The sequence below is a fragment of the Pezoporus flaviventris genome, unplaced genomic scaffold (assembly GCF_033815535.1).
Source record: "Pezoporus flaviventris isolate CSIRO_AGI_PZ_B2104156 unplaced genomic scaffold, CSIRO_AGI_Pfla_v1 ptg000036l, whole genome shotgun sequence".
NCBI classification, from domain to species: domain Eukaryota; kingdom Metazoa; phylum Chordata; class Aves; order Psittaciformes; family Psittacidae; genus Pezoporus; species Pezoporus flaviventris.
The window spans coordinates 25,592,976-25,878,276 of NW_026892584.1; the positions used below are offsets into that span (position 1 = coordinate 25,592,976).

The following is a 285,301-nucleotide window of genomic DNA, read 5'->3' on the forward strand; positions in this document are numbered from 1 at the left end:
AGCATGCTCCCTACAAAGGAAAATCCTGTCTTACTATCCACACAGTCCTCAAAAGAGGTGAATAAGTAGAAGGATAAAGGTAACACATTAAATACATTTTGATTTTCAAAAAGCCTTTAACACTGTTAAATACTTAAAGTTACAAAAGAAGCTAACGTTGCAAAGAGACTGGACAAAAGAGCCTATTACAAGGTGAAAGCTGGTTACAGGGTAGGAAAGAAAGCATGAAAAATCCCATCCATTATCATGCCTTGGCAATGAATTCATTTATTAGTCAAACAGTATTTAACTGTTAAATAAATGGGACGTATTTAGTGTTACAAGAAAATGTTTTTAAGCTGTTTACTAGTTAAACAAAACAAAGTCAAGAGGGCTACTGAATTTGTATCTCCAAAACTGACACTAGTGTGAACAGTTCAGTAACTCTGGAAGTTAAAGTTTTATACCAATTACTACATGAATGAAAGTGGTGAAGTTACTCTAAATTTTATTATCATTATTTTATTTCCACATTTCATTTTAAGCACCAACAGAAACCAGCACAATAAATACAGAGAGAGAAAGAAAAACATGTGTTTTATTTGCATTGAGGCAAAAGGAGCTCGTCTCATTTAGATCAAAGAGATGGAGAGCAACTGATTTTAATCAAGTTTTTGAGAATTTACAGAAAAAAAAAAAAAAACTCATGCCTATAACACCAGCAAATGTTTGAATTTCCTATGTCAAAACTCTCTCTTCCTTCAGACTTGGCACAATTTTTTATTGCCCACTACCACATTTCAGATCTTTACTTGTTATAATGTATCACCTATGTAAACATCTGGTTCATGTGTAAACTTCAACAAGTAGTTGGGAAAGCTTATTTTATCAACCCAAAAAAAAATCAAGTATGAACTAAATACCAAATTAACTACATCATATTCTATATAATACTGTTTCAACAAGAACTACAGCCTGTTGAATTAATAACAAAAAGGATACTGAAAGCAGATGTGCAGTCATGCATTAGTGTAATAATATTAAAAGGCAATAGCAAAAAGGTAAACATATGTATTTTTTTAAAAGTGTACTCACCAAGACAAAAATCAAGGCCATACTCTTAGTTCATTTTGGTAGTGTACAATTTCTTCTTAGCGCAAGCTAGAAGTGTTAACTTCTGAGCATATTCACCTGTTGCTGTGTTTAGTAAGAGATACTTTGACAAAAATACAACATGTGGATTTAAATTTTGTGCAATAACTTTTTTTTTATTTTGTCAGTTCAAATTCTTTATGTGGAAATAAAAACTCTGCTCCCAAAGAGCCAAGTAGGGCAAGTGGGAAGAAATATTTGAAATTAAATAGAATATATCTGCAGGACAGAAAAGTTCAGCAGCCTAAGTCAAGGGACAGAGTTAATACTATTTTTACATGCTTTTTGTTGCTTCTTTGTTCACTTTGTGCTCAAATTGAGTGAAGAAAAGTAGTCATATGGCAGCCTGGAAAGCTCGACATCAACAAAGATTTCCTTTATTGTTCAATGTGCCTTTGTAGTGCAGAGCAGAATCAGCCTCAACCGTTCAAAAAGGAAACTGAAATCACATCTCAAAGTTGCTATAAAGGATTTCAAAGTAATTATAGTATCATAGTAATCAAAATGACTGTTCTTTTTCTTCTAATTATAACTTAATCTACAACCTGCCATTTTTACAAACTGCAGTTCACATTAAAACATTTGCTGATAACAAAAGCTCTTCTTTGAAAACAACACTGCTTTACATCTAGTCAGGCAGCTTGTGCATATCAGAGCACTCTGTCAGAAGAGACATGGAAAAGGGTAGAGACAAAAGCTGAAATACGGCTACAGCTTATCTGTGCCTTTAATGCACTGCAGAATCTCAGGCAGCACTAGAAACAGCAAGTTTCTTCAGATGATCCATAAACACTTGCAAGCTGACATCATCAGTGAGAATGGGTGCTCCAGACTCCTACAAAATAAAAAGGAAACAAGGGGAATTGATTATACTCATTGTGAAGAATAAGACACAACAGGTTTCAGTAAATAAACACTATAAATTTAGAAAGACTTTAGAAGTGTATCATTGCTGAAATCCTCTAACAAAATCAGCAGACTGTACATTTACATAAATTTTCACATGTTTACATAAATTAAGGCATAAACCACAAAACTCCCTTCCATATTAATGCATATGGCAATGAGCTGCAGTATAGCAAGATACTTACATCAGCCATACCAAACTCCAAGTTTCTGACAGCTGCCAAATAGTAACTTACAGATTTTTAAAAGTAAATAAAACTTCTGTACTACAGTTTCTGTACCTTTCCTACCGCAGAGGAGGTTACAAGGATAAGAGAAACAGAAATATGCAAGTGACAAAACTAACAAATCAGTATCTGTCAGTGAAGCTCAGAGATATCAAAGTAATAAAAGGAGGAAACAAACCCACCAAGGGTCTGATTTGACACTGAATGAAGGTCAACCAGCTTTTATCAAGGAAAGGTGGGCCAGATCTCTCCTACAGCTCTGTGCCACCTCAGAGAAACAGCAAAAATAACATCTGAAGGTCATGCCACTGCAAAAATCGGACCACGAAAGATTAAAAAACAAACAAGCAAGCAACAACAACAACAAAAAAAAAATCTCACCATTTTTTGGGTGGATTTTTGCAATTTTTTTTAAATCTCAGGAGTAATTTTCAGAAATCCTATTAAGTTCAAAATGGTCATCTTTTAATGACTATTTTTAAACAAATTTAAAGTCTAAATAGAACAACAGTTGGCAACTCTGCAAATGCTACATAGCAGTTCTCTTCACATCATTTGAAACCAATCTGCCATTATTTGCATTTGTAGATGCACAAAGAATTCACACAAATCTCAACAACTCAACCTTTTCAAAGGTACAAAGCACCCATAATTTCCAAATTACATTAGAACTCTCTGAACTCTTACATCTTCTGAAAAAACAGACATGAAAGTCTTAACAAGGATGCTTAGAACTGGTGCCCCTTTTTGAGAACTGGCCAAAACCAATTTCCAGTTAATGATCGAGGGTCAAACGCAGGACCAGTAAGAGTTCTTAGATCACTACAATACACTTGACACAATATACAGCCACTCTCAGTAGAGGCCCACTAGATCATCTGCTAGCTGATGGTGGCAAAATGAGAATAAAGGATGTTCTACTTGCAACCCTGCCAAATGCTAACCCTGAGCTCCCTAGGAAGCCACAAGGGAACTACAAGCAGTTTAATTCTGGGGCAGGATACGATTTGCCACCTTGTGTCTTACTCCTGGAAGGACAGTACATCAACCTCTAGCAAATAAACCACGAAACAAGCTGACAGACCCATAAGAAAAGAGATCCCTTACAATGGCTGCAAGTGGTAATCCAGGGTAATTAAAACCAATGCACAGACTTATTCCTGAAGTTGAGCACCTCACCAAAAAAACTGAACACAGGCAACTGCTGTCACCCTGGCTAACACCAACAGCAGCAGCTTTACTCTGAAGACTAGGAATCCTTCATTATAGTCAGTAAGGGAGCAGAGTATTTTATCTGCTGGGGAATAAAGTGAAAACCAGCAAGGTCACAATGCAGAAGTCATAGAATCATAGAATAGTTAGGGTTGGAAAGGACATTAAGATCATCTAGTTACAACCCCCCTGCCATGGGCAGGGACACCTCACACTAAACCATGTCACCCAAGGCTCTGTCCAACCTGGACTTGAACACCGCCAGGGACAGAGCATTCACAACTTCACTGGGCAACCCATTCCAGTGCCTCACCATCCTTACAGTAAAGAACTTCCTCCTTATATCCAATCTAAACTTCCCCTGTTTAAGACTTAACCTGTTACCCCCTGTCCTATCACTACAGTCCCTAATGAAGAGTCCCTAATGAAGAGTCCCTCCCCAGCATCCCTATAGGCCCCCTTCAGATACTGGAAGGCTGCTATGAGGTCTCCACGCAGCCTTCTCTTCTCCGGGCTGAACAGCCCCAACTTTCTCAGCCTATCTTCATATGGGAGGTGCTCCAGTCCCCTGATCATCCTTGTGGCCCTCCTCTGGACTTGCTCCAACAGTTCCACGTCCTTTTTATGTTGAGGACACCAGAACTGCACACAACACTCCAAGTCTGAGAAGCACATGAGCATTGGCTTTGATTTTTCACAGATCACCTCAAATTTTGTTTTCTGTTCATTCAAAATTTTGATCCAATGCATACAGTGAGAATTTAAATTTAATTAACAGTGTTTTGGTGACAGCTACTGGGCATTTTATAAGATTTGTGCTATTAAGCTCTTCTTTCATTTCAAACTGCAAAATCCCCACAGTTACCAAAACAAGATTAAAAAAAAAAACAAACCTGAAAGTAAAGGCAATCTCAAATAAATGTTATAGCCAATATAACCTGAAAATTTCCACCACATCTTCAAAGACTAACCAACACAATACAGCTGTACGAAAAGTTTACCATTATTTTCTGAAAAGGTTTTCTATACCATATAAGGCAGCTACTTGCTGAAGTTTTAAAAAAATCTTTATTTAAAAACCAAACTAGTCAATTCATCACCTCCTGAAACATGGTTTCAGTGGTGTGTGGGTGCCCTCTTCAGGTAAATGTGGACCAACAGATTTTTCTATACACTTTCAGCCATGCACAAAACAAAACTACATGTAAAAACCCCAGAAGCTCATAAGAAAAACAAGAGCAAAACCAATTCAGTTCAGAATTTTCTCCCAACAGTTACGTTTCTCATTTCATAAACTACATTTGGTTCAACTTTGTTCACAAAACACCCTGCAAACACAGGAGGGTATTATGTTGATCACACACACTGCAATGCCACTAGGGAGATAAACAGACCGTTACTTATGTTACCCTAGTACTGGCTTATTTTCAACTTTAAAAGGGAAACTCATCTTTTCTAATACATATCAGAGTCTCACTTGTCCAGCATGAACAGTTTTCTCAGAGATCAGTTTTGTATTTGCATTTATATTTGGACTAGTGTTTCACTTGCTTACTAATTAAAATGAGCAGGAAACAGCTGTCCTGTACTGCTGGAAACACCAAACTTCAAAAATTTCCAGGTAATGTCTAGATAAAACGAAGACCTTTCAAACTACAGGATTTGTGTGTATGTTGTGTAGGAAACATGATGAAGAGCAACACTAACAGATTGCTGGTTAGGTTATCGACTTCAGAAGCAAGACAGCTGGGTTCAAATCGTGCTGTCCCTGACTCAGTACAAAGTTTTCAAGTATTTTCACTCTGGATCTCAGTGCTATTTACTGCCAGAGGCTTTGTCAAAACCAACAGCTCCCTGTGAAAAAGTGCCCTGATGACACTCATCTGACAAACATCACTGCCATAAAATTGCTATAGAGCACTCACACTCATCATCTGAACACTGTATGCCCTTCAGCAAAATACTCTACAATTACAGTTAATATGTAGCTTCAACTCTCTGATGCCATTACATTTTCATGAGAAAATGACCCTGCCCCAGCATTCACCCAACAGTTTCTCTTCCCACTATAAAAGCTAAATGTGGAAGGAGAACATGGAACTGGGATGCAGCATTCCAGAATACAAACTGCTTCAGAAGGTTTAACTTTCAAACTCGCATAACTTCATTCCTAAAGACAAGATTTGAAAAACTGATTCCTGGTCACCTGGGCCACAAACATTCTGAAAAACATCAGTACACTGGTACTGGTGTACTTTCCAGTTCTTGCTTACAACTAATTTAAAAACTTATTTCCCCTAATGCAAAAAGGTCCCTTAGTCTTTATGCGTGGTAAGTGTTCTCATTCTAAGGAATCTGAAAGTATCTGTGTAAGAAAAATGGCTAGACACGAAAGCAGCCTAACAGAAGCTTAAAACAGCAACTACATCACTTTCTTCTAAAGAAATTACAACCATTTTTCTTAACTTCTGCAGTTCTGGTGACATCAGGCCAAAACTGCATTTCATACAATCACAGAATGGCTAGGTTTGGAATGCTCCAGAAACGGAGCATCCACAACTTCTCTGGGCAACCAAAGAAGATTCTTTTTCAGTTTCACAACTCAGATATTATTACTTATATGTACACAATGTGTCACTTGATTTCTGAAATAGAGAAAAATAAAATCATGCATAGAAGCTTCATCAACAGATTCACACTTACCTGTCCCCACGCATACATATTGTTGTGAGTCTGAGAAGGATTTACTTTCGAAAGCAGGAAACGAGCCTTTAAAAAACAAGCAACAGGCAATAAATTAATCTATTTCAAACAGAAGTTTTTTACATTTAGGAAAAAAATTACATGTGTATGAAATATGGAATTTCTGTTACTTGGAGATAAAAACATGGAGAGATACCTATTCAGAATAATGAGTAGCAGCTCTATAAATAAAGCCACTCCCTGGCTTCAATGGCTATAATTCACAACTGCTAACAACTTTTCAATGCAGCAGAAAGTATGCTTTTGTCTTTTTCTAAGCACTAATAAAGTCAATGTGAATATCAGCAAGATATTACTTAACGAGTTTAAAAAAAAAAAATAAATAACACAAAGAATAATTCTGGTATTGCCCCAGAGGCCCTGGCAACCACTCTCTGTTTTGTCCTACACATCTCACACAAGGAATCTGAGAGTCCAAGTCAGTATGATAAAAATGGCAATAAGTATCAGGATTCACAAATTAGGTAAAAAGCTACAATGAGATACCTGGCTCTATAAAAGCTTTAAAATTCAAAATGTTCACTTGCAATTTACATGTGTTTTAGCACAGAAATGTATGCTCACTGAAAAAAAAAAAAAACCACACTCATATTATTAACACATCACTTCCTAGATTATAATATATATTTTACCATACCTGGCTTCCTCCATGCTCTGTATCAATGTATCTGGGCATTGGAAATCTGGAATGGAGAATTTCTTGAGCATCATCTATTGGAGCTTGTAGCAAGTGGTGAAAGTTTTCATATTCCGGCATATCTTGGTAACCTGATTTACGCCACTGAGCTATGGTCTGGGGAGAGAAGAAGAAAGAAGTTTAGAACTGATTCACCAATCTTTTTTAGAGGATACACAGAGCTTTTCAGAGAAGGATGTAGCATTGCTGGCCTCTTTTCTATCATTCACCCTTTTCTGCCCTACAGTATGCAAGTTATTTTTTGAAGGCCAAGATGTGCAAGTAACATGCCACTAGATGTTTGGGGGTTTTTAACAATCTGTGGTCCACCTTTCTTTCCTTTTTTGCAATCCTTTATATGCTAAATATTTAGCTCATGAGGTCAAGGCTACTATTTACAGTTCTGTAATATCCATGTTTATGACACTTGGCAAATAAATGTTTATACTGCTATTTATCTTTCAGGTTCTCTAGCACAGCCTCCCAACCTTCCAGGAGTCCAGCTGGCTGCTCAAGGTCAGTGCACTGATACAGGCTGTTACTAGGAAAGACCTGGAGGGATCCTCAGCAGAGCTTCCTCCCTCCTTTCCTTAGCAGCTGCTTTTAAGCTGAGGCTCTCATTCCTGGCTCCTGCCTGCGCTACAGTGCAGCCATGCCTATACCTGGATGTGCCACCCACTCACATGGACCCCCAGCCAGGGACTTGACTTCCCGGCTTGAATTGGGATCTGCCTCATTCCCACCGACCTCTTTGATGATCTGGACTGGTGACTGAGCCTGGCTACCGCCCACAAACTGCTCTGCTTCCCTTGCTTGTGTATGGGGGAACTAGGTCCTCATTAGTGAAGCCTATGCCTGCCTTGCAATCATACTCAGCTCCCTGGTCCCCTTCCCTCAGGTAGCAGCCCTTCCCTGCTTCTTCCTGACAGCACCTTATAAAAATATACAGAACATTTTTCTACTTAAAAAGTTTAGTAACTATTTTAGAAAGTGCAGCTATGAGGACATGATCCAGAACAACATTTCTCAAACTCTCAGCTGTGAACTATTTACAGTTGCAAAGCAGTAAAAAGCAGCAGCTCAGTTCCTCCAGGGAAGTAGAGCACTAGCAAGTCACAAGCATTTATATTTCCAGTACTGGGGAATATCTATCTACCTAACTGCCAGGAGCAGTTTCATTCCTCCAGGACAGTGAAAATGAAGGATGACTGTAAAACTTTGGGTTCTGACTCCCCATCCCTGAAGAATTCATTTAGAGGTCTACAACAAATGACTGAAAAGGCAAGATGAAATACATGGTGCAGGGAATAACACTCTCAAAAGTTGGAAAAACAACTGATCTAAACCAAATAGTCTGCGTATTGAAGATAATTCATCTTAAACCAATCATAACAAATAGGAGCAAAATATCAAGTACTGTCAGGCATCCGTGTACAGGCATGTTAGGTTACCAAACTACAAACATGGAGTCTGGTATCAGCTATGCAGATGAGAGGTCAAGCACTGGAGCATGTTAGAACTGCAGCTTGACTATCATAATGCAGCACTCCTATACAAAGAGTATTTATGTAAGAATCACAAAATCTTACCTCTCCATGATAAATAAGGATCTGGAAAAAGGTGTCCATAAGGAGAATGCGATCTGGTAAAATGCTGCTGCTGTCCAGAAGAACAGGCTAAGATTTAAAAATAAGTAAGAAATTACCAACTGAGGCAGAATTGAGTATCAGATGGTATTACCAGCTTTTGAATCAGACACTGAATCTTGGGAACTTCTTTCATCACTAACTAAAGCTCCATATTTGGTTGTTGTCATGTTATACATCTGTAACCCACACAATCTCAATCTGAAGATATCCAGCTTAATTCTGAGAATATAACTTCATAAAAGTAAAAAAAAAAACCAAACAAAACTATTTAAGAGCTGAAATCTCTTTGATTATTATGCATTTTTCTAGTCCTTCAAATACCTCCATATTTACCTCTACAATGTCATTAATTCAAATGATTTTTTCAGTGTATAAGGATTCAGTAATTATCCAAGTATAAGATTTGGTGGTTGTGGTTGTTTGGGGTTTTTTTAGTCTCGTCCTTGCAGCTATTACTACTGTGCACATATATGCACCAACACTGGTGGATGATTCATGATTTATGAAATCAAACATAACACGGTTTTAATTCACCTTTTTTAAGTGAATTAATTAATTTTTAAGGGCAGTGACACTATACTGGCACTTTATTATTTAATTGCATCAGTACCATATGATTTACTTGGAATCATCCTATTAGGGATACCAAAAATATTTACTCCAAGAATTTATTTTTTTTAAATAAAAAAATATTATTCATTCTACATTGATAAATCATTCCTTTCCATCACCTGACTGTTATTCATACATGGAAGAATGATCTTGCACCTGTAAGTAGCTCTTCACAAACCACCTCATTGTTTTAAATCCACTTTTAAACACCTTTTTTTATCCCATGAGATAGTCTTAAAAACAAACAAAAAAAATCCTAACAGTTTGAATTCCAACCTGCCAAAATCCTTGCCTTCTGTGTTTATTTTCATTGTCTTACCATTTATATATCAGACAACTTTTGTTGTCTCCTATCTTACACTTCTTTCACAAGCTTCTTGGAAGATCACCTTTCTATTTTAGGTTTATATAGAATGTGTTGTGATAAGGTGAGCTGGAAGGCTCTCTACCAAATATATCTGTATATATACGTACACATACACATGACAGTAACCACAGCAAAATTAAAAGCTTTGGATGAGGGTGTTATGACAGAGAGAATTTTATACATCTAAAAAAAAAAAAAACCAAACCAAAAACTTATAACCTGTCATTATGTTATATTTAATGATACCTCTGGAGGTCCATTAAATGAGTAGGCATAGAGAATTGGCTGAACCATGATAAGTGACTGGGTTAAATCTTGACGCATAAAATGATGACGATAGTATGAGCTCTCATCTGGACTGTTATTAAAAACTTGTAAGAAAGGAGATCTTCGCAAGTGAAACATGAACTGCAAAACAAAAAAACATGCATTTGACCTTTCACAGATAAAAAGGAGAGTTGTACAAAGAGAGAAATATTTTTCATAAACTACACAAGACCAATGCCGCAACAAAATTGAATTCTAAGTCCGTCAACATTTCTAACTTGCATATGCACCTCTGTCAGTTCTTCTACACTCTCGTGAAAGTAAGAGAGAGAGACCAGAACGGATAAACCTACAAAGCAGCTTTGAATTAAGAGTAAAGTTTACAATTTCTTCTTCTCCAGTATTAATTCATAAATAGTATGAATGAATATTGCCAAACCTTTCCTTTACTGAAAGTTCTATTGCTCCTGTCAGGGAAGTTGCTATGCTTGAACACACAAGTTACAGCGCGTGAACAGAAGAACATTAACCACAGCAAAGCTGAACTTCATTAGCAGAGTTGAAAAAGCAAATCTCTCCATTGCTGAATCAATCTGTCCACAACTCATAACACCTTGAGACAGACTGGAAGGTAACTAAAACAGAAATAACATGGAAGTCTATGAAGAGTCCAAAAGCAATGTACCTGGAGCCATGAGAATGATGGAATTTATCAAAATGGATTATCAGCAAAGAAACTATTCAAAGTTTAATTATTTTAAACTATTCAAAGACACTATTAATCCCTATAGGCACACACCTTCCTCCTACTCACCTGTGGGTAAAGTGAAAAGGTTTCTGAAAATCTGAAAGAGCTTGGATCATCCTTGTGATACTCTCCAAATTTCTGACACTGGAGTAAAAGAAAAATTCATCCCAATTAAGAAACAAACTTGCTTGGTCACGCCATTACTGTAAGTTTGTTTGGTTTTAAGACACATGATTTGAGGTGCTTACAGTTTTGTAAGCAAACAGAAACCTACCGAAAACAGTGGTTTTGCTATGTCCTTTCCTTGTGTATGAGGCCTTAATGGCTTACTATTTTTTCTCCTCTATAAAACTGCTAAGCAGAGTTAGATGATTAAGTGGAGAGCACATTTAAAATTAAATTATTAATAATTACTTACAAGTAAGTAAAAAAAAAAAAACAACTTTTGAAAGAAATTTCACATGATTTTCTAGATACTTTGACCTTTTTCCCTAAAAATATTTCATCTACACTATTATTACAGGCAGCAAAAAGTAAAGAAAGCTTTCATTTCTGCTAATCTAAAACTAGAATTTCAATTGCTGGCAATTACCAACTGCTGATAATTGAGGAAACATTAATAAACAAATCAAAATCAAATTTGTTCTTTTTCCAATTTACAAAGAAAATCTTAGTTAACTCTGCATACCCACTTGAGGAAATGAAGCATTCAGCTCATTTAAAACTTTTTATTTTTAAAGAAACAGTCACTGAATACCAGTCATCTAAGTATGACATGTCTGAAGACAAGATACCAGTCTGACTCTTGTAATATAGTCCTTCTTACCAGTCGTATCAGTTGCCTGTCCAGCCACCTAAGCACATCAGGCCCCTCTTCTGTCTCTGCCCTATACACTGCCAACCTAGCCATGAGAATTGCAGCAGCTTCCTGGTCAAAAGATGCAGCAATGTTTTGGATTTGCGTCTGTGCGTCTGCCCAGCTGCAAAAGAAAAATACAAGTATTTGCATTACAGTGAAAGGAAAGAAGAACCTCAAAATATCCCTTCAAAATTAAGGCAAAGAAAGCAGTATTACCAGTTTAACAAACTCACGCTAGAACTTCAAAAATCTACAGAGTATAAATGAGCAGCCTCTCAATTAACCATTCTTTAATTAGAAATATCCTTTATTTATAGAGATGTCACGCAACCAGTAAAATAAAATATAATGCCACTTACAAAACAGTTGTTGTATTTTTTTAAATATTTCTTATGAAAGGTTACAGAAAACACTGTCCATGAAGCTAACCTCATGTTCCCACACCAACAATTGCCTTGTGCAGCTTTGCTTGTTTTTTTCAATTTACAAGATGAACTATTAATCTGCCCTTTTATCAGTTGCTAAAAATATTTTACTAATGTAACTAATGTAAGTTAACAAGATATTTATATCAACAGTAAGGACAATGCTTTTTTTGGTAAACTGAATTTTCCATTGTATTACCCAACTAATAATTTCCTTCACCTTAAATTAAATGTCACTGGACATTGAAAAATGCCTGCACAATATTAAACATCACTTTCTAAAATTATGGAATAAATTAAATCAAGGAATCTGACGGTAAAAAGTTATACATTGAAGAACAGGTATTTTTACATACTACAAACAAAATTGAATTCCACAGACAAAAATAACATTAACCACAGCTAAGCTGAATGTTATTAGTAAAGTAAGTGTAAAAAGCAAATCCCTCCATTGCTGAGTTAATCTCTCCACAACTCTAAACACACACCCCACCCTGAAATGCAGCTAGCACTCCCGAGTTGAGCTACAAAGTGATCTTTGTCATTCCCTAAGTCTGACCATCTCCTCAATTTAGGCCATAAAATTTCACTCAAAGCTTCCTCTTCATCTAAAATCACTTGGGTTACTTGATGTGAGCACTCTCAAAACATCATTATAGAACCACTGCAACCTTTTGGAGAAGTAACAGCCCACAGAACAAGGGAAGCAACTGGCTCAAAGGTATAATCATGCTTTCACCACCTGTGGCACTGCACATTCCAGAATAATAGACTGATAACAAAATTCTAAAGATGAAAAGGTAAATATATATATCCTGCTTTTTTGAAAATGATTCACTGCAAGTAAAACTTACTTTCTGGCAACTGTGGTCACTCTGATACGTCTCTGTCCACTGGAATGCTGGTACTGAGTCACAAACTGAATTGCACCACGTCCTCCTTGAGGAATAGGAGCATTGTGCTAAGTACAGGAGGAAAGAAATTAAATGTAGTGGAAACTTGAGATTTTACAGTATAATTCAAAAACGTATCAACAGATTACTAGAAAATGATAAAATTATTTGCAATGGGCAGCTTAAGTTATATAAATGGATTGTCTGATGCTTTTATTATGTTGAGTACCTTTACTAAACATGGCTAATAAACTTGGAGACAGCTAAGGGATGTTAGGAGCAGCTGCTGCCTCCACCAGATACCCCTAAAGCAACCAATGCTCTGTCCTTCCACACATCCTTACAGAGACAACACATTCAAAGGGGCTGTGTTAAAATTGTTGATGTCATTACTCTACTTGAACATCACATGATTCACCAGAATTACAGGGCAACAAAACTGATTCTACTCTAAACTGTTGATTAATGAATCCTATCAAAAGTGTCAATCATAATATAAAGACTGGAATCCAGGTATAAACCTTAATTTCAAAACTCTGCTTTTGAAATACAGATTCATAGGCTGCTAACAAGGTAAGTAATCCCAGGAGAGGACAGTTGAAATCAACTATTACACACCATGACCAGACCAGTTTTAGAGCTACTAATAAAATTAGGCCAAAATAAATATGCAAAAAGTAAGCTGTTAAGTTCAAGTTTTCAAAGTTTTGCTTAAGTTATATAGTATGTTATACAACAGACTAAATATATAGAAACTACTGTCAGCTCGCATAGTTCCTGAGCTTCAAATATTTGGGAGAAGGGGAAGAACTAGAAGGAAGTAGCACATTTGCTTGTCATGTTTTTATCCTCTTTCCTAGTACTCCCTCAGGGAGACAGGAAACCCTGATGCATTTCAATGGAGCAAATCTTTACTTGCAAATACTCATCAATTAAAGCATAAGCTAAAATATAACTTTATGGAGTAATTAACTTGTAATCAAAACATCAGAGAAATACTGAAAAGCATTTTTAAATATACGTATTACAGTGCTTTCATATGTTGCAACTGAAATAGATTTTAGTAACACTCTGAAAAGAAAAACTAGATTATGAATGCTTATCCAAATTTTGAAGAGCTCTTTGGTTCTCATGATTATATTCAAGAAAATCAGCTCATCATTAAGCTGTTAGTATCCATCTCTAAATTTTGACAACACAAAATGGCAACATTGTTTGCATCCCTGCTACTGTGCTTGAGGGAACCACACAAAAATATAGCACTCACATAAAATAAAATTACTGTGTTTAGTAGGCAAGTAGACAAATATTTCTTACCTGGTTGACCACCTCGAAGTACAGTGCAAGTGTTGTAGTAGGATTAAGCCCACAAATCTTCCACTGACAAGTACCTCCTGTTCCAATCTCCTGTAGACAGATTTTATAATACTTTTATCAACCAGAAGTATTACCTTGCTTATGATGCACAACACCTGACTATTTGTATTTGTTTATAACTACTGTGTCACAGGTTTCCTCCCTGATCACTCTGTCAGCTTCTCAAGCACTCTTGCAAAATAACTGCAGTACTGGATGCATGAGTAAGAAAAAAGGAGATGGTTGCAAAAAATTAAAACATTAGAAAGACAGGGAGATAGCATTAGAAAAATAGAAAATGTACATCAGAAACAGGAAAAAGTACTAGACTTTGCATAAACAATCCCAAGAGGAGGTAAGAAGCACATGCAAGTGGAATGACTCTTCCAAGGCACACCAGTAAAACTTCAAAGCAGACAGCTTACATAATATATGGGGTGTAGTTACATAGTCTCTAGAAACTAACAAGGTAACTGTATACAGACAGTGATGTATTTTAAGTGACAATTCCTTTTCGCCATCCAAATATAAATACCCAGTGAAAACAACTAAAATAATCAGCCATCCATAAGAGACACAGTGAAACCAAACAAAACTTTCAAGGAAAATTATACCGACAATACTGTCAACTGTGCTTCTGTCCACTGTCACATACACTATGGCTGGAAGAAGCAACCACTCAGTGGACAAACCTAAACAAGTAACAAGTGATCTGCAAGTTGTAATACAACCTGAACCTGATCTAATCCAAAATCTTATCCAAATGAAAAAAAAAAAAAAAAAACAAAAAAAAATACAGCCCTTGCATGTATTTAATTTAGAACTGGTAAAAAGGGAACATTATTTGTTTTACGGAAAAGTTTCAGCCTCTCCTCAAATATAAAAATCTTAAATCCTACTTTTCCATAGAAGAAAATGACCTCCATTTTCAGCAAAGTTTACTTACATTTTCAGAGACACAAGGTCCTTTAGAGTTGAGAGAGACACAAGGTCCAATTGCTCCAGAAACCTTCACTTCTCTTGAAGTCTTTATATATAGAAGGAAAACATACATTAACACATCAGATTAAGAAGAATTCAGTCTTATCATTAGTTAATGAAAACCACAATGCATGTCAGACTTGATACCTTTAGGAAAGGTTGTACATGTAGTAATGCTTGGTACATTTAGAGAAACTTTTCATGTGCTCACTTTCTATTCTTAATTATGTATGTTTGCTGTACCAATTAGTACATCTGAAGTAACAGCACGAACATAACTCATGGTGAAAAGCTGCGGTTATTTACAAACCTGAGAGCCTAGAAAGCATAATGGATAATGTCTATTTTTGAGCAAAGTAATTAAAATATTCACAAAATTAGATTTAAACTGAAGACCTGTAGCATATGACTGTACATACCCCACAGTGAATTTATATTCTGTCTCCTAAACATTTAGCTAAAAGCAAAATCTAGTTCTTTACATTCTTCCAATGTCATTTTCCTGCTTGATTTGTACATCTCTCTAAGAACTGGGGATCCCTTTTTTCATTTTCCAGAATCTTCCAGCAAAATTCAGAAGAACACACACATGAAAAAGAGTTCAATTATTTTGCTAGTAGCAAAAACTTAAACAGAATTTTACTGATCAAGAAAATAGCCCCATATTCTTCTACAAGGCAGGACTGCAGTATTTTGCAAGAAACATTATGCAAGACAGTACTTGAACCTACAGCACATTCAACTCTAAGCTTCCCACAACAGTGGAGGTGAAAAAGAACACTGTTAAAGTGCTAGAACAGATTCTGGTAAGGATGGCAAATGAAAAGGAAAGCTATCCTGGACTACATAAAGAACCTGGACCGAAACCCAAGAAACTCTCACTACTGATACCAAAATCTATGCACACAGCACTGAGAGACATTTAGTCTCCCTTTTAGCTGACACTGAAAGGAGGGTAAGAAGGAATTAACATTATACCTAACTCACATTTACATAATCATGGATCTGCAAAAAGACAGCCTGGCAGTACAAGCCATGTCCTAGCCAACCCTAACACATCTGTTTAGCATATTCCTAAAAAGGGCAAAGAATCCACAGCTCATAGCCACCATATTCCAGTGTTTAAATAACATGCTGCATTTTTGTATTCTTACCTTTATTTCTAATGTGCCACCAAATCCCATTTTAAATTGCCCTTGCATATCTTTCGTGAACACTCTCTGAAAGGTCTGTTTGAATAAAGATGTATTGAAAGAGTCTCCCATTACCATGTAGCCTCTAGATAACAACAAAACAAAGCCCTCAAGTTAAAACAGATCTCATATTATGCAATAATTTTCACATGGGATTTGTATTTCTACATTTTGTCTAAAGACAATTCGCTGTAAAGCATATTTTTGCCTTCTTAAAAAGGACTATCATTAAATTAATATTTTCCTACAATGTTAAGGATGAATATTTTGATTTGGCTTCTTGCCCAATAGGCATCTTAGGGTTATTGTTGTTATAATACATAACAACATCTTTCACTGAGAAAACACTATACTGGACTTCAGCACCACAAATGTCTCACAACCTTGTCATGCAAAGTCAGCTTACTTCTAATATTCAATATTCCAAACTTATTTCCACACCATTTTGTGTAGTTCACTCATTATTTCAAGTTTAAATCTAGGCTCAAGAAGCACAATTTATCTTTATGCTTAGCAATATTCTGTGGATGTAACTGCAACAGTTGCTGCTTATCATGAAACATACATTGCATTTAAGAAATAGTAGTGGAAGATATTTTTATTCATCCAAAAGCATGAATTAAATAATATTAGTAAAATGTAATAGATCAAACATTACACCTGAAAGAAGTTATGAAAGTTTTCAGGTGGATACTCAGAGACAGAAGAAAACAGACATGGGCAGAATCAGAAATTCCTCCCTGTACGCAGGATGCAACCAAATCAGAAATAGGAATAGCTGCAGGAGAAATAGATAAGCTATACATTAAGGCTAGTTTTGCTGGAAGAGAGGAAACAGGGTAAAGTGAGTCACAAAAGCAGACAAAAAGAGCAAAATTACAGAGCTTGAGTTTGATGCAGAAAATGAACAGGATTCAAACGTGCAGGTTAAGTCATAAACTTAAAGATCCTGAACAGTGAAAACTCCCAAGCTAAGGCTTACACAGATCTGAAAAGAGCAATCCAGTAGTGATTAGCATGGCCAAGCTGGCCTGAAACATGGAAGCATATGTTCACCACAGCCTGCGGCTGCATCTCTCATTCTTTGTATGCCCAGATACATAGCATGTGCTTAGGATCCTCTGTCACATGAAGACATTGACAGGCAACTAAGAAGGCCTTTTACCCACAGATATACCAGTTATTAAACCGATAAGCATATTTTACCTGCAACTGGTATTGACAAATGTAAGAGTAACAAGCAAGAAAAATGAGCTTGGCAAGACAATCCAGACTGAATATGGAAGACTGACCTAAAAATCAAATGGTATGTAAAGCAGGTGGCTATACTAGTAAAGATGAAATATTATGAGTATGGAAAAGGCTTTCAGAAATAGAAAGAAAATACAGTCTTTGAAAAAAATACAGAGGAAGAACTGGCAGGATTTACAAAATTAATGAGGTACTAAACACACAAGAGTCAAAAGCTGTACCAGACTGCAGATCTGCATAACCAAAGGGTAAAGGCACTATTCACAGTGACAGAAAATAGGGGAGAGGTTTCATGAGAAAGACTAAAACTTTCTTTGATCGTATTAAAGTGAACTGATAGCAAGACAAGCTGAAGGAAATACAAGACCATGTTTGAAACGTAGAATTAGATGGAGGTAGCAAAAATCAGGAGCAACATATGCACCTGATAATCACCTAAGACAGTAGCTAAACCTATGAAAAACAGCATATAGAAGGGCATAAACAAGACAGAATAACACAGGGTTTTCTACCACTCCGAACAGCAAGGAAAAAAAAAAAAAAAGATGACATCTCTATCTTTACTGAAAGCTGCAGCTTACACATATGCACACTGAAAAACAGCAACAGTGGATATATCCCCTGTTTGAAAGTTACCCATGTTATTTAAGCCTCAAACTGATCATATTAAAATAAAACAGCAAATCCCCTTCTGATCAAACCCACAATTGTGGTGACAAATTTGCCAGAGGCTGAGAAATTCAAAATTCCAGTACAAATACAGCCATCACAGAACATCAGAGTGGGTTTGGGCTTTTTTTTTTTTTTTTTGCTAAGTATTTCCTGTTAAACAATTAAAAAAATAAAAATTCAAAACTGCATCTCCATATACAACTTAAAAATTAATAGGCACATACCCTGTGTAGTTGGGACAACACTTCATCTCCAGAAGACCAGTCTGATCCAACGCACATGCATATATGTCAATAACATGACCATTTGTTGCAGCCCGATTAGCCAGGGCTTCAAAATGCTAAAACCAAGATGAAAACTCAGTTCATAGCAATCTACAGTGTGAACGATCCTCATCTTCATATTAAATCCTAACTCCCAAAATCTTTCAAAAACAATGTTATCAGACTTCATTCATATATTATTCCAGTACAAGCTAAAAATACATTTTTTCCTGAAGTTAAAATTAAAACTGGAATTTTTTAACTTTTTTTTTCTGACCAGCTGCTAACCTGACTCATACTAGACAGTCCAGTGGTTGCTATTTAAACTAGAAAATGGCACTGATTTTTGTTCTTAAACTTTGCATTAAGTATTATATCCAACACACAGAACTGAATATACGTTTCTAATCTCAAGTGCCTATAATGACAGGTGCCTATGACTGAGCTGATTGTTTAAATTCTTAACTTAAACTCCTAATTTTAAGCTTATAATCAGTTAAGACAAATTCAACAGGTTTTGGATGCAGTTCACTTGCCCAAATGAAATGTACATAAGTTGAAATGGACTATGCCTAAACTCTACTGTCTAACCCTCCCCAAATAGACACAATTTTGAACAGCTGTCTTAGAAGCAGCCAGGCTTACTCTAAATACACCATTTAGTCACATAAATCTTTTCTGACTCAAACCAGAGAAACACTTCAAAGAACTTTACTGTGAGCTAGACAAGGCCATAACTCAATACACTGAAATTTCTGAAGCAACTCCTGAAGAAATACATTCAGAGACAGATAAACAAAACAATTTCCACCTCTTCAGATATTTGTTACTAGCAGTATTTTGCAATGCCAGACAATGTAAATGTTTACTTACTGGTAACATGCCTATAAATGTCACCCATTACCATCTCTTACCTTCGTACCCTTTTTAACATATTTAGCATTGTCTTTTTCAATGTCATGCCATGATCTTATAGGTAATTTCAGTTCATCCCCTACAACCATGCCAGGTCCTTGCGTAGCTGGTCCTCCAATGAACATCATTATACGTGCACCGGTATTGGGGAAAGTGCACTGAAGGAAATTAAAGACAAATAAAACTATCATGTTTTGCTATAAATTCAACAAAAGAAATAGCTATTCAGGTATGTATCATGTTGACAGGATTCTAAAAAGAACTGTACTTTTTCCCTCCCAAAACATAAATCGGCTGTTAAGTCAAAGTTCAGTTTTGCCTCATTAAAATGATTCTTTCCATGTAAGGTATGATATCCATCAGAATCATTATATAAATTTAACAGGCATCAGTTATAAGGTTTTTACTTACATATTGATTGTGGCAGTTTTTCTTCAACAAAATGATTTTTTTTACGTATCAGCATAACTGTAGTTAAAGCTATTACCTCAAGGAGCCCTACAGCTATAGAAAGAGCCACTCCAGAAGAACGTAAGGGCCGTTTTCCTTGTGGAACTGGCCAAGGATCCCGTTGCAGTTCACCCAGAAGATCAGTAAGATTCATGTCAATTTTCTGCACTGGCTGCAAAAATCTGTAAACAGATAAATGAAATTAGTTTAGATTCAAACTGTTAAATAAAAATTTCATCAGTTGTTCACCAGCAATATATTAGACATGTATTAGCAATGTCTAATTCTGCATTCTAGTGTGAATTCAGAGCAATGTCTCTGTCTCCCCAAAATAATGCTGTTTGGTGTTACTACATGTTACTAAGCAAGCTCAACTTAAGAACTTCAGCGAAGAGCTTGTAAACCAAAAACTTTCTGCCTTAAGGACTTATTGCCACTTCCATAAAGAACAATGAGTACTCAAACAAACACAGCAGATGATAACCTAGGAATCTCAAAAAGAAACTCAAGTTTCACTACTTCAGTGAAAATCAGAGATCAGAAGAAACATTAACTATATAAAGGATTCTTTGTGCTCTCTGCTACAGGCTGTCTACAAATGCAGCTATTTACTGGAAGGCAGAGACTGCAAAACTCTGTCGCTTTTTTATCATTTCATAGATTTCTTCTATGTCATAATGGAAAACACAGGAGAATCAAACACCAACCTGCAATTTCTGAATGAGAGACAGAAGGGAAGGGGCAGGGAGAGGAGTGGAAGAGTAAAAGGGAAGGCAAAACTGGATATCCACGTAAGGAAGGAGCATTATAGCAGCCATTAACACTTTTCACCACACCAACCATCTATAATATGCTTATGTAACATTCTCTCAGATCATTTCTGAAGCATCATCCAGATGACTTTACTATCACCTATTAAATCTTTTCTTCCCAGTGCAAACTGTAGGAAAGAAACAGGCTATAACTATTATTCTCCCAGTAAATTTGTGTCTGATCAAAAGGTTCAACTGATTTGTTTTCATTGTCATAAAACATAGGTTTTCCAGTAAATCAGTGTAGCCAAAGTATGTTATTCAGATGTTTTAAGCACATTACCTGTTAGACGGTGGTGGTTGCTGCACTTGAGGACCCCGACCGACTTGTGAAACGGCTACTTTTGTAAGCCCTAGCATTTCCTGTAGTCAAATACATAAGATTTTATTACAAAATTTGCTTACAGACTATCGGAAGTTCTTCATCATCATCACCTTGACAATTTCATTTTGTTTGCTTTTATGCATTACCTGAAGCTGTTTTGCAGAGAGGTCCTTTGTTCCTCTGAAGACGTAACTTTTGGAAATTCCTTCACAGCCAAGCTCATGAACTTGCACCATTCGGCCAAAGGTAATGAGACCTACTAACGCAGTTGGTGGCAGGAGACTAAGCGACATTTGCATGGATTCCTTCAGAGCTTGCAAGTCTTCATCTTCCATGCACGTGTCCACAACATAAAGAAATATCAAAGGCATCTGAGGACCACGCTTTAAGAAACACAAATATAACCACATGAAAAGCTATTTGCAAAAGTTTTAATTTCAATTATACCAGTAATGTCAATGTTCCACCTGACTTAGCTCCCTCTGAAGTAGTAATCAGTACCCTATGGAAAAGGGAAAAAAAACACTGCCATAATGAACTCTGCACAAAAATGCAATGCTTACGACAGCAGAAAATAAAAAAACCTTTCAGGACATCAGGACATGAAGCATGTGCAATTGTATAAATATCTTAGCATACAATGAGCTTTTATTGCTCCAGGTGAATGTAATAAAGCTGTTCATAGCTACAGAATACTCCAGCATGATGACATTCCATAGTGTTTCATCATGTAATTTTACTCTAGAGATAATCAGCTCTTTTTATTCTTTCTAAACTAATTTTGCTGTACTATGAGCAGATATCCCCCTTACTTTATGTTACAAGAGTTGGCAAAAAGCTGAGATTCTGTTCAGTGTTCACTCTTCATAACCTGAATGCCTCACTGAAGTCTTACAAATTTTTATCCTCAAAAAATGAAATTTAGAGTTTACAAATTTTCAGTTGCAAATGTTTGCAATTTTGGGATTTAAGTCCATTTTTTATTTCTATTCAAGTAACCATAAAAAGAATTAATATTAAAATTTTAATACCCGAATTGAATATGTATTAGTCTTTTCCTCTAAACCAGCTAGCCCTAAAACTAATTCAGAATCATTCAAATACAAACTTAGAATCAAATTATTAATGACAGATTAATCAACAGTCAAACAAATTTAAACTGAAATTCAAATGCGTTTGAGCAAGAAGCAGAAAGCAGACCACTGGCACATACACAGATGAAACTCCTGGTAAAGAAACAGACCTAACAGAAATATTGTAAGAGAGAAGAGATCTCTCTTCTTACAGTGTTTTGTTTTGTTTTTAAACAGTCTTATTAGTTATCCTTACATTCTTATAAAGAGTTATGTTTTCCATTTCCATTTGGTGACACAAATGTTCAATGTACTAATAAGCACATACAGACTCACAGCCCTTAAAATGCAGTGAAGAAATGAAATTAATTCTTTTGTATATGCAAGGCTATAGATGTTAAAGATCTTATTTAATTATTTTACCTGTACTACATACTCAATGCTGGAGAACTGAGGCAAAAGTTCAGCTGGCTGATTCATTTCAGATATGCCAGCATAGGTAGGAGGAAACTGCAAATAAAACCACAGAAATTAAGTATAAATAAAAGATTACAACTTCTACAAAACCATACATACAGATTACTTTCCTCCATAACAGATGTTCACTACTGCTGTCAGGAAAAAAACCTCCATGCAATACCTGAAGATACACTGCACACTCATGCTCTTGCTGCCAACTTCAGTTTGCAACTATAATTTGAAAAATGAGAATGCTCAATTTTACCTTATGAAGAACATTTTTTATATGCTGAATGTTTCATTTTCTTACCTGATTTCTCTGATAACAGAAGTTGCAAGCCCAGAGTTTTGCTCGATAATCCACTTGGCTGTAAAATACAATGAGAAAAGATTACATAGTATGAACAATTTGTTTTCCACCACTGTCCCCAAAATACTTTTTATTTTTCAAAAGCACACTGACTTTGAAAAAGCTTTCTCCCAATATAATTTTTCCTCTAAATAGCTGTATTACGAATTCAAAATAAGCGTAGTCTTACACATCAGGCCAATTAATGTCATTAGAGAGGAAGAATGGTATTCAAGGAAAACAAGCAAGTACAAAATTTAAGAGTAGAGTCTCAGCACCTTTATTAGAGACCTTCTGCATGACCTTCGGCAAATCATTTTAACTCTCACTACCTCTGCATTTTCCTCCTTTCCCAGCCTATGCCTATTAGCTGTCAGAGCTGGGACTATCCCAAACAGGCATTATGCTCTAAAAAAAAAAAAAAAAAAACAGTTTCCAACTTAAGAGCTCTCTCTCTAATGAAAATGACATTTTCTTTGTTTTCAATTGATGAGCCTACCTCCTTTTATCTACACTTTCATGGCTATTCAGATAGTTAAAACAAATGTTAAAAAATGCAACTTGTATCTTCATGCCATAGAGGTATCTTAAGGAGTCCTATTCACATCTTAAGGGAAAAATAAACGTTACATATTTTCAGTGTACACTTTTTGCTGTCACATCCTCTCCTGTCTACAAGGGCAAAAGTGATTAAAGTATTATTAAACCTTTGGATAAATCCCAGCATGGTGTAAACGCAACACAGTTCTATTGAGATCAAATGATCTATACCAATTTCAGAGGCTACACACTATCTAGCCTGATACACTGCCACACAAGCTTCAAAAGGTCCCCCCAAATTGAGTCTCTGATCACACCCTGTTAAATAAATAAATAAATAAATAAAAATCTACACATGACTTGTAAACATGACACAGGGAAAATGTAGAGGCACATTTCACTGCAATGCACGGGATCTGACTGACCCTTCACAGCTTTGTCTTTCCATTATTTTTCTTTCAGCCCTTAATAAAATATAATGTTTCTGGAAAAGTTAGCTTCCACAAAGCCTAATTTCCATTATAATCAGCCACTGTGTCTGTTTAATACTGAAACTTAACTTTACATCTGCTCTGAAACTGTCTTTTCTCACAGGCAGGCACAAGTCATTCATAAAATCAAGTTTGTTCTACAGGATCTTTTACACCATGTCTAGTCTCTCATTATCACTCAGTACCTTTCCCATGCCTATCAAACTCCACCTTAAAAACTGATCCGTTTCTTTTCCATATTCTGTGATCGGAATGACATATGAAACACTTCCGCTGCTTCCAACCGAAACTTATCCATGACCAGGCCACAATCACTAGTGCTTGTGCTACTACCACCCTTCAGCTTAAACAGCTTTTCACCTTCTCTCATGCCTACTTCTGATATATCTATCTACCACATCTTTCAGCTTCTGTTTTGGTAAACTAAACCAGCTAACCTGCTTTGGTCTACAAATGATCTAAGGACAGTAAAAGAGTTTATTTCACTTGGAAATTCAACTACATCAGGGCCTAGTAGTTAAAAAGACATAGCATAGTAATTTTTTCATCCAAGTAATTTTTCTAGAGGCAAAATGCAGAAGTACACTAACTCAGAGGATGTTAAATTAAATATGTTGAAAAGACTGGTTAAATGAAAGCTACATTTTAAGGATGTAAATTATATATGCAAATGTACATGCAGAAACTTTTAAGATCTATAAGTCTGATCTGTATACTCATGTGAGGAATGCCTGAATACACCAGATCTTTTGCATAATTTAACCGGCACTATCCTAAAGATTGTTTATAAGGTAAAATATTGGCATAACGTATGTATTAAATTTACCATAAGGGATTCAGAACGGCTCGACACGTGGTCCTACTACACAAAACTGGTTCATATTGAATAGGAGGCAAGTCTGGCCGTTCCTTCAATGGCGTGTAGAGGGCAGCCACAGGGACTACCATTCTTGTGGCTTCAAGACGACTTGAAGGCCAAACATTCCAGCTGAATCTAACTCCATCTCTGTCCTCATTCTGCTGGATGAATTCCAGGAATGTTGTCATGGCCAACTTTTCTGTTTGTCACTAAAGCAAAAAGATAACCATTAGCAGAACGTTGAAATGCAAACATTTTTAACCACTGAATGCACTTAATGACAGTCACATGTTCAAATACAGTAACTGAGTTACAGTCAATAAACAAAGTAACACTTTTTAAGTACTAAAAGCAATGCACAGAATTCCAAGGGGAAACAAAAGAAAATCAGGACTCCTAGGATGCAGCAAACTCTCCAAAATAAGAAGCATTTCATGTTACAAGTTAAATACATAGCATTAAATAGTCTATCTTCTGATCATTTCCTGACCTAAACGACAAACTCAGGCAAGGAATATCGGAACTAAAGCAATAATTCTATGGGAAGTGTAGAGATCATGCAGCACACACTATAAAAAAAGACTTGCTTACAACAAAAAAAAATACACACTGCTTTAAGGACTTTCACTAATGTGTTTAGTTATTCATTCTGTTCATTATTCAAGAATCATTCATTCTTGCAAACTGTTTAATCCTCTGACTTCTTTTAAGAATCAAATAAAACATGTTTCTTCTAAGTGTACTTGGCTTATGACTTCTGCTGTACCAAATTTTTTAAGAGTTTTCTAGCCAGATTTTCAGTAACTCATGATGCAGCCTACATGTAAACATAAAGGAATAGCAACACAGTACTCCACAAGAGTACATTCCTAAAGCAGTGCTAGGAAATAACTCAGAGATAAAAGTGTCGTACTCCATTACCTATCAAGATTCACCCTTCAACAACTGAACTTAAATTTACCATTTTGGGCACCAACTTAAGGCTTTCTAATTCTTCCGCCAGTTACTCAGAAACTCAAGCACTGGGGAACACAGGTTTATCTGAAAAGCTCAAAAGGTACCTGCGAAGATCTGGGAAAGTCAGCAAGTACTCCCTCTCCCCAAAACCCCCAGCGATATACACACTGCTCCTGACCTGCTGCATGTTTCCAAGTACATTTTAGAGCACATATAGCACAGGTTTTTCCAGTAACAACAGCTGAACTCCCACTGCCTAATAAGAATGCACTGTAAAAGCCTATATGAACCACCTAGAAAGCAGTCTGGAAAAATACTCATAGGTCTCAATTTAGACTCTACTAAGTTAATGAACAGCTTTTAGAAACACTGTAATCCTCTTGAATTGAGATTTAAATCAGGAATTCTCACAAGCACACTCACCTTCTTAGTCCTGCAATTTCATATGCTAAGGGAGACTCCTGGAAACTTCATTTATGAAGACCTAGCGCTCTTTACTAAAATTATAACGGCATGGCACCTTTAATTTCTATGACTGCTAAAAGCTTTTCAAGTTCATTTAAATCACAGTTTAATTTAATGATTTTATTCTAACACTGACTTTTAAGAAAACATTAGCAACATCCACAAACCAAAGAGAAGCTGCACATTCCACAGTTAGCATTATTCGGAAATAAGCAACTGTCAGCATGTGATGATAAGTACAAAAAGCAGTCTAAAAATTGTTCCTATAGAACAGACTAACAGGCAAACTTAACAGAGTACCTTTCTCAAAGTTTTCCACAGGTGCTGTCACCTGTGTATTATATGCACATTCTCTCCCTGAGAAGACAAGAAGAAATTACAACTTAAAGGCTATTTCAGGTATTCCATAGGCATCTGCTACAAAGTCCACCAACTCCATCTCCATACACTGCAACATGAACTCCCACTTCCTGCACTGGACTTTGAAGTCTCTTCTCCATATTTCACTCCAGCTACATTTGAAATGGTTTTATGTGGGAGTTATTTTTACTACTCAGTTATTCTCCTCAGGCAGCCATGTACAAAGGCCAGTGTGCAGTGACTAATAAAGTGCACATGTATCATAAAAGATTTGTTGGATTTACTGAACAAAATACTGTTGCTTTCTAGTAAAGTGTGAATTTCCTGTTCAGAAAGCAGAACCTGCTAATAAGTTTTCCTCCACCTTTTCTTCCATTCTTTTCTTCCTTTCCAAAAACCAATAATGCTGACATATTTTATCCTTCACTAAACGTGAAACTCACAGTCTCACAAGTTCCTTTAAATTTCAGCACCACTGCTACAACTATGCAGGCACATCTTCTGGGACAGGTGTGGAGATGTATTACATTGGACCAGAAGACCAAACCCTCCTGACCGACAGGCTACATACCAAACCTCATACATCTGAATGCCACAAAACACGTATTGCCCACCTCAAAAAAAACACAGACAAGTGACTTTCAGAACAGCTGACCAGCAATAGCTCCCATGTTGGGGTGTCATTGTTTTAGCTTTGCTGCAGAAGAGGACATCCCAACAAGACCAGCAGTCACTGCATCCTGGCTTGCTGCCTCAGGCCCGTTGCTGAAGCTGAATTTACCTCGTGTCCCTGCACAATGGCAATCTCACTCTATGTCACAGAAAGAAGCCACACCTGAATTGCATAATGTCACAGGCTGATGATACCCGACTATGAAGGCCTGATACTCAAGCAAACAGTAGTATTTATGTAATTACTCTGACTAGATGCAAGAGTACAGTTAAGTCTTCCTAACAACCACACATACCAAATGTGTTTGACACACCAATCGGAAAGCTATCCTGTAGCTGAATAAATGGGTTTGAAATGCGTTACTTTGAAACTGCGTTATTTTGAAATGCCTCCAGAAACAACTGCAAACAGCTCATAATCTGAAGCCCCTCCTTCATTTCAGCACCATTAAACATTACCTGTAAATGTGTCCCAGCACAGAAGATCACCAAAATAATATCAACTGGTCCTTGCAAACACATACAAACAAAATTAAAACATTTCTCGCTACAGCATTTTAAAGGTTCCAGCACTGATGGATCGAAGTACTTCACCATATATTTAAATGCCACTAAATCAGTACAGTTCACTGTGCACTTTTCTTAAAACAAACCTGTTCTTACTCATAATCCGGCAAAATGAGATTAATAATAACCCTTCAATTAATTTTTCATGCCAAAATCAGCATTTCAGACACAAATCTATTTCAGTTCCACGAAGGAATTCATCAATATACAAGGAGAATAACTTAGTAGTTTTGTAAAGCAACCACAACTTGTCAAAGTGACAACCACGAGAATTTCATTTTGGCTACTCAAACACAGCCACCATCCAAACCTGCTTGCCCAGGTATGTTAACCGAGGACTTTTTTGTTTTTTAAACAACCACTGTATGTAACACCCCACCTAAATTAAAAAAAAACCTATGCAAAGGCAGCAGGGCCTACACACGATTTCTATGTAGCCTTACTGATACCTCAAGACACCGCCGTCAGCTCCAAGAAGGAGCTCCAGGACAGGGCAGCCGCAGCAGAACTGAGCCGCACTTTATACCCGGCGGACGGGAGGCCACGCCGAAGCCGTGCCCCGCCGGCCCTACCCGGGTACCGGCAGCCCTGCAGAGAACGGGGCTCTCAGCGCCTGCTCCCACGACCCCAGCCGGGCTTCACCGCCACGGAGACGGCGGGCAGCGCTGACCGGCGGTATCCCCGGCCCCTCAAGGACCCCGAGAGCAGCTTCCAGCCGCAAGGGGACACCCCCCCCCCGCCGCCACGGAGAGCGGTGTAAGCGCCCGAAGCCCCGTAAGGGGAGGCGGGGAGCTCCCCACCACGCTCCCTCCTGGGGTAGCAGCCGGGCGGCGGCCCCACTGCCCGGAGTGCCCCCCATACCCGCGCAGCGCCACGTCGCCGGCGAAGAACTCTTCACCCGTGGCCTTCTTCCAGCTCCCCACACCCTCCGCTGCCTCCTCAGCCCCTGCCCTGCCCACTCACCGCGCACGGGCCGCCGCCACCTCTCTCGCACTCCACGCACGCACCCGCCCCGGCGCTGCCGACGCAGCCAACATGGCCGATAGGAGAGGCCGCGCCACGTCAAGGGGCAGAGAGCGGGAGGCGGGCTGAGCGCCACGGTTCCCCCCGGCCAAGCGCAGTGCCTGGCTGCCACCCGCTCCTGACCTGTACCCCGGAGAGAGGAGCGGGGCAGGCGTCAGGCATCCCGCAACGCTGACCTTCACCGTCCCCGCGGCTCCTGCCCGTTTGTGTGCTTGTGTTTTTAATTCCCCGCTCGACTTCCAGATGTCTCTAAAGATCGTTTCTTCCAGTCTCGCTCTTCGGACTGCCTGGGAAAAAAAGATACTGGAATGATATTCCTGCTGGGTTTAGCCTGATAGAGTGCTTTTACTATCCGCACAATAACTTTCACATAAATGTAACCATACAGTTTTGCCCAGTTTGGCAGTGTGGTTATCCCCCCCCCCCCCCCCCAACCCAAGCAAGGGTGACACCGAGCACTTCAGAATCGTTTTAAACAAGCCTGCCACAAAAGGCTAGAGCAGTGTCTTCTGTCTTTCCAGAGATACCTCAGTGCGACAAACACGGACGTGGAAGAGGCCTGAGAAAATTCTATGGGCTACCATGTCCTCCTTCACTGTGACTGAAAACATGCCATGACCACCAACTAAAACATACTTATTCTCTTTCCTAATACATCAGATGTAATCATGATAGAATTTCTATCCCACTACTATCTCCAGTAACGTTTGCCAGTCCTCTTCAGTCCTAAAACATGCCTAGGTAAACAACAGAAGAACTTAAAGGGAGGGATGTTAAATTTTCACATCCACAAGTACCACTGCCAGGTGTGGGAGTATTAAAGCAGGAGCTTGCCAAGGGCATGCAACCTCTTCAGTTTATAAAAAGCACCCACCCCCACCAAAATACGCGGCATGGCAAAATAACTTCAGACAGATGCACAGAAAGCAGTTCAGTGTTGTAATTTTAGAAGTACTCAAACACTATGTGAAACATTCTCAGAAAGTTACACTGAAAAGAGGCAAATCCCGAAGTCAGAACTGCAGGATGAAATCTGTAACCTGTGAGAGAAAAAGGGGCAACTGACACTTAAAAGGGGAGAAGAAAGAACAGGAAAGTATACTATTATGAAAGTTCACTACAAACGAAAGGTATAAACATTCTTAATCAGTCATTAGCACAATTAAATTTCATCATGACTCAAGCCAGTGCTCTAAACTTATGTCTTGCAGCTGTTAGGATGGTGCAAACCACAGAGAAAAGCAAGGAGAAGCAAAACAATAGAATAGAAAATAGGATCCTAACACGGTGTATACTCATTATAGGAAGATATTATCTTAGAGGGTAGAGTTAAAGCATTTAATTTTTTTTTTATGCAGAATTTTCAGTTCATGTGTTAATTGTTTTGGTTTTTCCCTCAGCAGTGCAGGTCCACTGATGACAACTCACCCTTTCTTTGGAAAAGTACTCTTCCATAAGGCCTAGGCAGTTGAGGAGAAGGAATATTCATTCCTAGTTTCTTCCTCTTCTTACACTGAGCCATATTTGCTAGTCACTTCATCAACATTGTTGGTAAAACTTGCTAGAAACAATTTTATTATGCATGGAAGAAGACTCCCTGTAACAATTAAGAATACATTACTTCATTTTAAATGTATAAATGGAAAGTTCCGGAAAAAGAAATGTAAGGATAGAAAGTTATTTAACCTGTGTTTATATCTGTGGATTCTTTTTCTGTTCACAGTTCTTCATGACAAACAGAAAAAAAAAGTTCTGAATATTACTGAAGTAAAGGAAGAAAACTTTTTACAGGTGGACTCACCAAAGTTTTTGTCTTGCCCATTGGTCAGCCTTTCCAGAAGTATCACAGTAGTTTTAGCTAAACAGGTATTATATCCTGTGGTGACTGCAGCAGCTGCATGGTCCTTAACTAGAACATAAGATCGGGTTTCAGAATTAAAACTCTTTGTTACACGTAGGTGGTTCTGGAAACACCTTAAAACAAACAAAAGCCAGTGGAGAGGAGGAGTTAAGGTAGGTGTTTGTTCAGAACTGCTAAAACACAGCCTTGTGGAAGAAAAAGCATTGCTCTTTTCGAACTGGTATCAGACGTGACAAAGCAACTCTGATCAGCAGAACCAATGGGCAAAATAATACACAGATTGATATGTTGTGTAACAGGGATTTCATAATACACAATGTAAATTATTACAGCATTATCTTTCCACACAATCTCCCTTTGTGCCAGTGCTACCTCATTTTTGATTTGGCATGTAGATACTCCCACTATACAGCAACAAAATAAAAACTCAGGCATTAACCCTTACAGATTGAGATATCTGTTTAAATTTACAGCAGTCAACTTTCATGCAACTGATTTCAGTCATAAATCCTAAAGCATTTCAAGGAACTGCAGAATCACAGAATGGTTTGAGTTGGAAGGGACTCTAAAGATATCTCGCTCTGTTTTGACGGGCAGCACGTGAGCAGGACCACCTCCCACACTGCCTCAAGAGGCACCCGCCCCTACCGCACAGGCAGCCGCCACGGGGTACAGGGGAGGACCCGGCTCGGTCCCGCAGTTCTCGCGAGAAATACTCGCACTGCCTCCCAGCGGCACCCGGTGAGGCGGGGTGTTCGTAGCGGTGGCCGTTAAGTCATGGAGTCGGGTATGGAGGAGCTGATGCCGCGACTGCTGCCTGTGGAAGACTGTGATTTGGCTGAGGACTTCGACCCCACGGTGCCTCCCAGGACACCCCAGGAGTATCTGAAGCGCGTCCAGTGAGTGGCGGGTGGGCTGGCGTCACCCGCCTGTGAGCGGCGCAGCCCGGGTTGAGTTTCGCGTTGCTGTGCTGCCGCTAGCTCCCTCAGCCGCAGCCAGAAGAGCCGTTTCGCTGGTGCTCCCGGCGCAGCGGGATCCCGTCCGGCATCGCGGCTAAACTTACACGCTTCCTGCGAGGCTGCTGCTGCTTCGCCGGGGCTGTGTCGCGTACGCGGCATGTCTCTCGGCGGGTCGGTGCCTACAGCGCTACTCGCAGCTCCGGGACCGGCGCTGCTTGGTTTTCCCCTGGAGGAGAGAGCCCTGGCGCCCGGCTCTCCGTGCCAGCCGCTGTGCGAGGCCTCGCTGCGGGAAGCGGTGCGCAGTTTATAGGGGCGTTAGAATATAAGCAAGCTCCGAAGTGGCGGGAGCAGCTGTGTAGAAGCTGAGAGTACTTGACCTATCAGTCTCAAGTCAAACTTTCCGTAAGAATTCCCACTGTGTCCAGTGTTTTACATACCTGAAGGTTTGTGCAGGTGCAGTCTTTCAGAGGTGTGCTGCATATGACCACCTGTTACGAACAGGAAAAACTGGATTTTATTTTGTAGGATTGAAGCAGCTCGATGTCCAGATGTGGTTGTGGCGCAAATAGACCCCAGAAAACTGAGGAAGAAGCAGACAGTGAATGTTTCAGTAAGTCTGAAAACTTTCACACGTTGTTTTGGGGTTTGGTTTGGTTTTTTTGAGAGAAAAAAAAAAATGGGAAAGATGTTAATATAATGGTTTTACTACTTTGGGGAATATTTGGCATAACTAAATAGCATGCTGGATTTTAAAAGCATCTACAGGATTAGTTCAAATGTCAGGGTTTGAAGAAACACCTGTTCCGCTGCTGGGTAACAGCAGGCTTTATAATTGCTCTAAACTGATAATGTCTATGCTACTTGATACGCAGCAAGCTGTTCTGTTTGTCTCAGGTAATCTAATACTGAATTAAATTTCGCAAATATTTTATCATAAAACCTGCATAAACTTTAGAAAGCTATCTCCATATTTATATTTGGGTTTAAATATGTATCTAGGGTAAGGGCAGTACATACTGCTATACTTTACCAAAGTTAGACGAAATTTTAGCACTGCTTCTTTCCTTTTTGGTGTAATATTTTATTGCACTATTTCCTGACTGCCCAAGTAGATTTTTCTGTTGTCTCGTTGCCCTTGCCAGCTTGGTTTTCAATCTATTTTCAAATTGTTTGAGAGACCAAGATTGTCTTTCTCAAGTGAAAACTCTGTAATCTGAAATTTAACTACTCCATTGCTCAAGAAGAGTTTTTAGTACTGACATACAACCGTGTAACTTCTGTGACCATTCTGTTCATTTGTCTTTGTAGTGATGTTCTTAAACATTTGTAGAAAGTTGTTTGCTTTTTTTTAATAACTCTTTCATCTTTATCTTTAAAGAGGTTGTATCTACTTAACTGTCAGTTAATTCTAAAACGTATTTTTGTGGTCTTCTTTCTTCCTTGACTTACTATCGTGGCAAGTAGAATGCTTCAGATTCATAGCAACTGTCCAAGATGGCACCCTGCTTTTTATAAACAGGGAAATTTAAGGCAGAGCATTGCTAGAAAGAAGACCTTAAGTAGTTGCCAGTGTATTTTGAATACTTAAGTTTTCTTCGTATTTGCATACAAGAAGAGTCAGAAGAAATTTTTTCTAAACCAATTGGTAAGTCAGTCTTGGATGTGGTCATGGAATTACCTTTCTTAAATGAAGGTTTAAAGAGTATTGTCTACCTGATAGTAAATGTTTACTGACTCTCTTGCTCTTAAGGATTCTTCTTACAAAGCTTTATTTGCATTATAATTATTGCCAGTGTTTTCTTAGATTTCCGGATGTCAGCCTGCTCCTGAAGGATACTCCCCAACACTCAAGTGGCAGCAGCAGCAAGTGGCCAATTTCTCAGCTGTTCGTCAGGTACAAAATGGGGGGGGGGAGGGGGAGGTGAGGTGAGGGGACTGTGGATAGAACACCCCTTTGTTTATGGGGGACAATCTCGCATCTAGTATAGAAGTGTTATGACTTTACGGTAGGACAGATATCTGTACGCAAATGTTTTAAGCTCTTGGGGGGGGGAAAGAAATCCGTTATATGCTATGTGGCTTTTGAACTGCTGGTAAAACTCTTGAGTCATGTTTAAAGAAAAAAAATCTGCTTCAACTTCAGCAAAATATCTGTTGGTGTTTAGATTAAATGATGTGGTATAGCTGAGGGAGGACATAAGCCCCTGTGTTACCTGGTTATATTAAAACCTAGTGCCAGCAGGAATGGTCTACAGAACTCAACATCAACTGAAAAAAAAAACTGGATTCTAACCCATGAGGAGATTCATGTATATACAACACAGTGTCCATTTAGAATATTGACAGTGGTGGCACCCATTACAAGGAGAGATACTGACTTGGTAAAATGTATTTGCAAGGTTGTGTTAGCACAAACTTTTCCATACTGCACCCTGCTCTTAAATAACCAACTGCACTGAAGCTGCTGTAGCACTGAATTTTGCATGAGCTCATTTACCCTGTTTTGTCAGGGAAATAAATTGGTGAAGGTGGGAGTCTGTACTGCTGCATCTACAATGTAAACATTAACTGAGCTAGCCCTTATTTCTACAAGGTGTCACATTGCATAATAGGTATTGTGTATAATCTGAGGTTTTAGTAGAACAAGCAAACTTACATCTAAAGGTATATTCATTGTATAGATACTCCTTTTATACCCAAATGAATTGTCCTCTCATCTGTGCCAGAATTAACACTTTGAAGTATTAAAGTATTATAAAAAATATCTAAGAATGAAAAGAGAATCAGAAGTTACTTGTTCAAACACTATGCATCAGCTGCTGTTACAGCATTTTTAGTGGTCACTTTTACTGCTACAATAACAACTGAGTTAGGGGGAAAATTTCTTCTGTTACAAGAAGTTTACACTCTGTACAGGAAACTGTCCAGCAGGACAGTTTTTATTATATGGCATCCCTATCAGGTAGAAGGAATACCCTAGGAAAGCACGCTTTTCTCCTAACAGTTCTGTAGATACCTGATAGAGGTACAGACCACTGCTGGAAACAGGATATTGGCTTTATGTGTGGTTTTGGACTAAATCAGCTTTTTTCATAAGCTTTAAAGACTTTAAAATTTCTTCAGCTTTAATATTACTTCCAAAAACCCAGCATGAGCAGCTTAGTTTCATTTATACTAAGAGGCATGGCAACTCTTTGGCCAGTTATGCCTCTACTGGTTTACAGAACATCATAAAATAGACTTCTAATGCATTTTAAGGACAATGAAGAGTAGCTATGGCTAGGATTAAAATAACTGCAAAGTTGAACTGTGGTTTCGTTTTAATTACTCAGAGCCTGAACAAGCACCGAAATCACTGGCAGTCACAACATTTGGACAGCAATGTTACTATGGTGAGTAGAATTCATAGCAGTGCTGGAGGGGGTGCTTCAGGTCATTAAACCGGTGGTTAATCTTGCTTTACAGTCTAATGCAATGTCTTGATCATATTATCAAGTCTTCTCTTTGGTGTCTTCAATATAGCGGTATTTCACAGTTTTCATTTCTTTTTAGCCAAAGCCAGAGGATGAAGAAGGCTGGAAGAAGTTCTGCCTAGGTGAAAGAATATACTCGGAAATAGATACACAATCTGATGATGAAAGTCTAGGAATCAATTACATAAAGGTGAGTATAGAACTTTCATCTAATTTTCAGATGCTATTTTCAAGAATAACTGCCAGAAACAACTCTATTGTTTATTACCACTTTGTGCTACACAGAAAGACTCTTGTGAGCCCAGAAATTCCCCTTTTTCTTCCCCTTTAAGTGGAAACCAAGTGAAGCAGAGAACAAGTCTATCCCTTTAGTCAAAAAGTTTTTGTTACCCCTAAAGCATGCTACTTAGTTGCTCACTGAACTAAAGGGGAAGCTTTCTGCATAATGTGCTTTAGTGTTTTGTTAAATGGTGATACGTGCCTGCTCTCCTTATATATGCTATCCTACAAATGTGTCCTTCACTGTCGTATTTTGAGAAAACAAAACTAACAAATACCAGGGAAAGCAAGGTTCTTCGATACCAAATTTGACTGGACCTTATCCTGAATTTGCTTGAAGGCTTCTTAAAAATGGATTTCAAAGCTTAGAAAGACTTTCGATTCACTGCAAATGTCTGAGCACTACATTAAAATGTTACCTGACTGGGTTTAAACCACAACAATGTTCTAAACTAGAACAAAAATGTCTATGATAATGTCTGCATTTTCCAACTTGATTTTTTTTTTTCAGGTTGGCTTTCCCCCTCTGCTAAGTATTGTAAGCAGAATGAATCAGGTAAGCCTACCTCTTAGAATTGCATAGTGACATTGCATAAACGATTATTTCTCATATTCTGTCTGTTGCAGGTATTACCTATTTTTGTGTGCTAGAGTAGGCAACTGTTTATTGCAATTGCTATTCATTGTACACTTGCAAGAAAAACAAGTAATCACTATCTGACCTTCAGCTACAAACAGCTTTACTAGTGAACATTCATTGTGTCTAGTTTTAAAAGTGTTTTGTCCTTGTAATTTCTCAAGAACACTTCCTGTTTGGTTTTTTGTTTTTTGTTGTTTTGTTTTTTTTTTTTTTTGCTGAAGGGCCCATTAGGTGCTTAACAGTGTTTTAAGATTTCTCAGTGTTTTAAGTGCAGTCCTGACACTCAATTGTGAACTCCTACAAGGAGGCTACAACTCCTACAGCAAGGCTGTAATTATCGCACTTAACCTTCCTATTATGTTTCCACCTTTATAGAAAACAGCCAGTCAGCTGCCTCTTTCCTTATCTGTAGCTACTTACCCATAACTCTTTGTTGACACAGAAAATTAATTAATTCCAGGAACTGGTTCTTTAACACCTGCTTTAACTTTATATGTAACTTCAACCTGGAATAAATACCATATAGCATCACAGAGTAGAAATACATAACATGCATAATTCTTTAAAATCATATTGCTTTTTATATAATATAATCCTTTGGGTAGAAGGACAGCAGAACAAAACATTTCAGGTATTTTTTTGTCTCTTTCTGTCCCCCTGTTAAAGGCAACAGTAACCACTGTCTTGGAATACCTGGTCAGCTGGTTTGGGGAGAAAAATTTTACTCCAGAACTGGTAATTTTTAATTTATTCTAATTACTTGCACATGAACACATTAAAGAAGGGATATATTGTTCATAATTCTGTATGAAAATGTTTTAGGTTCTGAAGAGTATGTATCATTTTCATTTCAGTTGCTGTCAAAACTTTGATTAGTGTAGTGTCTCATTGGGCTTTCAAAATTTTCAGTTCTCACAGTAACGCTTAAATGCAATTTTGTTTTGAGAACTATGCTCCAGTTCTGCTGTATATAACAAGAACTGCATGAAACTTCAGTGAAATGCTCATAATTAAAAACTTTGTTATTTGAATCTACACAGGGTAGATGGCTTTATGCACTGTTGGCATGCCTTGAAAAACCTCTGCTACCTGAAGCTCACTCCCTTATTCGACAGCTGGCAAGACGATGCTCAGAAGTCAGAGTACTAGGGGTAAGATTTAATGCTATATTGCACAAAGGACTTGCTGGACTTAGCAAGTTATAAGATGAATCATTTTTCAATTCTTGGTAAGTAATTTTTCATGTCCCGAGTTTGCTTTGAGGATGAAGGGAAGATTACAAGCACACAGTATATCATGTAACAGCTTTTCTGTTTGACACAGGTAACAAATGACCTGTTATAATATTTATTCCCTTTCAGGAGAACAAGAATGAAGAACAAATATCAGCTCTGAACTTGATAATCTGCTTAGTTAGCAGGTAATGTGACTTACTTAACTAAAACAGTAAAGGATGTCCAAATGTATTACTTGTCCTAACCTAGATTCTTTGAAAGTGAAAATTAAGTACCCTGGGGCCTATGTAGCAAATACACTTGGGTAAAAGGACTTGAGATAAACCTAAGAGTGAAGAAAGCATATTGGTATCCTGAGACAAGCCCCCTGAACTGCAAAGCTATAATTACAGTAAAAACACTGAAAGAAGTGCTAGAAAGCAAGGGATCTAACAACTCGAAGCATAGTAATGTTGCATTAGAGGTTCCTTACCATATTCTGCTTCTCACCACTAGGTACTTTGATCAGCGTGACTTGGCTGATGAGCCTTCCTAGACTGTTTTGAGAATATCAAGTATTTTGTGTTGTCATAGTACAAACAGCATTGTCCGAGTTAACAGCAAGACTCTGCACTGTTCAGACCTGAAGTACGATACAAGCCCTTCAGAGCACCCTTACGATAATGCACTTGGGACCGCTGTGAATAACTTCAGCTGAGCTGTAGCACAAATTGTCAGTGTCCTTGGTATCATCATCACAAAATGGTCAATGAAGTGTCTGACATCATCTCTCAAGGTACTGTCTCTGTAAACTACATTCTTAGTTAGAAATTTCTACCATATGTGTAATCCTGTGGACACTGCTATTAAGTGAAATCTGAAGTTACATTACAAATGGGTTGTTCTTTATCTAACACACACCCACTAAAGTCTTTCTTTTAAAAAACTTAAGCATTTTGAAGAGCTTTCATAAATACTGTGGCTTTTCTCATTCTTCCTGATATTCAACAGCAGCCTTACCATAGAAATCTACACAGCTAGGGCTGAATGTGTTTGTTTTTTTCAAGCTTTGGTTCCTGAGCTTCAACATGGCTAAGCAGTTCAGCTATAGCCACTAACTTCCTTAACTTAATAAAACATGAATGCTACTACTTTTGGGGTATGTCGTGGTTTAAAACCAGGCAGAGGGCTCATTCACTCACCCCCCCACCCTCCCTTCTTGCCCTCTGCCTACTCCCGGAGGGATAGAGAGGAGAATCAAAAAGAATGCAACTCCCATGGGTTGAGATAGGAACAGTTTAGTAACTGAGGTATAGCACAAATCACTACTGCTACCACCAATAATAATAATAATGATAAAGGAAATAACAAGGGAAAAGAACACACCATCTCACCACCAGCTGACCGATAACTCGCCCACCCCACCAGCCCAAGCACCCACTGATACCTCCTCCAACCCTGCAGTCCTAGCTCTTCCCGGGTAACTCTCAGTTACCTGGGAATGACATGCTGTGGCTAGTTTGGGTCAGGTGTCCTGTCTCTGCTTCCTCCTGGCTTCCCCTCCTCCCTGGCAGAGCATGAGGCTCACAAAGTCCTTGGCCAAACCAAAACATCATTGTTACCAGCTCTGTTCCCAAGCCAAAAGTCAAAACACAGCACTGCACCAGCTACCAAAGAGAAAAATGACTGCTACTGCTGAACCCAGGACAGGGTAATAATGCTCTTTTTAAGTAAACAGTTGCAGAAACCAGTGAAATTTACACAGCTGTATTCAGTGCTTTTAATAGCAGCATTTATTAAACAATGAACAAATTTATTTTCTGTATGGTATCTTGACAAATACATGAGCTTGCCTATTTATATATTTAACATGGAGTGTTTCATTAGGAGTATCAGCATCTGCTTGGTACATATATGACTCCCTCGGGTTCTAATTATCTTCAGTAATTAAAACTTCATATTAAAAGAACTATGAATTCTGTTGACAGCAGCAAATTGATAAACAGTGTTAACTGATAACCTGCTTTTGGTTTATTGTAGAATTTAAGTCCCTCCCATTGCTATTATTAATCATTAATGACAACCAGTTACCAATAAACCTTTAGTATGTCTTTGAATGATTGGTGCTTTTGCATCTGGAATAGTAGTCTTAGATGCCAAGTGAAAAATCAAACTGACTTACAGTAACTACTAGACTTTTAATTCTGGAGACATAAGTAGAAATGATTCTATATGGTCTGTGATACTGAATGTCTACCACTGCAGATGCCTGAAGTAATGGCATTGAGATGTCCATCTATGATATAGTGCAAATTATTTCTAGTCTTTTTAGTGACATTTTCAGCAGGTTGAAAGTAGCAGCTGGCAACTGAAGAACCCATGAAATGCAAGAACACTAGTTAGCTGATTCTCTACCCCTATAGTTACAAACAAGTGTGAGGAATGAAGGTAAACAACCACCACAGCCTTCCTATAAGCCACTAGTATAAGAACCCAGAATTTTCAAACAGCTGATCCCCATTGAGTACCATACCACTTTAATTACTTTCCTCTATAAACAGTGGGACAGCACTTTTTTAGTTTGAGTTCTGCTCTAGATGCTTCCTAGAACTGTCTATTTATTCAGCTACAACTGATCTGAACTAGCATTTGCGGTACCTAGAAAGATCTGAATTTCATGCATCTTAAGCTCAAGTATAACAGCTGCCTGGTTATTGCATTTATAATCCATAGTTTGCTAGCTTTTAGCAGCTCCCTAGAAAAGGCTTGGTCTATTACAAACTTCAGACCTTCCCTAGAGATTACAGAGGGTCTTGCCTACCATGAAACTGGACAACATACACTTCTTCCACCACAGAATGTAGTTACAACAATCAAAGGTGCTATGTTAATACATTAGCTTTCCTAGTTAGCCTGTTGTATGCTAGTCTATACAAAGTAGAAACTGCTTCACTATCACAAGGCAGTCTCACACTTCTGAATGAACATGGTTAAGTTTCTGCTGTGATTCATTTGAATGTATAAAGCCTGAACCTGCCAACAGGAAAGTCTCACAGCAGAATTCATTAAAAGTTTTAACAAGATCTTTTCATGCTTACCTACAGCAAGACATACACTGTTATGCAGATCTTCTAACAAGTAGTATCTAGCAAACCCCTATGACCTCAAGAGTCTTGGTGATGTCTTTATATGTTCTTGCAGGCCTAATCATCTTCCTGCACATGCTCCTGACTGAAGTAAGTTGTAGGTAGCTAGCAATTAAAAACAACTACATTAATACTGAGTTTATGCACAAGCCACTATAGATGACCTTAGCCATAAAATTTTCTGACACTAAAAATGGTTGTTAATTAGGTAGGAGGAACTGTTTAACTGTGTAGAAGTAAGTTCTCTCCTGCCCCATATCATTTCTACAGAGGAAGTAAGCCTCCAGTGAACACCACTAATGAAGGGGTTCGGTTTACTTGCTAATGGCTTCCTCAGAATAATACAAAAGCAATTGCTGCCTCATGGTTCAGAGTGAACAGAGGAAGGCAGCAGTTGGGCATTCATGTGAGGCGACACAAAACATTAGTTCTTTAATGCAGTTTAGGCTTTTATTCTGTTCTCCTGACATGCCTCCTGTCTTCCATGTGTGCTGCTTTGGTAACTGAAATGTTTTGATGAAAACTTTTGATTAGATGTTTTTTACCATGTGGACATGAATACTTTGGTATAGAATAATTTCATACCAAGATGCAAGGATAGTGTTGTTAATTTGTTGAATATTTATTATATATTTTGAAATTGTGCTGCACACTGCTATAATTTACAAGCTACATACAAGGCTGAACCAAGATACAGAATCCACACACAAAGGATTTTTAAGGTTGACACCCAGATTTGAATGTGCTCTACATCTTCTGTATCATCACCTGAAATTTACCTGCAAAGAAAAAGAGTCAGATCAAAGTATCAACATTGGTTTTTTTTAAAGCAATTTAGCATTAAACTCCATCTGAACTGCTTTTTTATTTATTTTTTTTTTTTAAGTTGATCCATTTCTCACATCACAACAGTTTTGTCAGCTAAATTTAGAATTCATGCAAAGACTGTGGAAAGTTTTTAATCCACCTTAAGCAGCTTGGGTAGTTACAATAGCGTTCTCATTCTTTCTTAATGACTTCTGTAGAGAAAGCTGTTCTGGTTGTTTTTATCTTCACTTGTTCAAATGGCCTTCTGGACATCCATCCTTATTCATCTGATGCTTAAATATAAATGCAACTTTTCTAGTTTTGCTTTCCACTCAGTATCATGGAGGTTCACCTCCTGTCAGTAATTTCTAAATACTAAAGCATTTAGTGACAAGCTGTACCCAGAAGTTCATAATGACTCCTATGGCCCAGCAGCTTCAAACTAATCCCACCTTGAAAAATGCTTATACAGTGATGAAGTCAATAAGAAAAGTTACCAAGTAAGCTAATAATTGAATACTCCAAAAACTACTTACATGCAGGCATTGATGAAACTTCAGCTGTTACAATACTCTTTATTCCCAAATTTGATAGGCCTCCTCTGATTAGTCCACAGGTAAATGCTAAATACTAAACATAAAGTTGCATTTTTAATAAATGTGAAGGTTGAAGCTTGTTCCTAAAGATGAAACTAAGTACTCAAGAACAAGACATAGCACTTGGACAACATAAAACTATGGAGATTCTGTTACTGTGCTCAAGAGACTTCCTCATCTCCAGCAGATGAAAGCTCTGACACATGGTGCAGCAGAGCTCACAATACAGAATTGTCTTGTTAGAGACACTATCTTGAGTAGCTTGTTTCTGTTTCCACTATACCTGTCGGAACTTCATATACTTAAAATTATTATTCCCAAGACGTGGCTAAATTAGCAACTGGTATTAAAGTCAATGAAGGAGAAACAGTCCAAGACAGCATTCTTGCACAGGCCATGTCTTAGAATACAAAGGCCTACAGGTATCTAGAATATATGCTGCAAACCAGAAGAAACATCTTGCCAAACACCAAGAAAAATAAACCCAAGGACAGTAGCCTGCAACTGCGATGACTATGAAGATTAAGAGGCCATAAAATGGAACTGAATGCCCCATTTCTTACATCTGCCTGCACCAAAGTGCTGTATAAGAGTTTCTGCAGAAGCATTGATTTTACTGACCTAAACTATTACTCAGCATCTACACTCAAAACCATTTTTAATTGGTGGAAGATCTTTCCACATGTTCATATAATCTCAGAAGCTTGTTCTAGGTAACAAATAGCATCTTCCAATTATGTTTTGGAAATTTAAAAAAAAAAAAAAAAGCTTCAGAAGGCATATGTTTTCCAAAGAGAAAGAATTTGTGTGGTGGTGGCAGACCAACTCCTACCATCAAGTAACTCAAACATGATAACAGCAAGTTTTACAGCAACTATGACTATTTCTTGAGCCATAAATCAAATCCAGTGTTCCAAAACGAGGTGCATTTCTAAAAGCTCAGGTTTTGGAGACTGAACTTTGGCTGCCCTTTTGAAGAGTTTGCATCGATCCAGTTACATAAAGTTATCACTAATAAATCAAGGTAATTCAAACTGGTAGATCTCAAAGATAAAACTGAAGGGTACCTTTGGTGCATGTTCTAAATACTGCTTTCCTGCAGACATTTGTGTCAAGAGACGAAATTTATTGTCCTGAAGGACATAAATACCCTATTAAAAAAAAAAAAAAAGCTTTTTTTAGTTGCATATGCAGTAACATGTAATCAGCATTTTATGTGATTTGATTTGTAGATGCAATATAAATGTCCGCAGGTTGAAAAATCTAAAAATGCAATTTTAGATTAAGATATATGTGATTTAAACGGTAGTATTTACTTATATGAAATATCAAAAAAAAAGATACTTGTGAGTTTACAACAAACCCCCTACATAATAGTATGATTAGTTAACCCTAAAAACACATCTGTTTACATTTTTGGAAGAGTCCTTCTGGTGCTCAGAAACAATAGCTCCATATTAGAAGGTCTTTGTCAATATACCAAATGCATGCTGATTTTTACATTCAAATCTTAATTTTCATTCTTATTCTCAAATTCAGTGAGAATTATCTTCTTTAATAGTGATATGGGCAACAACACCCAACAGATGATCAAATTAGAAGTCTGGTATTTTCTATATTACAATTTTGTGCCACAATATGCATTTTAATAAATTACGTATGAACACACAGTATAGCTTCTTCTACACCTGTTATTTTAATTTCTTTGTTAATGACTGTGCTACCTTGGAACTTCATAACCCTTCAACTTAGATTAAGGCTGCATATGCAATTGAGACCTAAGCTAAATACTGCAGCTTTCTTTGAATTCAAAACCAGATTTCTAAGGTAATAATTATCTTAAAAGTTATTACTTGGTAAACTGCTCACTGAAAAATAAAACCTATTTTACTTGGCACGACCCTTGTACAAATTCTCATGTTTCAATTTTGATATAATGGGAAAATGGCCATAAGAAAGTCATTCAAAAGGAAGAAGACTGTTTAGCAAAATTATTTTAATCTTGCTGCAAGAACTGTGGCTGTTGATGCAGGAAAGGACATAGATACAATGCAATGTCACCAACATGTAAATTTGGGAACTTTTCCACCGTTCCTTTTATAAGTTGAGTGCAACTGCTGAAAGCCCTAACTACTCCTCAAAATGAAAACCAAACATACTTCAAGGCAGCCATTCTGTTTAAATACATGTTAAGACAGCAATATCATTTTCTCAAACTAGTTTTCTACTAAAATTTATTGGGAAATAACATTAAAAGTTCCTGTTTAAGTGTTAATCAATTGTAACCATTACTCTCCTGTGAGTTTGTAGCTCTGCAGCACAGCATAGGAAATTCAAAGCATTTAGTCTTTCCAAACAGGGTGGCAATAAAGACAACACAAGCAATTACTAACTTGTGTTCTGAAGCTACATGCTAACATGAACCTTAAAAACATACTTTTAAAACAGTTTATTATAATTCTAGACTAAGGAAAACAAAAATGTGCTACTAACTCAAAACTCTTACTGATTCTGCAAGTTAAATCTTACTCTACAGCATTAGTACCTGATGATTAGTCCTTAGGTTATCTATTTGTTTTCTGAATACAGTTGTCCAAAAATCTTTGCAAATGAACTTCATGATATCTAGTTCATCCTTGAATCTGGCAGTATCTTTCGTAAACCTAAGAGATAAGCGAGAAATATATCAATAAGGAAGGTATGCACAACTTGACCAATTAAACAGGAAAAAATGGTACTATGCACATTATTTTTGAGGCCATTATAGAAATTAGTTTTTCAGCATGTTGTGCCATCACTTTGTATTCCTCAACTATTTTAACTTAAGAGCGAGTGTTAATACCTGCAACATGACAGCAGAATAAATGTTTTAATTATTTGACTAGTAAAGAGTTGAAGTACAGAAAGATGCAAAGCACTGCATCAGTTTTATCTTCAACTAAACGACTAAATAGAAGATAAACAAAAAGATCACCTACTGCTTCAAAGGAGTCCTTCAAATGTGCAAAAAAGCACTATCGCAGAGGAACAAACATGTGAAACTTGTTCCCATTTCCCAAAAAGGGATCTCTAGCTTATTTCAGAATTCTCTCCCTTTATCCTCCTTAAGGGTCTTTACCTGACACTAAAGCACCACTCTGTAAAATGAAAGCATGATTTCAGAAGCTCAGAGTCTCCACACCACCTCTGAAGGAGGGTGCTGAAGTTGGATGTGCATCCCCAAAGCGCCTGGGGAAACAAGGAGGCAACGTGCTTGGTTTCAAAGTTCCAATGACTCAGAGTGTTTTCGAGAAACACAGTAGCCAATCGCAAAATTACATTTATGAAGAAGAAAACTATGAAACATCCCAGAAACAGGAAACATACCAAAGTAGGTCTACAAAAACTGCAACTAAAAGGGATTGTAAGCATTAACAGTAACCATACACTTTGACTCCGTTTTCATGACAGGAAGCGCTGCAAAAATACATACTCCAAAACTTCCCTGTGGTATTCAAACACAGGTCCCCACAAGAATGAGATGCCAAAAGACAGGATGGCAGGTCTAGTAAGAGGAGCACACCCGCATCATAGCCCTCTGTCCGCTCAGGGGAGCCGGCAGCTTTCCACCGAGCTGGCGAACCCTGCCCGGACCCAGCAGACCGGGAAGAAAGGGGCAGGGGCTCCCGCAGCGTAACCCCCCAGAAGACAACAGCGCCCGCTGGCGGGGGAGCAGGAAGAGGGGCACTGCAAGGGGCCGGCCGCGGCGAGGACTCACCTCTCGATCAGCCCCTGCCCGACACGGAAGCCCATGCTCTCTAGCTTAGTGGTGCAGCGGCCGTTCTCCTGCAAGAGACAAGGCGCCGCCGTAGCGTTAGCCGCGGCCGCTACCGGGCGGCTCCCCGGGCGGCCCTTGTCCCACTCACCCCTTCACCCTGCTCGGCGGCGCGGTACAGCCCCGCCACCATCTCGTTGTGCAGCAGCAGGAACAGCGCCTCGTCAGCCATCTCCGTTCCGCAGCGGAGGCCCTCGCCCGACGCCGCCTCAACGGCCAGCTGCCGCCAGAGCCGGTACTGCCGCCATCGCCGCACCGCCCCTTCCGGCTGCACAGCGCGGCCGGCTGAAGAGGGGCAGCACAGAGGCAACGGCCGGGATGGCACTCCCGGACGGGGAGCCGCTTGGCGTTCCCACCCGCCGCCGGCTGAAGCCTCTCCTGAGGCAGAAAACGGGCGTTTACGTATCGGTTTCCCGAGCCCGCTGCCTGGGGCGGTGGCGCGAACCGAGACTCCACAAGCGAGTGCCCTGACGGGGACTGAACCGGGGCGGGGGGACAAACTCGTTTCTTCCCTGCGGAGCTGCCCCTTCCCGCCTCACTCCTGAAACCGGGAGGGACAGACGGGCGTGGGGGTTTACTGCCTTCAGAACGTCACTCGCTCATTCGCCTTCCCGCCGCTGCACGGAAAGGCACCGGCCGCCTCAGGGGAGAAGCGCAGCGAGACACCGGGGATAACGCCCGGAGACGGGGTCCTACAGCCGCTGAGCGGAGAGCTGGCTGGGGAGGCCAGCACCGCGCAGCCACGGGAGACGGGATGGGTGGCAGCGCCCAAGTCGCTGCTCCCGGGCCCGCAAGACACCGGACAGCCCGCCGGCTTTGCGTAACGCCGTCGCCTATTGGCTCCCCTGGCACGTCGGCGAATGTAGCAGGGCGGTGATTGGCCCCTATCTAAACCGCCCGCGTGCTAGCTCGTCGGCCCCATAGCGGGTGGAAAAGTAGGATGTGTCCCAGGTGGGTGAGGATAAAAGTCCTCGAAGTGGCTTTCTGATTGGGCTGCAGGCAAATGACGAATGTGAATGCTCATTAGCTCCGAGCGACGTCACTCCGGCGGCACCTGTGGTGATTCGCGGAGATGGCAGGCAAATGTTTTCGCTAATTGGCAGGCTGGGGTGCCGGTCTGCTTCTGGCCCCCGTGATTGGTGAACGCCGTGGGGAGCATTTTCCACGGGACGTGCCCTTTCCTCTGGTGCCCGATTATTGGCTATCGGAGGACAGCTGCTGAGCGGCCATTGGCTGCGGCGTCCTGGCCCGCGGCTGCCGGAGTGGTGGGCCTCCCGGCGGGCTGCGCGTGGGCGGAGCCTCTCCTCTTGCTACCCAGCGGTGCCTTGCGCTCGGCCCCGTGTAGGCCGCGCGGCAGGCGGGATGGCGGTTGCGGTGCGCGCGCTTCAGGAGCAGCTGGAGAAGGCCAAGGAGAGCCTCAGGCACGTCGACGAGAACATCCGCAAGCTCACGGGCAGGGACCCCAATGATGTGAGGTGAGGCGGGCCGGGGGGCGAGATACGGCCAGGCCAGGCTAGGCCGGGACAGGGGCTGAGGCGAGGGAGCCGTGGGGCGCCCTGCTGGTGTCCCGGAGAGTGGGGGAGGCGTGCGGGGGGGCTGTGACGAGGAGCTGCCCGCACACTCCGCCAGACCCCCGCGCCCTGCTCCGGGCCACCCACCCTTGTCCGGCGCAGCATACGGGGGGGGCTGGCGTGGCGGGGACGTAAGCGGTGGGGGGAACGGTGATGGCCTTGGGCACTTCTGGCTGGGCGAGCTGCAGCGCCCCGAAGAGGCGCCTTGCGGCGCGGCGTGGCAGGGGGGACCGGGTAGGTACCGCTAACAGCGCCCGCTGTCTCTTGCAGGCCCCCTCAAAACAGACTCTTAGCCATCACAGGCCCTGGTGGAGGTAGGGGGCGTGGGAGCTTATTGCTAAGGTAAGGAGCTGCACAAATATGCAGTGGGGTTTGTGCCACCCTTTGCCCTGGCATTGCTTTGCTGTCCTTGCACTAGGTTGTTCTGTGTTTCTCCTCTTATCCCGTTGCTTAGTATACTGCTGTTTCAGTGAGCAGGCACCAAAGCGGGCCAACGGGGCATTTGGGGTTATATGTCGCCACCTGTAATGTAAAGTACCTTCTTACTCTGAATTATAACAAATTTTAACTAATGGTTTTCCCTAATGCTTTCAGCTGTTAGCCTGAAATATAATGGGAAACATGAAAGTTAAGGGAGGTGTTATGTGGTTTCTGGGACCTTGTCTCTTTAAAATCGTTCAAAACCAGTCTCTCAGTAATTAAGAAACTGGTAACTGTTCCAGGGAGAATAGTAAGAATTGAAGTTGACAGGAATTTTAAAACACTTGTAGGTAATCCCAGTAGTGGGGGGGGGGTGTGGGGTGTGTGTGTATTATTTTATTTCCTTTTTATCTTTTTCCTCCTTTCTCCCAAGTAGAATGGAAAGGCCAACTTTTGTTCAGTAGTTCTTCCTTAATGGAGTATGTAGTGGATATTTTTGTTGAATTTCAATATTAAACTGCTGGTTAAGGCTCATTACATCTTAAATTATTGCAAATACGAACACTTGAACATCATAGAGCTCCTTGTTCTCGTGTAGCTACTTGATTGAGTGCAAAAATTCAAGTTTAAATTAGTTGGTCCCCAAGCAGTATGTTAAAACGCTTTATTGCAGTAGTAACAGTGAATGATGATACAGCTGAGTATTTATTGTTATATCACAATCATAAAGCCAAAATACAGTTTGATTATGCAGGCTTAAGGTGGGCCTGAAGTTAGCCAAACTTGTTCTGAGATCATAAGTATTTTCTATTTAGGCGTGGATTCTCGGATAGTGGAGGAGGACCCCCAGCCAAACAGAGGGATCTTGAAGGGGCAACCAGTAGGTGGGTGTGAAACTGATACAGAGAACTTGCTTTATCAGGAGGAGAATTTATAATAGTAGACTTAAAATACGTAGATTCAGTAACTGTTAATAAGTGATGACTTTCACTGTCTTCTTTAAACATTATGTATTCAAGAGTTACTGGAAATAAATCTGGATTATGGTAATTGTGATGAAATCTTTTTTTCATACTTTATAGCAATGTAAAGATTATAGGAATAACAAAAAGATACAGCAATACAAAGATTCTTGAAATTTTCTTTTTTACTTTGTGTACAGTTGGCTGTATAAAATTGTGCTTTGTAGTTCAGATTTGTTTTACAGTAGACACGAATTATGACTGAGATCTCCCATTCAATAAATTGAATGCGTACAGTGTGACCATAGACTCAGATTTTGAGCATTCACATCTGGGTGCAGATCAGATGTGACTGATTACAGAGAGCTTCATTCTATGGCCACTTCAGTGCAGTGGTAGTTCTTGACTAAAGCAAGCTTTTGAAAAATTCAAAACTTTTGAATTTTTGAGTTAATGCAAAATGAATACTGTAAACAGCTCTACCAGTAGTATAAAGTTCTGTGCCACAAAGCTGAGCATGAAAGCTGAAAATAACTTTTATTTAATACACTGTGTAGTTGTTCTTTATTAAAGACTCGGTTCATCCAAATTTTCAGGTTGTAAGTGCTCTGCCCCCGTTCTGTATGTATTTGGCTGCGTAACATAAATATTATTTCCATTTGAAAAATCATACCAACCTTTATATCTTGATACATTTAAATTTGTCTCATGATCCCCTTATACCAGTAGCCATTTTAGAGATTTAGAAAAATAAAAACATCAAAACCAAGAAATAGTTTCCAAAGGTATCTTAAAAAGTCAAGCATGGTAGTGATGCGGGCTCTTCTGCCTTCCTTTATTGTGCAAGTTGTGTTAAAACTTGAACTGTGTTCTCTCACTCATTTTTGCCAACAGTAGATTCTGTCTGTAAAATGCTACTTACTGGTCATGAGAACAGTTGGGAGAATTTTGCTGGAAGTGTTGGTTCTTCTGTCTAGATATGCTGTCTTGTATTTTTCTCATGTTAGAACAGATGCTGTCCTACATATATGTTCTTTAGTGACCACTAATGTTTTTTCTTAGGCTGGGTGGGGAACGACGGACAAGAAGAGAATCACGCCAAGAAAGCGACGCAGAGGATGACGATATTAAAAAGGTAATTCATGGTAAATGGAGCTGTGCAGGAAGCAACGTACTTTTCTGAAGCAGTAATGAAGTAATTTATTTTTCTTTGTTGTAGCCAGCGTTGCCATCTTCTGTTGTTGCTACCTCCAAAGAACGAACACGTCGAGACCTTATACAAGATCAAAATATGGATGAGAAGGGAAAACAGAGGTATGCAGAAATCTCTTTTAAGCACCAACATAGTACTTCTCTATGCTAGCGTAAGAAGTAGTTTTACATTTTAGAAGTATTGTGCATATGCTGCTATGTATCAGAGATGATGCTGGAGATGTACCATAGTGGTATAAAATTGATTTTAATTTTTTTTTTTTAATACTCTCTCAAAATACGTCAGAGCAGTAGCAACACATTGTTCACATAACTGACAGGAGTTCTACTTCTTAGGCCACCTACAGGAATAGGTTTGCTAGTGCTATTGCCAGTGATCATCCTTGAGTAAGACAGAAATACATATAGCTTCAGTAGTTATTTAACATTTTGGATTGTTACAGCTGTCTTGGTACATCATTTATTTTGTTGTTTGAAGGAGGCTTTTCTTTTGTTTTTTGTTTTGTTGGGTTGCAGTTTATTGGCTTTTTAAAGCAGTAGTTCCAAGTTCCACCATATTTTTTTTCCTATTAGTTTCAGACTCATTGCGTATACAGTCTAACTGTCCTTTTGCCCGCTTTTTAGATTCCTTCTACATGTATCTTTCTCCTTCTCCCCCCATATTTTATTTGTGTCAGGGTAGCTCCTGAAAATTCTTGCTGAAGTGCAGCTCTATTGGGAAGAGGTGTTGGAAAAGCAAACTTGCAACTCTGTCCAACCTCTTAGATTCTGTCTGCTTCAGTCTGCAACTCTGCTGGTGCAATAATAACCCATGCCTCAAATAAGTAGAAGGATAAGAACTTGAATAAGGAACTTACTAGCTTATCTGATAATGCCCACAGATCAGTTAGCACAGAAAAGTCACTTTACTTGCTTTGTTTATAGTTGCAACATTGCTAGCAGACTGCTGTTACTTCCATCGCCAATTTCCAACTTTCCTTACAGAAGGAATTTCAGAGATCTTAGTGGACTTCCTAGAGATTCATGTGCTAAAAGTTTGTTCCCTCAGAATCGTAGTTGTACTGTTTTGCCCTTCAGTAGTCTCTTGGGAAGATGAGAAAACCAGTGTTGGTCTCTATATGACTTGTGGTATAAAGACGTTCTTTAAGAGGACAGCATCCATTGGACTCTTGATTTTTGCTCGGTGTCTTCTGGGATGTCACTCATATAGAGATACCCTTTGAGTAAAGTAATCTCTGGGTCTCAAATCTTCATTTGTTTCTATTTCTACTGTTTAATATACAAGTACCTTTACCTTTCCATGTCAGGTTTGTGCCACTGTAGTAGAGTAGTAAAGAGAGTAGCATTTGCTTTCTTAAATGAGAAATCTCAAGGCAAATAAGAGTCTGCCTCTTGCAGTAAAGAAAGACAAGATGAAGTGCAAGCAATTAGTTCTTGTTCAGAAGAAGGGAATTCCTTGAAGAACTGGATGAGAGCAGTTCAGGTTTCATCCCACAGTGCAGTGTCTGTTGCAGTGGAAGATACTGTTAGGCAGACTGTGACAGATAAACTTTAACTCCCCTCCCCTTTGGCTCCATTTCTCTTTAATCCTCTGAGCGAGGTGGGGGAATATGTTTTTTCAGAAAGCCCAGTGACCTTCCAGTTCACTGCCTTATTGATGGCTCACACTGTGTTTAATCAAGCTGTGCTTCAGTACTCTCTGCTTTTGAATTTTTAAAATTTTTTTACATTTCCTTAGTGTCATTATTTCCAGATGTAAAATGTGCAAGCTTAAAATTTTTCCAGTGCTATCTGTGCAGTGTTACGGATAAGAGCTGTGTCTTACTCTTAAGCAGAATATGATATGTCACTGTAAATTATATCCTTGACTGTTGGCACAGTCAATATGTGTTCTATTGCTACTGGCATAGAGTAATACTGAGCCTTTAAAAATAAATGTCTCTGAGGTAGGAAATTTCTCTGATTTGTATGGAAATAAAAATCTTGGGACTTGGGACTGAATCTCGACTTTTTTTTTTTTTTTTAATTCAGGAATCGACGTATATTTGGCTTGTTGATGGGCACTCTTCAAAAATTTAAGCAGGAGTCCACAGTTGCTACTGAAAGGGTATTTATTTCTAGTTTTGTCAGATTGTAAATAATAAAGCAAAACTGTGTGGTTAAGCTGATTCATATAGGAATGAAAATTCCTCAAGCTGCAGGTGCAACAAATTGGTAAAAGTGCATATAGGTTTTGGTTTGGTTTGGTTTAGTTTAGTGTAATGGGTGTGGGAGGCAGGAAAGGGTCACTAACAATTTCATTACTTCACAGCACTTTTTCTGACCATTGCAGAAATGAAAAAGCAAGGTTTTGCTGATTGTTTTAATTGCTGTCCATATTGAAAACACAAAGTGGGTTATCTTTTTGTTTTACTTACTTGGGGATTGTTTCAAAGTAAATGGAATTTAATCAGGTTAACTATTTAATAGGCCATAGGATATTTCTGTAAGTGACGGTGATTCAGTATTGCTGAAGCAGTGCCCACCCTGATGCATTCCAGATGTTTAAATTATAACCAATCAAGTATACAGACATATGTGGTTGTATCTTGCTATCTGTTTGACTACAGATGGCTTCCCCCACTGAGTATGGATAACAAGAATACCCACTTCTAATGAACGGACATGTAATTGTACTGAAGTGAAGGCTTTGCTTAGTGTAGTGGCAATTTCAAAGAACTTGCGTATAGCATGGCGGTAACTTTATTCCTAGTGTGTCCTTTTAAATTGTGAAGGGTACAGTATTTGTTTACACTTGCCCTAAATGGGTTATTCAGTTGATACAAACCTTTAGATTAAAAACAGTGTTTGGAAATTCTACTTTCAGCAGTCTGGTGGAAGCAGATACAAAGTCCTTAAAACCTTTTCTGTGTAGTGTTACTATATCTGGCTTGCAGTGCTGGTATTGATTACTTTCAGATGTGGTATTTTGATATCCTCCTGTTTTATCTATCTTGTGATGTAGCACATGAGAAAAGACCAGAGTTCTCTGTTGCCTGCTTGCCTTTAGAACAAGAAAATACTGATGAGGATGGTCTAGAAACTGAGTCCTTATCTAATTTATAGTAGTATGTATTTGCATAAAGAGATTTTGAGGAGTTACTGCTTTTTGCAACATTTTTCTGAGAATTTGTGTAGACAGTGTTCTCTTCATACATAAAAAGCTGCTATAAATCAAAGTAGAGGCCTGAGAAGTGTTACAACATAGCTATTTAGTTGTTCAGGCGCTAAAATGTGTTCTTTATTAGACAACTATTGTACAATCTGAGCATATGGCTGTGTAGGACATACAAACAGGGCATTCCTGGATTATAGTAGTATATCTAATTAGCAATTAATATACTGGAAGTATTTGCAATGTAATTTGTTTTGTTGGTCACAAACACCAGTCTGCAGTACTTCATTTGTGTCTGGGCAAGTTGACTTTTTCCCCTCCAAGTGGAATACATGAAATCTATTTCTCTCTTTTTTGCCATTGGGGGGGTGGGGGAACATATTGAAGCTTGTACTGAAAATTCAAATCCAAACTGAATGATAAAAAATCAGACAGAAATAGGGCCCTGTAATTTTATAGTTAACCCACAAAAAATGAGGTGCCAGCAAGCACTGACACTATTTTCTTCCATTATTTGTAGTTTAGGAGATGCTTCTTAATGGGTCTTTAGGAATGCCTTTAATGGTGTAAATAAAAATTTTAAGTGGCCCAAACTAGAATGCTTTCTTGATTTAGAAAAAATATTTAAGATATTTCTTTGTCTATCTTAGCAAAAGAGACGCCAAGAAATTGAACAAAAACTTGAAGTGCAGGCAGAGGAAGAAAGAAAGCAAGTTGAAAATGAAAGGCGAGAACTGTTTGAAGAAAGACGTGCTAAACAGACAGAGCTGCGGTTACTGGAGCAAAAAGTTGAGCTTGCCCAGTTGGTGAGTTTTAGCTTTGCTCGTGATCTTTCTCCTGTTTAAACTGTTCTTGTGTATTTTAGGGTTATTTTCTTTCATTTCTCAGCAAGAAGAATGGAATGAACATAATGCCAAAATAATTAAATACATAAGAACAAAGACAAAACCCCACTTATTCTACATACCTGGCAGAATGTGTCCTGCTACGCAGAAGTTGATGGAAGATTCACAGAAAAAGATGAATGGTAAGTGGCCTTTGTGATACAAAGGCCCTTCTTCTTGCCTCCCTTTGTTTGCTGTATAAATTTCTTTTAAGCTTGTGCTGAAATACATACATTTCAGGACAAACTGTTCTTGCATAGGTGTTCATCATAAGTGAACATGACTCTTTCAGTGACTTTTGTCGGATGTGCTTTGATTCTTTCAAGAGAAGTCAAAAGGGGTATATGCGTGATCACAGAGATACGTTTAAAACAGTTCTTTCTATTAATTAGCTTTATTACACAGATGTATACCAGTGCAGCAACTTAAGTTTTGAAAAAGCAGATTCTATGGATTGAAGACCTGAGAAAATGCAGGATTTTACTGAGGATATGAGAAGCATTTTCTTAAGCACAGCACTAAACTTTATAGTAATTTTTTTTTGCCTTAATGTGTCTTCATTTCTGTTTCGCAGGATGACTATGTTTTTTCTTTTGGAAAACAATTTAAAATACTCCGGTTGATGGTAGTCTTACTGTTCCTTTTTATCAAACTGAGAACGTATTTGGTGGTTTGGGTTGGGTTGGGTTTTTTTATTATTTTGTTAAGGAGCTGCTTCATCATGTGGGGTTGGGGTATAAGAGAAGCTAGCTCTCTCATCTGAGTATTTACATTATTTAAGCTTTCTTAATACCTAACGAGCTTTTTGCTAATTCTTACTGTCTTTTGTTTACCTTAGGAAGTATAACCTTGTTAATAAATAAATACCAGGAAATTCAGTTATTATTTTGATATACTTTTGGCTGGATTTTTGATGTAAGCGAAGTCAAAAATTCTTTTTGTTAGCTTAGATTTAGGGCTTTACTGTTCTGATGCTCAGCTGAGCTGTCACTATTCCTTTTGCTTTGTTTTCTTAATGTAACTAGCAATCTTTTTCATTATGCATGAATGGCTTCCTAATTCAGAATGAGTAAAGATGCAGTACTTATAAGTGAAAACAATTTGATAACTTACTAGCTTACAGTTAAGGGGAACATAGACTTCAGTGTCTATGCATTATCTGAAACTACTATTTATGCCTTTGTTCCCTAGCACTCTTTGAAAGCAGGCGAAATGAATTTGCGGAGCAGATTAACAAAATGGAAGCCAGGCCCAGAAGACAGTCTGTGAAGGAAAAAGAACAGCAGGAGGTGCAGAATGAAGAAAAGAAGCAAGAACAGAACAAGGAGCAGGAGGAGGGTAAGATGCCTCAGCAGGTGGAAGAGTTGGAGACAGGTAATCAGCACAATGATGTAGAAATGGAAGAGGTAGGGGAGGAGAAGGGAAAAACAGGTTCAGGGCATAGTGATGCAGAGAAAGAACAGGAAGAGGATGAACAGAAACATGAAATGGAGATTAAGGTAGAAGAGGCTACTGAGGTGAGGGAGAATGACAAGCAACAGGATGGTCAGCATGAAGAGGTCACAGTTGTAAAAGAGGAAAGTGAAAACATTCAGCCAGTGGATAATGAGCAGGATGTGGCTGAAATGAATGATGCAGGTGGTATAGAAGCTGTAGAAAATGAAAATGGCAAGGAAGTGGAACCAGAAACAGAGTGTGATGCTCAGCCAGAAAAAGGGTGTAACGTGCCTTCTCCCAAGATGGAGAAAGGTACCAAACCAGAAATTGAAGCTGAACCTGAAGAAAAACAAGAGAAGGCACCTGAAGGTCAGCTAGAACCTGTGGCTGAGCCTCTGTCTCAGCCACAGTCTGTGCCACTGTCACAGTCACCTCAGTTGTCTCAGTCCACTCAGGATACAGAGCCCCAGGCAGACAAGGATGAAAATGCTGTGGTGTCTGTAAAGGTAGTTGAGGCACAGACAGAGCAGAATCAGACACCCAGTGTAGAAATTAAGAGTAAGACGAGGAGTAGAAGCAGGGGTAGGGCAGGGAACAAAACTGGTAAGACTCATAGCCATAGTAGCAGCAGCAGTAGCAGTAGTAGTACTTCAAGCAGTACTAGTAGTGGAAGTAGTTCCAGCACTGGCAGCACTAGCAGCCGGAGTAGTTCCACCAGCAGCAGCACTACAAGTGGAAGTACTAGCAGGGACAGTAGCAGCAGTAGCTCTAGCAGTAGTGGAAGTAGAAGTCGTAGCCGAGGAAGAGGGCATAACAGAGATAGAAAACGCAGAAGGAGCACAGACAGAAAGCGGAGGGATGCTTCAGGAGTAGACAGAAGTCACAAGTCTTCAAAAGGTGGGAGTAGAGATACCAAAAGCTCAAAGGATAAAAGTTCAAGATCTGACAGAAAGAGATCCATATCAGAAAGTAGTCGGTCAGGGAAGAGAACTTCACGGAGTGAAAGAGATCGTAAATCAGACAGGAAAGACAAAAGGCGTTAACAGAAGAGACCAAGCTTCCTTAGTGTAATCTTTGCAGCGGAAGATTATTTGAATGAAAGGATTCCTTGTAAGGAGGAGAAGGCTGCCTTAAGAATTGCATGCTGTAAAAAATCTTTTGGAAAACAAATGCAGACTGTTTATCAGGCATTCTTGTACTTTTTACATAATTTTGTAAAAGGTTACTTACCAAAACATTGTGAAGTTCCTGAAAATGTAAAAATAAAGGATTAACACTCCTTTGCATCTTTTTTTAAATATCCTGTACTCATTAAGGTCCTCTGTATATTTTAATAGGCAAATCTTTAAGTAGGTGCGATCGCTTCTGTATCATACAGCTTTTTATTTTGTAGAAATAAATGTGCATTTTAAATAAATTGAAATGTCCTGTTGACAATTAAATTCCCCCTTTAGATCATATGTAGGGAGGCAATATTGCAGGAAATGTAAAATTTTGCTTTTCCCTTCTATTTGTTGTGAGACTGGGCATCTTCAGACCCAGTAAAGGGAGCAATCTCTCCAGTGCTGGGTAGGAAGGGAAAATAATTGATTTGAATCTATACTTTTTTGTTGTGTAATCACAAGCTCTTGCTCAATTCCGTCTTCCACTTTTATAAAACTTTTTCCTATCCATAGGCAAGCAGTGATTAGATGAGAATGTTAACATTGCCAAGATAGCTCAAGTCAGTCTGGAATACCATTCTTATCTGCCATCTGCAGGTGCTTTGGTAGTATGTACATCTATGTTCTGGAGACAGTTAATCTGTTTAATGATGTTCCTTGCTTTGATGGCCAGTGGACGAAAGACTTCAGCTTGCTTCTCAACCAGGATTCCCTTTATTTTAGCTACAGACTAATATTTGACCCCCTCATACCACTAGGAATAATTACATTGCAGTGTTGGAGTTACCTGGGACTACCTAATACTAATGTTATGTGTGTGCAAGAATGATTTCTGAATGTGTTTAATACAACTGGAAGTGGTATGGTGTTTATCCATGAAGGTGAATACTGTTTTTATATAATTTTGTATGGAAAACAATAACATGTTGCTGTTCTGTACATGTGCAAATAAATGTGGCTTTGTAGACTACTCTTGATGCCTATGATGTTTTCTGTAGCACAGGTGTATTTCCTTAGTCTTTCTACATTTAAAGTGTGAATCATAATTACAGGTGGCTGTACCTTAGAAGCTCTGTATTCAAAATTGTTTTCATAGGCTTCAGTTAATGCCTGTTTACTGAATATGAAACACTGCTATAATCCATGTTGTCTTGGCAGGAAGAAGTCTCATATTGCAGATCAGGTAGTCCAAGAGAGATTTTGGAATGGAAATGAGATTTAAGCTTCTTTTAGTGTAAGAAATGCCATATATGCCCCATTTTTCTGGAACATAGAGCAGACTCTTGGAAAGTTCTACATTGGGACAGTGTCAGTTTTGGGATTTTTTTGTCTGAACTCAGAGTAGTGACAGTCTTTTGTGTTATAAAGTGCTGAACTTCCTGACTTCAACAAATATGTCTAGCAAGGGATGAAGTGGGAGTGTTCTTTCAGCACAAATAAAAGCAATGAGATGGTTCCTCAGGCTCTCCTCAACAAGTTTAAGACCTTATTCTGATTCTTCAGTCCATTTGTCACATGAGTATTCTATTTGCCTCTGCTTCTCTACAACTGAGAATCATTTTTCGTTCTTGTTCAGTCTCCAACCATATCCTTTTTCAAAGGAATATGATTTAATGTGCCACCTTTTTTGAAGGACAACCACAAATTCAAATGCCTTATTGAAGACAAACAGCAGTTTACCACAGGGAATGAACTTTTATACTAAGTAGCTGAGTAAATGTTACTGGCTTACATGTTTCAACTAACTTCACATTTCACATTGCTTTTGGAAGCCTCACTCTCCACCCTGACATTGGGTATTTTTAAGGTTTCTTATTTTGAGCTTAGTTGGGTGATTCACTGCTGTTAGTACATGTACCGTATGGGTTTTAATGGCTGATACTGCAGTCACACAGATTGATGGTGAAAAACCACTGTTTCAGAGGTGCGAATTAACAGGGTTCATAAAAAATAATGTGGTGGTTCCTGGTAACGGAAGTTGGGATTGGGTTGGTTATGTTGTTTTGGGTATGTTGCAGGCAGGACTGTATCTTTGTCAAGGTGAAGATACAGGGGCTTTGTTGCCGAGTACAAGGCTGGTAGTTTAAAGTTTGTTAGAAGAAACTGCCATGGTTAAACTGTTAGAGGCTGAAACATGACGTTCCTATAAGGGTACATCTCTTCAAATTCCTGCTCCTTTATTTAAGGTGGCATCTGTGCTTAGAACAGCTTCATTGTGTGTATTCAGAGAAAATTGGAACATATTTTTTGTGTGGAAAGTCGGTGAACTAAACACCCCCCTACAGGAAAATTAATTTTCAAACCCAGTGTATTTGCAAATAGATTTCTAGAGCATCTTTTGTTTATCCTGACAGTACTGGTCTTGTTGTTAGGTCCCAGTTGTAGTTTTGAGGTGCAGGTTCAGCTGCTGATTTTGCAGCCATTACTGTTGGCACAACAGGCAAACCTATTCATTTTATCTGTGCCTGAGATCTTTAAAATGAGTTTTCCTGCTCAAGGAAGTATTTCTCTGAGTACTACATATATTTATTATGGGATCACATGCTGTGGCAGTGGGGTATGGGTAATACATGGAGATCTGTGTTTTGGAGGATAAAATTTAGCTCTTTGAGATTTCTTCCCTCTTCCCCCATCCCAGTTTTGTAGCAAACCTGTGTGTTACCACAAACCCTGTTCAGGCAGCTGTTACTAGGTGATAGTGTTCTATTACATGGCAAAACATGAGGCATTCGAAGCTTGGAAACGTATTATCAAGATTCGAGGTAATACAAGGCATAAATTCCATGATTTGTTAGAAATGCACTGTGAGTTTTCATGCCTGTAACTGATTTTGTAACAAAAGAACAATATGGCTTTTTCTATTTGTCATCCTGGCTGAAAAAGTTGGTTTAAATCTGCATGATGAATGACTGTTACCTGTTTAGATTTGTCTAACTGGAAGAGTGAAGTAGTGTTCCTTTTCTTCCTTTGACTTATTTTTTAAAAGATAAATGTCATACCAGAAAGATTTTGATTTTTTTTTTTTAACATTTTATTCAGTGTCAAATTTGATCTATATTTTCATCCAAACCTCCAGAGCCAAGAGAAGTATAGTTTTGAAGTGCTGTTGCCATGGACCATATTCTTCTATGGATTAGTGCAATATTTGACACAGTGAAACCCTACATTCTGTATGGAGCTCTTTGGTGCTATCATAAGAATATAACCAAAGCTGTATGTACTGTTGTTATTATAAAATAGATGTTGACTTTAATGTACTTAGGAGAATTTTTACCAATTTATTATTTGCTTTTGGATCTTCATTGTTAATGCAGATACTGAATAGTCTAGGAAATGCAGTATCTCTTCTGCTTATACAAAGCAATGTCTTAAAAGCCATTCAGGGTGCCACACTACTCAGTTTATCTAAATTATACCGGTAACCCCAAATTGATCCTTCTGTGAATTTTAATGTAAGGGATTTCTGCATTTCTAGCTTGGTAGCTAACAAGATGTCATTGCAAATAAAAGTTAATAGTTTCATCCTAATGAAAGCTCTTGGAAATAGATCTTTTTCATTTGTATTGTTTGTCTTCATGTGTGTAATAGTACTTACATTTGTTGCTTCATTTCTGCAGAACAGAAGTTCACTGAAATCTCTATCTGCTATAAAGCTTTCAACTTTGTCCTTTGGAATCCAGCTATGATAAATTCCCTGAATCTTTATCTTTGACTGTAGTTCAAAGGTGATTAGAAGTTCTGTGTGTGTAACACCTGCAATTATAGGGTATACACCCAGAAGAAAACAGTATTTTATATAAATGATTTCCTACTGAGGTTACTAGTGGAACAAATAATACAGAACAAGGATCAGAGCAGTGCTCATTAGCCTTTTAATAGCTTCAAGCCTAGAATGACTTGAGACTAGGCTACTTGAAAAAAGAAGACATAGATGAAACTGAGTAGCCAAGGCGGGAGGCAACATTTTATCTCCATATAAAACCTTGAGAATTAGTTTGGGTATCAACGTGAAACTGAAGTCAGAGCCATTTTCAGAGCTTTTTTGACAAACGCAGTGTGAAGATCCCAAGGTGTGGGTCTGATAGTTTGCTCTCCCACACAAACTAGGCCCACTATTGGGCTTCATCCCATGTTCTATGGTTGGTTTGCAACATAAAAGACTCTTCTGAGCCATTGTTAACCTTGGTGGGATAAAAATGTTGTCCTTTTTTTTTTTTTCCCCAATACACGTTTTTTGTATCTTCTCATCAATTGGTCCTAATCTGTAGAGATTTGGGAATGAAAACAAACCACCAAAAAACCTCACCACCTGCTTTTCTGCTCACCATTTCTTTGAGTTTGTCATGTTTTAGCTGCTTGGTATTCCATTTCTCCCCTTACACCTCCTACAGATAAACCTAGAAGACCCCAGGGAAGGTCCCAAATCACTGACTCCCTAAACCACACAAGATTAAGAGAATGTTGATGCTGGGGATGGGGCTGCATTGGAGCTAATTTGAGTGGAGCGAGTGAGGCTTGCTGATCTCTAGCATATTTTCCCAGGTGCCCAGGACAGTTCTCTGGTGGATTACCTAACAGCAGAGGCAGCTGGTGTGCTAGGTCATAGGATAGGCCTGTCTGACTACCAGGTCATGTGGTGAAGGAAGGGGCCAAAGTGTTAGATTGCAACTGGAGAACATGTCATTTACTGTGATGTTTTTGTTTGCAGGTTAACATGACCCTGGTGCACTTTGTGCCCCCTCCCAGTTACAAGTAGATGACCAGTTTGGTGGCTCAGTAGATCAGACTAAGCAGAAGCGTCTGGCAGGTTTGAGTTGCGGAGCAACTCCGTGGAGGGAGGGGGAACTATGCTGCAAGTAGGATACAGCTTAGGTTCATGGAGAGAGAAAGCAGAGCAAATTCTATGTGAGTCATAATTGAGACTGAAGGAGGGGCAGGAAGCATATGACTGCAAATACTATCAGGCTGGGAAGGAATGCAGCTATCGAGAGAGAGGAGCAGCTACCACACGCAGGAGAGTGGGAAGGGTGAAGCCCCTTTTGTACGCAAATTAGAGGTACTGTGTTTAGGTCACCAAGGAAGTGTAGGACAACAATGCAAAACCTTTGAAGCTGAGCTTACTTGTGATGCAAACATCTCTGCAAGATTTCATTTATAGCATAATTTGATACCTAACATCACCAGTGTATAAGTCCCTGCATAATCACTATTTTAAAGCATAACCCATATTTGAGAAAATATTATTTATAATGCATTATCCATATTGGATAATAGGTTGCTAAGAAGCAGAGGGTTTTCCTTAAAAACCAGGACATATCATCTGCTTAGCTTTGGTATATTGCTCTGTGATACTTGATGTAGAGACAGCATATGGATTTTCTAGTTATCTCAAGAGACTGAAAACTGCCTTTAAAAGACTCTGGAGTTCAGAAAGTATTCCCTGTGCTAAGGGATTGTATTCTGCATCAAGTGCATGAGAAAATTTCAACAGAATATGTGGAAAAATATTCTGTTCAAAGTTTCCAATGATCGCCTATTATCTAAAATATATCACTGCCTGCAAAATATAGTTTGTTAAAAAAAGCTAGAAAACTGTCAGTAGCTATACTAGCAATCATGCAACTCAATATAAGCATGAAATTGACAGTCCACCTTAAAATCAGATGAAAGATGTGTTTTAAAAATGCATTCATAATCCAGAAAAAATCCTAATAAAGCTCTTGCTGAGTTTCTGCTAACAGTCTTTCACAAGCTCAGTACAAATTAAGCTGTCTGATACACTAAATTTTGATGTGACCAGAACTAGTTTCTCTATTCAAAACATCAGCCTAGCTATCGGAACATAGTTAATTATTAAATATGTGTGTATGATCAGGACACCTGACTTTGCCGAGCAGGTTAGCAGAGTGTACTGCTATTTAAACAGATGAGAGAAGGAAAACAGGTTTATAAATTTATTTGCAATGTTTTGTTAGGCTAAGAAAAATAATGTTCTTGCTATCTGCACATTGATGCAGTTTCCAGTTTCAGTGCATTCCAGATTTAATCTAAAATGTCAAGGATCTTGGATCAGAGAATTTTGCTTTTAGTAATTTCATTTTCAGCAAGTCTGCAGAGTACAACCGTACTTTCAGAATGGAAGAAGTGTGGTGACCAGGAATGTGAGAGTAAGTAAAAAAGTTTGTTGTCATTTTTAAAAGGAGTCTATGGTATATGTGCAGTTGCTACAAACCATAATGTTTAAATCAGCAATGAAACAGGCTGAAAATTAGTAACCACAGAAAATGTTTGTTATCAATATAGTAAGTTTATGAGCAATAGGCTTAAACTTTTCAAACAAAACCAGAAAAAAATACTTACCAGATTGCGTTGTGTAAGTACATAAAGATCAAAGTTCAGTGAAAATACTCTTGAATGGCTGATTTTTCTCGAGTTTTCTCAAAACGGGCCGCACAAAGCACCTTTAAAGTATTTTAAACTCATTCTTTACAGGTACAAAATAAATGAAAAAAAAAAAAAAAAAAGGTAGGCTCTAGGCTGAGAGAGAAAACTGTATGCCTTGGGTTCAGAGTACATTCAGAGCCCATTCTGCAAAACTCCAGGATTTTATACTGCAAGCGGAATGTTTGTTTTTACAAAAGACCCTGACAGTATACCTTCTTTACTTATTTTTTTCTTCTTCAATATGAACTAAGAGCAGTGAGTAGTTATGCAGTTCCTGGAGAGTGACAGCTCTGTGTAAGGTGGAGCCACTGAATCACAAGTGGGCAGCAATAAACAATGCCCCATTTATTATCTGTTGATTACCATTGTGAAGCCTGTCATAATCATATGTAGTTGAAACTGTTTCTAAGCTGCCTCCACTGGTCTGGCAGCCTCAACTGTTACTTTTTCCATATGGACAGCTTACCTTGAAGTGGAAGAGATAGATTGGTGATGGACTCTTACAGTCAGCCACACTGACTTCAGTCTGGATGCTCAGAGAAGTCTGTCTTTGTAGAACACTGTATGGAATGGGCTCCAAACTGACCAGAGTACATGAGTAGTGGTGGTTTCTGTGGGGAGGCAGGGGTGAAGACAAAGAGAATTTGAAGTCATTCAAACTGAATTGGAAACTTTGTTTTGACAACATGTTTAAGGTTTATAGTGCTTAAACTTACTTATTTTCTTTATAAGATAAATGTATTCAATATAGAGGACAAAATCCCTGAAATATTTACTAGATTTAACTTAGAATTTCTAAAATATATAAACATGCCTGGGAAATATTTTTTAGCTGTTTAGATCTGGGTTTAGTACTTGAATGTGCTAATTCTCCACATGCATTTAGGCTTTGAAAGCTTTGTTGAATAAGGATGGGAAAATTTCCTTATAGGACAAGTATTTTCCTCCCTGAAAGAAGACAGGATAGGGCTGCTTTTTGCTTGATGATATAAATGCATTAGCCTCAACAAAGCACATTGATGTATTAACAATTTTATGTTTGTTACAATGATGTATTAACAATCATGTTAATAATTGTAAACAATGTAAACATATAAACAATGATGTTAATACAATGATGTATTAACATTTTAATGTATTTATATATATTAGACTTCTTCAGTAACCTATCTGACTTATGGCTGCTATACTTACTTGTTTCATTCTTCCTACATACTTTTCCAGCGGGAATGAGCAGAGTTCATGCCACTACAGACTACTTAGGGCCTGACTGCCGGTATCTTAACTTCAAAACAGGGGAAGAGATAATCGTATACTCCAAACTTTCAAGGAAAAATGAAAACTTGTGGATAGGAAGTGTAAGTACTTCAATCTGAAAGACTTTTCCCATAAATAATTTAGCTAGTATAATAATAGCATAACAACTGTGGTCTGCTTGCTTCTGGGAATCTTCCATCTCTTCTGTAATATTAACCATCAGTTAATATTATAGTCAGTACAGTATTTGGGAGATGGGTCACTGTTGTCATCTGTATATAGAAAGGTAAAATCAAATCTTGGCAAAGATCACCCATGGAGAAACAAAGTCAGGATCAGAATCCAAGTGTTCTGTCTCCTTCCTTTAAGCATTTGGCTATAACAATTTAATCTGGTTCCCTTAAAAACATTCAGGTCTATCAGGTCAGGTACCTACCTACAGGTCTGTGAGTAATGTTTTTCAGTCATTTAGTCAGCAATCCAGTACTAGGACCTGACTTCATAGTTCAGTGCCCAAGGAAAGTTCACAGAGAAGTTATGCATATTTAATGATTTGGAACAACTGACAATGTACAAACAATGTATAATGTAGAACAGCCGTGTAGTTATGCTATAGCTAAGAAGGAATAGATGCATTGATCCAAATCCAACTGCTAGTAAAACTGTGCCAGTCCTTCAAACCTAGAAGATACTGGTAAACTTTTTTTTTTTGTAAATGATCTATCACATTTATTGTGTAACGATGAAATTCTGTCTTCCTTTTTTTCACCCAAGAATATCTTTGCAGGCACCTCACTATTCTTTGCTTTCCAAGTTGCATTCCTCTATTTAAAAGCTGTGCGCAATGGTTTGATGTAAAGCTGGTGGTTGGTTGTTAGGTTTTTTGTTGGACTGACTCTTACTTGATTCTTCTGTGCATTATCATGAACTTTCTGTGGTGTTGCCACCTTCACTGCCATTTTCTCTTCAGCTGGCCTCACACCTGAATTTCATATCCTACTTTTCTTGTAGCTTGTTATGGGTCATGACTTATCAAGGCACATTTTTTCTCCCCCTTGAGTCAATGGCAAATTTGTAGCCAATTTTAGTAGAAGCTGGCTGAGACCATCTGTGCTCACAACACTGTCTTCACTTGAAGCAGTGCTAAGGCTACTGGTTTAGTTCTGGCAAACACGTGTTCGTTAATACAGAAAATAACAGTATGGATTAATATACTTCCCTTTGCTGTCTGAACTGGCAATGGAACACTTCGGTGAAGGAAAAATAAACCAGTCTTTTGCCCAAACATAAGTAAGTGGTTAGGAAGCAGCCCTATAAACTTAGCGTCTATTCATGCTTTTCTAGCATGAACGCAAGCACCTACCATACTTATCACTGAAGCTCAAATGTCCTCATTCCTTTTATATTTTTTATAGAAAGGAAAGGATTTTGGATATTTCCCAAAAGATGCTGTGAAGGTTGAGGAAGTTTTTACTGTGGAAGAAGTTGAAGTGCTCACTAAGGTAAACCAAGATCACCAGATTTTCCAATGTCATTCACAGCAATTGAAAATCTAATATCCAGGTAGAAATTAAAGTGTTAATGCGCATTTTATTTCAGATAAATCAAAACATGTTTTTTCATTATTGTGCCATTTGCATGTTTATTGTTATTTAAAGTAATTTTTATCTAATAAATCATAACTACTAGGAATAATATAATTATTTACAGGCCTTTGTGTAAAGTTATATGCATGTATAACTATACAGACAGAAAAAGAATAAAGATATTGCTGTGCTACATGGAGCTGTAGAAAATTACAAATGAAGACACTTTAAAAGTTGATATTGTTCTTTCAGGAAACTGATTTTCTTTGTCTTCATGGACATAAGTACACTTATGAAAATGAAAATAGTGCATTACATGATCACAACAAAGAAAGAGAATATTCATCATCTGATGCAGAATCAAAGCTGCATGAAAATGAACTCTTCAAGTATACAAGAGAATCTATGCAAAAAGAAGAAAAGGTTGAATCAGTTTCTGAAAATGATTCCAAGGAATCTCACACTCAGGAGGAGTCTGTAAGCAAAGAGTTGTTTATGAAAAATGAGAACAGAAGAGATGATACTGAAAAGCCAGAAATGCAAAACAGTTTCCCAGTAGAACCCATTCCAACTCGGTCTAGCTGGATTGCAGGATGGTTCACCACAGAAAATAAAAATGGAGAGCCCTTAAAAGCCATTACAGAACCCTTAGGAGAAAATACCTACCGAAGCAGAAAAATAATGGTAACTGCTGAAAATGATTTACAGGAGTCAAATGAGAAGGAGGAACAAGAATCCCCAGCATCTGCTTGGTTTCAAGGTGGACTGACAGATTTCCTGTATTTTGGTGAACAGAATGTGGATGTTGGTTTGGCATCTGAAAAAAATTATCTACAAATCCATGATGCTTCTGGTGTGCCTGAACTTTTCAATAATGAACAGGAAACAGCAGTGACAGAGTTACTGACAGAAGAAAAGAGTGAAAGCCAAGAATCTGGATCAAATTGGTTTAATTTGGATTTAAGTAATGTTCTTAATTTTGTCCATGCTGAGAAAGTTGCAACTGCTGTGCAAGAGCAGCAAAGCAGAGAAACACAGGATGAAGCAAATAATAATGAAGTGCAGACTTCAGAACAGAAAGAATCAGACATGGAAAAAAAAACTAAGGAGATGGTTAAAGCAGTGATGGGTGAAGATGATAAAGAGAATTATGCACAAGAAATAATAGATTCAAACATGCCAAATCCTGGGGAGATAGCAGCAAGTGTGCATACTCTTAATGACACCAAAAGCACAGAATTATTTTTTGATATGCCAACAGGTGACAAAGAGAAGCCAATTGAACCTTATGGTTCAGAACAAGACTCGGTATCAGAAAGCCAACTGCTGAAAGACACTGAAGCTAAAAAGAGAAATCAGGAGTCAGAAAGTAAATATGGACAGTCAGGTTGGTATACAAATACCTGAAATAGATTTGTTAATTGTAACACATATATATATATTATAATCAGCAGGGATTATCATAGGAGAATTGTGATCCCTCAGACAAAAAACACAGATGAGAAGCCTGGCATAGCTGAAGAACAGAGCCATTTCTTTTCTTTCAGTCATTTTGCAGACATACAGTTCAACAGCCAAAGAGAAACGAAGGGCAGAGTTTGCAGGATGATGTGTTTTTTAGTGAAGAAGCCTTTCAAACTGAAAATTATGGTAACATGTTACAAGGAAATAGTAACAGAGCAATGAAAGTATAAGTAAGTCAGAGAGCTAGGGAGGAGCTGTCTGAAGATACAGGTGCAATTCAGGAAAGCAATCTGTTTTGCTCACTAGCTGTACAAAACACTGAACACAGTAATGAAAAAGCAAAATGTTTTGTCGAATTAGTTTAGCAATAGTGATGTTTCACAAATGCATCACTATTAACCCCAGCTGGTAACTAAGCCACTAACACAGCTGCTTGCCTGTTCCCCTCCAGCCCCCTGTGAGATGGGCAGAGGAATTGGGCAAAGACAAATCCTGTGTGTTGAGATAAAAACAGTTTAATAATTGAAATAAAGATAATGATGAAAAGGGAGATAACAGGGAGATAACAGGGAGAAAGGAATAAACCCCAGTAAACACAAGTGATGCACAGTAGAGTTGCTCACCACCTACTGACCCATGCTCACCCCACCCCTGAGCAGCAATTGGTGGCTCCTGGCCACCTTTCCCCAGTTTCTATACTGAACACTACTTTCTGTGGTTTGGAATATTCCTTTGGCTACTTTGGGTCATGCTCCCTCCCGGCTTGTTGTGCCCTTCCTCGCTGGCAGGCCATGGGAAACTGAAAAGCCCTTGACTTTGAGTAAGTACTGCTTAGCAACAACTAAAACATCAGTGTGTTATCAGTATTATTCTCAGACTAAAGCCAAAACACAGCACTGCACCAGCTAAGAAAAATAACTCTATCCCAGCAGAAATCAGGACACTGTTGAAACAGTAGTGCAACCTGAAGCATCTCAGAGACAATACGTACCCTTGTTTAGATTCCAGTGCTGAAAAAAATGTTTCTAAGAGTAGTGAAAGTCAGGAAAATGCCAATATAAAAGGCTACTGTAATGAACTGTCTCCAAAGATTCTCTACATTTACTTTCAAAATTAAATTTTTAAAATAAGAGTGAAAATTGCAACTCATCTACAGGGAAAATAAAATATGGAAACCATTAAAAGAGTGTAAAGGAAAACCCCAAACCCATACTTGTGTATTCAAGAATCTGTAAATTCAGAAGGCAAATTACTAAGCTATAGAGAAATACCAAGAACTGCAGATAATCATTTGGGCATCAAGACAACTCTATGTGTTAATGAACCAACTGACTCTGGAAACATCTAAGAAAGTCAAAGCAGTCGAATGCTGTTTGAAAGCCAGTTACTCTTTTTGTCTTTTGACTATTGGACTATTTGTGGCATCTTTGGCCAGTACTGTCGTGAAGCACAGAATTAATCAATTTGTTAAAAAATGAATCAATCTGTAAATGGTATTTTTTTGGAAGCAGTACTTTATTGGCTTCAAGAAATTTACTCCAAATCACTAAAACTGAGGCAGCAAGGTGCCTTCAGTTATACTTCCCCGTGAACATGCCTGTGGTTTCTTGTATTTCGCAGTGAAGTTTGTTATCTTGTGAGAAGTTGTTAATCTTTAATCTTACATGGCATATTTAATTGTTGTTTTTGTAAAGGTTTTCCCAGTTGTATTTGGGATAATGTAAGAAAGAGACCTACTAACCCTGAACAGGGAATCTACAGGCTAATTATCAAAAATAAGCAGATGTTTTCTTGAACAAGTTTTGCTTTTAAGCTTTAGCTTTATCTTTCAAAGTTTGTAGAGCCCACTATTTGAACAAGTATTTCTTAAATCATAAATCTCTAGCATATTTTTTACTCTCATGTAGCACTCTAGTGTTTGCCTTTGAGGAAAATATAAGCAAAAAATGAAAATCTTGGTAGAGGTTAATATCTCATAAAAGTGTGTCTAAATTGAATCCTCTGAAAATAAGCATGATTTCCCTTCATAACTATTTGCAGGAGTAGGCAGTAGAAGAAAGCTACTAGAAGAAACACCAGAGAAGGAATATGAAATGAATGCAGCCGCAGTCAGTGAAGGCGGCAGTGACCGATATTCAAAAGCAATAGTGATTCCTTCAGAAAATTCTGAAGAAAAAATGGACAGTTCAGTAGCTGACTCTCCACTTGATGTTGAAAAGCCCTTCTCAGATGCCATCCAGAACTATGTCCCAAGTAATGGTAAGCATTAAGTTTCTTAACTGTAAGAAAAATATATTTGCAGTATTAAAAGCAGTTGTAATGACATTGACAATTGTCATGTAAAACCATTTTTTCTTTTCCTCCTCTTTTTTTTTTTACATATGAACAAACCAGGAGGCTGGGTGTATCAGATACTTCTGTGCTTGAATGATCTTGAGATCAGGGAATCAATCAGATCTGTATTTTTGGCCGTAACAAGTGCTATGAGAAAGGTAAGAATTCTTCATGTTATAGTATTGATGTTAATGCAACATTAAGCCAGTTACTGCTTATGTTCTGCAACAAATCTCCTAAAAAGAAAAAAAAAAAAAGAAAAGAGCCTTTTAAATAAACCCTTTGCAGTCCCCTTGCTTCTGGGGGGTATGCTAAATGAGAAAGAACAAGAAAATTTAAGGTTAGCTGTAATTCATCTGCCTCTGTCACTGGTACTGCAGAATCCGATGGCCTCAGTGTGTTAGCTTTTTTCATATAACAGCCATGAAACACCTCGGTGGTCAACATACCAGCTTTTTGTTGTTTCTGGTTTTGTTTTAATGAAACTCACAGCTCCCTCTAATTCCCATGACAGTACTCATTAGATTTGCTTGGACTTAGAAAGTTCAGGTTAGGATGAGTAAAATAACCAGAATACTTCCACTGTCTTTAAAAATTTCAAAGCCTTCATTCCAAACATCCCCATAGTTCAAAACTGCATAAAAAACTTGTCTAAGCAAATATATGCAACACAAAATGGGATTATGAGTGCTATGGGGATGTCTTAAATATCAAATATAGGGACAGAGTGAAGGTGGACTTTAATGGACATAAACTGCACAAGAAACAATGCTGTCAGAGGTGTGTGAGGAAAAGGAGACAGTGTTGCACTGTCATCTCTAAAAAGGAAAGTCATATCAGCTAAAGTGGTATATGGTAAACTTAATTTTGTTACTTTGGTTTGACTGGTAACTAACCACCACATGAATTTGTTCCTGATTTCCAGTATCAAATTCTATAGATTCTGGCTAAATTTTGCAACCAAGGAGACAAAAACTGAAGAGCTTTGCTTTGTTCTCCTTATGAACTGGATTTCGATGATCACTGATAGTTCACTGCTATCGTTCTTGTATTGTTTGACACAGCTAAAAAAGCCACTTCCACCTTCTACCGATCACTTTCTCTTAGGTGGTACCAGCTTTTCAGGCAAGACACTCAACTCTTGCACTGTGAATATTCTGTTAGCATATCTTAGAAAAGGGGGGAGGGGGGGGGAACAAAACCAAAACCAACCAAACAAACAAAAAAAGTGCAGTTAAGTACAGGTAAAAACTTAACAAAATAAATACGATATCAGAACAGTCCTAGTGAACGAGATGAGAAGACCCCGCTGCTCTGTGGCACTACAGCTGCTGTTTCTCGCATCTTTCCCTGCATTTGTGTGCCAGCTGCCCCAGTACGATCGATTTTTCACAGAGAACTCAGCCCAAACCCTCGCCGAGCTCCTCCCGAGCAGGTCCGGTCGGGCAGCAGCAGCGGCCGCGGCCTCCCGCCTGCGCGCAGTGAGGAGGCCGCGGCTGCACCCTGATCCACCTGCGGCCCGCCCCGCCCCGCGCTAGTGCGAGCTCGGGCTGCCCGCCTCTTGGGGTGGCACGTCTACCGCTCGTCAGGCCAATCCCGAGCCCAGCCAGCAGCGTTTTACTTTTGTGAAGGGCTGCTGCCGCCCGGGTACGCATGGACGCGGCAGGTGCCGAAGGGAAGGTGAGTATCCCTCCGCGTAACTTTAAGGAGGAACAGGAGTAGGGTCGGGGCCAGCAGGGCAACGTCAGTAGCAGAATAAGGGGGGGTGGGGTGCGGTGGCTGTACGCTGAGGGCAGCTGTCGGTCCTTCTCGTCGGAGTGTGAAGGGCAGAGTCTGGCGGGAGGGGTCCCGGAGACTCAGCGGCTCCCTAGATCCGCAACACAGCCGAACCCGGCTGCGCCGGGAGGACGACGGCACCCCTGAGGCGCACCTGCCCCCGGCCCTGCCGGCTCCGTAGTTTGAAGCCGCGGCCAGAGGCACCCCCGCTCCCGGTGGAAGCAGGGCCGTGAGGTCCGGAGGCTGCTGCCCCCGTCGCCCTCTCACCTCACTCGGCAGTAGTATTTCCCGCTCCGTTCCCCCCCGGCGGCGGTGTTGCGCCACCATTCCTGTCGCAGTGGTACAATCTGCCGACCCCTTCAGGTTCTCCCGGCTTCTCCCACCTGTGGCCGCGCTGCTCCCCTCCCCTTTTCCGTCTTAGCAGTGGTCTTTCCTTCCTCCCCTTCCACCCCGGTAGTGGTACAGGCCGGTTGTCAAGCGGGTGGCCGGAAGGAGCCGCACGGCGGTAGGCTCGTGCCGCCCGCGGCAAGATGGCTGCTGGCGGTCGAGGCGATGGTTTGGATGTGACCAGTGCGAGCTTATGGCTGGGCCTGCGGGAGAGCGCGCAGCGATACTGCGGGTTGGCCTTGGAAGGGGCGCGCAGGGTGAGCCGGAACACACTTCCGCCCGCGGCTGGCTCCGGCGCACCTGAGCCGTAGCTGGGGTCTCGCACCGCGGCCCTCGGCTTTGAGGGGAACGGCGCTGTCGGGGGTGGCGAGGGGCCCAGGGCTGATAGAAACGGACCCGCACCGTCAGGTGTGGCGCAGAAACCGCGTGAGCCGGGGAGCGCCTTGGCGGTGTGTGTCGGGGCCCAGCAGCCTGCCGAGGGCTGCGCAGCCGGGAAGTGGAGGTCGGGACAGGATCGGGGCTGAGCGGCCCCTGCTGAAGCTTTCCCCGGGAATGCCAGGTTGGACGAAACCTTGGGTGACATGGTTTAGTGTGAGGTGTCCCTGCCCATGGCCGGGGGGGTGGAACTAGATGGTCTTAAGGTCCTTTCCAACCCTGACTATTCTATGATTCTATGAAAGAGCCAAACCAGTGAAGCAGAAGCTCTCTGATTTCACCCCCACGCACACAAATCTAGATTAAGTCTTTACAGTAACACATTTCTTAAGCACAGGTCACACGGAGTAAACGTGAGCTACATTAAGCAGGTGTTTGAACAAATAGTGATATCTATCTACAAATAAATTGTGAGTGTATTTAAGTGTTTAAATGTGTTAAATCATTTGATTGTTTGGTGTGTTATTTTAGGATGAAGGTGGGCGAGGAGATTTTCATACCAAGCAATTTTTCTACCACTTAATCATAAAATACTTATAAATAAATACTTATTAGTACTGATTCTTCTAACAGCGAAGTGTGTAGACCACATGAAGGAGAACTTGCCCTAATTGGATAATTAGTGTGTTCAGAAGGAAAAGTTTTCAGAGCTTTATCTCATCATCATATCTTGTTGGAAGTTTTTTTTTTTTGCTTCACATGGTATATGTGTAATTTAAAAACCAAAGGTTTCTGTTATAGTTTTCTCAGAATTTTGGAAAAAAAATAGGTGTGCAAGCCTTAGATGTAAACTAAGCCAACGTATAATGTCTATTTCTGTTGAAAGTATTAACCTCTTTTCCTTTAGTTGAAACTTTTCACTTTGTTTTTCAGGCTGTGGCTTCACTGCCAGAAGATATGAGACCTGGTCCTGATCTTTATGGTTTTCCGTATGAAATAGTGATTTGTGCTGGCATTGCTGGAGCCTTTACAGTTCTTTTGTTCCTGTATAGAAGTTACCAGTCGGTAAGTGTCATGGTTTAACTCCACCTGTCAGCTAAGCCTGGTGCAGCTGCCTTCTCACTCACTCCCCCTGCATTGGGATGGGGGAGAGTCTTGGAAGAGTCAAAGTGAGAAAACTATGGGTTAATATAAAGGCACTTAATGGGTAAAGCAAAAGCTGTGAGTGCAAGCAAAGCAAAGAGTTTATTCACCACTTCCCATTGTCAGGCAGGTGTTCAGCATCCTCAGGAAAGCAGGGCTTCATTATGTGTAACAGATACTTAGGAAGATAAACGCCATTATTCCTAATGTTCCCCCCTTCCTCCTTCTTCTCCCAGCTTTATATGCTTAGCATGATTTTATATGGTGTTAGGGTATCCCTCTCGTCTGTCGGGGTCAGCATTCCCTGCTGCATCCCCTCCCAACCTCTGCACCCTCAGCCTACTCACTGGTGAGAGCAGAAAAGGCCTTGACTCTGTGTAAGCACAGCTCAGCAGTAATGGACACTTCCTTCCCTGTGTTAGCAACACTGTTTTCAGCACAAATTGAGAAGAGTCCCATAGTATCTCCTATAAAGAAAACTGACTGTATCCCAGCCAAAACCAGCAGTGTTAAAATCACATGCAGATATGTAGAGTGCATTAATGATTTGAATTGAATGGCTTGAATTGAATTCACTATTCTTTTCAAAATATACAGTGTTTCAGAGTTTTAAATCTGTTGTGATTGAATTTAGAAACCCTCTAAAGGAGAAATTGAGAAGTAGCTTGTTTTGTCAAGACAGTAAGCATTTGGACAGGTACTGAGTGACTGCTATCATTAGAGCAAATGTAATGAAACTTGTAATAAGGCTTCTTTTTTTCTTCCATTTTTAATTTCTGCACCAGACTTTCAAAGTCAGCCTTTAAGTTATTTCTCTGGGATATAGAGGTCTTCCCTAGGGAAGAGATGAGAGGATGCTGTGTTACAACTTTACAAAGTTTCTGTAGGTTCAGCCAAGTTCTGCATCTCTTGTCCAGGCTATTTGTGACAGATTTTGTCCCACAGTTTGTTAGATTTTTATTCTAGGGCACTAGACCCCATGTGGCAGCTGCAGATTTGGCACTTCCCACCAAGGTGCATTTGGGCAGGATGCCCATCAAGTAGTACCATGACCCCAGCTCTAACTGTTAAGTATTATAACATGTGGGTTTTTTTTTTCCTCATAGGAAGTTAAGTCTGAGCTAGCAAGTGGAGCTTCCCCTTTCCTCCCCTTTTCTACTCTTTTGGCTATGTATGTGCACTACCGTTTTGTGTTGACAGTCATGGTTATATGATGACTATACAGAGGTGTATTATAAAAGTGATCCAGGTGACAACTAACCTCCTTTCCCCTCTTCTGTCTAATTAGAATGGGAGAAGGACAGGGCAAACATAGCTATGGAGGGGACAAGAGCAGAGGATGCAGACGCCCATTTTAACAGCACCCTGTACTTATCTCTCTTTTTCTTTTTTTTTTAAAGTTCCAAGGTTAAACTGATCATGGAACCACAGCTTAAAAGATTACTTTTCAGATACTATGGAAGAGTAATTGATCAAACATTTTCAATATTTATTCTTTTTATTTCAGGTTAGAAGTCGACTTTATGTAGGTAAGCTTATTTTTCATACTGTTGTTTGGGTTTTTTTTTGTGTACGACTTTTTGGTTGGTTGCGGGGGGGGGGGTCCTCCTTTGAATTATTTGAGTGTTGCAACACTTAACTGCATATTTGTTTTGGTTTACTTTGGGATTTTTTTTTGGTTTTTTTTTTAGGAAGGGAAAAACAGTTTGCCGATAAAATTGCTGAACTAGTTGAAGACAAATGCAAAATTCTTGAAAAACTCAGCCTTTGCAAAAAAGAGGTAATGGTCCTCATTTATTGCTTTCAGATGTGTCACAGAAATAGGCTCATTTATCTAAGTATTAAATTTATCCAAAAGTAAGACGTTTAAAGGCTTTCAAAGTGATTCTTCAAATGCTTTTTCCTCTGAGTGCCTTTAAGTGCAATTAATTAGAAAGTTCTGCCTTTAATTCTTAATACAATATATTTCACTGGAAGGAACTTCAAAATGGCTTTGTTTTATGGCACTGGGATCATCTAACAGGACTAAGGCATTCCTGAATTACAGCAAGGTGCATTTGTGAATATTTAGGTGGTTGCTATGTTTCAGACTGGGGCATCATAAATTAATATTGTTGTTTCAGCCAATTCTTTACATACATTCTGACATAAAATATTTCTTTTCAGTTTGAAGATTTAGAATTGTCTCTGAAGGATGGTAATGTTATAAAAGAATCAACAGACACGTCTTTTTTTGAGGTAAAAAGATAAATAGAAATTGTAATTTCCACAGCTTAAGTCAGTTTTTCAGGAAAATGCCGCCCATACTAAAAAAAAAACAAAACACAAAAGAAAAACAAATAAGCAAAAAAAGCCAAACAAAGCACAAAACCCCTTGTTTTGAGAGCATTGTTATTTTAGTCTTGGATTACTGAAAATGACATAAGTAAGACATTTAAATTAAGACAAGTTGTTTTAGCAATTGCATTAAAATAATTGATGCTGGAGCAAATGGCATGTTAGACAATATTTATTTTTTAAAAAATTAAATTGTTTCTAAGAGAGAGAGTAGTGCATGAAGTATTTTTTTCTCAAATCTGGCTGAATTAATTTATATTTTATAGGCTACTGGAGCACAGTTGTAAACAGAAATTACCACTACATTGTTTATATTGCCCAAACTGAGAGTATATTTGTAAAAGAGTTCAAAAAAAGTGAATCAAATGCCTAGTAGGCTCTGTGAAATTTATGTAATTGAAAAGCAAATAGATTTATTTCATTCTGCACCTCAGATCCTATAAAGCTGATTGTTACAGGGTTTGTTAACATGTAAGAGTCTCTAGAGTACTTTGAAATTTACCCTTGATATAGTTAAATTTGTTCAATATACTTTGCTGTCATATTTAAAACATACTTGTCATGTTCATATGTAATTAATGTCAAATATTTTATTTTAACTGTCGAAACAACTGGATTTAGGAAATGCATGAAAAACTGAACAAGTCAAACTTGGAACTCAACCAAGAAATAGAGAATTTAGAAAAAGAACTGGAAGAAGAAAAATCAAAGCAATCAAAAAATGATAGCTTGGTAAGAATAAATGGAATCCTTTTTGTGTTACTATTTATTAAAAAAATATACCACAATACAAATCTCAGTGGAGAAGACAAATAAATCTCTTTGGGTTTGTTTTTTTTTTTGAAACAAAAAATATGTTTCCCATTTTGTGTCCCTTCATAGTCCTTGTGGCATATCAGAAAAATGACACCCAGAAAGGAAAATAATCAAAAGATGAGATCTGTGTTTACTGATTTGGCAGTAGAACCTTCTCAGTTTGAAAATTAAAATAACTTTATTAATTGCCTAGACCTTTTCAGTCAAATCTGTGGAAGAAGCTATATGACAACTAATAATTTTCAGGTGGCTGAAAGTGAGGAGAGAGTGGAGTCTTTAGAGAATGAAGTAAAATCTCTCCAATCACAGATTGATGAGGTATGTACAGTCTTCATAGTTTCTGTTTTCCAATCTTTACCTTATCTGTTTTCCATGTAGTTACTGGTGGGGTCTTTTTGGTGGTTTGTTGGTGGATTGCTTGAGTTGCTTTTTTCTATTCAGGGTGCAGAAATAATGTGCTGTATAAACCAAGACTTTATAAGGCGTAGTACTTTTGTGTGGCTTGATTTAGCAACTTTGAATTTCATATAATGATCAGCAGTTACTGGGAAGCACAGTTACCTTGTCTTTGCTTTCTTACTCTGCAATGATACATAGTGTTGCAAAACTAGAATCAGCAAAAATTGTTGAAATTGTAGGGAAAATCTGAGAACATGTTTATAGCACAGCTAGAGAACCTAAGAATAAGTCAAATAATACCATCATGATCTCATTTATATATTCACCTATAGTGTTTAAATAACACACCTTATTTCACTTTAGGCCAAGTCCACCCTAAAAGTATATCAGATTAATACAGAGAGACTCAAGACATCTGTTCAAGATGCAGAAGATGAAAACTGTCATCTCCAGGAAAGTGAAAAGCAGGTAGGTTCTTCCTAGGTGTCCTTAGAATACTATATTTTCTTATAATACTATAAATACAGTTTCTCCAAGGAGCTTGTCCTCAGATGTGTTTGTTAATCCCCGTTGTGTATTCTGCTAAAAGAAATGACGAAGAGGACGTGGTTTTAAATTGATTTTATGTTGGAATAACTTTGTCTGAAATAGTCTTGTTTTTAAAGAAGATTAATGATTAGAGTCTGTGGGGAAGCACACATAGATTTCAGTGAGAAAGAGAGCATATGGTAATGTAAGACTGATAAGAGTTTTGCTGAGACATGGAGGAAAGAAGAAAGATTTGAGCAAGTCCACAGCTAGGATCCTCTATAAAGGCACAGAGAAAATGTTTATAGTTGATCTAAAAAAACAAAAGAAACTAAGAAATTGCAGAGTATGCAAAAGGCAGGTAAAAAATTTACTGTAGTGTCACTATGCATGAATTAATGGAAAGACAGATAAGTAGTACAACGGAACAGAAAGCTCTGTTACTTCCCAAATTTTAGCTCTTAATTTTCTTCAGTGCTGTAGCCAGATCCCAAAGCTGATTATTTAAAATGTTCAGCATAAGCAGTACTTGTCCTGTGCATTAACAGGTTTTACGATTTATTTTTTTTTCCTGACAAAAAAATATTCTGTCTGGACATTAAATATTCCATGGAACGTTCTTGGTATTTTGAGGGTTTTGGTTGGGGTGTTTTGGTTGGCTTGCTTTGGTTTATTTGGGGCATTTTCTGTTGTGTTTTGTTTGTTTGTTTGATGGATATGTGCTTGTTTTCCTGATCTCCTTTTTGTCTGAATGCTAATATGATAGATACCTTTGGGAGGGAGAGTGGGGGGAAAAGAGTAGAAGTACAGGCCTGTTGTGTTTTAGAAGTCATAAAAAGCTGGGGAGTGCTTTGGTCTTCTCTATCAAAACATTGTACTTATTAGACTTACTGATTCAGGAGGGGAAAAAATGGTTACTGGAAATAAATTTTCTGCAGGAGTATTTCAGCTCTGCAGAACTGTGTTATCTGTAAAACTTCCTAATTTTTTCTAATTTTAGAAGGAGTACATGTGTGTATCTATGAAAAAAAAAAGGGAACACAATTTTATAAGATGCTGTGAGTGGAAAACCACTAGATTTGGGTGTTATCACTGTGAGATGAAGTTGCATAAGAATTATTTTCTTTCAGGAGTCTTTTCCACTTAATCTGTGCAATGTTTTTGTTAGTTTCTGTGGGGAGGAAGGGGCTGGTCTTGGTTGGTTATTCCAGATGTCACTGTATACTTATGTAAAGCATTTTGAGAAGCAGTACACAATTTTCATAGGGATTTTTTGTGTGTGTGTTTTTTCTTTGGTAATTTATTGGGTTCCACAAGAAAGAAGAGATTTATTTTTGTGCATGTGAAAAGATTCTTCATCTTTTATTAAAAAATAGTACTTGGAGTAAGACAATTACTCTACAGTTTACAGATACTCAGGTGGGTTAGGGGTGGGGGCATGGAAATAAGTAAACCCAACTCCTGGGATGTAATTACTAGGTTCCTAGGTAAAAAGAGTAAGATTTTTTGCACTCCTTCCAAGTAAAATAGCCTGGGCATAGTTGCTTAATCACATTATTTAGGAAAAATAACTACACTTTGCTGTAAACTGAGCTTTCTTGCATTTGTTTAGTAATGTGAGAACATTTGTGTATGTTGTATTTTGCTATGCTTTCTAGCAGATAAATAACTTGATAAGACTTGATGGAACCTGATAGGGGAAGAAGGGGAGGTATTTGGTTTGCTTATTTGTATTCGCTTTTATGAGGTTGTTCTAAGCATGTGAAAGTCAGTTTGCTATATTAGAATACCTGTGTCCCTTTTTTATTTTTCTTTCTTACTTTTTTTTTAAAGATGGAATTTCACTTGTGCTCAAAAGGTAACAAAGGTGTTACTTGTTCACAGAAACTAGAGTACTTTCTTCCTCTGTCCATTTGCACTAATGGGTCATAATCTTCTGGCACATCATAGCTTAAACATTCTAACAGATGTGCTGTCTCAGATTTATGATGTGTCAGAGAGAGGATTGGGCCTTTTAGTTTGAACAAGGGAACTGTTAATGAACTCCAAACTTTCTGTGCTTTGTTTTTTGCAGGAACATCAAAAATATATATTGCTTTTGCTTATTGCAAATCCTTGCTGTTTCTCTGTATTGAAATTCTTACAGGTACATAAAGTCATGGGTATTTATTTTCTCTTTGGCTTCATGATGAAGGAATCTCATAAAGTTTAGCTTCCCTGTGAGGATGACAGTTAATGAGAAAAGTAGTTGCCTGTGTACGTCTTCTAAGCAGTATTAGCGTAAAGAGTATTTTTGATTTATCTGTAATAACGTAGTTTGCATGAGGCTGCAAATTCATACATGGCTTTGACTGCATGAAAAGGTGCAGTTGTCTGCCAAGTGGGGTTCACCCAATTCTAGTCACATGTTTTTTGGTTTATGCCATCTAGTTTATCTTTGATTAGTGTTCAGGCTTGCTTGTCTATTTGCATGGCAGTTCCCCTGTTTAACTACCATTTTCTGGTTTTATTTTTAGTATAACTGGCTGTTGTCGCTCAACCTAGTTATTCCTTTCTGTACATTCACTGCTTTCAAATTGGTTGCCTGTTGTGCAATTTTCTACAATATTCTTTTGACTCTTAGGCAAATTTTTTTGTGCTGTACCCCATGTTTTTGTACTGCATGTTTTGTTTTAACAGAAATTTGCGTCAGTTCAATTTTATTCTCACAATATGAAGGCATGGTTCAATTAGATAATATGTTGCAGTAGTTATTTTTAATGATCTGGTGCTTAAGTGCACTAATCCTTTTACTGCTGTAAAGTATTTTTGTGAAATGAGATTTTTCTAGGGAATGTCTAAAATATAACCTTGGAATTTACTTGTCTTTTTAGTTAACCACAGTTAGTTACAAAGATACATACTAGCAGGTGTTGAATACATGCAGTTGCTGTGACTTTCTTTAACAGGAAACCTTTTTTAAAAAAGAATTTTAAAAATCTAAAATCTAAAAGGTATGGACAAGACTAGAAGAAATCATAGAATTGTTTGGGTTGGAAGGGACCTTAAAGATCACCTAGTTCCAAACCCCTGCCATAGTACAGTTTTACAATTCATATGAATTTAAATAGCTTTCTAAAAAGCTTCCTGGTTTTCCTGACCTTTCCAATCTTTACCAGGTTAAAAAGACCCAGGTAGAATTTCACAAGTGTGTGTGCATATTGGAGAATGAGTGTTCTCTCCATCCATTCCCCAGTGTTTGTAGCTGTTACACAAATTGTCGCTATTTTATATCCATTGCTTTTGTCACATCAGGGTTTTTAAACTGAGTGGAATATTAACTGAACTGTTCTTACAAACGTTTAAAAATATCCTAACAACTAATTACAGGGGAGAGCTGTTGCAGATAAATCAACTGGACAATAACATTAAAGTCTTACTTTTCAACTCTCAAGGTTTAACTGTCTTCTGTCTTGTAGTCTTATCTCTGTTAATTCTTACTGATGGGTGAGAGGTTAAAATTCTGCTTATGTACAGATAATATAGATAACAAGCTCAAGTACTATTCATCCTTGACTCTTGGTTGTGATAGACAATCAGTGCTAATCTGCTGGTTTTCTTTTTAGCTTTTACAAGAAGCTGAAGGATGGAGTGAACGTTTTAGTGAATTAAATGAACAAACTAAGATGCTCGAGTCTTCTAAAGCAGATATAGAAGAAGTACTGAAAAATAAAGAGAGTCAAGTCAAGGTAAATTATGACAGCTAGCATTAAACTAAATTATTCAGACTGATGCTAATAAAGGAGTTCCAAGAAAGTCTAACAAAGTCTCCTTGTCTAAGTATGCATTAAGCTGTTCTGGGGTTTTGTTTGCTGTCTCCATCCTCTAATGTCTTGTTTGCTGCTAAACAGAAAAGGTTGCTTAGCAGCACAATGCAGCAGTCGGATAGCTTTGGAAGCACATTAAATAAAGAAAAAACTTTCAGCTCTGATTGAGTATTTGCTTTTTTTTGTTGTTTTTTTTTTTATTTGGAGCTGAGAGTTGGGGGTGTATTCTTACATGTGTGTGCATACGTCATGTACCTGCTAAGCACATATGTGCTTGGCTATTTGAAAAGTTCACAAGGACACACCTGTTGACCTGCAGGTGTATGTTGCCATAGAAGAAGTCATATCAGACATCTAGGGGGGGCTCACTTAATCTACAAAGGGACTAAATAAAGGACAGAACTCCTAAAAAAGTAATGGTAACTACATTTTCATTGCTGGTATTTATGTTACTCCTTGTGTTTTGTTGGGGGCTTTTTCTTAGTCGCTAACACAATACTTACTGAAGATGAAAGACTGGAGTTCAGCAATAAGAGAAGATGATGATGCTGAAGATAATCATTGGGACACAGATATAAAGGGTGAAACAGAGAATGGAGAGCATTTAGGTATGGTTTGTATAGCTTCTCATATTTTATTTAATAGATGTTCTAGAAATACAGAGCTAACAAACTTCCAGGAAAGTTGAAGGATTAGCTTTGTAGAAGTCAGATATTCAAAACTCAGATGTTATTCGTGTCAAACAGTTAAGTGACAGTTGGACACCTTCAGAATAACAACCTATGCTACTATTTAGTAGTGTGTGGATATAGCTAAAGCATATGCATTGCCATAGAGCAATGTAAAGACTAAGTGCTCAGTCTCTTGCAGAATGACTAGCCTATATTAGTATTAAGAAGTGATTCTCAAGCATTTGTAGATGGAAATCTAGCTTTCATTTCTTCTTGAAGTTCTCTCAGCAATAGCACTGAGGGTCCTTAGAGCCTAATTTCTGCTTCCTTGTCCTTATGCAGGCGTTACTTGTTTCAGGCAGTATGATAGCACTGGAATCAGATGAGCATAGATGTGGGTCCCCTCAAAATAGCAGCACAGAAAAGCCTTTCTCTCACCTTTTTCTTGCTGCAGCTTCTTTTTATGCTGGTGCTGATTATTCCATAAGGCATGTCACAGTAAAACTTACAGTGTGTATTCAACATCTTACTTTTAGTATGAGCATTCTAAGTCTGATTGATTGGCAATTGATTGGCAAACAAAGCGCTAAAATACAAGCATAGCATATCCAAACACACACACTGCTTTTTGTTTTCTTCTTTTTCCTCAAATCTGCTATGCCTCTCATGATATCTTGAAGAATTCTTTATTATAAAAGCAAGCTCTGTCACAAACCTTTTAGTACTTTTTATGTGATTTATTCTATTCTGTCAATCAGATGATCAGCAAAAACGAACTGTGAAGAAATTGATCTATGCTGCAAAGGTATGTGATTTTTAAGAAACAGGGGAACTAGAGGGAACATATGCATTTTTGGGGGTAAGTTTAATTGCATATAGATCTCAGTAGCGCAGAGTTCAGCATCTTTTACTGTTTAATTAGATATTTTTTCATGAAAAGTTTCTGGTAATCTTAAAGTGCTTAGTTTTTGATTGTTTTTTGTTTGATTTTATTTTGATTGTAGTTAAATGCTTGTTTAAAGACCCTGGAAACAGAAAGAGATCAAATGTATTCAAAACTGTCTGATGAAAATAAAGCTAAAGGAGAACTTACAGGTAATTAAACGTTGTTTTGCCTTTAAATTTAATAAGGTGCTGCTTTTGCAAAGTGGTGTTACAGACCAGAACTGTTACTTCCAGGAAAAACTGAATTAAGCTTACATTAATAGTTCTGCTTGATTTTTAAAATGCCTGTTTGAGTTTAAGTTGCTTAGCTATTTTAAGTATTTGATTTTAGAGGTAAAGCAATTGAAGTTGCTGAAGCACTTCATAAATTTTGTTGTACTCTGCTGGAATATTCTAGAACATGATAGTTATAAGTCTTAAAATAAATGGACAAAGTTGTTAATAATTATATAATACCTTCATTGCAAAATTTCTGGACATAGTGGAGTTTTAAATCTAAATTTTAAAACCATCTGTTAAAAATGGTAGCTTGTTATTAGTTTGTAATGAATGCAAGCTCAGTACTTCTTAAAATCCCAAATGCTGCATTTAGAGAATTGTACCTGAAAGCATCTTGCTCTGGTTTTTCTTTTGTTGTGTAGAACATACTGAATTAAACCTTATGAAATGAAAACACTGCCACTCTGATTCAAATTAAAACCTGTCATTAGCTATTACTTTTATAGATAACAACCAGCAGTGTAGCCGTCACATTTGAATGTACTATGGCTTGGTTTCTGGGTGATGAAATGCTCTGTACAACTGTATTTTTCAGTTTTTGATAATACTTTAAACTGAGTCTTTGTGTTAGTGTGTTTCCCAAATTGATTGTAACTCTGTCCTATAAAGGTATTCAAACTTACTTTAAGCATTCTATGTTTCTTGAGAGGCATAGAAATAGTAAATAGGAAAAGAAACATGACAGATTTCAATTTGGAAAGATAAGGTAGTTAGGGTAGTAGCTCTTCAGTTACTCAGTAAGACCTGTAGGTAAATCTGCAAAAAGTGTATGATAGTACCGATTTTACTTCTGTAGCAGAGTAATCACAATAAGAGCCCTAAATGGAAATTTATAATACTGTTTTCAAAGAAGCTATGCAATTTGGAGCAAAGGCTAGATATAAGCTCAGATATGCACTAATATAGTATTGCTTATATTATTAAATCAACATAGGATCAAAGAGTTTTGCAGAATCCTAATGTACTAAAATATTGCAAATATTTTGATTTTGTAAATTATGCATTATCCTAATAATGATTATTTCTAAATTTGACAGAACGTATAGAACATCTTCAGAGTCAACAAGCTTCCTTGCAGTCTGAAAACGAACATTATGAAAGTGAAGTTCAAAAGCTTCAGCAGAAACTTAAAGTAATGACTGAACTTTATCAAGAAAATGAAATGAAATTACACAGGTGCCAGTTCCTCTTTTTATTTTCAATGTTTACTCTTTGATTTGAATGTAACTCTTTTCACTTGGGTTGCTAAAAATTACTGAAAATTTGAGTACTGCTTTCCAGAGTTTTCTCGACTGTGAAGATCCTATGAAGTTGTACATGAAGTTACATGACGTTTCAGCTTCATTTACGTTTGTGATCACAGTAATATTATAGAATTTGTTTCCGTTAAAGTAGTGGTATATTATTTGGGACTTTTCCACAGTGAATACAGTACAGAAACAAAGATAAAACAAGGATTAACAAATTTTTAATCTGTGAAATAAAGGGTAAAGTTTGATTATTAAGGTGGGAAAGGTTGATTATTTTTATTAAATTATTGACAATAATAAATTTTATTTAAAATATTACTTTTTATTAAATTATGTAGTAAGGCTATCAAAGTTGCTGAAAGAATGCTAAACAGTAGCTGTTTGTGAGGTGTATTTTGTATAGTAAAGAGAGCTGGTAATGTCAGCAGAGGAGGGGTGCTCTTATAAAATTAAGCTTAGAATTAAAACATAGGCAAGCTGTTTTCAGTAAGCAACACAGAACCCCTGTGAATCAGGCTTTCCTCACCAAGGAGGATAGAATATGAGGGCTGTACTATCTGCCTCCCAGTCAGGATGATCATAGGAAATACGACTTACAGATTGAAATCAGAAATAAGTTAAGCTCTAGAAATAAAGTTGGGATAGGACATGTAATAACCTTCAGAAGTGTGTGTGTGTTTGTGTATGGGGAAGGGAGTGAGCAGCATACACCATTTTAGGGTGCAGTGGTAGAACTACAGTTGTACTAGCCAGAAATTATTTCTTCAAGGAGCAGACATGATCGTGAAGGCAGCAAGAGAAGCAGCACAAGTCTTGATCCTGTACTGAGCAGTGTGCAGGACCTTTTTAAGTATTATTTTCAGTAATCTGCTCTGAAATACCTATGTTTGTATAGATATTTAACATCTTTTGTAGACGGAGCAAAACCTAGAAATCCACTCCATTAACATTCGAGTTTTTAAAATGCAGGGGGTAGTGGGAAGGAACCTATTAAAAAGAAGCAATGATGGACAGTCAGAAACGAAAAATGTTAGCAGACTGTGTGGATGATATTTAAAAATACCACACTAAAGCTCAGCAAATGTATGCTGCTTATTGAAGATTTTAGAAACGCCAAAATGAGATAGCAGAATAAAAGGGGCTATTAGTATTAATAAGGCATCTTTTAAAAACAAGGGAAATAGAAAAGTGGGAAATAAAGATCGAGTAGAAGTTTATATCATATTCAAAAGATCCATTGTTTAGATAGTTTGATTATGAAGGACTGCTGTTTACAGGAAAATGACCAGCTTACCTGTTCAGGGCTGTATGCAGCAGTAGCATCCACATGTGTTCTGCAGAATTGCCTTGTGCGTATTCTGTGGTGTGGAATGTGGGGTTTCTCTTCTGTAGTGTCCAGTAAGGCATTAAAAAGAGAGACCTGTAAAGAATATGTGTATTTTTTTAATAACTATTTTGTAATAGCTGATAACAACCTTTTTTCTTGTCTGGAAAGCTTTTTACGTTAAAATGTAAAAGAAGTACCAGAACAAATCACTGAAAGTTAGTGCAGTTTGGGTTTTATTTTGATTTGATTTGATTTGTATCTGCTTCCCTCCTGCCCCATATAGAAATATTCTTTGGTAATGTGCATTGTCTTCCAGAATCCTTTTAGGAACAGTGGTAATCTAATTGTGTAATATAGAACAGCTAATGGACTGAATAAACTGATAGGAATACAAACTAGTGCTATTTATGCCACTTCATATGCTGCCTATAAAACTCTTTATCTGGATACATATCATGTATTCATCATACATTCTTGACAGACCAACGACAAAATTGTTGACTTGAAACAGAATTAACCATACTTTTTGATTTTTCTTAAAGAAAGCTGACAGTAGAAGAGAGAGAACGCCTACAGAAGGAAGAAAAGCTTTCTAAAATAGATGAAAAAATAAATCATGCTGCTGAAGAACTGAACAGCTACAGGTAATTACAGATTGCAGTTGCTGTAATCACTTGTTCCAAAGTGAACAAAAGGCAATAGAGAATTAAAAACACCAGCATAAGTGAATGTATTTTCTTCCAGTTTCTTGTGCTCTCTGTGTGTGTGTTACATGCTGGTTTGTGTGTAATAATGCATACTAAGGAAGCTTTTGCTTTGCTAAAAAATTAGGGTATTTAAGACCATTAGCAACATTTTTTTCCATTAGAATGCTAATTGTATTGACATGTTAGCTTTAATGGAATGGTAGAAGTGGTCTTTAGTTCCTTTTACTGAACAGAGATAAAAATACAAAGTTAGGAAGAATACTGTGAGGTAAATACAATGTTCAGTTTTCCTAACATGTATGTTTTATAGTTACAGTATTCTTTTTCTGTATGTCTGAGCTTTTAAAATAGTACTGTTGTTTAGAAATTCTTTGGTAAAATGTGGGAATATTTTCTGTAGTTTGGTTTGGGGTTTTGTTTTTTATTTACTGCTTGGCTCTGTTTTGTGTTACACCAGCTGTTTACCTCTAATTTGTTTCTGTTGTTTCTGGAACTATGGCATCATTCTTCAATCTGCAGTGCGTATTCCCCACCTTCCTTCAATGTTTATGCAGTATTGACTCTAACTGAAACATACTGATTAACAATGCTTCCTGAAGTGTTGATTAGATTAATTCTGTCTCTAGAATGTAAAATTCTTGAGGATATTCTTCAGTGTTCATACAGGAAGACAGAATTCGCCCTTAGTGATTTACTTAGAATTTTCATTTATCCCATGGGCCTAAGTGACAATACTGTGTTTTGGATAAAAAGAAAGCAGACTTAATTATAGCATTATGTTTACCATTGTGTTTACTGTATATAAAATTACTTTCCTCCACATTTTATTACAATGTTATAAACCTTAATTTTGTTACAGAGAGCGAGCAAAAGATCTTGAAGACGAGCTAGAAAGAACCATTCGTTCTTACCAGAATCAGGTATATGCTGTGTGTTACTTAACCATCTAAGCCAAGTAGATGGGATCTTACTGCAACTGAAATACCACTTTCAGTGAGGTTGTGATACTGTTTGGCTTGATTTTGTTGAGTGTTTTTTTGCCATTCGCTCCCCCCAGCACTGTCATCTGGTTCTGACTGCCACAATTTCACAGCAGAGATCACCAGATAACTTTGACATTTAGATATCTCATTATAAATTATCCACACACATTAAATTTATGAATAAGAGCATATACTCAGTCTGAAGTTCTCTTGTTTTACATGGATAATGATCTAATGAATCTCTCTTTCACAGATTACTTCACATGAGAAAAAAGCTCATGATAATTGGGTATGTTCCAACTACTGACTTTTCTAAACTTTGTGTGTCTTCCACGATTTGAATAGCTTGCTTTATCACTTTTTTGTTTCTTATTAAAAACAGATAATCGAAATTAGCCTGTCACCAACACAAAAGCATGTTAAAAATACTTATATAAAACAGTTGGAATAATTAAGCCAGGTACCTATGAGCATAGTACACTGATGTTACAGTATTATTTGCTGTAGCAATAAATCTGCTAAAATAACGTTACCATTTAACAAGTGTGTGACATTTTTCTAATAATAAAAATGTTTGGCCTTGTTTCAATGCCATTTTGGTATTTTCCCTGGATGTACTTCACTCGTTTTATCTACTAATAGAAAACATTATGTCCTGTGAGAACAGCATGTTCCATTGACAGCTTCCTAAGAATGTTGCTGCAAAATCCATTTTTACCTGTTCTTCCAAACAGGAAACCTCAAAATATCTCCTGACTAGTACATTCTGCAGTTTCACAGAGTGGTCTGTATAAGATAGAGTCCTGTTAAAAGCTGTGGTACTTCATGGTCATAATTTTACAGTGTTTACTATCCGATTTTAAAATAAAAATTTATTTTATAAAATCTGAGACTTTAAATCTTGCACATATTCTGTAGAAGCTTCAAGCAGCTATAGCCAAAGAATTTTATTTCTGCAGTTTTAAGAACCTGCAGGAAAGCCATGTCATTCCTCAAAAATTTGGATAATAGAGCTGCTACTGTCATTTGGTGACAGATCTGAGGCTCTATTTCACACGCTTTATACGCAAGTCATATCTTGTGAAAATAGAGTCCACACACTTAAGATAGAAAAAAAAAGTCTTGGACCTAGGACCTGTCACATATATGAAGCATTTAATTACTAAATAGCAATATCTAAGCATCTGACTTTTGTCCCTTCCCAAAGCTTGCAGCCCGAGCAGCTGAAAGACACCTCAGTGATATAAAAAAAGAAAATGCACATAACAGACAAAAGTAAGTGCACTCCTGATCTAACTGTAAACAAGCACAATTTGGCATGTGAGTATGTTCTGGACTGATGCAGTTTGATGTTTTCTAGACCTGTGTTAATCAGTAGTGGCCTAAACAGTGCAGAGGGAGTGTAGTGTTCCACTGGAGTTCTGAAAGGGAGTCATTTGAGCATTCCTGTAATGATAACATGTAAGAAAGCAAGAACTTAAGAACTATGAAAAGGATTGAAATATTTCAGGAATGAAGCAGAATATAGTACTGGGACTCAAGGACTTTAGGAGTGGGTTTGTTTATTTGTTTGTTTTAAATAAGTATGTTTCTACCATGTGTTGTGGTTACCTAGTGATTTTACAGCTTATGTATCTGAGAAGTTAATACTGGGCTAACCAGTCAGGTGGTGGTGGTTGGGAGGAACCTTTAGGTGTGAAGTTAACCAATACTTGGAATGCAGTTTAGAGTGCTCATGACAGTAATATCATGCTAGGAAATGTGATATCTTACATGCCACTTTGACTTCTGAATTACAGTTTAAATACAGCAGCATAGAGAAATACTTTCAGGAGCTCTTAAGTTTAGAGTTCTGTGACATCCTTGTCTTTCTTCATTTTATTCAGGAAATATGTTGCTTCATTAACCCTTTAAAATGGAAAACCCAGCAGTAAACAGTGCAGGCCAATAAAACTTTTGCACTTCTTGGTTATTTACTGCTTTTTTGTTGTTTATTTGCAGATTAACTGAAGCAGAATTTAAACTTGATCTTTTAGAAAAAGATCCTTATGCTCTTGATGTTCCAGCTAGACCATTTGGCAGAGGTACAGTATTGAATTGTAATTGTTTGAAAACTGTCTTGGCCATGTGTATGTACAAGTAACAGTCATTTAAAAAGAATTGTTGGGTAATAAGTGGCTCTAGGTCATGTTGAGTATTTTGTTGAAACTAAGAGCGTTTGTAGTGTTGATGAGAGTAGACTGGGAACATGATACACGTGTGTAGAGCACAATTTTCATTTCACCTTTACAATTTAGTTTTCAACTTCACCTGAGAAGTTAATTATACAATTTGTTAAACTAAATATTGTGAACTTGAGTATTTTGTTTTAACTGTTCCAGAGCATTCCCCATATGGACCCTCACCAATGGGCCGGCCTTCATCTGAAACAAGAGCTTTTCTTTCTCCTCCAACTTTATTGGAGGGTCCTTTAAGGCTTTCACCTATGCTTCCAGGTGGAGGAGGAGGAAGAGGTACAATTCTTAAACTTGAAAATCTATCTATTCTGGATTTCTCTCTCCTCTACTATAAATCTGTCACACCTTTTCCTCTTGCTGGTGACAAAAAGTATTAAAACATCTAATTCAATATAAACAGTTGATTGGACAAATTCTCCCTGTTTTTCAACTTGCTTCTAAAGCTTTCTAATGAAAGAGTACAATGGAAAATACAGTTGTTACTAGTATTAGGTTAGATAGTGGATTCGCTTTAGAAGCATAGATTGAGGAAAGTGGAAAGCCTGACATAATCAGTCTTGGGTCATTTCTTGGACAGATGGGGTTCTGCTGAAATAGACTTGTGATTTTAATGTAAACAAGATTAGCTTTCTGAAGAAAGAGTACTGCCTCTTCTATCTCATTAAGTCTGCATTTGGCAAGAGGAGAGAGTACTTGTGTTGGCAAAAACATTTAATTTTACTGGGGGTCATGATGATTGTTTTCCTCCCTTTGTTCTAAATTTGAGGCTGTCATTATATGTGGAGACATTTTCTTTCCTACTGATAAAAGGGACCAAGAAGGTTTTCTGTAAGGAGTAAAATTCAGAGATTGAGGAGTAGGTAAAAGCAAGCTGTGGTATCATGGGTTGTAAGGGAAGAAAAACACTGTTCATGTTTTTGATGTTGATGGAGATAATGTAGATAAATGCTAGAGTGGAGTTCAGCATCTGTTACAGGTAATAAAGAAGATACTGTTTATTTTACTATTACTGTTAAACCCATTGAAGCCTGTACATGTTTCCTGGGAAATATGTATAACTGTCTCTCCCGTAAGGATTTAATTAATCAACATTGATTTTTAAAAGACCAGCATGGACTATTTATTTAATTCTTTGTAAAAAGTGTATCGGGGTGCATATGGAAATTGATTAATTTTCTAAGTCAGAAAAGTTTGAGATTCAGTGTTCAACTGTAGCTGTACCACACACAATGAAAATCATATTTGACGATTTATTTGTAGAGAGGCAGCAAGTAATGAAACTGAGCTGTCCAATGTATCTTATAAATGTAGCTCAGCTGTTCCTGGTCAGGAAGAGTAAAAACTGCATTTCAGGATGCAGTATTAGCAAGGAAAGAGACTATGCAAAGACATAACCACTGCCCGTTTCACAGTCATGCACTAATGTAACTTGTGCAGATTAAACAAATGATGCATTTAAATAATGGCAGCTGCAGAGCAATTATACTGCTCATCTCACTTTACACAAGACATGAAATGGCGTCAAATTTGGGTTGAATTTTAGGATAGAGAATGAGACCAGAATTCAGTATTTTTGTAATTCTTCAGACCTGTTCTATTTTAAAGGAAGCTTGCAACCTAAAATCACTCGTTGTTACACTTCCGCTTGCACCTGCTTCTGTGTTGAGCAGGTGTGTTCTTATTATTTTCTTGAATAAAGAATTAGAACCGGAAGTGTTGAATGTAATGTGGATGTTTTCTTATGATGACGGTATTAACTGTCAGTGTGCTAATTTTTGGTTTAGCAGCAGGTTTTTAAGTACTGAGGAAATGATTTCTCATGAGGGCAGTAGTTTCTCTGATTTGAATAAATTGAAACTCTTAAATTATTATTTAAAAAAATAAAGGCAGATATTCTAGATTTAGTTCAACAGGAGTGCAAATGTTTTAATTCCGAACCAGCCTTTTAAACACTTCGAGTAAACGTAACTGGTCATCAGCAAACAGATGGAGAGTCCTGTGGAGCCATGCGCCTCTCTGTGTTGACAGTGTTGGTGTTCCTTGATTTGTTTTACTATTTTCAGTCTTAAGGAAGAAAGCCTTAATAGAGGATTTAAAATACTTTCATAAAGAGCTATCTGTTTCTTCGATTAGGATCCAGAGGACCAATGTATGAAGCTGGTGATGAAAGAGGAGAGCTGAGTTCTGATCCCCACAGACCACCTTCAGATACTGGATCCCTGTCTCCTCCTTGGGATAGAGAACGCAGACTAATTCTGCCTCCACCAGGTACAAAAATCTGCTTAGCTGCTGTATCTATGAAAAAATAGAGTTACTGACTTTCAGTGTATATAATTAAGTATGTTTTGCTTAAAAATATGAAATGTTTTCTTGGAACTGCATGTGCAACTCCACTGGAAAGGTTTTTTATAGTAGTTTTTTTCCCCTTTGAATAGAGTGGTTCACTTGCACTTCTATGCTATCTTTTAAATCTATATTGGTACTAGCAGTGTACTGTCAACTGTTCAGTTTCATCATTTTACTGGGAGTTTTAGTGCATCAAAAGACTTGTCTGGGCTGGGTAATCTGTAAGAAATCTGAGAAAGTAAAAACTTTCAATCGTACATTAGCTTTAAATAAAGGAATAAATAAAAGGTAGGTAATGTTGGAAAATACTATGTTTTTCAAACAAACATTTATATTAATAATACAAGAGTACTGTGGTACAGTCAACCTGTTTGACATGTTTTCATGTTGATACTGCCTCTTTGATAATTAACAATAAAATTAGTCTTAGCTCACTTCTTTGGCTAAACATCTGTATTGCGTACTCAAGGAAGACAGACATGAATCAAAAAGGATACTACTGATATTTCTCAAGTAAACAATGCAGGGGAAAGGACAATGTTCCTGTATACCTATAGTAAAGTAGAAAAAATGCTACAAAAGTTAAAGCTAAACAAATAAATTAGGTGAAGTACACAGATTACAGTGCCTCAATTGCTAGATACAGCAAGCAATATTGTAGTTGCTACACTTTTGTGTGAAAGCACGATTATAAAACTCAAAGTCCACTCTGGATCAGTTTCACGTTTGCCAGATCTGATCTGTTGACCTGATAACTGCAGAGGTTGTCTCATTTTGTTGACCTGAGCTGTGTTCTTACCCTATCTTCGTACTTGGATCTCATTCATATAGTTTTTGCCTTGTAGCTTGCATGATTGAGTGCTACACCTGATGCTAGGAAGTTGGTGAAAACACGTTATAGCACTATGAAACATAACAGAAAACAGCACTTTTATCTAAGAATGGCTTAATATGCATAGTGCCTTATTTTGCTTTTCACCTTCATTGCTATGCTGAACTTTTCATTTTAAGGCCTCACTGTTTATAATGTAGACAGTTGTAACTTTTGAAATGCTACTGTGTTAAACCGAAGTATCAATGAACTTTTGCAGCTCTTAGAAACAAGCTATACTACATACTTGGTGGGATCCTGTGACGTTGTTTTAGGACTTGTTTACTTACCCTGATTAATAGTGACTTTGAATACTTACAAAAGCATAACATATTCAGAGATTTTTGCTGGCCTAAAATTGTATGGAATGGGGGCATCAGTCTTCACTGATCTGTTTTGCAATTTCTTCAATGTTAGGTGAGCCTTATGCTGACCCAGTTCTTCCTCCTCGAAGACAAGAAAGATTTTTCCCTAATCCTCCAAACACTGGAAGACTTTCTGGACCAGCAGAACTACGAACTTACAATGTGCAGTCTTTTGATAAAACAGGTGGGAATTGCTTCCATGGTACTATCAACTGGTAGCTCACAGTGCAGTTGCGCTCAACTTAATCACACATTTCACTGACCCAAGTACCATTTGTTTTAAATTGACTGATTACATAAATTCTAGTTTGTGGTACTTAGCAACAGCCAGAAGCTCAGAGGCAAAGTTTTGGTGACTTAAACCTCATCACTGAAACAGTTTTAAGAGCTTTAAGCCCTAATTCTTATTAAGCAGTTTTCATCCTTATGTAATGCCTAGTAAGTCACATGTGTCTGATTCATCAGCTAGGCTGAAGACATTAAATCACAACAGAAACTTTGCCACACAGCATTCAGCTACTGATACAATTAGAAGTGAGTTACTGTATTTGCTGCCCAGTTTCTGGCAGTAGGAGAGAGAACCTTTGTTACTTGGTGTCATGATGTAAGAACTGGGAACGCCGAGTTCTGTTTCAGGTTGAAGATTCAGGTTTTACAGTAAATTGTTCTCTACTGGAAGCCAGTTCTGTTTCTGTATTGCCAGTCACCTTCCTACCCTCTTTCACAAGCCAAGAAAGCTTGGGAAAGCCGTTTTCCCAAGCCAAGAAATCTGGAGAGGGACTTCTTACAACGGCATGTAGTGATAAGACAAGGACAAATGGCTTTAAACTGAGACAGGGAAGATTTAGATTAGATATTAGGAAGATGTTCTTTACTGTGAGGGTGATGAGACACTGGAACAGGTTGCCCAGAGAAGTTGTGGCTGCCCCATCCCTGGCAGTGTTCAAGGCCAGGTTGGATGTGGCTTTGAGCTACCTGGTCTTGTGGAAGGTGTCCCTGCCTGTGGAAAGGGGTTTTGAGCTAGGTGATCTCTAAGGTCCCTTCCAGCCCAAACCATTCCATGATTCTCTCTGGTTCACTTCTCACTTCAGTTTTCTAATGCTTTGTGTTCCACTGAGGTCTCTCTTCTAGCACCTGGATGCTGACTGAGAAGCAGGAGAGGTGTGCTTTCTTTGCACTCACTTGTTGCATCCGTTTTTACCCTTTTGTTCAGCTGCTGGCAAGCAACAATTAAAAAAAAGATCCCCAACAATGTAAAAGCTGTATTCAATTCTTAGGCAGTTCAAAACCTACTTAATGGAAACAGGGTTTTGGATAATCTTACTGCTGGCATTTAGCAGTCATTAAGTGTATGTGAATGTTGCTTTTTAGAGACATGCAATTTCACTAGACTTGGGTATTTGTAAAAAATAGCAAAAAAACCCTCCAACAAATTAAATCCCCCACCCCACAGAGTCTGACCGCAGAACAGTAGCGTGTCTGTTGGTACTGAAATCCAGGCTCCAACTCGAAGGAGAACGTTATTTAAAGTGAACACACCAGTACGTGTTTCCCTAAGCTGAGGTGGCTAACTCTACAGAAGCATTCAACTTGAAGCAGGTATCTGGAGCAGGAAGTGTCTCATCAGAAAGGTTAAAGCTTGACAGAGTTCATGAGCAACTTTCCAGGGATTTAAAATGGAAAGTATTGTGCAGTATCAGGGCATGAATATTCTCTACATGACAGAGAGTTTAAATGCTTCAGATAGTTAACTAACAGTATCTTTAACAAAGGCACACCTGCTTGAAGTGACAAGGCAGATTTTTGGAAAAGACCTGTGCATTAAGAAAAGAACTTTGTTTGCTTCAAAGGAGAAGGAATACAACATGTAGATGAAAAATCTGTCACTTGTTACAAGTGTGGTTTCAGTCTTGTGCTTTTTAGTGTTGTCTTGATTGAGGCAGAAGTAGAAGAAATCTGGATTTATTAAATCTCAGGTTTTGGTTTTTTTTCTGGGGGTTTTAATTTTTTAATTTATTTTTTGAGAAAAGAGTACCTTTAGCGTCCATATTTAGTATCTTTGTATCCAGTCAGACTCTCTTCTGACAATTCCATTTAATAATTTTCTCCAGTTACCAAAAATACTTGTTCTCAGGGAAGTATAAAGGTAAAAATGCTGACGTTCCTATTTTCTTCTTATTTCTGAGTGCTCATCCAGAACTGGTGTAGTTATCAAAGTCTCCTTGATGTTTAGCCACTAAGGAAGGAACCAGGATTTGTCAGACTTGAATGGGATTGCTGTCAAGCTCTATGCCAAGAGCCTATCAAAGGGCAGTCCCAGAATGGGATTTCTACCAAAGAAATAAAGTATTAGCCAGGAGGGAGGGGAAGAATGGAGCTGTGACAGTAATGTTAAGATATATTGCTAGGAAAGTGCATTTAAAACTTCTAAAAATAGTAAAATGGAAGAAAAATCCTTATTTGGATACAGGAAACTACTTTCGAAAAAGCTGCAACCTTGTAATCCATGTGCAGCTTGTACAGAAGCTGGGAGTAAATACTTGGGCTTAGCTTTGTGTTCCTCAGTTGTCTTTTAGGCCGCCTGCAGAACAGTTTCTGGGTACAGCAATATTTTTCTCTGTAATTTTTTTTTCTCTCCTTGCCCGTGTATCCTGATTCCAGAAAAAGAATGCTGAAAAATACAGAAATGGGTGGTGGAGGAGCTCTGCACTGAGTAACATGTTTAACTTTTGCATGCAGATGGACAAACATCTTCTGAAAATAGCCCACGAACAGAACCAAGTGGAAATGGGATGAAAGACCATTCTAACCTTAGTGTAAGTAGCTAGAAGAAACTTGATTTTATGCAAAATAGCTAGGAAGTACCGAGGAAAACTTGTCTCCAGTACATCAGTCACATTACATTGCACTGTGCAGTCCAAATTATAAAATGATATGTATACTTTTATCACAGCACTTAATGTCTGGTGAATTAATTTTGGTGTATGACTAATTAAAACCCAAAAGATTAAAGTAAGGCCAATGCACATAGATAGCCAGATAGCCTTGCTCAGGATTATGCTGTAGCTGAGGAAGAGTTGAAACTAGCTGTTACCAAGTGTGCCAGCCTACATTGCAGTGGGCCTGATAGGGTTGGAGGTATTCCTTTCCTTAGCCTTTTCTTTTAAGCTAACTTCCCTGTTTTCACTGTGTTGCAGAATTCACTACCTGATCAGTCGCTGGCATCTGAAGGTGATACTGTCAGTTCAGGGTTTGCTCCTCCACCTTTCCCTCCAGTCAGACCTTCAATGATGCCTGTGGATCCTAGAGCACCTTTAATGCGACGGGGACCCCCTTTTCCTCCTCCTCCTCCTGCTGGCATGTATGGACCACGTGAATGTTTTCCAGTACCAGACTTCGGGATGCCACGCCCTCCACTGCCAAGTAGGTAGCTTTTGTCAGCATTTCCTTCAAGTTGATGCACATCAGTGCTTTGTGCAGGTAGTGAGTAACCGCGCTGGGTGAACACTTACACCTTCACTTGCACGTACTTCGCCTCATTTCAGCCAACTCAGAGCATCTTTCCTGATTAAGGTTAATTGCACTTTCTTTTTCACAGTTGTTCACGTTTGTTGATAAAAATTTTTACAGATAGCTTTGGCTGGAAAAGACACATACTCCTCAGCATTTAAAGGGTTATTGTTTGGAGTAGGAAAGCAAGTAGATGGTTTCCTTAATTCTTTTCCTCCTACAAGGTTGCATCATATATAGATCTTAAAAGTTTTCAGCCTTTAGCTTTGACTCAGTGCCCATGCAAAGGCAGGCATTTGGGACATATCAGACTGAAGGGCTTCTTTCTGCCTCCTGCTGTTCTCTGATTAATCTGTGAAGAACTAAACTGTCTGTCTCCCAAAATAGAGGGGAGGTATGACAGCCAAGGGCTGCTAGAGCAGACCAAAGGGTATGGTGGCAGCAGCAACCCATTAACAGTGACTGGCTGCTGCTGTGAGCCTGTCACAGGTAACTATGGAGAAAAGTGATTGTTTTGTCCTCCTCCTTCCTTTGTCTCTTGGAAGCTTAACACCTGACCTAAGTCTACTTTGCCCACTACTTTTACTCCACCTAGTTCTGTGGGTCAGTGCTGAGCAGCAGTAGCATGGGGTGGGAGGAGCAAGGATGTTGTTAGTGTGATACTAACTGGACTGCTCTTATTATCCCACAGTAAGAAATCCTTTTCCAGTGAGATCTTATCCTCACTATCCACCACCCCACCCTGGATTTTTGCCTCCACCACCTCCTCCTGAAAACAGAGTTGAGCCACCTCAGTCAAATTCATCAGCAGTAGAACAACCTGACCCACAGCAGACTTGACAGTCATTTGAGTGCTGTGCTGAACTCTTACTGTACTCTACAACTGGCATCTCTCCTTATGTTAAGTAACCATTGTTACTTAGGTTTTGCTCAAATTGAAGCTTAATAGAAAATCTTCAGGATAGTGTTTTGTAAATAAAGAATGAAATAACTATGAATATTGTGAATAAGTGATTTCCATTGTACAATAGCCATTTTTAAATTATTTCTAACTTGACTAATCTCAAAGGCGTATAAATTTAAATTATGTGAACCATGTTTTAAAAGTCCAGCTGCTTTTGTCCTTGTTTAGCTGAACAGGGACTCTCTCTGCATGCCAAAAGTGATGGTTGCAGCTTTATGAATAGATGTGAAAACAAACTGAAACAGTTAATAAAAGTCTACTGAAAATGAAAGGACTGTCACTGGAAACATTGTACTACAGAAGTGGTTGAAGTGAATAGGTATTAATATTATTCCCTACTACCTGCATACTGGTAGTTGTATCTTTCAGTTGTCAGAGCTTTATAGAGGGACAGTTGCCCTGCCACTACAGAGGGAGAGAAGGGGAAGTAGAAATATAAAGCAACTCTCCCATCACTCCTCAAAACTGGTAGTGTTGTTTGAAGATGTATAGATGTGTTTATGACACAGGAGCAGGAGTCATGGTGCTGTGATGCTTGCCTTTGATGAGGCATGTCTGCAACAAACAGGAATTTTTACAGTATGCAGATAAAGTCAGTTTATTAGTCTTTAACACTGGCAGTTGGGAAGCTGGGTGGGACAAAATCACCCTTTCCCTATTTCTTCAGCTCTGACGGTGGAAAGCACTTGGGCTTTAACAACAAAGTGGCCACATGGGCTGGGGGAGGAGCTGTGAGCATGCCTGCGTATCCTGAGGTATAGTACACGTAATTAAAACTGCAGGGTGCAACACAGAATTTGTCTAGAGCAGGCAGAGAAGCAAATATACCAAATACACTTACCAAAACAGCCAACAGCGGTGAAGACCATGTTGCTATGGGAAACATCTAAAAAGTCCAAACAAACACAGCCGTTGAGACATGAATTGTGTCTATGTGCATTTTGTAGTGCTTGTGAGGCTTCACAAAATGCACAGAATGAAGAAAAAAAACAACTTAAGAGGTGGCAAACCACATCATTTTGGGCCTGTAAAAGCAGTTGTTGTGGTGCCTTGTTCACCAGTTTGTGCCTCTTTCCTCATGGCAATGGCCATCACAACAGGCCCAGACAGGGCACTTTACTGCAGCCAGGGCACAGGCATTTCCAGACAGAGCGTCCCTCCATGTTTACTGACTTGTACAAGCTGAAGACTTATGCTAGAGGCCTTTGGCAGTTTAGCTTCAACTCAAAACCCACATAATTACTCACAACACAATCATCTCGTAGGGGACCCTTTAAGGTAAATAAAGCAGGAAGCTGTTTTTAGCGAGCCCCCACTTGCTGCAGCTCAGCAGCCATCCCCCTCCACCCCCAGTTCTCTTCGTGCACATGCAGACACCAGAACACAGTTTGAGCCTGTAACACAACCTGCATCCACCCCATAATTAGAGTTACCAAAAAAAGTGGGCTAGAGGTTTTTTTCTGAGTGCTTAGGTCAAATCTGCAGAGTGACTGCTGCTCAGGGCTCCTGCTCCTACCATCATATACTTCCACATCACTGTATTTCAGCTGCAGAACTCTTCTATGGCTCATCCCTGACACTTCTTTATTCTCCTTCCTACTTCCAGTTTAGTCCTCAGAGGCATTTAGTTAAGCCTTCATACTTAAGCTATTAAACAACAGATTCTAGCAACAGACATTTTAATGCATCATCCACTTTGAATTGTTTTAGTTGCTATTTACTTCAGCTGTTCCATCATTTTTAGCCCATGAGTTGGTTTCTAAAGGCTCTAAGTTTGCCTGAAAGACTTCACAGGGATTCTAGAAGGAATGACTTGGATTTGCCCTTCCCATCAGGAGCAACCAGAACTGCTAAGTATCAACTCACTCTTGCAGGTGGAGCCAGTGGATGCCCAGAGGTCCTTAGTTTGACAGTACTACCACTTTAAGAGCCCTTTTTTTCCCCTCCATCTCACCTTAAGGGCTGCAAACTACTTGTGAATGGAACTGTATCTTCTGAACACACACACACACACGGAACATTTTCTCTGTGTAGGCTCAATATTTGTTCCAGCTTGGAACAAAGTTAACTGCAAAAAAACCAACCTTACTCCACCAAAACAATTACTCCATGCCCGCAATGACACTGGAAGCTGCAGGGAAAACAGCAGACAGCTGGACTAAAATAATGCAGACTAAGATCATCCCACAGAGAGTGGAGTAATTTCAGAGGTTTTTTCCCCCAGTAATAGCCAAAAAATCTTATTTGCAGGCAAACAATTTGAGAACAAGCTCAGGTCAATGCAACATGAAGCAAGCTGTAGTAAACCATAAGGTGTAGTTAGGTGTGTTGAACAGAGAAGGGTCATGCAAGCATGTATGTGGGAAGTCCCTGTTCCCCAGTAGAAAAAGCAATCCAGTTTTAACAGTTGAGGGCTTGCATTCCAAGTTCCTGCTGCTAAATCTAGAATGCAGCAACACTTAACTTGGCATCGCTGTCCCTGCAGGAAAAACAAAGAGAAACAAAAAAACCCATTTAAAATCCCATTTGGGATTATGCAAGCTCAGAGTCATTTCACACGGTTTGTAAACTCCCACTCCAAATGCAAGCGCGCTGCCCACATCAGGACCATACTGCTTCAGCTTGAATCCCTTCCTCTGCATACCACTAATTCAGGATTGCTAAAAATACAAGCAAGCAACAAAACCAACTTCTATGTATTTCTAGACAACAGAACCATCAATCAGAAGTGTAATTCTCCAAGCACTGCTCAGCGTACATTTCACCACACACTCAGGCCCTACTGGCCTCCCCATGCTTGTAAAGTAAGAAAGATTACACTAGTCTGTATTAGATAGCTTGACTTCATACCCAGGACTTAAGACAAACCCAGTGATTAGACTGCAGACTGGATGCAAAAAAATCAGACATGGAGCTCTAACAATAGGCATCTGTTGACACAGCCCATATTCCACACTGTGGCTGGAACTGCAGCTAGAGAAAGGACTGCAAAACTCTCTCCCATCAAGTGGCCTGTTTCTCCTGCTCATCTATATTTTTCAGCATTAAATTAATTAAAAGCAAATCAGAAAATAGGTTGGACTAAAAAGAGAAACACGTTTATGTAACCAAAAGTTAAAACAAGTTACTTCCCAGCTGCATTAAAGCCATTCTCCGCAGAAATGCAGTAATCTGCAGAGATAAAATTAACATCCCGCAGCTCTGTTTAAGCCAAAGGACACAGCATTTGCTTCAGGAAATCGCACAGAAAAAGCCAGAAATCTTGATCACTTTACAACCAGATTTCAGGTGCGGATGCAGAACAATCACTATCAGATTTCACTGCTACATGAGCCTCCCTCCCGAGGCTGCGCCCTGAAAGGCATCAAGTCCCATCACTTTGCTGGAATATGAAAAGCTGTTATTTACCTTATCTTTATTACCCACCACATCTTCTCAGTACGCTTGCAAATGATCCTGCTTGGCAAGTCTAGATCTAGTTGACTGCTTAAACCATGAGGAGTGCAGGAAGTCTCAGGCTTGGTAGCAGTTTGGACTACAAGGAAATGGAGATGCAGAAGCTGAAATCAAACCAGTGCTTGGCACGCACACACTAACAGCCACTCTGACAATCCTCACAGCACAACCAGCCAGTACAGGGCATGGCAGCTCCTCAGAAGCTTACCAGGCACTTGCAGCTTCCATTCAGAAGGCACAGCTACGTACTCTGGGTACGGATAAAACGTCAAACTGAAGCATTGCAGGTATTCAGAATCTATTTAATAGTGGGACACCAAAGAAGTACTACACATTGTTTTTCTTGAGCACATTAGATTTTGATTTAAGCAATTGCAACAGATGCAGCAGGAACTTCTCAAAAATAGTCTTCTATAGTCTATAATCCACAGTTTACTGTATCAGTCTAGTAAGTTATATCACAATACACTGTTTGTGCTAACTGGTCTGATAGCCTGATCTTTAGCAAAGCATCCTTCCCCTTTTTCCACCCCTGCCAAAAACAATGGCAAAACTCAGCCAAATTAAAAAAAAAAAATAAAAGAAAAAATACTGTATGACTTAGTTTAGACTCTTTTTGTTGACCTAAACACAACGGGAGCTACCAGTTACACACAGCTTATCAACGATGGTGCATTTTAATCCTAAAAGTCTTCATGCTGATACAATAAAGTATTTTATACAGTGATCAATTTTTAATGCTTTATTCATTGATTAAAAGAATATACATTTAACATAAACCATACAACATCAGTCATCAATTCAAACATTCAGCTGGTTTCCTTACATTTTCTGTCAGGAGTTTTTTTTGTCTGATCACATTTATAAGATAAAATCTCACCACATCTGGCATATACACACACTGTGCCAGTGGATTCACTCTACTGATGTACATATAAAATCCGCATGGTATGTGCTCACTGGAGACAAAACAGCGCACACCTGTCAAAAGGTCATTTTAATATAAGATGGTAAAACCATTTGTAAAACACATATAAACTTTTTCCATAAATAGAATCATATCTGGACATCTGTTGCATAAATTGTGTTTTCCAAAGCTTACAATATAGCAGCCAGGTCTCAGCACTGCTGGGCACCCACGTTGGCCACTTACTTTATTATTGCAGACTGTCCTTTAAACATTAAATGCACAACATTCGTACCACTTAAAACTGGGGTCAGGTGGAAGTCTCACAGAGACCACGTCTGTACCGCGGTTGCCCTGAAACAGTTAAATCGGCTTTTAAAGCCTCTCAGATATAACAAGATTTTAAAACATACTTCATGGAATGTTCTTCATGCATCATAGCAGCTCATACCTGTGATAGAACAAGCTTTGTATTTGCTTCCTTTCCTTCCTTTACATTCACTATTCACAGTGAAACAGGTGCATGTTTGTTAAGAGTTCTGAGGTTGCTGACTGAGCCACAGCACAGCTGTGTACCACAGGTCGAAATTCGACCTTATATATTACAATCTAGCAGTATCTGGCTGGCCAAAAGTTGGCCTGCCCCTGCCAGCATGTGGGCACTTCTTCGTTTTTAATCTATTCTTTGGCAGCTGACACAGGCGCTGACAGAGAAAATCCAGTGACTCGGTTGCTAGGGATTTCACGACTAATGTTTGTTTGCAGGTGTATACCTTAGTACTGAAGTCTTCACTGTTATGTTTTTACCTCATCGGAGTGCACATTCTTGCTTTTTTTTCTTCAAAACTTTGGCCCAAAGCTAACTTTTAAGATGACAGAACATGAGAATAAACAAGGAGGAGTTTGCAAAGAATCCAAAAGACTACATACACTCATGGAGTGGATCTGGAAGTGCAGGTACCTGAACAGCTAGTGTTTCACCCCACCACTTACCAGCTAGGAAAAGCTGAGAATGGGAGTTAAGTCATGCTTCAGAATCGGCACGTGAAATAAAGCAAGGTGAGAGTCTTACGATGAACAGCCCTGGATAGACTTCTCTTCCTTTAAGCCTATTAAGTAGCATGCTACCAGATTAAACACACAATGACAGCACAGAAATCCACTGGGCTATGGATATGGGTATTAAAAAGGGTTGGCTCCTGAGCACAGAACTCCGATACAAGAGTAAAAATCATTCCAAATGCAGTTATCAGTAGAAGTAAAAAGTTAGCTGGCAACCTCGGACAGCCTTTGGCTGTGCCTCTGTAAGGTTTGGTAGACAAGTCCATTAACCGTGAAAACCCTAAACACTGCCACTTTCAGCTTCTAAACCAATACCCGACTACGTTCTTTGATCAAGAAGTAGAGTACACATATATAATTCTATATAGCTAATACTGATTAAACACAGCACAAAAGGGGTTAATTCACACTACTGAAAAAAAAACATAATAGGACCCTACTTGCATATGTAACCACAGGAATTTTAGATAAGGAGCTAAATGCCTTCACTGAAGCTTTGCATCTCTCTGTAGAAGTGACAAGTTGGCTCAGTGAAGACACTGAGCAGCTCTATGTCCATGACAGCATGCCAAGGTCGACCCAATCCGAGAGATACTTGCTCGATGAGATTGTGTACTGGATCCACATCCTGATCAGCCAGTTCTCCTTGGTCAAAATCAATGCTTTCTTCTGTGACTTCTAGAACTTTCAGGTCAGAGCCACGAAGACGAGCAATTGCTATGAGATTATGAGCCCAAACTGTGTAACCTAGGGGGAAGAAGAAGAAGTTGCTCTGTCATTTTGCTACATGGCTTTTTTTTTTTTTTTCCCAGAAGTACATAGTAGCAAATCATCTCAGTGTCCTTCTGGACCTATTTGTCACCTTCCATCTGGCAGAATCCCCCTACAGCATGGGGAGTTTTTTTTGGTTACAAGTGGTAAAGCCCCATCTTGTATTCTGAATGAAGAATTATCAAAAATATTTCAGGTAGTTTGACCAAGCTTTTCCAGATCTATTTTTTTTCCACTATCTGTAGAAAAGTGGACTTCCTTACTACAATTTATACCTACAATTTCAAACCTGTGATTGCTTTGTAATAGAAATAAACAGAATTAAAACAAAAAGTAATCCGTTATTTCAAGTGAATGTATAAAAGGATTGTCTTACAACTGTTTGCGCTAAAAAAAAGTGTTTGCTTTTGTTATACTAAAGGTAGATTTAACAAAAAAAAAAACCCAAACCATGCAAACCAAAATCCTCTCCAGGAAACAGGGCACACCACTATATAAATATTTAAAAAAAAAATAAAAATCTACATATATCTTGTTATTCCATCTGAGATTTAAAATAATTACAAAGCTTCCCCCTCTTCCCATTAGTATATATTGGCACCCTTCTTTAAAAACACCTACTGCCTTGTTACCTGTTAGCTTTCTGTACCCTGGCTAAGGCAAATGCTGGGCTCCTTATTCAGATGCAAACCACAAATAACCTGGGAACTTCCCTTTATTGGGAGCTCTGCCAAGTCAGCCCTTCCACTGCAAAAGGAAAGGCTCGCTTCTGCCTTCATCATCATTCTGTTGGTAAGACGCCCTCTTAGATTCTGCAGTCTACACAATATTTGAATAGGGAAAATTAAGCTGCTGGGAAATTAAAACTATATGCAAATAAAAGCCTTTTTCAGAGCTAATAGCAAAGGAAAGGAGAAGGAAAAAAACCCCAAACAGTCTCAAAACAAACCACCACCAGCAGCAACCCCCGAGTAGTATTGGAAACTGAAAAATAACCTCTTCAGCAGAAGGAGAAACCCGAGCACTTACATATAAAGTGAATTATGGAGCCAGCAACCATTTTATGGTAAGCCTCAGAAAACATAAGCGTGAGGCTAAGAAGCTGCACTGAAACACCACAGCATTCTAGATCTTTCTTCCTAGTCGTGTTCTTTTCACAGTTGCTATTCTTGAAGAAAGATGCTTATGCTACAGTACCAGAGGAGTTATATTCACAGCTTTAAAACGATCAGGAGGCATTTATAAGCAGCTTAGCTAGCTTCTGTTACAAGGAGGGGAGAAAAGAAGGGGAAAGAATCTAGATCCCAACACCAGAGCAAGGCTAATACTTGGCCATTCTCTCCCCCAGGTATACATGACATCTCTCCAAATGAAGGTGTAGCAACACCTATTTGCTACACAGAACCGCAGAAGGCATTTGCTTTCCCAACACCCTGCACAAACTAATTCCTTCTGCTGAATAGACATGTGCTGGTATTAAAAGATACTTACGCTAGCTTATTTCAGGTATTTCACCATATTTTTAAGTTTAGATAATGCACTAGAGGACTTCCCCACAGGAGGAGGATAATTTAGGGCAATACTTTTTTTTTTTAAGGCCCTCAAACTTGTACCCAAATGTTAGAAGAAACCCATAAAATGCACAGAGTGGTACAGTCATGTGCCAGTATCCAAAACCAGTCAGACCTGGAAATTATAAAGGAAAGGCAGCTGAACTGATCTCTCCCCACAGCCTTCCTTATAATTTCTCAGTAGAAGACAGTGGAAAAACCTTTTTCTAGCACATACAGCACGACCTTCTGACTGCAACCAAGGAAATGTGAACGTACAGCCTTCACTGCTGAAGGTTTCTCCCTGTTTGTGCTGAATGACCGGAGCTTTACTCCCCCAAGCAGTCAGAGGACAGCTTATTCTTATGCAACACAATACAGAGTCATTATTTAACTCCTTCATGCATCGTCACACCTGGTCTTGGTAAGCTGATTCCAGCACAAAGAACTGTTCTGAATTATTTCAGTTTCAGGTGCCTTCAGATTTGCTAAACAACTGTAACCTCCAGCAAATACTGTACTGATGAGAGAGCTGAATATAAATGCAGGTTTTTATTATTTGCAATGATATGGCAAATAAATAGGTGGGATAAACCTAGTTCTGGTATTATTGGTGAAACCAATGAACCCACTGAGCCAACCTCCTCTGCACTGTACTTTTCAGCTTTTATCTGCTGGCAAAGTCTTACCAAACTGGTAACAGACTTCCTATCCCTCAGTCTTAGGGCACTTCCCCATGTTATTTACAAACAGGAAGCACAATCATTTCATCTTGCCAGCATATGTTTTCAGTGCTCATGGTCACATAACAGGCCACCTGGTAGAACTTGCACAATGCAGACCACTTTCAGGATAAGCCCCCTTGAATGCTCAGTTCTTAGTCATCCTCGCTTCTGTGAAAAGCCTAATAAAATTCTATGTGAGTTCTTAACAGAAGTTAAGAAGCTACAAATACTTTCAGAACTCACACACAATAAACACCTTCAAATTTTCAAACACAAAAATATCTGTACAACAAAACGCATAGCAACCATGCAGCAGACTTTTGAACACCACTCCACTAAAACACATTGTGATTAAAAAGGCCAAAGTGTTGTAAGTATTTTGAAGTCATATACTACGCGCACAGAGTATACTACCTACCATGAACAGCCAGGAGAGACAGCCTTGTGCACCTCCAGGCTAGTAAGACAAGTGGATCTTCATTCCGGTTGTCGCTGAGATCTGGGAAACCAGACATATCTATCACATCATTCATTAGTATAAAGTGAGTGAGGAACTTGTCATACTGCCTGGATATGAGGTCAACAACAGCCCCTGAAACACAAGTGATGTAGCTGTCAAAGTGAATCCTCTCTAGGGGGATACTGGGCTTAAGAATCCTTAACATATCATCACTTTTGACATCAAAAGCCATTATATAGACCCGAAGATTAGTGCTGTTGCGAGTCAGTGCCTTCCAATTCTCATCTTCTGGCATACTGTCCAATGACTTGTGCATTATGGAAACACTGTGGACCAGGAGAGACAGTCGATGCAAAGGCACATGGTTGCTATCAGCCAGGACTCTTGCCATTTCAGCTGTAAAATCACAGAAATCCAAAGCGAGCGAACGCAGATTCACAAAGCGCTCCAATTCAACCGCGGTGATAAGAGTGGTATTACCAGGGATGTGGTTGTCCAATAAGCTCAGATGTTCCATGGTGTTGGCTATAGGGTTTGACAAGGAGGACAATGATGTGGGAGTTACTATTTGCAGCATAAACCCACAAGACAGCCATTTCAATTGCCTGCTATTGCCCAATATCTCTTCAAACAGCTGTTGGATTCTGCAAGTAAACAAAACAGACAATGATCCTGTTAAACATGGTTTAGTCTTACCAAATGCATACCATTCTATTTTTTATTCCAGATTCTTCTTTCATTTAATGGCCTTATTCTGTAGGAAGGTGCTATTATTATGGTTCTTGTGAACTACAAGTGTTAGAACCTGACTTTGCAGACGTCCCACAGCAATTTAACCCTCACTGCATGGTGAAAAGGTTAAAACTCGAAGCCATCTTGTGAAAAATAAAGTATTTTGTCTTTCAAAAACAGTGGCACACTATGAACCTTCATTTCATGTATTTTCCAGCACGTATTTAACACCCTCCCACATACATTTTAAGGTTATGCAAATAAGAAAACCTGTAATGCTTTTAAAACATAGCTCTTGTTTTTAAAAACAGCTTTTTGTATTTGCTAACCTCTCCAGAACTGCAAATTCAGTATGGAAAAAAAAGTAATTTTCAATAAAAGGTTGCAGAAACTTGACTTTGAGCATGAGTCAGAATGATCTCAAGCTACCTGCTTGACTCTGCTCATTAAAGGGTAAAGAACAAGCATATAAGATGATTCTGTAAATAATTCCAAATGTACAGCTAACTGGATTTTCAAGTGTCAACAGGTTTTAAGTTTTACCAAGACAACTTGGACCTGGTACAATTTCAACCTCAGACAAATTCAAATGGCAAGTGCTCTTTGAGCTTATGTTTTAGGACATGTACGTGGATGAGCATTTGATCTCAAACCCTGGTCAGCCAGAGGAAAAAAAAATAATCAGTGTTTAAGGGAAATCCACAGCTGAGCCAGGTTATGACAGTTCCACAAAATGTCAAGAAAATAAGATGTGAACACCTTCAGCACAAAACAGCAGAAATTTGTGCCTCAAATCAGCTAGTGTTTTGCACAGAATGCTTCTTTCTTCATTGCTAGGAGTACCTGCATACTTTAGGCATCTAAGCAAAACACTGTTACAAAGTTGTTATTCTCATCCATGTATCTTTAACAGAGATATTAAAGGCTTATTTTGCCCAATATCCTGACTGACAGCAAAGAAACACTGACTCCTCAAGAAGTGCAACAGAACAAGAAAATCACGTAGGGGCATTTCTCAAATTATCTCCCTCATTTCCAAACACTTGTAACTCAGACCCACAGGCCAAGGTGGCTCCTCGTATTCACTAACGCCCAGGGACCTCACTTCTACAAGTTTATTCACATATGCGTTTAGCAACTGTAACAACCAGTAACAGAGAATCCTGCAGGGTGATTCCCCCCCCCTCCTCGTGCTCACTCTGAGCAGGAAGCTCAGAGTGAGCACCTACCACCTTTGATGCCCCATAATCCTTCTGTTTTAAGTTTAGAGATCAATCCTTACTCATCCTCTCCCTCTGCAAATCCTTATTCATCCTCTCCCTTGCTTGCATGGGCTTTCTTCTCCTAAAAACATACCATGTTTGCAAGGTCTGACTTGTCTTTGGAAGTGGAAAAGTTTTTGTGATTACTGTATTTATTATACACCTCAGAACAGTTCCCAAGACTTTGCCTAGTATAGTCATCAGGTTTAAAGACTTCTTTTCTTCCAGATATTCTCTGATTTTCAGATTACTTTTTTTTAGCTGAGGACTGGCAACTGCGACACAAACAAAACAGTTTTAAACACCAGGTCAAGAGTCACAGATAGGGTAGTTTTGCTGTTTTATTCCTAAATTGTTCTACAGCTCAGATGAGCCCGGTTTGATCCTGGCAATGTCTGTTTCACAATTATGCCTGATGATGCTTAAATTGAGGGCAGATTCTCTGACAATCTCTCTACCTCCAAAGAAATCTCTCTACCACAGAAACCTCTCTAATTTCTTCCAATGAATGATGACTTTTCCCTCTCCACTCTCACCATACACACCTACAAATGGCATTGTAATGGCTGCAGCAATGGTTGTTTATTTTGTAATAGTAAGTAGTCAATCTTAATAGTGCTTGTAATATTTTACAGAACAACTGAAGAGATGACGTATCAATTTTGAGATGCTTAGTAGAATACAGAACACTACAATCTATATGACAGATTGCTGTCAGTCAGGATATTGTCTCACAGCACAAAAAAAAAAAAATCTGTTTAAGTTTTGCTTCTCATGTGACTTAAACATCTAAGTTAGAAGAGTACTGTTCTAGTACTCACACAATTTAACACAGAGAAATACAGTACAGAATTCTGCAGCTGCAGGGTGGGTTTTGTCCTGTATGGGAATTGCATTAAATAACTTTTTAAAAGAGAGATACTGATTTAATGCTATCTACACATCAGCTTATTAGTGCAAGCAGCAAAGTATTTACACAGGTATTTAGATTTGTGGTGACAAGTCTATCAACCTGTAGGTTCTAAGAACATTCCTCAGTTCTTTGCCAATTTAATAAAAAAAAAGATCAAACATGTCAATAGAGAACACTTAAGAGTAATCACTTTTGGATTGTTTTTAATACCGATTTGTGTAAGTCCAGACAAGAAGCACCCATATAAACCACAGGCCATTAGTTTTAACATATTTCAAGTAAGTCTTTCAAACACCCTATCAGGGGTTTTTCCTCCCTTGCACCCTCTTGAGTATATCCCATTTTTCATAAGCAGACTGCGTCTAACTGGAGTTTGCAAAAGTTTGAACTGTGTTCTAGAAATGTAGTCATAGTAAGTGAGTATTTGGGAATTAGCACCCACTTTATTATCATAGTAATTTTTACTTCAACTGCTTAGCATGTAGTACAATATTTATCCTAACTTATGCAGTTATCTTAAAGCTCACTTACGAAACTAAAGTTTAGGCATGGGTTAGTATGTGTAACACAAAAAATAAGCACAGCTCAGCACATGCAAGAAAGTAACATAACCTAATGATGCCTCAACAAGTATACATCAGTCCCCTTTCCTTCCTGTAAGGAGCAATTGTGGGATGTTCACTATCAACCTGAATCCTACGAATGATCAGAACAGAACAGATTAAAAAAAACTCAAAATAAGTTAGTTTCCCAATTAATGTCTGAAATGGTGTTTTCAGCCAAAGGACAGACCAAGGCCTGACTAGACAAGACAATTCGCTATTTAAGCCCAAAGAACAGCCCTGAGCAGTACTGAAGCACATGGATGGCCCTGGACAGAAAGCAAACATACTACTAAGATGCATATGGAGCCCCTTTGCTTAATTCAAAAAGGTCAATCAAAATATTTTGTTTAATAACAGAGGCTAAACTCATTCTTTCGGGAATCAAACCATCTGAACCACTCAGATAAATCATGGGAAGCAGATTTCAGAAAGCCAAAATTTTAAACTCTTTGTTTAACTCTAGACAAATGCATTATTTATGCTGATGCTGAGCTCCCAACACTAAGGAACTGAGCTGTAAAGAGAATTTTAGAAAGGAACTAGGGACATGTAAGCTACACAGAAAAAGAAAGAGCATTACGAATCCATGCTGATCAGTGCAAAAGTGTTATTTTTGAAGATACAATCCAAAGCCTCCTCTCCCTCAGAACAATCCTTAGTCTTAACTTGGAGGAGCATCCTAATAGTTCTGTACTAGCAGAGATTCCACCCACAGTCTGTTACACCCAGCTCAATGATATGGACTTCAGGAAATGTCACACTTTCTTCCCCAACTGCTTTAATTGCAGGAAGTTTCTGAAACAGCTAGTAATGTTTATCACCATATGGGTTCCAAAATCCTCAACTATCAATAATGCTGTCTCCAAAGGTTGCTCAGCATCTTCCAGGGTTAGTTACCAGCACCAGTGCTTTACAACTTAACTGATGCAAACACCACAGACAAAAGACAAGACTAAAGAGCTATAAAAATTTACTTCCTGAAGTAAATCTGCTGCTAGTGCTAATGAACTTGAGAATACTAAACAAAACACTGACAGCTTTCCTTTCATTTAGAAAAGGACCAGCAGGTCCCAAATACATTGTTTTATTCTAGAAAACAGAAAAACCCCACCAAAACCAAGCAAACAAAAAGGAGGCAGCATTTATTCGCTCATTCCAAAATGTGCAAAGGTCAACATTCACCCAAAAGACTAACTTGAAAGTAGATACTGGGCTTTGAGAGGTTTATGGCTCTGAAACGTGCATACTTATTTTTGTTACTTGTTCGAAGAAATGTTTAACCATGCACTCAGCTGAGTAAACATCTGCTTAGATGGCTCTCTTCAAACCCCTTGGCAAAGATTTGATTATATATTTATGTTTTGACAATAAAGGGTATGAAAAAAAGGAGCTTTCACTAAATCAGCCTTTTACCTGCACACAGCACAACAATACATGTATTACATATGCTCCAAGTTCTGCATTCTAAGCATAATGGATGACACAGTATGTGACACACATCTGTATTTGCACTGTTTTGCAAACTTATGACCGGACCAAACCCTTAACTTTGATGGTTGTGTTCACATACATAGATCTGATCATATACCTACGCTACTTCTAGAACCACTCAAAAAAAATACCAGCAGAGCTCACAAGTGGCTGTAATTATTTCGCTCCTAAGCTACTGAGAGAAAGATGTTTAAAGAGACACAAATTAAAATCATGGTATTCAGAATTTATCTGTATGGAAAGTTTTATCAGAACTGCTAAAATAGTTAACTTAATATCACTCCTTCTATGGAAATTTATTCCAAAGTCAGTAGCTTTTGACACTGTATTTAACCTTTTCCAAAGAAAAACTAGCTATTCTGATGGTAAGCATTCAAGGACTGTACCATATGTAATTATGGCAAGCTACAATACACCTCTGCACTAAACAAGCACATTGTGAGCTACGTTCTTCCAGGAATTCTGCAAATACATAACCTAGTTCTAAAATGCAACTCAAAGTAAGTTGTTTGTATTTACGTTCTCTTTCAAGTTTACTTGCTACATGTCCTTAATTATTGTGAAATACAACAGATTACTTATTTTTCTAATTTTTCATCTGCAGCAATAATAGAGGTGCTGGCAACAACACGCCATCCTTCTTCCCCTTTTGGTGCCATTAACACATTGTTTCTAGAACACAGTGAAAAGAGGAAAGAAAGGATTCTCATCCTACTGAGAAAGGGAGAAATAAAAAGCAACAAAAACAGACTACTTCATGTGAATAGCAGGAATAGAAATCAACTCAATTTAAGAATCTAGATTCTCATCCAATTAAAACACTTAAAAGCTTTCTCAGTCACATATTTCAGGCATGAAAATCTGTGCTATGTTATCTGGTTTTATTATTTTACTGTATTTGATAATTTAAAGATATAACTTACTGCTTAATCTTCTTGCCATCAGGGTCAACCTTACCGAGGTATGTATTTGATATACTTCCATGTTGCTGCAGAATACTTATATCCCCAAAGAGACTTAACTTCTGGAGGTTCCTGTGAAACATCAAAGTAAAAAGGAATCGATAAGGAATCACTCTGGACAAGATAAGACACTGGCAATAAGAACACATTATTACATGGAACATATAGTCTGTTTTGGGAAACATCCTAGTGTCCCAGAATACAGACACATATGGAACTACAGAAAAAGACTGGAGGGGAAAAGGAAAACACAAACTGCTAAATCCAGCTGTAAAAGCAAATGCCAGTTTCCAGTCACCACAGTATTTTCAGTAGGCCAGCACCATAAAAAAAACTTTTAGCTGTGCTTTCACGCACTTTTTAGTCCTTGGAATATGTGTGTTAAGCATCACAGATGAAAACATCAAATACCTATTCTTTTTAACATTTAACACTTCATCCAATACCCAGACAGAATGCAACCACAAACAATCCTGCCTAAGCACTTACGTATTTCAGTTGGGTTATAAATGGGAGCCCAAACCTGCCTCAGTTGAGGCAAACACAAACCTGAGACAGGAAAAGCAAAAGTTCCCGACACCATGTCTAATTTCTGTTACATCAAATCAGGGGAACCTGTTCTAGCTTTTCCCATCAGCGATCAAAGAGGATTAGTGGTCCAACATGACATACAATTCTGATCTCTAGAAGGGATGCCTAAAAAGAAGTGAATGAGCATAAGTTTATGCTGGACATGGCTCAGCATGCTAGATGGTTTTCCTTTCCTTAGTACAGTTTATTTCTAGCTTGCATCTTCTATATTCCTAAAAATTACCAAGCAAGAGACATGGAAACGACTGCGGTGTTAGAGTCGTTGCGTGGCATTTACTTTTGAGATTTTTATTTTTTAAAACTAAGTTTTGTGTAACATTTTTAATACATGCTGTGAAGTAGATTTACTCCTAACATGCAAGGACTAGTCTGCAATTAATTAACATGGCAGAAACTCCAGTTTCATCACAACTGGATACATGAGTTGAATTAATCTTAAACAGCAGGTGCCAATTAACCTGTAGCTGACAATTAAGTGAGTTACATAAATCCTTATTTCTGCTGGCTTACAAATCATATGCTAATACTTCAGATCAGCTTTGAGGAAAACGCAGTACAATTACATTGTTCAAGCACAGGGAAGCTCTGGTGCCATCTCACTACTTCCGCAGTATGAATTGATATTCTACCAAGAGGAGGGGAAAAGAAAAAAAAAGAAGTATCAAGGAGTCAGGTTTCACATTTTTTAAGTAAGTATTAAATGCAGTCTGTAACTGGGATCTACCATAAATCATAACTTTTTTCATTTGAAGTTCCTGTATTCAATAACCATATACTAGTATCCTGAAATCTACTCAATGCTGCATTTGCTGCTTTTCTTCTAGAGGTGAAGAACAAGCTCATACCAAGACCCACATGCTTCCTGTTGAGTCAGGCAAATACTGGGGCAAAATACCTAGATTTTAAAACTGTTTCAGAAATTTTAACCATTCGATATCTAGTCTTTAAAATACAGGACTACTGCACTGATGACACGTTAATATAAACTGAGCCCTGACCACATGCTCAATATTCTATGACTCTGACTTTCTGACAAAGATAATGCCTGATCATACTGAAGAACAAGCTTGGAAGGGAAATCTGTGAAGACATGGGCACCACCTCTTCTTCCCTCAAAACTTGTAAGAGTCTGCTATGACAGGGAAAGCAGCAGAAACCTCCACCTGGTGTGAAAGGCAGTGTTCACAGCCAGTGCCGTAATTAAGCTTTTATCTTCTGATCTTGGTGACTTAATTCTGAGAAATGAGACAAAATGCCATCTTCGGACAATTTTGTACCACCTGCATTGTTTTCATCACACACAGGTCTTGTTTTGTGCTACTCATACCCCCAGTGGATGCTACTGTAGGCAGGTATCCATTTTAGAGCCACCAAACTACAGGACACATGAAGTGCTTTACTAGTATCCCACATTTTTACTACATCTATTTGACTGCCATTTCACATGCTACAGAGACACATGAAGAAGTTCTCTGCCTCAAAACTTAAGCAATTAAAACATCTAGTAATTTTTCCATTCACAGCACAGTTATTACCGTCAACAAACCTGGCCACAGTTCAACACAATATCAGATTTTTGTTACTATCTGCAGTGTCATATAATCTCTATGGCATTCAGCTCACATCTCATCTTTATTTCAGAGAGTTAGTAAAGTGATCGCTATTTAAATAAAATTTAGAAGGTAATTGTCATATTTTGCTAAAAGTCATAAGGGCATCTTAATCCTATGCACTACCCACACGCAGAGCTGGGGAAAAAACGTGTTTTGGGAGGATTTCTAAGCAATTCATTTTCCATTAACTCAAAAAGCATGCTAAAGGCAGTAAGATTTTCACAGGCCTCATCTTCAGTTTTGATCAGTCTTTCTGAACAACCAAATTAAAAAAAAGAACAAAATGGCCTTGCTTACATTCAACATGAATAAAGTGGTATGTCACATACTGTATTGTTATACTAGTTTTTGCCAGTTTAAGCTGCCTGCTCAGACCAACAGAAGAGAGTCATTACAAAACCTCAAATATAGATGCAGTCTACCGTTTTGAGCCACTCACCAATTTCTGGTAACTCTGAGATGGATACTACAATTTACCAAGATACCACAGTTTTACTACAATCTTGCATTTTTGTTTCCACAGCAAAGATCAAACAGGTCACACAGATGAACACACTGCAGAGGAAAGGAGGGGGGCGTGTGCATGTTACTACCTTCCTATTTTTCTTTGTAAGCGGCTAAAGGAGAAACCATACTTTGGGGTTTCAGAGTTGCATAAAAGAACAGATTTTTTCTCCTGAATGATCAGGAGGTGCTTATTAGGTGCTATATGCACTGGAATGTCACCCTCCCACTTGCTTTCTAGAACTTAGTTTTGAAAAAAAACAATTTGAGGCAGCACAGATTACTAGGATCTCTTAAGAGCACTAAGCAAAAATTTGTCCCTCCAAATATTGCCACAGAACATTATGGCAACACACACCCCTTTGGTTTTGGTTTTTTTTTTTATAGGAAGAACATCAACTGTTCAGCAATAATATACCTTGTTACTTTGCTTCATTTACTGTCATAAATATAACAGGTCATGGGAAAGTTACAGATCACTAAATGGTACTAAAGTAGGGTTTATAATTAAATAAATTATGGATTTTTAGAGCTTATCACAGTCCCAGCGCTATTAAAGCAACATTTTGGGAGTAATATCCTGCTAACCACAAAATAAAGTTTCTGGCGACTTGAGCTCTACCTGAAATATAAGACAGGCCTAGAACATACCTTTTTGGATTATAACTGCCTGCCAGCAGCAACACTTGTCAGAGTATTTTCAGTTGTTTTTAAACCAAGTTGCAGACAAGCAGATACTTCCTTAATTCCATCAGAATTAGCAAAGGCCACACTGAAATATTTTTCTAGAGACTTAATATGCAGACTTGCTTAGAAATTAGCAATTTTATGTTGTACAGAAAATGCTTTTCTTAGCAAAAATGCACATTGTTCTCCTCTACCCAAGAGAGCATTTAGAAATTACATTACTTTTAGTCATTATTTTTCTTAGGTCCTGTGGTATTGTAAATCCTCAAGGAATTCTAGAGACATCTGAAGTACTTTTTTTTTCCTTCAAGGAGGGGGTGTGCGTGTTACTGTGTTGTTTAATAGTAGATTAAAAAGCCCACAACAAGATTACAAGGTTAAGAAACAGCATACCATGTCACAAAAGTAGATTTCTTCCTTCCCGGTTCTGAAGCATCAGATCGAAGTTCTTTGAACTTCTCTGCCAAAAAGCTATCATAAGGGCTGACAGGAGTTATGAAAGCACCATCCTGTTTTAAACTTAATTCCAAAAGGAATGCATTTACAGTGATTCAGCCACTCCAGAATTTAAAAACACTGCTGTTTCCAACATTTTGGAAACTAGAATAGCTATCCCACGTACAGGAACATACAGCAAACATAGGAAGGAATTATTAATTATCCTTGCATTACGGATGAATAAACAGAAGCAGAGAAATAAAATGACTGAACCACGGTCATCCCTTCAACAAAGCTAAGCATCAGGCAGATGACAATGCCTCCGGTTTAGACATGTCGTCACAGTCAGAACTAAGCAGCAATGTGGAATATGCTAATGCTCCTTCCCAAAGCTCTCCTTAAAGAGCTAAACCACAATGTTCCAATGCTCTACACACAAACCAATCGGTTATTGGTAGTTACCCTGCAAGAAAAAAAATACATCAAAATAAACTAAAACCTCTGTCTGTTCGAGGAGGTGAAAATTAGTCTATTCAGGAAGTAAATATGAATAAAAGCTCAACTGTTTAATGCAAACCCCCTCCCCAATTTTTTAAATGCTCATAAAGCGCCTGCTGTAATAACCAGGTGCCCTCTGTTCCCAAGTCATACATTATTCATCTCAAAACAAAAGAGCAGCGTGCAAATGATTTGCAGACATCAAAAAAGCACAGTAATGCAAATTCCTATCAAAATGGTAACTTTTCACCCCTGGTTTAGCACCAAAATTATACTAATCTACCAGAAAATAGGTACTGGAGAAACAACTACTTCTACATCGTATTTTACTGCAGTCCTGATCCACACTGGGCACAGAGAACCTGTAAAAAGAACTTTAGAAAGCAACTGTCCTTTTCAGAAAAAAAAAGGTGTACTAAAAGCCATGTCACAATGCATTTAACTTTGACAGCCTCAAAATTTAGTGAGATGGGGGGAAACATTCTAGTTTTTCCAACAAAACCCCAGGCAACATCTCCTGCAAATACTCTTTATTTTAAAACTCCAAGTGCATGTAGTCCAAGATATTTGTCTCAGATTAGATAATCACCACCAACATCACTTCAACATTTTTTCCACTTATGGATTTCCCAAAGATTCAACAGTTCAGCAAAAGCTCCTTAAACGCAAGAGAAGCCCAAACAAGACAGATGATCATGATCTGCATACCGAGGATTGGCTGGGCAAGAAATAAATGAAAACAAAAGTGAACTGGGACCCACGAGCCGTTTTCAGAAATAAGGTTTGTAACTCTCAGCCATCACAGCTGCACCACAGGGAAGTACCTGCTGGGCACAACAGAGCAGAGGAACTGAAAGTGTGACTTCACATACCCCATTTGCTTTCAGCTCAAACCAACGAGGAATTATCTGAAGTCCTCTTGCTACAATTCAAAATAAAGAAGGAAGGAAGGCCTCAAACTACGCTCTTATCTATCCAGAATCAAAGAGGGGTGGTGATCGGACCATGATTCAGTTATATGCAGCTTTCCAAAGGCCATCCACAATGTTTAACTCATCATAAAGATACCCTAAAATACTTGCAGTTTTGGGGTTTGGTTCTGGGTTTGGTTTTTTTTTTTTTTTAATTTCCTCTATAAGTAAAACTATATGCACACAGAGGGGAGGCAATATTAACCATTTCCTATCCTAAACTCTGAATGGCTTTCCAAACAGATTACAATCTAACATCCTTGTTTTCCTGTCTAGCTGCTGACTGGAGGCCATATATTAAGATATCTGATTATTATCTTTTTAAAAAGATATCTATCTTGATCACACCCACACACGGCAAAGAGAATGCAAGCAGTTTCACTTTAAAGAACTCCAACCTCCGAAAATTATCTAGCCTGCAAAAGTAATTCTGTAAAAAGCAGGATCTAAACACATCTTAAGTCCAAACAACAGGAAAATATTTCTATCATTTAAACTCAATTTGGTCAAGAAAATCCTACGCCTGAAGTATTTTTTCAAACAAATCCAAATCTCCAATTTTAAACTGAGTCAAATCTCAGTTTAGCACGGCAACAGGAAAGCTGGCATGAAAGCTCAAGTTTTCAACGGCAAAATCCCTCATAGCTAGAAAGGTGAAAGTGTTTTATTGGGGCAGTACTCCATCCTTCTGTCTTGAAAGACACCGATGATGCCATTTTCACCTTCCTTCTAATTTCTCGCGGCATTAATTATTTTTCAGTCATGCATAAGAGGTCTAAATCCTGTCGCTAGTAAGTCTTATATTTTAAAGTGAGAAAGGTACCTTGTTAGGCACCAAATTCAAACTCCCGGCTCTCACTCGCTTCACGGTAGTTGCATTCCCCCCTCCTTCGGAAAGAGGAAGGAGTTTTTCTTACTGCAGTTACATCTGTTTCGCATATTGACTAGCCGCTTGCCAACTAAACGCCTGCGGTTATACTCCCTATCAAGCTACAGAAGGGAACAACAATTGGGCAGTGCGAAGCAGCGCGCCTCCGCTTCTGCTCAACTCGCAGCCGCACAAACATCAGGATTTCCCGGGCCGGCAGCGCGGGGCTCCGCCGGCCTTCCCCCGCCGCAGCCCCGGGGGCAGCCCCAGCAGGAACCGGCCGCCGCGGGTCTCTCACAGACGCCGCTGCCGGCTGCGGGCGTCGCCCTCTCCCGCGAAAGCGGACGGGACGGCCGGGCCCAGGCCCCGAGTGGCTCAAGAGGCTTCTGCGCTCCGCCTGCCACCTTCCCCCGCTGCCTCCCCGCCGGGCGAAGCGCGGCCCGCTGCCCTGCCTTGCCCCGGCGGCGGTACCTGTTGTTCCGGACGCTGCTCAGGACGCACAACACCAGCTCCAGGTAGGTCCTCAGCAGGTCGAGCCAGCGCGGGCACAGCGGCGGCGCCGCCTCCCCGTCGCCCGCCGCGGAGGCGCCCTCGCTCGCCGCCGCCGCCGCTACCGCCGCCCCCCCTCCGCCGCCGCCGCTGCTGGGGTAGTTGTCGGCGGCGAACTGTACGCGGAGCTCACGGACGAACCAGCCACACTTCCGCATGAGGAACTCGAGGCGCGGGCGCTCGGCCGGCGAGACGCGGAGGCTAAGGCGGAGGCGCGGCCACAGGGCCGGGTAGAACAAGCACTCCCGCCAGTGCGAGCAGGCGGCCGAGGCCCGCAGCCGGTCGGGGCCCGCCAGGAAGGAGAAGATGTGGACCACCAGCTCGCTGGGCAGGGAGCCGGCGCCCACCGCCTCCCCGCACACCGACATGCCTGGCGCCGGCCCGAGCCCCGCTGCGGCGGCCCCAGGCGGCGGCCCCGGCCTCGCCTCCAGCTCCTGCGACAAAAACAACAACATCAATGACAAGGCGGAGGGGGCGGGCGCCGGCCGGGACGCGGCTGCTGCCGGGACGCACCACCCGCGCCACCGCCGGGGGGTAGGGGGGGAGGAGGGGCGGAGCGGGCCCTACCACCCCCCAGCGCGGCGGGGAGGGGCGCGAAAGGGGGAGAGGTGGGTCTGGACCGCCCGCCCGCGCGGCGCCGCGTAAGCCCTACCACCCAGCCCGGAGGGGGGTGGTTAATGAACACGCTTCCGGCACCGTCGTCTGTTCCTGCAAGGCGACGAAAAACGCCTCGGAGGAGGGTGGAGGAGCTACCCCGCGGGAGGAATGGAACGTGCCACTGTTCGAATGGGAGGCGGAGCCGGCCCAGCCGCCTCCGCGAGGGGGAGCGTTAGCCATTAACTATGCCGTGCCGGTGGCAGAGTCTGTTGCCGCACAGCTGCGTCCCGCTGCGAAGCCAGCGTGTTCCTAACACCACGCGGCGGAAGCCTTCCTCTCAGCCCCGAAGCATAACCCAGAATAGGGGGCTGAAGCGCAGCTCAGCAGCCGAGCGGAGCGAGGGTGTGTGGGTGCCCACCGGTAACTGGGCCTTGAGGGGCTGCGGGCCTGGCCGGCAGCGCGGCTCCCCACAGCAGCTCCTCCGCCTCAGCGCACTGAGGCGGGGTGACCGGGGCGCGCATCCGCAGCCGTCGCCGGCCCCTGTGGGAGCGCTGGGTGCTGCCGGGGGCAGTGTGCGGGAGAGTCGCCGCTGGCCGCGCTTGCCCCGGGCGCCTGTGTTGAAGAGGACTTGGGTGGGAAGCGTATCGGGCGGCGCCGACGGGGCCCTCTGGCCGCACGTACGCCTTTGAGCCAGCGAAATTGCCTCAGCAGCATTCCAGCTGCCGCCACAGGAAACGCGCTGACTACGCAGGAAAGGCGAAGCGCAGCAGAGTCCGACACGTGACACAGCTGTATACGCGCCTGAAAGGACACATGAGGAAATGCGCCAAATCCTAGTTCCCTCAGTTTCATAAAACTCAGCTTTGTAATAGCCATGCCAGTGTCAGCTGTAGGTGTGTAAAGATAATGTCTCTTGTGCATGCAGGCTTTTGAGAGAATTTAAAAATCTGTTGCATACTGTTGCTGCAAAGGCTGAACATCGAAGTGAATTGCAGTTTCATATGTAAGTTTTACAATTCTAAAAGTCTCATTAAAATAAAATTTAGTACTGCTAGTATCTTAGAACAATGTACATCACTATACAGCAATGTTATGTCTGAGTGTACAAAAATTATACATGAAAAAAAATGGGATAAGAGGAATAAAGCTCAGGCTCCTCTTTGCATTCAGAATAGGGTCCCATTGTGAATAGCCTTATCGACAACCAGATTTAAGCCATCCTCCATGACTGGCCATTTTCTCGCCCCTCTCACAGCAGGGGTGGAACCCCAGTAGTGTTTCTCTTTTCTTGAATCTGGTCATGGAGGAACTGTGACTAAGTCTTCTGTTTCTCCTTGATTATAGAGAATGATCCCAGAGGGGCAGATGTTATTGAGAAAGTGAGACCATAAGTAATTCCCAGCTGGACAGTTCTCCCTTCAGGGACCAGTGCTGCTTCACACACCTGCACAAGTGATTTGGATCTGCACAAACAACTCAGGTAAGCACTGTGCTACTCCCACTGCAGGTTCCCCTATCAGATTAGGGGAAATCCCCCAGGCAGTCAAGATGTAAGGTCTGAAGCAGCCAAACTCACCTGGCCTAGAAGGATACAAATGAAAGGAACTTGCACACCTACATGTCTCCAAATTTTACTACTTACTCAACAATTCCACGTTGTTGAGCTGATGATGAGTCAAAGGACCTTTGAGATTACCAAGTATCTTCATGTAACAGAATCGAGCTTTACTATTCATTGCCCTGGGATTACCAAACTGGCATAAAGAAAAAATGGGTTATAAAGTCAATAGTCCTGCATTTCTGATTGCCTTTGTTAGGTTGTATCAGATCTGCAAATCTGCTGGGATCGTGCCTGTGATAATAAACACAGTGAAACGGTTTGTAACTGTGACAGTTGCATAGTCATTTACTCAGCTCCAGTTTATTTGGGTTATCTTCAGTTTTGTAGGCTCAAGTGAATAAAAGGACCTAAAGCTTCAGATCATCACAACTATGGTCAAGTGGGCTGACATTAGAAATGCCAGGCTTGGTGAGGTTTCCTGGCTCAAGCCATTCACATGGGTGGTGTGGCACTGAGGCAGCCAGATCTCAGAGGCTGCAAATTCTGGACCTTGAATCATAGTTTTCCGTGCTTTGGCTTGACTGTCAGTTGATTTCATGGTGCCAGCTTTTGTTGGTACTAATGCAGCAACTGCAAGTTGATAGGATAATACCTCAGAAAACGATGAGCATCTGACTTGCTTGCAGCCTGTAGGGAGTTCCTTGGTGGTTCCAGCAGGCAGCTGGTCAATGGCCTTTTTGCTGAAGTGCCAGGCTCTCGGTATGACCACTACAGCTCACAGCCCTCTGTCAAGACACAGAGAGTTTTAAAGCTAAGGGGGAGTAACTGTGAATCTGTAAGCTGCAAATCAAAGTTGGCTGAAAGGCAGAGGAGCTATATTGCACATTCTGGAGGAAACTACTGCAGAGCAGTTCGCAGGCAGGGGCTGATCTTCATTTCCTGGGAAGTGACCACAGGCCACAGTCCATTGTGGCTGTTGCACCCAGGGACCCTGGTTCTGCCAGCCTCAACTGCTCCTGTTCCATGATTTTCACATTGCTGGGACTCTCATTGCTCAGCAGCGCCAGCACCATCCCATGAGCAGCCATTCTGGTATGGAAGTCAGGGGTCACATGTGACTCCAGAGCTATGGACTAACCATAATCAAGTTAAAGTTTATTGGACCTGAAGGTCACTGGTTCAGCAGCACACATCAAGACCAGACACTGCCAACCTTGCTGCTTCAGAAGCTCTGTCGTGGTAACTACAGACACCAGGATATGGCTGATGAACAAAAGCCAAAGCACAAGCTTTTTGAATTATTCAGTCCCTCCTTGGGTTTTACGCATGTTGTTAACCACGTTTCTGGAATTGCTGCCTTGTTCTGTATCGTTAGTGAGTTGCTGTGAGCTCAGGAGTTCTCTTGTCACGAGCTGCAAGAACAGATGCACTGAGTCTGAGCAAAGCAGAAACAGAAACCAAGTACTAGTAGGGAACTGGTGCTTCCCCATGCACTGTAACAAACATGTTGAAAAGAGGAGTTACGGGGTTGCAAGAAGACCAAAGGTTCCTCCGTAACCTTCACTTGTAAAATACTGTGTATCAGGTGGTTATTTTAAGGGGAATCGGGCTGCAGGTGAGCACTGCAGCCCTGGGACTATCCCTGTGGTACTGGGGAAAACCACGAACTTGCAGAGCTGAGTGAACCAGCCCAAGCCCCGCTCCCGGGCGGACGGGCGGGAGATTCCCGCACAGCACTACGGTCACACCCACGGCGGCTCCCCCGCAAAACACCGCCGCGGCAAGAACGGTGGGAGGGCCCCAAGGGAGGCGGTGCTGCCGGGCACGGGCAGAGGCAGGGCAGGAGCAGCTGGCGCGGCCTGGCGGGGCGGGGACACCGCCGACGGCCGGAAGTGGCGCTCAGCACAGAGCTCGCCACAGAGCGGGGGGAGGGGGAGCGCACACCCCCCGCGAGCCTTTGGCATTTCCGGCCGGGGTCTCCGTCACATCCGGGCGGCTGAGATGCCGGTAAGGCGGGCGGGGAGAGGTGGGTGCTCCTCTGGGGCTCGCCGCCCTCAGCCGGGCACGGGAACGCAGCGGGCCGGGAGGCAGCTGTGAGCACCCCGCGTTTCCCGCCCCGGCAGCCTCGTCTCACGGCCGCGGACCGACCCCCGCCGTGGGGGAGGGCTGGCGCACCTGCCCGCGTGGGGGAGGGGCGCCGCCTCTGCAAGGCCTCGGCACTTCCACCCTGCCCCGCGGCGCTAGGGTCGGTCTCCCACCGACCCCTTCCGTGCTGCCCCCGTGCCCCTGGCAGAGGTGCGGGCAGCCGGGCCTGACAGCTCTGGCTGTCTACCCCGCGGATGGCTCGGGGCCCGCCATCCCGGGTGCGGGCTGGAGGAGGGCAACGGGTGAGCAGGCGGGAATATGCCCGTGCCCTGGCTTGGGAGCGCTGGCCTGGAGCACTCCGCTTTAGCTGTGTTCATTATCTTGGCCCTTCATGGCAGAAGGGGAGGCTCCTGTACGGAGCATCTTGTGCAGCACCTCTTAGTGTGAGAAGTGCTAGAGGAAGGTTTCTGGGTTCTTTTAGCTGATCCTTTATTCTCATTATTTTTTAATATAGTCAATAGATCAATTGTGATGGAAGAGGGAAAGAACTATACATGGCTCACTTTCTTCTCCCACCGCTAGTGTCCAAGTGCTTTCCCAGTAGGCAAAACCAGGTACCAGCTTGTTCTCATTTTACCTTTTAGCACAAATAGGAAACATTGTGTGGTTAGTTGTGAAGTAACTTCTACCTGTGTTCATCAAGGTATTTCACAATTGGAAATGTAGTGACAGGAAAAGCAGAGATTTTCTGGTGTCAGGTTGTTTGTATACACTTGCCTTTCATCTACAACTTGGACAATTCCACTGTTTTGCAGGCTGGGAATACAGCTCCCTTGTTTCTTGCACACTGTATGTGATTTTCGGTTGATCCCATAAGTTTCCACAATGAACAATCCATTTTTCCATTAAAAATATGTTACTGCAAATAAAATGTGGTAGATAGCCTCTGAAAATTGATTTCACAATGTTAGGATGTTATTTTGCTGACTCAGTGACAATGCAAATACAAGAATCAGGTAAATGAGTTTTCCCAGTACTTCAAAGTATATATTTTACAATGACAAGCAGCATCTTCTTTCTTCTTTTCTTTTGGTTTTTGGTTCCTATCTCTTTATTTTTCCTTTTTTCCTTTTTTTTTTTAGGTTAAATTGAATATTTGTGCAGCACAGCTTCTTGCAGAAGGACCACCACACTGTTTCACACATAGGAAAATATGAGAATAATCAGGGAGTATTGTTCTCTCTGAACTAAAATACAAAATACTCTGTGCCTTGCTGAGGACAGCTGCAGGAATTGGACACTTGAATCAATGTTATCGGATGAGTTAGAATCCAAACCTGAGGTGAGCAATGGTAAAGTGGGTTTAGTGCCCAGCAGCGTTTATGGGCAACACTTAGTTCAATGAGTATACCCAGTTTGCTGCTTACATATTAATTTTCAAAGTGTTTTCAGTGGCATCTCTAATGCTTCCATGTTTTGATTTGAATAGTGAAAGAGAGTAAAGATTATTGCATATTTCCCCTCCCTATCCCTGTTAAATTGTTAGCCAATATTCTTGCTTGTTCTCAGGTTACATTATTTTTTTCTCCCACTATTACAATGTTCATTCTGATACAAGAATAAAATAAATTACTATATTGACTATTTCTTTCCCTCAAACCAGATTGACTTGACTTGTTTTTGGGAAGTCTGGATTATTCTATAAACATCAGCCAGTTTTGTTTTTTAAACTACTCGTGCTTCTATTAAGCAGTAGCAGAAGTGGCAGGCAGCAGCACCCGGAGGGATTCTGATTGCTTGGTGTGAGGCTGCTGGACCATTCCAGGTTCAGCCTGTAGCACAGCTGAGCATGGCTTGCAGTGATGTCTGCGTATGCATGCAAGTGCATGTGCAGCTGGCCACAAACCAATTAACACATACACACTTGAAGTACCTTTAAGATGTAAATACAAACAGCATGAACAACACTAAAGTTTGTTAATGTAATATATTTATACCCTCATCACTGCAGTCATGCATACTCACATTCACAGATGTTTCTGGTCTCTGCCAGGCCTGAAGTCTTTCTTCTACCTGTGCCCACACCCAGCTCTGGCTAAAAAAAAAAAAAACAATTTCTAGATATAATCAGACTTTTTCCAGGCCATAGTTGCCTCCTCACACATCAGTCAACTAGAAGCTCATTAGCAGTGCACTCACTTGTGGGTAGAATATTTAGGAATATGCTTAATAAGTAGGTAGAAGGGACTGCAGTAATCAGACACAGCAGTGTACAGACCAGCAGCCAGCAAACATTACTGGAGTCTCCTCTCTCCCATGGTTCTTTCTCCACATACCCACCTTGATTCATTTTTTGATCCTCCCTTTAAACATTGCATATTAAGTTGTATACATCCTGCAGTCCCCATTACATCAGATAACAACTTTGGTCTTTCCTGTGAGACCCATTCAGATAACCCAAGACAGTTTTGTTTTCTTACCAAAGGTCTAGATGAACCTCTTCAAGATTTCACTTCAGCAGTAGCCTGTTGATGAGTGTCTGAGGAGTTCTGTTTTTTGTTACTGGTACCTATAATTTGCTAGATACAACAGTCTACAGTTTGTTGTATTCAACACAGTTGTATCAGTGTGTTCAGTTTATTACCTCTCCTGTTTCTTGCCTTTGTCTTTTAGGCTGAGTAATGCCTTTTAGCCAGTAATCTATATATTTCCCTGCTTAAGACTGCAGAGGAGTGTATCACTTTGTGTCCTTGCTTGTGTCAGCTTTACCTCTTCAGAAGTCTTAACAGCTTAGCACTGCAGTGAAGTACCTTTTGGGGCAGTTTGCAAGTTTAAATTGAATTATTTTTATTAAGTCTTCTGTTTCTGTCCCTTTAAGTCCATATGCAATACAGCAGGTATCTTAAACTAGAACTCTAAAGTGAATGAAGATTATATACTCATCACAGCCCAGGTGATGTGTTATTTGTTTCTTAACAGAGCAGCCAAAGCCCAGTTAACACTATTCAGGAAAATATATGGCTGTGAGTTCATACTTGCACTGAGTGGTCTCAGCATGGGCTGCAAGGAGTTCCTTTCTCTTGCTTCATAAATTCTATCAAATTTTCTCCCAGTTCTGAATGATAAGGTGGGGCATTTTGTTACTGCAGTTTGTAAGTGAATGGGTGGATTCCCACAGATTAGTTCTGATAGCCAAAGGTCAGGGTAGTTGGAATGCTTGTTCCTTGAATAGGAGCTGTAAATAGGCCTTGTCTTTTCTGGACTTGGGTGAAGTATGTTAATTAGGCATGTTTGCATAGTAGTCCTATTTACTCACAGCAGAATTGCATTGCGTTTGCAGCAAGCCCAGAACAGAGTAGGCCACTCTTCAGTAGGAGCAGGCCTGATGCATGAAAGCTACTCTGGTTTCAGAGGGCATCCTTTCCACAGATGCTGTCTTCTAAGTTGCGATCCTCAATCTTGATCAAAGCTATTTTATACTACAAATTGGGATTCATTCGCATTGTGGGTTACCAAATTACACACACCCTTTTTCTGGTTCCGATTGTGAAAGTTAACTGTTAAATTTGTACTATTTTCTATTCCTTTGATGTGGAACTGGTAGGTAACCTTTTTTTACACCTTTCCCAAATAGCAGTTCAAGTGTCTCTAAAAGTCAATGATTATTTTATATCCTCTGGTGAGCCATGGCACCATAATTCTTATAGATACTTATATCCCCTACCATGTGAGAAAGGTATTACTAAGAGCTAACTGTGTTTGTGTAACATCTAGATTAATATAAATAAAAGCACTATGGCTAGATTGCATAAGCTTCTTCGCGACTGGTTTTCCCCCTAAAGAAGCCACTTACATGCCAGTAAACCTTTAATACTTAAGTAGAGGAGAATCACCCTTTCATAGGAAGTTACAAAGTTGTTTGGAAACAGTTTGTACGGACAGATGGATCTGCTTTTGCTCTTGGACTCCCTGCCCCCAAAGCTCTGTTACCAGCATTCTTCAGGGAACTGATAAGATCTGCGTTTTTCATGCTTTAAGTCTTCAGGGTGATTTGTTACAATTGCAAACGTTTCCAGCCACTTCCACCACGCTGGGACACTGCAGGGTGCTTTCAGCTGTTGGGGGTAGTTTTAGCAGAACCTACAGCTCCAATCTATAAATTGAAAAGGGGTGGAGGGAGAAATTTTAGCCTCTCCTTTGTCTCCTCATTAGCGCCTCACAAGGAGGTTCTTGTTTGTATGGAGGAGAGCCCCCTGCCCTCCACAGCCTTCAGCTCCTCCTTTCCCCTGAACCTCTTTCTTCTCTGCTAAATGTTCTTTTGACCTCTTTATTTTGTAATGGTTTACGAGTTAAATTTGGAACAGAAACGGTATCGATTAAAAACATGGTCCCTGCTGCTCTGGGAGTAGTACAGCTCTCTCCCCAGCTGTCCAGTAGGAGGATAGATGTGAACGTTAGTGCTAGAGAACCTTCCTCCCCTGTCCCTCCCAGCCACCCCCACACTTCTAACAAAGCAGCTGCCTGGCACTTCCTGGCTTTTGAGTAATGATGAAGGGATTCTTACAGGACACAAACTTCGACCTGATCCATCCCAGATGGCCATATTTCATTTGGTTCTGTAGTCCCTCTCATTTTAAGATTAAAAAAAAAAAACAAAAAACCAAAAAAAAGCTCTCTAAGGCTTTCTAGGAGGGGTTCTCAGTTCTTTATTTTTTTTTTTTTCATAGTTTCCCTCCCCCCAGGTCAGGGACATTATTCAAGCTTCTTGGTAACACAAGCCTTCTGCACTGCTTCCAGTGATAGACCCCAGGATCATCCTGTCCAACTATCACTTGTTGACAAGCAGGAATGACAACTATTTGTTCAGTGACAAGAGCTAACAAATATTTTACATTTTTAGTACATACACTGTCTACATTACTACAGGATTTTCAGGGTTACATGGTCTTTCAGCAGGAAGAGTAAAAGCAGACCCCCAAAGAAGAAAAAAAAACAGTTTCTGCATAGCAAGATGCAGCTGAACTTGCCCATTTTGTCCCTCCAAGGCTTATAGATTCACTGTATGACTCACATGTGGCCCATGAAGCTTGAATATCTAAGTTGAGGATGTCCTTTTGCAATTGATAGCAAAATTTATTCCAGATTCCAAGGGATATCTTGGCTGTTGAGTAAAGCCACCTCACACCCCTTTATTTCTTTTGTGTTCTGTTAATAGTCTGTACATTTAGTTTCCCTAACTATTCCTGTTCAGGTGCCCCAAGATGTTCTGTCTACTTGGTTAGAAATTTCAGCACTTCAGACATGTTTACAGAAGAATTAGTCCCCTCCTTACATGGGGATTCCATAGTCACCATGCCAGGAGTACTTACAGCCCATCTGGATTCTGTTTGTAGTGTCAGTTATTATGTGGTTCTGAGATACGACAAATTGTAGCATCCAGGAGATGTCTCCCCTCCTGATCCTTCACGGAAGAGACTGCTGGACTATTCCCAGGTTCACACAGAAGTATGGCTGAACCTGAACTGCAAATATGTGTCCGTGCACACATAGACAGTACAGACATGTATGGCTGTAAACACTAACATGTGGCAGAACAGTACTTTTACAGGCACCTAAAACCACAGGTGGCATTCACATTGAACAGTAAGACCACAAGTGGCCTAATCTTGTTCCTACTTGTCACGTAACCAGGCTTGAAATTTGCTAGCCTATTGCATACATGCTGTCACTCAGCTGACATGCAGACTCACAGTCATGTATCTGTTCCATCTCTGCCAAACCTTGAGTCCTTCCAGTATCCATCTCCAGGCCCTGGGTTTTTCAGTCCAGCCTCTGGCCAGGATCTTAGTTTTCCAGATTATGGTTTCCTCCTGTTCACAAGCTAGTCCAACCTCAAGTTAATGAGATGAGCATACATGAGACTATTTAGGAACAAACAGGATTTGAGAAGACAACAGGATAGACCACAGTGATGAGGCAGAGGAGTGACATACTGACCTGCAGCCTGCTAATGTGGTCTATCCATATTATCTCCCACCCCTCCTGTTCCCCATGGTTGTTCCTTCCCTATCCACCTTGATCCCTCCCTTTCCCAGGCTTTGATCCTTTTCCTAAATATCCCTAACTTTTTCCATGTTCCCACAGCCTCCTCTTAAGACATCGTAAGTTTTACTTAGAATTTCTCCCATAAGTTTTACCTAGAATTTCTCCCATATCCCGTAATTTTGCTCTTGCCTATGAGATTGTGTTCTGGTAACCCACCATAGTGATGTTTCCATTTCTTACAAAGTTTCCTGTTGAATTTCTTCAAGGCCACTCAAGCAATTCCTGTAATTGCCCATCCATCAGTGTCCCAGTGTCTTTGTTACTCTCTCTTACCTACAGTTTGTTAGTTTTTGTATCTGCACATTTAATTTATCACTTCTCCTGTTCCTAGTCTGTCTTATGTTGAATAACCAACTATCAGATACTCTAGTTTCCTTTTGCTTTCAGTTGCAAAATCAAATTAAAAGAAACTAAAGAAAACATGAAACAGTGTTTGTAATGATTCCCCCCCCATATTCCAGTTGCTGTAGTTGTCATAAAGGTATTAAATAATTTTGAAAAGGAAGGAAGGTTTATGTAAGTACATAGCTGTCATGAATTATTTGATGTAGAGTTGGTGATTGGTTTGCTTTAGTTTATGGGAAGGGTGGGGGTTTTTGTTCCAAATTTTGCTAATGAGCATGATTCATGTCGTTTTATTTACTTCTGAGTCTTTTGCCCTATTTTAATTCTTTGTACTAGCATCTTACTACTTTACAAACAAAATGTAGAGGATCTCCTTTCTTCTGAGCGTCTGTTTCTGGCTGATGCATTTTGCTTTTCCCTAGTGACCTGCTGTTGCTCTCTGGAAGTGAAGGAAAGGCTTTTATCTAGGATTTTCTGTATAAATCCAAAAGAGTCCATAAAACAAGTGTTTCATGGTGGAGTAGGCAGCAGTAGGGATCATGAATTTCATTTTAAATGAAAAACAATGCAGTAATTTAGAACCATCTTGCTGCTCACATATCTTAGTTCCAACTTCTTTCTTCTGGTTGACTCACTTTGTTATTTCTTACTGCCCTGGATTCAGCTACAGCTGAACCCAGGACACTTACTCTGTTCTCTTATTACACCTCTTTCTCCAATTTTTTAATCTTAAATTAGACTGCATGGCCTTGGGGGAGGGACTTGCTGCCTGTGGATTTATTTTCCAACATAAAAATGGTTCCCTCTTCTGACTGGGATCTCAGGACACAGTATACATAAGAGGAAAAACACTAACCTTCCAACCTGCAAGTTGACTTGTGGCATATTGCCATCTGAATGACTTAAAGATACGATTTTTACCTTCATAATAATCAGACAGGCTGCTTCTAAAGGAGGGTGAGATGGGAGCCAAGAATGATCCAAGCCAAGACAGTGTCCTCATTGAGCAGGTCAGGCAGAGACCAATGCTGGATACAGGATCTATCCACTGTCCTGGATGAGGCAAAGTGATGAACCAGATCCAGGGTCTATCCAGAGAGCCCATTCAGAACTAGCCAGAGATAGGACTGAAGACACTGATGCAATGAGAGTCCCAGATCCATCCAAGAGACAAGTCTTCAGATAGATAAACCTACAGCTCAGGAAGGGACTAGAGAATGTAGTTTGAGTTTAAATTGAGCCCCTGAGCAGGTGAAATCACTCTGGGCAGTTAAGGCTTCAGGGCTTTCACAGCAGTTAACTCTTTGAGGTAAAACAATTTGAGGAAGCATCAGTATTTCCAGTGTTTTCATGAGAGGAAATAAGTGTAGAGAAATTAAAGCCCAAACTATTAAGTTTTCCTTGCACTTTCTTTGATTTAATGAACTTTGTCCTCATGTGGAAGAGACTCAAAAGGCTGGTGTCTGCTAAAGAAATAATTTGGAACTGAGTGCCAGTAGTTCCGCAAATTAAATACTAAGACAATCACAACATAAAAAATAAGAATAAAAGTGACTGTTGGGTTTTAATCACAAATGTACCATGGGCATATCATGCTTTTTTACTGTGTTTCTTTTGACACTGATGAACCATCTCAGTGCAAGGACAACTCTGTCTGAGCTTTGTGTGAATGCATGCTAAAATGGTCGCAGTGAAGGCAGTAGCTTTTGAATAATTATATTGCAGTTTCCTTCTAAATGCCAAAGATAAAGGAAGTCTGTTGCATTGTTTTTTGATAGAGAGCAGCAGAGTGCAGTATCTTTAAGTCAAGGAGTTTCCTAGAGATAAGGAATAGTGACTTGAGGATTAAGTTTTTGGTGTGTTGTTATTTTCCATATTTTTTTCATCTGCGGGTTTTTGGTGTTTTTTTTTTTTTCCAAAATATTTTGGGAATACGAGTACAGGGGTAAGTCTGTCTAACAGAGCTTAAAGCAAAATAAATAGATTCTGTGTATGGGTTTTGAGGGGTGTTTCTCTGAAATGTGGAATATTTGTATGGGTCTGTTACAACTGACCCCTTTCAGTCTCTCTGGTTTCTTGAAGGTTAATTCCATTCAAAGGTTTGTTAATAAACCTTGTGGAGTCCATAATGAATGAGTTCAGTCCATTTCAAGGGTTAGGCTATGTTATCTCATAACGCCATGCAGCACTTCCTTTATTCAATCGGAGTATTTTGTAGGGACTGCTGTGGCACTGCAAGTGGAAACCAGAGGCTTGTTTCTGTGTCTGTGCCATGAAGGTAAAGAGTCCAGAATTATATCCAGTAGTCTGACAAAAGCTTGAGATGCTGTCAAGGGGGCAGAATGAATAAACAAGCACATGCTTTGCTGCTCTGAACTTGATTAAATATGGGAAGACTTTCAGGGGTGAGGAAAGGCACTTCCCTGACTTGCAGTTCCTTTTCAAATGTCAGGTTCCTTTTTTTGTATCTCAAGATTTTAAGGAGTTAGCGAGAAGTAATTTTTGTCTTGCCAGAGCTGACGTTAAGGATAGCAAATCTGCTGGACTGAATGACCTGGGCATCTTTCACCCTCCTGGGCCAGTCAAGATGAGAGCTACTCCCTGTTTCTGGTCTTAGATCCAGCCATTAGTGAGGTTTAGTACAATTTTCAAATACATACATGTGCACTGTACAGATGTGACAGGCACCAAACAGGTTAAAAAAGGTAGAACACTCAGAGCTTTCCCCACATAAACACAGGCAGCACAAAGTGCCTGATTCTGTTCCCTAGGGTTTCTGCCTAGAGAAAACCTTAATGGGTTTCTCCAGGATATGTCCCACACTTGCCAACTAGTCTGGCTTGGAGTTCATTAGTATATCACACACACACACACACACACACACACACACACGATCACACAGGAAATGGTTAGGAATGCAGTTTAATAAGAAGGCAGGATGGACTGCAGTGGTTAGGCTGTGCCAGACTGAACTGACCAACTTCCTGCTTATATGTAATGGACTGCTTTTATCCTCCCCTCTCCATTTTCCTGTGTTTGTTCTGCCCTGATCCACCTTGATCCCTTCCTTTTCCTGCCATTGGCATTTCCTCTAAACAATGCATATTAAGTCATGTACAATCCTGCAAATCTCTGGTTCAGTCCCAAAGTTCTCCCCAGGGAATGCGTCCCAGTATGAGTCCCATAACCCTTCATGCAATAGTGTCCCTTAGTTTGCATAGTGTTCTGGAGATGTTTTCTTCTGTTGAATCTGCTTAGTGGGTGGGTTTCACACTAAGGACAATGGCTTTGTCTTTGATGGCTTTAGGAGTAATTGATTTGGATGGATAAGGTTGTCTGTGTTCTCTCCCCTCTCTCCTAGCCTTGTTCTTCTGATCATTATCTGCCTGTTTTGAATACTCATTAGCTACACTCTTTGCAACCAGTCTTTTGGTTGCTTTTTTTTTTTTGTTTAAAAACTGTCAACTTTCTTTCAGCTAAGTATTTAAAGACAGTGATTTTAAAATGCACCCATACCAAAGGTTGAGTATAAAAACCATGTAATTGGAAGGCTAGAGCATAGTAAAGTATTAAGTGGTAAAAGATGAGGTAAAAATTAATATATGCCTTAAAACATGGCATGTATTGATAATATTTGTGTAGAAGATTAGTTAAAAAGGAATATAACCTTAGGAGCCTTTAGAGTAGTCTGCAGTGATCCAGAGCTGTTTATTGTATGTTAAAGAAATGAGAATTTTATGGGTGCTTCAGAGGTGACAAATACAAACAATTCCTTTTTTGTCATTGATATAATTGAAAAGCTTCCATTTACTTTGATGTGTATTCATGGGATTGTATTCAGTGTCTCCTACAAGGCAGTAGGGGGTAATGGAGACTGGGTTTAATATCTTTTTAAATGATTTGTGCTGCTCTTGACCTAACCTTCAGTATGGATTTTTTTTCAGCTTCTGGTTCAGTTTGTTCAGAATACTTCTATTCCACTTGGGCAAGGGCTGGTGGAATCGGAACCAAAAGACATCACCTGTCTTTCTCTCCTTCCTGTTACTGAGACCTCAGAATGCAACAGACTCATGTTGCCAGGTAAAATCTATGTGACAGATCTTTGTGAGCATGCCTTTCATACAGCTGTCTTTACTGTGCCTTTGTGGCCCACTGCCTCTTGCTGATAAGGCATCCAGGGATGGAGGAACAAGTTCAGAAGGGTGACTGAAACTTTCAGGTTTTTGTCTTTTAGTCATAGTGTATTTATACTTTAATTTACTGTGGTTTCACTTTTTTCACTAGATGATGAAAGAGATCTCACTTCTCCAAGTCACACTAATTCTTCCAAAGATGTTTCTTCATCTGCTGTCTTGAGAAGTCTCCAGGTAAATGTGGGCCCTGATGGAGAAGAAACGAGGGCACAGAATGTACAGAAACCACCTGAACTTCTGTCAACTTCAGAGACTTCCACTTTATTGCAAGACCTCCAGCCTAGTGACAGCACTTCATTTATTCTTCTCAACCTAACAAGAGCAGGTAATTCTCCTTCTGTTTGTCATCTGGCTGGATATGTCTCAGACAGCAGAATGCAGGAGATACAAGTACAACTCTGTCCCTGCTGCTTATGAAGGGGAAAGATAATGAAATTTGCTGGGCATTATTGAATATTTCAGGAGCATTTAATCATCAACAGCTTTCTACAATATAGAGGTCAGTGAAGACTTTTTCGGTGCAGCTATTCCAACCATGCCATGAACACTAACCTTTGGGAAGCAAAAGAAATTTCTGTCTATTACATTATCTTTCTGTTTCATGAAGCTGTCTTCTTTTCTAGGGCTGGGGTCTCCAGCAGAGCACTTGGTGTTTGTTCAAGATGAAGCAGAAGATTCTGGGAATGACTTTCTTTCTCATGATAGTACAGACAGCAATACCCCATGGTTCCTACGAGTGCAGGAATTGGCCCATGACAGTTTAATTGCTGCCACTCGGGCACAGCTCGCTAAGAATGCCAAAGCAAGCAATAATGGTAGGAAATCCCCTGATTTTCTGTCTCACAAGTTGAGTGTTCCATACAAGACCAAGTTTCAGCTTATTTCTTCCTCTCTTTCACTCTGTCTTGCTTTTAATGTGTTCTGACATCTTCAGACCATCAGTGACAAACTCGTATAGAACAACCATGTATTTTTCTTTTCTGCAATATAAATAGGCTGCTTAGTTTTTCTCAGGGAATGAACTTCAGTGGAGCCAGCAGTTCCATTGTAGTCTGCCTGTTCTCCAGTGCATCTAAAGAGTATCTTCTTTCTGACTGCAGCTGCTTGTATTTCAGCTTCAATTTTCACTTTCAAGTGTCTATTTTTAGTGCATACTGCAATTTATACTTGCTTCTTAGCTCCACTGGGTGTGGAGATCAGTTTTCTGGAGAACTGTATTTAGTCATATGCTTTGTGACTTAATTCTTTCAATAAATAATTGCAAACAAATGCACCTTTTTTTTTTTTTAGCTAAGGTGTTTTTAAAAAGCTATTCTGGCTACTACTTATAATTGGTTGGTAGATACTGATACAGAGACCGTTTTTACAATTTTTGATGCATTGGCTCTCTATTCTTCTTGCAGTAAGCCTCATCTGGTAGCAGCTGATCTGATACAGATAGCTTGTTGGGAACAGTTTATGGGCATCATAAGGTTTGGAAACCTGTGTCTGATCCCTGTTACGGGCTAGGCAGCAGTATGTAGGATGTGGTAAACAATTAGTAGCGAAGTACGTACCTGCTTTGCAGTCCTGTATCGTGTATGATGCTGGTTTTATCTATTAAAATTGCAACAGTATAGTAATCTGTCTCTATTTTCAGATTTTGATGGTCTTTTTCTTCCAGGTGAAAATATTCATCTTTGCTCAGGAGATGGGCAGCCAAAAGACTCTAGCCCCATTCCTCATTTATCTCGCGTGGAAAGGAAGCTGAAGTGCACAGTTGAGGGCTGCGATCGGACATTTGTGTGGCCAGCTCACTTCAAGTATCATCTGAAAACACACCGGTGAGCAGAGTAAAGCTGTATGTTGTCATGACATTGAAAAACTGTGCTCTGTATTTGGGATAGCCTTAATTTTCAACATTGACAAGCTCTGAAAACCTGGTATTACCCTTACAAATACTGGGCCTGTTTTTTGCTTTAGGTCGTTCGTGTTAAACCACTTTAATTAGATTTAGATTTTTGCAGGTCTTTGGTAGTGTTTGGTTTAGAATATTTGTATTTTAACAGGTGCTCAATAAAGAGCATCACTGTCATTTCTGTGGTATAGTGAATGTTAGAACTTGTAGGATGCTGTCATATTTTTATATATCCTTGAGCAAAGTTGCTTGCTCTAACAAATGACCCTAATCTTTTTTAGCTAAGAAATTGGCAGTCTCGCAGTTAAGTAGTGGACAAGAAGCTTAAAAACTGGGAAGGATTCCAATAGACATGATCTCATCATCTTGCCCTAAGACAGGGCCAGCAGTAATTGCATATGTTATTTGTACACATACAGTAATTTTTGATCCTCAGTGACTGAAATTCCACAATGTTCCTATATAATTTGTTACACCACTTTACTAAGTCATTCTGGGTTGGGAATAGGTAAGGTAATGCAATGAAAAGATACCTGAACAGATTCTTCCAGTGAACCACCCATACTGTAGTTCTTTAGGACTAATTCAACCCAAACTGTTGTATGACTCTATGATTCTAATTTAGTCACTCACTTTGATTGAGTCTTTCTGGTTTATGATATAATTAGTTTTATTTTAAATGTTTCTTCTTTTTATTTAATTAAAAATAAATAAATATTTATTTCACTTTAATTAAAAGAAGTCAAGTGTTCATGAAAAATACATTGCAGTCACTGGTAATGAAACAGCCATTTTGTTGCTTTCCAGGAACGACCGCTCCTTCACCTGCCCAGCAGAAGGCTGTGGAAAAAGTTTCTACGTCTTGCAGAGGCTGAAGGTGCACATGAGGACTCACAATGGTGAAAAACCCTTTGTATGCACAGAGCTGGGCTGTGGGAAACAGTTCACAACAGCTGGAAATCTGAAGAACCACCTACGAATTCACACTGGTGTGTTTTATACCTCACCTGTTTGTGGTCCGCAGAGGTGGGGTCTTTACTGAGGAATAAAACCCACTTCCTCCTCCATGCTCATTCTCTTTTGAGAATATTATTTATCTCTGCTCTTTATTAGTGTCCCTTTTCTATCAATTCACACCAGTCTATAGGTCAAATGAATCAAATGCTTACTGCTTTTACTATCCTGTATAGTTTCACACAGGTTTCATCCTTCAAATAGTATGTGATGATATTACACTCTGCTCAGACCATTCTCTGAAGATTCCTTTCTCCCTCAAGTTCTTTGATCAAGGGAGGGGTGTGTATTGTTCTGGGGAGAAGCTAGGCTGTTCCCAAGGGAATAGTTCATAAGCATAACTGCTGTAATTGTTTTCTATAAAGAAGCTATTTTAAATTCCTGAAAGGCACAGTAGCTTAGATACTTCTCCAGTGTTGTGTCCTGGTGGACACAGTCGTATCTGTACTGATATCTGGCTGAATCTGACTAGGTTATGTTACCTGTGCTGCTTGTAGAATGACCACATTTGGGAGACTTAGGGAAATGAGCAATACAGTGGAATGAGTAGCAAAAGTATAGTAGAAAAGTGTAGTAGGAAAAGGCAGTATCTAGAAAACAGCATTTTGGCATTCAGACTGCTCTGTGCTAGTGCTAATATGAGATGTTACCATATGCTGGAGCCTTTGTACTCTCAACTCATGCTTAGCATTTTATGTTAAATAAAACAAACCTCTCTGTTTCACAGTGCTGTATTTTATACACAGTTTGCTTATGCTGTCTCCTCTGGAGAATTTGATCCTTCCTTGTCAATATTTTTAGAATTTGGTGTACCAGCTGAAGTCTTCACAACTGCATAAAGTGCTGTAGGTGTTTTTATCCTAGAAAGTTGTTTGAGAGGCATGAAAGTTACTGCTGGAATGATCACCAGTTTAATAGTTAGCAAAGTTGATAATGAATATTCTGGTGGTTTTGTTTGCTTGGGGTTTCTTAAGCCTTTAGGTTATCACAGCACTTAAACAAATGGCCCACTTCAAGCCTCTCACAATATTGTTAGAGATTCCCTGATGGCCAGGAAGGTAGCACTGCATTACAGTTGGTTAACATCTCAAAATAACCTTGACAACTGTAAGAGCACAAGGCCTGTCTAGTAAAATGAAATTGCAGCTCATGTGGGCTGCCAGCAGCTGTTTATGCCTTCTGCTTTACTTAAACACTGCCGTATGGTGTGTAGTTTGTAGATACACAGGGAAGAAGGTTGCTATTTTAAAGAATTTGCAGTCTAGCTCGAACACATGGTTTGGGGGCAGATGTTGGGATGTAGTTAAAAATTATATATACCAATAATAAAATTTTGAATGTGTAGTAACAGCAGCCATAGTTTTTACAGTTTTCTTTTGCACTTTAAGCTCCCAGCCAAGGTGCAGATGAAGTGAACAGGCCCAACTGACACATGCAAATCCTCAATGATAGAGTGAGTATTCTGCACCCAACAGTCGTAACTTCTAGAGGAGTAAATAATAACATTCTGAACTGCAAATCAGTCATGTGCAGTTAAGAGTTTGACCAGACCAAAGGTGTTATAAAACTGCAGGTATAAATAAATCTAGGGTTTCTTACGGATGGAACTGTGTGCTGCTCTTTTTGTCAATGGTAGTTGTTCTTCCTTCTTTCCAAGTTTTAAATATTCTTAGCAAGCCAGAAAGTACACTCAGTGTTTGAGAATCTGCTACGTATTTCAGCCTTGTAACACCAATCAGAACATGCTGTGTTGATCCTTTTTGTTCAGATCTGTTGGGTGCTACAGTAGATAAGCTGAGAAATGAACTGTAGGGAGAGAACTTATAAAGGCAAAATCACAGTAGAAACATCTTTAAAAACAAGTTTGCTCTGAAAGAACTATGTATGTGTTAGACAATAAAATAGCTAAAATGGCTTGCTTAATCTCTGGTGGATTTCCTATTACTGTGATACAGTTGTCTAGTTAGACTTGAAATCATAGTGTTAAACATGGTATATATTAAGTTTTTTAGTGGGATGTTGCAGGCAAAAGTTACCTTTAGTTTTATTTAAGGGTGTTTAGAACAGATTAATCATATTGTATTGCATTAGTGTAGTCACCTCCCAGTTTATCATCATTTAGACAAATACAAAAGTAGCTGTGGGGATATATAGAAATAACAAATTTCAACGTATGAGAACAAATTGTGCCTTGAATTACTGTTCTTCCACACATAAATATGACTGACACATCTCTCACAGGATTTTGGCAAGTTCAGTCTGATCTGAAGTAAAATATAGAGTTTCACATGAAGGGAAATATAGTTAATGGAATTTTTGGCATGGAGATGCAGAAAGGGAACAGGATCCTGGGAGAGTGTGAAGCAGAGAACTGCTTGTTAAGAACTTCATATGGAAGATATATAATACTCCTGGTACTTTTATATTAATCTTCTGGTATTTATATATTTATTGGAAGACCTGTTTAGGAGCAGTGGACCCTACCTTCACTTTCAGTAAATGATGATCTGAGAATATTTCCAAAAGAATGTCAGTGTTTCTTCTTGAAAGCTGACAAAGAGAATGCTTTAAAAGCTTTAGGAAGCATATGCATAAGTTCCATTGAACTTTGTTGCATGTAAGGCCAAAAGGGGGAATGGGGTAGAGATCTCCAGGCTATTCTGTTGTGATCCCAAAATCTAAGAACATACTTTTCCCTTGTAGGGGAAAAACCCTTTCTGTGTGAGGCACAGGGATGTGGTCGCTCCTTTGCCGAATACTCCAGCCTTCGGAAACATTTGGTTGTCCACTCAGGTAAGAGTCTTCATCTGACATTTTGTGACCTATCTGAGAAAAGTTCTTTATTGTACAACTTTGATTTGATTTCCTTAAGAAAAATCCTCTGGTTTCTGCTGTACTTCTGGTCATAGTGTTTCATGACTTGCTTTGTGGTGGCTATAGCCTGTATACTTTAATCTTTCCCATTCTTTCTGTTCCTAAATTTCATGTTTCTAAATACAAATATTTTTTTATTGTTTCTAAAATGTTATGAAGTTGGGTATCTGTTTCATAGCTGTCATTTTCTTATTTAAAAGACAGAATCTAGCACCTCTTTATATTAATCAAAGCCATTCAAATCTGAAATCTCTCATGAGTGGGTTTCTGCCATAGGTAGGGGTTTTCCATTGTTTTTTAGTACTACGTACTTGTAATTGAACAAAGCATTAGATGGAAATGTATTTCAGAAATGCTTCAAAGCTTCTGCCTTTTGTTTTGATTGATCTATCTTAAATATCATCAGCACATGATGAATACAGCATGTTTGGGGAAAGGGAGGTTTTACTGGGGTGGCAACTTTTGGGAGTGCCCAAGTTCTCCATGCTTTTTCTTTCCTGTCTCCTTGGCTTCCATGCTATTGAGATCACACATACAGACATCATACTTGTATTGTGAAAATGACAGACTGGTCTGTAAAATGGAAGTCCTTTCACAGTGACAAGTCATCATCCAGTCTCTGCTCAGTAATGTAACTACAATTTATTGTGTGATGGCAGGATAGAGATTCCTTGCCACTGCTTCCTTTCTCTTGGCCATTTTATTCTAGGTATGGGACATCAAATATTTCCATGTCACTGAATAAGAGATTCCAAATAACTTCTTCCCTCTCACAAATAAGACTTGAAGACTGTCTTCAGACTTGGTTTTTCCAACAGCTGGGCAATACTGATATCTAAAAGTCTTCTCTTCTGGAAGCTTATTGCTCTCCAGGAAAGAGGAATTTTTTATTTTTTTTTTCCAAAGCAGAATTATTGGCTTCTTGGTTGCTAAGGTCTTTATGGCAATTTTGGTAATTCTTGGCCTATTTTTTCCCCCTTCCCCTCCAAGGAGTGAAGCCCCATCAGTGCCAAATTTGTGGGAAGACGTTTTCCCAGAGTGGTAGCAGAAACGTGCATATGAGGAAACACCACTCCCGAATTGGAACAGCTGGCAGCAGGGAGCGAGAACAGCCAGGTAAGGAAGGGAGAAGACTCTCTGTGTGGGAAAGTGCAGGAAAGAATTAGTGGATGCTCCAAGAGAAGGGAAGGTGTTTGTCCTGAAAATAAGAGACCACAAGCCAATAAGGAGTAAATGACTGTCTTGGAGATGAGGATAGATTTGCTCACCTCCCCTTTCCTAGGATAAAAGACAATGGTATATTTCGGTACTGTGGTTAAGGGGCAGATAGGTTTTTATTGTTTTCAAAATTGACAGGAATCTAGTATGGAATTTGTGTCCGTTGTTACAACATTCTTGTTTAAGCAGTGTGTTTTTCTATGCAACGTGAATTATTTAAAGAGAAAGACAAGCCTGCATGAGATTCCACCATAGTAAGGCTCAAAATAAATACAGGAGTTACCATCCATTGGAGTGCCAGATGCCCAAAGAGTAGGAACAGATAAATGTCTAGGGAAGAAGTCTGTGTGACTTGAAGGGGAGCAGGGATTGCATCTTATACTGCAGTATCATTATGTGATGAAAATTTTGGTTTATTTTGGTTTTTTTTCACAACAGAGTCACTGATGGGCAGCAGTTTGCTGGAAGAATCTACAGTGCATAGTAAGAGTCTCATCTCCATGAACTCTCAGCCCAGCCTTGGTGTTGAGTCTCTGCATCTGCCAGATACAGAGTCTATTATTGGAGTAGAGGAGGGTGAGACCAGCTGCTCTTTTTTCCGCCCTCTTATATGTAGTGACTGAAGTGGTGGGATCGATCATATAATTCCTCCTAGAGGCTCACCGTGTTGCAGTGGAGGAGTGAACATTGCTTTAACTGTGCACAGTGGGTGGGTAGATGGAGAATGAATTATAAAACTGGAGTTGGAGAAGACCTACTGGACCAAGTTTCTCTCTTGCAGAGCTTAAAAGGTGAAGTCTGCTGCTTAGGTGTCATTTAGTCCATGTCATGGAACACCATTTCAAAACTGCTTATGCAGTCCATTCTGCTAAAGCCTAAAGTGTTTGTTTTGCTGGAGCACCTGGGTGCCTCAGTTAAGGACCAGGACCTCGTTGTGCTAGGCACTGTACAAACATTCAGTATCTTCAGCAACAGGCCTGCCTTCCATCCTTTACCTTCAAAGACTATATTCTAATACATCTCACTGTCCGAAGCTGACTTACTATCTGAAATAAATGTACTACTTGGTATCATTTAATTACATTTGCTGTGTTCTTTTCCTACTTTCCCCAGTCACTTTTTCTTCCAAAAATTTTTTGGTATATCAAGCTCTTTAAATGAGTCTACCATGTAGATGTTTTGAGGTTTTGTTAACTTAAAGACTTTCTGTAGAATTGGCATTATTAAGAATGCAGAGTTTTGCTAAGATACTACATGTCCATAACAGCTCCTGTGCGAAGTGAATGTTTTATGTTGCTCCCTAGCTGAATATAAAGGTAGTGCTGCTTTTGGTAAAGGTAGTGTGGTTTGGAGGTTCTTGCAGAAGCTGCAGCAGGTACCTGTGAATTGCAATACAGTATGGTTTGGCTACCATCTCATCAGCTGATGGGAGATGCTCCAGTGAGAAGCCTCCTTTACTACAGTATTAGGTTAGCTGAACAGGCAGTAATTCGTTTAACTAAAAATTACAAAATAATTTCATAAAATGCAAAAATTCAGAGCAAAAATTGAAATTCTTTATTCTCATACCTTTTTTTTGAGATATACTAAGATTATAAATCTCTCATAGGATTACATAAATATAATCCTACTTTAAGAACAACACTTAGTTTAGCAAGAAAGGTGCTAGTGAGTTTCAGTTACTTAATTTGATGCTTTTACTATTTTTACTTTTACTATCACTATTTCAGCAGTTTCTGTTTAGGGACCAGTACTTGGATTTATCTGTTGGATATCTTTATCTTGGATTTATCAGACTTGGATTTATCTGTTACTGTACTCATGCTTGTCACCTTAATATTTGTTAAAAGGATACAGCATAATATCATATATTAGTTTAAAGTCAAGCCTTTGTTCTTCCTTTCTTAAGGTTTTCCTTTGCACTTCATGTACTTGGAAGTTTCATTTTCCAGCATCATCAAGTATTATGGAAATTAGCCACCAATTTTTGAATACCCCTTAAAATATATGTACTTAAATTTCACTCCCACTGCTTCAGATATACCCATACAAGCTCACTGGGCTTTAGACCATGGAGACTTGGGACATGCAAGAAATCTTTCCTTCCTGTTTCAATGTGACAAGGCATGGTGACAATGATTACATCACTGTGCTTTTCCAGGGGATACAGGAGAAAGAACAGCCTGTTCCCTGCACCATCAAACCTATACAGAAACCAGTGCACTGGTAACAGCCTTCCTTGAACCCTCCCAGGTGCTTAAGCCTCTTCTCAGCATGAAGACAGTAAAGAGCACTGTTGCAGTCCAGCAAATCTTCCAACAGTGGAAGTATAACATAGCAGCCTGTAACCTCAGGGCCTTAAATTCTTGGACCTAGTACCTTGTTAAGATTAAAAATGGCATCATCTCCATTTTCTGTTTTTATCTAATGTGGTAACTCTTACAGGTACTGTATTTCAGATTTGATGATGGGGTTCTGTTGCTATAGTGTAAGGAGAAATGGATTGAGATGAAGAAGATGCAGAGGGACACAGTTTCTATTTAAAAAGTGAGGAAAAGGTGACTGATAAAGAAATAGGACAATGCAGAAACATAATGACCATTTAGAAATCTTTTAATCTCATGCTTTGATACCATAATTCTAAGAAAACATTCCAGGTGGCAAGGGTTTGTATTCTTGGGATTATTATTACTGTCAGGTAAAGGAAGCCAAGTAAATTGTGAACAATACCATTCAAGATGTGCCAGTCATTTGCAGTGTGCTGACAGGTAATACCTAATCTTTCTTCAAGCAAACTACATCCTTGATATCACAGTAATGATAGAATTAGGACAATAGCAATCCAAAGTGATGCATTGTTTAATTATGTTTTTCATAACTCTGGTTGTCTTTCAGACTAAATGAATGGCCTAAATTGGTAAGATGTTAAAACAGTTTCAAATAATGACATATGGGAGATTTTTTAATAAAGACTATTCCTTCTTCCTTATGGGAGGAGGGAGCAGAGCTGGTAATCAGTGAACAAAGAGTTAACACCAGAGGAGGATGTCCCTCTGAGTCTTCTCCCAAGGTTTTCTGTTGGTTGGTTGGTTTGTTTTTTTTAGAAATACCTTGTTTAACAGCATTCTACCACACAGATATGCAAACCAACATTTGGCACACTGAAAAGCATTCTCCCCTTCCTGTGTGCTTCTGTGGCACAAACACAAGGAGCTGACACTAGAGGATGCACCTCTTCAATCTTTTGTATCTACTTCTATACAAAGATAGTAGTTCAACCTTTTAAACTTGTTTTGTTGCCTGTTAAAGGAAGGAACACTTGTGAAGACTAAGAGCACAAGGTTTGCTGGATTGGACAAGACATGCTCTGAACAGCAGTTGGTCTGTTTTTCTTTACTAAGATCTCACCCCAGAGCAATTTGTAGTGTCAGCCTAAACCACAAAGTTCCTGAAGATTAACCTGGAGAATCAAGATAATCAAGAGGTGATTGATGGATTCTTCTGCTAGATCTTACGTTGCCATTTCCTTTCCAATCTGTTCCTCTTGAGGTTCTCCTCCCTGTACAGTACAGGTGTCCTTTTCACCCCGAGGCTTGGGCACTCTGCAGAAACAGTGACTGTCCAGAATACTGGAAATGGTTTGCAGCACTTTCTGCTGCTTTGCCCCATGCATAAGAAATAGAGTGCAGCCATAGGAATTAAGATAGGAGAAGCCATGATGCTCAATAAGAGAAGTGATGTGGTTGATTTGATTTTTGTCTGCACTATACGACACAAACTGGAGCAAGGAAAATATTTTTAGTAAAAGACAAACGAGCTGTATTGCACTGTTTTATTACCTGTGAACATCAGATTCTTCTTTCAGCAGGTCAGTGGCATCTTTCCCTTTTTTCCTTACAAATTCTTCGCTTAGCCCCAGCTGCTGGAGAGTTTGTCTGTAGTGACGTTCTGCTCCTTGACGAGCATCATGCTATGAAATCAAAACTTAAAACAGTAAGCATGTAGAGCTGGGGCTTCCTCATAACAGTCCAGTCATTCTAAAGTTCATGGCTGACACCCCTAATGAGAACAAAAGGACAGCTAGGGTCCAATCCAAAAATTTCTTATCCATACAGTACCAAAACTGAATACTAGGAAGATGTCTCACACCTCTGAAAGCCAGAGCTCTTCCTGCTGCTGTTCTTTTTTCTTCCTTCTTCTACCCTCCTGTTTCTACAGCATTCCAGTCTTACCAGAGAAACATACTTGTGTCTGAGCCCTGACCTTTTACACTTGAATTGAGAATATGTGCAAAAAAGGGTTGTGAGAAATTCTGGAAGTGTGTTTGCTTGTAATTTGTAAGCACTAATGACAGTGAAGTTCAGTAAATGGAGAGCATCTGTCAAATAGCTTTGTATCAGCTCATCTTCGTGAAACTGAAAACCAAGCATCCTGGATACTGTATCCTCACTGCCTCCAAATAACCCTTGCAAATTTATGTAGTCTGAGATGACCATTTACCAGAGGGACTGGCCAGTTCCTAAAGATTAAGGTACTCTGTAGGGAAGGATAGATACCCTGTCTTGACACAAGTGAATGCTATCAATACTGGTGAATTCTTATCAACCTGGCAAACAGAAATGTTACCAATATTTATCATACAGATTTGTCTCTGCCTTCATTAACCACTCATCTGAACAGAAAGTCTGACCGAGGAGGGTACTTTCTATTGAGAAATCCTAAATCAGCATATTGTCAATGTATTGTCACTGTGTCTGTAACCAGATACCATCCCTGCAAGAAGATGGAACTGAAAGGGAAAACCCAGGGAAAAAGATACTTAGAGTGAAGATTGTATCTACACCTCAAATACAATACACATACGCTGTTGGTCCTGTGTGATGGATGAGATGTGCTGAATGCAACCCCAGAGAGTAGAGCTTGCATATGATACAAGCTAAGTAACTGTCATTAATGTTTTTTTCTAGTAGCACTAGAAGTACAAAGAAAAAGTGCTCAACTGGAGAGGGTTTTAAGAAAAAAAGTTTAGAATAGACTGCAGGCTGTGGTGTTCGGGTACAGAATAGGTGTGCATGTAATTTCTGGTGTGATAAAGCCTTGATTTTGATCAGACCATGTCTTTTGATTGCCATATATACTAGAAAGCTCTATGACCAAGAAATAACTCTGAGTGGTTGTTTTTCAAGTGATGGGAAGGAATTTAAACTGGGTGGCCTTCTCATGTGCATCTCCTTATCCATGAACTAACTTGAGACTAGACTTCTTAATGCCTGTTTTAAATGAAAGACAATGTATCCTGTTGCCCAGAAACACTCTGGAACTCTGACCCGTTACCTTGGTGACCTGTTCAAAGAGGTATGGTCTGTTCTTGACTCGTAGCTGCATTTCTTCCAACTCCTTTCTGTATTCCTTTGTTCTCTCTCTCATTTTTTCCCTAAAATGGAAAAGTTGCCCGTAAAATAGAGGTTTCCTTTGACTGTATCTAATCAGGAATGAGGAATCTCAGTAACTGTTCTATCCCTCAAATAGCTCTGGTATTTCTCTTGATTCTGAATGCTGGGCAAAAATAATCCTGCTGGCAAATTACAGACCCATTACAAAGCTTTACTATTAGACTGTAAGCAGAGAACCAGTGTTCACATTTTCAGAAAATGTTATGTGTGCTTTACCAAACTATACATTTCAGTTGGCTTGTGTGTACAAACGAGTTTCTACAAACATTAATCTAAAGGAAACCGTTCGATATGAAAGGAATAGTGTGGGGTTGTCACATCCCATTCCACAAATGGACGTGGAATGGGTATGACAGTTGAAAACTTAGGCTAGGAGAGTTCTTAGACCCAAGTCCTCCTAAAGAATTATCTGATGCACCCCAGTTAGTAGAACAAATTATTATTTCTCTGAAGAATAGAATACTGACCAGTTCTGTTTTGACTTCTCCTTGTGTGTTTCCTCCAGACTTTTATGTGGATCCAGGGCTTTTGCTCGGCTGTTCACTGACTTCTGGATAGCTTGACATTTCTTTTTCTGCTTCTCTAGCCAATAAATTCCTTCTTTGCCTCCTTCCTTTTTGTTATCTTGGGAGCATCTATATAGAAAAAAGTTACTAATGAGCTCACTTTAGACTGCCAGACTACGTGCTTCACTCTTGTAGTCCTCTAAGGAGAAAAGCGAAATTTCAGACACACAAGTGCGCAGCTCCCCAGTCAACTGAGAGGGAGGACAAGAATTAGCAAAGAATGAAGACAAAAACATTTAGGGAATGTATACTTGATGTAGTTGGTGCGATGAGGGAAAACACTGACCGTTTTCCTAAATCAAGTCATTAGCTGGTGTATGGCCTTGTAGACAAACTTTTCTACTTACCTAATAGCTGATCCCCTTTTTCTAGTTGCATCTGTAATATGCACTGGAAGGGTATTGGAAGAGAGAGAGGAAAGTCCAGACGGAAAATGACTTTTCTTCACTAAAACCTTGGACAGCTGCTGAGAATCCTGGAAAAAAAAAGAAAAAAAAAAAAAAAAAAAAAACAAAAACACACACACACAAAAAAAAAAAAACAACAACAAAAACCAAAGGAACTTCATTCAGTGTATTTTTCACAGCACAGAATCTCCTCTGTTCCTCCCCCAGAAAGAACAGTTGGGGTATGTGGCAATGCACTCATTCTTCTCCTTTCTGTCAGTAGGAATTTATATGAGGGGCTGAGGGGAAGGAGACATGATTAGGAGAGTGGAAGGGTGGCTTAGCCTGAGCTGTCATAGCTTATCTCTGTTTAGAATTTTGCTTTCTGGTTTGTCCCACAATTCTGCAGTACTCCCAAGGCAAGGATGGAGGTCACAGGACATTAACCACCCATAAAGAAATGCTGTGCATTTAATAAGTTGCTGTATTGATGAGAGAAAGCAGAACTATCCAGTCATCTCACCTTTATCTTTTCATTAGCCTGCCTCTGCCTGCCATGGAGATTGGAAGTTCTTAGCTTGAATGGCTTATTATGAGTTGCTTCTTTGATTTCTTGTCTCCTTACTGCTTCCCTCTGAAATGCCCAGTAGAGTCCTTCAAAATCTGGTATCGTTGGATTAATCCTTGGCTTGAAGCTGAAACTTTTGTCCTGCAAGAAGCCAAGTCTTTCCTGCTGAGTTTTAGCAGCAGTTCGGGATTGAGGCTCCCTCCGATAGTTGCTGGTATCTATAGGAGCTATTGAGCTCTCAAGCAAATCCTTTGCTCTCATTTGAATGCGTATTTCTCTGTAGAGTTCAGCTTCTAATGAATCAAAAGAAAAGCAATTAGAAGAATATGAGTGACATAAAAGGCTGTGAAATTGCCACTGCATAACCGTAAACTTTTCTTTATGATGGTAGCTACGCATGTAGGACAGACCAGACATTCTGTGTTCTCTTTCCCTACTTTCCAGCCTCTCTCCTCTGCCTCCCAGGAGAAAAAAACAACACAGATTACCAGGAAAAAACTGGCAGAGTCTCTAAGGTATGAATCTCTAGGTATCTCTTTCACTTATCTGAGTAAGTTACTGGACAGGCCTTCTCCTCCCTTTCCTATTCTTTGGGGTATCAGACAACTTGTGACCTTTGTCTTGCAGGGTTGTTGTGTTAATCAAGGTTCACCTGGGACTTTACGTCATTATGTTGAGTGCGTGATCTACATGGGCTGTTCAGATACACTTGTGATGGATGATGCCTTTTCTATATTAAGATTCAGCAGTGTTTGTCTATATTGGAAAAGATTTTAAGTGAGGAGCGTTTGATGGATGGATCATGTCTTGTGACAAACTTTCATAGAAAGAATGGGTTTCAATGTATAGTCTCAAGTGACTCCTTTCCTGTGCTGCACTAAACATTTGTAAAAATGCAGACAGTTGGCCTTGGGGTGGCTTTTTGCTTTTAAGAAAAAAAAGAAATCAATACTGCTGTTTGCAAACGAAGACTTTTTTTGAGTCTATTTGTAACTTTGAACTGACTGAGGTATGAAATGCTTATTCCTCCTCCCTCCCCATATACCAGAAACAGAACAGGAGCTTGTCCTTTGCTCTCTTTTACCTTTCTAATCTATTTAGTTTATTATGCCACAACAGAATGTTTTCTGATGAAAAATGAACTGGTGTTCATTTTCATGTACATGGTGTACTCAGGAAGAAATCAGTGGGAAATGGTGAAAAAAAAATAAGGGGTGAGAAAAGCAGTAAGAATTATCAAGGACGGGTTTAGTTCCTATATTCAAGCATGAAGTCTGCATTGCTTGCTTCAAACTTACAACAGGTTAGGGGGGACCTTAAACCATCTGAAAGAATGTGAGCATCAGGAAATTTTCCTTTGCTGTTCCTCTGACCAGAATAGTCCTGATACCTTCCTCCACTGGTTTAGCACTTAAGAAGGTGGAGAGCGAGTGGGAAGGTAACTGAAAACATCCAAGAACTGCAGGAGAGACTGGATTACTGCACCATCACTTTAAAACTGAACTAACAGCCTCATTTGGGCTCAGGAAGTACATTTCTTCTAGGGGTCCTGTGCAGCACAGATCACTTGAATGGGACTAAAATTGTCAGTTTCAAGATACTGCACAGACCTTGGGACACTTCTGGTACTACATCTGTCTTCGTATTTGTGCCACAAATCATTTATATCCCTGTAGATTAATCAAAGGTATGGAATCCAGTGCAGTGAAAGATTCCCAAGCTAGCATGATTTGCAGCACAAGGGATGTGGAAATCTGTCTAAAGAGCTGATTGTTCCCACATATCTGGGGAGTGGTACAGAACTGCTGCTGCTGCTATGGGTACAAGACTACTAAATTGTGGCCACTCTACTGTAAAGGTATCTAGATAAAATGCAAGGACCAGTGATATGCAGGAGACTGGACAACACAAGGAGATGTAATGACACTGGCTTTTTACTCCAGCTAATGCCCTATGAGCCATGATTCTACCTCCCAGCATGGAGATACCAAGGGACAGGCAGGGAGTTAACAGGAAGAGCCCTGGCATTTTACCTTTGAGTTTATCTCCAAGAAGTGGGCCATAAGTAGAATTAGGAATTTTTTTACTGGCTTGCTTCTGTTTGGAGCTGTCATTTGGGGTTGCTGCTGCCAGGAACTTTTGTCTGATAGCTTCTTTCCTTTTCTCCTCCTTCTCCAGGAAGCTGAAGGGCCTCAGGGTTGAAAGCAGCAGCTCCTTTCTTTTCTGTGTTGCTGTTTGCCTGCGAATCTCATTCTGCATCATTATTTCTTGATAAAGGGGCAGAAACACATGGGCAGGTACAGGCTGTGCCCGAAACTGTTTCTGACATTCAGCATCATCCTGGCTTTGCCTTTCATCTTTCTGTTTGTCTAGTTCAAGAAACATGTATGACTTCATCAACTGGGACTTTTTGTGAGCTTCCCGCAGAGTCATTTTGAAAGGCTGAGGGATGGTGATGGAAGGAATCCAGGGAGAGGAAGCACTTTTTGGCCTCAAGCGGGATTTACGAATCAAGGGAGGCTTTTGCTGATCCCAGGTACTGTCCAAGGTGAGGTCAGTCAAAGAACTGGGCTGCCTTTTGTTACCAGATGTACGACTAAGACAAAGACATCATGAAGGGGAAATAAGTGAAATTATTTAAAAAAATAGATATATTTTATAGGAGACACTGTTGATTAGAAGAAAGACACTGCAGGTGATCTGGTAGTTAAGACAAGCTTAAGGTTTATCATTTTTAGGCTCTATATTTTGCTTTGCTACCAAAGGTGGTGAGCAGAGCTTTGCCTGCTTCTGTTTTCCATGTATGAAATGGTGGTTATGCCTACTTAGCTTTGTAATGCAGTTTACTTTGCTGCTAGCACTTCATTGCCAGAAAAAACTACAAGTAATCCCTAAAATTGGAACTTTCTGGTTATCTGGCTGATAGCTACTTAACATTAAAGACAAACTTAGGCAATAAATTAGGCACACAAATCCTAACAAAGTGCACCAAACACTAGCATTCCCAAGATTCTGATGAAAGAGCCATTGCAATGAACTGTGTTAGTGCAACTCTTAAGAGGTTCAGCTGGAAACTTTGTAACTAGGATGACCATATAATTGATTGCAAGAGAAAAAACAAACCAGGACTGTCCTGGGTCTCATTGAAATAGCAAACTTCTATGGGCATGTTTGAGAGTGATTATGAAACAGAATAAACCAAGGTATTTAGGGAAGGAATAAATGCAGGTAAAATGAAGGATTGAGATGGATAAGGGTGGGATAAGTACAGGAAAAGGGGGGAAGCAGAAGGTGCCAATCATGTATAAATGTGCTCCTGGTCCATACACTTGACTGGCGATTGCTGCACGCTGTTCTTCATACATTATTTCCTTTGTAAGAGTGTGTGTGTGTGTGACCTGCTAGTGAACTTCACTGAGAAAGACAAGAAGTCTGAAAACTCCGTGTTGGAGACACTACAGCTCTGAATGGTGGATGCTGTGAAATGTGTGTGAACTGCTAGCAAATTTTAAGCATGATTAGGTGATGAGCAGGAACAGGATTTGTGCTGTTCACATTTTATGTGAACGCTGCTTATCTGGGCACCTATTGGCCCCATCCTCTCGTGTGTGAATATGCTTGTGGTTAGTGTTTTGGTACTATATATGTGCATCTTGGGACTTCATGCTCCACTTCAGCAGCAGTAGGAATCCCACATGCCATTCTGCCATCCTACCTTAGAGCCTCCCGCAACTTGTCACGCAGGACTGCTGTCTCCTGCCTGAAACCCTCCAACTCCTCATCCTCTTCGAATACCCCGAGATCATTCCATAACTTTGCCTGGTGCAGTAAGCCCGGCTCTAGCGGTGACTGCTGGCCCCCCATCCCGACAGGCCGTTCCCGGCTCCTCACCGGTGGCAGGAGGCACAGCAGTCGGTCCGTTACAGCCTGAGGGGATACCGTGTCACCTGCAAGGAAAATAACGAACTGGAGACATACCCGTTTCGAGGGCGCAACCCCAACCTCCGCCCTCCCGGCGCTACCTGAACCCCACCACCAAGATCGAGCCTCATCCGCAGGTCACCGCCTCAGTCCTCCAACAGCACTTATTCCGCTTCTCACCAATCAGCGAAGCCGGCAGCGCCCTAGGCCCGCCTTTTTGGCCTCAGCAGCCAATCAGACTCCAAGATGGAAAGCACACTCTGCTCGCTCATTGGCCCTCGGGAAGAGGTGTTTTGTGTGGCTCTGGTCCCTAGGTATGTTGCGTTGTCATGGTTTCCCGGAGCTACTTCCGTTCAACGTTGTGTGGTCACTTCCGGAGCCATGGCGGTTGTGTGCGGGTGGGGGCTGATGGCTCCTCTCGGTGGGCGGTTGCTGGCCGGCCAGCGGGCTCCCTTATTGTCCCGGTCTGTTGCTGCTGCTGCTGCCGCGCCGCTCTACGATGTGGTGGTGTCTGGTGGGGGCATGGTCGGGAGCGCCATGGCCGCCGTGCTCGGTAAGCAGGTGACCTTTTCGCCCTCCGCGGTCGGTGTTGTCTGTGCTATCGGCCCGGCCCGGTGCCGGCCCCGCGGGGCTGCAATCGCGGCCGCGTCTCCTCCCGCCCCTGCTGCAGAGGTCGCGGAGGTGTTCGGATCTCCTGCACCGCGCTGTGAGAGTTCAGCGAGTCGTGGGGTTTGTGTGCGAAACTTCAAACTGGGGCTTTTCCAAAACCCACACGGCTGCTTTTATAATTCGACCTTAATTAATGTGTTGATGGTAGTGTAACTATGTAGTTATCACTTAGGATCTTAATGTTCAAGATCCTTTTGTAGAGTTTCGTTATTCCTGCATCTTTTTGTGACATCACTCTAAAGAAGACTTGGAGCTGTTTGGTTAGCTGATCGTTGTGATGAGCCATGTCTTATTTATACGTGTGTGTATGTATTTATACGTTAATGCAGCCATTACTTTAAATTCTGTATGCTACTTGTGATTCTGTCAAACACAGTCACCCCTAAATTGCTAATGCGTAATTTCAGACATTGCTGAAAATATTTTTCTGATCCTAGGTTTGATTCGGAGAAATCAATTATTCTCTAACTCTGTAATTTAGACACTGGAATACTGCATTCAGTGGATTTGTGTTTGCTCTGTATCACTAAAGATCCTGAGAGTAGTGTCAGTTTATTTGTAACATTGTTTCAGAAGGTGTAATAGTGACAGAAACTTAAAGAAAAGAGTGCAAAGTAGAGGGGGAGCAAAGGTCTTGAGCAGTAAGTGCTTTGGAAGCCTAAGGGTTTGCCTTGCACACTTACTGTGCTTGTGTTGTTGACCACAGTGGAAATGAAACAGCATAAGGATTTCCCACCCCCAGCAGCGATTCCTGAGGCTAACATGCAGGTTTGAGACCTTTGAAGAGTTGAGGTTATGTTATGCATAATCTGGGAAACGCTCAGGATACTGCCATTATTAGGCTGCAGTAGCAGCAAACTCTGCATGTTCTAAGGACACCGCTCTGTTGCCATAGCAGTCAGATGCAGTAAGAATGGCTTAGTCAGCTAGTGTGATTTACTCTACTTGAGTCATCTCTTTATTCTTTTTCAATTCTCTTTAACTGAAAGTAAAAGTCTAAACTGCTAGTACTATCCCACTATCAGCATATAAGGATAAAGAAAACATTAATGTAGTTGCTAAGGAGCGCAGAAGTTTTATTTTGATCTCCTGTTCTAAGTGGTGAGTTTATGTTTAAGCTCTGAAAAATGTGTTCTGAGTATGGAGTTGCATTGCAGACTTTGCCTATTAATACTTAAATAACGAACTTGCATAAGAAGCTAGGCACAAATTTGTAAAAAAATGTGAACTTTGTACAAAAAGAAAACTTTTAATCTGTGCTTTAACTACAAAAGGTTTGTCTGTCTCAGTGACAGGATTGTAGTCAGGAAGTTTTAAAATACGGAAGTTTACTTGCCTGGTCAAAACCTGTATCATAAATGCATTTCTTTATTGAGTTTTGCAACTACTCTTGTGTTATTACAGAAACATATAGCTGTTACAGGAATAAGGAATGAGATTTTTGGCAGGAATGTTGTAGCAAAGCATGTATTTGCTTATTTTAGGGCACGATATCCACTTCCATGATAAGAAGATCGCTTTGCTGGAGGCTGGTCCTCGGAAAGAATACAACTATGTGCCAGACACCTACAGTAACAGGGTCAGTTCTATCTCCCCAGGATCAGCAACCCTTCTAAGCAGTAAGTATGTTTGCTACTGTTTGTGTTTTTAACAGTATGTTTGAGCTGCTTTCAATTTGACAAACCCCCTTTGAACATGTGCTGCCATCATCCTAAACTCAACAGAATTGTGTGCCTTTGTCTTTCAGTATTCTGTATGCCGAGTTGTGGTGATTAATTAAATTAAATTGGTAACAGGGATCTGTTTTCTGGTATCGTAGTCTGATCTGTTATATAATTATTTGTGACGCTAGCCCAGCAAGATGATGTGAGGTGCTATCTACAGCATCTGGAATGCTGTGTTCACAAAAGATGCACATACTTAGTGCTCTGTAGTCTGGTAACTCACTTCTGACTAATTTTCATTTTAAAGATTTGAGCCTTGATTCCTTATGGAGAAAGAAATGTTTTAAACAATGATGGCCATGCATTTTGTGTGTGTTTTATTACTCAGTGATGGGGCAGAAAGAGTTGACTATTAAATCACATTGTCCATGGAAAGCACTTGATTCTTTTCTGCTGGCCTGTGTTAACAGTAAAACAATGTGATGCTGGAGCTGTGACAGTATTGAGGCAGACCTGGCCCTGTCTAGGGATGGCGCAGGCAGAGTCTGGGCATTGATAGACAGGGAGGGAGAAGTTTTGTTTGGGTCTCAGTGTCAGATGTGAACCTGTATTTCCATGCATTTGTGTCCTTTTTCAGGTTTTGGTGCCTGGGATCACGTCTGCAGCCTGAGATTGAAACCATTCCAGCGAATGCAGGTGCCTTCCTTAGGGCTGCAAATACACTATGTCTGTCTCTTGTAACTTCTTAGAAGTACTTACATTAATGATCCAAAGTGTTTTTTTTTTACTTTGGCAAAGGGCAGGTTATGCTTATGATGATTCTTGTTACTTTTTTTGGGGGTAGCAGTCTAATTGCAAGTTCCCATCCTCAGAGTCTTGATGTTACAAGATGAAACATTTATTCTTAATGGAAGCTGTAGATATTGAGGCAGAGGTACTTGCCAGGAAATAAAAGTAAAGGTGTGTGTTGCTTTTGGTCGGGATAGAGTTAATTATTTTCATATCAGCTTGTACGGTGCTATGTTTTGGGTTTGTGATGAAAACTGTTGATATCACAGGCAATTGCTGAGCAGTGCTGACATAGAGTCAAGGCCTTTTCTGGCTCTCCCACCACCTCACCAGTGAGCAGGCTGGGGGTGCTCAAGTAGTTGGGAGGGGACACAGCAGGGACACCTGATCCCAACTGACCAGAGGGATACCCCACACCACATGGCATCATGCTCAGCAATAAAAGCTGGTGAAAGGAAGAAAGGACACAGACACACAAACACATGCACACACACATACATACATACATTTGAAGTAATGGCATTTGTCCTCTCAAGTAACTGTTATGTGTGATGGAGCCCTGCTTTCCTGGAGATGGCTGAGCACCTGCCCGACAATGGGAAGTAGTGAATGAATTCCTTGTTTTGCTTTGCTTCCACATACAACTTTGGCTTTACCTATTAAATCGTCTTTATTTTAACCCACGAGTTACCTCACTTTTCAATTCCTTTGCCCATCCCACTGTGGGGGAGTGAGAGAGGCGCTGCATGAGGCTGAGCTGTGTGCTGGGGTATCCCACAGCAAGGTGGTAGGGGAGCTTTATGTACTAATTATGTAGAAAAAAAGTAGCGATAAAAAACTTTTGTTGCAATTAGTTTTTGAGATGCAGCTAGACCATTGTATGAAAAGAATTCTGTGAGGTACTTCAGTTGCTGGGAACAGACAGTAATCCTGGATGTTTCCTCTAGTTCTGTATTTCTAGATTGCCATGTTCCTTTCCGGTTAAGATGGATACGTTCATAGTCCCTGAAAGGAGAAACACTTCTTCATCGTGTAGCTTCGTGTAATGTATTTTTCCTTTGTAGGTGTGGGATGCTTGTTCAGAAGCCATGATCGTTTTTGAGAAAGATGACTTAGATGACATGGGTTATATAGTGGAGAACGATGTCATTATGTCTGCTCTCACAAAACAGTTAGATGTAGTAGCAGGTACTGGTCAACTTCTTTAATATTTTATTTTCTGCAGAGAGCTTTCAGTTACTTGTCTTGTTATGTGCCCTAAGTTAGAGGAGTGAAAAATCTAATGAGTAGCCCTGATAACTCTGAGACATAAGCAGTTTCTTGAATTAAGGGGGGAGGGAGGAATCTGTATTCCAAAGGCTACACAGCACAAAGGGAGTTTCATACGTAGTTCTCCAGAACACAGTCTCTCCAAAAATAGATTTAATTAAAAGATTGTAGCTTTCTATCGAGAGCAGGCCTTGCAGTGACAAAGGGTTGGCCAGGTTTGGTCTTTTAGGGTGCCTTGAGAATTGTAGCGCCAGGTCTTACAATGCCAGTAAGGCACACGTGGCCTTTGCTTTTGTAGTTATGTTTCCTTTTTTCATACCTGTATCATGCTATGACTGTGGTACTTTGTGTTCCCATCAGACCGGGTGGAGGTTTTCTACGGGAGCAGAGCAGTGGGGTATACGTGGCCCCTCCCCTCTCACAGCTGTGGCACAAGCCCTTGGGTCCAAATTGAGTTAGCTGATGGACGCAGACTTCAGGCCAAACTGCTGGTAACTAAGCTTTTCATTTCTGTTGATCAGGCGTCATCTCTCTCCCAAGTCCTTTCCCCTGGATTTGGTTCTGATTCCATGTGTGCCACTCCACCCAAGTGGAGGGCTTGAATGAGGTGAGTGGCTAATGCTGTCAGAGATGCTATGGGACACGGTGCCTGATGCAAGAAGTCTGTGCTGAATTGGACAAAAGCAGAAGGGGCCACCTCTTCTGTTTTTTGGGGTAACCTTTTTTTCTGAATAAACATAAAATAACTTTGTGCAGGCTGAGGTTTATAGACTGGAATATTGGCTTTCTTAGGACTTGCTGAAGAAGTTGCTTTTTATCTCTTTGTTTTGTAGATCGGTGCAGATGGTCATAACTCTGTAGTCCGGAAGGAAGCTGAAATTAAGAACATTGAGCATCAGTATGACCAGTCAGCTGTGGTGGCAACTCTTCATTTGTCTGAGGTGAAATTCTGCTAATTGACTCTTCCATAAGCAGGTGAACACCTTAAGCAGGTGATCCAGGTCTCTAATTGATGAGTGTCCGCTTGGGTTTTTTCTTTTTTTTTTCCATTTTAGGCCACAAACAATAACGTAGCATGGCAGAGGTTCCTTCCTACAGGGCCAATAGCACTTCTTCCGGTAAGATGACTTCTGGTCTCTGTATTTATTTATTACTTTTTAATTTTTATGTTTAGTCTGTTCTTTTCTAGTAATTCTGTTCCTGTCTGGGCCTTTCTGTGGTATTGCTGTCTCTTAAGAATTTATCCCCCTACACTTTACTTTTCAGTTACAGCATTTTTTTTTCCTTGCTGCCCTCTCAGTTTATCCTTAGTATTTCCCACTTGCAGCAAGTTGGACTGGGGGAGTATATGCAGAGGGACTGGTGTGGGGCAGGGCAGTGGGAGATCTCTGCACTGATAATTTATTTTTGCTTCTTTTTTTCTTAATACTTACTCTTGACATTCTCTGGAACTCTAGTTGTCTGACACTGCCAGCTCTCTGGTCTGGTCTACGTCTCATGAACACGCATCAGAACTTCTTGCTATGGATGAGGAAAGTTTTGTGGATAGCATCAACTCTGCCTTTGTGAGTATCAGCCTTGTGGCATGTATGAGGCTTTGTTGTAATCATGAGAAATATAATGGAACCCTACAGCTTAAGGGATAGTAATGGGAGAGGTGGATTCTTAAGTTCCTTCCCCTGGTGAGGATGATACTCAAAGGCACTTAGCAAAGAAGGAATGAACCCCTGGGACAGAGTTAGGTTAGTTGAACTAAATTTCCAGAAGGTGGGAAAGGTAAACTCATCCTAGTTGGAAGCCTCTGTTCTAAAATTATGAAGATAGTTTCTTTTACTGTATAGTTTTGTCCAGGTTGTTAAAATTCAGTATTTGGAGCTCATCTAGATTTTTTTTCAATTGGATTCTTTTGTATTTCTGGTTTGGATTAACATGTAAAGGTTGGTGTGTTTTTTTTCAGTGGAGCAATGTAAACCACTCTGACTTCATTGACACTGCTGGGGCCATGTTCCGATCTGCTCTTTCATTCTTGAGGCCCTCAGGGAGTGCAGTCCGTCAGCTACCCCCAAGCATTGCTAAAGTGGATCCAGAGAGCCGAGCCATGTTCCCTCTTGGAATGGGGCATGCAACAGAGTATGTCCAGCACCGCGTGGCCCTGATTGGGTAAGGTCCTGAGCAGCAGCCCTCATGTGAGTCAGGTGAATGCGATTAGAAATGATGTGAGTGCAGCATCAACAAATTAGATAGTTAGAAATAATCTGTGGTTTAAGTTTGACACTATTGAGGCTCATGTGCTCCTGTGCCAACAAAGTCCTTTTGTGTGAGAAGCAGTCTGTCCATTGTGTGAGCTTTCGATGTAAGTTGCAAGATAATTATTTCCCTTTCCTGGTTTGAGTAGTCCAGTAAAACAATCCAGTATCTTGTGCTGACCCTGTACTTGCCCAAACATTTTAGCATCCATTCTGTGTACCAGTTTGAGATTTTAAACTTGCCTTTTTTGAAACAAATTACAAAACTTACAAATTATTCCAGGTGGGATGTCATAGGCTTTTGTACAGTGGCCTATAGAAACATGAGAATATCTCATCTTCTGCATTCTGAGGTTACATTTACTTCTTCTCTGCCACAGCTGCAATACACTGGTCGCTTACAGTAGTTCTAGGATGCTGGATTATACTTTGGATGCTTTTCATCTTTCCAACTTGTGAGCCACTTTGTGACTGGGAGCACACTGTGCTTTATAGCTTGTTAAATGATATTAAATTTCATACCCAAACTTTATTTCATTTCTCTAAGACTCCCTTATCAATATGTCTGGCTTTGTCCTTTATAAGTAAGTCTGATCATAAAAGGACTTTGATTTTGTTTCTATTCGATGATATCCCACTTCTGTGTGTTCATGATGTCCCTCTACTCTGTGAAATGTGGCAACGATATAATATACCTCCTGTTGTGCTCAGGTCACTTACAAAACCACCAAGGCCTGTTCCACACATAGGCTGAGAGGACTTTGGCTAGTCACCTCTTTATAATTTTTCCTTTCAGAACTGCCTTTTTTTTATCTTTCTTTTGTTTTGCTTCTTACAACTGGAGAGGCAGTCAGGTTGTTCAGCGTAGCATGCAGAGAGGTACTGGATAAATCATGTGTGCTGCTGTAAGGTGTTCATTGTGAGGAGGTGAGGAGTGCTACACTGACCCTTCTGGGGTTTGTCTGCCATTATGGCTTTCTTCAAGAAGGGATATAAATTTCTGCCTTCTCTTGCTCCAGGGATGCAGCACACAGAGTCCACCCACTTGCAGGACAAGGTGTAAACCTGGGCTTTGGTGATATTGCATGTTTAGCTCATCACCTCAGTGCCGCAGCCTTCAATGGGAACGATCTGGGTAAGGACCCAAGACACTGATAGGGCAGTGAGATGATTGGTCTTACAGGCCTTTGCTGCTAACACCAGGACAAGCATTACCTCTACTGCAGGTTAAGCATGCTGCTGTCTTGTGTTTGAAAGGCACCAGCATCTTAGAAGCAAAACTGTTCTGATGTCCATTGGCTGTGGAGCAGTTAGAGAGTCTTGGATGCACTTTTCATCCCACAAACCTCAAATCTGCTTTAAAAAAAATCTGCAGGATGATAGCTAAAGAAGTGGTGATGAAGAGCACTGGCTGATAGAAGGAGGCCTTTATTAAGATGGACCGTTTCTCTGCTCTCTGTGTTTTCAGTTGCCAGTGAAGACTGCTATAAGACTGTAGATAAGACCCACAATTGTTTAAATAGGAGCATTCGATTCTCTCTTCCAGGGTCCTTAAAACATCTCTTAAAGTTTGAGACAGAGCGTCAGAGGCACAATGTCTCCTTGATAGCTGCTACTGATGTCCTAAAGAGGCTTTACTCCACGAAGCTGGCTCCCTTGGTATTGCTGAGGACGTGGGGATTGCAAGCAACAAATGCCCTGCCTCCTGTCAAAGTAAGAACCTCCCTTTTGTGAAGGCTGTAGGAAGAGTCTAGAATATTCATGAAACATACGGAAGCTGTAAAGATTTTTTTGTTTGTTTCATTTTTCTTTTAAATGAAGCATTTTTGGTGGGAAAATGAATCACGCTCAAACTGAGGTTGTGTGTCCCAGTTGAACCAGAGGAGTTCCTAAATAACCAATGGCTCAGTTGCAACTGTTTGCTCTTGCAGCACAAGAGAAGATAAGGGATCTAAGTGTCTGTACTCTGTATCAGTAGTTAGGGGTTAGAAGTCATTCATAGTCTTTGGCTTTATTTTGCTATGGCATGAAAATGTGGAACTTGAGCTGCATTCCAGAAATGCCCTATGAAACCCAGTGCTATGAAGACTCATCTTCACTAAGAATATCAGGTCACTTGACAGATGTGGTGTGCAGCTCAAATGAGTTACCCATTTCTGTGCTGTTTTGTGCCTTGTGAAATTGTTCCCACATGGCAGAAGTGCAAGTCTCTCTAATGGAAATTACCTGAGGAAGGCAGTGGTGAGGAGGTTCAGTCTTAAACACAGACCCTCTATTTGCAGCCTGTCTGCCTAAGTTCTGATTTCCTTCACTGAATTTTCATGAGGTTCAAACCCTCATTTCTGGGTTTGAATGTTTTATTCCACAAATCAAGTCATCTTCTTCGTATTAAATACAGGTGGCCTGTTTCCTTTGTGTTACAGTCACTGTTGAACCATGATAGTGCTCTTAGAGGAGCAAATCCTAAGGTGTAGCAGCTGCCACTGGCAAGATGTCTTTAGTAGTTGCACTGAAAGGCTATGCTGCTGCTTCAGTGCTCAGAGGTGGGTTTTTTTTTGTTACTCTGTTTAAAGCAGAAAACTAAATGAAGACCTCTTCCCTGAGCACAGAACCTGTGGTAACACCTCTGTTTTCTGCTGCTTCAAAAGGAATGTTGCAACTTCCTTAATTTGGTAGCATATAGGAAGAGTGCTTTGCACTTGTCTGGAAAGGCTGACAAAACTTGCCTATATACGTAAAAGGGAAAGAGACTGTAGCTGGTTTCTAGAATGTCTGTTTCTTACTAGTTTACAAATGAGTTATATTTTTCTTCTCTTTTAGGAGCAAATCATGGCTATTGCCAGCAAGTGACATGCTGTCAGTTTGGAACAGCATCTTACCTGTGAACACGTTGCCCTTACAAGGCGAATGACTGACTCGAATCCTTGAATTGTGTTATTTTAATTTGACAATAAAACTGTTATCCATGGGTTTATGCAAAAGTTGTGTCTCATCTGCTCTCCTCAAGAGGATTTAGGGTCTCTTCCTGTAGTACCATGATGTCTTCAGCCCAGAACAATCTGTACAATGTGCTTTCAATTTGGGCCTCTTGGGTTGAAGACTGAGGTGGAAACAGTTGCAAACCCAGTGCTGAACTGTGCCAGCTACAATTTTTACTGCTTAATTACTTTTGGTTTTCTCTGACTTGATTTCTAGAGCTGCACCATCACTCCAGGGCTCTTAGCACTGCCTGGACTCAGAAAGGAGGGGTAGTGTTTAGCACAGGGAGACAACTCATGGTGGCAGATGTTTAAAGCTTTAATCTGTCTCTCACCCTTTTCCCTGCTCTTCTCTTAGTGTATTATTTAATAATGAGGTTTCTTGTTGAACAGCCTTAAGGGCTGCATGGAAAAGAGATGCAAACTAACAATAATATCTAGGAAAGAAAAGTGTACCACAACATGTTGAATATTGTTAAAAATGCTTTAATTACTAAAATAGACTTTCAAAATATTCTGTTTTAGGTTCTAAACACCAGCCTCCTGGATTAGGCATTTGACACTCATAAAATTAAGTGAGTACTGCCCATGGGCAAGATTTTCACATCTGGTTGACCAGTATCAGGAATTAACAGCAGAAAGAATGAAACTTATGTTTTGAACTGAAAGCCATTACTTGTGCTTGCTCAGTCACTCATATTAGGCAGTTCCTGTTAGTAACTGGCTAAAAGGCATTATGAAGGAGGAGAGAAAAAACAGGGCTGAAAGTATAACTCTTCTCTTAAAAGGCTGCTTAAGTCTTTAGTTAAGCTAATAAATAATCTCATTGCACAACGGTGTGAGGAACTGACTGGCTTCTATAGTTCCCCCACCCACATTGAGTAGTTCAGATGTAAACAGCAGGGGCTCAATGCTGCCATTTCTGGCAAGAAAAATCTTTGAGCAGAGCTCCTGTTTCTCTCATGACTGCAAGATCAGGCCCCTGATAGAAAGCAGCAGTTTTGTTTCTGTTAATGAATAGTGCCACTGACAAAGGAAGGCCCTGAGCATTCAGATTTAATGCAACTTTGGTACTGGGAAGCTGATGCTCCCACCTAGCATCTGTAGTAGCAAAGTCTGAGGCAGAGAACACAGAAAAGAAACTTGGTACCTGTCCTGTTCTAGACCATCCTCCCTTCAGACAAAATCAAACCCATAAGTACGCCTCAGGGCTAATGTCTCTTCAGTTGGCGGAAATGCTGCTGCTGCTTGTCCCTTTCCCTTCCTGTTTCAAATACAGCCTCACTGCTTACAGCTTTTAGCCCCAGGATGTAGTAAGAGTGTGTCATAGTACTGGCTCAGACGGGAAGAAGACTCTGTGATTATTAAATTAGCTAGTTCTCAGGAGTAATGCATCCCTGCTGGCAACCACTGCATCCTGTTTTGTGTTCTGTGAGAATACAAAAGTGAACACAGTTGTTCACTGAAGACAAAATGAATGCACCTGCAGTCACCTTGTGCAGACCAGATGATAAACTAAGTTTTGCTGAGCAGTAGGAAGGGGCTTAAGAAATGTTTGTGGTTGAGAAGAGGACACAACTACTTTCTTCAAACAGAACCTCCCAGTGAGGAAGTAATAGAAGATTGGTGTGACACTGAGGAATTTCCCACCATGGATTTCAAAACACATTCTGGTAAGGGGGAGTACAGGTAGGATGAGCATTTCGTGTTTCAAAGAAACAGCCTGAATTTGCAGCAAAGTGTTAGGGGTGGGGCAAATACAGGTAGCTCCATCCCCAGCCCTTGGACTCCTGCTGCTGACTGAGCTTGTTCAATCAAAAGCAGGCCTTGCACCCTAGTGCCGTCAAACCTGAGATAGAAGGAGAAAGCTAGATCAGCTACAGTCAAACCTGTCCTGCTAATTAGAGGAAGGTACATGGTGTTCACGGTAAGGCAAATTCCCAAGTCTCCAAACTGCTTGGCAAGATCAGGAAGGGCACGAGTGCACTACTTCCTTCCATTGCTGGGAATTACCAATTACTCTCAAATCCAGTCTGCAGAAAAGGTATCTTGAGGGCAGTCTTTGGTTTTACAGAAGAGGGAAAGGTGTGTTACGGCAAACAGGTAACTGCAAATGCCTGACTGGGAGGTGTTCATCCCAAGAGATCAGTGGATAAAAGCTTCCCTGAGTCACATGAATAATACCTCTCTGTTCTTATGACTGGGGGAAATTAATCTTTACCTTACACATTCCATGGTGAGTAGAAGATACTAATTTTTGAAGAGCCAGCTTCAAAAGTTGTCTCCACAGCCATTTCTACTTAGGACAATGCAAGGTCTGCACTTGGAGCCTCAAGGTATCTGAGCAATCTTGATGTTCTCTACAGCCAAGGAAACAAGAAACCCAGGATCCTACAGACCAGCTTTCTAGGTTATAGGACAAGATGTGATCTTTCATTGCTTCTATGTGTTTGGTGTGAAGGTGATGGCAAGGTTCACTTCAAATTGTTACTCAAATAGCTGCATGCTATCCTGGCAGAAGTCTTGGGATTCCTCAACAGCTGCAACCCCTGCACTGAGCACACTGTTCCTAAAGACCTACTGTGTATTAAAAATAACTCCAGAGCAATGCAGGGCTGCATACACAATTTCATGGGTCCAACTATGCTACATTAAATTCAACAGAAATGAAGTTTAAACCAACTTCGAATGGACAAGGGATAAGAAAGTTAAGCTACTTCTGCTCTCGTTCTCCCTCTGTTTCTGATGCTAATTCCGCTCTCTTCCTATATTGGTCTATTAAACAACTACATAAACAGTTTCCCCACAGCTCTGCATTCAGAGCAGGTTTCTAAGGACAGCACAGGAAGTGATAAGCTCAAACTTTCAGATGGGAAACCACACCTTAGAGCTCACTGTACAAAGTGGGCTGTGGCCTTCTAATAGCTCCCTGGCCCAGCAGGTCTCTCCAGGCTTTGCAATGCCTCCTTCCCTCGTGCTAGCCCTAGACTTGACCCTTTAGGGATCTGATTTAACTTACATTTGGTGTTGGGAATCCAGTCCTCGAGGAACTGGAGGAGCACCAGCATCAGAGGAAAGAAAGCTGTGGGAGTGCCTCGATGAGAGCAGAGAAGCAGAACTGCCTCTCACTGCAAAGTGAGCTATCAATCAGATAAGCCCTTTCATCTGACTGCACCCTTCGTTTCCTTGTGGGTGTAATGTGACAAGTACTTCTTTTGACAGGAGAATTTAAACAGCTGGCACTGCTGCCTGGTTGTGCCAGTACAAGTCTGTGTTATGACTACACCCTAAGTGAATTATCAGGTCTGGTAGCCAGATGCACAGTACAGCTGCACAGGCTTGCAAAAGGCAGCAAAAAGGGACTCAGACATGCATTCTGCTCAGGAAATGATTACTGTCTAAAGAAATACACAGTACGTTACAACATATGCTTTAGCCCACACCTTTCCCAAAACCATGCCCAAAGTGCACTTAGAGCAGAGCCCTTCTTGAAAGACTGGACTCTTCTTGCAACATATTATCTAAGCTAACAGCCAGGTACTTGGAACAGGGAGGTTGGCAGCACTCAGTTACCTTTCTCTGAATGCCTGTTGATGTCACCTGTAATTTATGTATTTAAAATCTCACAAGCAAACTTAAGTTATGCATGTTTAAAATAAAAGGGGGATGGGAAGCCAAGTGTCTGTGGTCTGCCACCACATGCCAGGTACCCTGTGCTTCTAGCAATGGGAGGCTATACGAAGGTGCTGGTGAAAGCTGGCTTTGAGCCCCTTGCAATACTCTGCTTGTGTTTAGGCCTGCTGGCTTTCAGAAGGTAGATTCTGGATCACTGGGGGCAATCACAATTATAAATCATACTGTAGCAACTCTCATTATGCACGATGCCGGTCTGGGGTGAAGGTCTCTTCTATAGCTTTGGTCCATGTTCTGCTCTGTGACCAGCTCCAGCTGAACAATGTACCTGGAGGTCTCAATTGCTTTCTCAGCCTTTCAGAAATGCTGTAGTCCACAGGAATGTCACAGCTCAGTAAGTGATTCCCAGAGACTGCAGCAGGTGAAAGGTAGCACCCAAAGTCCAGCTTGTCTCTACGTTGTTCACTTTCTTTGTTAACTGTAAAGGAAGAAAAAGAAGTTGTTCCTGACAGTTCTCTAGTTTTGTATGTTTCACAGATGACAGCAACTACGTATAACAACCTTGGAAAGACTCAGTAGATAATGAGCCAGAGACATCAGCTAATGCATGTTGATTGATACAGAGACTGGGAAGCTGGGCTTTGCAATTTAACTTTTCTGGTTTTCTCACCTGTAAGAGTGTGTTGTCCCTAAATCCAAATCCTTCCTTTAGCAAAGCAGTGATGTACACGAGATCCATGCAGAGGAAAGGACTGGCTGAGTTGTACTTCTCCATGTTATCACAGACTGGAGAAGGGAAAAAGAAGGGGGGATCTCAGATCTCAGCAAAATAAGAGCTTTTACCCACATTGTACACTTGAACTGACCTCAAGCCAAAACCAACTCAAACAAGCCCCCCACTTCTGTTAACAGGTACATAGGACACCTGGTGCTGCTACACAGCTGCTCTGTAATGTTAGGGAATAAAGCAGACAGTACTTCTAGTTTCTCTTAACAGCAACATTATCCACATAGCTCTTTCGAAGTCTGAATCTCTGCTCAATTGATAACTGGCAGGGAGCTGGTAGTTTATCAATCAAGAACACAGGATCATGTGTTTGCCTTGCCTAGTCTCCAAGGATGGCTCCAGTAACAGATTCTGTCTTCCAGGATGGCAGCTTCATTCATTTTTTTCCAACCATATATGTCCAAGGACACGGACTAAGCTATTGCCCAGCCAACCACTGCCTCGCTATAGCTAAGTCAAGATTCCCTAGCAAGGGTGACTATGACTGGGAAATGGATTTGCACTAGGAGTTGCCTTCTAGACCTACTGTTATTGCTCTGTTCTACAAGCATCAAAAGCAGAGTTTCCTTCTTTTTAGCAGTTAATAAGAAGCATCCTCCTACTATTGAGATGAGAAAGAAGAACACTGATTTAGGATCACAGAACTGATCTGATATTCTAGAGCTAAATAAATGGTTTGATGGTGTTAGATAAAAGCCACATCTCTGGAAATAAGCTCTCTCAATATATAGGGAGGAAAAAACAACCAACACATGTTCAAGCTTTAGAGCCTGATCTCCATATTCAAAACCATCTTGAGTTTCCAGGGAGATTAACTGAAAAAAAACCCCAAACCTGTTTTAGAGAAATGTCAGTCCTGAACTACGTAATTAAGCACCTTCTAATGGAAAATACAGTATAGTAATCATCATGAGGATGATCCCAACTCAGAGGTAATGTCTTGTTCTTAGCCACCAGTTGCATGGCAAGGTGGCAGCTCTTTTCTCACAGGAGGAGGTACAAAACTAGAACAAGCATTCAGGAAAAAAGCCGGGGGGGAAGGAACGCAGAAGAGGCTGTCAGACTCAAACAACCCTTACTTTCTCCCTTCATTCTGTTAGAGATTAAAAAGGGTTTAAGGTGACAGACTTACAGAAGTCCACACTCTCCTAAACTCACATTGTTGCAGTTTGTCAGGAGCTCTTGATACAGCAAATTTACTTTACTGACATCTCCTCCCCTCCTGAACAGAACTGCAAAGCTGCCAATACTTTGTTTCCCCTCACTGCTCTATCAGTACTTTCTTCTGCAACAGTTGCAGGTGTTGGCTAATAAAAGGTAAGGGACGTAAGTAACATAACATGGAAGGTGTAAGTGGAATGAAAGTTAAATAGACCTTTTTTTATCAAACTCACACATGTACTGCCTATACGTTCATGCTTTTGTTATTCCTCATCCACACCAGTTTCCCAAGTCTTGTGACAATTACCTTCTTCGGCTTTTCTTTCAAAATCTCTCACTTCCAAAACACCTCCCTGTTCATAATCTGAAAAGGAAGAGATAAGAAAACATCATCATAGACATGAAAGCATTTGTGTTCTACACCTAAATTTACCCTAGATTGGAACTCAGTAGTGCTGGACAAGGAGTGAGATCTGCTAGTAACAGAAGGTAGAACTGCAAGTACAAGTGGAGCTAAGAGCACAAGCCTCATCTGCTGAATTCTGAACATTAAACTGCATTGATGGATGTATGTTCATTCCCTCAAGGCATTTTGTGTGTTTCCTTTCTCTACACCATTCCCTTTATCTGCTCCCCAAGGCTCCAGCCTCCAGGGTTCCTGTCTAGACTCTGATGCACATGCTCACAAGTAGTAGATTATCCCAAACCAATTTACCGATTAGGTTGGTGTCAACTGCTCGATCATAGTAATAGGAGAAAGCATAGAAGGAACGTCCACGAATCTCATCTGGTTGGTGCAGTTTCCCTTTGACGACCTTGAGTACTTCCAAGTAGCAAGGCTTGAATCCTGTTTCTCCTGTCAGGAAAGACATAGATGGGGTAAGCCAAAGAGGCATATCCAGGAGATGGGAAAAATCGGTAGCAACAGGATGAAAAAGGGAAGAAACAGAGATTAAAGCATCAGCGGAATTAAGAAGAGCTTAGATATCCCTCTGTAATCCAGCATGGCACCAGCATGTAGGCAAGGACCCTAAATCACCAGCATCAAGAGGAACTGGTTATAGCAGATCACAGCAATATACACAAACTAGTGTAGGTGCATGAAAAGCTTCCTCCATATCAGGCAAAACTCCCATTGTTCTGTGGTCATAGAACAGTAGAATGGTTTGGGTTAGAAGGGACCTTAAAGATAAACTAGTTCCAAGCCCCCTGCAATGAGCAGGGGGGGACATCTTCAATTAGATCAGGTTGCCCAGAACCACATCCAGCCTAGCCATGAATGTATCTAGGGATGGTGCCTCTACCACTTCTCTGGTCAACCTGATGACCTTTAGAGGTCCCTTCCAACCCAAGCTATTCTACGATTCTATGATACACTTAGGCCTACCAATTTTTGTACCCTAACGCAGCCAGGGTACACTTAGCTCAAAGCCTCAGAAAAACCTCTCTCCTTTGCACAAGTAACTCTTAACAGTTCCTATAAAGGTAGCATTTGTACTAAGAGATTCTTACAGCTTCAGAGTTTTTTTTGTCTCTGTCGAATTCCACATCTATGACTGGACAGGTATCCTTCATGACCCAAAGTAACTGATGGGGTATTGGCCAAGGAAAAACTCAGATTCTGCAGACAAGAAGCAACAAGTCTCCTTAATTTACCTTCTTTGTTGCCACCATACCGGTATTTCACTCCCCCGAAGTGCCACTCTGCCTCCAACTGCTTTGGTAAACACGAACTGTGAAACATTTGTCCGTCCACAGCTGGAATGAAACCAAAGAGGAGACTTGGGATAAAATTTAACAGTTATCAAGCAGTACAGAACCAGAAAAGGCTGAAAGATCTTCATTAAGGTCTTAAAGCAAAAGTATGGAAATCTGAATTGATGGATGCTGCACAAACTGATTATGAATTAAGGTCCAGTCTCAGTCCGGAAAAGTTGTGTCCATTTTGTCCTGCAAAGCAGCTGGGCTTATCATTTGTTAATGAGGTAAATGGTGCAAGGATAACTGGATAATGGTGGTTCACCACGTAAGACAAGAAATCAGAGGTAATAAATTAAACACACAGATACACAACCCCTAACAAAGAGCAGATAACCAAAACAAACAAAACAACTGAGCAGTGAAGACAAAAACAAAAGTCAATGATCAGTGGCCACTATATACGACCCACTGACTGTACTCTTGAAGGGTTCATCCAGAAATAGTGTTAACTGGAAAGCAGCATTATTATGGCCAGTACAGGTCTCTCAGAAAAAAAAAACCTACTTACAGAATGGTTGAGGGAGATTGTAGGACAGCAAAATTCACTATGGGATGTTTAAAGGAAGGTTAAAAAAAGGGGGAATCAAGGGATCAGGAAAGTGCAAGTGCGGGAAAATAGAGGGGACAACAGGCAATCACATGTAAGAAGGCAGCTGGTCAGTATGCTTTTCTAGCTGAGCCTTGTGGCCAGTCACTGCAGCCTGTCCTATCTTTTTCTTAAACCCTATTCCCAACTATTTTTGAGTACATTCCAGCAATTAGCACAAGTCTCTCTGCTGGCAAGTAAGGATCCAGAAGGTGGCGAGACCTGAGGTCCTAGCCAGAGACTGGACAAAAGGCCCAAGATCTGGGCATGAAGACTGGAAGGACTTAAAATCTGGGGCAAAGCCTGGAAAGACTCAGGACTGCAAGTATGCACTGAGGTTAGTGAGTGTGATATGCCTGTGGACTTCAAGCTAGACTAATCAGTGAATACAGCAGGCAGTCTGGGGGAACATGGTGGGCCAGAAGGATACCAGAGAGATCTATGAAGTGGGTTTGGCCTAAGCAGCAGTCCTTAGGAAAAGGATCCGTTCCTGCTGTTTGTTTTTCTTTGGATGCTTGTAAAGCTGTGCGTTTGTGGCTGGCCATGCCTATATGGTCCTTGTATGTCCCCACATGTGCATTTCTGGAATTTGTACTTGGTCTCACTGCTGGATGAACCTGGAAACAGGGAAAAGCACCTGTCTCACAAGACAACTCCTTATCAAGCAGTAGCCTGTTTCTGGACAGACCTATACCAGTGAAAGCATAGAAAAGCACCCGATACAGAAAGCAAGACACAAGAAACGGGCTACTGAGACAAGACTAAGTCTAACCATCTCTTCAAAAATCTTGGATATCTTATCACATGAACATACCTTCCACATTCAAAGCTCCAAGAATTGCTAGTCTGGCAGCTTTTAGTCCAAAGCCCAAATAGCTGCAAACAACAAAGACATTACAGTTTTAATTCTTGTACATCTGGCATGCTTCACCCACAGTCTCCTCCTAAATCCTAGAACACCCAAAACACATTTCTTTCAGCTGCTTCCCACAAGTCTCCTCTCTCTAAAACAGAGAGATCCCTTCACTAGAAACATTCCAAGTACCAAAAGAGTGACACAAACCCAAGAATTACAAAGAGCTGTAAAATGGGTAAATCTAAAACTCCAGAAAGTGGTTACAGTTGGTGTGACATTTCTACAAGACATTAATGAAAAGCAAAAATGCACAATCTTAAAAATGAGGGAGAAAGAAGGGTACGTGAGGAGTGCATGGGAAATAGGATGGTGATTCTTATGTCACACACATAAGACATACTGTGTGCTCTTAGGGCAGAACTAACAGAACTGTAGAACCTCCTACTAAATGGGAGATATTCCTTTGTGTGAAATTCACCTCTGTTTGACTCCACAAATTACTGGTGCATTCATTACAAGCTAGGATGTGAACAGCATTCATGAGAATGTCATTACACATTACTGGCTTCAGCAACACAGCTAGATTAAAAACCCCTGGCCTTTCATTCCCACCTCTGTGTTTGGCCACCCATCCCTTTAGTCATGTCAATATAAACATTTACAGAATAATCAGAGTTAAACTAACCTCCAGCTCCCTCATTTTTCAGGAGATGATTTTCAATCCCAATTATTTTAAATGATCTAGTGGGTTGTATTGGTGAATACAGCAATCAGCTATATCAGTAAATGTAAGCGGAAGGAGAGGAGGACTATTAAACCAGCTCTGCTGTCAAGTAAGCATATTCTGTACCTGACTGAGATCATAATCTGTACCACACTAGTAATGGGCTGAGATCTCTATTATACATGGTCGAGTTCTCATTGGACTGCAAGTCATGCAGATAAACTGGATTTCACTGCAGACATCTCACAAACTTGTCAGCTTAATGTAGTAAGCAGAATTATATTATTCCAGGTCAAGTATCCCCTCCAGTTGGTTCAAGAATCTGTCGTGCTCCGTGGTCTCTAACAGCTGCCTGTGGTTGTCTCTTTGGTTTACATCACTCTAGATTTTACTTTCTGTCCAGTTGCCAATGAGATGTGCCATTATGAACTAAGAACTAGGAAGAAAGGAACCTCCGGAATGTCCTCTTTCCAAATCTCTGACCAAATTTAGTTCCAACATGCTATCCACCTTTTTGCTTGTAATAAGAACTTGCTTTTGTAAAAAGTATTCTTCTCCTTAAATACAGTGACCCATAATGCTTCCTCTTCATTTGACAGGCTAATATTCCTTTGCAGTGGTATTAACCATGAACCTGGAATGCTTCCAGTCAACTAATGTCATGTTCCACTTCTGCCAACATTTCAAACAGGTAAGAAAACTAGTAAAAAAGTCATGTTTCCAACAGCTGGTAACGAGATGACATGGCCATTTGTGTTCAGCTCAGGGGCTGCAGAAAGACTGATTTCCCCAGTGGAGACAGCAGCCTTTTTGCTCCTCACCTGTGGGTATAGAGCTTGTAGGTGCTATTAAACATTTCAAATGAGGTAAGAAAATCCCCAGGGGTTTCCTTCAAAGTTTCCTAAAAGTTAAGTGAGAGAAGAAATCTTTTAGTTTCTATTATGCAATAAAGAATAACCAACTTTGATGTTGTATCGGAGTTACATCCATAGGGTTTACTGCACACTCATCTCATCTGCTCTGAAAACAAAGAACAGTTTTCCAATAGTGCACACTGCTGTAGTATTTGCAGCTTTTAACACAGAGTTCATTTATAAGCATCTTTGTGTTACTTTTATGTGTAATAGGGACACGCAACTGATCAGGATGAAAATACTTCCTAATTCAAGATACCTGAATTTTTCAGAGTAGTTACATGCTAAGCTACATACAGAGAGTTCACATAGAAATCAGCTGCACTAGAAGTGCTCTAACTTCTGCAAGTCAGAGTAGGGACCTCAATTCAGGAACTCAGAAGAAACAAAAATGCAAAGTAAAGTATAGGCCACATTTTCATCATGTTAAATGTCTTGCTGATAGCTCAAGAAAACACTGTGACCACTCACTCCCACTCTTAGGGCTGCTTTACTTCCTGTCTGAAGTGCTGTCCTCTAAATTACCACCTCCTGTTTTCCTCCTCTCACAGTCTTCCCTCAGTGTGCACCTCAACCCCACTGGTACCCAGTCCCTACCTTTTTCCCAGACTAACTTTCACATTCTTGAAAATCTGAACCACTTCAGAGGTCATTTACTTTGTTCCTTTGTTTTCAGTCCCAGAGATCTCAATCCCAGTTTCTGTCTTTCCTCTGCTAGTGACCTTATTTTCCCAACCCTTCTTGGCCCTATTTATTCATATCAGACACCCTGTTACTCTGGGCCAAGCAGCAGAATCTCAGAGAGGACTGAAGCTGCAGAGTCCCTGTAGTCACCAGTAAACTGACAACTACAGTAAGCAGATCCAGTAATTGCACTGTCCTACACAGAAGCCTGCTCAAAGCTGGAAGAGATTTAATAGTCTCAACTTGAGTTTCCACTGAACAAACACAAACAGAAACTTTTTTTGTACCTCAGATAGATTTCCATTGGAATGGCAGTCACATCTTTGGCCCAACACACCCAGACTCTGCCATATTTTGAGCTCTGTTCCTAAACCTCACATAAAAAAAATACTAAAAAAATGAGAGATCCTGAAGAAAAAAAATAATAATAAAAAAAAAATGTTTGGAGAAAACAACCAGCTTTTTTCCTGCCTCACTTTCACAAAAATGTAGAAATCCACACTTCTTCCTAAATGAGGCAGGCACCAGACTGACAATTTTGTAATGATTATGATCGGTTTTCAGTGGCTTATGCCTTTGGCAATAATACCACCAAAAGCATGGTAAATACTCAAAACCAGTTCCATGCAGCTATCATTGTTTGTCCTGTATTTGCCTGTAACCTCTATTTCATTAATGAATCTTTAACTACTACAGTATTTCGTTTAAAATTAATACAAGAGCAAACATGTGGCTGCCTCAGACTGCAGGAAGGGGAGAAAAATCCTCTGGAAATCAAAGGGGGAAATCCCTGCTAATTGAGCCAGATGGGAAACCTCTTCAGAGACATACTGAGCGATGTATGAGCTTTTTTGTATGAACTTGACAATACAGGCGAGAAGCAGACACAGCGTACAAGCAGGCAACATGAACCTTGACTCTACACTGCCCTATGGATTCGCACCATTGGTCCTGGTCAGTAGCAAACCCTCAAGGCCTTTTCCTGCAAGGCTCTAAGGAGTTATTTGAATCCTGAGCTGCAGCCCAGCCTACTTCACAGCTCTATCTATTCTCCAGAACCCTGACACACGACGCCCTTTCCTCTTGGTCCAGTGCCCACTTCAGCAGGTGTTATCAACACAAAACAGAGGGCAAGCCTGGAGTACTTGAGGCTTTGCTGGGCAGGATAAGGTTGCACGTCATGTTTCAACTACTGCAGAACTAAAATATCCTGATACGTAAACCACGTGGTTTGTGGTTGCCAAACACCCTTCGAGAACCTTAATTTTTGTAAAAAACAAAAATAAAAGTCAAACAAAGGACTCCTCTACAAAAGAGTGACAAAAACCAACTTCACAATACCAGGTTACAGAATGCTACAGTGCCCTTCCAGTAATGTCATTTTCCCATGCAAATTTTAGACGTGGGTCCCAGTTCAGTCTGTTTCTAAAGAGCCATAGAATTTCTGACAAATACAGGAGATACGGACTGAGAGATAGAGAGGAATTCTCAAAGGAAATGAGAAGAAACTGGTAAGAAAACACGACTGACTGTGCTATTGTAAGATGTTTACCCCATGAGACACTCCCCCTCCACCCTGCTACCCCCCCTTCCAAAATCTAGCGAGGATGTTATTAGACTGGAATGAAAAAAATTAAAAATAAAAAGATAACTCAGAGCAGACCCTAGATTTCTTCTAATATGTAAGAATACTCCCAGGAAATGTTCTACACTTACTGAATACAAAGTAATATCTGCTTTCCGAGCCTGGGTCTAAAAAACAATGGCTGTTTCTCTTTGGGTTTACCCATTTACTTGCTTTCTTTTTATTTCCTTGCAATCTATGCTCCTTTGTTTGCAAGTGCCTATCAGCCAACTGCTGATGTCAAAGGGAACAGAAATATAGATGTTCTGTACACCACAGATGTTCTGCTTGTGCCACTGGTGACAAAGCAATATAAGAGAGCACAGCAGTGCTCAGGGCTCTCCAATTCATGCAGTCCCAACCCACATGCTCTGAACCACTGCTCACCTCAAACCGTGGCAGGAATGTGATCTGGGTTGAGGCTCCTCCCAAGTCCAGAGTCCCAACAGTATGCTGGTTCTGGCCTGACAGCTGCCCTGCAAACAACATCATGCTCAGAGCAGCCCCAAGTGCTGCAGAAATGCTGAAATGTGGGTACTGCATGTATATTCAGGCAGTCACCAAGTCATCACAGTATGACAGCAATACAGGAGGGCTGAGCTGGCCTTCAAAGACAAAAAAAAGTAGAGAAAAGGTAGGCAAGCAGAAGGTACTACAAAAAGATTCATAGGACTTTTTTCCTTGATTCCAATTTCACATACAAAGAGAAGATAAATCTCAAGGTATCCAGCAAAAGCTGAAAAGTAAGAGACAAAGTTTATAACTTTTCTTCACCCAGAGCAGCTTTTTTGCTTGTTCATGTACCTACCAGAGTACTGATTTTCTTTTCTCTTCACTAGACTGCATTCCCAGAACTTCTTAGAGCCATTAGGACTAAAGCAGCAGGGCATTCCCTGTTGTACCATTTTAGCTGCATAGTTCAGGCTGAGATGAAGAACATTGTAAAACCTTGTTTCCCACCTTCCAACAGATTAGCAGTACCAGCCCCCTATGTACATGAGAGAAACCCGCTTGCCAGTGCCTCCCAGTCCTGAGCAAATCCTGGCACCTTCTGGATTAAGATGTCTCTTTCTTACTACAGGTGTGGCTCACCCTCTGGAACACAATCTGCCCAGGACAATTCACCGCTTTAGCTCTGGTGCCACAGTGGGAAGGAAAAACAGGACACAGCAACCAAAGCTGAGCAACTTAAGGGCCATCACCTCCACAGAAAAGAATTAAATTCATATTCAGAGAGAAGTTATACAGAATTAAGTACCTGTCAGAAAGTTCACAGTGATCCAGGCTAAAATTCCTGCAAAGAGTGAAGAAAAAAGGAAAAAAAGTCACCACCGAATACTCCCACAATCTCCTGCCCGCTATTACCACCCCTCCATGTTATTTATGTACCTGGAAATTATGACTGACTTAATGTAACCACCCCATACTTCAGAGATTAATTCAAACTTATAATTGATACGATGCATTACTGATTCATTAAAGTCTCCTAAGATGGGATAGGTAAAATGTTTGTAATATCCATGTAACTGAAGTATGCAAATGTCTATTATCCAAACAACATCCAAAGAACGAGCTGACAGAATGCCTGGGTTTTCTTGGGCACTTCCTCCCCTCCAGTATTTCAATTTCTAATCCAGTAACTGCATACACACTACTCTGTGTTTTACTCTTGTGGTTTCTGTAAATACACTACAGACAGAATAGCAACCAGTAAAACACAAACAACTCCTCTGACTCCAGCAGCTTGCTTGACACTGGCATGATTGTCACCCAAACACAGGCAAACATGTGACAGTCAAGAGGTGGGATTTTTAAATAAACCTTGGCATGCTACACTGTGCTCTGTTATGCCTGTTCCCTGTCAATACAACACTTCTCCCTGCTATAAAATATACCTGTTACCCCTAATGAAAAACTATGCATTGCACTGCATTTCACCAAACACTTGCAGACTTTATGTTACTTCTCCTTTTCTCTTGGCTCATATGAAGGGATATTAAAGAGTAAAATCTGACCATTTACTAGTTGCTTAAGAGTTACGATAATTCTTTCTGCTTTCCTTGAACTGGCAATATATCTGCCACAATGAAACGTTCAAAACTGAATAATGTCACAGATGGCTCTTTTCAGGCATCCACACAGAGGGATTATTACCTGCCTATTCCCCAAGGTAATACATCTGGATATGTAGCCAAAATGTTACAGTGTTATCATCACTCACTCCAAACCTTTCCCTGTATTTTATGTTACTTCCTTTCCTAATTTACTAGCTGCAATTTTCCCATCAAAATATTTATAAAATTTATTATTTTATTATGTTAATTATTTTTTAGTACTTGACAATTATCCTTTATTCTTCTCTATAGTCAAAATGCTTCCAACTTTAACCTGAAAATTGATGATCTAATTATAATAATTATTTTTAATGCTAATGTTGCAGAATTTATGAGGCACCTTTCATAAGCTTCCCTGCTTACTATATATTGTCACAAAGCCTTTCAGAGCTGGCCACCATCTTTCTTCCATCAGTTCGCAAGAGTAGGCTTCAGCTACTTAGCCTGCATACTTATTTCTGAGATAACGTTCTGTTTTGAAACCTCAGAAGGTTTCAGATGAACCTTTATCTAGCTAACTTATGCATCTGCATTTGTAGCTTAAAAGATGACTAAGTAATCAACACTTTTTAGGAGGAGCAGGATTGCATTGTTTCAAACAGGGATAGAAACCTTTTATTTTTTCCCTCAGTTTAGTGGCCATTTTTCTGTCCCTCTCACACATATAAGATCCTGCCCCCCTCTCTCTTCCCTCCCCCTCCATTTCTCTTTGCTTCTGCTTTTTCCTCCTTCTAAAATATTACCTTCATAAGACCCATCCATGATGCTAACACTGTCCTCTGGAACAAGAAATGGTGATTCCTCAAAGACTTCTCTCACCTGAAGAAAGAAATAAGAAGTAAGATTCCTTGGTCTTAAGAGTCTTGTTCTGCTCTCAGGGGGACAGAGAAAGTTTTCTTTTTTACAGCAGTACAAAATAAGATAAGCGTGTGGAGTAGACATTATTCTTTCTCTTTCAAGGGCCAGGAAAAAAAAAGAAACAAGTATTGTAGGTTTCTCGCCCCATGTCTTGTATCCACATCAAGACAGAGGATTTCAGGACCAGACAAGGAAGTTTGTAAAGTCTGAGTTTCATGCCATCATGGTATTACAGTCACTTTTCACAGCTGAAATTCTCTTATGCTAAATAGAATGGAGAACTGAGTCATAAAAGATGAAACAGGGAGAGCAGTACTAGTGCATTCAAAAAACCTTAATATTACCTCTAAAAGCAAAGACTGAGCTTTCTCCTCTGACAGCAAACGCAGACCGGCTGTGGCTTTTAACACTACTGGGGTCTTCTTCCAGAGATGAGGTGGCACAGCATCTATGGCCATGTCCAGCAATCTTTTGACAGTTTCAGCTCCCTAAAAAACCAAAGATATTTTTCTTAGTTTCCTCCTACAGGATATCAGAAAATAGGCCTCCTAATTCCCTCTCAATGCCAGTGAAATCGGTATTCAATAGCTGAAAATACCTCACCCACACTCAAGATAAGTATAAAAACTGTGCTAGATATATTACAACCTTAAAGATAATGCCTGCATTGGAAAGAAAAGTGTATTCAAAGATATATCTTAGGTGATAGAAACGTTATTGTTTGTGGAAAGTATTTTTTGGAAAGGATGGAGGGAGGTGAGGGAACTGATTACCTGACAAACCTGAACATCTCGCAGTATGATGAAACTAAGTGGTGCAATTACAGACTGAAATTACCAAGGTCACGGGAATGTCTGGAGACTTCAGTAAATGCAATATATGAATTCCAAGTGTGCCCATAGTAAGCATTGTAATTAAAATGACAGCTCTAAATGGCTACCACATAAGGTACAGGCATCACTGCTGGGCCCTCAACTACTTACACTGCTCTAACAATTACAATTTGGCATTAGCGATAAACAGTGTGAAATGTCAACAAATTTATTCTGGGATAAATTTTTCTCCTCTCCTACCCAACAAAGAAGATGATTTAGTGAAATCATGGGAGATATCATTGAAATTAAAAAAAAAAAACCAAACAAACACAAAGCCATTCACTCTTCCATAAATTTACACACTCAAATTCCCGTAGCACTGAATACAACTGAGCAAAATGAGAAACCTGAAGCTCCCCCTGTGCTAGCCCCCAACTTCAAGACTGCTAAAGCACACAAGATAGAGTACCTAATCTGTCATTTCTCTGGCACCTCCTTTAGCTTGTGAAACAGCTTACTGTCAGCACAGGGGATGTGGAAAATGGCAGATTACTTCAGGACTAGCCCTCTGTATCACAACAACGGGACTATTTTAGGTCTCTCCGCTCTGTTGCTCATTTCTGACTCATGATTCAACAGACAGGCATGGAACGAGGGTATTGGGGATGAATTCACAACCACTCCCATTTGAAAATAAAGAAGGTGGCACCTAACTTCAATTTCTTATTAAAATTATAAATTTATATGTTAATTAATACACCTGATTACGGAAGATGGAACTGTCCAAATGTGTTTTGAAAATACCCATATATAAACAAAACAACAAAAGTCCTGAGGCAGTAGAAGAGTACATAAATTACCTGTACATAAATTACTATTCAGCTAAAACTGTAATCAGGTGTTTGAACTGATCATAACTGAAATGAGTCCTACACTGAGCACTGGCTTCTATACCATGGTACCAAAGATAACAGCAGAGAATCAAATTATTAAAAGTCTGATGAGAGAAACAGAGAATACACCTGAATAAATATTAAGGCCTGACTTAACCTGCTAAGTGCATGTTTATTGTTCCCCTTCTCCATAACTTATTAACAAAAAATAACATAAACAAAAAATATACACACCAAAAAATTTAATATTTTTAGCAGTCAGAGAAACAAGCCCTCAATGTAACACGAATAAAAAAGAACCCCTGCAGTCTTAACCCCTTACTTTGAACTAAACATATCAAAACAAAATATGCCCATTTTGAGCTGTGACCAGCACTGAAGATTTCAACCCAAAGGAAAACCTGAGAAAACTATCAGTAAATGAGACAGAAGTATATATTTACTAATATCTGCGGAAGCTTTAGGGGAAATAAACACTGAATATGGATGCTGCTATAACCCCCAAATCACTTTGTCTCTGAAATTCTCAAAGGCATACAGTGTAGTTATATATAGTATTTAAGCAATTAAGTCGTTGTTCCATGGATGAAACACGTGAAAGAACAGCTCCTGTTTCACTGTGTAGAAATTAGCTCACAAAAGTAGAGCAACAGGTTTAGAGAACCAGCAGTAGAACATCCATATTTTTTTCTTGACTCTGTAATTACAACAGGTAATACCTGAACTGCTTGGTAGCATCCAACTGATATTAGTAGAAGCAAGACCAACTGACAGGAAATGAAGGAGAGCCTTACCTTTTCAGGCTGATCAGCATATGCAGAGAGACCGGGCTTGACAGACTCAAAGATTTCCCCTTCCAGTTCTGGAAGGTTTTCTGCAGAAATGAAACATTACATGGAACAGTCAACAACTTCAATCTTTTTCTTTAGTTTCAAACAAGTTGTTTGCAATCCCTGCAAAGTGACTGTCCTTGATTTCCCCTGTCAAAAGTTCTATTTGCCTCCTAAAACAAGCACTGCTCCTTAACTTCAAAAACATATTTAATAGAATGTTGTCCTTGTATCCTCCAAGTTCACAGTTTATTAAGAACACGTTGTTAGAACTAGAAGTATGTTCATTTTGCATTTGTGAACTACAATGAGGTATAGCAATGTATCATGACTGTTGCCTTCATAAAGTTTCTTTCCCTTTCTGTCCCCATTCTAATTGGGCAATACTAATTCATATCAAAACACACACAATCAACTCCTGATAATCATTAGGTGGTTCATTAAATTCACAAACACAGAACAGAACTGACTGAGCTCAAGTGTGACCATTGCTCCTAGAGCAGCTTTGGTCAGGAAGCTACCCTGGAGTATTGCATATTACAAGCCAGGCTGAGTCCATCAGATCTGGACATTGTACCAGTCCTTAGAAACTATGGTTGAAATCACATGAAGCCGCACAGGCACTATGTGTGACCCTGAAGAGTTTATTAGCTTAGTCCATCAACCAGCCTTCAACCTTTGCCAATTTGCTGACTCACTGTACCCAAGCAAATTCACCCTCTTGAATCCTGTTGCATGTGCAGCCAACTTGGGTACCTCTGCACCATGTAAGAAGCAGACATACTGGAGCATGGTGCATCTGCAGACAGTTCTCCTGGAAATGGCTCAAACCTTCAGTGCTCTTGATATAATTCAAGGTAATGCAACATGCAACAGCGTAAGTCTCTTTCCAATTCAGTGAAACATTCCTCTAAAGAGCTACATAGATGAAAATCTTTGTAAATTCGGAACTCTCCAGTATACTCAGAATTAAACTTTGAATTTCAAAAGATCTACAAAAAACACTTTCACAGCAAAACACCACCACAAACATACAATAATCATCTGCCAAAGGACCATTTAAAGGACAAACCGTAGAAATCTCCAATTTTTCCCAAATGCTGTGTTAGGAAAAAATAACCTCTTTTTGGAAGTTGGAACCTAACTCAACATACTCCAAGTGCACAGACTCACACAGGGTCTTACCTGGGCTCTTCTGCACAAAGGTGTAAATGTGAATCCTGGTTCCAGTGCTTCCTGCGTCAAACATTATGCCATAAAAAGTGTTGTCTTTGGCATTTATAGGGCACATGTTGGGTGGAAAGAAATCCTGAAACCACATCTCTCTGTTCAAATGGGAAAGAACGAAGGAAAGAGAGGAAAATGACAGTGCTAGAAGGATGGGAAGTCTGGAAAATGCCATCTTGCCAGGACTCCTTAGGCAGTTAAGCATGGATCAGCAACCACAGAGCTGCAGTGGGTCCTGTAGAGAGGAAAAAAAGCAGGAATAGAAATTACCAAGAACCCTCTCCTTTGAAAGTCTCTAGGAAAAAAGTAAAAACAAAAACACAGAAAAAAAAACAAACCAATAAAACAAAAAACCTGAAACCCAAACAAAACCCCACAATCAAAACAAATTAAAAAAAACCAAACACACACACACACAAAAATCCAAATCTCCCCCCCAAAAAATCCCAACCCCCACAATAGTCTGTACACATATATTCTGTTCTTTAGATGCTTTTCAATGCTTCATCCAAAAGATGTGATTTACTGCACTTAGTGTTACAACTACATCCAAGTGTTCTAACAGAGTAAAGGTTTCTCCATTTCCCAAAGGCAGAAGAGTTAGTTTGTTTCCCAGTACTTCTGGTTTTGCCTTTATTTAGACAATATTTTTCTCTGATTCGGCTTAAAGGATCTCAGCATCTGGAGTACCTCCAAACAACCTCCAAAAAACCCAAATGTTACCTGAAAAGAAGCATCACCAAAGGGGAGCTCAGAGCAAACCACACCACCCTAACATTTACATACATGGCAGAACACAAGTGTTATTCAGAGTCACAAACAAAGAGAATTTCATCTTGGGCTAAGAACAGCTGCTGGGAGAGATTAGCACACAAGAGGATGTGAAGGCATATCCTTCCAGCAGCATCCTCATCCCCAAGAAAAGCCTATGCTACACAAGAGGGACTGAACTGTACAGTGCACTTGGCCTCTGCGTTTTGGTGTTTTTCATACTTTCCCTTTCCGTTTTCATTTCAGTTTTTCATCATTTTTTCCTGACACAGTTTTCATTTGCAGAATTAGAAAAAAAACAACAGCAAAACCCCACCACAGTCTCACACCCAAACCTGTTGCCCTGAGCACTCAGGTTGCTTACACAACTTCTAACAATAGATTCAAAAGGCCAAGGGCCAAAGTTCTGTGACGCAGTATTGGATATCAAGACACAAGCACACCTCCCCTCTGTTAACACTTAACTCTTTGCATATATTTTTCCTAAGAAATGCTAATAAAGAAAAGATATGGGCACAGAAATTATAGGGTTCATCAGGTGCCCAAGTATAAGGGAGGAGAACATATAGCTATCTTTGTTATTTGCATTTTAACAGCAAAAAAGAGCATGTGGCCAGATGTCCCACCATATGCGGTATCGCCTGTGCTGACATACACACAGAGCACTCAGCATACAGAAGGAGCAAACAGCTCCTTATCACTCTCCAGACACTTGGTAACACATTCGTCCACCCACAGCACTTAACATTTCACATCATATGCCTGTCTAACTGCTCCGCCCGAGACCCTCACCCACTTCTAGTCCTCACATTTGACTGTATTTTGGTGATCTGCTCAGCCCCACTACATTCATTCTCTCAGAATCTTTGCTTGCTATCTCTATCCCACATTTGGTCATTCCTAATTCCAAACCTCTCCTTTCTTTTCTATGTGAATCAGACATAGCCTCTATTTCCACACACCTTCTCCCACACCCAAAGAATTCACTTATCCTCCACTACCTTTTATCCCAGATTTTGCCTTTGCACGACTTGTTGTTTCCATCCTTCACCTTTGTCCCCAGTTACAGCAAAGTTTGATTAACTTTTATCCATACCCCATAAACAACATCACGTTGGGTCATTCCTCAAATGTCTCACTAACTCACTCAAGTGTTCAGCTATCTCTAGAGCACAAAACACACAGCCCCCTGTAGAAGGGTAACCTTGCTTGTCTTCTGTGACCTGTATTTGTACCCTCTTGCTCCTACTAAATGCAGAGTGCTGCAGGCAGAAGCACAAGCTCTTGATCCACTCTGCCCTTGAAGCACACTCTGAGAAGAGGAAGAAGTGACTTTATGATTCCACATAAAGAGGTGATACCCCTGGCCACCCTTCTGTAACACATCAACTCCAACTGTAGTAGTTTCTAAAGTATCCGCATTTTATGTGGAAATGAGTAAAAACTTAATTCTAATGTGCAACAACTTCCTATCCTGAACAGAGTTAATGAAAAGTGCTAAGCCATTTGACAGCTTCATAGCTATGGATCTGTACTAAGACTTGGCTGACATTACCCATGTTTGCTTCATCACAGTAAGGAGGTCTACTGAAAATCTAAGAACCCGTGCTGTTTTTAACAGAACATAAGCCACAGTAATGAGTACTACCTTCTGTCAGTGTTGTTATTCTCATGCAGTGTGAGGATTTTGCTTACTGATCCATCACAAATACAACCCAAGCACCTGCCTTAAGAACAAACTGCAGGGTCCTATTACAAACCTCACATGTGACACTTGCGCAAGCCTCAGCATCTCTGATGATCCGAAAATATCCGAGCAACTGCCATCATTAACGCATACTTTTCTTGCGAGATCTACTAGTGGATAAGCCTTAGCCTTCCAGGAAGCACTCCCTCACTAAGCTTCTCTCCTCTATCCCTTCTCTGACATCTACCACCATTTCACACTTTCCATTCTCAGCTTCTTCCTTTTTTAACTTTCCACCCCTATGCTCATAAGGACAAAATAACCCCAACCCTAAACAACCTTGGGATTTTATTTTTCTCCATCCCCATTAAGCATGAGAAAAGCACAAGGAGCCTCTTTTATGAGTGCTGAAGACCTTTTAGTCAAGCACACTAGCAAAACTGTCCACAAGAAGCATAAAAATAGATTATGACAGTAAGAAATCACACACAAGAGAAAGAAATTGGCAGAATGTAACAGAAATGGCAATAGAAAATTAATTTGGAAAGATAGGGTCAGAAGCAAGAATGGAAGAAAAAAAATAGGGTAGAAATAGACAAGAGACTAGTTACCAAGAAGGAAAAACGTTTCCAAGAGAGTTCCTCTCAAACAACTTAAAATCCTAGCTGTTTTCAGAATACAATAGATGGATAAAATGAACAAACAGAAAGGAAAAAAAAAAACAGGGTAACACAAGTTCATTAATATGAGCAAGCAGTTCAGCAGGTAAAACACACAGACCACCACCCGTACGCTCCAGCTACTGCCTTTATAAATAAGCAGTTATAATTAACATAAATCATGAATACATTAGGCACACACCTGAAACAGGATGGAAGCAAAAGCTATTCCACTCAAGAGATTCCTAATGAAAACCACTTTGGAGCACTGTGACAAGAGACACTGTCTGCACTTCTTCACCTTTACTTTCAGCTAGTAGGAGTGGACTATGTCAGGAAAATGGTAAGTCATGGAGGCACATAAAATATCAGTCGAGCTGCTTTATTCAAGTTTTGAGTTTATCATTGACCAATACAAGCAGTGAAACATGCTCAGATAATTACATGGGACGAACTTAAAGAAGTTGAAAGTTAAACCGAGTTCAACAAGTTAGTAAAACATTTACACAAACACTACATTGACCTCAACAGCACTGGCCTGAGTCCAGTGACACAAGGTAGAACACTTATGTCCCAACACAGAGAAACACACATAAATATCACTGGTACAAGCTAGATTTTCCATACCAAACCAAAATGTTTAAGCCAAGACTGGAAGCATGAATAAGAAAAGGAAGAAGAGAAACAGAAAACCCTCAAACCCGCAACCAAACCCTTCTTAAACACAAAAGCAAAAATAATGACAGAGCAATCATAAAAACCCTTAAGGCAGCAAACCACAACCTTTCTTAGAGCTCAGAACACACAGAGACACTGGTAATTTTCAACACAATAAATCTCACCCACACTCTTGAATATTTCTGACAAAGGAACATGCAAAACCTAAACCACAGCAACAGGAGCATCTCCTGTAAAAAGGAATCTGTCTGATCTGAGGGGAAGATATACAAGAACCTCCCTTCCGTTTCCTAAAATAATACTGGGAAATATTTATTATATATGAATAAAAACATTAGAAAATAATTAGAAATATTTATGATATACAAATATATAGGTAAATATTTTAGAAAAACAAAATAGATGAATGATGTAATTCAACTCATATTGTTACTGCTCAAGCACACCAGAAACCGTTCAGATTGGAAAGCCTATTTTCTGCACTACACCAGTAACAAAATCTATTTTTCAGATGAGCAGCTGTTATAACAAGATGTGTTTTCCAGATGAGCTGCACTCAGGACTAGACAAATACATTTTTCATTTTTTTCCTCAGAAACAAAAAGTCATTTCAGGTTTCCTGGGCTTATTTTTACCTACTAAAAAAAAAAAAAAAAAGCTTTCTTTTTTTTTTCCCCCAGAAATTTAAGCTTATTAAAAGTACAGAGTTTAAGAATAACAATAGAAAAAAAAACCCTGAGATCACTGACTGAATTGCCCGGCATTTCCGTACAGGTGATGACACAATATTCTTTGCACACATACCTTTTGGGGAAAATTCTGCACCTAGAGCTTCAAAAAAATAGAAACCAACTCACTAACATGAAAAAAACCAAAACCCAAACCAGGCCCAACTCGCCAACATGTGTTATCAGGGTGTTGATCTTTCCCCTCTACTGCGGCTCCAAGTACGCATCACTTATTTATGCTCATTTCTGGCCAAGTGGGTTTTCAGTCTTCCTATTTAATTAGGCCAAAGCAGCTTCTCAAGAGAGCGCTGCGTTTCCCTCATGCAGCGTGTCAGAGCGTCCCTTTACAACCCTGTGACCGTATCTATACGTCCGGGGTTGTCACTAACACCTTCTGTGGGACCAACCGCTGGTCTCGGGAAACAGATTTTGGATGCAGAGGGCTTCAGCTTCAGTCTAAGCGCGGGGAGAATTCCAGCGCTGACTTTAGCACAGCGCTGCTGGTTGCGCGCTTTGAAAGCGTCCCTTAGAGGTTCACCTGAAGTAACCTGGGAGACTGGCTGGGTAACGGCCCTTTCCCAAACCTAACTGCCGTTACCGCACCCCAGCGCCAAAGCATTCCGCCCTTCTCCACGTCCGACAGCCTCAATCTAAGCCCTGACACCGAACTCCCCGACCTTCATTCTCTCCCCAAAGCAAAAGCCCTCGCGGCTCCGGGGGCAGGGAGGGGGGAGCACAGCTCTCGGGATCCCGGCACCGACACCACCGAGCGAGAACACTGGTGGAAACACGGACCGCTGCCCCGTGAGCCACCCGCAGCTGTTACCCGTCCTTCTGCCCGCCCCGGGCGGCCGCCCCGCGCGGAGTAAGGGAAACGCCGCCGACTCCTTCGCTTCCAAGCGTCTCACGCCGTTCCTTGAGGCCGCCTCGGCGGAGCGCCGGGACCCGGCACCGGTCGGGCTGGGGTGTGTGCGTGCGGGGTGTCACCGAGGCTCGGAGCGGCTCGCTGCCCGCCCCTCTGCCGCACCGGGCAGGACGCGGCAGCCCCCAGCTCCCGCTCCCGTCGCGCAGGGCGGCTGTTTCCGTGACAACGCGACTCTGTCACACCCCTCCCCGCTCACCGGGCCCTCGGGTCGCCGGCGCCGCCACATCTCGCCGCTCTTGCGCGCCGCGTCAGCGCTCCCACGTGACGCACCCGTCGCGCGAGTTGCGCATCGCGGAAGGGCGCCGTCTGGTGTCCATGGGAACGGGCCGCCACGCGCGCTCCTCGCTTCGGCCGCGGAGGGTGCTGGGGGAGGCCCGGGGCGGCCGGTAACCGGGGCACCGGGAAGCACTGCCGGCGGGTGGTCCGCGCTCCGTCGCAGTTGCTCCCGCTCCCGCAGCCTGGCGGTAGGCTGGACGGGTAGCCCAGCTGTCTGAGAAGAAGCGGGTCGAGGTGGAGGCGGCGCTATGGGAGGCTAGGCCGGAGGCCACCGAAGCCTCCCGGGCCGAGTACGCTGAAGCTCGGCCGGCTGGCCAGGAGCAACGCGGAACTGCTGTGACGGCGGCAGGACTAGGGAAGGGAAGCGGCGGCCGCTATGGCCTGCCTCACGAAGCCGGGCCAGGAGAAGGCGGAGGAGGTGTGCGTGCAGCCGGGCAAGCCCCTCTCTATCCCCCCTAGCTACAGCTTCTCGGCGCGCAGCAAAACACCCCGCGGCCGCCCCGGCCGCTCCTGTTCCTGCAGCCGAAGGTGGACGAGCGTGAAACGGCAGCGCGCCCCGGCGGCGGGACTGCTGTTGGCAGACTGGGCTGCGGGTTGGAAGCCTCGCCTCTGGTGCCCGCCTGCTGCCTCACACGAGACCGCGGCGTCCTGTCTGGCTCGGCCTCCGTACAGAAAAGAGAGCAAAACGCTGCAAAGAAGGCAGGGAAGGGGAAATGAGATGGTCGGATGCTTCAGCACAGAGTGTACAAGAAGAGGCTGAAGCGTTCGTCAGCTTGAGAAAAAGAGAAAGTTAAGGGGGAATGCGATAGATTTAGCTGCTTGGAGAAGTTTTTAGAGAAAATAGAGCCAAACTCCACTCGGAACGCAGTGAAGAAAAAGAAGCCCTGCATTGTACCTTCCATTTCCTCTATCAGAGATTATTTCACTTTAGTCCTGTTTCTACTTTTCTAAAGCCAGGTACGAAGCAAAACCCTTTTTCAGTTAGAAAAAAAAACAACAAAAAAACACTGGAAACTGGAATTATTTTAACTTTATATAGATATGCGTGTGTGTGTATATATATGAAAGAAGATTGAAAGCTCTGATCCCCAGGACATTGGTGAGGTCAAATGGTAGGAGACAATTTCCTTGCTCACATGCTACTGTTTTCTTTCAGACTCTCCAGTATAGAAGATATTACTCAGACCTTTTTCCAGCTGCCTCTTTTTGTGTCTTTTGTTCTCCTTTTCTAAACTGTTTCTCTAACACTGCACCACTATCCAAAACAGTAAGGAAGAAAACCTGCTGTCCGCATAGCTTAATTCTTCAGTAGAGTCACAGATCTGTTTGTATTGAATACATGGCAGGGGGGTTATAGTTTAAGCTTTTAAATTTCCTGTCATTAACACAAATCAAAGTTTTAAACATGGTTTAATTGACCTGAACATTGCAAATGAGGCATCTTTCTCCTATTTCTGTCAGAGAAGAACACAGCAAGGATGTTTTTTCCCCTCACAGTTACTGTTTCTTGATTTCTGTTGCCATAGATTGAAAAACAGAAGCAGGAGCTGACTGATTTGAAACAGCAAGTGCAAAATGACAAGAAGATGGCGAATTAACTTTTTTCTTTGTCCTTGTAACAGTGGAGTCTTCTGAGCAGGCTGAAGAGTACTTCTGATTTTAGTATGAGGAATGAGCTTGTGCAATTAACGGTCTGTCGTGGTTTAAACCCAGTCAGGTAATTCGTTCGCTCACTTCCCCCCCTTTCTTGCCCTCCCCCTGCTCCCGGAGGGACGGAGAGGAGAATCGAAAAGAATGCAACTCCCACGGGTTGAGATAAGAACAGTTTAGTAACTAAGGTATAACACAAATCACTACTGCTACCACCAATGATAATAATGATAAAGGAAATAACAAGGGAATACAATACCTCACCACCAGCCGACTGATAACTCCACCCCCCCAGCCCGACCAAGCTCTGACCGATACCTCCTCCAACCCTGCAGTCTCCCAGCCCTTCCGGCTAACTCCCAGTTACATCCTGGGCATGACGTGCTGTGGTATGGAATACCTCTTTGGTCAGTTTGGGTCAGGTGTCCTGTCTCTGCTTCCTCCTGGCTTCCCCTCCTCCCTGGCAGAGCATGAGGCTCACAAAGTCCTTCGCCAAACCAAAACATCTCTATCAGCTCTGTTCCCGAGCCGAAAGTCAAAACACTGCACTGCACCAGCTACCAAGGAGGAGAAACATGACTGCTACTGCTGAACCCAGGACACGGTCACAGGTTTTGATTTAAAAATACTGCATGAAGAATTTGAAAAAAAAAACAAACAACAACAACAAGGGTGATGTGGGAGTTATCCCATGACTCTGCAGTACTGTATCAGGTAGTAGTAGGACTATTATATATATTCTGAAATAGTATTAGCAACTAGCTGGGTAACCGTAAGACCTGAGGCAAAAACATGTTTCATTTTTAATGAGCTGAACTATAACTACTTTGAATTGCTTTATAGTTCTTCACTCATTACTGTTGAATCAAGACTTCTTAAAAAGAACTGAGAAAATTACTATTTGTTAATCTGGCTCAAATAAACAACACAGAACTGATCTTGATGTCTGCAGAGTTGGTTCTGTCACATACTCTCACTCCTCTCTTCCCAGTGCTGTGCAACAGCCGTTTTCCCCTCTTAAACACATTATTCCAGAGGTGCTACCACTATTGTTGATGGGCTCAGCTTTCAGCAGTGGTGGGACCATCTTGGAGCTGGCTTTGGCTTTGTTAGACACCTGGGAAGCTTCTGGCAGCTTCTCACAGAAGCCTCTCTTGTAGTCTCCCCACCCCTCCACTACCAAAACCGTGCCATGTTAACCCAATACAATTATATTATGGATGTTGCTTTAAACTTAATTTCTATACTTGTTATTTCACTGGAGTGTAGCTTCTGCTGAGTTTGCAGCATTTCTTCTAATGATGGATTCTTTGTAGTTTTTTAAAACGACATGGCATAGAATTTTAGACATTCAGTTCCGTATGCTCTGTGTTTTATGTTATAATATGATGACGATTGGTTTATCTCCATTTCTGATTGCAGGCAGACTATTATGCCTAACAGAAAAACAACTGGAAATGTCAGAAAAAAAACAAGAGAAATTGGGCAAATTAAATTAGAACTGAAATTAATAAGGGAGTTCTATAGGGGACAAGCGGCTATTGAGGAAGAGCTGGAAGATATAAGTTTGTAATAAATATGCATTTGTAATGTAAGTTTTCTGTCTGCAAGACAGTATGGAAATTGGGAGTGGAGGATATGGCCAATCTACTGCATTGTTTTCCTTACAGAGAGTGAAGAAAAGCACTAGGTTGATAAAATGCAAGTTCTGTAGCCAGAACTCACTTCTGTAATGGTTCAGTGCTGTAGGTTTGTTTGGTTTTTTACAGACTAACATGGAATCATACAAACGTGGGTAGACTCAGCATCTAGTACTCCCTTTAAAGACATGTATGAAGGAGCTAGCAATTGACTACGAATCAATTGCTACAAGTCAATCTAAGTCTGACCGCTTTCTCACTAGTTAGCTCAGTTAGGATGTGAATGCTGGTATGGTATCATCTTTTCAACCACATAAGCTATTTAGTATATAAAACTAGGGACTGTTTTTCACTGAGAACTTACACAGCACATGACCTAATCAGAAATACTTTGGAGCTATAATACAAATATTAAATAGTAGTATTGACTGTAAAATATAAAGAAGTATCCCAGTTGACATGAAAAAAGGGCCATGAACAATTCAAGTGCTTTACTGACTCAGCTGGATCTTTTTTTTTTTCAACCACAAGAAGGGACTTAGAAACAATGCTTTCCATGGAGACAAATGACTGGTCAACAGCATCTGGATTCTTAATGTATAGAATCATAGAATGGTTTGGGTTGGAACGGACCTTAAAGATCATCTAGTACCACCCCCCTGCCGTAGGCAGGGATAGCTGCTTTTACGCTATTAAATGCATGTTAGTCAGACATTTTTCAAGGAACACTCGAGGCATTGGACTTTGAATGATCTTGGTGACTGAATGAATAGATAAAGTAAAGCAGATTTCTGAACCTGATCACAAAACAGAGCAATAGATTGTAAATTACAGTCAGTGATGTGAAATTATGGACACAAGTGAACTGCAAAGGGGACAAAAAGCAATAATACAAGTCAGAAGTTTATGTGAATTTTATAGATTATGTAAAACATCGATGAAGACTATTGGTAGTGGCAGGTAGTAATTTGGTAGAATTATAGAATTCTGTGGTAGTGCCAAATTCCTTCTTGAGAGTGCTTATATGTGTCAGTTATATGGCTGACATAAAACACCATTATTAAAGAAATTCTGGTTTTTATCATAGTTAAAAGAAAGTATAGCGGTTTCAGACATGGACATCAGGAAGTGTTTGTGAGATTGGAGAGGAGGTTGCTTGAAGAAAAGGCAGTTTTATTTATAAAAAAAGGCAGGTATATTTTATAAGAAAAGGCAGTTTTAACTTTTATTAGAACAAAATGATTTCTTCCATTGACTACTCTGGTTTATACAGTTTTCACAGTTCTTTGATGAGTATTTGAACAATTTCCCATGTTACTACAAGTATGATGAATGAGTTGGAGGCTAAATGCAGCTTTCTAAGAAAGACCATGGGATGTCAGAATCCCAGAAAGACAGTATTCCTCGTTTCCATCAGAAACTTCAGTGTCCTTGTTGGTTTATTCTTTCTCTAACAAGAGGTGGGTGAGATGAAAAGTGTGGGTGTGATTTTAGAATTTACACTGTTTCAGATTTTAGCTTTGGTACCACAAGTCTCATGCAAAATTTAAACATTTCTTTTCTCCCTTTTAGAAAAGACTGGAAGAAAAAGTTGAGAAAAAGCAAACAATGATGGCAGAGACTGCCCAGCGTGATACTTATTCATAAGAAATACTTGCTTTTCCTGTTTTCTACTTTACAAAACCTACTTAGTGCTGTGTTCTAAGTAAGTTGTTCATGTTATTACATGGGCTTTGAAGGGCAAAATCAGTGATGACCGAGGCAGCGCTTACATTTATATGGTAAGGCTCTAGAGGAGTAATATTACCATGATAATACTGCTGTTTCCTTCATTCTTCTAGTCCAGATACAGGAGTAGAAGCAAAGCTGTGAAAACTTGGTAGAGACCTGTAAGAATTTTACAGCTTAGCTCTTAAATTAAGACACTGAAATGTTGATTTTATTAAGAAAAAAAAACAAACAAACAACAAACAAAACAAACAAGAAAGGTTGTGATTAAAGCTTTTGGATTTTGTTTCCCTCTGTCCAGGCACCAGACCAATGCTTGAGAGAGAGGTATTTAAGGTGGATGTTTGTCTTCACAGTGGATTTGCTTACCAGCTGAAAGGAACAGTGGAATTGGAGAAAAGCAAACAGAAGTTAGAAGAGGACAAAAGTCTTCTGTTACGGGAGAAGATTTCTGCTCTGGTTTTAGTTCTGTTCCATTCTCCTTCAGGAAGGGGTCAGATGCTTCTGCAGTTGCTGAATTTAGAGGTGTCTGAAGGACAGTTCTTATTCCATCTTCATCATGGAGGAGAAAGAATGATTTCCTATGCTAGCCCATTAAGAATAAGTCTCTCTGTAATGTATACTATTTACCAAGTCTTCTTTATCTGGCTTTTCTTGTAAACAAAAGTCTGATCCCAGAGAAGTATTCACTCTCCAGTATGAAGGTGCCTGCATGTTTACTGTCAGTGTTGGAGGAAAAAAGACTGTAAAACCACACCTCCAGATTTGGCGCAAATGAAATAAAACCCCAAGCAATTTATTTTCATCTTTTAGGAAACCACTGAGGCTTTGATTCAAAAAACGATCCTACAGATCAATTGTCAGAAAGCACAGATTGGAGATCTGCAGAGTAAAGTAGAAAAGCTGGAGATGGACTTATGTCATGTGACCACAGAATCTGAGGTAGAGACTCAGAAAATACAGCATCAGGCACTGATACAAAACCAGGCAAGCATGGTCGAGATCAAGAAGCTGCAGCAACTACTAGAAATGAAGGATCAGGAGATGAACCAAGTGAAGGAACTAGCCCAGAATATCTTAAATGAGAGGACCACTGTGGAAAGGTTCTTCCTAGATGCTCTGGAACATGTGAAGCAGGAGATCATATCCAGTATAAGAAATATATATATCCAGCAGTATAAGAAAAAGGCCCAAAGTGCCTATTACAGAAAAATGATGGAGGCATGTGCAGGGAAGGAAGAATTTCCCAAAATCAAAACATTCAAAAGCAACATAAATAGCACAAACTGTGTGTACAGAGACCTAGAAGAAGAAAATAAATGGTATTGGTATTGAAATACAAAAAATTACTATCTTCCCACTATACCTGAAAAAAACCTTTGCATGATAGTACTGTCTAGGTTTGGAATGCTTGTGGAGGCTTCTGTAGTGAGAATAACTGTATGAGGTACAATATCCTATCAATTAGTAACGACTTAGTGGGCAACTAATTTCAACCAGGCTGTCACTTTTTGGACATTATGCGTCAAATTAAAGCTCAAAAGATTTGTTGCATATTCTGCCATGTGCTGTGGAATTTGATATGAAATTTCCAGTATAGGTGTGCATTTGCACATTATGTTTAATAATTATTGTTGCTTCTCTAAGTTTTGAGGTTTTTTTGTTTATAGGCATTGCTCTTCCAGTATTGCTCTTTCGCTTTTTTACTCACTCCAGTGAGCTAACAACACTGAAGCCTAAAAGTTGCAATTAAGATGCTAACAGATCTTTACTACGTTGCTGATCATTTTAACAGAAACATCCAGTAGATGTCAAATCTGGTCTTTTTTCAATTGGTCTTCAGTGTCAGAAGCCCCTACTTCGTGTTGTGCTTTCAGAGGCTGTTTTCCTCAAGCTTCATAATAATCTAAAAATTAAGCCATTACATGAAATAGACACATATCAAAACCAAGATCATAGGCAATACATGTGATTGACAGGATTCCATTTTATAATGTATAAAACAAAATCTCAGATGTGAGTATCTCCGAATGCAGCTTGGTTGAAATTAGGGCTACACATGCCACAGGGGCCAGGATTACAGGTCTCCAACCTCCCACTAGAAATCTGTGCCTACAGACTGCAGCAGTGTCCAGGCACTTACATTTTAAGCCATAGAGTTAAGCTCCCCCATAGGTGAACCTTTGCATACATTCTTGGTGAGAGAGAAAAATAATCATACTCCCATGTAAAAAGTTTGCTTAGTGTGCATTGGCTATTGAATAACATGGTGACACACAGTCAGTTGGAATGCTTTGTTCAGGTTATCTTATCTCAAAAATGTTACAACAGAAACCCTTCATGAAGAATCAGAGGTGAAAGTAGTTATTAGGATCTAAGGATGCTTCTCCTTTGAGCAAGAGAAGAGGGAGACTGAAACTGAGAATGAAAATTGTTGTATGTATTGACCCATTTAAGTATGAAGGAGAAGCAAAAGAAGGACAATGTACTTGAAACTAAATATATGTTAGTACTAACATGGACAGTGGGATTGAGTGTGCCCTCAGCAAGTTTGCCGATGACACCAAGCTGTGTGGTTTGATTGATACACTGGAGGGAAGGAATGCCATCCTGAGGGATGACATGCTTGTGAGATGGGCTGATGCCAGCCTTAGGAAGTTTAACCATGACAAGTGCAAGGTCCTACACCTGGGTCGGAGCAATCCCAGGCACAGCTACAGGTTGGGCAGAGAAGAGATTCAGAGCAGCCCTGCGGAGAAGGAATTGGGGGTGTTAATCGATGAGAAACTTAACATGAGCCGGCTTCAGTGTGCACTCACAGCCTGGAAAGCCAACTGTATCCTGGGCTGCATCAAAAGGAGCGTGACCAGCAGTTTGAAGGAGGTGATCCTGCCCCTCTACTCCGCTCTCATGAGACCTCACTTGGAGTATTGTGTGCAGTTCTGGTGTCCTCAACATAAAAAGGACATGGAACTGTTGGAACAAGTCCAGAGAAGGGCCACGAGGATGATCAGGGGACTGGAGCACCTCCCGTATGAAGACAGGCTGAGAAAGTTGGGGCTGTTCAGCCTGGAGAAGAAAAGGCTGCGTGGAGACCTCATAGCAGCCTTCCAGTATCTGAAGGGGGCCTACAAGGATGCTGGGGAGGGACTCTTCATTAGGGACTGTAGTGATAGGACAAGGGGTAATGGGTTAAAACTTAAACAGGGGAAATTTATATTGGATATAAGGAGGAAGTTCTTTACTGTGAGGGTGGTGAGGCACTGGAATGGGTTGCCCAGGGAAGTTGTGAATGCTCCATCCCTGGCAGTGTTCAATGCCAGGTTGGACAGAACCTTGGGTGACATGGTTTAGTATGACGTCTCCCTGCCCATGGCAGGGGGGCTGAAACTAGATGATCTTAAGGTCCTTTCCAACCCTAACTATTCTATGATTCTATGATGCTATTTATAACTACTACATGTGTAACAGAAATCCTTGGGTTTGTTTCACTTAGTTTCAACAACTATAGATTTAGAAGTCACAGCACTGAGTGGTCAGATTTATTTTTTGAATTTGCGTGCTGTAAGTAGCTGAACAAGAGCAATGAAGAGACAGAATTTAAAACCTGTTTCATACATACAGAATCCATTTGAAATTTTCTTCTAATACGTTGATATTTCTGTGTTTTTCAGGGAAAAAATGCAGTTTGAAAAAGTGGATATCAGTGAGTTGACATGGGAGCAAAAAGAACATGTTCTATGATTGCTTTTTGCCAAAATGAATGGCACAAATCCATGGTAATATTCTGTTTCTTGAGTAGGTGAATGCTGATCTTTCTCTGTTAGAGGAGCTGAGCTAGTATCTCCAGGTCAGGGATTCCCAGAAACTCTGAATCTAGCATAAGAATCTAGTTAACTGTGAGGTGTGGTGTGAGACACATTAAGTTTTTTAAAAAGGTGATTTAACCTTTTGAAAAAGGTGATATACCATATAATAATTTTGGACATGCACCAGGCAACACTGTTAGACCTTTGTGTGTAATAGCAAAAGAAAAGCAAGCAGAAGCTAATTTTGGTAGTGCTGAGGAAGAGAGAAGTAAGGAGAATTAACTTTGCTTGCTGCAGTGGGGTTAATTTTGTTCAGACATTAATGAAACCCAGTCCATCTTTACCAAACAAGTACATAATGTATATTGTGACACTAGCACTCCTCCACATATATTTCCTTTTAGTAGGTTGTAAAGCAAACTGTGCAGTATTAATAAGAGCAAATACCCTCAATCAGTGTATTAAAGGTGTATCTATTCTATAGCTCATTGCTCTCTGCATAAGAAACTTCAGGGTATAACTTTAGAGATCCCTAAAATATGGCTTACACTGGAAATCCAAAGTTCAAACAACATTAAATATAAGCTGTGAACTGAGGCATAACAGGGCCCAAATAGAAATCTAAAATGCTATGATTTTTAATGTCATTTGGGGAGACCTAATGCTTAGGGTGCAATATCAGCTTCTCTGTGTTAAAAGAGTTTATTTAGTTTTTAAAAAATTAAGTTAAATTTTGTTTGTAAAAGTTACATTAATGGAACTTTCTCAGATTTTAATGTCATTACAATGGAAGTAAGAAACATGTAATTAAATGCTCTTAAGGTTCCAATTTATGCATGGATTTAACTCCTATGAGTATTTGCCAACATACAAGCACTCACAAAGCTGTAGAGTGTGAAAGCTTGAGAAATTGAATACAGACAGAACATTTTAAGTTGATTTATAACTAAACTTTTTTTTCTATTAAAACACACTCTTTTGTTTATTTCACCTCGTTCCCTTTTAATTGTAATGATTTTGCCAGAAAATATGGAATTCCATACTGAACTGAACTCATGTTTGAACCACGGTGCTGGGTTTGGAGAGTGTACTGCAATAGCTCAGGTGCCCTAGCATTTCTTGCTTGCTGTTTGTTTTAGAAAACAAGTTTGGTGCGGGATTATAAACCTGTCTGAGTACAGATTGCCATTAGATGAGGATTACTTTGCTCTTGTGTCTTCCCCATAGGCACTACAGCTGAGTTTTGGCTACTTCAGCTCCAGCTGCTGCTGATACTAAAGAAGAAAGCAAAACTGGGTAAGATACTAAATTATTCCACACTAACATCACCTCAGTCTTGGTTATATATAAATGGATGCAATTGTCTCTGTCATTCTTCCCACTTTAGAGTACTTTGGTTTGTCTGAAGATACACGTTAGTGTATCTATATACACGTAAATATGTGTGTGACAAGAAAAAGGAATTTTTTATTTAGTTTGAACTTTCTGGTCATACTCATCTTTTAGCAGCAGGCATTTAGCCTAAGCTGTCATAAAAAAAAAAGGTCTTTGCCTCCTTAAAGCCTCCTCTTACTGAAAAGCAGCTTTATTATTTTTGGAGGGTTCTCTTGTGAAATGCCATGATCATACAAAGAAACACATTTTCAGCTAACACAGTTTTGATTAAAAGGCAAAATCTATTAAGCTGATGGGGGGGTTCAGCATAGCATCACTTAGAATAGACCAGGATGAAGATTCATATGCCTGATTTTCCAATACAGACTCAGATACAAATATAAGGCAAGCAATATTAACTGGAGGAGTTAGCAAGGAGGAGTTCTGGCATGCTGTCATGTCAGATGTGGGGTAGTCAAGCACACAAAACAAAATGTGATACTCGGGCATCAAATGACCAGCTAACTGTTCATGAGCAGGAGCCCTAGAGGGATGTGTATGGAAAGATGAGACACCTCTTTGGAGAGGCAGACCGCCACCTCCAGAAACAGGAGTGGAAGTGAGTTGTAGCCTTTTTTGCAGAAACAGGTTAAAAAAAAACAGAAGTGGATGTCACAGGGCCCAATTCTGAAACATGGTGTCATGGTTTAAATAAAGTCAGCCATAAATCACGCAGTCGCTCTCTCACTTCCCCCCCCCCCCTTTTTGCCTTCCCCCTGCTCCCAGAGGGATGGGAAGGAGAATCAAAAGAATGCAACTCCCACGGGTTGAGACAAGAACAGTTTAGTAACTAAGGTATAACACAAATCACTGCTGCTACCACCAATTATAATAATGATAAAAGAAATAACAAGGGAAGAGAATACATCACCTCACCACTCGCCGACCGGTAACTCGCTCCACCCTGCCTGACCAAGCACCGACTGATACCTCGTCTAACCGCGCAGTGCCCTAGCCCTTCTGGGTAACTGCCCCCAGTTTATATACTGGGCATGATGTGCTGTGGTATGGAATACCTCTTTGGTCAGTTTGGGTCAGGTGTCCTGTCTCTGCTTCCTCCCGGCTTTCCCTCCTCCCTGGCAGAGCATGAGGCTCACAAAGTCCTTGATCAGTCTAAACATTTGAGCAGTAACTAAAAACATCGGTGTTATCAGCTCTGTTCCCAGGCCGAAAATCAAAACCACAGTGCTGCACCAGCTACTAAGAAGGAGAAAAATGACTGCTACTGCTGAACACCTGGACAGGTGGTTAAACATCATTTCTGGATGTAATACTATTGAATAACTTTGAGAATCTCTACTGTAGTGCCTTCTAGGCAAGAACCAACTGTTCATAGGAGACAAAGGGTTGACTATAAAGGGTTGTATTTTAATGGAGTCTAAAGAAATTTATTATAAGATACTTTATACCTGGATTATACTTTAGTATAATATAGAAGATACATTCTTTGTTATTTTTTTATAGTAAATGTTGAAATAAAAAGGAGAATAAACAGGTGACCAAAAAGCAGTAACAGTGAGATGAAGCAGGTATGTCATCATCAGTCAGCATCTGCAGGTTCATCGAAAAAGGCATTTCATCAACTAAAAAAGGCAGATGCAAGATCTGTATGTCTAGTACAATTACTCAAACCCAGCTTTTTAAAAAAATACTGTTGGAAATGCAGATAATCAGAAAGCATATTTATACAAATTAAAAGATTATAGAAGTACCTCAAACAGGTCCAGAGAAAGTGCAGAGATCTTCCTGCAATGCTTCAGGGAACAGGTAAACTTTGATAATAAAGACTGCTTTTGCAGTCCAGGAGAAACTGGATTTTAGAATTTCTAAAGGAAAGGTGTAATAGGTTTTAATAGGATGACATAAAAGTCAGAATAGCAATACAGATTAGGAAGAAAATAAGGGTGTTTTGAAAGTGAATGACTGTAGATAATAGTATAGAGCCTGTTAACTAGTACTCTTTTCCCAGGTGTTTGAGTGAATGCCTATGTCTTAATTGTGATTTATCTAGAAGATTTCACTTTTGCAGCACAGAAAATAATTCTCCCAACCTAATATTCATTACACAGCAGGCTGAATTACCAGATTCTTCATCATCATTATCCTGTGCAATAATCTTTCTGCATATTCAGTTGTTGACACCATGACCAGCAGCCACAGCAGTTACTGACTCATCTGCACTTTTCATTTGGGAAGTTATCTTGTGACCAAAACTGTAAATTCTAAATCCTGTCTGCTGCACCACTGTTTTGACTATGTGTTTGAAATCCACCTGAAATACAGTTACTTTCCTCCTCCTTAAAGATTTTATTCTTTCCAAGCCAGAAGCTCAGATCACCCTGTACTAAGCACTAGGATTTGGACTAGTGGTTAGAACTCTCTCTATATGAGCTGATATAATTTGATGAAGATCTAGTTTCAGTTTGCAATAAAGTAATTTACATGAAGCTTAAGAGTGTAATCAAATGATGTGTATGTGGAAACAGAAACAAGGCATTCTTTTAAATGCTCTATGAGGAAATTGGTCCAGAGGTTCTTGAAATACTGTAAAAAGAGAATGTATCCATGGGTTACAGGAGTCACAGACCAGCCTCTGCAAAGAGGGGAATAAAGTCAGCATCACACCTAGATAATGTCTTACCACACAAGAGTCATATTCTACATAAATTTATTAGCATGTTTTTAATTTGTAATCAGACTCAAGGTGAGGATTTTCCTCTAGGGTATATGAGAGGAAAAAACACGATACAAACATTAGTGAGTGTAGAGCAACTGCACTAATACATAACTGTTACTAGGCATCTTCACCAGAAGGCAGGATACAAAGTGTTCACATTCAGGTTGTTTAATCAGAACAAGTAATGGTTACAGTCATTAGAATAATATTATTTTACATGGGTGCTTGAATGAGTTCTCTGCAGATCCCTCATGGCTGCATCATCTTCCAGGAACCAGGAATAAAAATATAAGCTCTCCAGCTCCAAATGCAGAGATCTTTAAAAACGGGGCATGCCAAGTCTTACCTTTCTCCAGTAATGGGACCTGCATTCCGCAGAAAACGTGACTGTATTTGAGCAAATGTGACAAGCAGTCAACCAATCAACACAAGAAATACAGCTACAGTCAGGAAAAAAAAACAACAGAAGAGGTTCGTGATTAAAAAAAGAGTTCTTTCTTGCTACTGACCTGTCTACTATCCACCCAGACCCACATGATGTGACCTGAAGATACATACACATTCTTACATTTCTGCTTCCACAGTTTAATTATGTTACAGGATCTGTAGGCACATATCTGTTAGCACAGTGAAAAAGGCACTGAACAGTTTCCAGGTGTAATGGAACTGGCAGCAGGCTGGAGAATACAAGCCACTTGCACAACATGAAGAGAAGTTTTCAAGCTATCAGAGGCACAGTGAAGGTCACTGTAACATACAGGAATTTCTTCCATCCTCAGACAAGCAATCAAATATGCTTCCCTGAGAAATCCTTAGAAAGCTATTTCCCAAGTGTTCTGAAGACTGACATTTTCAACTCCCAAACTTACTGTCCTCATTGTGTGTAAAGTCACTTGTATGGGACACCCAAAGTATCCCAGATACGTCATTCAAAATGAGTACTCTGATTTAAGGTGAACTCAAAATCTTAACATGTAAGATAAAGAGCTGAAAGAAAATTGCTACAAGATGTAACCAGGAGTGAGTCACTAAGGCTAAAGAAACTGAAGTGAAAACCAGAGGAATGTTCAAGTTCAGAGGGTCTGGAAAAACGCAAATCAAGACCTATCCCACTGTTTGCCTTTTCAGTTATATAGCGGTTTTGTCTGCTGTAGGTTGTAGGTAAAAAGTTGCATTCCGCTAGCCAAAGGACACCGACAGCAACAGAAAACCCAGACTGTGCATTATATGAGCCTGCCTGATGTGCTCAGAAACAGAGGTCCTTGAGAAAACAGAGCTTTCTATTCATTCCCAAGAAAATTATGATAATTGGGACAAAGCTGGGAAGAGCAGCATAGAAGAAGGGCACCAGGAACACCATCTGCAAAGGCCGATTTAGTTTCCCATAGTTGGCATAACCACAGCAGGCTTGGTAACAGTGGCATCTTCCTCTTTCCATTGTGAAATGACAGTTTTCAGCTGCGTGTAGAAGTGCACTCCCTGGAGGAAAGTACAGACACGTGAAGCAGATATCTGGCCTTATGAATTTTTCAGGTCTGTTTTAGCGGTGTATCAAACAGCTTTTGCTTTATCTACAAAAAGGTGACTGGGGACAATTCCTGTCAGCCTGTTCTTTTTACTAGTTCCCCAAAGATTCTGGTTCTGTGAGAGTTTGCTACTTAGTTCTTGCTCCCTTCTCAAGCTCCTAAAAAAAGGCTTGATAGAATTGGCTGTTGTAACATGCATTATGGTGGCTGCACTTCAGTTTCCTGATTGAGAGGGCTTCAAAGTCTCCTTACTAATGAGGTCTGACAACCATCTCGCCATTGTCATTTGTAATGTGATTTAGCAAAAGTTCAACCCAATAGCGCACTCTGAATCAGCAAGTTACCTGCTTGCCATAGAAATTGGCGTCACCTCTGAAAGAAGCACGGGAACCAGTGAAAGAGAACATGGGCAGAGGTACTGGGATTGGAACATTGACACCCACCTATAAGAAAGGAAAGCTACCATATTAATCACAAGAAGGAACAGATTGCAGAACATTCTCTGAAAGCTACCACATTTTGTTTCCTTAAATCTGAGGCTGAGTACTGTTGCCTGACTAGTCTTATCAGTCACTATAGCTGGATGGCTACCCATGGTAAACAGTGAATACTAACAGCAACAATTTTAGCTTGCGCATACCTGCCCTACATCTACTAAGTGAGAGTATTTCCGGGCTGTGGCTCCATTGGTGGTGAAGATTGCAGTTCCATTTCCGTAGGGGTTGCTGTTTACCATCTCAATGGCATCATCCAAAGTATCTGCTTCCAGAACCACTAAGACAGGTCCAAAGATTTCTTCCTTGTAGCAAGTCATGTTTGGCTGCCAAGACGAACAGCAGAAAAGGCAGCTTGCATATAGAATATAATAAATAGAGTAAAATAAAAATATCCTAGTAGATTGGATACAATGAACACGCATACTGCTAATGCTCGGGGCATTCCTTGGATCACCCATCATACTGCATTGTCAAAGGCCATCCTTCAGTCCTCCTTGCTTTTTCACTGTTTCCCATGCCCTGGCATCTATATAATCCACTAAAAAGGGTACTGCTTTTCATCTCAACAGCTCTTTCTGCTTTCACCACCTGCCTAACCTCACTTACAGGTCTACTTTGACCAAGGCTGATTGAGACTGGGGTAGTTTAATTCAGTTAATCCTATTAATTCAGGATAGTTTACTTCAGTTCTTGTTGACAAAGTGACTAGAACCTGCTGTCCAACTCAGTGTCCAGGATTTATGTCTGATAATTAGCACATCTGACACATACAAAACCATCAGCTGGAGAGTACTTGAATCACTAATAGCTAGTACAGCAAACTACAAAACACTCACTTGACAAGTTTAAGTTTTACATAGCTTACTATGTTATTAACTACTCTGTAAGAAAACTAGGACTCATAAAACCCCAGTGAAACATTTGCTTTTGAATACCTAACCGTATTTATGACACACCACAGGAAAGTGAAGCATTTTAAGATGTTTAATGAAAATGAGACAAGAAAATGCTGAGCTGTATTAAAAGCCTGAGTTATGTCATACCATAAAATTAATAATAGCATAAAACTAATAAAGTACAATAGCAGAATTATTAAAATTGGTTTGATCTCATGGAATCACTCACCAAAAGGCCCATGAAGAACTGATTACTTAAATAGTAAGGAACCATACCAGCTAATTGCATAAACACAGAAGAATGAATTTAGGTATAAAAATTCACGTGGATGTACCTGGTAAAGAATATTTGCTCACAGTAATGTCCATCTCTTGCACAATGTGCATTATATTGAGAGGCTCACTCAACAAAGTTATGGATATATTCAACAACCAAGAGATTTTTGTACATTGTATTATTCCCATGAAGATTTCCATGTATTTAACTTTTGCTTCTGCAAGTCCTTAAACTGCAAACTGCAGGAATGTATAACAGAGGAAGGAAAATTGCAGGTTTGGCTGTTCATACTCCTCCTTAGGCATCAGCTGCTAGCCACTACTACAGATAGTACACTATGCTCCATGGACAGTTAGTTTAACATGGTACAAACTGCCCATATCTTCTTTTAGTTGGCTGCAATCCATTCAATTTAAGATTAACCTCATTCAGAGTATGTTGCAAATTCTTCTATCACCTCCACAACGGTATGACAATGAGTACTTCGTTGGAATTGTGCAAGGGAAGGCTGTGCTGTTTAGGGGCTTTCTATGTGGTGATTATTGACACTGACTGATTTGAGTAACCCATTTTTTCAGTTGTGCCTGCAATATACACTATCAAGCATTTGTTTTGGTCATCTTACCTTGACTTTGGCAAGGATTGTTGGCCCAACAAAATTGCCATTTTCATAACCCTTCACTTTGACATTACGTCCATCCAGAAGAAGGCTGGCACCTTCCTGTACTCCTTTCTCAATCAGATGGCAAACCCGCTCCTTAGCCTGGGGACTGATTAGAGGCCCTAGGTCTGCTCCAGGCTGGTCTCCTGTGAAGAGGCAAAGATGCCAAGTTTTTAACCCTGACAGCTTTGTCCTCACAAGCATCAAGGAGCTAACCACACTGGCAGGAAAAATGTGAAATTCCTGATGTTTCTGAGACACATAACAAAGATTGGAGACATTAATGAATAAGAGTAATAGCCTGCAACTCTCATAATCAACAAGTAAGAGAAGCATAATTTTAGATCACTGGGAAGCCAAAATTCGACAATGGATTCTACTCCGAAAGGAAACTTTTCCACTTTGAAGGACTTTATTGAACATAAACAAAAGATCATTATCCTAGTATTAACAAGCCTGGTTTTTCCAAAGTACTTGTTTCTATTTTTTGCTTTTTATCGCAGCTTACTAAAAATGGGAAGGATCTCCCAAGCGTGTGCATATATATATATATATAAATAAATAAATATAAATGGTAGGTTTGAGTTAACCATAACCTCAAAGCTCTAGTTAAAACAAGACCTATCCTGTAAGCCTTGCATCAGAGTCATACTACCAAGCCTTCCTACATATTCCTAACTCCTGAGTCTAGGGCTGTGTTTCCCAATCCAGACAATTTGCTAGCTCCTATCTCTCTACACATTAAATCTATAGTGCAAATAGCTTCAAGAGGCACACTGCAACTGACCTAAAAACCTACAGTTGTACAGAAGTGAAGTACCTCATAAGAAATTATCACAGTCTGTACCTGCATTTACACGTAGATTTTTGGCTCTATCCACAAGCTCCGGCAGCCATTTCTGAGCTCCTCCCACTAGAATTGCTGTAGACAGGGCCATGCAGCGTTGTCCAGCTGCTCCAAAAGCAGCTCCAACTAGCTGGTTCAAGGTGTTCTCTTTGTTGGCATCAGGCATTACCACACCATGGTTCTTGGCTCCCTGAAATATAACACGTCCGCAGTCTCCCATTATTAATCACCCCAGCCCATTTCTCTAGCTCTCTGGCAGTATCCTCATATAGTAGCTATGTCTCTGCTACCAACAGGCTGTCAAGAAGGGCAGCCTCATCACTCAACTACGAGTATCAAACTCAGCTCCTGTGGCTGAGTGGCATGGTCTTTCTTAACATTCACAGGAGACAGAGGAAGTCTACATGCTGAAGTGTGCTCTACATTCATTACCATGTTGGCCTGGACTCTCTTGCCATTCCGGGATCCTCTCTCATAGATGTACTCGCCAGCTTGGTTAGATCCCACAAAGCTGATTGCTCTGATATCCGGATGGTCACAAATGAAATTCACAGCTTCAAACAGGAAATAATACATTATAGCTGTGGTGCACAAATGATTCCCTCAGTTCCCATCCCCACAGTGCTAAATCTATGTATCTTTCTTCTCAGAATTCCGTATTTCTTACACCTGCGTTCCCCCCCATTGCCTATTTAATGCCCCTTTCCATTAATTTTTCAGCATGTGTACTCCTGCCCCTGTCCTCAGGCACTTGACTCTCTGCCATCTCTTCATGCTTTGAGCATCTCTCAAGGTGCCTGAGTGATGCCAAAGCAAAGTAACTGTTGTCTATTTGTACCCTCATGTTCTGAAGCTACTTGGGTGCTGTCAAAAATACCATCTTAGGAGGCAAGAATACTGGCATCCACTGCATATTTAATGAGGCATTAAATTCTAGGCTAGGCTTCCTTGTGAAACCAAGATGATTTATCTATGTATTTCAGTTGGAGCTTAGGTTGCTAAATACCATTGAGCACTTAACATCCTTTGGGAACTCTGATCCCAGCTCCCAAAATTTTGTCCACTCTATATATCTCCTGAAGATTTGGTACAAGATGGCAGAGAATCTCCTAGTCACCTCCTTTCACCTCCATCAAGAAGGCTGAAGCATTTGTTCAAACCTATCTAACAGCTTCAGTATCAAACTCTCCAAATGGTACCTCCATTGATCACACACCACAACACTTACACACTCCAGCCATCTCCCAGGAAGGGCTATTATTACCTTCATGTTGTCCATGGATGATATTCAGGGTCCCATCAGGGGCACCAGCATCCTGAAACAGCTTGGCAAGGAACATGAGTGCTCCTGGCACACGCTCAGATGGTTTCATTAAGAAGGTGTTTCCACAAACCATGGCCATAGGGAACATCCAAAGAGGAATCATGGCTGGGAAATTGAACGGTGCAATTCCAGCACACACACCCAGAGGCAGGCGGTAGGTATAAGTGTCCATGTCTTTAGTGATGGAGGGCATGGTCTCTCCCAGTATGAGGGATGTCACACTGCAAGCATGTTCAACCACCTCTGCAGCAGAAAGGGCAATATGCCACTAGATGATCTGTTACCCATTAGTCCCCAAACTCCCTTCTTACCACTGCCTTGATCCAAGTTTGTTTTGCAGTCTCCTTCCCACAACTTAAAACTCATTGTGCTCCAGAAAATCCCTTTGCTCTGCAAGCACTGTGAGCTCACTGTAAATGGATTATCTCTCAAGTGCATTATATGCCCATGTGATAGGAACAAAGACACACAGCCCCAGTAAAAGCAGCACAGGGACATTATTTCTGTACCATCTGCAATGAAACTTTAGTCATCTGAGTATAAGCAAGAAGTTCTTACCCTTTCAGAGCAATCTGTAGTCACTCCTATGAAAAGGAATGAATTCATAACTTGGAAGTGATTTTAGGAAACTCTGAGGGAACTTTTCAGGTTAGAGTTACAATTGCCCCTTCTCTTTCAGTAGGAGGCTATGAAGGGAGCTACATGTACAGAACCCCAGAGCAATGAGTTGCTCAGAAGACCTCCTTCCCTTCCTACAGGTTCTCAAAGCCCCTTTCTTAAGAGGAACAGCCAGCAGCTTACGGAGGCCTCGGAACACATCTCCCTCAGCATCAGCCAGGGTCTTCCCTTGCTCAAAGGTGATGAGTTTTGATATTTCTTTCTGAAAATGGAAATCAGAAAGTTTATGAATATTAGAAAAGTGCCTGCCCATGAATTAGGGTGCAGGGATAAGGTAATTTAAGAGAGTTGAAGATCACAATGAACAGACTGAGTACAACCCAGAAGAGCCACACTGACTGATTAGCTCTTTATAGACAAGGAGCCAGTAAACCACACACGTGACAAAAAAAAAAAAGTGGGTTGGCCTGTAATGCACAGCTTTCAGATGTCACACCACAGACACACTGGAAAAGAAATCAGGGAAACCCAAAGACATAGTAACATACTTCTCCCACTTCTTTACCGGCTGGCACACTCTCCATCAAGACTGAAAGTTTGTTCCTCTTGTGGTCTGGTACAGGGAGGAATGCAGAATAATATTTCCTGAGAAGCACTGCCTCTCTGTCCCCATTTGATGGAGAGTGCTTTGCTACACCTCTCGGTGCCAGTGTCTCAGTTGGCTTCTCAATTGTGGCAACTATGCCTCATCAAGAACTATGTAAACCCCAAGTCTCCCAATTCCTAAAGTCAACTGCAACTCATTCAGCAACAGCCATCACACAAAGCCATGCTGTCTCACCAGATTGTCCTTGATGAGTTGTTGATAACGCAAGAAGATTTGCTGGCGACTCAAAACAGAAGTTTCTGACCAGTTCCAAAATGCCTTTTTGCAAGAAGCCACAGCTGCCTCCATCTCACTGGCTGTGGCTTTTGGTACACGGCTAACCACTTCATTTGTGGCCTGAAGGAAAAATCAAACTGCAGCAAACCTCAATTTTTCCACCTGTTCTTGCCAACCAGTCAACAGTCCTTTCACACCACACACCTAATTTCCTTGTTCTAAAAGGATCTGAGGGGGGAGCACAAAAGAGACTCCTTCCTTGGTGCACACAAAATGCCTGGGCTACAATTGGAAGAGTTCTGAAAACCTGCACTCTACACATCTCAAATTTGGCACCCAGAAAACTGCAAATGCAATGCTGATTTTCAAGTTGGGAGTTGAAGTGACTTCTCTATTTGGAAGCTTCCATAAGTGTAGACTTCTGTGGACTGTGGTCTTTTCCTTCTGCATCATTTCGACTCATCTGCTGTCCCTCTTGCACATTAAAAGAGGCAAAGTTCCTTATGAAAAAGCAGTATCTGACTGTGCACTAGCACTGATGTTAGTTTACCTAGATCACTAGGCGAAAGTAAGATTTTTACCAGCAACCTTAGTTCTAGAGTATTTTAACTTTAAAAGCTTGTCTTTGCCAGTTTAACTTCCTTGTAATGCACTCTTAAAAATTAAGCCTGCTTTGACATGACAAAAAAAAAACAGGGACATCACTAAGAGAGAAAGTACTCAAAATGAAAGAAAATTAAACAAGAACAGTGGTTGCCACATACAGATGAAATGAGCTTCACAAACACAGCTCACTGCTCTCATCACCTCCACACAGCAAAACAAAATAGGGCTTTACAGAGAAAAGTTTTAGATATCACTGTCTAAGTGCTTACCAGGGGTGTCAGAAGGGTAGGAGTTATGAGTGCAGCCTTATTTGTCTTTGGTGGAGGACTCTGACAAGTACAAGTGCTACTAGTCTAGATTATTTTGCACTGCATAGCATCTAACCTACAAATTCACAGGGAGTATTGTGTCTCACATCTAGAAACTCTCTGAAAGGAGAGGAGCTTCAGTTGTCAACATTTTTTACCTTGGTCTGAGAGTGAAATCAGTATCAGGACTCAGATGGCACCAAATCACACCTGGTTGATTTCACATACAGGGTGAAATAAACCCTTCAGAAATTTGACATACTGATCACAGAGCCTGTCTATGAGCAAAAAACCCATAAGCAGAGTTCAAGCTTGCTTTCCAGAGATCAGGGGTTTACTACACAGGGGAGATAAAGGAGGTCATCACTTTCCTAAGACTGACATTTCATGTGAAATGGAAATTAAGAAGCAATTACACAGTGTAAAATCCATCTTAAGCTCCAAGTATAAACCTTTCCCAAAAAACGTATATACTTTCTCCTTTTGCCAAATGCTTGAACAGAGGCACAGACCCCTGCTGCACAGTGATCACTAATATATAAGCTGAGACCCTTTCACTTACCGGGTTATGGATATCAATCCATTCAGTAGTTTTGGACTCAACAAACTTCCCATCAATGAAGAGTTTGGTTGTTGGCTGTGGGGGACAAAATACTGGACAGTAAGTGTTCTTCATCTCAAGGTGCCTAAACACCAGTGTGCCTTCATCATCTACCACTACACTGCCTGCTAAAGAGTCTAGATCCAGTATTTACAGCAAGACTCAGCTAACTGCTTAGGCTGAAATTTTTCATGCTCTCTGCCCCATTTTTTTCCTCACTTCACACCAAAATGGCCAAAATTCTCTCCACAAAAAGTTATAGCAAAAATACATTGCTATGCTTATGTTCAGAACTATTTAAATCTACTTAATCACCTATTTACTAAGTTAGAAAACTGAAAAATCCTACAGTAAGTGGTCAGAAAAAACCTTATGAGAATTCCATATACCCAGTGCACACTGTCGTATGTGTTTCCTTCCATCAAGCCACTAAGTAGGTTCATCTCTCCAGCTAATGGCTACAGGCATAAAACAGGACTTTCCCTGCTCCCCACTTGGTCCTGCAACTGAGAGCAAGGAACCTGCATCCACAGGTTTCACAGTGACTCTCTGGGCACGCAGCACAGAAAACAGAACTTTCCAACTCAGATGCAGAGAAGATGAAAGTTTGGAAGAAGGAGTTCTGGTAAATGTAGAACAGAAGGAAAAGCAGAGGTAGAAGCTGCAACTAGCGCTGGATAGGCAATAGAACTGTATCATGCAGGAAAACAGATTGGGACTCTATAAATGAAGAAACCAGAAACTAGGAGTTGATAATGGGAGGCAAGGAGAAAGCAAGAACCAGTTAATCATGCCACAGAACAGTGGCTTGGGGAGAATGGATAAGAGGATGGGGAAAGAGATCTGCTGCATGAAGACAGAAATGCTGCATGAAGAATAAAGATGGGACAGATCAAAAGAACTGGGATATAAACCCAAACATATAACGAAACTCTGTGAAGAAATTAGGATGTGGAATTATGAGAGGGAGATGAGGATTACAATGCTGTCCAAGGTGTAATGAAGGGAAAGAGATCAGAGAAAGAATCAGGAATACAAACAGTGTTGACTGGACAAACAATGATAGTGAAAAGTGGATGAGAGTGAAAAAAGTGAACAGCAATGAGAGATGGACAAGCAGAGAAAGCTAGAATGAGAAGTACAAAGTAAGGCTGTTAACAGATAAGCAAGACCTAGTGATTTAGGATGTCAGACCAGGGGTCAATCAAGAATAAAAAGTTGCGGATGATTATGTAGCTGGAATTACACTTGAGAAAGAGAGGCAGAAGTCCGTGCCTGTGAAAACACAATCCCTCTAGAACCTGGAAGGAAATACAGGATATATGAGTCCCTTGACTGAGTTTCCTGACTGTCAGAAAAGGTCTCTTCAGTGGACCTACAAGATCCAGTAATTTGTGACCCACGTAGACTTCAGTGCAGTGGAATTTAAGGATATATTTGTTTTCACATTGCTTCAAATGGGCATCTAGAAAATCGCACATACAAAGAAAAATATTTTAAGTGAGCCAGAAAATGCTGAATTAAGAGTGATCACACTTTTTCCTCAAGATCACCACCTTTTCCCTGTACAGAATGAGCCTGCTATGCTTACTACAAGGACTGCAGCAAAGCAAACGTTTTGGAGAATCATGATTTAGTTGTTCAGAACCTAGAGAGTGTACAGCCACGGATACTGGAAGAAAAATGACACTATAACAGTTAAAGTTCTTCAATACTGCCCAAACAAAACTAGATTCTCTCTCTGCCACAACTGGATGATATGACACCCATCCACAGCTCAATACCACCTTTTTTCACTTATTACCATTGTCATATATTCTACGTTCACTTTTGCCGATCTTATTGTAGGAATATTACACATAGTAAAAGAAATCTAAAACTCGGCAAAAACCCGGCGTGCTACTTAAGGAACACGGAGAAAACACTGAGCTAACATACAGCCCTTAGGGGTATACCCGCTGGGCCAGGCAGGGCTGGATCGCTACGCGGAGTAACGCGGGGTGATTCCCTGGGCGGCTACACCGGGACCCGCGGCGGGAGCGGCCCGAAACGGAGCTCTTCAACCAAACAAATCTGACATTGAACCGTTTCCTTCCCCTCTTGCTGAGCGCGGGGCCCTCCGTGCCCGGTGCACGGGCAGCCCCGAATGTTTGCTCCAGACACACCCACCGGGAGCCTCAGAGAAGGGAGCTGAGCTGGGCTGCCCCACACTACCTCACGAAGGAAGACCCCCCCCCCACGGGTCGCGCAGCCTCCCCTGCCCTCCGGCTCCGCTCCGCGGGACGGGCACTCACCACCGAAGTCGAGGAGAAAGAGGCAGCGGCTGAGGTGATCCAGGGGGCACCGGGTCTCCGCGGCAGCTGGACGAGAGGGGAAGCACAGAGCAGCCCGGTTCCTCAGGGCTCCCGACCGTCTCAGACCCCCCAGCCCTGCGCACTAGTCCATCTAACCACCCACCCCCCGCCACCGTCGGCTTCCCGCTCGGGACCACCGAACCTACCGGGCCAGGTGGGCCGCGACCCCCCTTCCGCCGCCCGCTCCTTTCCCCTCCCCTGTCCCCTCCTGCCACGCCGAGCCGGAGCCTCACCCTCAGCGCCACCCGCCGCCGCCCGCCCCAAGCAGCACGCGCCACCACGGCAGCCACCGCCATCCCGGCCGAGGGTCGCTGCACCGCGCCCCCCCGACGGCGCCTCTCGCCCCGCCCCCGCCCTCCCGAGGCCCCGCCCTCGCGCGCTCATTGGCCTCTCGAGCACCGGCCTCTGCCGCTGCGGTACCCCCTCCGGCGGGGCGCTCGGGGCGTGCAGCCAATCGCCGTCAGCGAGCCGGTGGCCCCGTTTCCCCCCCCCCCCTTCACGCCCCCCGTGTCGGGCCGTGGATTGGCAGGGAGAGCTGAGCCGCCCACTGACCGCCGGGGCTCCGATTGGCCGAACACCGCCCCCGGCGACGCCTCCCGACGGTGGCGGCGGGAGCGACACGTGGGGTTCGGGGTGTGGTTTGTTGTCGCTCTCTTCCCCCGGGCTCTGCTGCGGGGGCGGGGTCTCGGGGGGCGGGGAGAACGGCGTCGCGTCACGTGAGGCGGGCGACATGGCGGCTCCGGCGGATGGTAAGGCGGGAAGGGTTGTTGGTGTTGTTTTGCTCCGGTGGCGAGGCGCGGGCCGTGCTTTACCCCTTCTCTGCTGCAGGTGCTGATCTGGAGGCTTCGCTTCTGAGCTTCGAGAAGCTGGACCGCGCCTCCCCGGACCTGTGGCCAGAGCAGTGTAAGTCTGGCGGGCCCGCGGCCGTCTGTCTGACAGCTGCGGGGCGGGAGGGTAGACCCGGCCAGGCCCGGCTCTTCTTCGGGTGACTGTGCGGTGCGGACTTGGGCCCACAGAGGCCCGGCGGGTGCGGGACGCTGCCGCCAGAGACGCTCACCCACCGCTGCCCTTCGTTTTGTTTTGACAGTGCCTGGGGTTGCCGAATTCGCCGCCTCTTTCAAAAGCGTGAGTGATCGATCGCTGCTTTGCCTGTCGAGTTTCCCCCTTCCCGTCTGATTGTAGCTCCGCTGTTTCCTCTTGCGGGCTGCAAATCTTTGTTCTATGAAGTGTATCTCGAGTATAGCCTCAGTATGTGCTAGCTTAATCCTTGTGTGTTTAATACCTCTTTTGTGTTCTTTTAATACCTTGTGGAGCTGTTAATGAAAATCGCATATTGGAAGAAATAAAAGGTTTTAAACTTTAGGAAATCCCGCTTTCTCCCCCCCCCCCCCCCCCCCCCTTTTTTTTTTTTCCTTCCTTGCAGTGCCTAAAGGGGGCCTACAAGGAAGCTGGAGTGGGAACTTTTACCAGGGCGTGTAGTGACAGGACAAGGGGGAACTGTTTTAAACTGAAAAGGAGTTGATTTATATTGGATATAATGAAGAAGTTCTTTACTGAGAGTGTGCTGGGGCACTGGCACAGGTTGCCCCGAGAAGCTGTGGCTGCCCCATCCCTGGAAGGGTTCAAGGCCAGGCTGGACAGGGCTTTGAGCAACCTGGTCTAGTGGAAGGTGTCCCTACCTGTAGCAGGGGGATGAAACTAGATGAGCTTTAAGGTCTCTTCCAGGCCAAACCATTCCATGATTCTGTGTTATGATTTTCATACTGGCTTTGGCTTGTGAGTGATAGTGTGCTTTTTTTAACTCTAAAGAGTCTGAGGAAAGCTAGCAAACACAATTAGACATAAAAATATTTCTACAGAGTATCTGGAGTTTTCCTGTCAGGGACTCCTCTGTATGACTCTAAAAATGCACCTGAGTATGAACTTCTTTTTTCCCCAAAATAGCCTATTACAAGTTCCCCTCCCAAGTGGATGGCTGAATTAGAAAATGACGATATCGACATGTTAAAGGGTGAGTATGGACATTGAAAGTAAGGTCTCCAAGGCAGATGGGAATTCAGTACTAACTTAACAGGCTTAAAATATGTTTGTTAAATGTTTTGGAAGTGGCGCTGTGGCCTCTGATCTCTAGCCTCCCCATTTGCAGAACCTCCAGCTCAGGAGTCTTTCTGTCCCGTTAGTGATATACATTTTTAATGAATCCACTTGTCTCCAAGAGAATATCCAAATGTCAGGCTGACTTTTCAAAACGAGCATAGAGGAACCAGCTGAAACAGTGTAATGTAAAAATATATTTCAGTTACCATGCTTACCAGTCTCTCACTTTGTATGTATAGTGTGTGTCTCTTGTATTTTGAGAGGTGGCATGAATTTTTTAGTGGAGCTTAGCTGATCAAACTTGGTGAGCAGTGTAGACTTATTGATTGACATGTTCAGAGATTTGGTGCCCATGCACCTTCACTCATAGATCTAGAATGTCTAATTGAACAGTAAGTCTGTATGTGCAAGTTACAGAAGGGCTATCTAGCATGTAGATTTGCTGCATGTTACAGCTATTAGTTTGCAGTAAACATCTTTGAGCATGTTCTGCCTCTTTTGTGAATTGCAGATAAACTGTTACAAAGTGGGACAAACTGACTTTCTACAAGAAATGTGCTTAAACACACATTATTAATGTTCATAATATTAATGTACATTCCCTTGCATACTGTTATAGCTTGTTCACATAGCAAAATGAATTTACAAGAACTTCCAAAATATGCGGCAAGTTAGCTCATTGCAGTTGTAGCAGATTACAGTATGAAACAGATCAGTGGCTGTCTTTTTCAACAGAAAAAAGCTGGTCTTTTCTCAGTATGTTAATATCAGGTGTGCCATCAATCTGAATTTAGAACGTGCTCTGTTCACTGGAAATATATCTTGTCAGAAGTATGACTTGAAAGTGCTCTTTGAAGTATTAAGTAGGTAAACTATTATTAGATAGCTACAGACAGTGTTAAAATTCCCACTTTTCTCTCTTCTAGAGTTGGGGAGCCTCACTACCGCTAACCTGATGGAAAAAGTACGTGGCCTGCAGAACCTGGCTTATCAGCTGGGACTGGATGAATGTAAGTGCTGTACACAGATGTGACTGACTGCATTGCAAGTCTTCCCACGAAAGCATGCGGTCAGGGTATATCTGTTGCTGTAAAAGTGTGTTGACAGATTCGGCAAGTGTCTGACTGTCACAGTGACCTTCCAAAACAGGATGAGAGCATGAGCTTGCATCTCCAGCTTACACCTACTTGCATGGGGGAAACCATGCAGAGATAACAAGTGGTCACATGTCAATCTGGTGTTGTCTAGTGGCACATAAACTTCTGATCCTGACTTAATGTTGCCTGAGATAAATCAGATCACTTTGCTTAATTTCCCACTCAGATACTAAAGCTATTTCTTGGAATACTTGTGGCAGTGCTTCTGTCAAACTTCATGCACAGCGTAGCTTCCACTTGTGTATAGAATTATCCTGTCACTCAATGTTCATACGTTTTTCTGCTTCTGTAGCTGATTTATGTGGGGTTTTTTTTCCTCTTTTTCCTCACCCCCCCCCCCCCCCCCCCGCCGCGAGTTGTACTGTGAGGTGTTGAGTACTAAAGTTGACCTTCATCCCTCTTACAAGCTGACAATTTTCATCTTTTTTTCTCACAAAGAAGCTGCTTTCACCATCACGTTTAGGATTCCAGTGTTAACAGTTTGATTCAGCTTTGAGGATGTCAAGAGTACTGCATTTCTTTTAAATCCAACCCGTACATACTGACATGTTTAATCATTTTCTGCTTAATTTTGCTCTAGTGTAGACCTTATTTGCAGTTACTCTTGGGCTACACAAAGCACCAAAAGTTTTAAAACTTAGAGGTTACCCCTTCCAGTGGGTAACAAAAAAGCAGTAACAGACATTTAGAATCTTCCTCACTGTAAACCTAGGATATCCTAATGTTTCCTTATGCACAGGTCGTTAAGCCTATTTTATCATACTCTCTGCAAGTTTGTTTTGCTTTCAGTGCTAACATGTTACAACTGTGTAAAGCATTTAATGGGGTAGATGTTAAACTGTACCAATATAAAACTGAGTCAAATACAGAGGTTGGATGATGGCTTCTTTTCTCAGTTAAGCTATTGGCTTAAGTGTCAGCTAAATGTTCTGCTAAATGGAGTGGAAGCAGAGCCTGAGTTACATTAAGGCTGACACAGTTGTTTCATTAGCAATATTTGTTGCATGCATTTCCATTTATTTTTGCTGAGAACAAATAAATACAGAAAGAAGACAAGAGTGAACAATGAAATATCTTTAGGTCTGGCAGTTATAACCCCTAGTCTATAGTAACTGAAATCTTGGATTTTCAAGCTTTGTGGAACCTCTCCATGTTACTTCTTGTTACTGAAGTCTATTTTCCTTTATGTTCTAATACATTGAATGCTTTGTGTGTCATATATTTATCTTAAAAATGTCACAGAAAATTAGATGCAAAGTTTGAACAGAGCTTCTCAGGACTATTTTTCTTAGTACTGTCTTTAAGTTCTTTCTCTTACAGACTTAGATAATTAAGAAAACAAGAAATAAAATCCAGAATACCTTTTTAATAAAGTTAAGGGACTTGTGCTTTTGGTCCAGAGATATTGGATTTGATTATATCTTTGTGTATTGAAATTTAATAGTAGAAATTTAACTTGACTGTTTATTGAAAGTCCTGGCTATCAAAACCAGGATTAAACTCACTACTGACCAGTCTCCTCTAGATGGCAGGATGAGGCTTTTTTTATTTATTTATTTATTAATAGAACTACTGTTTCAGTCATGATTTGAAGTTCTTCTTATCAAGATTGGGTTTTGTGACGTTTCCTGTTCTCAATGTGCAATGTCTTTTTTGTTTGGTTGGTTGGGTTTTTTTTTGTTTATTTTTTTACAGTATCTTTAAACTTTTTACCTGTATCGAGTGTGAGAAACAGTTCTGCTTCACTGTTTTAGAAACTTACTTTTCCTTCCAGCTGTCCTCTCCCACATCCTTTATATTTCAAAGGCTTCTATTTTCATCCAAGTTATTGGTAAAATGCTGTACAGGACCAGTGTGATTCCTGCAGCACTCCATGACAAATGTAGCTATTGAGTGACTTTGTAATTATGCTGTGAGGTCTGTTATTGAACCAGTTTACAGCACACTTCATGTTAATTTTGCATTAGAATTCATCAGGCAAAGTGACTGGTAGGATTTGGTATCTTTTGAAAAGTTTATTCATCAAGGTACTACTGCAATGATAAAACTGAAATCTGAGCAATTGATTTACCATGGTATAGTTTGATAAATAAATAATTACTGAATTAAATGCCTTGTTTCTTAAATTCTTATGAACTGTCTTATTTTGCCTATATAAATGTCTATCTATATAAATATTCTTGACAAATTTCGAACAAATGTATTGAATGTTTTATCCATCTTCACTTTTGTCTATGAATGGTTGAGTACTATTATCTGGATTCCACACTCATATATATTTTCTGCTGTCCCAGACTTTTTGGCCATGGATTTGCATTTTTTTTTTTTTTTTTTTTGGTTTCTTGCTTCTCGTACATCTCTCTTCTTTACAGCTAACTTCCATTTCCTCATAGGGTTACCTTTACTTCTGTAACTCTCTCTTTCCTATTTTGAATGCCCCATGACTTCTCTTAGTCAAATTAAATTGTTTATGCATAACTTACATGTTCTTTCCTGCTTGTTTGATGCCTGCATTGATTTACAGTTGGCCTCCACTTCTTAAAAAGTAGCCAATTTTACAGTTGCTGCTGTTTCACCAGTCTGCATTTTAAGCTGCATATTCTCATGTGACTTAAATGGTTATATCTTAATTAGTGCAGAGTTCTGTGAAAGTTCTTCTTTATCAGATGAAACTGAATACGCTTGCCCTGCTTGGCTTGTAACAGTAACTTCAAGAAACAGATGACTAGAAATGTCAGAGGTGACTTTTACATTTAGAGGTCTGAGATACAGTGAATGTCATTCAGCTGGAATAATTCCAGCAAACCTTCCTCTGGTATTTTATATGGGCATCTGAGGAGTTGGGCTTCTTACCTTCTGCTATGATTCCTATTTGGTATAGCGGGTTATCTGTTTAGACTGCAGTAGCCTTATTGGGTAACACGAAAGTCTCTTGAGTGTGGGGGGTGATAATGTCAAAGGAGCCCTTTGACAATTGAAGTGGTAAATGCTATTTTTGATAATGCTGTTTCTCACTTGTCAGGAGGTTCAATTGCTTTCTGAATAAGGTAACTGTTGATCGGTCCAGCTATGTATCTTCTACCTTCAGTAGTACTTAATACATTTAGTTCCAACGCAGGCAACGTAAGTTGCTTATTTTTGATGTTTTACCTTTCATGAGCTGTAATTTCATCTGCCTTTTCTACGATGCAGGCTTTGCACCATTAATTTGCTGATTACTTAAATTGAATATCTTCCTTGTGGATTAGAAAGGATCTCCAGGGTGATCATGGGGAATCTCTTCTTCAGCTCTCCTCCTAGCATGCCAGTAGGTGGATTTTTGCTCACCCATGTCTTTGCCTGGCAGAATATTCTTCCCTTCTGTAGCACAGAACTCATCTGAAGGTCAGCCTTCCTTGAACGAAGCAGGGGTTTTTGTAGTGTAAACCAATGGTTTTAATTCCTTTACTCTCCTCTTAAAGGATAGGCTATCCTTAGGTCTCTGGTTTGTGTATTTATTCTTTGCTACAAGGTGGTTCTGGAGTTCTCCAGGTTCCAGACTCAGGACTTGGTATCACTAATAATAAAATCTTAAAAAAAAAACCAAAACCCCAAAATAAAAAAGATCTCAGTACCTCTCCTGAGGTCTCAGCTTGTGTTTCCTTGCCTCTTTTTTTAAGCCATGTAAAATTCTATCTCGTCTTCTAGCTTGTTACTGCTTTTCTCTTTTTGCATCTGTTCTCTCATTATAGCTTCTGTTTGCCTGCTGTTAAAAAGTTATTGATTAGACTACATGGAAACTATTTTTAGTATTATAAATCCTGCTTTGCGTGCATTTTGCCATCCCTGTTAATGTGGTTATTGTAAGGGTGGGAGGAGGAACTGAGCTCAGTGAACACACCTACTTTTAATTGTTCATGTAGTAAGGGTGACTTTGGGAGGAATAGTATTACTGCTGCATGTGAGCTGCAGCCAGTTAGTGGGTCTCATCTCTGCTTTTGGCAGAAATCAGGGGGCAGGAGAAGGTTATAGGCACGTTGCCTTTTTATGGGCTTTTGTTCTCCTCTCTGTCCCTCCAGCTTTGCTTGGAGTAGAGTAGTGAGCACTGCAGAATGAGGAAACCCCAGCTGATGGGGCAAGCAAGAAGGAGGTAGTTCTTACCTGGGACCCCAGTCACAGATCCTGACTCAGTGTTTGTAGACCATAAAGCATCTAGTATCATTTGGTTTGCGTTAGTAACTGCAGCTTAGCTCTGTTTTTCCACTGTAATCGCCCATTACAGCTTTCAGAACAAGTGAGTCAAAGCTGACTTTAGAAGATTTTCAGAGTTTTGGTTTCATGAGCTAGCAGCTCTGGAAGTGCACACACTGCTTTTAAGCAAACCTAACTAGGTGCTAAAGAGATTTTTATTATCATTGATTCAGTTATTTTTAAAGGTCTGCCCTGTCATCCTTTTGAATAGATGTATAGAGAGGTGTATCTGAGCATGCACAGAGAAAAGTACACATTTTTCTTAACAAAATAAAATTTAAAAATGTGTTTTCCCCAAACTTTGGGATAATGCTATGTGTAAAAGTAAATGGGCAGGATGGAGAAACAGGAAAAGTGCCATGTCACTGGAGTGTGGTTGTCCAGGGACTTTCTGAAAGCCTTGATAATGCTTCTCTGTGAATCTCTGATATCTTTCAGATAACACCCGCTATACTGGTTCAGAAGACCTAAAGTGCGTATGTGGTGTCACAGCCATATTTATAAAATGTCACTGATGCCAGAGAGATTATCTGGTTGCTATGCTGTCACAGTATAGCTTCAGTGATGTTGCTGGTGCAAGGATTCCTGTAAAGTTTATGACTTTTTAAGGCCTAATATATTTGTGGAGGTAATGGTGCTTTTGTGCCTTAAATATTAGAAAGGGCTAACTGATCCCACAGATGGGAGTACCATTTATAATTTCCGTGACAGTGATTTTTGCTAGTCTGCTCGCATATGTTAGATTGCTTTTTTATTTGAGGTTAGGCTGTTTTGTGGTTTTCTTTGTGTAAAATTAGGACTTTAAGTGTGACAATCCAATGTCAAATCTTCATGCTCTTTCAAGTGCAAATGAGACAGTTACTGAACATGCTCAACCAAGTCTCCCTGTTTATAGTCCCCCATGGTTTTGTGTGCCCTGGCTTTTGCTGTGCTCTAGCAACTTTGCTTTTATTTTCTGTGTAGCACTGATTTATTTTCCATATACTTTCAAGCAAATTAAATACCGAGGATACTGTGGAAGAGTTATTTGATGCTATCCATCAAGGGCCCAAGAATTAGACCTGGATGACCTGGGAGATGTCAGGTGAACAGCAAAAAGTCAGCCATCTTGTAGCGTCACAGGCTGACAAAGGAAAAGTCAGCCAGGGTTTAGTCAGTCAGTGATAGTTTTTCTTAATATGAAGAATTAGTAAGTGACTAGGAGTTTTTAGCCTGGAAGGAGACAGATAGTGCAGTATGTGAAAAAGATCTGTAAAACTGATTAATGCAGAGAATGTGTGAATAGGAGATGATGTCTCTTCACTGTTTCTCATAGTATGAGAGCCAGAGAAAATAAAATAGTGTGTCAGGACAGACATGAGGAGATACTTGGGCTGTGCATTAAAGTCAGAACTCATTGCCACTGGAGGTTGTGGGCACGAAGTTTATCTCACTCAATAAACAAGACAAATGATTGGAAGATAAATCTATCAAGGGTGTCTGACCACAGAGAAGTCACCAGTGGCTTGGAAATCTTGCAGATGCAGAAAGCTGGAAGAGATTTCTAGGCAGGTACAGCTGCGTGCTTCACTGCTGTTATACTCTACTGTAGGCATTTGCCATCAGCATGTCAGGGTAGTTGGTTGGAAGGATCTTTTGTGTGACAGTGGGGTTGTTTTGTTTATTTTTTGTTTTAGTAGTAGGATAGACTGCATGGTTGTTGAGCGACTGCTACCAGAAATCAATGAGGTGCCCGTGTAATGGAGAAACCCTTCTGGAGACAGCAAGAGATGGATGGGCACATGGTTGAGGAACAGCTAGCTACCTTGCTCCCAAGTTAAGCTGACCTTGGTTGTGAATTGTAGTCCTGTAAAGCCTCTGAAATTTCTGGAAAATCATAAAGGAGTCCTTCTGAACTCCAAGCTATTTACAGATCACCATTCTTTATTAGATTGGTTGTCTTCAGTTTTTCATTTCTCTCAGATAAATGCTGTCTATCGTGATCTCCTGCCTACAAGTTCAGCTTTTTGTGTAGGTTTGGATGGGTAGAGCAGTTCCATCTTTTTTCTTCATCAGGATTTAACTGTAGCATATTTTAAAACATGTATGCTTAGTTCTGCCTGTGATCCTTTCAGGCTACTCTTGACACGGATAATTTCAAAGCTGGCATAGCTCTTTCTTACATGGTTGAATGTGAATTCACTCATTGAGTGTGGAGGTTTTTTTAGTTTTGCTTTTCTTCTTCCTTTTTTGCTGATGGTGGTGGTGGGTAGGATATGTTTAAATCAAAGACTTCATCTTTGGTGAACTGAACTTGTATTATAGAATCATAGAATCATAGAATAGTTAGGGTTGGAAAGGACCTTAAGTTCATCTAGTTCCAACCCCCCTGCCATGGGCAGGGACACCACACACTAAACCATATTACCCAAGGCCTCGTCCAACCTGGTCTTGAACACTGCCAGGGATGGAGCATTCACAACCTCCCTGGGCAACCCATTCCAGTGCCTCACCACCCTAACAGGAAAGAATTTCCTCCTTATATCCAACCTAAACTTCCCCTGTTTAAGTTTTAACCCGTTACCCCTTGTCCTATCACTACAGTCCCTAATGAAGTGTCCCTCCCCACCATCCCTATAGGCCCCCTTCAGATACTGGAAGGCTGCTATGAGGTCTCCATGCAGCCTTCTCTTCTCCAGGCTGAACAGCCCCAGCTTTCTCAACCTGTCTTCATATGGGAGGTGCTCCAGTCCCCTGATCATCCTCGTGGCCCTCCTCTGGACTTGTTCCAACAGTTCCATGTCCTTTTTATGTTGAGGACACCAGAACTGCACACAATACTCCAGGTGAGGTCTCACGAGAGCAGAGTAAAGGGGCAGGATCACCTCCTTCGACCTGCTTGTCACGCTCCTTTTGATGCAGCCCAGGATACGGTTGGCTTTCTGGGCTGCAAGCGCACACTGCCGGCCCATGTTCATTTTCTCATTAAAAAAAAAAAAACAAAAATAAAAAGAAGGGCATGACATTTAATTCTAAAACTTGAACGTTGTGTAAGTTATTGAATTAGAATCAAGGTAAGGAAAGGAGGGAAGATAATACAGTCTCTTACTGAAGCATCTCTTTCCTTTTCTGTAATGGATTATCTTTTCCAAAAGTGTTTACATGTAGTACCAACATGCAGCCTTTAGGCTCCTTGCAAAACACCTGGTCTTCATACCCAAACAGGCTTACATCAGTGATGTAATTGATCAGAAAAAGTATTTCCTGACCATAACCACTTCCTCTTTAGTCCTGAGTCAATTGACATAGAGGCTTTTTAAGCTCAGAAGCACTTGTGAACATACCCCCAGTTCCTGCAGTAGAGTTGCCTAGTGCCTTTTCCTGTCTGTATGTATACTTGTTTGTAAGAAAATGTTTCAGATTCTTACATTGTAGGAAGTGAACGTATCAACAGGTATGTGTAAGTAAAGAGTGTTTTAATATTCAGTGTATCACCAGAGTGCCTGTCTCATGGCATCTTCTGAAATCTCTTGGTGGTCCATTTTAGTAAAAGCTGCATGTTGACTCTCTGCAGTCTGGGAAATTGCATGAAAAAATGAGCTGGATTCTTATGGTTTCTTGTTAGCCAAAATGAGGTTTTGGAATCTCTGTGTAGAGCACTCTTTCCTGAACATGAACTCTTTCCATACTTCCTTGGAGAAATAGCTTCCCTAGAGTGTTGTGGTGGAGCTGGAGAGGAGAACAGACTTTTGGAGAAAGAAGACAGAAATAAAGTGAAAGAGGATCACATGGTGTGGATCCAAATCTAGATCCCACAGCAGGAACCTCAGTGCCAGTTATTAGAAAGATACAGCAGCATGCTTAGCATCTTGACAGCTGACAAGAGTAACGAAGATGCTCGCTTGTTAAAAGCTGGCACCTGCAGAGCTATAGTGCTTGTAGTACCAGTATGTCTGTATACATGTGAAACAAGAAGGAAGAAAACACATGTCAGAATTGCCTACATTGTTTTAAATATGTTGGACTGAAGAGAACAATGTGTGCCATTATGTCCCTAAACTTAAAGTACACAGTCTGTTTACTCTTGCAAGGTGAGCTGTCCTGCATAGGAGGAAGTAGTTGAGGTACATATACTTTAGTTATTTCTGCTCTGCTTAGGATTTTCTTTGCAGTGACTGTTTTATTCTTGGTTGTTTTCTACATTCCCTGTCTTGCTGAATGAATCTTCGTGTTTCAGTTTTGCCTGAAAGCATATTTCTCCCTTATTTTGTTATTTAGTACTGTGTTTGGCAGGGACTTTATGTGAAATAATATACTTCATGTGCTTCAAAGCTTGAAGGCAGAGTTTTATAGCTGGACAACAAAATTATGCTCTTTGGACACTGGATTTCTGTAATACACAGCTTAAGGAGTTACTTTGCAGAGTTAGTAGACTTCTCCCAGAAAATGTTTCACATTTTGTATGGTTCATTTGTGGATTAGGAGATGATCACAGAATTTTTTGAGAACTACACAATGAGTTGAAATGCTGGGTTTTGTTTCCCTTACAAGGGAAAAATACGGAGGCTGTTTTCAGTTTATATTCATAGTAATTCTTGAACCTTATTTGATTGCTTCAGAAAGGTGAGAAGAACGTTTACATTGTCCATTAAAGTGTTTATATGGCCCTGTCACCGTGATGTTGGAGCTGCTATGATTTCCATGTGAAACCTTGGCCTTTTTCCCAATTCTCGTTATACCCTCCTCCCACTCTGTAGCTCTGCTTCTTCATTTTAATGCATAGTGCTATGGTAAGAGATACTCTGCATCTGCAGAGGGACAAGGAAGTTGCCTTTCCTTCTACTGCTTACTGGGTGCTTTATTTATAGGCAGGATGCTTCCAGGGCAGCTCCTGTTGAAGAGCGAGACGTCAGAATGCCAACTTGAAATTGCCATTCATGTGTGATCTGTGAATTGGCTAATTTTGACATGTAGGTAGTTAAGAAATTATTACAGTCAGTGGAGTCATGACCTCAACTTTTCATCCTCTCCATTGGCTGTGCCCCAGTTTGGAAGTGAAGAAGGTATAGGAAGTTTTAATTGTACCTGTGTGATTTATCCTCAGTCAGCTCTTTAATTTCTTCTGGCTGTCTGAGGTTTCCGACACGCTGTAAATTTCTCCAACTTTTTCATTATCTGCAATTTCTTTATGACTCATGAATCGGAGTGGAGAGAGAGTGTGGATTTACAGGAGAGATAAACATGTCCATAAAGTCTGTATCTGTGTCAGTAATTGTACTGCTGTCAGTGACTGTCCTGTTTTACAGGTCTCTCTTGGGAGAGGAACACGTTTTGCTACCAGTGTCAGCGGAGTGTTCGCTTTGATTTGCATTAACTTGCCAGGAGATTAGGTTGTGGTGGTGAGGGTGGAAATTGAGTCGGGGCGTTGGCTGCTATTGTTTTTATGAAATAAGTGGGTATGTGGTTGAGTTGCCCTCTATGTGCAGGGGAAAAAAAAAAATGAAAGCAGTTGCAGACTTTTCTTAAATAGAAAATCCAGGAGATGCAGTCTACTGATGGTATCAAATGTGATGCTACCCATATGCATAAATTGTACATTCTTACCATAAAACAAACATAGTATCTAGGTAACTGTCAGATATGGAAGAAATACTGCATGGATCCTTGGGGTGTTCTCTGGCTGCTGGTGAAGTAGAATAAATATTTCTCTAAGCTTCAAGAAATTTCTGCATCTTTGCCTTTTTCCCCCTCCCCTACTCCAGGGGGAAAGCGTGGTTGTGGATTTTGATGGCAAGTACTAATACAGCATCTTAGTCTCCAGGCATTGATGACTGTGCTTGCTGCAGAAGGTGGTGTATACTGATGGAGTTTGAGAAAAGAGAAAAAAAATCCCTAAAGCTCTCCTAAATGTGTCAGAAGTTCAACAGTCTACAATTTCTGTTTGCTCTTATTTTCTGTTTGGTACCTGTCATTGATATCTGTGTATGTGGAATCTCCTTTTGTTAGTTTATATAGTTTGGGTTAGGTTATTTTTTGTCTGTGACTTACTGATTTTTTTTTTTTTTTTTTTTTTTTTGGTCACAGTAAGAATGCAATTATTTTCTCACAGAATAATTTTTAAATATTCAAAGTTACTGTAAACCCCCAAATTTCCATTATGTCAGGTATCCATTGAGACCTCCATATGCAGCTTATTGAATTTTTGTAAGTCTGCTGGACACCCTTTACAGATGGGAGATCATAAACAATGTAAACTCTGTGACTGTGTGGTAGCTTTTAAATGTGCATAGATGTAGGAGTGTTAGAAATGCTAAGATGGCACCTACCGTTGCATTGGTTATTACTGATGCTGGAAATACAAAGGGGAGCTTTGCAAGTGTTAGTGTCCGTCTAGCTCTGGTAGCTGAGTTTCCAAATTTATGTATAAGGAACATGTGCTAAGTGGCCCAATAGGTGGCAGATAACTGTGCTCTTAAAACTGCTGTTGATCTTAATGAGTGATGCTCAATCCAACAGCAATATCCTAAATAAAAGCTGAGTTACTAAAAGATGCTTTTACTTGATCTTTATCAAAATGTCCATTTTTTTTTCCTTTTCTCTCATCTTCTTCCTCTCCTTATCTACATCTCCATACCTAATTTGTGGATCTGATTTTGTTAAAACAAAGGTCGCCTCTGAAAAGTACTTCAAACAGGACATATCACTTGCTTTATTAAAGCAAAACCAAACTCAAACAAACAAAAACAACCCCACAGAACGTTTGTGTTATACCCTGGTATTTCTTTCTAAAAATGTCTTTTCTTAAAGTCCCCTTTGGCTCCTAGAGTTTGTTCAGTTGTAGAAAGAAATGCTGAAATAGTTTGATCCTTTCTGGACAGAGCTGTTGAGTTTGTGTTGATAGAGTGAAAGGTGATCTAGGTACTTCCTGTGGTCAAGAGCCTTTTCAGTGTCAGTGGGGAAGAAGAAGAAGAGATCTGATTAATCTGAAGACTGACCAAACTGCTTTGAAGACTCTGAAATCATTCATCTGATACATCACCATTGGCTTTTGCAGGATCTTTGGTGTGCTACTCAAAGCAGTAATTTGTACTTTGTGAGAACATCTGAAGTGTTAGCATTGGTCAGTCAAGTAGTGGAACATGTGCAACCACCAGGGTGGTTTGTGCAGTCTCTGTTCTTGGAGGTTTTCCAGATACAACTGAATAAAGCCTTCAGTGACATGATCTGACCCCATAATTGACCCTGCTTTGCACAGGAGACCTCCTGAGCCCTTGTAACCCAGATCATCCAGTGGTTGGTTGATTCTGCAATCTAAGATCCTTTCCAGAAGTAAATTCATGCAAAGCCTACATTCCACAATCTCAGCTGAACACAGCACCGAACAGTTGGTTCAGTCTCTGAGCTGTGAGGAGATCTCAAGTGCAACTCTATGGTCTGCCTCCATGTGAGCAGCCTGATTAGGAGCAAGGAACCTAAGGATTCTAGTGTCACAGTGATTGCTTTCATTCTTTCTGGGGATGAGGAGTGGACTTCCAGGTAATTCCATTCACAGAGCTGATTATGATGTTATGCAACTTGAGATGGCGAGCCTGTTTTTCTGTGTAGGGAGGTACAGTCCATTCAATGCCATTCTTTAAGCAGAGGAAGAGAATGGTCCTAAACATACACAGAGGTTCTTGTGTCTCGGCTGAAATAAACAGTGAAAACACCATCATCTGTCTAGACAAGCAGGGGTTCAATGGGGCTTGACTGAAGAGCTTTTAGCCACAAAAGTAAAGGAATGGGCTGTCACATTAAAGCATTTCTATCTGCTGCATGCTTGGCACAGAAAGAAACATGACTACAAACAAAATGTTCTTACATTATACTGTCAGAAGCCTATTTTTTGCTACTCTTATTCTGACAGGATAACTTGTAGACTACTGTCAGTGGAGGAATTGAGGATAGGGAAAAGTTTGATCAAGCATAAGGTTACGTGCATTTTTCCATTACGATTTAAAAACACAAAAGTGCCAAAGAAATCTCGGGAGACTCCGGCAGGGACTCTCAAACCTGTGCAACTGGTCTGTATTTAGTATTTAAAATTCATTTGCTGTCTGTATCTTTATATAGTTAAAAGTTTTCTACTTCTTCTCTGATAATAGAATGTTCTCTTTGTATTTACAAATACCAGAAAGATTGTTCCTGTCTGAAACCTTTTCATGTATATTTTTGCTTCTGGCAGGAGTAATGAAAATTTTCTTCCACAGCATGGGCAGCTGGACCTATTTGCAGAGCAGCAGCTGATCCTGGTGAAAATCACACTAGTGTGACTTTGGGGACCTTGGTTCAGTTTCTGGCACTACCACTGTTCTGCTCTGTCAGTTTATTTGCCTTTTCACATGTTCCTCCCTATTTCCCCAGCTGTAAGGTAGAGTTCATGTTAACTTTCTTTTGCAAGATATTGGAAAAATCGGAGATCTAAAAAAGCAGCATGTAAGTCCTGTGTCTTTAGGTCTTTTATCCTGTGTACTGTTTGTTGTTGTCCCATGCTTGCTGCTATATATGCCACAGGAAGGTATCTTTCGAATATTGTGTATGTCATCAGTAGATGTAAAATGAGAATGTGGTGATGAAACAGATCCTAATATCCAGTGCTCTTCAGCCTGGGACCCAAGCAAAGTAACTAAGAAAAGCAAGGCTATTTTCAGTCATTTACAGACATTAAATGTAAAAATATTTCTATTTCCAAGGGGCATAAAGGTTAAAAATTATTAGTATGTATCCATACTGATAACCAGGGATTATTCACCTCTTTGGTGGCACATTTGCCCTGCTAGCTCAGAGACAGTGGAGTTACTCATTACAGAAGGATCAGTCTCACTGTTTTGCATTTGCGCTTTGAGAAGGGAAATACAGTATATTTGTCAAGTAGACTAAACATATGTTGGTGCACTACTGCTATATTCCCTTACAGTTTTCCTTATTTTGGATCAGGTGATACAATGCTGTGTGAAAAATCTAGCATTTTGTTACTTTATAGAGTAGTTTCGGTTGTTCTGAGCATGAAGTCTAAATCTCCTGTAAGATCCATAATGAACTTACCACCTTACCTTTTGCATCTCCAGTAAATGCAGCTCTGAACATCCCCTCTGTATAATGTTGCTCTACTTAGTCTGATAGTATCTTGTCTTATTGCCTCATTAACTTGTGAGCATTAGAACAAGATAAAAATGCCCTAAAGCCTCTTATCCGATGATTGTTGTAACCTTCTGAGTGCCATTAGTTTAAGTTTGCAATCAAATACTTCCCTTGAGAATAAGGAGCACTGATTAAACCTGAGGTGTCCCCAGAGGCTTTTACAGCTGTCATGGGGGCGGTGGCTGCTCCTCTTGGAAAGGAAAAGGGGGGCTGGAGGTCCTGGTGGGGTGGCCACTCTGCAGACCTCCATGTGGCTGCCCCAGCTGTTCCACTTTGCCTAATGAATTGTTTTACAAGCAGAGGCTGGATATTGTCATCACAAGCTGCCTTCCCCAGGGAATGAAGCCAGGCTGATAATGACTAATGTTAGTGATAGTAATTGAAGTGTGATGGCTCTCCAGGGACTTGCACACACGTAGAGCTGTCAGGCACTTGTGGCTGGTACAGTCCCATGAATACCTCAGAAATGCTTTTTAATTGCTTGACTTTCATAACTAGTTCCCATATATCTCCTGCAGAAATATACATTTTATGGGGGGAGGGAAAAGAAGCTGAGGACTCTATGACCCTCGGTTTACTCATGTAGTTTACTGCCTTGATGTGTTTCTAATGAGTATGGCTGTGTGTTCTTGTTCCTCTCTGGTCATGGTGTGGATTTCCTCTGTGTCGTTCATTGCACAGGACTGTGTGTCCCAACAGGACTGGAATTTATGGCCATGAACTTCTGGAGGTTTAGGACAGAGAAGTGGCCAAGCTATATAAAAAAAAGAGTGACGATTTATTACTTTTTGCTTTCCCCTGAACATTTTCTCCTTTAGAAATGTGTGTATGTATATACATATATGTATGTGTATACATATGCAATGGACACATACACATATATAGATATATATGAATATAGCAGTGGGCTTGAAATAAAAATAGCTGGAATGGGGAACTGTACTCCTGTCTTCCAGGATTGCCTTTTGAAAGGGGGGGTGTGGTTTGGGTTTTTTTTGCCTGATCGGTTTTGAGGGGTTTTTTTGTGTGTTTTGTTAGGTTTGTTTGGATTTCAAGTGCTGTGTTGGAATTAGCAGGTGGAACTCATTGGATTAAATTAATGTTTTCTGCCAGTAATGGCATAGAACATTGTTATCAATTATTATCATTATTATCAATTCAAGAAACAACTTTTAACACAGGACCATGAGAATTGCCATAGTCACACCAATACTCTTGTAGTGTCTTGCCCCTAACAGTGGACTTTGTGTGAAGAGTTACTCACTGTTCTGCACAGTTACAGAGAAGTATTTAAGGGAGGTTTTTTCCCAAGCCTCTCCAGCAGCACTTAAGTGTATTCCCTGAACATGAAGCTTCTATAGCTTTATCTATTGAAAGTATGCCTATTTCTACATTTTTCTGTAATATTTCTTCAGGAGCTTGTTAAATTTGACAATAGAATAACATAAGAGTTTTAATTAAAGAGCTAATAACTTGAGTGCATGAAAGCTTACATTTCCCCCCACCTATATCTGTTAGTCTAGTGATGTAAAACTTTATCTCTTTGAAAATTTTGCTTTGCCTTTATTTCCTCTTACAGATTTCTTCAGACTGATTTCATTATTGTTCCTCTGGATTTTTTAATTCATTTCAATAGAGTTTGTCTTCATTAAATAAATCTAACTTTAATGGCTATAAAAAGGCTTCTCATGTATGAATTGTATGTGGTATGATATTGTTGTATTGGACTGAGAGCTCCTGTGGCTTACTTTGCTACTTGTAATGCTTGTCTTTTCTGAGTCTATAGAGTGAAAACAACAGGTCTCCTCTGTCTCCGTGCTGGCTTGGACAGAGGAAAAATGAAATTCATGTTGCTACTGCTTGAGGAAGCTGTGAGGAGAGAATGGATTTATTCACGAAGCTGAGTGACCCAGAGGGCAAGTTTCAAAAAGAGATAGGAAAGGGGAGACCTTCGAAAACATTTTCTTCGACCTAGTTGAGGGTCCTTGGAAGTATATATTCACCAGATAACTTACCAATTGCATAATACTGAGAGATAAAAGTATAGGCTTCCTGAGGGTAGGGGGTTTAATACTAGATTGATCACAAGACCATGGAACACGTGTACAAGGTTAGACAGTAGGACAGTAATATGTAGGAAGGGGATGGAAGTGAACCTAACATTTTTGGTACTAAGTCTCATTTTTGTTTAATTTCTGTTTTTAGATGACTCTGTTCTTCCCAATCTGAAGTCAAAGTATCTTAGTAAATTCAGGACAAGTTAAAATAGATCATACTAATATGTGCCAGCCACTTTATGGATTTAAATGTTGAAAACAGTGTTTTATTGCTCTTACTTGTATGTTACTCTCTAAGTGTAGTCTGTCTGGTTTTAGGCCTAGGGGAAGATCTTTTGAGATGACTAGACTTTAAGGAGAGCACTTCTCTCCAACTCTTCCAGAGCATCCTGAATGGCCCCTGTAGGTAAATGGAGCCTGTAAATGAGACCCAGCCTGAGGTGTGGGAAAGCGGTAAGGTTTAGTAGGTCACAAGAGAAATTTTGATCATGTGGCTAGCAGGCTTCTTTGAATTAATTTCTTGCCTCAAATCCCTTCTTTAAGAAACTGTCTTTAAAAAATTCCCGTCTCACTAAACCAAATTAATAGTGATGGAGAATTTACTACATTTACTACACACCTATTGCTTACTTAGCTATTAAATACCCAACTCTTGATCCTAATGTGACTTTTTAATTGTCTCTGTCTGTACAGGAGGGTTTTGCTGTAGCTTTTTGAGATCAAAAAAGGGTGCTTAATACCACTGCCAGCAGAGTAAACATACTACCTCTTCTCATCATATTCATTGCAAGTTTGTTCTTCACCTCCCCCTTCCAGTGAAGTGCTGGCTCTTAGAAATTTATTTTGGTAATAAAACATTACTTTATACTTGCCCATGAAAGCACGTTTGAAGGCTGTTTGTGGATTCCTTAAGGTGTCCAAGAGATTGTTGTTCCCTGAGCACACTGCAAACTCGTATCATAATTAAGCCTGATGAATTAACCCACAGGAAGTGAAGCTCATAACTTCCAGTGGTTAACTTTGGTTCTTAAAATGTGGAAGCAAACCTGTGGTTGGTGTGCTGTAATTCAGTTGTCAGTCCCGCAATGTTATGTATTGATGGGATTTGTTTCTAGGAAAATGCATGGGTTATTTTAGGTTGCAATGAGGAGAGACTAAAGTTTGTTTACTGCTTTTCACAGTTGTAAGTCTTGACAGTAAAGCCAAAGGATATCGTTTAGTTATTTTCCTGTCATTTATCTTACAAGTTTTTACTGTAACTGGGGACATAGGAATAGGAAACTCCATGCTGCAAAAGTAGAGATTTTCAGTTTGTAATTTAATTTTGAGGGGGTATTTTCACTGATTGGTTGCTACAGCACAAGCATGGGGGGGGGGGGGGGGGGGGAGGTAATTGAAAGGAGTCCAATATCTGATTAAGCAGATTTTGCTTGTGTCTTATGAGCACTGTTTTAGTGAAAGCCAGTGAAGCTGATTAAAGTTCTGCACTGTATTTTCTGTGTAGAAATTATTTTACATTAATAGGGCATTTCCATATGGAGAGGTTTCTGTGCTCTGAGGCATATATCCACATGTTGGTTAAACTGGACAAAGTGCCAGTTATTTTGGTGTCTGTACACACTGTCATGTAAAATCTGGATCTGGCTTCATGGATATTTGGTTAAGTTTTACGGACATCTGTATCACAAATAAGTCTCTCCTTAACTCTTTGCACGTTGTCTCTGAAACCTGTTGTTACGTTTTAAAGCTTTCTAGGTTCAGTGGCAATTCAAAAAATATTAGCTCCCATTTTCTTCAAATTAAAATGTGACTTCTATTTTCTCACTCTAGGGTTTAGTATCAGTTCTACTGAACCAGGTAAGGTCAGGTTTGGTCAGTAGCTGGAGCTGGAGGAGAATCCTGTGAAGGAGAATCTGTGAAGAGCCCAGGTATTGCATTAGGCAGCATTTGTGCCCTTCTCCCCGTGGGTTGCTGAACTGTTATGCCGTGGTAGCTCAAGAGGGCTCTCTGCTGTTGGAAATGTTACATTTCCAATGAGTTATATGACAAAGGTGTTAATAACCTGTTGGTCGTTAATAAACTAATAACATTTTTGCAAATGCTAACCTCACCATCAGCAAAATACAGCATATGCAATTAGAATCTAATTTTCTCCAGTGTCAATTAGAGATTCTCATTTTTATTCTAAACTAACTCTGTTCTGTTCTATGTGTAAATGGCTGTCACTTTACAGCATTTAAGTAGTGTAGGAAATAATTTTTGTGTATGCAGTTTGCAAAGCTCCTTGTGTAAGTCACATGTTATCAGCACTGCCTGTATGTGCAAGAAAGCCAGGAAATAATTATCCCAGTCTTTAGTGTAACTGCAGTTCATTATTGTAGTAACCTTAGAAGTATATGGGTATTGTTACAGGAGTGTTAGAAATAAATGTGTAAGATGGATGACTGGATGAGGTGGGATGAAAGTATGAACAGTAATTTTCAACAGAGTAATAGGCGTTTGTCATCTAGTTGTATGAAGTGATATTAGAAAGGAAGGAATATCTCTGTAATACTTTTGATTTTTATTTCCAGACCGTTACTTTTTGTGTTACACAGGGACATGACTTCCAGCTCTGCCCTGGTAGATGTGCAGCATCCTGCTGGGTTTGGCTGGGTATTTTCTGTCAGCCTTGGTTAAATGAAAATGGACTTTAAAACGGTTAGTTTGAAAATGAGTCAAGCAGTTACACATTGTAATGCTGTGTTCTTTGCTGTAATACTAAATTCTGTTATCTTTATAGTTTTGTAGGTTTGCTTTTCCATATACATGTTTTTGTACTGACAGAGCATTGCATAAGGGAAGCTGATGGCTTGGGAAGCTAGCTGGTGATATTTAGGGGGCTTGACATGTGGATAAGAATGCAGGGCAGTTGAGTAGGTAAGCCCTTTTGTTAGGTGTATGTACTAACACAAACAGCAGTATGTAATAATTTTGGTGTGAATGCTGATGTCTCAAACATAGACAAGGAAGAAACATTTACTGACATGAATGACAACAATTTGCATCTCCTAGAGCAATTGTCTTCATTTTCAGAAAGCCAGTGCTGTATGGCTTTCACTCAGTTGTGTTTTGAAAGCTGTGAAGACTAGAAATAATTAGAAATAACATCTGTGAAAACTAGAAATAGCTGCAATGTGATTACAGCTTATTTTCCAGTATGGTTGGGTAGCATGGGTTGGCTGGCCATTATGGATGGTGTTGCAGTTTAGTGTATGATAAAGGAGCATTGAGGGAGTGAAAATAGTGTTGAGTTTGATGCTCGGTAAGCTCCCCAGTAAGAACATACATGAGTGTCCTGCTTTACCTGCTCCCTGGTGAGTTCTGTTTTGTGTACTCTGCAAAGCCCTTGCTTCAAATCACTGTTGTGAATTTACTGGAGGGAGAAAAGCTGAAGTATGGCTAGATTCAGGAAGGGAGCAGGTTGTTTTATTTTCGTTGGTAGCATTTGCAGTTCCCCAGGCAATGAGGGCTAAAAAACTGGCTGTTAAGACCCACGTGTTAATTAGATATTTGGGCCTGTTGTAAAATCCTGTGATGTCTGCTGGTTGTGACAGTGTGGAAATCCTTCATATGCAGTGAAGGAAACATACTAAAAAAATCTTTCCCGTAAACTCTGTTTTTTCCCTTCTTTTAGGGAAGGAGTAGTAGGAGCTACTTTTCATGGTAAGAAAAATATGCTGAATTACCCTTGTCTGCATAAAACACAAATTAATGGCAATTAAGCTATTGATTGCTTTTTTGGGCATTGAAAAGATGCTTCTTCCAGAAATTTTTTTCTCGTGCCATCCCACACTTCAGACACCTGCAATACACGAGTTCTGGTCGTAGAGGAATTCAAGTGCTCATTCCTAGCATTTTGGATGTATTTATTGCGTGTATTGCATTTTTTCATGTCTGACCACTGTAATTTGAGAGGAAATAGTATCTTTTTTATTTAAGGGTATGGGTTGTAACTGTTTCGTTGAAGTGGGGATTTTATACTGGTTTTAATACACCTGTGAATTTTTTGCAGAAGGAGATCTTAAGCAAATTAAGACCTTGTATGCATCTATTGAGCTTGTGCTTGTAAATTCAGAGGGTAAACATAGGTGTAGCCAGTTTTAAACCACATAGAATTTGCGATTGTTTTTTTAAATATATTTTCAAGTAATTGTGATTGAACTGAAATACTGTTTGTGAGATACAGTGTTGTGGAGCGACATTGCATCTTCTTCTATTTATGCTTTGACTTGTTAGTTTTGACTACTTTCCTAGTTGGTTAATAATCAGATCAGAGTACTGAAGTTACTGAACAAAATGTCTCATAAGTGTCTCAGAATTAGTGTTACAGAAATGCTCTCAATATATTTAAACATGCTTTGATCTGTATTTTGTATAACACTGTACTTTGTTAAACCCTGCCAGTTCTGAGATGTAAATAATTCAGGAAACAATAATTTAACATACCCTTTTGTGTTTGCCCGAGGGACATCCTCCTTATTCAGAGCATTTACGAATGAAATCCCAGTGTTTACTTCCCAGTTGAGGTGTTTGGAAAAGTCACTAAATGCAGGGGGGTTACAGTGAAAGTTACTTGGCACAAATTTGCATGGAGAAGAAAAAAGATACCAACGTTTTCTATAGTTTTCCATTCCTAGTTGTGCTTAAGTAACTATGATGGGTAAAATTCAGGTGAATACTCATTTCGGTGGTCGCTACACAGCTGAAAGGAATAAAAACACTAGTGTTTTCACCAGTGATGGCCTTGAACCTTCAGAGGCCTGTGTATAAGCTTTATGTTATCAGAGGCTGTATCCTAATTGCCCTAAGATGTATTAAGTGCATATGTAAGTCTTTTCACTTCAAGGTCTGCATTTTGCTGAGTAAATGCATTTCTCTATTTAAGTCACAATAGAAATGTAACTTTGTTGTTGTTGTTAGCCATTATTACTTTCTAGTAATCCAGCGTCATCACTGAGTTTCTGTGTCTACTTTGAAAGTACAGTGGCAGTGTTTGTTGCATTTTAAAACCAGTTCAGGTGGAATTATTATAGCAAAAATAATGTAAAGGGTCTAATAGTCTTCAGTTTTCAAAAAGCTGAACTTTATGTGTAAGTGTGTATCTTAGTGTTGCCTGGTACTTGTTTTCAGCACTATTCTGAATGTTCTATTGGAGCTCTAAAAGATGCTGCTTTTTTTTTTCTCCCCTATTATTTTGACCCAGTTTCACCCCATGACCTGTTCTGTTTAGGGATTTTTTTTTTCAGCTGATCCCCACTCTTGAGAAGTCAGGATGGTAATTCTCAAGTTGCAGTGGGTGGCAATACCTGCTTGTGAATGCTCGTATGAGGGTCTGGACCTAAGCCTATTGATCACTCTGCAGTCACTGTAGTGCATTTCCTGGGCTGAAGTTGCTCAGTTCCTGGGTTTCCTGCTGCTTCCCTGTTAGAATTCAGTGTTCCAGACCCATGGCACCCCTGTCTTTCATGAATGGAATTCAAAAAGACACTTACATTTCCATAAATAAATTAGGAATTCAGTGGCTTCTTCCGGCTAATCAGGGCAGGCTGATAAACCTTGCTAGCTGTTTAATAAATGAATTGTGACTGATTACCTATTAATATGGACGCCTCAGGAATTCACCCTGGGGGAAGCAGAGCAGTGAAATAGAGAGGGGCATGGCCCCCTGGGAAATCAGGGCTTCATGTTTGCAGCTTAAATATCTCTGTGAAGTATCAATAAGGAGGTAATTGAATTTTGAACACAAACATGAGCGCCGGATGGATGAAGGAGAGGGGAGCTCTGATCATCTCTTCATGCCCCTTCATACTCCCCTCCCCTTTCCCTTAGAGACCACTCTAGTGAAGATAGATGCTAAATCCATTAAATAAAGATTAGACTCTGTCGTGGTAGAAAATGGCAGCTTAGCTAGATCCCTTGGCAAATTGGGACCTTTAGCAATACAGAAAATTAAAATATACATTTTTAACAAGTGTGCTGTCGACACAGTAATAGTGACTGTGTGGCTTGTGGGGTTTGCTCACCTTTCATATCTGCTTTTGTTTGGTTATATCGCTTGCTCTTGTTTTGAAACCAGCCTGCTTGGTCTCTCTGAAGCACAGAAGACTTAGGGGAAGAAAGGTTGGGGTTGGTTTTTTTTTTTCCCTCACCTTCCTTTCTGTCTTAGGCGTTTTTTCTTGGCTCTTATGTTTGTAATAGTATAGAAGATCAGTACTGTTGTGTTTTAATATGGATGTAATCAACTTTGGCTCCAGCATGCTCAGTCACATGTCCTGAAAAGTAGTTTGAAATAGTCTAGAGGAAGCACAGAGATTATACTGGAGAGTGAAATGTAAATGCGATCATGCTTTTTTAAAATGGGATTCATTCTCTAAGCACCTGGCTTTGTTTTTTATTTACTTATGATCAATTTTTCTGAGTTCTGCCACTATGGGAAAGATATAGCAGTGTGCATTGTAAAACATCAGTGTTGTTTCTTGTCATGCAATGAATTGTAGAGAAACAGCTGGAGTGACCTTTAATGGGTGATAGTGTTTCTTTATAATACTGTGCTAGATATAGAATGCATCAGGCCACCTTCACAACTTCATGTGCCCCATCATCTGTTTCAGGAAGAGATCCTCCTGGGTTATGCAGGCAGAACCTCATCTGCTTGTGCAAGCAGGGGACCAATTGCCATTCTAGAGAGACTGCTCTTTTTTTTTCCAAATAAGATGATCATTCAGCGGAACAAAATGCGAGGTTGTTTCTGTTTAATGTTTCTTAACAAGAAGTGAGCCTAAACTAACATGTTCCTGAGGAAAATTGCAGTTCCTTCCTTCTAGAAAATTTTCTCTTACTCTAGGTAGTTTGAGAATGCATCCTCAGCTTCAGCTGCTAAGAACTGAACCCAGCATCATTGTCTTTTGTTTAGCAAGATCAAAAGTAGATATTATTAAGTGTAAGAAAAGTATTAATATACATGGGTCCATTCCAGAGACAGTAATGAATGTATCAGGAATGTTTTGGCTTCCATTAACTCAGAGTTGCTGCAGACGAGGAAAGGGTTTTCCATCTGTTTGTCAAACTATCATGTGCCTCCACATCCCAGCAGTTTACTGACTTGTCTTTTGTCAGAGGATTTTGGGGTTGGAAATATATGTGTTCTTTCATCCAGCTGTGCTTCTAGTAGGGGAAAAATGTTCTAAGCTGGCTCAGCCTCAAGGATGCTCTTTAATGGTGTTGTCATCAAACTGAAAACTAACAAGTACCACCCTCTTAGCTAAATTTCAGTAACTGATTGTGTATGTGCTGTAGCCTGTTTCAATTTAAGAATAAACCAGATCTCAAGTCTTCCTTGGTAAAAATAGATTGCAGCATTGAGCTTATCTTTGGCCAAGTGTGTTGATCATGGATTCCTTCTCTCTTGGGACTGCTGGCCTTTGTCCCCTTGCGGGGGGCCAGTTCTTCTCCTGAACCCCATTCCTCTTTTTCCACTTCTCCATCTGCTAACTGTCACCCATCTGGTTTCCTTTAACCTCGGTTGTCCCATTTCAAAGAAGTCGCCAGTACCTTTGACAGCCTATGTCCTTGCTTCTCTCATGCTGCTGGCATCCTTAGTCTTACTGTATCACCTGTCCCTCTGCGTGTTTCGGAGGTTTTTCTGCTCTCTTCTCCCTGCATGTAAACACTGTTTTTTCTAGCTGTTTTCCTTTGTGTACCCTGAATTAAAAAGGAGATTCTTGCTAGTTTGTTCTGTAGCTTCTCTGAGATCAGGCCTGTGCCAGGAACCTCACAAGCTTATGGCTTTCCACATATTAAGGCACTTAGTGATGCAGCATTTTAATTAAATTAACCAGAATTCGTAAATTGTAGATAGACAGATTTTCCAGATCATCTCAATATGAGCTTTTAGAGTGATCAACACTCTGTTGGTGTTTAATCCATCAGACTGCCATATGGAGCGTTGAAGAGTAGAATATCTGTTTATTAACAATTGTTGTTTTTTCACATCAGCAAGTACGATTTTTGTATTTGAGGACCTGGGAGCTCAATCTGTTGCTGCATCTCTTACACAAATTATATCAACTTCATGCCAGATGCCATTTCATGTCCATTCGTCTCTTTTTTTTTTTACTGAATCCTGATGATCCAATAGGCTGTCCGAATCATGATAGAGCAAGAGGGTCATTCCACCAGAGTCTCCAGAAGTTCTTTGACTGCACTATCACAAGAGCAATGTCTCCAGGTGTCCTTTATGAAAAATCATAGGCAAGCGTAGTGTCAGTGGTTTCTACAAACAGTTGAGGCATTTAATGAAGCTTTGCAATTTGAACACCCAGTATGTAAGTTATAATTCACAGAAGTCAGAAGGTTGTTCCTCATTTCAAGATCAAGCCAACATTTTATTCACCCTGTGTTAATAAATACTTGTCTGCAAATTCTAGGGTACTTTCTGCATTGGACTTCTTAGCAATAGAAGTTACCTGTCTTTTCAGAGTAGTGGTCTGTTCTATTTTGACATACAGGTCTGTTTCTACTCCTTTAGCTGAGCAAACACTGCCAGTTGTTGGTGAAGACCAATGGGAAAAAATACTCTTTAGGCAAGAGGGAAAAAACCTTCTTGTCTTGTGACTTTTTCATTGCTGTCTTCAGAAAGAAGTAGTAGCCATTCTAGGGTGGGAGATGAGATGGGCCCAGTGCAGAAATACATTTTGCAACCTAGGCATCAAGCTCTTCTCAGAAAATCTATGTTATTTTTCACTGTCAGACCCCCTTGAATTCTCAGTAGGAGTTTCATGCAGTCATTTTTATTCATCCAAACGTTTTCATCAGTATTGGCTTATTTGCTATCTTGGATGCATTGACAGAGTGTGGGGAATAAGACATGCCTATTAAACCAACTGGAATTTTGATCTCTGTTTAGGTAAGGTATGAAGAGGAGGGAACTGTTGGTATGTGTTGATGATGATGAAAAACAGTGGTTCCTCACCTTTATTAGAGTTGTCCATCTTATCCAGCAGATGGCATTGAAAATGTATCTCCTGCTCCCTCTTCTTGCTAAGCAGTGCCAAAATCTGAAATCCTGCAGGCTGTACTCTTTCCTTTTCCCTGACGCATAGCAGTGGGTCACTTTCAAATGAGGATTTTGAGTGCCCTCTGCCTAGTGGGTAAATAAAAGCCAACACATACATGGATTAATGAGAGAGGAATTTAAGGCTGGTGTGCTGTACCTTGCAACAAAATCTGTTTCGGTGATCTTTCAATAAGGTCAGCACCAAAGGCAGTGTTAAGCACTCATCCTTTGGAGTAGTCCTGTGATACTTATTGGCTCAGACCTGCTGCTGCTGGATTCCCAGAGCGGGCACAAGGTCTTCAAACCAGTGTCAGCATCTGACCCAGTGAAGGGCCTTTCTTAGGCTGGTGGTAGTAGGCGTTTGTAGGGCCTTTGCACATCAGTCACTGGCAGGAGGAGAGATTGTGGATGCTGCTGATATTTAGAGTGGGTATCACTTAGCTTCCAATTAAATCATGGGGATAGTGGAATTTAGACATAGTGTAATGATTCAGATGGCAATGAGCTATGACAACAAAGCTGAGAAGTGAAAAATCACTGCTATGCATGAAGAAAACGTCAGTTCTATAGTACGTTTATCTTTGTTTCCAGTCTTTTCTGTATTCTTCTGTCTTTATTCTTTCTTGTCAATGAATATACTGTTTAATTTCTGTACAAGCAGTACTGTACACATGCAAGTTACGTGAGACAGTGGAACAGGCTGCCCAGAGAAGTTCTGACAGCCCCATCCCTGGCAGTGTTCAAGCAGCCTGATCTAGTGTCCTTGCCCATGGCAGGGGGGTTGGAACTGGATGATCTCTAAGGTCACTTCCAACTCAAACCATTCTATGATTCTATGTTTTATTACTCCTGAGCAGCCAAATAATTTGAAAGAAATTACAAGATTTATGTACATGAAACACAACTATCCCATAGAACTAGAATGACTGCCCAGTCAGAACTATATAGCATGGCTTTATTTGCTTCATACTGTTTATATACTGTTCTGTATTGTGACTGTAATTTAGCAACATGCCTATTTCAGAGTATTTAGACCACACTGGGAGCTAATGAACATTGCTACCTTTCTACAACCTATGTGATTAAAAATGCCTTTTACCAGCCTCTTGAATTCCTTTATATTTGAGGACCTGAGTAAATGTGGAAACTGGAGCTTTTTACTCCCTCTTCCTATTTCAAACAAATTGTTATTCCTCTCTTGATGACTGTGAACACTGCTGCTGTTCTGTCCATCATTTAGCCTTGTGACTAAGTGTAATGCTTGACTCTCCAGTAAGTCCAGGCATCCAAGCTATAATATAAATCTTCTTCCATGTTTATACATAGCACCTATGGAATAAAACATTTCATATCTACCCATACAGCTGTTATCCAGGTTCTTATAATGTTGCACCTTTTCCAGAATCTTTAATCTGAATAAATTTTGTTACTCACAAAGATGAGCTCATGATTTTGACTGTGACCAAGATAGAATCATAGAATCAACCAGGCTGGAATCTACCAGGCTGGAAAAGATCATCACGTCCAACCATTCCCCCAGCACTGCCAAGGCCACCACTAACCCGTGTCACTGAGGGCCTTGTCTGCACCATTTGTGAACACTTCCAGGGTTGGTGACTCCAGCACTGCCCTAGGCAGCCTGTTCCAGTGCCTGAGCACCCTCTGAGGAAGAAATAGTTCCTAATCTCCATCTAAACCTCCCCTGGGGCAGCTTGGTAGGCCATTTCCTCTTGTCCTGTCCCTTGTTCCTTGGGAGCAGAGACCAGGCCCCTCCTTGCTTCATCCTCTTGTCAGGCAGTTGTAGAGAGCGATAAGGTCCCCCCTGAGCCTTCTGTTCTCCAGACTAAACCCCCTAGGTCGCTCAGACAGCCACAAAGAGGAAGAAAAGTGGTTTGGTACAGTACTGAAGAGTGTAGAAAAATGTCAGGAGTAGAAACCGGATTTCCATTTGCATGCTAAAGTGCTGTCTGCTGGGACACACTATCATTCCAGCCCAGTAGTTCTATCTATCAAAGGAAACTTTACCTATGAGTAACACAAGTCTTGTTGTATTTGAGATGATGCTTTCTGAGACCAGAATAATGTTCAGAACTGTTACCAGAAACAGAAGAGAATACACTTGAAGTTCAAACATGGCAGCAATTGGTCACAGCTTTGCTTTTTTGTCTATTATAAAATAGAAGGGAGAGAGTAGAGTAAAATTTGTTCTTTTGACCATTACTTTCTGTATAAGTTGCACGCTGCTTCAAGGGCTATAATGTCTTTACTTGTTTTATGTCATGTACATAAGTAGCAAAATCATTTATTTCAAGAAATGAAAGTAATTGTGATTTGCTGTTACTTCTGCTTAGGTAAGTTGGAGAAAGTTAACCAAGTAAGTATGATCTTCGTATGCATTTGTATTGCAAAGTTTTAGTTAAACTACACTGATGTAGTTTTTTTCCTTAACAAAGTTTGTCACCTTTGTAGGTTTGTAAAGAGTAGGTTTCAAAATAATTGGCATAAGATGAGTTGAATAGAAGTTGGTGACACAAAGATCTGTGCTTAGGCCAACTTCATTTGATAGCTCTTTATACCTGGCTGGTAAGAATAATTACACTAAGTTGTTCTGATATTCTGTATGCTGGGTGTTTCTATAGGATTTTGATGTTTCTGAAATAAAAACTTGCTGTTTGGCAGAATTTTTGTGATAAATCTATTTGAACTTGCTAGAGAATTACACAAAGTAATTGGAGATGTGTGTAGTTGGTGAATGTCTGTATTTACCTATGTTTTGCATGTAGCCCTTAAGCCTCCTGAGCTCCTGGGATGGTCCAGAACAGTCAGGTGGAAGCACAGGCCCCAGCATGCTAAAGCAGAGCAGATTTCTCTACCCCTGTCTGTCTTCAGACTTGAGTGAATCTCCAAGACACAGCAAAATGCTGTGCTGTTTCCCACTTCTGCTTGACTTTAATAATTGTGCTTTACAACATATATTTCTGCATAAGGTTTTATGGGTATCTTTTCCCAGAAAGGAAGTAAGTCTGATTCTCACTTTTGTAACTTCAGGTACTCTGTCATTTATGGCAGTCTTTTGGTAGAAATAATTTTGAGATGGTGTTAAATGTACCATTCAGTTCCAGAGAGCTGCTTATAAATCAAGAGATTTCTTTATGAGAATGTGAAAAAAGTGGATCTCTCTGATTTTGAAAGGCAGCACAGTTGTTATTTTACACCTCTACAATGAGAAGATAAATTGAAAAGTCCTATTGACTCCCAACCCTGAAAAGAATAAGAAGCGGGGGGGGGGTGTGTGTGGAATTCAGAAAAAAGTAATGGAAGCCAGGCAGATGAAAAGTAGCAGAAAGGAATCCTTTTTAGGCAATGAATAATTTGATGTGGAACTTTCTGCCACACTGGGATTTTTTTTTAATTTTTTTTTTTTTTTTTTTTAGACCAAGTACTTAGCAGCTACTGGAAAGGAATCAGGCAATTAAATGAATGATGGGAACAGTTCTGCTTGGAGCAGAATAAAATCTAAAATGAAGAAGGAAATACATGTTTTAGGATATAAAACAAGTATTTAGGAAGAGGAGGAATCTTTCAGAGACTATTATTTCATATGTCTTCATAGGGGGGTTCCTTACCTTCTTTTGTTTTCTTTTTGTGCTGTTTTTGATAGCAGGTGCAGTCAGAAAGGATACCTGACTGGGTAGATCACTGATCTGCCCTGATCTATCAGTTCCTGTGTCCATTTACATTTTTTATGACTACAGACCTGGCAGATTCTTGTTTAATAAGCAATAACATTTCTACAGTCTTGGTTTGTGACTAGGCTCGGATGCTATCTATTGGTAGGATTTTTCTATACAAGATTTTAGTCATTGATATAAGAATGTAAATTCAAAGCATGCACTGAGTTACATCTCTAGAGAGAACATAATTATTAAACCTTTTCGAGGGTGTCCCCAGTGGCAGCTCCATAGAGCAGGTGGCCTGCATGGCACAGGCACACAGGGAGCCGGGAGCCTGTGTCTTATCAGAGCATATAATCTAAAAATCACTCATCCTGTTTCTCTTGGGGAGATGACGATGTTGACATAGGGCTCTTATGCTAAAAGCTCATTGTTAACCTGCAGAAGACGTCATTCAACACAAATCCCAACAGCAAAAGGCTGGGTGATGGATGTTTCTGGATAGCAGGCCAAGCTGTCATTTGATTTTCAACAGATAGTTCTCTGGGTTGCCTCAAGGTTTTCACACCTAGTACCTGGCTTGCTTGGAAATATAGAGAACATACTAATTCTTAAATATGCTTACAATTTCTGTTTACTAATGTATGCATATAAAACTTGGAGGAGCAAACAGTTCCTCCCATCTTAGCAGGAGATGCACTGACCCCTGACAATAGTGCTCAGGTTTCCTGGAACCATAAGCAAAGTGGTGGCTACATGGAGGGTTAAAGGTGAGGAAGCAGTCTTGAACAGGAATATAGCAAGTAGGTAATATTTGGAAAAGGAATGCAGGATTGCGTATACATCTGTTGGTAGGAGCAAAGCCAGTAGGTCAAGAGAGGTGTGTGTCCACCTCTGCTGCATCTGCAGTGCCACTCCAGTGGTGTTCTCCATCTCCCAAGCATGAGGAAGGCATTGGTAAACTAGAGTGAGTTCAGTGAAGGGCCCCCAAGACGACTGGGGACTGGAGCACTTGCCATGTGAACAGAGGCTTGTTTGGCATGGAGGTGACTTCACAGGGACCTGATAGCTGCCTGCCAGTACCTGCAAGGAGGTTACTGAGAAGATGGAGTCAGGCTCTGCAATGCTGCATGGTGGGAGGACAAGAGACAACAGTCATAAACTGAAGCAAAGAGGTTTCTGACTGGATTCAAGAGAAAACCTTTTCAGCGTGGAGCAGTCAAGTATTGGAAAGATTGCCAAGAGGTTATGCAGTCTCCATCCATGGATGTTTTTAAGACTTGACAAGCTGAAGCCCGGAGCAGCCTGTCTGTTCTGAACAGAGGTTGACTGGGAACCTGCCACGATCCTTTCAAACCTGAATGGTTTTCTGATTCTGTATGATTTTCCTCAACTGATACTATACTATATAGCTTATCATTTGATCTTGTAGATCAAATTTTACTCGCTCATCACTTTTTCCTTATATCCTCTTTTTACTTATACTTCTTCTACTCTGCTGTGGCTTTCTATCTTCAGCTGTGTCTGATTGTCCCATTGTCAATGGATCATGGAGTCTTCTGAGTTCTCTGGGTTTCCAGAGTTTCTTCAAAGCCCCTCAACCTTCAGAGCAATCTCAGCAGTCACTGTATCTATGGAGTCTCCTCATGGCCATGACCACTTTCTGCTTTACTTTCTGAGCTGCCTTTGTAGATGGTTTGCCATCTGCTTTGCTGCAGTGCCTCTGTTCTTCAATTCCAGTAATGGATGAAGAACACTAGTGTGTTTATTAAGATAGCTATGTCACTTTTATCAAGCTTTCGTGAGAAGAAGGTAATGGTAGACATGGCCTCATGACTGGGAATAAGCATGAAGAGATTTTTGGTAGTAGTAGAGCTTACTGGGCTGCTCTCAGTAGACTTTCTGGAGTGAAAAATAATGTTTTATTTGTTTTGGCTTGTGTTTTTTAGGAATGAGAATTGACTAGTGTGCTTTATTTTTGTGTTACAAGAAACTGGAGTTTCTTCTGGCCACTACTCTCAGGAGGTATCTGCAGACTCCAATACCTCTGTATTTCTTGTATTTGAATCATGTCTTCAAGCTTTTCTTCAAAGCCCATGGGTACTAGAAGTGTGAGGGTATTTATGAAAAGTGTTCTCACAGTTTTTCACGGGTCTGGGAGAGTTTATTTTTTGGTGCATCTTTTACATCTCTTTTTACAACTGGGCTTTGCCTAGTTGTTTTTGATCTCATTAGCAGCTAAATCGTAATAATTGTAGCACAGTCTGTATTGTTAAAACTTCAGTATCTATTCCAAAGGGCCCTTAGTGGTATTACAGTTTTGTTATCAAGTAGGTCAGATTATAACCACTGATACTTTCTGTGAGTAACAACAACTTCCCCATGATTTTTAACTCTTCCAAATATGTATTTTTTTCTCTCTATTTGTTTGAACTTGACTATAGCATAAGAACAGACACTGTGAGAACTATAGTATTTTTAAGACACTGCATTTCTTCAGATGTCCTGTGACCAACTTTGGGTTGGTAAAGATGGTTTTGAATTCCCTGAACCCTCTTCTGGACTTACAAATATCTCTCAGCTCAGGGCATGGTTGATAAGAGCATTGTGGTGTGCAGAGCACATGAAACTAGTCAGTAGTATAATTGAAAAAGGTGGACTGAAGCAAGCAGGGAAGGTTGAGGATAGGGGTAAGGGTAGTCATTAAAGAAAGTTCCTTTGATTTACATGGAGGAAAGAATAAAATGATGGAGTTGTGAGCTGCAGAAGAAAATCTTCACAAATTGCATTTTGCTGCTCTTCCATAGTTCCTGTTGAACTAAGGTTGAGACTTTGACCTTGGAACACTGAGACTTCAGTCATTTACATGTATTTGGTCATACAGGCTTTTTACTTGTTTTTTTTTTTTGTTATGGGAGTCCTCTATGTAATTTAATATGTTGTATCGTTGTACTAATGGAATCTTTGGTTACTTCATGTGTAAATCAAATAATACTGTTCTTCATGAAACGTGTGAGTCTTCTTTTCATAAAGACCTTCAATATTGGTAATTCATTGTCGTGTCAAGGGCTGCAGTCATTTATATGAGAAAATGTTTCAATAAGGAACCTTGGGATAAGAAACCATTTTTAAAACTTAGTCTGCTATTTAAAGACATACAATGGTAGTCTCGACGTATTTGTTCAGAGGTATGAGCTGCTTTCATCCACATAGTTCTTCCCATCAAGCTTGTTGACACAAGTTTAAAAATTCAGTTGTGTTTCACAGCTCAGGTTACTAGCTAACCTACTGACAGGGGCATGTTTCTGGCTTTTGGAGGTTAAGGAAGCTGTATCATTCCCGAAGCAGAGCTGCAAGCCTCCCAATAAACATGCCTTGATGTCTTCTGATTGGATTTGTGTGCCCTGGCTTGCATAACCATCCAGCTTGTATCTCCCAACATTATTAGCCAAAAGGAGTATAGGGACTTACATAATCATTACACGATTATTTTCCAGTAACTGCTCTGTAAATATGTAATTCTCTCTACTCCTAATAACTCTTAATCTCTTTGTTCCTATTGGCTCCCGGGCTCAGATTTTGCCGTCACCTGCGTGCCCTGGCTGCTGATAAGACTTGAAAAATTTGTTACTTTCAAGGTTCCCCTGCTTTGCTCTCAACCAGTAAATAAATACCTGCTCCCCACTGCAGGCAGGGGCATCACATCATGGTGTGCTTTGTGGGAGCTTGGGCAGCACTTCACCTGCATGCCTTCTGAGAAGGGTCTGTTTACCTCCAGAAACCTTTCATACATGGCTGCATGCGCATATTTAGTGCAGACCTCTCCACCTAGCTTCTTCATGTGTTTTATCCTCAAGAGTTCTTGAGCAAACAGTTTTGATCTCATTTCCCTATATTGCTTGATAAAGATTTCTCTTTGACATGCTGTGGTGAGAAAACCTAAATTGTTGAGAGCTCTTGGTCTGCCACAGGAGTTGAGAGGCCGGGAAAGAGTTATTCTTCCTTTTGGTACATGCATGTAGGAAAAAACCCTTTAGAGTGCTTCTTGTTAGAACTCACGCGATTTCTATCCCACTATTTGCCTTCAACATCTGTGGGATTTGATGGTCAAAGCTCTCACAAACTGTAGCTGTTCCAGTGAAAACTTAGGCTAGTAAAATCCTTTTCAAGTATACTTGAAAATATCGCAAACTGATACAAAATTGCCTTTCATATGGCTTTCATAAGGAAGCAGAACTTGAATTTCTTTAAGCCTTATAAAACACTTGAACATAATTTTTCTGTGTTTAATTAGCTTCATGAGTCAGCACCTGGTCTTGGGTCTTGACATTTTTGGCATGTGGAATCTTTTTGTGTATTTGACCTTGGCTTTATTCCAGAATAAATATTTTAAGCTGCTAGTTGTGCATGTGGGTTTTTTTTTGTCTTTGGTCTGAGACTAGGGGGCAGACATAAGCAGCACTGGGAGAAGTGAACTGTATAAACCACAATTACAATTGCAGTGCACAGGTGTCTGAAGATCTTACACAATTGCCAAGCTATTTGTTTCTGAAATGAGAGGGGCTTTGAGAGTGTATTTCAGAGAATAAAAGGAGCAGAAGGCCTTCCATTTAGATGTCAGGGTTGTGGGTTTGGGTTGGTTTTATTTGATGGCTTTTTGTTTTCTTTTTTCAAATCCTAGTTTAAATTCTTCCAGGCTTCTTCATTTGATGCCTTCATAGAACCAGGAGAATGAATAGTTGAAAGTGATCTACTGTGGCTGGTGATGCAGTTTATAACTGCCTTCAGACAGGAATTGGCATTTAAGAATAAAACTTTTTCACCTGCTAGCTTTTCTTGCTTAGCATCAAGTTAGGTCTTGTGGTTTTAAAATCTGAATGCTAAGTAAGATGACTTTTAATGATATTAAAGGAGAATGGCTTTAGCATCAGGGTTATGGGTGAGTTCTGTTGCAGATACTTGAGGATCTTTTTGGGAAGGTAGGCATCTTAAATCTCTGTGCTAGTCATATACAAAGTATTATTGCAATGAAAAAATAGTGAAGTGAATAAACAGCAGCTCACAAGTGCAAGACACTCAGTGTATCTAGAGTCCCAGCGTTCACTGTATTTTGCAGTTTAATGCACAATAATGTTTTAGTTCTGCATTCCTGCATGCTGCACTGTGTCAGATCTGTATTCCTGGGATGTGAGGTTCCATTAAAAAATAAATAATAATCGCAGCCCCCGCTCCCCCCACGTACACTCATTTTCTGTAATATGGTAATGATATCACCGTAGCAGTAATTACGGGTCATCTTCATTTCTTTCATCTCTGCTGGTTCTGATGGCTTCATTCCTTTGACGGAGAAGATTTGGCTCTGGGTGCTGTGATTATTTTGTTAAGCATTATTCGAATAGACAGGAGTGAGAGAAATTAATCAATCCAAATGCAATTAGCATCATGTTTAACCCAGTGATGGACGTCTCAAGGTGAAACAGCCAGGGGACTTTCAGACATTATTATTCAATCCAGTGGCTCTTATCTAAATTATAATCAAGAGAGGTTTTTATTGGCTTCACAGAGAGAAGATGTAACTCTTTCCCTGCTTTGGCGGTCAAAGGGATCAGGTCTTTGGCCCCTCAGGATGTTGGCTGCAGGCAGCTTCTAGAAGTGGGAGGTACTGCAGGTGTTTCCTTTAACTGGGGAGGGGGACTCAAGACAAAACATCTGCACATCCTAATATCCGTGACCTGGAACAGAAATTTAGTACCTCCATGGGCATTGTCAGGGATGTCACTGCCCCGTGCTTTGAGTGTTTTCATTGACTAGTTTTGTCCATCTGTATGTGAATGAATACTGTTTGTAGTTTTTGCATTTAAAGCTCTGTGAACATTGTTGTTTGGAACTGAATGCAAGCAGAATGGTGCTGCTTTGCAAGGTAGAGAGATCTGGTTAGGAGAACAAGGTAGGTTTTTGGTTTTCTTTTTTAGAGAGGATAGAATTTTGGTATTTATTGATAGCAACAATAACATTTTTGAGGCTGTCTTAATCTGCAGCAGATCTGTTATCACCATTCTGGATAATACTGAATTATCTTTGAGATCTCTTGTCAGGAATACGAGAAAACGGCACTACTCTGAGTAGGAAAAAATGAGGCATAAAGATGTTGTGTGGATTTCATGATTCAGGAAAGCATTAGGTATTTCATTCCAATTCTTAAGGCTCTAGCTAACATTCACTGAGTGTTCTATACCACTGTTTCAGTGGTTTAGAACTTTGTCAGTCTCATCTATTCACCACTCTCTGTCAGAGATGATCGTTTTCATAGCACACTGGGAGGAGTTGCCCATGTGCCTCACCTGCTTTGATTCACAGCCTGACTTTGGGCAAGCCTCCACCTTCTTTGGCATTTTAAAACCAGTCATGCCAGACTGTGAACTACAGCTGAAGTAAGGGCAGATTCTGCCATCTCTTTCACCAAGGGAAGGACAGTGATTTTTTGTACCAGAGGTGGTGGTAATATTTTAAAATGCTGCAGCAGGACTTGACAGAGCTCATCTTTCAGAGCCTGAATTCTAGCATGGTTGCTGACTCCTTTAGCATACATCTGTACATCACTCCTTACTGAGGCTGTGACCCCATCTGTAAGATGGGAATTAAATCACTGTATGTCTCAAGAATACCATGAAGCTTGATAAACTTTGCAAGTGCTTTGATATTGATTATTGAAAGATGCCATGGTAATGCAAGCTTATTCCACCTGGAGTTTTATGCTGATTCTGCTGTCTTACCTGAAAAATGTGTTTCAGGAGCACTGAGTGATTATACTGGTCTTCACTGTAAATGTAATAGTTCCTGAAGCATGGGTTTGAGTATCTGCATGTGCCAGTTCCACCTTCAGTAAGGATAACTGACATTGCTTTTGCTAACCACTGCTTTCCTGAGATGGCAGTTCCAGTTCTTTATGAAATTGGGCTTGTTGTAGCTTTCACTGATAAGTATTTGTCAAAGGCCCATAGTCATCAAGCAGCAGTTCATTTGACAAGTATGTTAAGGAAGTATGGAGTTAGCAGAGTAATTGGAGCTCTTTTTATGAAGGAAAAGAAGCAACAGGTGCCAGCAGGTATTCACCTGGTGGCAGGATTTTGAGGGTCTGGTCTCAAGATAGTATGTGGTCCACACAGATCTCTCTGATAGAAGTCCAGATTATGGTGGATGGGTAATAATACTCTGTCAGTTTTGTCTGGCATAAACCTCTTTTTTAAGGGCTGCTCAGTAATAATGTCAATCTTAAATATTTTTTCTTATTTTAGTATGTGTTTTTGCCTGAAGTCCCCCTACCCCACAACTGTTGTGTTTTTTTTTTTAATTTCCCTTCCAAATGCATTATTATTTGAGTCCACCCAAAGGATGTGGCTCTGCCACTGGCTTTCACAAGACCAGTCAAGGAGGACTTATGCAGTTACTCAAGCAGATTCCTCTAGGACTTTCTTATGGCCTACAACTAAGAAAAAGAATGGTTCTGTCATCTTATTGCATTGTGTCCCATAACAAAAGAAATAATTTCTGATGCACAGACCGTTGTGGTGGAAGGGTTAAAAACCAGAGGAGTGTTCTGCTGTCTCTGTAAGTCATGTTCTTTGCCCTGAACTGGTAATTTCCACTTACAGTGCTTCAGAAATAAACCCCTTTGGTTTTGTTTTCTGTATAATCCTGAGACACTGCAGTAGTTTGAGAGTGGAATCCTTACATGTTGAAAAACAAGTACTTTAGTTACTGTAAATACAACTGAAGGGGGGGGGGGGGGGGGGAGTAACTAATAAGCTAAAGTGCCTAAAATAACTTTTGTTTAGACAAGAATGCAGCATTCAATGTGTGGTACTGCAAAACATTTCAGGGGTAAAAACATGTTCTGTTCCCATGGCATTAATTTTATTTCTAGGATTTTTAGTAGCAAGACTTTCTGAGATTTCAACAAGGCTTTGTTTTTAGGTCGGAGAAGCACAGTCAGATCTGTCCTGTAAGATGTACATCATGGGGGGAGGCAGACAAATGCTTCTTTAGTGGATGAATTAATTTTAAAATATCTGTGATTTGAAGATGCTCATGGGCTTTGTTTTGAGATTTTTAAATAAGACCAAAAGTAGCAAGTAGTGAAGGTATAATGTTCATGATGAATGTGTGATACAGTTTGTTACATATATCTTTTACATAGACTTTATCACCAAGTGTATTCCACTTTTGCATTTAAGTGTATATTCTGTTAAAAAAGTGTGTACATATGTGTGTTGCTTAGGGATTCTCCTGGATGAAAGTTGATTATATAAGTGTAGATCACTCTTTTCCTTGTTGGTTTTCTAGCAGTAAATCCTTCCATTATTTCCTGGCTATCCAGACCTTATGACACAGTCTGTCCTGTGCTGTCGTATGTGTGAGAAGGCTTTTTATGGGGAGCAATCAGGCTGGACCCCAATCTCTAGTGCAGTGCTTTTTTCTAATTAAATTGTCCCTGGAAGGAATATCCGGAACAGCAGTTTTCATTTTCAGTTGAGGAAAAAACATTATGAGTCTTTGTCATTTGATTAAAAGTTACTTAACCTTTAAATTGCTACAGATGTAAAGATAGCTCTGAGTTTCCAATGTAATCGCCTCCAAGTTAAAATCAGGAAAATCTTTGTGTAATGAAACCCATATGTCACAGTGAAAGGATGCAAAGCACTGGCAGAGTGGGCTGCTGTAGCAGGAGATTCTGCACCCAATCTTGTTAACCAGGACTGCTTTTGGTAATCCCTCATCTCCTCACTTGTAGGAAATCAATCTGTACTACTGAATCTTTTCAACCAGCAACCACAAAATTTACTGCGAAGAAGCAGCTTGGGGACAATTCTAGTAGAAAAGGAGCCCCAGGCAACAAGGCTAAATGCAGGATTGAGAGATTGAAGTTCTAAAGAGGAGATTATATTAAACCTTGTTCTGCTCCCCTGTCAAGTAGAAATGGCTCCTCTGTTCAGGCCCAGCCTTTTCTAACCAGTACCTGTTCTTGAGAGCTGCTTGGCAGATGTTGCCAGGCAGCAAACTTAATTCAGACAGCACAGCATTTTCTGTTAATTATATTAGCTGATACGATTTTCAGTACATTTCTCTGAAAGAGTCTATTCAAGCACTCAACTTCTATTGAAACCAGTGCTGATAACATCTTAAAGTGTTTTTTTCTATGTTCTTCAGTATCCTCTTCCTCCTCCCTTATAGGTGAGATTAATTTATATCAAAGCTGTTGTAATCATAGCCATTGTTGATTTTTCTATTGTAGTAGATGCACAGCATAGGCAGGGTTGTAAATCGTGACTTGACATGGAGATTCATGTTTCTGTTTCATGCTGCACAGCCTGTGTAGTGTCTGTTGCTGGTACAATGAAACCTGCACTTGAGCTCTCTCTTCACTTGAAGCCTGTGGTTTAAGCAACCATTGTAAAGAAAAAATCCCTAAGGTTTTCACTACAGTTTTGTCCAACCTTTTGATTAAAAAAATCCACCTCTTTCTACTACACAACCGGCTTCTGCTGGTCCCTTGGGTACCTGCTTAAGGCAGGTTTTAGTGTCTTTCTTAGACAGCAATCATCTTTAGAATGTGGGTGATGGTTTCTTCATTCACAAGCTCTTCCCTCACTCCAGGAAGCTCCAAAAGGCCCCACTGGAAATGATACTCCCCTTATTAAGAATTCATTTATCAGAAGCAATACTGAACAGAGGAGTCAGTTTAATATCAAGCTTTTCTGCTCAAAACCCAAGCTGAAATCATACTCCAGTGCAGATTAAAGAGGAACAAAGGGGAAGGAATAGCTGAGGCATTTGAACGCAGTACCATGCAATATATATTTGTCCTGTTACCAGGTATACATTGAACTGTGGTTCTTGGACATATAAGAAAAGCAGCTGAAGCAGGGAAAACAGTGGTTAATGGTTGTAAACTAAGGGCAAGTTTCGCCCTTAGTTTGGATGTGATGTTTTTTGTGTGTGTGCTAAGAGGATGTTATTTCCTGGCCATTTTCATACATATACAACGATGTAAGGTCCTTTTTTTTTTTTTTTCAGTTTGGCATCATATCTTTAAAAATAAAGCTCCAATGCAAGCCTGTGTGTGTGAGAAGAGGAATACAGAATAGCAGAAGGCTGTCTTCTGCTCCTAATGGGATTTTGTAGCAGCATGTGCGAGTTTGTTTCAGAAGTCAGAAATGAACAGATGTTGGTATAAATTACCTCTGTGTCTGATGTCTTGCAAATTAAAAGCGCGGTTGGCATCACTAAACAATTTCACCATGTTGGGGGGGGAAGCGGGCAGTGATTATTGTAGCAGGTCGGTAAGAATCTTTAAGCTGCAGCAGAACAGGATAGCAAGGATAAAGGAATGAAGAATAAAATGAGAGGTCTGTGAATTAATCAGAAATGTTAACATCTCCAATGACAAGTGAACAGGAGGGCACGTGCTCTGGAGCAACCCCCAACCCACAGTAATTTCACTCAGCGCACAGAAGGAGTCTGTGCTCTCTGCCTGATTTATAGGGTGCAGCCCTCTTTGGGGGAACAGAATTGTCATCCATTCGTATATCTCCTATATGGGACTTGCACTCCGGAAAACTTTCCACTCCATCAACCACAGTTTGGCTTTGTGCTTTCCCTGTTAAGAGTGCTTTAAAGCCACGCACTCTTGATGGTCAAAGAACTGGTGCTGAAAATCCATTCCTAGCTGAGATTTTTAAAAAACTTTCATTTTTATTTAATCCTGTCATTTGTGCATAGCAATTTAGTTCCTGGCAAAATAACAATCCACTGCCCTTCTGCAGCACCTATCTATGTGTCACTTCAGCAGCACTTGAAAGATAAAAGCTATCTTGTGGATGGGGAAGTAGAGATACAAATGAGTACTTTTGTGGTAGTTCACACTGTATATCAGAAGCAGAGTTGGGGATGGATCCCAGATGATATAATTCACAGCTGGAGGGATGAACCAAGCAAATAATGCAGTGATCTGCTTGAATCTGCAGCTAGTCTGAACCATGTTCCACTCATGGCAGTGGACTTTGAAGCTATGAATATCAGTATGTACCAGTCAGTTCATAATACTATTAATTGTTTTATAGGGATCTGGTTGATGGCAATACCTTGTGATGCAATTCTGGGTAGATGAATTAAAATGTAATAATTTAAAGGAGAGCTTTAAGGCACAAATTCTAACCTTCAGGTAAAGAATAACAAAATGTCTTTACTTGAGGGTCCATATTGAGTATTTTTTTATTACATTTTAGTTCTGTTCTAACAGATAATTAGTAATGTCAAAAGAAAATCCGACGTCAGCACCAAACCCACCTCCAGTTTTTATGCTAATTGTCATTTCTGTTGTTCCTTTCAGTAGAAAGGTCAGGAATTGAATGGATAAAACAGAATATTAATTCCCATCTCCTTCCAGAGTCTCTCTAGGTGTGGGCAATATGCATGCTTTCATCAGTCCTGTGAATAAAACCTCCATGTTTTGATGCCTGTCAGTCTGACACAAAGCTTACACCTTTATTTGAAAGAAATGAAGGGAAATGCCACTGGGAAGATTGTCTTTCTCCAGGACTCAATTGCTAATTGTGTTGTCTTTGATACATTATATTGTTATTGCAAGACAAAGATAGTATTAGGGTTGCTCTGCCAGCTTGTGAGCTTATGGGCTCACAAGTCAGAAATGGGCAGAAAAGTGGCTGTGTAAACCCTGCTGTAATGCAGCTACCAGAGATTGATGGTGCCAGGAGTGAGAGCGAGACATATAAACCTTGCCTTGCTGTATTAAACATCAAAGGACTGACAATGCAGAGAGAGATAGAAGACCAAAGCTCTATAAACTTTACTTTATTACACTATCCATAGATGAACTGCATTGAAGGAATATAAACCCCATTATATTACAGCATCCAGGGACTGACACTACTGAGAGAGAGAAAATGCTGTCTAATTTCTGTTGAAGATCATAGCAACCAGGGACCAATAATCCTGAAATGGAGAGAGTTCCATAATCTCTGACAGATTATAACATCCAGGAACAATTACGCTGAGATAGAGCGATGGAAATCGGGATTACACCATTCAGAGATGGATAGCACAGAAAAAAGGAGATGCTGCGAGAGCATAATGCAGTAGGAATACAAAGTATAGATTGTATGTAATGAGACAGCCTGTGGGAATTATTGCTGAGTTTAGAAAATTCCAGGCCCTGCCTGGAATTCTAGGACATTAGGAATTCAAGCTGGAATGCAGTTTTATTTACTTTTTTTCCACTTATAAATAAATAAAAAAAAAAAGATTCTTACTCACTATTGGTATAAGCACAAATATAAAGGAATTTCATATCCTCTGGTTAAAGTCTGTAAATTACGGAATTGTTTGGGTTTCCTGGCTTTTTAAAAAATACTAATCTCTTTTTCTTCCCTTGTGATTTCAGCTAGAGAAATGACTCGAGGGAAATTCCTGAACATCCTGGAAAAAAACAAAAAGTAGCTGCTACATCTGGAATTTGGACAAAAATACCCCAGGTAGATCATTTTGCGTACTGCGGATCCAGATGAAACCCAGAACTTCTAAGAAGTACAAAGCTCTTGCTCTAGACCTCCAGAAGCAAGCATCACTTTTTGCTTCCACAGCTCATTTCCTTACAGAGGAGATGCATGGCATACACGTCACAAGGACTGCAATTGGTTGTGTTGAAATTTGGACTTCATCTGACCCAAAGATGTCCAACAGGAGGATTTAGCCCTGACAAGCTGTGGCAAAGTTACGTGTCCTAATCAGCTATTCGGAGGGAACAGCCATTGTGTCCTTACTCGATTGCTCTCAGTGGCAGCACCTGTTTGAAGTACACAGCAGACCTGCCTCATGAGGCATTGACCCTTTGAGCATCTTTTCTTAGATGCACTGATTTCCTATGTGCAACTTCTGTGCTGAAAGATTTGAGCATAGTTTGGGGTGTGGATTGACCAAGAGCACTGGTTCAGCAGGAGCATATGCTTTTAGTGTAGAAGCTGAATGCAGTCTGTGCATTAAAGTTACTCACTGCCTTCAGAGAAGCGTGTCTGGTACTGAGGAGGACCTGCAGAGCTTTGGTGTACCAGCAGCTTCATCTTGCTGCCAAACAGCTCTCTAGTGAAATTGAGACTGACAGACCATAGGAAGTAAGAGGTATTACTGTGGCATGAAAGAAAATATGCCTACAGAAAGTTCAGTGAGTACACAGCTTTGTCAGCCCTCTGACATTTTCTGCTTCTTACAGAGCTAGAAACTGAAGTAAATGAAAGATTGAAAGACAATAATATTTTCAGTCAGTGCTCCAAGAAGGACCAGCAGGACTGTTAGCCACATGGCGAGGGTGGTCTGCTTATACAGGATCTTACCATTTCTGAAAATAACATTTTGTGGTCTTTTTAATCACTTCTAAAGCAGCAATCCCCGAATTTGCTTTCCCTACAAACCCAGAATTTTTAAACAGAATTTTCTGTGACCTGGTCTCTTTCAGCACGCAGTTTTGGGTGTATTAATCTTAGTTTAATGCCTTTTCCTTCTGTTAATGCACTTACGTATGTTCCCCCCTGAGACGAGAGTGAAGGGACATGGTCAGACTTTTTGTTTGATTTAAGAGAAAATTTTTTTCATTTCATCCTCTTTCCTTGTCTTAGAAAACAACATTTTAAGCATTAGTAAATACGTTCTTTTTAGGGCACAGCATAATACTGAAGCATTGGATGAAGAGCAGGGTTTTTTCTCTATTTAGAGATGTTATTCTTCCCATGCAGGCTTTTTAAAACTTGTAATTTTCCAGGCTGCAGTCACAGGTGAAAGGAGAAATGACTTGGAAATAGTACATGTAACAGTCTGCGCTAAAGCATTGCGTTTTTCTGTCTTTGCAGAGAGAGGTGACTCTTCTCAGATGTATGTGCAATAAAGAGGAGGAGATTGTTTTAACCAAGTTCACCTCTCAGAGTTTTTACTAAAATGCTGGTGGCCTTTGGTTTTGCAGTCTGTAGTCTTGGTTATTACTGGTCAGAACTAGGCTCATTTTGGACAGCTCCTGTTAATCTGATACTAAGCAGTTAAATCCCACATCCCAGGAAGACCGTGCACAAATCCTGACCATATAGGAATGTCAGGAGTATGATTTTTAACTCAACAGATTTATTTCTCTACTTCTCAGTTTATGCAAGGCTGAGCTTAACAGAAGCTCCATCTCTTGAGAATAGGAGGGTTAAGACAGATGAATGTAAAGAGAAGCTCAGAGTTGATTATTAGGAGTTGGGAAACCTGCTGGTGTGAACTGATGTTGATGTAGCTTTAAGTATTAAATTGTACCTTTTGAATGAATACAGTTTGTATACTGTGTATGTAATACATATACCCATATATGACATAATGGAATACTTCATCTGCATCACCAGTTTGAGTTTGTGCATTTTATAGAGGTTTGTTGTTCCAACACATTAAGGAGTTGAGGTCTGAAAGAAGGAAGAATTTATGAAAAGCCTGGCATGAAAGTATATGTATATTTTCTGATATGTTCAGTAAGGCATTTTGAACTTTAGGTGGTTTTAATAACATGCAGGTCTTTCTAAAAACAAAACAAAAAAATACCTTTTACCATATGCAATACTTACCTTCTATAGGGCAGCCAGTAACAATGATTTAGCATAGTGATATTTATTGGCTTTGTACTTGTCATCTGTAGAGACAGGTGAGTGATGTATTTTTTTTTATTGGTAATATTTATGTATTTTTGTTTGTTAGCAAGAGGATTGTAATTTGTCTGTTACTGCTTTGTGGTTTGATAATAAACAAATACAAAGCTCAGAGATTTGTCTGGGTTTCCAAAATAGCCCTCGGAGATGCAAAAGCTTTGGTTTAGCCACCTAGGCAATACTGTTTCTCAGGCTCTTCACACTTCTGCATGCCACTACCTAAAGGTTTGGCTTATGGATTCTCTATTCCTATCAGTAGATTAATGTTTGGCAATATCCAAATGGTACTAAGGGTTTTCATACCCTTTTGAATCCTGTTTTTTGCCTTCTCTCATGTCATTCCTGACATCCCTGCAGTATCTATCTGTACAAGAAAATCTGTGACTTCATGTTCCTGATAACCTTCTGTATTTTGAAACAAACAAACAAACAAAAGTTTTGATAAATGGTGGAAATGAAGAGTATAAGAAAATCAAGATTTGATAATACTAATCAAGCTAATGTATTGCTTTATTTCATGTGTTGGCATGGCAAATGTTACTGTGAAGTTCTTGGAAATAAACCCAATATGTATTTAGTTCCTTTTAAATGCCAGTGTTGCATATATTCAGTTGTAAAGGCTGTCCACTTCATTATCAAATGCTTTGGTGTTTAATCCAGCTGTGAAGAAATTCTTGTTTGCTGTGTTAATCATTATAAAAATAAAAGTCTTGTTGCACTGGCAACTGAAGAGCACAATATTCCATTTATCTCAGTGTTTTGCCATGACAAAATCAATGGGTTTTGAACAATCCTATAACTCACAGTTCTCAACTTTGCTTTGTATTTCCCTCAATTTCATCTGAAATAACGGATGAATGAAAATTGACTAATCCAACTTGGAGGTAATGTTTGAACCTTGTTCTGGTTTATTTCATAGATTTTTACGTTGCATGAAAATGTAAGATGCAATTACAAGTCAAATAACAAGCCCATTTTATCTGTAGTCTTCTCGTTGATTATAAACAGTTGTAGAAGGATAGGGAAATATATAAACAAAAGGCTTACATGGTATATTTTTGCTTTAAGGTAACTTACACAGCATCCAGCAATCTGTTTTAGTTCAATCAGGTCAACTGTAGACCCTACTCTCCATAAATTTGCCTTAGTCCTAATTTGGCTGTACTGAGGCCTCTAAAATGGCCCTGGACAGTGAGAAAATATGAGGGGATGTGGGGGATGTAGTTCATTGTTTGTTTTAAACCTGCTTACCTGGTAACTCCATTTTGAACCTTACATTTGTTTTATTGTTAGAAACAGTTGTTTGAGTGTTTTCCTTCTTTGTTGTCTGTGCATTGCTCACAACTTTTCAGCTCCTGCTATGGTTTTGATTCCATGGTTATGTTCACCTTCCTTATGTTCACAATGTTCAATTGTCTGTTTTCTGTTACAGCCTGAGATGGCACAATCAAAACTGCAGAGTATTCAAGAGTGCAAGCATACTGTGGAGGCATGTAAATCCTAATTGCAGCTTGTATTTTGTTCCTCTGCTGTTTTCTCCCCCATCATCATGGGTTAAATCCTGTTCTGAACAGGATCATCACTTACACCTGCAGTCTGTGCATGCAGCTGATCTCACCCACTTCATCTTCATCCACAGCAACTTTTCTTAGGGGAACAACACGTTTTCAAAATCATCACAGTTACGCCATCCACTTCATGTTGAGGAGGTGATACCAAGTGTCCTGGGTTCAGCAGTAGCAGTCATTTTTCCCCTTCTTGGTAGCTGGTGCAGTGCAGTGTTTTGACTTTCGGCTCGGGAACAGAGCTGATAGAGATGTTTTGGTTTGGCCAAGGACTTTGTGAGCCTCATGCTCTGCCAGGGAGGAGGGGAAGCTGTGAGGAAGCAGAGACAGGACACCTGACCCAGACTGACCAAAGAGGTATTCCATACCACAGCACATCATGCCCAGGATGTAACTGGGAGTTAGCCGGAAGGGCTGGGGGACTGCAGGGTTGGAGGAGGTATGGGTCGGAGCTTGGTCGGGCCTGGGGGTTGAGTTATCGGTCGGCTGGTGGCGAGGTGTTGTATTCTCTTCCCTTGTTATTTCCTTTATCATTGTTATCATTGGTGGTAGCAGTAGTGGTTTGTGTTATACCTTAGTTACTAAACTGTTCTTATCTCAACCCGTGGGAGTTGCATTCTTTTTGATTCTCCTCTCCGTCCCTCCGGGAGTGGGGGGAGTGAGTGAACGAGTTACCTGACTGGGTTTAAACCACGACACCAAGTAATCCGATCATCAATCTATGCAGTACATGAAAAAGATAAATTACGTTGTTGTCGTATGGTCTGAAGTCCTGGACTCCTGTCCTACCGCAAGTTCAGTAACATTGCATAAACATTTCTGTGATACTTCTAATATCAATTTTTAGGCATATACAATAAAAGTCAACTTGTAAATTATTATTGCAGAAAATCCACAAACTGATATGTATCTGCTCTTCTAGAGCTAGCACTCATTCACAACACCAGAGATATCTTGATAAAGGCATTTACTCACATTTACTCTTGAGTTCTAAGGAAGAACCCCAGGCAACAAGGGTAATTGTAAGGGGAAGATGTGTCTTTGAGGAACACAGCATACCAACTTAATACAATACAAAAATAATCCTTACTTCTTAGTGTTGGACCCCTATTTTCATATGCCATTCTGTACTGACACTTGTCATTAAATAAGCAGTCTTTAGTAGAAAATTATAATTCACTGAAAGACAATTTTCCAGAAGGTTCTCTCTGTGTCTTCAGCCCAGCACAATAAGAGTCGGACAGACAATTCCCATGGACCAACAAACTCTAAATGGAATAGAATTGATTAGAATAACAAGTACAAATGTAAACACATTACTGTATTCACTGCAGTTACAAACTTCCCACCACAGAAATAACAAAACCCATGGCTCCTACATGCACATCCCAGCATACACATCAGCCAGTGTGCCGTATGCTTCCAAAAGTATTGTATACGTGATGCCAGATGCACATTGCCCTGATAAAAGCCAAACCTTGATACTTTCAAAAGGCAAGAAAAGAAGGGGGGGAAAAAAAAGGTAAAAAAATTGAAGAAAGGGAAAAGGAAATGAAAAAGACTGGATCCTTTTGGTTTCCTGTAATAGTGTGATTCCTGGAATCAAAGCTATTCTAGAGGCATGTTATCTCTGTGAACCAGTCCTGACATCAGTGCTTTTCATTTATTTCAGGAGGCTGTGAAGTGCAAAATCAATTGTGGCCAGTCATAAAGATATTGAAAAGCTTAAGTGTCCAGAGAAGTATGGACTGATTCAGTTTCTATAGAGTGTAATGCACATTCTACCTAGAATATGTGTAATAATGTTTTCATTTAGACTGTGCCAGATTTTCATCATGGCAAGATTTCTTCACATTTTGACTTTATTGTCCAGCGAAACTGTTGATTTTTAGACTTGACCTTTTCCATCATGTCCCTTTGAGCAGGATGACTGACTTCAGGCAGCTGATGTGTACTACAGAATAGGCATTTTCTTGCTGGGTTTGTGTGGTTGACGTCTGGCCTGCCTGCTGATTCCTATAATACAGATCAGTGACCAGTGAAGCCAGAACCTTCCCTGCCTGTCTCTATTAAAGACATCTCAGTAAGGAACAGAAAAGAGGAAGAAGGCTGAGCTTGAAAGCCCTTACTTAATTGCTAGTGGAAAAAATGGGTAATAAGAATGACCTTGCACCTTATTTATTGACCAGCTCTCTGGGGGACAAAGTACTTGACTTGGTTCTGTATCACTTGAAAGGCTGGCTCCGTGGCCAATAGCTGATGAGTAGGCGTAATAATACGGGGTAATTAAATTTTGTGCTTGCAGGCATTTGGATGCCAGGGAGGATTCCCCTCCCAGAAACACCAGGCACATCTAACAACTTTCCTTGTAATCACAGAATTTTAAAGCTAATTCTGAAGCATCAGAAATTTCCTGTTTGCCATCTTCCACTTACTGCAATAGCCCAAAATGCTGTAGGTTATGTAGGAAGAGGCAGGAAGAGGGCCCATCAGCTACAGAAGAAGGAGGGACAGGAGAATAACAGAGTGACCTAAGCACTCACAAACACCCAGGCTGCCTGGTTCTGTGGTCTTATTTTTGTTTTCTTCTCTCTGTATTAAAATAACCTATTAGTTATAGCTAGCTAAATGATTTATTTTTATATAGGTCTACTGGCTATCCTAAATTGCCTTTCACTGGCACCTCTCTCTTATACTCCGCATGGATCAGTTTGTCACCCTGTCTTAGGTTTCTCCCCCATGCTTAGCCCACTGAGGCTGAATAGCACATGTAAAACTGGGGGGACAGATCACTTCTGCTGAGGGTGTGTTATAGGAGAGATCAGGGTATGCCCTGATTTGCAGGAAGGATCAGTTTGTAATCAGCTGCATGAGAGGCAAAGGGATGTGCAGACCCTGAGTTTCCTTAATGGGATTAGCTGAGATATTTTGCACAAAATGAGCTTGTAAAAAATTAGGAAAATGTTTTGCTGAAAGGTATTTGGTTGATGATGGTATCTCAAGGAAGTGTCAGGTTGAAAGTCAGAGGGAGTATGTGTCTGCCTTTGCCATGTTTTGATCAGGAAGCTTGAGCTGGGGTCTCCTATCCACCTCACAGCTGCTTCTGGAAGTTCCCATGTTTTCAGGCTCTTGTTTACACCCATGCCCCTTCCCAGCCTGAGACAGACCCATGGCATGGCCTCAAAAGCACAGGCCAGGTGCATTTGTAAGGGTAGCCCACAGCAAGCCATAGCAGAGACTTAAGGGAAATCTTTGCAATCAGATGTTTGGTTTTGATGGTGAACTTCTGTGTGGAAGAGCGGGTGCTTGCGTACTGCTGGAGATGAGAAAAGAGGAGGCAGAGCTAAACTCGGGTTCAGCTGAACTTGGGTTTCTGCCATGCAGGTGGAATGGTGACAATGGATAGAGAGCGCAGACATTCCGCGTCCCTAGTAGTGGGTTGCTGCTGCCCAACCATTGGCCCCGTGCCACATATCTGTGCCCCAGTGCTGCTTTTCTGGCTGTTTATCCACATCCCCTTCTCCTCCCGGTGCCCGAGAGGCAGCTCCCCGTCCGTCTGTGGTGCAGGCAGTGCTGGCTGCTGCTCGTTAGAAGAATTCCCCCCAAGTCAGACCTATGGTAGGAGCCGTGTGAAGCGGAAGACAATTAGGGGCTTATTAGTGTCCTGGGGAGACGTGTAACTTGTGTTGCTGGGACTTACCAAAACAGCGAGAGTCTTACCGGCAAGCTCCAGCCGAGAAAAGACTGAGGGATTGTCTCACCTAATTACGGGGAATGGGCCTCTTTGTGTTTGTGATTCGGTACGGTTGTCCGATCGCTTTTCTCTGGCTGTTGGCTCAGGCCGAGCTGGAAGTGTGCTAATTAGAAGAGAAATGGACGTAGTGATCCTGTCAGCTCTTGTTACCGGCACGGACAAAGCCGAATATTATTCTGAGGCAGTGTTTTGTGAGTGTCCCCCTTCCAGCTCTCATTAAGGGCAAGGTTGGTGGATGAGGAGGGGACTTTACCACATGGGTTGGCTAATGGTGCACAGTTACCGTTACTGTGCTAATTAACGGGCTCGGGAGGCAAATGTTTCTCCAACCAGCAGTCCCAGCAGCTGCAGCTGGTGCCTCCAGACCCCAACCATCTTGCTGGGCAAGCTGGGCAAACGCTGCGTGTATGAGTTCGCATATGACACGTCCATCAGTCATCCAAAAGTGCAGAAGAACCACTAAAATGGTCAACAGAAAGAGGGAAGGGGCACAGTGCTGCAGCAACAACAGGTTGAGCTCCAGCAATCCTTTGTTCCCAGTGTCCCTTCACATAGGGTGCAAAGTGTTGTCTTCTGTCCTGCAGAGGTGGGAAGCAGGCAGCTGGGAGAGACCTGAGGAATTGCTAGGGCCTCCAACTGCTGTCAAGAAATACATCTCCTCTGAGTTGTGATCATCACAAGTCCCGTGTGGTTAGGAAGGGGAAAGCTGAAAGATGAGAGGTGACACGGAGGTGAATCAGACTATCCCTCTATATGCTGATGGTGAGATACTTATGGTCTGAGGTGAGAAGCAAGATCTAGGTACGTATCAGGATGTTTCATCTTCCCCAGGAAAGCAATTAGGTAAAATTGCAATGATTCACATAGGTTAAGGCAGGTGAAGATGATGACCAAGGGAGCCATAGGAAACACTTAAAGAAAGAAGTGTACTTCCATGCCATTGGCCTAAACATGCTACAGTGAAAGGACAGCGAGTAATAAGAGAGATGGAAGACAAAACAGGAGCCAGAGCAGGTCCGCAGTGTCACAATGGTTGAGGTAGACTCAGCAGAAGGGAAAAACTGCTGAGGAGGTTCAGCGGCAGCAAGTAGTTTATTTACTTGTCACACAGACTTTCATTTTAGTGCACAGATGGTTTTCTAAATGAATGTAGTAACTTGCAGAAGTAATTGCTTGTTGATGTTTCCAAAGTTATGGGAATATATTAGTGATTAAGTCTTATTTGGATGTTATGGGCCTTCTACAGGTCCTTAATTAATCAGTGTCTTTGGGCTAGATGTAGTAAAACATTATTACGTCTTAAAGCTTTCAATTTGCTTCCTCTGTTTTATCAGTGTACTCACTGCAGGCACTCATGCATGTTTGGGTACTGTTTTCAGACATATCTGGTCAAGTGCTAAAGTTACAAGAGGTTCCCTCTTTTCATTGTTGGGTTATTTGTCCTTGATGCTGAAGCTGTTCCGGCAAGAGGGCTAACTGCATCTTTCCAAGGCTCCAGCAACAGCCTTCTGTCATCTTGGATGGAGCTTGAGCTCTGCTCTGTGCTTGTGTCTCCTTATTTTTCTGTCCCCAGTAGTTGTGAACCCAGCAAGGACCCTTTCCCTGTGGCAGCATGGATACTATGTCCTAGCCCTGCAGTCCTGCAGAGCTGTAAAAGCCTGGGGTTAATTTCCTCCTGGCTGCTGTACGTCTTGAATCTTAGGAGTCTTGATGCAGGGACTGATCTCCAAAGAGGGCTTGAGAAGTATCTTCCCTGCAAAGAGTTTTATTCTAGAAAGTGGAGATATGTAATCCTCTTACTAAACCCAGAGAGGAAAGGCAAAAAGCTTTATTGCTCCTTACCCAGTGAGCTGGCAGCTTCTACTCTGCTTCACAAAAAGAAAGAGGCAGAGAGAGAAACATCTGAACACAGTTACTCCACCTGACCTGAGGCTCTCCAATGGATGCTCAGTGAAACCCACATCACCACTGCTTTCAAGTGTCCCAGCAGAACATACCCTTAGCACTAGTTTCTGCAGAGGAAAAACTGCTGTTACTGCCTGTTACACTGAATGGCAACTTACCTCGCCTTCCAGATGCTTCAGTCTTGATCTGAGAAAGAGTCCCAATTCAATGGCAGAAAACTGAAGACTATCATACCCACCTCCATTTTCATGCCCTGGAAGCTCAGGAGTCAGGGCGCCACCCTGAGTAAGGATTGGTGACACTTCCCATGTCAAGCCTCCCTCAAGAGACTGGACCTCACTGGCAGACACCAGGAGAAAAGTCTCCTAAGACATGTTGCTGCTTCTCCCACTTTATCTCAGTTTCTTTACCCAAGGAAGTATTGGGGTCCTTGCTTGTTACACCTCCAATTCACTGGTCTGTCATCCTGGTGTATTAATAATGCAAAATTTCTGACTTCCAAATGCAAATAAGTATCAACTGAATAAAAAAGAATGTTGGTTGAGTTTCCCTGTGAGGAGGACATTCTGGTGAAGAACATGCAGATGAGCAGCGCTCAAGCATATTGTGAAGACAGGTGAAGAACTTGCAGATGGAGGGAAAGGGTGCAGTGGGGCTTCTTTTGTCCTTCACTAGGACCTTCTGGCATTCACATTCCACTTACTAATTGCATGGTACCTGCCCTGAAGGCCGTAGATGTTTGGAGGACATCTCTTTAGCAGTTAGAGTTACCAGTTGCATTACGGTAGCCATTTTAAATCATGGCGACCTCAGCAAGTATCAGAACTCTATTGTGCTGTGGAGAAACATGTTATTCGGTGAAGGTCTCTGTCCTCAAGAGCTTATGAGCAGACAAAGCAGTACAAGAGTAGGAGGAGCAGAGGAGACACCAAGATGTAGAGAGACTTGTTAGAGGTTATCCCTGTAACTTCTTAGGCGTAGTCCTGTGGTTTTTCCACTGCTTGCCATCTGCCTTGTTGTTTCATTAAATAGATGTGGCTTTAAAAAAACCCAAAACAAGTGCCTAAGCAACTGACAGGCATTAGTAATTTAAACAATAATAATAAATTACAGTGCAGTGCCAGACATTTTAATCTTTTGTTAAAGACCTGTAAGAACTATTCAGAGAATTAAATTTTTTTAAAAGTCACATTAATGCAGTGTTAAAGATGGAGAATTTAAAACCAGAACACTAAAAATGAGGGTTTCTCGCAGTGCTATTAACTGCCAGTGTACACATGCATTTAGGAGAGCTATGAGCATTACAGAGATCCTAATAGTAATTACATCTTCACTGATGTAGAACACTTATCCTGACCTTCCCAAGCCTTCCACACTCATGCAGAGAGGGTGTAAGTACTATTTCACAGATTTCATGTAATTCTACACTTGTTCAGTCCAAATGTTTATTGAGCGACGAAGGGCAAGAAAAACATGACTTTCCTAATTTTGCCATGTTGAAATCCTTGCTCTTGCTCTGATACTCTGCGGGTCTGATCCTGCCTTAACAGAGAACACTACTGAAATGATCACTGCAGCTCTCTAGGGAGCTGAAAACTATTTGCTCTATCAAAAGAAAGATCACTTCTCTCACTCCCTTTTGGAAAGGGAGGAACTTGCTACAGTAAATATTAGTCTAATGCATCTGGGTAAGGTTTACAGAAATTTCACTAGCGAGTATCAAAATACTGTTAGCAGGCTGTTTGGTGAGACTGTGGAAACAGAGTGATATGGAAGACAAAGAAAACACAGAGAAATGAGAAGAATTTAAAAACAGAGATTTAAAACCAGAGGAGAGGAGACCAAGTGAGGTAAGAAAGCACGGTCTGGAAGACAGTGAGGCATGGGCAGGATGGGGACAATGCAAAAAAGCAAAGGCAGACTCTAACAAATGCAATTTAAGAAGAAAAAATAGTAAAAAAAAAAATTAAAATAAAATAAAAAGCAAACCAGAAGGGGAGCAGGTAGGAACAGGTAGTGGTTTTCAGCAAGAACAAGTGGTTTCAGAGGAAAGCAGTTCTGTGAGCAGTAGAAACAGCCAGGGAAACATGGATTTCCTTGTGGATATGTCTCTCAAGACTGCATCATATGTAGACTCTGATGCTTAACAGAGGGTATGCTCACACTTCAGTGAGGGTGGTGAGTGGATTTCTTTCTTTTGTGTCAGCCAATTAACATAAAACATACAGAAATGTATTACCTACCCTCTGCAAAGCTGTCTGAAATTGACCTGTGGGTTCCAAAGTCATTGGGACCCCCACGTACACCTGTGAATGGGTGGTAAGATAAGATGGTGGATAGACGAAATTGCAAATGGACTGAGTGATACAGAAAGAGAAAACATTAGGAAAATGGGGATTTATGTCTGCTATTAATGCATTTAATTTGCTTTATTGTAATATTCTTTCCTGGTTTTACATTAAAAAAAAAAAAAATTAACAGGGATCCATTTAAAGCCTTCCTCCTAAGCCAGGCTAACTTCACTGCACGTATCCACACTGGTTGTTTCTGGGGAGAAAAATCTTTACTGCAGTTTTGTCTCCAGCATCCAGTAGGAGACTCCAGGAGCTCCCCTATCAGCTACACCACCAAAACCTGCCCGGGCACTTGCTGAGGGCATATGTGGGACACAGACACTGCAAAAGCCTTCTAGTCTTTCCATGCCAGGATGAACTGCAGCTCTGATACTCAGATGCTCCAACTATTTTCTGCTGTCCTCCACTGCAAATTCCCACCTCATTGGTTTCTCTTGCAGTGATTCTCATCCGGTGTTTTGTAGGGACCTCCTCATGACTGGATACTGTGGTTTGGCTAATACTTGAAATTTTACTGGGATCCCATTTTATTCTCAGCTGGTTAAATGAGTGAAATACATTTCACTCATTTAACAAAATTTCCTGATTTCCAAGCAGAAGGTGTCATGTCAAGAAGTGCTAAATAAGACAGAACTGACTGCTGATCTCTGGGAGGGAGGGAGACCTCTCCCTCCAACACAATACCCTTCTATGCATCATTATCCTTTATTTATGGGTCTGCAGCCAACTTTTCATTCCATGTGGTGGTGTAGCCATGCCAGTTTCAATTCATTTGGAGTAGGATTTATGTATCAAATCCATCATGTTCCCTTCATCAACTAATTTTATAATTCTATTTTAAAAAGCAGTCAGGTTTCTCCAGCACAGTTTTGTTTTGACAAATCCTTAGTGCTGATACGTGTTTTCTTATCCTTAGGGGGTTAGTGATTATTTTCCCCATTTTTTTTATTCTGTTATTTTTACGGGCAACAGATATTCCTGAGAACTCTAAATTTGCCTTTTTCCTTTTCTATGATCAATGGCACCATTCCTTTTCTCTAATCTCGAGGCAGCTTTCTAGTTTTTGTAACTTAACAAAATTATTGTCTGTGGTAAAAAAAAGGTAATATTTGTAATTTTCCGTGTGGTGGATGAATACATATCTCTTTGTCACAAGCTCCTGTCCTCAAAACTTTAATTTACAGGCAGAATGCTGTATACTTGACAAGCCAAATGTACTGTCAGTGAAACAAACGTGGAAATCATTAACTTCTTAAGTGAATCCAGTCAGGCTTTTTGCCTGGTAATATCCATTCTGGGCAATTGTTATTGCCTACTGAAGAACTATTAGGAGAAAATTTGTACATGGCTTTTATTATAATGTTCATAAAAGTCTTCAACTAATATGGAACAAAAATGACACATCCGAATAAGCTACATACATATTTATATACATATATAAGCTATAAGTATTACTGAGGGAAGATAACAAAAACAACGCTATCTTATCAGACAGGTAAATTAATTTAGTCTCAGTATTGGATTGGAGATCAGTCATCAAACTAATGCCAAAATAATCAACCTTTATAAATTCTGAGATATCTTGCTAAATTGGTTATAAATCCCAGCTCGGAGTTACACAAAAGTAAACAGGATCTGGACTTCAAAGGGGTGAGTATCTGATGTCTTTTAATGTGTAGCACCTGCACAACTCCAAAATACCTTTATTGGGAGGAGGTGTGGATAGGTACTCTGAATCAGCTGTCCCCGTACTCCTGTCCTCAGACTCTCTCCTCCAGATCTGCAGGAGGTACTGTCAGTGCATTAGTCAAAAGATGATGCACAGGCAAACCTTTTCCTGCTTGCACATGACTTCTGCTGTTGGATGGCAGATCATTTGTTCCCCCCCTGCCAGTCCCACATTATCAAAGTGCCCTCTTCACCCTGCATTTAGGGTACTTGGATGTACAGAGAGGTGAATCCTAAGAAGGAGAAACTCACTTAGTGGCTTGCCCTTTCCAAGGTAACCAACCGTTCTCATGGGCTCCAGGAAACTAGTCCTCCTGGTGACATGCTTATCTAAAAAGAAAGGTTTCTCTTTGATGACTGTGGTTTACACTTTCAGCACCTTCAAACAAATTAGATATGAGATGCCTCTTGGGACCCTTCAGCTTATTTCAGACAAGTTTGCAACAAGTCAGCACTGCTGTGCATGAGCATAAACAGTCTCACGTGAGCAAAGTGTTCAAAAGTATTCATTATTTTCTACAGCACGGAACCTGATGGCTTTCAGTTCTCTCTTCTAAATGTTAAAATGCAGGACACATAAGAATAAGGTGGTTTGTTCTTAGGTTGGTCAAATACCTGGAAAAATTCCAGCATTTTCTGGAAAATTTAATATAAAATTCCTGCAGAAATACTGGGCAAAATACTAGTGCAAAGGTCAGTCATTCAACGTCTTTTCATCAGCAAAATATAAATACATTTGGACTAATGATAAATTTCACAATTGCTATTTCTTCTGCTAACCTAAAATTAGATAAATGTTCTTCTTTTTCTGGCAAACAAGATAATTGCAGTAATCCCTTTACTCCTGAGCAAGGCAATCGATCAGGCAGCTTCTCTTCTGAAACCCAGATATTGATAGTGAATAGCTACCTGAAAGCTCTTCAAGATGAAATATGTTTGAAATGATATGAAAAGTCTGTGCACCTGTGTACACTCTTCTGCTCACTGAATTCTCAGGCACATTAAGTTAAGCATGTGTATCAGTAATTTGTGCATCATGTACTGCATTTGAGTTGGAAGTGTAGAATTTCAATCCTGAGGTCTCATTCAAGGCTGAGGTTTAAAATATGGGCTGTTTTGCTGGTGATTGGGAGCTATGCCATTTACACAGGCAGCACCTGAAAAATACCTTTATTTGAACTTCAGAACTGGGAAGTTGGCCTGGTTGATGTAACCATGGGATAAGGATATTTGTGGCAGGTTTTGAAGCTGTTGGCCAGGATCTTGACCTAAAATTCAGCCATGGCACTACCAGCCTTCTCATTGACCTGGGAGAGTTGTCATTCCAGCCTCTGTAAAGTAGATGCCAACATACACATGTACAAACATTGGCATATATACATACGTAGTAGTTATGACCTGGATTTTAAAGCAACACTTCATCAAGCTGCTGTTGTTGGCATCACAGCCTTGTGTTTAGTCACACGGACCCTGTGTATCTGAAAGTAAATGACCCAGACTCACTAGAAAGAGCTTATTTTTGATGGTCACTCCCTCCATATGTTGCAGAAGAAATTAGGTAAGAAAAAGAGCTGTAAGTATTTTAGAAAGCTCAGACCTAAGAAACCCTCCCTCCAGACATTCATACTCCTTGGGCTCAGAGCAGTCCTCTTGTCCGCTTGTATTATCTCACACCACAGAGATACCTGAAATAAATGAAGACGTTGGAGAATTGGCAAGTTGCTTTTAAAAATGTCACTGATTACAAGTAGTGTTGTGGGTAGGTTCAGACACAGCTTTGGCTGCAAATGCAGTTATGAGGTAGGCATCTGTGACTGGACATGGGCTCCGGATACGTTAGTGTTGAACAACAGCTTGTATCTGCCAAGCTGGAGAAGAACAGATGAAAATTCAAGAAAATCTTAGTATTTTAGATCAAATAAATACTATTCCTCATTAGATGGCCCAAGCTATGTCCAAAGAGGAGAGCAAAGGAAAACGTATCCCAGAAAGAACAAGCCATGTCATCAGTCCACATCTTGGCACAGTTCTCATGCAGGAAACATAAATGAGTGCTTCGGTGATGGCTGAGATATTTTATGCTGGCATGGGCATCAGTAACTTCATCCTTGCAACTGCTTAGCTAATGATCAGAAGGAGGATTATCTTTGTCTCTTCCTTTAAATCTGGAGACTTTCTGAAACACTCCAGCACGCTGGGAGTCCATATTGTTTTTCAAAAATGGTAAAGTTGCCTCCCACAGACAAACTATTCGCCTAAACCTTCCCCTCTTCTTTGGATTCCCAAGAGTCAGAGGATTCCAAAGCCAAAATTCTGAGATAAAAAGCAACTTAAATTCAAACAGGTTAGCCCATCCTTCATCTCAGCAATAATTTCCATTCTGTTAACTTATTTAGAAAGCTTGTGTGTAGGAAATACTTGCACTTCCACTGCTGTAAAACAGACTACTGGTATTCTGCACCTCTCTTTAAGTACTGGTGTCTTCTCCAATTCTTTTTTTTTTTATTCCAGCATCCACAGACTTAGTACAGAAAGGAGATAAAATCATAGAATAGAATCATGGAATAGTTTGGGTTGGAAGGGACCCTCAAAGGTCATCTACTCCAATCCCCCTGCAATGAGCAGGGACATCCTCAACTAGATCAGATGGCCTAAACATAATGAAATTCTGGATGTCCAAGAGACCCGTGTTCAAACACCAATAACTTGTCATGAACTTATACCAATAACTAATCTCTCTGGCTGAGGTGACATCAGATGAAGTCACACATGATGAACCACCTCTGAAATGAATGATCCTACACTATCCTGATCCACAGATCTAATATGACAGTCTTAGTGAGGCTGCTTACCACTCCCTTGAGGATCGTATCTGTTGCTGCCTACCCAGAGATTTACACCTGTGTAAAATTTCCTGCTACTAGAACTAACTCCCTAAACCCAGATTCAGCAATGTCCTTATAGACAGAAGGAGTTCTTGACTCAACTGAGTGGGGCTTCTGGCCTCAAGTGATGACTTGGGAATTCAGGCAAATAATCAGTATCAAAAAAGAAGTTTTCCTCAAGCTTAGGCCTCAGAAGAGACATGGTCCCCACAAAACATTTCTTCTTCAGAAAGGCATTCAGCATAACTGTGTGGTTCTTGATGGGTGAGGCTTTCTGTAGCCAGAGACTGCTCTAAAGGCTCGGTGAGTTAAAACACAGAGAATGTGCTTTTCCTATCAGGATCTACCTCAGACACCCTGTTAAATGCGGGCAACCACTTAATCTACCTGGATTCCACTGCTCCATGTGTAAACTGACAATAACATTGAGCAATCTTACAGGAAATGTATGTGGTTAAATGTATCCCTGTTTATGACACTGTCATACACTATTGGTGGGATCTGTGTCAACACAGAAGAGATGAAGAAAGTCACTACTAGGTAGTCCAGAGCTATGCTGAATACTTAATATTGCACCAATGTATAGTCTTTGTATTTACACTAGAAGGCAACTGCCTTGTAATAGTCAAGATAAGAAATGGTCAAGGTTTAGCCAATTTCAACAATGGATCTAGAGAGAAAAACGAGGAAACTACCTGTCTGGGCTCCTCCAAATAACTCCTCTCCCAGGTGCGAAGTGATAAATGCCATAATAAAAGTTGTTGGGGTGTTCTCCTCTCAAATGCAACTTAAATTATAGACACCTTCTCCTGAAAGAGACAGACACAGGAAAGGTTCTGAGCAGGTGAGCAAAATTTATTTGTCACATGCGTCTATTTGGCCTCCATACCATGAATCACCAGCAAGGCTGGGTGTCTTTAGGGTAGAAAGCAGGAACAATAAATGGGAGAAGGGTATTAAATAATGATTGCCATAGAGACCAGTCATCTTTACCCAACTCCATAAAATTTAAACAAGAGAGCACAGAAAACGAAGCTTCAAAGGGATAAAGGGCAGTGTATAAGTTAGCTGTGGAATGCAGTAGCAGGATGTCAAAGCAAGTGGTTTAGTCACGTTTCTAAAAACCACTGTCAGCAATATGCATATGAGACACCTCTAACTATTTTTCATCCCTTCTGATCACACCCTGAATGTGAGGACTGCAGTGGTTTCAGAGGAGCCACAGGCAGAATAAGGCCACAGTAAGGCAGAGGGAGGATACCAATGGGTGAAGTGTTCAAGAAGGCTGCAGTTTTGATGCAGCTTCCTTTGGCTGAAGAGCCTCAGTGACCATCAGGTCAAACTGTGGTTTATGCTGCATATGGGCACCCAGGAAGAGCTATCTGCAATTTTGCCAAGAGATCCCATTCCTTCCACTTCAGTTATCCAAGCTTTCATTACCAGTAGCAGTGCAAAGTGTCTTGGTATGAAGCCTGTGGCTGCTAGGACAGTCCAGCTATTGTGTGTCCTGTAGTCACTCTGCTCACAGGCACAGCTTTTAATTCAATCTCTCTGCCACTTTCTGTTCTGGCTTCCCACTGAATCCTGAACCAAGGTTAATAATCAGTTGTACCATAATAATCGGTTAATAATCCATGATGTACCATATCTGGGGCATGACTTACAAACAATGGAGTCTAAGGGGGAGTCTAAGCCTGTTCACTGGCCCAGGCCCACCCCAGTTTATGAGCACTCCCACAGCAAGAAGAAGCCATCACAAATCTTGCCCATCCCTTTGTGACCTTTCAAGTACATTTCTTTGGCCATGTCTTGCCTGACATAATTAGACAGCAGCAAGGCATATAGTAAATCCGGAGGACATGCCTGAATTCTCTGGTGGGAGACACTGTAGGATGTTGGGTAAAAAACTATCCTGCTGTCTCATGATTTTCATGCAGTAAAGAGCAACTGAGAGAAGTCTTATTCAGAAAAATTCCCTGTTCTAAGTGGTTGTGTTCTCTGATGTAAACACGAATGACTAACAATGCCTTGCAATGACTGGCTGTATGGCGAGCACGGGTGTTTGCAGCCTGCCAGCAGCTGCTGCAGGTTCCTGTTGGGATGATGGAGCTGTGGCACCCCTCCACTGCCATGGACCCCCACTGCAGCCATGGGCGTGATGGTGACTGCTGGACAAGCCTATGGGGAGCTACAGCCTTGGGCTGCTCACATCCCTCTCTCCTCCTACCTGCTGTTTTCTTTCTCTGTGAGCCCCCCCCCCCCCCCCATGACTGACCTCCAAACCCCCTCTCCCCGCTTTATTCCTGCAGGGAGCCCTCCCACCCCACAGCATCCCTCATGCTGTGTACCTTCTGGGGGTGTTTGTCCTCCGTGAGCACCTATGGCCATAGGCCCATAGCAGCCCGGGTCCTACTAGGGACTTTCTTGTCCCCGTCCCCAGGCTGCCCAGGTGAGTGGGCACCGGAGCGGGGCTGCACATCACCTGACCCCCTCCAGCCGATTCCCTCCGACAGCACGTCAAGTTAATGAGCCTTCAGGCCTGTAATTAGCTGTCAATTACCTCAAATTAATCAACTCTTCGCCTAATTAAGCATAATCGGCAGGTGGGCAGAAAACAGGCCATTGTGCGGGAGCCATGAGAAAAGCATGGCTGGCAAACTTGGTTAGGATCAGCGGCGCATTCCCGGACGCCGCGCCACCGACACCCGGGCGCCCGCCCCTCGCGCGGCACCCCGACCCCGGGCCTGCTGCTGCGGCAACGTGGTGGAGGGGCCGTGGGGTGAGAGGGGATTTTCTGCCCCCGAAAGTATGGGGCAGCCCCCAGGAGATGCTTGGGAGCCCCAGCCTGCGAAGAGCCAAGGAGTGGGTTTAGGGTGGGGATACTTCTTTTGCTTCATACTTGCACCGTCGTGCCTTAATGTATCATCTCTCCCTCTCTGTTTTCTCTCCCTGTTTTGCCGTGCTTTCTGCAGTCATATGCTTTTAATGTCTCTCTAAGAAGGGGAACTGAAACACACCCCGTGTTCACTGACCCAGGCCCACCTCAGTTCCTGAGCACACCTACTTACTGGTGTGAAGACATACGTGGATGGAAAGCAGAGTTTCAGCAGGTATTAATTACTACCTATAAAAGTGAGTCATATTGCATTAATTTTCCTGTGGAACTAACACAACCCAAACCAACCCCTCATCTTCCAGAGCTCTGTTTGGCAGAGGGGAAACGTTTCTGCTGAGGCCAGGGAGGGAGCAGGGCTACTGCCAGCTTTCAGATGCAGGATGTGAACTGCTCTATGTTGCAGTGGGGGCCAGATCCTGAATCCTAAATCCCAGCAAGCGCCAGCTTTATTTAAACACAAACAGAGCACAGTACCTCTCTGAGCAGTGGTGAAGGAGGGCAGAGGGACGTGCAGTTTCATAGTAAAATTATTGTGCACAATATTAAAGTGAAAGGTTTTAATTATGCCTAGAAAGTACTTTTCTTTTTTAATGTAGCCAGATTATCACCCAGTGTGCTGGATTTACACTACATTAGCAATCGTCAAGATTAAAGCAGAATCCCCAGATAACAAACAGCAATATAAGATGTCAATCTATGACATAGTAACAATAGTAATGTGACAATGTTCATAGTCAAGAGAAGAAGAGTGCAGTGGAGGGTGAGTTGGATCTCTTGGCTCTGAAACAAGAAGCTGCCTGAATTGAAATGTCTTTGATTTAAAATTCCTCTGCTGTACCCGGAAGAATGATTTTATATTTTATTCCTGACAGAGAGGAAAACAATAGCCCAGCACAGGCCTGGCAAAGTCGGTGCATGAAACAACCAGCAGCTAGAGGGGCAAGGTAGGAGATTCAGCCTGTCCGCCCTTGACCCTGCTAAGTGTGCAGGTCCCAAAAGCCCCCTGGACCTCTCAAGAGAAGGTGCACATCAAACGTGGCAGTTCTGTGCCTGTAGCTGTTTGGAGCACAAGCCCCCGGTGACGAGAGCAGGGCTGCGGTGCTGCCATGCTGGGAACAAGCCGGATCCTGGCAGCTGGCCTGGCCCCGGGGGATTAGAGCCCCCTACCTTCCCAGCTCACACGGTGCCACATGCTGCAGCCTGGCCCACGAGGCTCCTCTTGTTTTTTTCACCTGCCCTGTTCTCAGTCAAGTGCTTATTACCGCAGCAGGAGGCCTGGGCAGGGACCCTACTGCACACATAATGCAGGAGCCCAGGAGACGCTGGGGGTTTCAGTGTCCCCTCTGTCCCCCTTGCAAAGCCACCACCTTTCAGAGCTTTTCCTGCACCTTTCATCTCAGGGTGATCTCTAGACTGTCCTGGGGGGATTGCTCTTTTTTGAGAAATCAGGAACCATTCCAATATCCTTACTTCCCTCAGTTTTCGGGTGTTTTTCTTCTAGACCCCACTCTCCATCACAGGTGTTCCTTTGGCTGAAGCACTGGTCCTGCTCTTTGGTGTCCATCAGCATATCCCCAAGGAGCAGCTTGGGAGGGATACTCTGTGTGGTGGTGTCACAAGTGATGACATGAGCTGCAGGTGAACAGCAGCAAGCTGCAGATGCACACTGATTTCTCAGGCTCATTCCCATTTAGAGCTGGAGCACTCAAATGACTTACATCAAGGTTGACTAAGCTGTTATAAGCTGTTATCAGCTGTTATCAGCTGCCTTCTTAATCACTCAGAACTCTTCTCGTCTGGGAGTGAGATGTTCTCCAGATCTGTTCTCCATTCAAGGAAGCAGCTGTTGCTTTGACTTGTGCTGTGTTTGAGCAAAGAGGGTGCAGGTGTTTATGAGGTTAAGTGCCCAGCCACAGAACTCTTATCCCGTTATAAGCCAAAACTTTATCTTTGTGGAAAATGAAGAGGAAAAAAAACACAGCGCAGAAGCAGGGAGTAGAAGTCTGTTCGGGCCAGACTGATGGAGCAGCTTTCAATGATCCACTGAAAATCAATTGCAACAGGGCTGAGCTGTTACAGGTCAAAAAATCGTGCTGAGACAGGCAGCGTTATTGCTCGTGGGCTGCTGCTGCTGCTGCCGCTGCTGGGGCTGCCTGGAGACCTCCCAGTCGATGGGGCTGCATGCAGGGTGAGCGGGCAAGGCGCTGTGTGGCTGAGCAAGCACTGCCTCTGGGGGAAGCCATGGTCCTAGCTGGGACCGCTCATGGCCACCTCTTAGGTGAGCACCTGGAGCCCAGGCACTGGCTGGGAGGTACCTCCTGGAGAGGAGGAAGTGCACGGGCAGCACCAGGGTAGATCAGAGGAATTCAGCAGCTCTTCAGGTACGAGGCAGAAAAACAAAGATACTTGTTCCTACCCCTGACGCCGTTTGAACTTTCCTGGCCGCTCCGGCGGTACCAGACTGCTGTCCTGCAGGCTGTGGCCCCCCTGGGAAACCGCTCTCCTCTCCTTTGCACTGTCATAACAAGCATGAAAAGAAGCTGGGTGAGCAATGAAGCCATGCCATTTTCTGAGCCTGAAAAAGCAAAAGCCATCACTATGTCACCAATTGTTTTGGCCAACAGAACAACATCAGGGAATTCACAACAACCTGCCTGTCTGTACGCAGTGCTAGGATCATGACCACCACCTTGTCTGCTTAGCACAATGCCATAACATTGAGGTAGTCACATTTTGGTTTGGTTGTTCTTTGCTGCATTGCCCTGACAAGTGGCAGAAGCAGTTTGAGGGGAAGGTGCTGCTGCTCTGAACAGTCAGTCCTATGAAAGCTGTGACCTTCTCTGGACCTGACAGCTAACTAGAGCAAAGTGAAAAGTGAGCTCTTCCTGACCAGCTCTCTATCAGCTCTACCCCCAAGATTACAAAAATAAAGCAGTCAGGTTAGAAACTACTTACAACGCGCCTCATGGTTCTCCTACACCTCTCCATTACAATGCAGTCTGCAATGCAATCTGCAGTGCTGCAGTCTCCCCCTGGTCATGCATGAAACTTCAGTGATAACTGGGTAGCCTCACTGAAAACTACGGCCACTTCTCCCAGCCTGGGGTTTTAGGCTGGCCTAGAGCAGGCTCCTATGCTCAGCTCTTGCTGGGCCCCATTGAAAGGTGCACAGCACCAGGCACTTAAGAAAACCATGGAAGAAGGTCACAAATTTTAGAACCACTCAGTGCTGTGTGTTAGTACCTTGTGAGCAGCCTCACCCTGGCACTGAGGGTATGTGTATATGTGTGTGCCAGTCTGCTCAGCAAGGTGCAAGCTTGCTCCGTTCTTGGGTCCAGCAGCAGCTCTGTCCAAGCTGGGAGCCTTGAGGGTGACCAAGACATGAGGCTGCGTGTGGAGACGCTCCAGCACATCTCCACACTGCCAGGATGGAGCTGACTGCCAGCCACAGCAAACCCACATATGTCCCTGCTTGTCTGTGTAGATACACACTTAATAACCATTACTGCTTCCCAGGGCAAGTTTCTAGGCTTCATTATATTTTTACTTGTCTTGCAGGGAATACAGGAGGCGCTCTGGTAAATGAAAAGAAAGGGCTGCTTGATTTGCAGAGGATTTTTGTGTCAGTCTCTCTCTCAGCCTAGGAAATCCTTCGTGCTGTTCCTCACAGTTTTAGCATCCCTAACCAGTGGCAGATAGGGTGCACTGGACCTGGGGAGCCAGTGGATGAGCACACCATTGCTGTCCCTCTGCTCTCACCAGCAGCATTCCCCCAAGGCTGTGGCAGTTACCCAGCTGAATCTGAATGCTGCTGAAAGACAGACTGCTGATTTGTTGTTGTTCCAGTGACCTGAGCTGCCCTTCACAACCGGGGCTGCTCCAGGAGACCACTGCATTAGGAGCCCTTGGTGCATCACCATCCATGCCTATGAGCGTGGCCACTGCATGATCCCTGCATGCCCCAGTCCCTCACCCACCGTGCATGCTGATGACTGCAGGGTCTGTTGGCGGGATCATGATGCTGGATGGGGACACCACTGCTATGGGGGCACAGACAGCCCTGGGCTAGTGGCCGCACATGAGAAGGCAGTAACCGGTGCAGGATGTGCTGCCCAGTGTCCCGAGGCCGAAGCGTGTAGCAGGCAGGGGCCATATGGAACGTGCTGCCAATTGAGGCCATTGAAGCAAAGGGCGTAAATGAGTCTAGTAGACAGACAGACATTTTGAGGAGGGGGGAGGCAGAGGGGGAAGCATGGGAGAGCAGGAGAAAGGGAGAATACAGTGCTGCAGCTGAAAGGGACCCACCAGGGCACACAGACATGGCGGTATTGCTCCTTTTCCCCCTGCCCCACGCCTTCTCCCAGTGCTCTAACTTTATGACCCCTCAAAAGAGGGGACCAAGGTGTCGTGGCTCCTTCATTGTTTTTAATTACTTCCCATTTTAATCTTGATTTGCACGTCGATCTCTCAGAACTGGGCCAGGGACTCTACAAAGCCCTCGTCAGCAACTCCCCCAATAATAAACAGGAAAAGGCTTAAGGGGCAAATCACTTGCATGTTAATGAGACTGTTTGCTGGAGTCAAGAGAGAAAACAGCAAACAAACAAATGGACTGAATTCCAGCGGCAGCTGTTTGCTCCTTAATCTCGGCTCGTCAGAGCTGCCCTTTGATGGGACACAATCTACACAAACGATTGTGCTAAATCTTCTAATCTACGTCCTCATTATTACATCCCTTCTTACTCATGTAAATCAGGGACAAACTCATTTTAATATGTAGATAGATTATGGAAGGGAAGGGGAGGGGATTGGAGGGGAAAGGAGCTGCTGGTGGTGTCTGTGCCTGCTGGGTTGGAGGGGTGTTAATGAGGAGCACAGGGAGGGGGACTGTCTGCATAGACACCCAGGCTACCAGGAGGAGGAAGAGGAGGACCTGTTGTCAGGGCAGAAGAGGGGGCATAAAGGGGCAAAGACACTGGTGTTGTAAGTTGGAGAAGACATGGGCATGGGGCAGCACTGGCAAGATAATGTGATGGGGCAGTGAGGACCTCACCCGGGCATCCTCCCAGGCCCTCTGCCCATGCACTTAGCCCTCAGGGCTTTGTCGAGGTAGGATGCTGGAGGAGGGCTTGGTGGTGGTGCCTAGTGAGAGGTGACAGGGGCACAGTGCAGGGGCATGCTGGGGCCCTGGTGTTGTCCCTGGGTGTCTTGTTTGCAGTGCCTGGCCTCCTTGCAGCACACCATTGTGGAATCCCACCCGTCCTCAACCTGCCCACTACTGGCACTGTTAGTCAGTTGACTGAGGATCAGACTAACCAGCTTCACCCAGGCTGGAGTAGCAGGCTAACAACTCAGGCTGCAGAGTACAAGGCTGCTGCTTACACTGTCTTCAAACAAATAAGAGCTATGGTTATGAACTTTAATAATGTTCAAAATAGTTGCTTTACAACAAACACAACTGTGGGAAAAAGAGCTCTCCTGTATTTCCCTGCCTCTGGCATCTTCTAATTCAATTGCCAATCTGAAACCTGCAACTTGCTTCTTAATTTTCTTCTTCCACTGGAAGGTGGTAGAGCAGCAAGGTCATGGAGCACCAGCCTTATTTACCTGAGCCACTTTGTCCTCCTCGGCTCCAGGAGGAGCAGCATCTTCGTGAAATAGAAAAAATATTTTAAAATCAACCTACTTGGTACACAAATGGCCCAACTACCTCACACCTGGGCAGGAAGGATACAGAAGATAAGCTGTAGGTTGGAGCAGAAAAAGTGAGTATAGAAGAACAGCAAAGGCATGCAGGAACATAATCAAAAGGCCAAGCATAAAATAAGTTTGCAAGTAGCAAGATAATCAAAGGGAACAAGAAATCATTCTGCAAATTCATTAGCATGAGGAAGACTAAGCAAAACATTGGATCACTGCTCAACAGGGAGTGAAAATTATTGACAGAGGATAGTATTAAAGAAACTAATAGCAGTGATAAAGAGGTAAGGTCTTGGCATAAAGTAAGGAAAGAGTATGGTAGAGTTAGATGCATTCAGATTTATTTGGTGTAATGAGCTTCATTGTAGGTACTTAGCGATTTGGCTACAGTAGTTTCAGAGTCAGTAGTGGCTGTCTTCCAGAACCTGTAGAGATGTGCTGAAGTACGGGAAAACCACAGGCGCCGCTCTTTAAAAAGTGAAGGAGAGGGCCATGGGTAATTATGGACCAATCAGCTTAATTCCAATTCCCATTAAAATTCTGGAATAAATCACCAAGTTACCACTAGATATCAAAGGCAAAATGAGACAATCAATTTCATTGTGTGGATTTTTCAAGGATCACTCCCTTCCAGTCACTCTCGTTTCTTGCTGTTGCAATGCAACAGGTCCTGTGGATAAGGAAAGAACAGAAGACATTGTGTATCTTTACATCACCAAGCCGTTCAGCATCCATTTCAAAAGTCATCTTTATAAGTAAACTAGGGAAATGTAAATTAGCAGAAAATACTGTTAGATAGAATCATAGAATCATAGAATCATAGAATAGTTAGAGTTGGAAAGGACCTTAAGACCATCTAGTTCCAACCCCCCTGCCGTGGGCAGGGACACCTTACGCTAAATCATATCACCCAAGGCCTCGTCCAACCTGGTCTTGAACACTGCCAGGGATGGAGCATTCACAACCTCCCTGGGCAACCCATTCCAGTGCCTCACCACCCTCACAGTAAAGAATTTCCTTCTTATATCCAACCTAAACTTCCCCTGTTTAAGTTTTAACCCTTTACCCCTTGTCCTGTCACTACAGTCCCTCATGAAGAGTCCCTCCCCAGCATCCCTATAGGCCCCCTTCAGATACTGGAAGGCTGCTATGAGGTCTCCACGCAGCCTTCTCTTCTCCGGGCTGAACAGCCCCAGCTTCCTCAGCCTGTCTTTATATGGGAGGTGCTCCAGTCCCCTGATCATCCTCGTGGCCCTCCTCTGGACTTGTTCCAACAGTTCCATGTCCTTTTTATGTTGATAGACGAAAATTAGTTAAAAAACTGTGTTTAGTGAATAGTCCGTGGTGGTTTACTATCAAAATAAAGAATGTATTGAGAATAGCTCCACAAAGATCTATTGTGGGTCTAGTTCTGCTCACTGATTTAATTAACAACATGGATGACAAAGAGAGAGTGAGCACGTCAGGAAGACACAGACCTGAAAGACACTTTAAGTACACTGAAGGACAGGCTTAGCATTCAAAATCATCTGGGCAAACTGGGAAAGTGGTTGAAAAAATATAGATGAAAGTCAGTAAGAAACCATGCAAGAACATCAGTGATACAGGAAAAAAAAATGAAATGCATAAACCTGTTAGGCAGCAGTTCTTCCAAAAAAACACTAAGGGTTAGAATGTCATGTCAAAATAGTATGCTGTTGCAAAAAAACAAATCTCTTACTGTAAGGGATAAATAAGACCCCAGGTGTCAAGACCTCTGGAAATTATTTTTCGTTATAATCGTCATCGATGAAACTGAGACTTCAGTTGGTGTTTTGAGCCCACTTTTGGCATTGCCTCTCAATGTGGACCCATTGGAGGGTGTCTAAAGGAGAGCAATGAGAATGATCACATACCTGAGACATGTCCTGCAAGAAAAAACTGAAAGAAGCGGTGTTGTGTGACCTGAAGAAAGATTACTGATAGAGGGTGAAGGGAGAGGAAAAACTTTGTCCTCTGTGCCCATGGCAGGCAGGTAAGTGCACAGAAAGTCGTAGTAAGAAAGATCTGTGTTAGACACTAAAAACAAAATTCAGGAAAAGGGCAGGGGGGTGGAAACTGCAAGGGAGTTACTGAAGAGATTAATTAAGTGCTTGTCCATCTGTCAAGAATGAGACAGGAATAGCCTGTCATGTCATGAGGCAGAGGAGGAAGAGGCAGCCTCTCCAGGTCCCTTCCAGACCTGGTTTCTTAAAGTTCATCTCTTAATTTCTGACATCCACGCTGTAACGTTCAGCAATATTGGAGATGGAAGTACACAGAGAGGGAGGAGTCATGAGGAAGTGCCACGGGTTCACTGAACACATGTTCTCCTCACTCGCACCCCAGCATATGCTTACTAACCAAGAATGATGACATGATGGAGACCTGAGAGATGACTGAACCTTTGAGATGGACAAAGTGTGGGTCCCTGCCATCTTCTGGGATCTGGCTAAAGAAAAATGGCAGGGACAAGCCACCCAGATCACTACCATGCCAACCCATGACTGACTGAGCGCTGCTGGAAGAGTTACGACAGTGCTGTGAGCATCTGCCTCCCTATCACTATCAGATAACCAACCTGACTGCTGGTATTGCTCCTCTCTGCTAGGAAATCTGAATTAAGCAATGAATTGAAGACTTACTATAAACTGCCTATATACCTTAATAGAAATATCTATTTCTGAAACATTCCCTTGGGGAAATCTTGGGAGGCTAGAAATATAGAAGGATGGAATGCGTATCCACCTCAAGTAATGGAGTTCCAGTTAAAGGCTGAAAATCTTTCCTTGCCCCTTTCTCTGTATTTCCAGCTATTGTCAGTCTGTATGCTCATTGTCACCTTCTTTCCTTGGCCACATGTGTTCCCGTTCACAGAACAGAATCACAGATTCATAGGATCACTTAGGTTGGAAAAGACCTTTAAGATCATAAAGCCTAACTGTAAGCCTAACACTGCCCAATGCACCACTAAACTATGTCTCTAAGGGCCACATCTACATGTCCTTTAAATACCTCCAGGTATGGTGACCCAATCACTTCCCTGGGCAGTCTGTTCCAATACTTGGCAACCCTTTTAATGAAGAAATTTTTCCCAATGTCCAGTCTAAACCTACCCTGGAGCAACTTGAGGCCGTTTTGTCTTGTCCTGTCACTTGCCACCTGGGAGAAGAAACTGACACCCTTCTTTCAGGTAGTTGTAGAGAGCAATGAAGTCTCCCCTAAGCCTCCTTTCCTCCAGACTAAATAACCCCAGTTCCCTCAGCCATTCCTCACCACACTTGTGCTCCAGACCCTTCACCAGCTTTGTTGCCCTTTTCTGGACCCACTCCAGCACCTCAATGTCTTTCCTGTTAGTGAGGGGCTCAGAACCCAACACGGGATTAAAGGAGTGGACTCACCAGTGCATAGTACAGGGGGATGGTTCTGCTGGCCATGCTATTTCTGATACGGGCCAGGATGCTTGTGCCACACCCTTGTATCACACTTGATGTTCTGCACACCCCTGTCTTGTCTGAGAAGCACAAACCCTTTCATCCTTTCTTTTGTCATGAGACAGAGACCACAAGAGGATCATAGTCCCTTTGCCAGATGGGCCTTGGACTTAAGGTCACAATACCTGGGATTAAAGGTGAATGCATTCCAAGGTTCCATATTTCCTCAGACTACAAGCGGCTCATATGTCTGAGTCTGCGTTTTCATCACAATCTACCTGCTCCTTTGGGAAAATGCAGTTGACTAAATCCATGATGAAGTGAGGGAAACAGGAGATGAAACAGAGATAAATGTCAAGGAGGTTTGGCTACTGAGTAAGTTTGAAAAGGAAATACACTACTCCAGACTGGATAAGTTTAGGACACACAGCAGTTCTCCCTTTCTTAAGAAGCTTTTCGACTATAACAGAAAAAATGGCATAATATTGTAAAGTATGACTAAGTGAAACAGAACAGTGCAATAGTCCCTTCTTACCAGTCTATAGTAACAGTTACCCACATAGTTTAATGGTCATAAGGACAAATGGATTGAGTTACCAGGACCTGTATGAGCCAATCATGAAGGTTGCAAAGGGTCAGCAGCATTGCACAGCTCCTGTGTCTGGCACTGGTGGCTACCACTGGTAAGAGGGCAAGTGAAAACATCTAATCTATGAAATGCTCCCCATGACAGAGCTCCCACAGTCCTACCAGTTACTCTGGGGAAACGTCTGCAGTTTAATGTCATCCATCCCCGCTCAGTGCTCACCTTTATCCTGTGTGTAGGTGATCTGTGATGTAGCCTAAATGTCTAGATCACTAGCCCAAATGTTTAGTCTTCCTCATCAGATTTTCTGCCTTTCTGGTAGCTGAGGGGTTACTTCTCCCTTCCCTTGAGTTGTGACTTAAGCAAGGCAGGCACATCTCTTCATGGCTCACAGACCAAACCCACAAGTCCCCAGTCATTTTCTTTCCTCTCCTCTAGACTTTGTTTAGTTCATCAGTATTTCCTTAAAAAACAAATGTGCAAAACTGCACAGAAAATCTGAGTCTTAACTCAGCATTAGAACAATACAGTGTTAATGGTCTGCTCCACCGTGTCACGTTTCAGAGCATGGAGCTGCCTCAATCCTCTTTAGAGTTTTGTCATATTGCAAATATACATTGTGATCACACCAAACTATTATTTCCAGCTGTTCTCACTGTCTGTCTGTCTGTCCCTCAGGCATGGTTTTGGCTCTGGGATTTTCCCCCCCATGACAGTTTGCTGAGTTGACTCCCACCTACGTTCTCTTTGCTGCAGCATTCTGGTTCTCTCCCCACACAAGGATAGGCACAAATCCTTCCAACTCAGTATCATCTGCAAATGGCAAGAATAAACAGCTTGGATTGCTTTCTCTGCCACTTATGAAGACTTGAAGAAGGGCAGATTTAAACTCTCCTTGCTGGAGAACTTCTGTCCCAGCCTAACAGTTACGCTCAGAGCCTAATATTTACAGTCATCTGGCTGCATTCTCATTCTCACTGACAACTCCCATCTGAAAATTCACAATCATTTTCCCTGTGGCAATTTCTCATTTTGCTAATTAGAACCTCAAGAACAGACCTGAAAAGGGAACTGTTTAATCAACAAGATAGACCACAGAGCTAACAAAGCTCAGTGTACTTCTGACACTGGACAAGAAGGTCACTTGAACCAGTTTCATTTCATTTGGATCATGTCCTTGGCAATTCAACCTGAATTTATTTTGACAAACAAATCTTGTGAGTAGTTTTCGCACATGCTGAATGTACCTGTGGTGTT

General features: G+C 40.7%; 13 protein-coding genes and 1 long non-coding RNA gene across 24 annotated transcripts; 7 read left to right on the plus strand and 7 right to left on the minus strand.

The window, feature by feature from the left end:
- Positions 1-247: 247 nt before the first annotated feature.
- Positions 248-28,754, minus strand: SEC23A (SEC23 homolog A, COPII coat complex component). Of its 2 annotated transcripts, none has more exons than XM_061463551.1 (20): positions 28,607-28,754; positions 24,692-24,933; positions 22,796-22,853; positions 22,450-22,536; positions 21,100-21,336; positions 20,912-20,991; positions 19,854-19,998; positions 19,366-19,524; positions 18,413-18,528; positions 16,227-16,350; positions 15,038-15,118; positions 14,053-14,142; positions 12,697-12,803; positions 11,385-11,538; positions 10,625-10,702; positions 9,790-9,951; positions 8,505-8,591; positions 6,877-7,032; positions 6,180-6,245; positions 248-1,966 (listed from the first exon to the last, which is right to left on the minus strand). In XM_061463551.1, exons 2-20 carry the CDS (start codon positions 24,910-24,912, stop codon positions 1,877-1,879), a joined length of 2,298 nt encoding a protein of 765 aa, XP_061319535.1. In that variant the 5' UTR covers positions 24,913-24,933; positions 28,607-28,754; the 3' UTR covers positions 248-1,876. The 2 variants fall into 2 exon arrangements, with proteins under 2 accessions (XP_061319535.1, XP_061319536.1); XM_061463552.1 differs by lacking the exon at positions 28,607-28,754 and adding an exon at positions 25,686-25,710.
- Positions 28,755-31,381: 2,627 nt separating this feature from the next.
- GEMIN2 (gem nuclear organelle associated protein 2) lies at positions 31,382-38,331 on the plus strand. Of its 2 annotated transcripts, XM_061463553.1 has the most exons (10): positions 31,382-31,528; positions 32,114-32,198; positions 33,393-33,482; positions 34,921-34,980; positions 35,141-35,251; positions 35,852-35,896; positions 36,647-36,715; positions 37,021-37,131; positions 37,342-37,400; positions 37,711-38,330. In XM_061463553.1, exons 1-10 carry the CDS (start codon positions 31,407-31,409, stop codon positions 37,748-37,750), a joined length of 792 nt encoding a protein of 263 aa, XP_061319537.1. In that variant the 5' UTR covers positions 31,382-31,406; the 3' UTR covers positions 37,751-38,330. The 2 variants fall into 2 exon arrangements, with proteins under 2 accessions (XP_061319537.1, XP_061319538.1); XM_061463554.1 differs by lacking the exon at positions 37,342-37,400 and having other exon boundaries at positions 37,711-38,331.
- Positions 38,332-40,943: 2,612 nt separating this feature from the next.
- TRAPPC6B (trafficking protein particle complex subunit 6B) lies at positions 40,944-45,814 on the minus strand. The gene is made up of 6 exons (XM_061463555.1): positions 45,649-45,814; positions 45,501-45,568; positions 44,289-44,406; positions 42,811-42,894; positions 41,684-41,777; positions 40,944-41,119 (listed from the first exon to the last, which is right to left on the minus strand). Exons 1-6 carry the CDS (start codon positions 45,727-45,729, stop codon positions 41,088-41,090), a joined length of 477 nt encoding a protein of 158 aa, XP_061319539.1. The 5' UTR covers positions 45,730-45,814; the 3' UTR covers positions 40,944-41,087.
- Positions 45,815-46,813: 999 nt separating this feature from the next.
- On the plus strand, positions 46,814-56,614 carry PNN (pinin, desmosome associated protein). Its single transcript, XM_061463569.1, has 9 exons — positions 46,814-47,032; positions 47,399-47,470; positions 48,364-48,432; positions 49,573-49,645; positions 49,730-49,824; positions 51,754-51,829; positions 53,527-53,682; positions 53,765-53,903; positions 54,952-56,614. The coding sequence occupies exons 1-9, from the start codon at positions 46,920-46,922 to the stop codon at positions 56,238-56,240; spliced, it is 2,082 nt and encodes a 693-aa protein (XP_061319553.1). The 5' UTR covers positions 46,814-46,919; the 3' UTR covers positions 56,241-56,614.
- Positions 52,484-71,599, minus strand: LOC133274414 (uncharacterized). 2 transcript variants are annotated; one of them, XR_009745139.1, is made up of 4 exons: positions 71,489-71,599; positions 62,721-63,415; positions 59,956-60,113; positions 52,484-52,765 (listed from the first exon to the last, which is right to left on the minus strand). It is a non-coding gene; the product is annotated as an uncharacterized LOC133274414 (long non-coding RNA). The 2 variants fall into 2 exon arrangements; XR_009745138.1 differs by lacking the exon at positions 59,956-60,113.
- On the plus strand, positions 62,300-97,738 carry MIA2 (MIA SH3 domain ER export factor 2). 4 transcript variants are annotated; one of them, XM_061463564.1, is made up of 29 exons: positions 62,300-62,527; positions 64,029-64,162; positions 65,477-65,563; positions 65,900-67,034; positions 69,152-69,370; positions 69,506-69,603; positions 72,917-73,048; positions 74,634-74,655; positions 74,818-74,906; positions 75,293-75,364; positions 76,085-76,195; positions 76,526-76,597; positions 77,042-77,146; positions 80,812-80,934; positions 81,497-81,620; positions 82,442-82,488; positions 82,688-82,778; positions 83,945-84,083; positions 86,027-86,128; positions 87,051-87,111; positions 87,428-87,463; positions 88,382-88,449; positions 89,176-89,258; positions 89,556-89,687; positions 91,545-91,679; positions 93,046-93,177; positions 95,733-95,809; positions 96,191-96,416; positions 97,195-97,738. In XM_061463564.1, the coding sequence occupies exons 1-29, from the start codon at positions 62,413-62,415 to the stop codon at positions 97,341-97,343; spliced, it is 4,116 nt and encodes a 1,371-aa protein (XP_061319548.1). In that variant the 5' UTR covers positions 62,300-62,412; the 3' UTR covers positions 97,344-97,738. The 4 variants fall into 4 exon arrangements, with proteins under 4 accessions (XP_061319548.1, XP_061319549.1, XP_061319552.1 ...); XM_061463565.1 differs by lacking the exon at positions 89,556-89,687; XM_061463568.1 differs by lacking the exons at positions 62,300-62,527; positions 64,029-64,162; positions 65,477-65,563; ... (1 more) ...; positions 69,152-69,370; positions 69,506-69,603 and adding an exon at positions 71,044-71,125.
- A 3,466-nt stretch (positions 97,739-101,204) lies between these two features.
- On the minus strand, positions 101,205-119,793 carry FBXO33 (F-box protein 33). Its single transcript, XM_061463556.1, has 4 exons — positions 119,005-119,793; positions 112,325-112,435; positions 106,357-107,042; positions 101,205-103,639 (listed from the first exon to the last, which is right to left on the minus strand). The coding sequence occupies exons 1-4, from the start codon at positions 119,535-119,537 to the stop codon at positions 103,368-103,370; spliced, it is 1,602 nt and encodes a 533-aa protein (XP_061319540.1). The 5' UTR covers positions 119,538-119,793; the 3' UTR covers positions 101,205-103,367.
- Positions 119,028-142,049, plus strand: ZNF410 (zinc finger protein 410). 5 transcript variants are annotated; one of them, XM_061463560.1, is made up of 11 exons: positions 119,028-119,048; positions 121,024-121,159; positions 124,468-124,667; positions 133,720-133,855; positions 134,060-134,293; positions 134,592-134,783; positions 135,608-135,791; positions 136,673-136,854; positions 139,583-139,672; positions 140,744-140,869; positions 141,410-142,049. In XM_061463560.1, the coding sequence occupies exons 3-11, from the start codon at positions 124,635-124,637 to the stop codon at positions 141,592-141,594; spliced, it is 1,362 nt and encodes a 453-aa protein (XP_061319544.1). In that variant the 5' UTR covers positions 119,028-119,048; positions 121,024-121,159; positions 124,468-124,634; the 3' UTR covers positions 141,595-142,049. The 5 variants fall into 5 exon arrangements, with proteins under 5 accessions (XP_061319544.1, XP_061319543.1, XP_061319542.1 ...); XM_061463559.1 differs by lacking the exon at positions 119,028-119,048 and adding an exon at positions 120,048-120,572; XM_061463558.1 differs by lacking the exons at positions 119,028-119,048; positions 121,024-121,159 and adding an exon at positions 123,092-123,247.
- A 2,006-nt stretch (positions 142,050-144,055) lies between these two features.
- On the minus strand, positions 144,056-151,893 carry FAM161B (FAM161 centrosomal protein B). Its single transcript, XM_061463563.1, has 8 exons — positions 151,660-151,893; positions 149,978-150,540; positions 147,900-148,237; positions 147,338-147,465; positions 146,892-147,059; positions 146,306-146,405; positions 144,811-144,941; positions 144,056-144,573 (listed from the first exon to the last, which is right to left on the minus strand). The coding sequence occupies exons 1-8, from the start codon at positions 151,806-151,808 to the stop codon at positions 144,483-144,485; spliced, it is 1,668 nt and encodes a 555-aa protein (XP_061319547.1). The 5' UTR covers positions 151,809-151,893; the 3' UTR covers positions 144,056-144,482.
- A 338-nt stretch (positions 151,894-152,231) lies between these two features.
- Positions 152,232-161,677, plus strand: COQ6 (coenzyme Q6, monooxygenase). Its single transcript, XM_061463572.1, has 12 exons — positions 152,232-152,418; positions 154,019-154,153; positions 154,836-154,894; positions 156,052-156,175; positions 156,617-156,747; positions 157,090-157,197; positions 157,312-157,374; positions 157,714-157,821; positions 158,214-158,416; positions 159,522-159,637; positions 160,049-160,215; positions 161,323-161,677. The coding sequence occupies exons 1-12, from the start codon at positions 152,247-152,249 to the stop codon at positions 161,350-161,352; spliced, it is 1,416 nt and encodes a 471-aa protein (XP_061319556.1). The 5' UTR covers positions 152,232-152,246; the 3' UTR covers positions 161,353-161,677.
- Positions 161,678-161,950: 273 nt separating this feature from the next.
- Positions 161,951-181,965, minus strand: ENTPD5 (ectonucleoside triphosphate diphosphohydrolase 5 (inactive)). Its single transcript, XM_061463571.1, is given in 16 exon segments — positions 161,951-165,591; positions 165,784-165,899; positions 167,369-167,425; positions 167,777-167,917; positions 168,718-168,819; positions 170,223-170,284; positions 171,810-171,889; positions 174,598-174,686; positions 175,469-175,504; positions 177,068-177,143; positions 177,527-177,670; positions 179,685-179,764; positions 180,906-181,139; positions 181,142-181,182; positions 181,671-181,734; positions 181,737-181,965. Coding segments are annotated over 16 exon segments (1,455 nt in total). The 5' UTR covers positions 181,783-181,965; the 3' UTR covers positions 161,951-165,504.
- Positions 181,966-186,869: 4,904 nt separating this feature from the next.
- Positions 186,870-195,920, plus strand: BBOF1 (basal body orientation factor 1). The gene is given in 8 exon segments (XM_061463574.1): positions 186,870-187,089; positions 188,198-188,260; positions 189,744-189,785; positions 189,787-189,882; positions 191,534-191,626; positions 192,011-192,148; positions 192,503-193,017; positions 195,364-195,920. Coding segments are annotated over 8 exon segments (1,113 nt in total). The 5' UTR covers positions 186,870-187,047; the 3' UTR covers positions 195,488-195,920.
- Positions 195,921-199,583: 3,663 nt separating this feature from the next.
- On the minus strand, positions 199,584-211,342 carry ALDH6A1 (aldehyde dehydrogenase 6 family member A1). Its single transcript, XM_061463570.1, has 12 exons — positions 211,241-211,342; positions 210,948-211,013; positions 208,615-208,689; positions 207,097-207,258; positions 206,439-206,517; positions 205,578-205,880; positions 204,746-204,867; positions 204,314-204,503; positions 203,431-203,612; positions 201,776-201,955; positions 201,480-201,578; positions 199,584-201,088 (listed from the first exon to the last, which is right to left on the minus strand). The coding sequence occupies exons 1-12, from the start codon at positions 211,301-211,303 to the stop codon at positions 200,984-200,986; spliced, it is 1,626 nt and encodes a 541-aa protein (XP_061319554.1). The 5' UTR covers positions 211,304-211,342; the 3' UTR covers positions 199,584-200,983.
- A 361-nt stretch (positions 211,343-211,703) lies between these two features.
- LIN52 (lin-52 DREAM MuvB core complex component) lies at positions 211,704-257,808 on the plus strand. The gene is made up of 6 exons (XM_061463573.1): positions 211,704-211,756; positions 211,836-211,910; positions 212,095-212,132; positions 212,952-213,018; positions 214,031-214,114; positions 254,939-257,808. Exons 1-6 carry the CDS (start codon positions 211,738-211,740, stop codon positions 254,992-254,994), a joined length of 339 nt encoding a protein of 112 aa, XP_061319557.1. The 5' UTR covers positions 211,704-211,737; the 3' UTR covers positions 254,995-257,808.
- Positions 257,809-285,301: the final 27,493 nt, after the last annotated feature.

Excerpts from the sequence above, each read along its gene's own strand:
- SEC23A (XM_061463551.1), bottom strand. The coding sequence starts at position 24,912 with ATGACAACATTCCTGGAATTCATCCAGCAGAATGAGGACAGAGATGGA. Across the intron at positions 16,351-18,412 it reads TGTTGTCCCAACTACACAGG|AGGCTACATGGTAATGGGAG; the intron begins GTATGTGCCTAT and ends GTTGTTATCTAG. Across the intron at positions 14,143-15,037 it reads GACCTTGTGTCTCTGAAAAT|GAGATTGGAACAGGAGGTAC; the intron begins GTAAGTAAACTT and ends ATCTGTCTACAG.
- GEMIN2 (XM_061463553.1), top strand. The coding sequence starts at position 31,407 with ATGGAGTCGGGTATGGAGGAGCTGATGCCGCGACTGCTGCCTGTGGAA. Across the intron at positions 32,199-33,392 it reads AGCAGACAGTGAATGTTTCA|ATTTCCGGATGTCAGCCTGC; the intron begins GTAAGTCTGAAA and ends GTGTTTTCTTAG. Across the intron at positions 35,252-35,851 it reads TAGGAATCAATTACATAAAG|GTTGGCTTTCCCCCTCTGCT; the intron begins GTGAGTATAGAA and ends TTTTTTTTTCAG.
- TRAPPC6B (XM_061463555.1), bottom strand. The coding sequence starts at position 45,729 with ATGGCTGACGAGGCGCTGTTCCTGCTGCTGCACAACGAGATGGTGGCG. Across the intron at positions 45,569-45,648 it reads CCGCCGAGCAGGGTGAAGGG|GAGAACGGCCGCTGCACCAC; the intron begins GTGAGTGGGACA and ends TGTCTCTTGCAG. Across the intron at positions 44,407-45,500 it reads GGGCAGGGGCTGATCGAGAG|GTTTACGAAAGATACTGCCA; the intron begins GTGAGTCCTCGC and ends CTTATCTCTTAG.
- PNN (XM_061463569.1), top strand. The coding sequence starts at position 46,920 with ATGGCGGTTGCGGTGCGCGCGCTTCAGGAGCAGCTGGAGAAGGCCAAG. Across the intron at positions 47,471-48,363 it reads CGTGGGAGCTTATTGCTAAG|GCGTGGATTCTCGGATAGTG; the intron begins GTAAGGAGCTGC and ends TTTTCTATTTAG. Across the intron at positions 49,825-51,753 it reads GATGAGAAGGGAAAACAGAG|GAATCGACGTATATTTGGCT; the intron begins GTATGCAGAAAT and ends TTTTTAATTCAG.
- MIA2 (XM_061463564.1), top strand. The coding sequence starts at position 62,413 with ATGTCAAGGATCTTGGATCAGAGAATTTTGCTTTTAGTAATTTCATTT. Across the intron at positions 65,564-65,899 it reads AAGTTGAAGTGCTCACTAAG|GAAACTGATTTTCTTTGTCT; the intron begins GTAAACCAAGAT and ends TTGTTCTTTCAG. Across the intron at positions 74,907-75,292 it reads TCAGCCTTTGCAAAAAAGAG|TTTGAAGATTTAGAATTGTC; the intron begins GTAATGGTCCTC and ends ATTTCTTTTCAG.
- FBXO33 (XM_061463556.1), bottom strand. The coding sequence starts at position 119,537 with ATGTTGTTGTTTTTGTCGCAGGAGCTGGAGGCGAGGCCGGGGCCGCCG. Across the intron at positions 112,436-119,004 it reads AGCAGCGTCCGGAACAACAG|GAACCTCCAGAAGTTAAGTC; the intron begins GTACCGCCGCCG and ends GATGTTTCACAG. Across the intron at positions 107,043-112,324 it reads GATGGCAAGAAGATTAAGCA|AATCCAACAGCTGTTTGAAG; the intron begins GTAAGTTATATC and ends GTTTACTTGCAG.
- ZNF410 (XM_061463560.1), top strand. The coding sequence starts at position 124,635 with ATGTTATCGGATGAGTTAGAATCCAAACCTGAG. Across the intron at positions 124,668-133,719 it reads AGTTAGAATCCAAACCTGAG|CTTCTGGTTCAGTTTGTTCA; the intron begins GTGAGCAATGGT and ends ATTTTTTTTCAG. Across the intron at positions 134,294-134,591 it reads TCTCAACCTAACAAGAGCAG|GGCTGGGGTCTCCAGCAGAG; the intron begins GTAATTCTCCTT and ends CTTCTTTTCTAG.
- FAM161B (XM_061463563.1), bottom strand. The coding sequence starts at position 151,808 with ATGGGGGGCCAGCAGTCACCGCTAGAGCCGGGCTTACTGCACCAGGCA. Across the intron at positions 150,541-151,659 it reads AAGTTGCGGGAGGCTCTAAG|TCGTACATCTGGTAACAAAA; the intron begins GTAGGATGGCAG and ends TCTTTGTCTTAG. Across the intron at positions 148,238-149,977 it reads TCTTGGAGATAAACTCAAAG|AAGCTGAACTCTACAGAGAA; the intron begins GTAAAATGCCAG and ends TTGATTCATTAG.
- COQ6 (XM_061463572.1), top strand. The coding sequence starts at position 152,247 with ATGGCGGTTGTGTGCGGGTGGGGGCTGATGGCTCCTCTCGGTGGGCGG. Across the intron at positions 154,154-154,835 it reads ATCAGCAACCCTTCTAAGCA|GTTTTGGTGCCTGGGATCAC; the intron begins GTAAGTATGTTT and ends GTCCTTTTTCAG. Across the intron at positions 154,895-156,051 it reads AACCATTCCAGCGAATGCAG|GTGTGGGATGCTTGTTCAGA; the intron begins GTGCCTTCCTTA and ends TTTCCTTTGTAG.
- ALDH6A1 (XM_061463570.1), bottom strand. The coding sequence starts at position 211,303 with ATGGCGGTGGCTGCCGTGGTGGCGCGTGCTGCTTGGGGCGGGCGGCGG. Across the intron at positions 205,881-206,438 it reads AGATGTGTTCCGAGGCCTCC|AGGTGGTTGAACATGCTTGC; the intron begins GTAAGCTGCTGG and ends TTTCTGCTGCAG. Across the intron at positions 201,956-203,430 it reads CAATCCTTGCCAAAGTCAAG|CCAAACATGACTTGCTACAA; the intron begins GTAAGATGACCA and ends TCGTCTTGGCAG.
- LIN52 (XM_061463573.1), top strand. Across the intron at positions 211,911-212,094 it reads GGACCTGTGGCCAGAGCAGT|TGCCTGGGGTTGCCGAATTC; the intron begins GTAAGTCTGGCG and ends TTGTTTTGACAG. Across the intron at positions 214,115-254,938 it reads TCAGCTGGGACTGGATGAAT|CTAGAGAAATGACTCGAGGG; the intron begins GTAAGTGCTGTA and ends TTGTGATTTCAG.